At 32.7% G+C, this 208,073-nt stretch overlaps 14 protein-coding genes across 24 annotated transcripts; 7 read left to right on the forward strand and 7 right to left on the reverse strand.

The window, feature by feature from the left end:
• Window positions 1-1,839: 1,839 nt before the first annotated feature.
• On the reverse strand, window positions 1,840-7,153 carry LOC106715424. The gene is made up of 2 exons (XM_014508711.2): window positions 6,995-7,153; window positions 1,840-2,424 (listed from the first exon to the last, which is right to left on the reverse strand). Exons 1-2 carry the CDS (start codon window positions 7,026-7,028, stop codon window positions 2,066-2,068), a joined length of 393 nt encoding a protein of 130 aa, XP_014364197.1. The 5' UTR covers window positions 7,029-7,153; the 3' UTR covers window positions 1,840-2,065.
• A 22,105-nt stretch (window positions 7,154-29,258) lies between these two features.
• On the forward strand, window positions 29,259-57,387 carry LOC106709795 (facilitated trehalose transporter Tret1). 4 transcript variants are annotated; one of them, XM_045682066.1, is made up of 8 exons: window positions 29,259-29,433; window positions 46,963-47,203; window positions 48,059-48,194; window positions 53,681-53,909; window positions 55,242-55,398; window positions 55,623-56,015; window positions 56,392-56,678; window positions 56,956-57,387. In XM_045682066.1, the coding sequence occupies exons 2-8, from the start codon at window positions 47,141-47,143 to the stop codon at window positions 57,266-57,268; spliced, it is 1,578 nt and encodes a 525-aa protein (XP_045538022.1). In that variant the 5' UTR covers window positions 29,259-29,433; window positions 46,963-47,140; the 3' UTR covers window positions 57,269-57,387. The 4 variants fall into 4 exon arrangements, with proteins under 4 accessions (XP_045538022.1, XP_045538023.1, XP_045538024.1 ...); XM_045682067.1 differs by having other exon boundaries at window positions 47,076-47,203; XM_045682068.1 differs by having other exon boundaries at window positions 47,088-47,203.
• A 7,029-nt stretch (window positions 57,388-64,416) lies between these two features.
• On the forward strand, window positions 64,417-72,596 carry LOC106709769 (facilitated trehalose transporter Tret1). Its single transcript, XM_014501642.2, has 8 exons — window positions 64,417-64,529; window positions 68,305-68,440; window positions 69,131-69,359; window positions 69,718-69,874; window positions 70,718-70,938; window positions 71,215-71,386; window positions 71,698-71,984; window positions 72,301-72,596. The coding sequence occupies exons 1-8, from the start codon at window positions 64,461-64,463 to the stop codon at window positions 72,593-72,595; spliced, it is 1,566 nt and encodes a 521-aa protein (XP_014357128.2). The 5' UTR covers window positions 64,417-64,460; the 3' UTR covers window position 72,596.
• Window positions 72,597-72,947: 351 nt separating this feature from the next.
• LOC106709770 (facilitated trehalose transporter Tret1) lies at window positions 72,948-81,139 on the forward strand. Its single transcript, XM_045682070.1, has 8 exons — window positions 72,948-73,125; window positions 76,399-76,534; window positions 77,714-77,942; window positions 78,831-78,987; window positions 79,296-79,513; window positions 79,847-80,018; window positions 80,249-80,535; window positions 80,783-81,139. The coding sequence occupies exons 2-8, from the start codon at window positions 76,411-76,413 to the stop codon at window positions 81,075-81,077; spliced, it is 1,482 nt and encodes a 493-aa protein (XP_045538026.1). The 5' UTR covers window positions 72,948-73,125; window positions 76,399-76,410; the 3' UTR covers window positions 81,078-81,139.
• A 515-nt stretch (window positions 81,140-81,654) lies between these two features.
• LOC106709780 (leukocyte elastase inhibitor-like) lies at window positions 81,655-86,345 on the reverse strand. The gene is made up of 7 exons (XM_014501657.2): window positions 86,186-86,345; window positions 85,143-86,089; window positions 84,473-84,643; window positions 83,486-83,699; window positions 82,526-82,740; window positions 82,147-82,329; window positions 81,655-81,987 (listed from the first exon to the last, which is right to left on the reverse strand). Exons 1-7 carry the CDS (start codon window positions 86,196-86,198, stop codon window positions 81,706-81,708), a joined length of 2,025 nt encoding a protein of 674 aa, XP_014357143.2. The 5' UTR covers window positions 86,199-86,345; the 3' UTR covers window positions 81,655-81,705.
• Window positions 86,346-87,436: 1,091 nt separating this feature from the next.
• Window positions 87,437-91,333, reverse strand: LOC106709762. Its single transcript, XM_014501636.2, has 5 exons — window positions 90,744-91,333; window positions 90,277-90,406; window positions 89,202-89,435; window positions 88,763-89,001; window positions 87,437-87,711 (listed from the first exon to the last, which is right to left on the reverse strand). Exons 1-5 carry the CDS (start codon window positions 91,331-91,333, stop codon window positions 87,519-87,521), a joined length of 1,386 nt encoding a protein of 461 aa, XP_014357122.2. The 3' UTR covers window positions 87,437-87,518.
• A 1,025-nt stretch (window positions 91,334-92,358) lies between these two features.
• Window positions 92,359-101,988, reverse strand: LOC106709781 (antichymotrypsin-2). The gene is made up of 8 exons (XM_045682077.1): window positions 101,874-101,988; window positions 100,043-100,091; window positions 95,629-95,750; window positions 94,548-95,241; window positions 94,267-94,472; window positions 93,875-94,060; window positions 92,952-93,090; window positions 92,359-92,543 (listed from the first exon to the last, which is right to left on the reverse strand). Exons 2-8 carry the CDS (start codon window positions 100,059-100,061, stop codon window positions 92,368-92,370), a joined length of 1,542 nt encoding a protein of 513 aa, XP_045538033.1. The 5' UTR covers window positions 100,062-100,091; window positions 101,874-101,988; the 3' UTR covers window positions 92,359-92,367.
• Window positions 101,989-106,865: 4,877 nt separating this feature from the next.
• Window positions 106,866-126,130, reverse strand: LOC106709782. Its single transcript, XM_014501660.2, has 15 exons — window positions 125,880-126,130; window positions 120,322-120,542; window positions 119,816-119,998; window positions 116,113-116,326; window positions 115,637-115,848; window positions 115,282-115,461; window positions 114,859-115,003; window positions 114,542-114,694; window positions 113,743-113,817; window positions 111,932-112,209; window positions 111,398-111,611; window positions 110,991-111,202; window positions 108,269-108,454; window positions 107,300-107,624; window positions 106,866-106,963 (listed from the first exon to the last, which is right to left on the reverse strand). Exons 1-15 carry the CDS (start codon window positions 125,911-125,913, stop codon window positions 106,905-106,907), a joined length of 2,691 nt encoding a protein of 896 aa, XP_014357146.2. The 5' UTR covers window positions 125,914-126,130; the 3' UTR covers window positions 106,866-106,904.
• A 2,772-nt stretch (window positions 126,131-128,902) lies between these two features.
• Window positions 128,903-133,699, reverse strand: LOC106709763 (golgin subfamily A member 5). Of its 2 annotated transcripts, none has more exons than XM_014501637.2 (10): window positions 133,596-133,699; window positions 133,080-133,499; window positions 132,724-132,879; window positions 132,268-132,478; window positions 131,844-132,119; window positions 131,503-131,695; window positions 130,948-131,106; window positions 130,553-130,672; window positions 129,870-130,040; window positions 128,903-129,156 (listed from the first exon to the last, which is right to left on the reverse strand). In XM_014501637.2, exons 2-10 carry the CDS (start codon window positions 133,477-133,479, stop codon window positions 129,079-129,081), a joined length of 1,764 nt encoding a protein of 587 aa, XP_014357123.2. In that variant the 5' UTR covers window positions 133,480-133,499; window positions 133,596-133,699; the 3' UTR covers window positions 128,903-129,078. The 2 variants fall into 2 exon arrangements, with proteins under 2 accessions (XP_014357123.2, XP_045538140.1); XM_045682184.1 differs by having other exon boundaries at window positions 133,587-133,699.
• A 327-nt stretch (window positions 133,700-134,026) lies between these two features.
• LOC106709793 (ralA-binding protein 1) lies at window positions 134,027-144,398 on the forward strand. 2 transcript variants are annotated; one of them, XM_014501671.2, is made up of 10 exons: window positions 134,027-134,257; window positions 134,408-134,546; window positions 135,089-135,308; window positions 137,147-137,363; window positions 140,080-140,189; window positions 140,807-140,958; window positions 141,731-141,911; window positions 142,707-142,831; window positions 143,075-143,258; window positions 143,715-144,398. In XM_014501671.2, the coding sequence occupies exons 1-10, from the start codon at window positions 134,173-134,175 to the stop codon at window positions 144,375-144,377; spliced, it is 2,076 nt and encodes a 691-aa protein (XP_014357157.2). In that variant the 5' UTR covers window positions 134,027-134,172; the 3' UTR covers window positions 144,378-144,398. The 2 variants fall into 2 exon arrangements, with proteins under 2 accessions (XP_014357157.2, XP_014357156.2); XM_014501670.2 differs by lacking the exons at window positions 134,027-134,257; window positions 134,408-134,546; window positions 135,089-135,308 and adding an exon at window positions 136,802-136,940 and having other exon boundaries at window positions 143,715-144,396.
• Window positions 144,399-144,961: 563 nt separating this feature from the next.
• Window positions 144,962-157,293, forward strand: LOC106709764 (probable DNA mismatch repair protein Msh6). Its single transcript, XM_045682148.1, has 19 exons — window positions 144,962-145,170; window positions 145,250-145,399; window positions 145,764-145,881; window positions 146,009-146,204; window positions 146,959-147,093; window positions 147,571-147,706; window positions 148,244-148,383; window positions 148,835-148,969; window positions 149,515-149,704; window positions 150,261-150,567; window positions 150,870-151,025; window positions 151,278-151,524; window positions 152,150-152,305; window positions 152,745-152,879; window positions 153,658-153,879; window positions 154,697-154,873; window positions 155,396-155,573; window positions 156,177-156,328; window positions 157,021-157,293. Exons 1-19 carry the CDS (start codon window positions 145,023-145,025, stop codon window positions 157,291-157,293), a joined length of 3,351 nt encoding a protein of 1,116 aa, XP_045538104.1. The 5' UTR covers window positions 144,962-145,022.
• Window positions 157,294-161,528: 4,235 nt separating this feature from the next.
• On the reverse strand, window positions 161,529-175,880 carry LOC106709796 (palmitoyltransferase ZDHHC15B). Of its 4 annotated transcripts, XM_014501677.2 has the most exons (9): window positions 175,670-175,880; window positions 175,468-175,589; window positions 174,454-174,560; window positions 173,806-174,043; window positions 169,502-169,640; window positions 168,772-168,849; window positions 168,328-168,454; window positions 165,005-165,109; window positions 163,086-163,233 (listed from the first exon to the last, which is right to left on the reverse strand). In XM_014501677.2, exons 1-9 carry the CDS (start codon window positions 175,833-175,835, stop codon window positions 163,158-163,160), a joined length of 1,158 nt encoding a protein of 385 aa, XP_014357163.2. In that variant the 5' UTR covers window positions 175,836-175,880; the 3' UTR covers window positions 163,086-163,157. The 4 variants fall into 4 exon arrangements, with proteins under 4 accessions (XP_014357164.2, XP_014357166.1, XP_014357163.2 ...); XM_014501678.2 differs by lacking the exons at window positions 163,086-163,233; window positions 165,005-165,109 and adding an exon at window positions 161,529-162,144; XM_014501679.2 differs by lacking the exon at window positions 168,772-168,849 and having other exon boundaries at window positions 163,090-163,233.
• A 263-nt stretch (window positions 175,881-176,143) lies between these two features.
• Window positions 176,144-177,409, forward strand: LOC106709777 (dynein light chain Tctex-type). The gene is made up of 3 exons (XM_014501654.2): window positions 176,144-176,287; window positions 176,365-176,530; window positions 177,150-177,409. The coding sequence occupies exons 1-3, from the start codon at window positions 176,252-176,254 to the stop codon at window positions 177,296-177,298; spliced, it is 351 nt and encodes a 116-aa protein (XP_014357140.1). The 5' UTR covers window positions 176,144-176,251; the 3' UTR covers window positions 177,299-177,409.
• Window positions 177,410-178,869: 1,460 nt separating this feature from the next.
• Window positions 178,870-206,007, forward strand: LOC106721122 (putative transcription factor capicua). 3 transcript variants are annotated; one of them, XM_045682101.1, is made up of 30 exons: window positions 178,870-179,566; window positions 190,281-190,446; window positions 190,643-191,305; window positions 191,375-191,530; window positions 191,720-191,894; window positions 191,999-192,098; window positions 192,436-192,663; window positions 193,269-193,408; window positions 193,679-193,829; window positions 194,014-194,110; window positions 194,193-194,840; window positions 195,448-195,510; window positions 195,747-195,837; window positions 196,930-197,142; window positions 197,414-197,559; window positions 197,765-197,944; window positions 198,430-198,531; window positions 199,416-199,538; window positions 199,830-199,984; window positions 200,311-200,429; window positions 201,119-201,469; window positions 202,071-202,160; window positions 202,229-202,322; window positions 202,709-202,806; window positions 202,953-203,124; window positions 203,384-203,514; window positions 203,759-203,917; window positions 204,315-204,511; window positions 205,217-205,337; window positions 205,913-206,007. In XM_045682101.1, the coding sequence occupies exons 2-30, from the start codon at window positions 190,321-190,323 to the stop codon at window positions 205,966-205,968; spliced, it is 5,145 nt and encodes a 1,714-aa protein (XP_045538057.1). In that variant the 5' UTR covers window positions 178,870-179,566; window positions 190,281-190,320; the 3' UTR covers window positions 205,969-206,007. The 3 variants fall into 3 exon arrangements, with proteins under 3 accessions (XP_045538057.1, XP_045538058.1, XP_045538059.1); XM_045682102.1 differs by having other exon boundaries at window positions 200,320-200,429; XM_045682103.1 differs by having other exon boundaries at window positions 178,871-179,566; window positions 195,457-195,510.
• The last annotated feature ends 2,066 nt before the right edge of the window (window positions 206,008-208,073 follow it).

The raw sequence follows: 208,073 nt of genomic DNA on the forward strand, positions 1-208,073 counted from the left end.
CATGTACTGTTTCGCTGTTTCGGTAGCCTATCAGATTACAGATTGGGAAAGCGTGAAGCCAAAATAAAATTATAAGATATCATCATCAGCTCACTATACATCCCCACTGAGGGATTCGAAGCCTTCCCTAAGTTAGGGGTGACTAGGCCATAGTCAACCACGCTAGGCCAGTGCGGGTTGGTTGACTTCACACATATCACTGAATTTCTTCTTAGATATTGTGCAGATTGCATCACGATGTTTTCCTTCACCGTAAGAACCTCGGATAAATGTACATATGTAAATCGTAAATCGAAAAACACATTGGTACATGGCGGGATTCGAACCCAGGACCTGCAGATTGCAAGTCAAGTGCTTAATCCCTGAGCCACCGAAGCTCTTGTAAGATATACCATGATTGTATTATATCATTTATAGGAATTTGGAATAAAATTAGTTTGTATTTTTGAAGGACTAGTATATTTTAATAGTATTTATAACAACAATCATAAACCACATAGATAAACAGAGGTCTTTTAAGCGTAACATATACATAGAATTTAAAACACGGGGAGACTTGTGCCATTACAATAATAATACTTTGATTTTTAATATTAACACTCATAACAATTTAGTGCTCCCAACTCATGTTGCATTTTAGACATGATTATTTTACGTTGCGCAAACAGACACACTATTAGGACTTTGAAACTTGTTTTGTTCATACAAATAAAACGGTATTAACAAATACTGGAATCTGTGTAATTACACTTGAAACTTGTACAACCATTTCATGAAAATTAGACATAGCTACACACTACACACTTAGTAATTAAATCGTGTAACTAAATAAAAAAATGTATAATCTAGGTAAATTAAAATGAACACAGTGTTTGGTAGATCTGTGCATCTTGGGGTTATCTACGTTCTATTAAATGCAATCTAGACCAACAGAGTGACGAAAAAATATAACCTTAAAATATTAAAAGTTATCTATAAGTTTTTTCTTATAAGTTAAAGGATGCATTTATTAAAGTTAAGCAAAAAAAAATATACTGTGGCTTAGACTTAAAACTAGGAGTATTTTTTAACCAATTCAAGCCTTCTTCGTACCATAAATAATATTTTTTAATTCAAAAGGCAAAGTTTGCATTAGAACTATTGGCCCAAGGCGTTCTAATGACGTAACAATAGAAAAAAATTGTTGAATTGTCATTGAACGCACAATAGTTAATATGTCATAGCCATTCGTGCATGTAGAAGTTTTTAACCAAACTATTGGCCATTTAAGATTTTTTCATTAAAAAACTATAAAATATTTTATATCAGTCTGAAAGTAGCAACATTTTTAACACCTCAGTCGCTAAATTCATTTTAAATTTTTTTATAACTACATATTTCAGAAATATGTATAATATAGTTAAATAATAATTTAATACGAGAAAATATAACAAGATATACTAAAATGGTACGAAGATATTTTACAAAAGTATACATATTAACCAGCCTCTTAGATACAACCTCAGTTTTTTATTAACAACAAGAATAACTATATTTAACCACAACGTTTTAGTAAGACACTGCAGTTAATTATTATTGCTGGAAGCCGTGATTTAAATAAATCAAAAAGCTTTTATTTCTTAATAAGTACATCGACTTGGATATAACTAAGGCTGTCAAATATATCGCAATACAAAAAGGATCAGGATAAAGTATTCTAGGGATGATCGATAGTGCAGTTCATTAGATATTTTATAGTCCAGGAGCTAAAGTATCGATATAAAAAATAAATATTTTTCAACAAATTTTAATCAATTATAAGCTTATTTTTAATTAAATATAATTTTGCATTTTTAAATATGCACCAAGTATTGATGAAATACATCGGATAAGGGTTTTTTGCGCTTTTATAATCGATTGTTTTACAATATCGATCATCCCTAGTGAGATAGATTCAAGTAACACTAATAGTCTTATTATTATAAATATATGTTATATAAGATCAAAGCGCGAATATAATTCGCCAATCACAATCAGGTTACACCCTTCATTCACTCTTTAGGTTCCATTCATTCACTGCTGTCATTTACTCATCTGGCTCTATTTTTATGGGCCGAATAGCATCGATGTTTTGACGCTGAGCATCTATAAGGCATATCTGTTCCATATAACGTCGTCTATTTTCAGGGTTGTTCATCATAGCGGCGACGTATTCTGACGTTTCCTTCTGAAGAGCTATGATTTTTTGTTGAATCAGTCTGTTTTTGTGCATTAGTGCGACCGTTTTCCACGCTAGTTCGAGTATAACGCGGTTTTGTGCGGTCTTTCGTGCCTCCATAGCGGGGCATGGTATCGGATTAGGGTTGTTACTTCTTGCGGTGTTCGCAGCGAGAAAGTTGAGCCGCTGCGTGCGTCTGGCCTCGCGAACGCGGGCTAATTGTGATCCTGTAACAAGAAGAAATTGGTTAGTTAGTAAAGACAACATAAATGACCCTAAATTAATACGTGTGAGACTTATTTTATTATATTTTCAATTGTTTATCTCACCGAGAAGAGTACGATATTTTTAAAGCAATATAGGACACTTGACATCCTTGTAACTTTGTTGTGGATAAAAGTAGCATTTTTAATATTGTACATACGAATTTAATGGTATATAATAGTAAACTGTAATTTAAAGAAAATAATTTTTACTATTCGACCTCATTGCATCTATTGAATTTATTTCCATTGTGTAAAAAATCGGAAAACTATCTGTACAACCAAAAGCCTGACACATATCGCAAATATCATCGGTAAATCCGTGTTAACCACCGTACAATGACACGAGCGTTGAACTGTTGATTTCACATGTCGTAGTCACGTGGTCCCTTACGCCATTACTCGTTATTAAACACCGCTCTCTGCTGCAACGTGATGCAACTATCTAGCTACATGTCCCTGTACTATCTATAAACCTGCATTTAGTTAATACTAAGCATGCGGTTTCGTCCATGATACGAACTAAAAGACAAATGTTTTTACGTTTTATGACGTAAATAATTTTTTTAACATTTATAGTAAAAAATCGAGCAATATACATTTTATGGGTTTAAATTACACTCTATAAAACTATTATCATATGTCAAATTAAAACAATGAAGTAATCATTTGGGCAGGGTGAAGACTCGACGCTATATTTTTTGTCATTTTCATTACTTATAATTAGCTGCATATTAGTTTCAAGAGCAGGTCATTAACCCGTGAACAACGGTAAGAAAATAAAAGCTCAAAAGTACCTATTCTATACTAGTATACTTTTAATTTTTTTTTTCATCTAAATCTTATCAGATTTTTGTTAAATTATTAATAGTTCTTGTAGCATTTCAACTAATAACTAAATTAATGTGTCAACTAGGCTTGTGCTGTGATATGGTTTACGATAATAGTTGTATGGCGGAATTTGAACCTTTGCAACTTGATCGGAAATGCGTACCTTTAACCATTAGTCTACTGGCGCATCAAAATTACCATTACATCAAGAACATGAAAAATGAAATATAATCATTATTAGTTAAATGGAAAAAATATTTATCATTAATAGATTAATTTCTCAATATTTATTTAATGGTAAACTTACTAAAGTAATCGAGGTTTAGGTATACTTTAAAAAAACATGTAAAGCTATTGACAATGTAATTTTGATGAGTAATTTTTTTGACTGATTTATTTCGTAATGTTTATTAAGTTAGACGTAATAACAGGCCTTTTTCTTCAGTTAAATAACTTTTTGTACTACAAAAAACAATATCCGACAAACTGTACTACGTCACGAATCGAACGACGTCTCGCTCATCAAATTCGGTTTAGTCCTTTTAGCTCAAGGTGGACACTATGAAACTTAATTACAGTCAAAACCGTTTATGGCGACATCGTTTAGAACAACATACCGGTTAAATTGACCAAAATCAAAGGTCCTGGCTGAATGTTATATACATATCTTTCCTATTAATACCTGTCACCGGTTGTTACAACTATCGGTTTTTACGACTCAATATGAGTAGTCCCTTCGATGTCGTTATAACAGATTTTGACTGTACATGCAAACCCACATACTTTATATAAACAAAGTATATAAACATAGAGTCACGTTAATGTTTCGTATGCATTCAAAAACTGGCCATCAACAAAAAAAGCGCGCACGTTGCCACGTGACTGTTACGTTGGGAAATTTGTGCAAGGATGAATGCGTTCAGTAATTGCTGTTACATAAAACACGTTTTTGTTTATGCAACATTTTATTTATAGCTTTTTTTTTATTTCCTAAACATTAGTTACTTCTACACAGGTTTCTATTCAATATTTTTTGTCTACGTGATCTCATAACAATATGAATATGAGACAGTAGTTAGAAACTGATTAAGACGATAGATAATTAACTTACAACGGTTAATTTACTTTGGTTTAAAACATACACGTATCTTTCTGAATATTTTATATTATTCATTTACTCCTTAAATAAATTCCAGTTATATCGAGGGAGAGAAATTACAATAAATAAATGAATGCATTGAATTCTAAGCAGAGATAACTAGATTTACATTCTGCATGATCTTGGTAAACTTACGTTACTTCTTGTAGGTCAAGTGCACTGATAAACTTTCTGGGTCATTGCAGCGCTTAAATTTACTCTGTGTCGACTCTACCGTGCAAAGGTACATTTTGTATCTAAGCTTAAATGTTAGGATTTTAAATAATGTTTTTGTTGTTAACCCCGTACATATTTAAAATAAATTGAATCTTTTACACCTTAAAAATGTCCGTACATAAGCTAGTGGAAGAGATAACCGAAGAAGGCTTATAAAATTCGAGCATACATTACAATTTTAATGATAGTGAGTGTACCCAAAACGTGTCTTATCTTTAAAACACGTGCGGGATAGCTACGTAACATTTATTTTTGTAGTCACTATATCTGTATATGATAAAACATTTTAGTAAATGCCTACGTTTCCTGGTCTTCCGTGTTCATGATAAAACAATAAAATTAACTTTTAGTGATTGATGATCGAAGAATTAGAAAAAAGAAAAAAAAATGTTTTTATTAATAATTTAAAGATTACTGAATAAAACGCAAATAAAATTGCACTTATTCGTTGTTGTATACTTTTTAACAAAAGATGCTATTCAATGGCATAGTTAATAGATGAGAATTATATTAACATATATGTATATGGTAAAATGTTATATATTCAAATAAGCATTGTTTATGTAGTCATACTAATTTATCTAATTGTAAACAACTTGCTTTAAAATAACCTTCGGTTATTGATAGAGTAACACTATTCTGATAAGTTTGATTTTCTTAAAAATTTTGAAATTTCTTCTTTACTATAAAATTTGTAATAAATTAACTACTTTTCTAGGCCTAGTTAACTTTTATTTTAATTAGATTTTTTTCCTAAAACTGTAAGGCGGTTGCAAGTACATAAGGCGTATTTATATATCCATTTGAAAAATATATTTTCAGAGTATTTGCGATCTTTACCGGAAGTGCACATCATATTAATCGGAAGCATGCAATTCTACTCGTTAACGATAGAGAGTTCCGTTCTTCATTTGTATTATTACAATTAGACACATTTATGATGCAACAACTGTCGTTATTATTGTTGATAAAATAAAAATCAAGGCGTATCTGTGATCAAGACGTTGAAGTTTAGTTTAATTCGTTCTTTCACAGCTTTTTGTGCATGACTTATTCACATTCAACATTTACAAGTGGACAAGGATGATTTGCCGGTACTTACCTATAAAACAAACATGAACAGGATCTTAAAATCAGACGAAGTATGAGTATTTTATTATACTAGACTTTACCATATACATAATATTTTTTTATACAAAACAAATTATCGGTAACCGTATTGATCTTAACGTGGGTGAGTGTGGTGGCGAGCGGTGCGGGGGCGGAGGTCAATTAAGTACAACCACTCCAGATATAATGATCACAGATAATATATACATGACAATATTTTTTGTTTATACTTCTCTCTTGGGGCTTACAAGTCATGTGACTTTCACTTGAAAGTAAACATTAATATGATTTTAAAAGGACTTAGTAGTGTGGATGATTCTTAAAAGCTCACAATTTAACGACTTAGTAACCTTAATCAGATTATATATTGTCTATGTTTGCTATCTGAAAGTAAAGTATTACTTAAGAGACTAGATTTAAAAATCAAAATAGTTTTCTTTACGGTTTCCTATTCTTACAAAAGTGTTACAAATAGTTTACATTGTAAATGTAAAAGTCTCATTCTCACACTGTAAAATGTAAACTGTGTTACGTCGCATAGTTGAGTATATAAACAAAAAGTATTTTGCGTAAACTATCATATTCATCATCATAAGCTCACTTTACGTCCCCACCGAAGGGCTCGGAGCCTACCATAAGTTAGGGGTGACTAGGCTATAGTCAACTACGCTGACCCAGTGCGGGTTGACCTCACACATATCATTGAATTTCTTCTCAGATACGTGCAGGTTGCATCACGATGTTTTCCTTCACCGTAAGAATATATAATAATTATAATATTAATTGTTGAATATTAACCATATAGACTATAAAATTTAAGCATATTTTACTTAGTGTCTCCCGAATTCGACAGGATCATAACCGTAGCAATACGTAGGCACTGTAGCTATACGTATACACAATTATAAAAACATCATTTAAATTCGTCTATATTTCTTTTTGAATTAACGTCCGGAAGTTAAATATTTAACAGAGCCTCCATAAATAATAAATAAATTTTCTTTACTTGTTCTTATTTTTTTTATTTAAAAGAATTTAAAAAAGATGTATATTTTCCTTCCCTTATTATATTTGTTATTCACACTATCCTGAATGATTTCACTCAGCACGACATTGTTTGTGGTAGGTCAGTGCATAGGCGTTGGAAAAGTTGAATCGCGGTTCAGAAAATAAATTGTCCCTAATACTAATAAGTTATTCGTTTAAAAATGCTCATACCTTTTTTAATTTTTCTCGTCCTCTTTTCACACATTTTCTTTGAATAACACAGCTTGCTGTTTTCACAAAACACTGAACAGAGAAAAGTCAGGTAATCTGTTGCTTCTGTTGCACGAAACGTCCGTGTTGCTCGAATGCTGAGCGGAGAATTGACTACGAATCGCGACTTTGGAAATCGATGGCGCGCCGGCAAGCGGTCGGGCCACGCTTCATAAAGAGCGAGATAGAAAGTGGTGTTGTTGTACAATAATTCATATTTCCCTATAAATAGATTTGATTTTTTTTTAATAATAATATAAATTTAAAATATGTATTTTTAATTCGATTCTTGTTCGTAAAACATCTGTTGATATATCTTTTCATCATTAACATTTTTTATAGTAATGATAAATGATTTCGACAAGAGCAAAGTACACTGTGAATCACAATACTTTTAACTCATTTTATACAATATTCACAATGTAAGAGAAAATCAGTCAAAACAAAACTAAGTCAGTAAATGTTAGTCAAACAGCTATAATTTTTACTTACATTAAATGTTCTTTGTGTTGGAATTGTGTTCAAAAATTGTTCGTATCTTAAATAGTTCTTCTTAAACAGTCTTTGATTGAACCGAAATCTATTCTAGTAGTTTTTGTATAATAACATTTTAGATTCTAACATTGAAAAAAATTAAAGCATGTTGTATTATCGTATGTGAATATTTAAGTGATACGTTTTGAAATTATAAAAAAATTTGGAAAGAAAAATTTCCCCATTTTTATGGAATTTATTCTAACATTTATCTGGTAACCCATTTTCCCCCGATAATTGTGGTCGGATGGTTTTTACCACGCATGGAGTTACACGTGCTGGTGTTAACTATAATTTAATTCAAACGTCTGTGACGATTAACGAATTGTGATTTTTATGATCATGCCTCTAAAGGCAGTTCATAAAATGAACTTATTAAATCGACATGCAATCAAAAATAATGACTGCAGATATTATCTAAACTTTACATACATTAATTTTAACTACAAAATAATTCATTGTACTTTAAAATGAAAATTTCCGTATTTATCATTAAAGCAACCTAAAGAATTACACTTAGGAATTAATTAATATTACTAATGTTTTTTTATTAGACCATATTATAATGACTAAGACAGATGACCGCAAGTACAGATGAACAACAATAATAACAACAACAACACCAATACCTATATTAATACAAGAGCTCCTGAGGTATTACAAGATCTTGTTATTTTTATGTTGTTTAGGCGGACACTGCGTTTTGTAGCCCTAAACATGATGACATACATGGCACAGGTATAAGTCAGTCACATAGATGCGATGGAAGACGTATCACGTTGATTATGACGTATAGCTGTCGTCGTATAACGCCACATATGATTCATCGCCAACGCCACACGTATGAGAACGCAATAGCATAAAGGTCAGCACAGACATACCAAGATTCATATTATATAAGATAGAAGTGTGTATAATTTGGATGGATAGTATTTACGGATCTTGATGAAATTTTGCACAGATGTAGAAAACATAGTCTGGAAGAAGCTGCTAAGTTTTTTTTTTTATTCTACGCGGACGGTGTCTCGGGCAACTGCTAGTATACAGTAAACGTATTCATTTAGTATTCAGTGTAACATGACAACTGGTCGACTTTAGAAAAACCGAAAAACTCTACTACAAGTAGAGTTTCGATTATCTTCACACTTGTGATATAATAGTGGTACCGACGACAATGTACGATTATGCTTAAAATATTTAAAGGAAAATGTCCATAATGTCCACTCTATAACTAGTATTTGAATCTCTTTGGTGTGAAGCTTAGGTGTTGTAAGTCAAGGTATGTGTGAGGCACGCGGCTGGGGCCGGGTGCGGCGCACGTTGGTGCTCGCGCCACGAGACACGTTCAGTCACATGTGTGTCACATTACACATTCTATATTTTTGCTAGATACTTCTACACCGTATTTTGTACATTTCCTGCCGCACTTGTCTCCTTAATGTTTAGCTTCCTTAGTGTAGATTTAAAATCATTTGACACTGGCCTAATATACAAATAGAGTAGCATAAAAAATAAATTGAATTTATGTTATGAAAACTAAGGAACTCACTTAGCGACTTTCTAACAACACGAAGCACGGCAATAAGGAACCATTTTCATCCTTTACGATGTATAATTTTTGATAAAGTGCAACGAAATTACTGCAAGTCATGTTAAATTAATAAAAAAGACACCTTTTATTGCATAAAATATTGTTATGTGAAAAGTCAACTGTTGTTTAAGATTCTGGTTTTGTAAAGAAAAGAAAGATTTTGTCATATTAATCAGTGTCAGATACCAATAAGAGAGAGAACAATAAGGTTTTTTAACAGTAAATATGGGTTAACAGATTGTATTTAAAATAATAAGATCACGTTTGCGACCATGTTCAGTGCACAACGTGCGCAAGTTCCCGCGTAATGTGAGCAGAAGTGGCGCGAAACGTACGTGAGCACAGATAAAACAACTGTTTCGTTCGGATATATATGTTACTGATAAAAAATGTGTAAAACCTAACTAACCTAACCTAACCTAACTTAAATGATTTAATTAAATTATGTAGAAAAATTCTAGTAAAATAGGTGTCGCCCGCAAATCCGTCCACGCGCAGTTAAAAAAAACTTAATAGTGGTATGAAAAATAGATAGTAGCCGATTCTCAAACCTACTGAATATGAATATAAAATTTCATAACAAATGTAGATGGCAACAGAGGTAGAGGAAGACCAAAAAAATATGGATGGATTGTGTGAAAGAGGATATGCGTAAGAAGGGGGTAAATTCAGATATGACGGCTGATAGTAATGTATGTGGAGTAGTACATACTGTGCCGACCCTCCATAGAGAAAAGGGAAGATTGATGATGTAAATAATATTATCATCTTTCATGATGTAGCAAAAATAATTACCAAAGAATATTGAGTATTGGACTCATTTAATTCGGCCAACATATTAATTTTTTTACCGAATGTTTAATGTCCTTCCTCATGAATTTACCCCTGAAAATATCATCACGTTCATCTTATAGGATGCGAAGATACGTAAACATTACGGATGATAAAGTTCTATTAATAATTTATGTGATGTCAAATGTTGTTGTCGTTTGGTCGCACGTTGCAAACTTTACAGTAAATAATCCAAGCACGTTTTCTTGTTGTACGTCGTAAGATATAATTATGCGTACACAAGTCGTAATAATTTGTTTATTTTTAGTTATCTTTTGCTTTACGAGAACTAGATTCTGAAGAGACTTCTTACCGTTGGTTTCTGAAATTAAAATCTTTGACACAACTTTGAATTTGGTCTCAGAAACCCACGGTTAGTGTAGCAAGCTATAAAGAAGAAATTTTAATTAGTGAATTTGAAAAGAATGGGTTGAATGGAATTCTAGAATAGCTTATAATTTAGGCATATTGTTAGAAGGTTTAGTAACATACGACTTTGTTTATACTTTAGAATCTCCATTAGTTGTGTCTTGATATTTTACTAAGAAACATGTGACTGTTACTCTGAATTAGACTGCAGTGACATTTGTATTGATATAGTCGTATTGTTATCTATTTTATTTCAAATAGAATAAGAGGGAAAACTTTTTTATTTAGGAACTTCAACAGAAAATAAAAATATTTTTGTACTCAAATTTATCTCTAGCTGGCTATAAAGTTCAGTGACTGATAATGCACCGAGGTTGGGTATTTTATATTTCTATCCGTAGAAGTGGCGTGGCATGTTTCCATTGCACGTTGCAGGGCGACGTGCCGCGCGGACTGTCGCCGCTGACAATGTGCCCCCACAACGTGCACGTTACACACGATTCTTTTATCACTTAGAGCATCACGTTGCGATGCTAATATGCCTAATTAAGTCTACATTTAGATGCTATGACTACTTTAGTATATCTATAGTAAGTTTCATGCCATTCTATGGCAATTGGTAACTAGCCTTTAGATGTTTAGTATCAATTAGCATTAAAATTAGCTGTTAGTTGCCCTAAAACTAATAAGACAAAAATAGATTCAAATTTTTATTTAATTTTTTAATATGATTATAGATAGAATGACTAGAAGTTACGAACATTTTTCTTCATTTTGATGTGAAACATCTATAGGATCATTTGTAAACCGAATTGTTGGCGTGGCGACGCTTGCCGTGGCGACGGGTCGCCAAGCTATACTAAGGTATACATATACATATTTTATGTGTTTAGTTTAATAATATTTAATATTATTTATTATTATTATCATTATGATTTATTTAATTATAATATTTAATATTTTATGCATATTACGTGTACACACACGATGTTTCACATCTGCCAGGCGTCCCATGACGGCTCACAAGTTTTTTTTTAGTATCAATTTTATCTATATACGTATTAATAAAAATGGTATGACCGCATTTGTGTTGCTGATAACGAAAAATCATTTTTTCGTCTGTCTATCGACAAGGTCGCATTTGTTACGGGTTTCATCGATTTTAATGGGACTTTAACTGAAAGGTAGTTGATGTACATATACGAGCATAAGCTAATGCGGTATCAGCTAAGTCATGAGCGACCGCGTCATTAAACACGGACAATTATTTTTTTTACTGGTTTTATTACTTATTAAAAGTTAGCTACTTATAGCTAATTATAACAGATAATTAAGCATTTTTCAAGTAATTTATGTTAATTTCAGAGACTGACGCTTTTAAATAAAATATTGATCATGCCAGTAAAGATGTCTCTGGAAGTAACTTAATTAAGTACTTAAATTTAAATATTTAGCCAAGTTTCCCGCTTATGACGAGTTATAACTGATGATTTTTGTCATGTCTCCTTACAAAATATGACGTGCTGGTTCCAATCTTTATTCTGTTATTATTCTTAGCACAAGGCGGCCAACGTGATAGAATTATTCCTGTATAAACACGCTCTTCATAAAAAAAATCAGGTTGACTACTGCGTGCTAAATTTTATCCATCATATTTGCCTTGTAATCCTTTTCTATAGATGTTAATATTAAGTGATTTTGATACTTCTATTCCGTGTCATCGACATTCATAAAAATATTAACTAACAAAACCATATAAAATAAGGAAATCCAAAATAAGAATATCCGCTGGCAGTTATTGATATGTATCAAAAATAACTTAAGGGCAAAGTTAAGATACGTATGATATTCTAAGTATAAAGTTCGTCCGTAACAGCTGCGCCAACTTTGCGTGACTTCGATAACTTATTAAGTAATGTTTTCAAGAAACGACCTAACTTATACAGAATGCATGCATAGAAAAGTTAACTTTTTAAATATCAATGAAAGTTTTTATAAAAGTTTACTAAATGTAAAATTTAAAGTATGTAGAGTTCGATAATTAAGTAGAATGTATGTATGATGTTAGAATTTATCTATTAAATGGTTTTTTTTATTAAGGATTTATAGTAAATAAATTGTAACTAAATTGAGTGGTAGTACAATGAGATGTGGCAAAAAAAAACATGGGCAAAAGATCCATGCTACTATGATTTTTAGTAGGAATATGAACTAGCCAGTTTGCCATGAACGTGTTAATATCGTTTGTAGTTCGAAAAATGAAAAATAGAAGCATAATAATACAAATCATTTCACGCACGTTAAATAAGTAAAAACAGCTAGGTAGCTGCTTACTACAAAAAAAATCTTAAAAAAACTGTTAACACTGATAAAATATCTGATAAAACAATAGGAAGTGTGCAAAATAGTTAAACAACGTGTTGTGATAAATCTAAGACGTCGTTTAGCTTTTGGGCACGTTTTACACGTGGCTTGTAATCAGACGCTACACTAAACACGTGGAGAGTTGATAAGATTGATTTACGCTTGTATTTTATTATTTAGACACCGATAGTGACTACAGTATCTTCAATGAAATATTTATATTCGACAAAGAATTTGATTTAACTAGTGACCGCCGATTTGTAACAATTTGACCATAATTCATAATTTCACACGCACTTCTCCATTTTAACAGTGTCAAATTCATGTTCAAATGTTCGGACATTTTTTTTATATAATTCATATTAGCTGTCGTCCGCGACTTCGCAAAAAATTGAACTGAGCTAATAGACTATACGTATTAACAGACTGTTCGAATAATACGTATCTACCGCTGTCTCGTGTCATCTAGATTCGTACATCCGTTATGCCAAACATCCATACATCCATTCAAACTATCGCTCTTAGTTAGGTAAGAACACTTACTACAAGGATTTTTTTGATAAATCACGCTTTAAAATCACACCAACCGATCACAATTGATGGGGCACATTACTTCCCTATAAAAATACAAAACATTTCAAGTAAAAAAGAAATGGGATTTTTCCACATGTGAAATGGGTCAGGGCACACGTGCTGCTAGCAACGTCACACGTGAAAAGCATACTTAGATCCAGATAGAAGCATCTTAAATTATTTATTAATTCAAATCCAATCCGTTCGATGAATAGGTACGAATTAAAATACGTTTAAATCTTTCTGAACGGTTTGATTTCAAATAACGTTTCTTGTTAATTTTATTTTTTAGATTTTGTATCAAGGCAATTTCAATTTTTATATATAGATTATAAAAAACCTTACCTCTATTATTCAGTAATTTTTTTCTCTATTTTGCATTATAAATATAATATACTTCGCAAAATCTAAAAACCGTGTCATTTACTGACAATATCTAAGAATTACTGACAAAGCATTAATTACATCTAGGCTGCTTACTCCAAAACTATATGTGTGTCATAGAGTTAAAATATATGCTATTCACGTGTCGGCACTCGACACGTGTTTGCGAGATTTCTTTTATGTACAACCCTGACATACATACATTGCGCGTGATCATTAGAGACCTCTACACGCTTGCGTTGCATAAGTAATGTTTCGGCGTACATCGATATTGCCTATTTTTTAATCTCGCTAATATTATAAATGCGAAAGTTTCGATGGTTGTATGTTTGCTTGTGAGTAGTAATCTTCAGAATGGCTACATGGATCTCGCTGTAATTTGGCATAGGCGTAGAACATAGTCTGGAAGAACACATAGGCAACTAATTTCGTACGGACGAAGTCGCAGACGACAGCTCGTTTAATATAAAAACGGGTCAATACATGATCAGAATTCTATACACTAGCCGGCTGCATACCTACAATGTCGAAGAAGTCAGAAGGTGTTTAGCTTGCTTTAGAAAGCTAAGGACCAACGATTCGTGTGTTATATACTTTATACAGATCGCGAACTATGGATGAATTTGTTTCTTTTTTAAGAAGGTGTATTATAATCGACAAATACCTAATTTGAAACTACTAATTCCAATTTTAAAAATTTTGCAATATTTAATTCTTATTACAATGTTATTATTAAATATCTGTTTATTAAGGCTTTTATAGAAAATATAAAAAGCGTAAATAAGTACGTTAGACTGTTAACAGTAAACGAACATTATCGTAGTAAAAGGCACGGTGCAGTAAGATGCATATTGGTGTCAGGGACTAGGCACACGTGTTACTGCCACGTGCTGCCTGACCTACTAACGCCAGCTCGATCGCTTGCCACCAAAATGTCTCATCACTAGTTGTTACTCACGGCTTCGTACATATTTTTTCATTAAAAAGTTTTTGATGCTCTTCATACAACGTGAGGCTTCTTATCTCACTAAATAAAACTTAACTTTCGATATAATAAAAAACTTGCCTTTGTTTGGTTAATATGTTTTTGTCTAAGCAAAGCTTGTCCGGATTCCATGACGATGGTTTTCAACAGTGATGACAATTGCGATTTCTCTGGTATTGCAGATGTCCATGGGCGTCGATGAACACCTTGGTGTTCCCGCTGCTCGTTTGCCCCCTTCTCTTAAAAAAAAAAATTATAAGGGAAATCGTAGTATTAAGATTGGATTCTTCCTACTATTACCAATTATGAGGCTGAATATTTCTGGTATTGAATTTCTATTAAAAATTAAACGCTGTCTCAATTTATACATACATTTATACATGCACGTGAGAGACAAAAATGATAAATTATTATAGAATTTATAGTATTTTTTTTAACTAAAATGTTTGTTAATCTATTTTGTCGTAGTTTCAGATAAAGAAATGTTGCCATGGCACATACATTTCTACTGAAATTTATTAAAAATATTGTGAAATTCAACAGCTTTCGTTGACAACGACGAAAAGATTTCATGAATATATTTTGACCCGAATTAGTTATACCTACTTAGAAAGAGTTTGATAAATCAGTTTATATATTTTTAGTTTTGGAAGTTTTGTTTTCAAGCAATGGGTCTTTTTAATAGTTCTCCTTGTTTTACGACATTGCTAGATCAAATCTAAGCAATATCTGTTTAGTTCTGGTCATAATTTTACACGTATTAACAAAATACCAATTTAGACAATCAAATACTAACCCTATGACATTTCGGGGAAGATAAGGAAAATTAAGAGTAACTTTGCAAACTTGCCTTCTTTGTATAACAAACTTAATTTTGAGCTAAATAAGGTTTTAAAGACCCTGACATATTAAAACATATAAAGTCGCAAAAAGCGTTATCTTTCAGTGAGGTAACGTGTTATGGAAATAAATCTATACTGTTTTAATTCCCTTACGCTTAATTTCACATTTAATAAGGGATCTGTTTGCATTCAATATTACCCCATTAATTTTCCAGTCACTGATGAATTTTGTTTTTACAAACAACAAAGTTAAATACATTGGTTATGAAAATTAATATATTGTACATATAAATACATGTTTTGAATTTCAGTCGCAAAAATATATATGAATACTGTCCGATTCGCCTTCAGGCGCCACGTTGTCATGAATAATTCAGACACAAGCACCTCATGTTAGTACCTATAAATATTTAGTAATTTGTTGCAAGCTATACTTGTTTTATATATTTAAGGACAGTGTCATTATTAATCCATACATTGAATGCAATATTGATGTATTTTCCAGTTCAAGCGAATCTGATGCAAGTATTGATGTAAGAACAACTCTACTTAGTTAATATTCATCAGATGAAATAGTTAAATCCAAATTAAATTAAACCGTAGCGACCTAGAGCGTCGGTGGCTCAGGGGTTAAGCACTTGACTTGCAATCTGCAGGTCCAGGGTTCGAATCCCGCCATGTACCAATGTGTTTTTCGATTTTCGATCTACATATGTACATATATCCGACGTTCTTACGGTGAAGGAAAACATCGTGATGCAACCTGCACATATCTGAGAAGAAATTCAATGATATGTGTGAAGTCAACCAACCCGCACTTGGCCAGCGTGGTTGACTATGGCCTAGTCACCCCTAACTTGGGGTAGGCTCCGAGCCCCTCGGTGGGGACGTATAGTGAGCTGATGATGATGATGATGATGATGGTGACCTAGACGACTGACTTTCCGTTGTTTTCTCTGACGAATAGCAGATGCCCTTGACTGATTTGAAAAAAATCTAAAAAGTTGGTCTAAAGTGTGTTGAGATATAAAAAATAGTTCCGAAAGATTGTTGAGTGGATTATTGACATACAATTGTAGAATAGAAGATGATTTTTTGTATCGATAATGTTTAAAACTTACAATATAAATTAATATGTTTAGTTTGTTAAAACGAAATCAAATTAATTTATCAAATTTACTTTTAAAGAATCGTTAAACAAAACAAAAACAAAGCTCCTTTTTAAAAGGTGATCAGTAAAATATACATGTTGAATCTCTTTAAATAAATTCACTCAATATATAAACTTATTTACAAAAATAATTTCCTAACTGTGGATGTAAAGGTGAAACGGTCCACATTTCGTATCGGCCACGTGTTGATCAATATGAAACGATGTGACCGGTCTATTCAATAATGTATTGATTCCCGCACTTCCCTTTATTGTCAATAATGTTTACATTATTCGTAAGTGTGATATATTTGAACTGTCAGTTTCAACGTGAAACGTGCTCAGCCATGTGCGTTACCGAAACGCGCCAGAATAAACGTGATTCAAAACTGTCGCTGTTTTTTATGAGCAAATGCGGAACGATGGAAAATTTATCACGGTCTTACCCGTGTTGCACCTCGTGTTGTATTTGAATTGTATAGAGCTTTGATTTTTTTGTGCCAATGTTTTTCGTTACTTTATGTTTGATAATTTAGCTTCCGTGTTTATTGAGCTTCAAAAGTTTAGTTATTAAAAGGTACAAATTATATCTAATAGTGGTAGACGCCAGTAACAACATTTGTTGCAGAATGGACCGGCCCAACTAGTGCAATACCACGACCCTACAGAAGACAGATGTGAAGTGGAAGCGATTTCTAGATGTTATTGGAGTTAACCAAGGTGTGAAGATATATTAAAGATTAAATGTGTTTCTCTTATTATTTTTTAAAAATATTCTAGCATCGAGAGGCAAAAAAAAGTAATTCGTAGCACAATGTAACAGAGAAGAAAGTAGACAAGACAGCGACAGCGGTGGTCGTAGAGCTACGTAGACGGTCGTAGCAGATAGAAATAGTTCGTAGCTCAACGTAGCAGAGCGGAGTAGACGAAAATAGTTCGTAGCAGAACGTGGCAGAGAAAAGAAGACGCGTTAGTTCGTATTGCAACGTAGCAGTTACATAAAGCGAATTGTAGCACGGCTTAGCAAACTTGTTCCTACTTAGTGCATTAAAATGCCTAATAATGAATATACAGTCTTACTTTTAGTTTTACTTAATATTCATTTAGTTTATCATGGAAGACGTTAGTATTATTTGAGATACGCCAAATGTAGATAATTACAAAGCTCTATAATGAAATTTAGTAACGCGACGTAAAAGTCACGTGTACCAAGCATATTTATGTTACGCTATTGATTACACACTTTGTATTATGATAAGCGGGCGATAGCATTGCTTCGACAACCTCGCACAACTATGGACGCATGTAGTAGAATTAGGTACACCAGGCGAAGCAAGTTGACACTTTATACTTCAAAAACGTTGTAACAATTTTAGTAATAAAAATTTAACACGCTTTAAAGCAATGTCACAGATGTAAAACTTTATTGAAATGTTTATATTGATCATGACGTATGTATATAAAATACATCAGACAATGGAAAGATTATTCGATCGCAAAGAATGTTTTTTTTCTTTTGATTACATATAACATTCTTTAGCTATTACGTAATCTAGTCATCCTTTCAAAGATCTAAACAATTTTCTAGTTTATACATTTCAAGTCGATATATCGTGAACTTGACTACTTATGTGTGTGTTTTGAAACGATATTCCAAAACATTTATTTTTATTCATTTAAAAACACGTTTTGGCTCAACATTACTATGGGTTCAATAGTCCTTATATTGACATATTTTGTTATCCCACTTATATTTGAAAAAACAGACACTCCTATATAAAAATTACCCGCGAATTGCCCTCGCGGAATAAAAAATTTAGAAAAAAATATAGTTTACATTTAGAGATAAGTGTACCTTCCCAATAGTGAAACAATTTTTCAAATCTGTTCAGTATTTTCTGAGCCTATTCAATGCAAACAAACAAAAAGAAAACAATTCAATATTCCCTCTTTATAATATTAGTATAGATATAAAAGAGGAATATCTTAGCATAAAATTATTAGTGTTTCAAATAATAATTGATTTGCCAGCGCTAAGTGTGATCGCGGCCAACGTGTTATCTAATAAACACGTGACAAGATGGCGCACGTGTTCAACTGACAGCTGATGATAATAAATTAATTCCACACGCCTGCCCTATTTCATTCGCAGTCAATAGTTCAACTTAATTTGCATCATTTGTTTAAGAAATTTACGAGATTTATTTGGAATAACAACAAAATCATGTAATAATAACGTAATTAATGGAGTATTGTTTTAAGAAACTATTTTTATTTAACCTGTAGGCACGATAGTGCAATTGCTGGAGTTAGCGCAATCAATTCATTCTTTTATCGTAGTCTCAGGGCACTTTTAATTTACTAAAATATTTATTTATTTTAAAAATATATTTATTTTAAAAAAATTAAAAAAATTGTTTGATTTTATTCATTAACAAAACAATAATAATTATACATCGCGTTAAAACACGTGCGTCACGCTTGTTGCAATGTGAACGTACTTTAAACGCTCTTTATTGCAACATGACGTAAATAACAATGGTAAAGTATTCAACGTAAACCACATTGTCGCGCTGCGTGTGGAGAGTCGGCATGTTGGCGAAGCGCGGCGTGTTGTCAACGCATGACTACGTGTTGTACAGACATATCGCGTCACTAACTGACCTTAGATCGTTACCACTTTATCTTCCGCAGTGTACCATCAATGACACATAACCTCACGTGTTAGACCACAATGCGATTAATTCCCATTTAATTTATTAGCTGCATCTTCTCATAATGTTATGACAATGCATAATGAAAGAAATACAATTTGATCACATTATATTTATTCGTTTTTATTTGATTCGTGTGTACCATATTTTATAATGTCAATTGAATGTAATTTCTAAAGGTACGTCTTTAGAGTAACAAATTCCTTCTGTCTATACATTAATCGTCACTTTTTCGCAAATATATAAATACAAGCAAAGTGTTAAATAATAATTTTTCCTTAGCAATAGGGACGCTGTGTCCGGATAATTTGATATTCCATCCCTTGTGTGGCGAGCAGCGATAGAATTTCCTCTTTGTTCTGAAATTTCCCCTGGAAACACTTGCCAGCAGTTAATTATATCTAAATCTATATCTATACTAGCTGACGCCCGCGACTCCGTCCGCGCGCAGTTAAAAAAAAAATGAAAAATAGATGTTGGCCGATTCTCAGACCTACTGAATATGCTCACAAAATTTCATGAGAATCGGTCAAGCCGTTTCGGAGGAGTACGGTGACGACAACTGTGACACGAGAATTTTATATATTAGATATAGTATATAATTGCATTTGTTTTTTATACTGGCAGCGGCCTACATGTGGCCATAAAAATAAACTTAAATTTCAAAATATAAATTATGCTTCTGGGTTTGAGGTTTTTGACCTTCGTAAGAAAAATGCGGCAAGCGTAATTATTCATGAATAAACTATCTGCATAAAAACAATGATAAGGAAATTATTAAAACGTACAAGAGAATTTATTTGCTCTGTTAAAAGCAGTCGTTTGCAATAAACATTTATCAAATGCAATTTTAAAGTAATGGCGTCATCACAGCCACGTGACATTTTATCAATTTAACTGTGGTTTTCGACTGCAGTGACACTTTTTTCGACAATTATTGTTGTCTTTGTTTTTTTTCAAAAAGAATGTGAGGGAAGGCAATATGCGTTAATACAAGTTTTCATAAATATGTACAACTACAAGTATAACTAAGATAGAAAGATACTTTTTTATTTATTATGCTTTGTAATTAAAACCCACGTGACTGTTAAACATATTGTTGTAGTTAATTACAAGATAACAAGCTAGGTAATTAAGTACTGTCAGAACTGTTAGGAATCATTTTGTGTAGTAAATACTCTGTCACGATGTTGTTATATTTAACTCGAATTTCACGTGAAAATATAGCTAAATACACATTATATAAAATGCACATTACATTGACACGAAGATCAATTTAATATTACGTATTAATAGCACGTGTAGGTCAAATAAAACAAACGATCGCATTCATAAAATGCCAACGTATTTTGATAACTTTAACGTGAGTTTCGACTGTCACGACAGTTTTTTTAATAGTCATAACTCACATTCTTTTTGAAAAAAAACAGACAACAATAAAACACTAGTGTCACGGCAGGTGTCATTGAGACATATTTCCAATGAAACTTTTCATGTTATGATATTCGATGCTTATTACGAATGCAATGTTATTTCAATCTGCAGTATTGATTGTAAGAAATACATTAAGAGAATATTTTTGTTTCCAGCCGGAGAAAGCATAGAGAATCTTAAGGAATGAATATATTTTAACGTCCGTTTACACTGCCTAAAAACTTGTTCAAAAACATATTGTTATCACGTTTAATAAACTGGTAAATGCTAAACAAAATTATGCAAACACTAGCTTGTTAAATGAATACAATACTTGTCTAATACACAATTGCAGTTAAAAACCTTTGAAAATGTCACGACCTTTGGTTGCCGTCAGATTCTACACGTGATACATGAAGTAACAAATAAGGTTTGGTGACGGTGATGCGTGTAAACAGCATGTGACCACAGACTAGGAAAATAACTTATCACGTGGTAAGTTATCGTATAGTAAGTTTTTTTGAACTTGGCTGTTGTGACACTTGTATTAACACATTGTCATCCCTTACAACCTCTTTGTGTAAACAGAGACAGCAATATCTATATATATAAAAGAAAGTCGTGTTACTTACACTATTTATAACTCAAGATCGGTCGAACTGATTTAGCTGAAAATTGATGGGGAGGTAGCTTAGGACTAGGACTTAGGAACTTTTTTATCTTGTGTGCATTTTTTTTATTCCGCGCGGACGGAGTCGCGGGTAAAAGCTAGTGTTTAATAAAAGTAAGACGGGTAAATACGATAAATAAGAACAGCTCTAGAATAAGAAGTAAGCAATACAAAATCCACAACAATTAAATGAATAATAACCATTTATAAAACAGTTTAATTTGATTTTAATAGGTAAATATGAATACATATTCAAATTTTGAAACCGATACCTTAGGTAATAAGGTGGAAAGCGGAAAGCATTTGTCCAAAGGTTAACATAAAATATGTCGTTGGCTTACTTTTTTTCAAACAAAGGACATGATAACAATATAGTAAAATATAAATATTTCTGCTGTCTTCTTCTTGATGTGCATATCCTACTAGCGGATAATATTTGACTCTATCTCTTGCATAGCAAAACGGCAATCGGAAAATATATTATGTATCTTTATTACTTTTATTAAATTGACTTAATATGATGTTGAAGGTTATATCTATAAATATGGTTTTATATACAAAGTACCAACTGCGGATGCAATCAATCTAGCGAATGGACCACGTGACCGGTCACGTGGCTGCCAAATTCAATTTTGGCTTTCAATTGAAAGATAACATCAGATTACAACGAGCAAAATCAAGCGACCCATCTATAGTCAAACAGGCATATCTGGCCTATGAGAGGCGCTTCTATCGTGGTTAGTGCTGTCAGAAGTATGTAAACTCTATATGCATTGAAAATAGCATAAAAGCAAAAACATAAAGTCACGAAACGGACCTTGTGATGCTTTTTTGACATTAACAGGAGGGTGTTAGTGAACTATCATAATTTAATTTTACTTATGCCCCTCGGGTCAGATAGGCTTGACCATCTATAACTGGGGTCGACTACAGTAACGTTGTCATATTGGTGTATCTGTTTTTGCAAATAGAATGTTATTCCTCTCTGTTAAGTCATAAGAGTAAAAATCAATATAGTGTAGGTAGATCAAGTAAAGAGCTTTTTATACTTTAAAAGCCACCGTTGTGTTGAACTCTAATAATCTAAAGTTATCTTATAAGTTTAACAAAAAAATTGATTACCTGAACCTTTTTTTGTGACATAATTATTACCTTATTTACGTTATGTACATTACCAAATCAAAGTAAACCTTTTTTTATTAAATCAATAATAGTTGTGCGAGTAAATATTTTAGAAAAATACTATACAAAACTTAAAATTACAATTTAGACATGCCATACACGAACTTTCGCAGTGGATTGCTTTAATTCCCGGCCGGCGGTAGCATTTCGGTGTCACGTGCGCGGCCCACGTGATGCGCAGACGCACATGGCCGCCGGGGGAACGACCTTGCCGCGCCACAGACTATACATACAGACTACTTACACGCACAGGCTACAACATACACATTTTGCACACACTTAAACCAAAGCCTGTACACATCCCACATCCCTTCACTTCACGAATGCATAAACAATGAGTACTATTGTTAGTCTGCTTTGTATATTATATTCCACAAACGAAACATAATATGTAGAACAATTGTTTTGTTATATAAAAAGATCTTTGATAGCAATGTTTGATTTATAGGTAACTAGCTATTACCCGCGACTCCGTCCGCGCGGAATAAAAAATAGAAAACGGGGTAAAAATTATCCTATATCCGTTTCCTGGTTCTAACCTGCCCACCAATTTTCAGTCAAATCGATTCAGCCGTTCTTGAGTTATAAATAGTGTAACTAACACGACTTTCTTTTATATATATAGATAAGTACTTAGTGCTTGAATGATCAATAACGAGGACTTATATAATGATATGGTATGAGAATACACTAAGGAACTACGTACTCGTAAGTGAACATTAACAACTCTAAGTTTGAAACTAGGTATCAATACTGTACAAAGCTCTACTGTAAAAAGCTTAACAAGTAACTTTAAAAACGTAACGTAACGTTAAATACATGTAGTCACAAACTTCATATTCCACTTTTTCAAATAAAAGTGAATAGAAAATTTATAAATAAAACAAATCTATGGTCAATCAGATTTCTATCGAAACATACAGTTATTATCTCGATAAATTATTATTTACTCACATAGTTTATTTAGCTTTCGTTAAATAGCACTTAAGGTTCATCAACATATTATATTTGACATGTTCATCAACTTAAGTTCATTAAAAGGATTTTGGAAAGCAAACTCTATTTACCGGTAAGTGTACTGGATCAGTATCTGTTATGCCTGGTTTAATCAATTTAAAGTTTTATCTGGTATTAAGCCAGTACAGTGGGACAGTAGTATTGGTCTATCACGGACTGTTGGCTCACTACAGTTAGTGTTTACATTATGTTCAACTCCGGCTTCACGGAATTAATTTTTTTTTATTAGTAGCCTATGTATTATTTCAGATTATGTTTTACATCTGTGAGAAATTTCAATAAGACACGTTGAGCCGTTCCGAAGATACATTGTTTCAAATATCCATTCTTCCATACATACATCTAAACTTTCGCATTTATAATATAAACAGAAACAAGCATAAAAGATATACATACAATATAGGTAACTTCCGGACGACGCAACAAGGGTACCTACATTTTCTGCCTATTAATGGGCAAAGGGACAATCTTTACAGTGTTTGGGGAATATCTAAATAGATGAAATACGTTTCTAACTCTACCACTATGTACCCAATGTACCCAAGTCTGGATAACGGATGTTCTTTTATCATTGAAATGCCAGTAATAAATGTGTTATGTGCAGCATTGTTGATGACATCATTGTGTATTTTGGTGCTGCACGTGGCTACAAAACGTGATGCGCGCACGCCTATACCAGAGCACATACGACTGTCATAATGTCGCTCTTCACTTTTTTTTGTCCGACTGACATGAGGTGATGGTTTCTGTAGGTATGTGTATTCATTCGATTATGGTATCCTCAATGTGGAGATCTTTTTTTACAACATTACAAGGTGGCAAATGAGCAAGCGGCTACCAGAATTCGCAGAAATAACGAAGCGATCGCTGCCCATAGACATCCGCAATTGCAGTTGTTGTTGCTGGCATCTACCACTGTATAGTTGCTATAGAAAGACTGAGTTGTTTTTTTATTATTGTGAATGTAAATGTAAATAACATACAGTAATTATATATATCAAATAGGTCTCAGCACAGCAATAATTCTCGTATATGTGACAAAAATATAATCGCAGGCAATTCCCGAGACGCAGATGTATTTGTTATTTAATACACCTGTTTCAAAATTTTCGTGATACATATGTTTGATTATTATGAATTAAAAAAATAATAATAATGCAGATAACTTTTCTTATAAGGTGAGGAAAGGAGAAATTGTTGCTTTAATGCTGTGTAAGTTTGTTTCTACTCTGCGGTCACTTAATATATAATAAGAGACCAACTGCAAGTTTGCCCTTTTATACAATTTTAGAACTTAAAAAATTACAGCCAAAAAATTTAGGGCGACATCTGTTGACGATACTTTACAACCAGGTAACATTTTGAGCAACTGCAGCCGTTTTTGATGCCATCTAGATTTAAAAGAGGACAATGTTAACAACCGTGCTTGTTAGATCAAACCTAGGCTTGTTGATAGATGGCGCTAAAGGTTCTAGGATAGAAAAGAATCACAAAATTGAATAAGTTGAAAGTAATTAAGAAATTGGTTGAGAGATATCTTAATTTGTTAACTTAAATATACTCAGGGATATATGATTATATAGAATGTTATATGCAATAATGAAAACAAGACCATCGATAAATCGTAAACGTACATGTATTATAAATTATACATGTACTTTAATATACAATCTAATAATACATGTACTTTTACGTATTTTAATGCTTTTGTTTAATTTCATAACACTATTTGACAACACAGGGAGCTTATTACAATTTTGGAAAATGCTCTGTAAAGTAGTGAGATGGAACCAGCGAAAAAGTTCACAACGTCTGGTCTTTATATTTTTAAATGTCACTGGTAATAAGCCTAATTTTGTATCAGTTTCTCAAACTGACATCAGGTCATTTTGGTTACGGTGGTTTTGTAATGTTCGACTAAAATAATTTTTTTTAATTCGTTTCAAACTCGTATTCTGAATATTGCAAATGCTAAAAATTTATATTTCATTCTTATTATTTTTCGGTTAAAATATGTGCATTTGTTTACTATCTTGCATTTTGCTTTTAAGTGCTTGTTCGCGTCGGGTCGCGGGCGTGGGCACGAAATATCAAACATATTGTGATGTAATAAAAAGTGTTCACATAGGAATCCTACGTGCACACAAACGTTCGGAAACAACGGACCTGTAAGACGCCGAAACTAACTTGATGCGTGCAAGCGATGATTCTGACCTTAAATATAACCGTATTTTAAATCCTATATTCAAAAAATACATAAATCTTACATAATTGACGTGTTGGTCGGTTTTTAATAGTTGGTTACAAATGTACGATAAACAAACAAGATAAGGATCTAATATTGCGTGTTATAATTATCAAGTAATAATATTGATACCAAAATTAAAAAAACAGTTCAATTACTAAAAATAAACAATAAATTTAGAATATTTTTTGTAACTAAGTGTAACTTAGGCAAACAATAACTAATCGTTATTGTTTGCCTTGAAGAGGCATTTACAGCTTCACCTGGCTTGAGGTGGCCGGGTGCAGAAGGCGCTTAGCATAAACCTCGTTTAAGAATAACTAGGCTCGTGTAATCTGTCTGTAATGTTTTACTTAAGCCTGATCGATAGTGATTGCATCGTTTTGAAAGTCAAGAACGTATCTAGGTCTTAAGCCTACCTACCGAGCGCGATTGGCTTGTAAGTGGCGGCACCTACAACACATTTTCTACACATGAAAACCGTTAAAGTAAATGAGATCACCAGCAACATCTAGGGGTTCTTGGCAGTTGGTGCGGTTCGGTGACCGTCTAGAGCGCGCGCCACAGGTCTACGAATTACACAGTCTCACGTAACTCTATTAACTCCTTCCCCCCAAAAGAGGTGGATAAAGGGGGCGCCCTAGAAATCTACAAGTAGCGCTAATATCGACACTGGTTGTTGGGATTCGATGAGTTGGGTTAAAGTGAGACCATGTCTTCTCCACACGCAAAATACGCATTAGTTTTGGAGTTCTGGAAAATCAAGCCCCTATAACTATGTTTTTGTGTGTTTAGCTCACTGTAAAGAATTACATATTAAGCCTTAAGCTGTCAATATTTTTTGCACGAATATTGACGGTTTATTTTTAGACTATCTTATAACCTGTAATTGGATAAGGCGGAAGTTGTGTCGAAATTATAATGCAAAGTAACTTAATTATAATTTACATAACCTTCGAAGCTTTAAGCAATACTGTCACGATATCGTATGAGTATAGTAAATAGGTTTATTTTTTGCTTCGGAACTTTCTCAATGGATATAACAACCTTAAAACTTGTTTGAAATAATATTTAATTAATCAAAATGACAGTTGAATACATTATCGCAAATATATTTAAGAACCAAAATCATAGAGAAAAAAGAATCGAATCTAAACTCGAAAAACAGTAATCAGGTATGATTTTTTCTAAGGAGCAGGAGCTCCACCTACACCCCTTTGCGGCACTCATAGTATCTGGAATATAAAGATAATATTACGAAACAAGTAACTTAAATTTAAAATTTTCCATACCATCTATCCTATCTACTTTTACTATCCCTCTAGCCCCCGATAAAAAATCTGACATATTTATAGAGAGTTGTAGAGTTGTAGAATTGTAGAAACTAAACTAAGTGAAGTACGTAGTGTAAGTAAGTGAAAACGGTCATAGGAACAAAGGTTATCAAAATATCTTGTTAGACAAAAGATCATTATATGTATAACGTAGAGAAACATATCTAAATGGATCGCATATTTAACTCAGCCGAAACATACATAGAAGATAACTGTTAACCGATTGTCAATGAGCATTTAAACATGAACAATGCTATAATTGTTATTAAAATAAACAAGCTTTTGCTTGCGACTTTGTCCGCACGGAATTAAAAAAGAGGTTGAAATATGTATGTAGGGTATATTTTATGTTTTTTATTTTTCTTTATTTGTTGTTGGACGTTATATTAAAACTAGTGACAATAAATACTGTGACGGAGGATGAGAGGGTGGAAAGACGATCGACGATAAAATGTTGTAGGAAATAAATTAAAAATAATGAAAATTAACGACGATAAAACGAAGTTTTTAATACGAGCCACACCCTACATGTATGTGTTATTCGAGTCCATGTTCTATATCTGTGCGGAATTTCAAAAACTTATGGTGAACCGTTGCGGTATTATCGAGTTCATATTATGTAAAAACTACACAAACTTATGCCACGGGAGCCGTGAAATTTCAGGAACACTAAAAGTTAAATAAATGGAAGAACACATGTGTTCTTTCAGTGCTGTCATGTCGACTACTGCGAAATTTCACATATTAAGTTATTTTGCGATGATTATATCATAAAATGAAGTGATATTAAATAAGGGTAGCTAATGTTACACATATATCGTTATGATAAAGCAATTGTGCAGGAATACTTCAGAATTTTCGAGTTTAAGCGTAAAATGTGCAATCTGTATATGATGAATATTCCCTCAAATGGATTTGAACGCACTATATCAGAATCTTTATAATAATTCTTTACATCTTCAGTAACTTCTGTCATGACTGTCGCGTCATGGCAGACGTTACATGGCACTCATACAGAAAGTTGTTCTACAATTAAAGTGGATACAACTATACGATCCTGTTTAATCTGGTTCCAAATGACATTTTAAATTCGGTCCTCCAAACCTATTAAATAAATATTGCTATTTCCGTAAATACGAACTGTATAAGTCATGTTTTGCATTAAAATATAAATTCAAATTAAAAAAAATACAAACGATATAAACAACACACCTACTTTGATCTTTTACTCGGGGATTGGTTTCAGTGCTAAAACCTACGTTAAATGAATTGACATCTACGTATTAACATTGTTTAAACTGTGATAATATTAGATTATGTATACCTATCCTCGAACATAATATATGTTTGAATGGCAGATTAACCACTTGGTGGAATGTTGTCTGAAATGTAAACGTGAAATTAAATATGATGAAATTAACTTAAAAACTAGTTTAATTTTAAAAGTAAAGACAGCCTTCAAAATGCTATATCGCTGAATCATGCTGTAATTACGTACAGGCATTATATTTCACGACTAAGCAGATATGTAAAATATAAGTCACCGTCAGATTGTAAACATCGTTAATTTCTAATATCACTATTTATACTATAAAGTTACAAAATGTTGTGATTGAAAACATTCTGGTTGAGCATTTCATTTCAATCCTAACCTATATTTTAATGTAATGCACGAAAAAAAATATAACTTGATTAATTACTTTTATTTGAATGTTAACAATCAACTGAGAAATGACATGTCAAGGTTTTATGTCAAAGTGTAATTAATTCTTTTATTTAATTTACAATTTGATTAAATCTTATAGTATACATAGCTAAGAATAGATCTAGTTAGTGATGAATGGATTAGGTAACATGCCATGAATACGGACAACTGAAATTATTGTAATCAATTTAAAGGACAATTTGACAGGAAGTTTAAGTTATTCCTAGTGATTTTACAAAATAACAAAAATCAGAGTGTGACGGTAACATAAAATAAAACAGCCTATTTTGTACCTTAGCGGTTCAAAGTTTTGCGTCAAGTGCATAACCGCGTGGTAGTGGCCGGGTATCAGTCTCATCGGATGTGTGCTGTCAGCCGTCCGCGCGTTTAACTCAGTGGTTCTAATTGGTACTGGATTATTGTTTTCATTTTAAAAACGAATGGAACATTTTCGAGTGGAACATTTAAATTTCTAGTGCAACAATTGGTGAATATTTGTAAGTCGTATCTGTAAAAAACTGTTTAATTGATAAGTAATAAAAATTATTTCATAATGTAAGGATATAAAATAATTTAACTTTGTCTATTTGTATCTGAAATATTTTACAAAGTGGTCCTTACTTTATAATCAAGTTGTTCGAAAAAATGATAAACTCGTGTGAAAGCTTTGGATTTCTGTGTCTAAAAGCTCACTTATTTGAAATGTTAAATTGAAAAATGGTTAATTTTATATAAAACGATTACTCCAAAGTAAGAAAACTTTACTATCAATTTTTTTAGATAAATCATAATTCGTTGTTAATTTAACGTTAGGTATTTTGCAATACAAATTTGTTCAATGTTATATTCTCTTTTCTTTATTGTTTTTTCGAAAAATTACTACCTATATATAAATGAAAACATTAAAGTGTTTAAAAACATTAAAATATAAAAAAAAACATAAATAGTGTAATTATATAATTTATTTTGATAGATCTGAATGCATGTATTTACCAAATATAAAAATCGCTAGTTGAGATTATTATTCTTTAACAACCGAAACACCTTGTAAAGATTTTAAGAGCTTTTAATGGTATAAATGAATTTTAAATACACATATACTTGATAGAGATCAGGTTCAGGTGGCATTAAAATAAGTTATAATATTAAAACAGACTTTTTAAATCGATGAACAAAACATCCTTTTATAAACGGCATTCTGATTTCGGCTTGATACTCTGGCCTTGCGGAGGGACGTCAGTTCCCTCAGCATTTTTTATCGTTTATACCACGGGGAGTGTTCCGAAGAACTGTTTGGAACGATTCCTGCCGCCGAGTTTCGTCATCGGACGACCCGACAGACCGCCAGGTACCATCCATACCATCTGGATGGCTGGCATTCCACAACAGTGCGGTTCTCGCGAAATTTCTTGCCGCGCACGGCCGCGTTGTGGAATAGTCTGTCCTCGGTGGTATTTCCAAACCACTACGACTTAGGGTCCTTCAAGAAGCGAGCATATCTCTTTCTTAAAGGCCGGCAACGCATCTGCAATTCTCGTAGTGTTGCGGATGTCCATGGGCGTCGATGATCACTTCGGTGTTCGCGCCGCTCGTTTGCCCCCTTCTCTTATAATAAAAATAATAAATATTAATTTTTCCAACGATCTTGAAAAAAAAATCATATACCTTATAAAAAAGCAATGTTGCATTAATGCAGTAGTTAGTTCGTTGTATTTGACTTACACATATTTAATTTACTACTTCAAGTCAAGGGTATATCAAAACTGGTTACGACCATTGATTTCCAAAAAGACGCCAGAGAAGGTTTAAGTATACCCTAAAAAAAGTTAAAAAGAAAAGAAAATAAAAGTCCATATCAGGTTTGGTGAAACTTTTTTATTATTTATAATTTTGATTTTGGCATTGCATCGCATTTTAGGATTGGCTAATTCTATTCTATATTAACATTATTGCTACCTTTGTTTTTTAGAACAGAACGAAAGGGATGGGAATATTTTAATACAGTTGTACGACCGTGGATATCTACCATAACATAAACACGTTGTTATTTTGTAGTTTCCTCATCGTGACTTGAATCTCTATAATCCTTGCATATGTAATAAAAATAATTATTAATTTTTAATAAAAAATAAAATATATAGACATTCTTTTGATCACATTGTTGTGCATAAAATTAAATTTGATATTTTAAAGATCATTTTTTGGAAACTACGATTATACCAACCTAAATAATCGTATGTATCAACACAAAAACACGTTTGAAAACACAAAATTAAAAACACAAAACACGAAATTGAAACGTGGTTACTATTATTTACTCCGTATGCAAATATAATAGACAACCGACATCTGGAATTATGTTTACTTAGTTTTTAATTGTACTTTTCAATTGATGCTGATTCAGATTTCAGCAGATGCCGACTGCGGGATCTACCACTATTAATAGTTACGTATTTTGAAAAGGAAACACTGTATTAAGAGCATAATTGTGAGTTATGATTATTTACATAGGAGTCAGTCGATTTATGGGAAAGTAGTTCAAAATTAAGATATTTTCCTTAACTTAGTATCGTGTGATCTTGATTTAATGTTAATCAGTAATAGTTTTTATCTATAATTTCAATGACAAATTTTTTACTGTGAGTTGAAAACAATGCGATTGATTTTTTTTTAAATTGTAAATAACTAAAGGAAAACAAATGCTTTTGTCATAAAATCAAGTGTACATCAATCCAATAAAAAAAAATGTACTTTATAAACAATTTTACGTATCTCTTTTTGTGCTAATTTGTGTAAAATAATGCTTCAATTTTAATAAACATAAATCATTTTAATCCAAAACGAAAAGTTTATAAACAAATATCTTATCTTTTGCGGTTATCTTTACAAATTGGTTATTTATTAAGTAATAAATATAAATTGAATTAACATTGTCATATTTGTATAATTCTAATAATGATTTATTGTTTTGAATTTCTATAGTCTATATAGTAATTATATTCGTAACATTGTACGGTTTCCGATCCACTTAGGAATCCGTAGAGCGACCCGACCGTGTGCGAATCTTTATCCCCAACATCGATAATTCAGTAATTTACATTACATTAGCAACTTAGTTAATGTTAAACTTGTAACAAGCTATAATCTCTATAACTCTTTTAGTATTTTCTAATTTCATTTATTAAAGGTACAGAGTAAAAAAGATAACTTAGAGATTTATTATCAATTTTAAGAATCATTTCCGACATGTTTTTAGCCAGATTTAAATTTAATTTTTATTTAATTTATACATAAAATATAACACTGTAACAACCACTTAGTGCTATTTTAATTGTTAATAAGTCAGTTAGTTTATATTAAAACTACATTTAGTATGAGAAACCTACACTAAGCGAGTGCTTAAATAACTGATAAATGATTATGTGTGTAGCAATGAAAATGTTAAATCTTTTACATAAAACGGGTTAACTCGAGTATATTTCTGTGTAGACATCGACTAGTTTCGAACCCATCGAATTCACCCTCGCCTCGATATACTCGTAAAAACGCTCCGACGGGTTCGGAACTAGTCGGTGACTACAGGTTTAGGATAAACGGGAATTCTTTTTTTAAACCTCACTGCACTAGAACTGAGACCAGTTTTCCAGTTTTTTTTCCTCTAACTACTAACTTTTATATCCAAAACATTAATGATTTTAATGCGGCCCCTTCAAAAAGAGTGAGTTCTTTTTGTTATGCCATATAAAGTGGTCGTTTTTAGTAGCACAGTATGACGTCGTTTTGTCTTATACTTTGAAGTCAAATATTTAAATAACCACACTCCAAACTTCCATTCCGTGACATTGAAAATTATGTATCAATCAACTCAACGATTGATTCATTCAATTCAAATATTTTACAAGCCTATTAAGGTCAACTTTATGGTATAACCAATTAAATATACGAAGGCGATATTATTTGTTACAAAGATATTTAAAACTATAAACGTATCAAAACAAGTTTTTTAAAGAATACCACTAAAACGCTTCTCTTTATTATACCTTAGAATGTAATCAAAAGATCTCTGTTTACCTGAAATAAATTTTAGATTGATAATTCAATTATTACATACTTTTTTAAAGTAGTCGGGTTACCATTTTATTTTTATTTTATATCAAACTAAGTTTATCATTGTGAAACAAAAGATGTTATAGATTCGCAAGTGTCGTTTGTAGGAGTACATGATCAATAAATTTTGAAAGGTTAGTAACAACCCATCACATTTTCCAAAACTATTTGTATACCAGCTGAATTTAAAAACAAATAAAACACCTTGACCGGCACTGTACCTCTGACTATTCTAGATTTTCAAATAAGATATTGTTACAACGTTTTTTGCTTTAGTGACATTAACACTCACAAAACGTTCCAATGATTATTGCTTTAATGAACAGAATACCGACAACAAATTCCACTGTAAACCGAATATTCAAATTAAATTGATTTCGTATTTATTTTATCGTTCGAGATATCTTTATCTTGTTGCAGTTATTAAATAAACTTTTATTTATTTGGACTCGACTGCAGTTGTCTTTTTATAAGTGTCAGAAATTTTACCTGAATGGATGTCATAATAAATTCGCTAAAATATTGAAGTGACCGTTGCCTTTAGACAACCGTTTTTGCAGATGTTTTTGCAGACCTACCTTGTTGCGGGAACACACAAAAAAAATGATATTTCTATTTCCTATGCGTCCTCTCCTTTGCCAAATCCACTTTCCCTTACCTTCGTTTCAGATAAAAGGAGAGTTGACATATTATAAATTCAATATACTTTTAATTAAAGGTATATTATACCTTCTTTATAAAATATACATCTAATAAATTGACTTCTTGTCGTAATTTATCATTTTCATTATGAAGTTTTGTTACTGCAATACACGAGACTCCACTTATATTGTTATCCGAATGTGTAAAATAATTCCATTCAAAATATATTTAAAACTTCTTTGACGATTAATCAAGAATTTTAATACGATTTTAGATATATAAATAAAAGAATCTAAAGTATACTTGACATCCGGGTTCGATTCTAGTTTTATTTCGATAGCCGCTCCTTTCCAGCTCGACTAGAAACAAAATAAAATAGCCTAATATTACTATTAGGTTATAAAAAGTTTCTTGTTATTAAAAAAAACTTTTAAATTACCTTCAGTTGTATTTAAGATTAACTGAGGTTACTAAAGTCAATTAACTTTCAACTTCAACTTTCGACGATAGTTAATGCAAAAATAACTGCATTACATGTTAGTGTGTTCATGTTAATATTAATTGATTGGTTAACTCGATAACAGTTGACTAGAAGTTAGTGGTATTAAGAGCAACAAATTGTACTATAATTATTTATACCGCATTAGCATATATAAAGCTATTAATAATGTAGTATTGGCTGCCAGAAAAAGTGGGCGTTTAAATAAATATTGATATGATATAAACACTAATTTATATATCATTATATCATGAATATTAATAAAGATATTACAATTTCCTTTTTACGTTGTAGCTGAGCTTTTTGTCGCGCTAAGAGTAATGAGCAAGAAGTCTATTGATATTAAATGCATACCAACATGTCTTGTAATATCCACAGAGGGTTTCCAGAAAAGATGTTTTACTATATATACATAATAAATGGAGAAAATCACCGAATAGAGATATTATAATATCCCTTATAAGTAATCCCGAAGTCAAGCTGTAAAAAATTAAGAAACGTTTATCGAGGGGCTAATTGTAATTCAATTGAATCTTTATAAATACTAAGTCTCTTCTTCATTTACAAAGATTCTTCAAAAAGTAAAGCTTATCTTAAGCGTGTTTCTAATGAAGATAGCTTTCTTTAAAGTTTTAATTTATTTTAAATAAGATATTTCAGTGCCTAATTTAAAATCCGTTTCGACTTAGTTATAGTCTCCACGTGTGTGTGTGTGTGTGTGTGTGTGTGTGTGGGTAACGAATAGTTTGTGTAATAATATTGCGCAACATTATAGTAAATTATTATTACTCGATCCTTAACTAGTCGCTTATTATACTCCTAGTGTAATATTCCTAATGTTAGGGTTCATGACCGATCGAGACTAGATTGACTAGCTTGAGATTGCAAAGAGTTAGTGTGACAACAAGCACGATAATTATGTCGACTCTCAATTTGCATAATTTAATAAAATGCGTTACATTTATCAGAGTTAGTTAGTTAAGTAGTACAGGCAGAAGCGTGTTGAAGTATTTTAAAGCAACGTCTACGAAAATATTTAAAATCCAGGGCTCATAATAGTAAAATATAAATAAAAAAATGAAAATCACTGATCAAGTATTACTCAAGTAAATAGTATATAGCAGAATTAAACCATTGACAAACCATTGGCGTACATTTTATCATCGTTTAATTGAATAGAAATCGAGGATTGGAATGTTCCTAAGGCACAATATGTGTTTCAATATATAATTATCTCCCTGGCCTTTTCCCACTTACGTAGGGTCGGCACACAAGGTTTTACAAACCTTAAATTTTTGGCGTTTGACTTTACGGCCGGTCACCTGCCTGTCGCCAACCCTACTCGGTTATTTAGTATAGGAGGCCTAATTTTAGTCCTCTTTCCCACTCCCCCTTCCCATCCTTTCCTAATAAGAAAAGGGTGGGAAGGGGAAGTGGATTTGGCGGAAGGAAGGAGAAATATCCGCTTTCTGTGCGTCCCCTTCGTTCTCCGTTGTTTAGAGGTAGACAACGCATCTGCATTTGCGGGTGTCTATGGGCAATGGTCGCCTCGCTATTGCGGCGAATCCAGGTGGCCGTTTGCTCGTTTGCCACCTTATGATATAAAAAAAAATATGTTTATATTCATTCAAAATAATCTTCAATTCGGATCAAAATGGTTACTAGCAAACGAAAGATATATAGGTAATGCAAAGAATTAACAAGAAGAGGTCGACTTTAATCAGTACTGAACTAAAATGCTGATAACCCTAAGAGTGAAGACAAAAAAGGACGAATCACATGAGATGAAACAACAAAACTAGTTTCTCTCACATTATCTCTTAGTTTTTTGACCGTCCTGTCCGTTTTTTATTGTTTTATAAGTCCATTCTATCGTACGTGTTTTACTTTTTGTTTTAGCGGCACAAACAAAAATTTACTAACGATGACGTGTTTAGAACTGGAATGTCTTCCTTTTTTAAATATTTTTAATAAAAATACCATAATCATATATAAACTCGATGATATTATTATAACTATTAATGTATCCTTTTCTTATCTTTATTGAATAACAATATTCCAATCATTACAAAACTTAACAAAATTTTTATAAAAATGTACTTTTTATGTAAAAAATATACATAGTAATCAGTAGGAATCAAACATTTTAATTTAAAATTATACAATGAAATTGTCTTTCGAAGTAAATTTATTTGAATATTATTCATTGTAACGTACAACCGGAATTATCTTTAGGAGTCAGGTAGACACAAAAACCATAAGCGAGAAGGATTCGTGATAACATCGCAAGCTGAATGCACTGTGGATGGTCTCAAACTTACTAATGCTCGACCTTCAATGCAGTATACGAGTTATGTTTGATTTATTTAAACACTAGCTATCGCCCGTGACTCCGTCCGCGCGGTATTAAAAAAGTACTAGTAGTACCTTATGTGTTCTTCTAGAGTTCTAGACTGCGCTCTACATCTGTGCCAAATATCATCCAAATCCGTTGAGCCGTTTTAGAGGCACTTTCAAACTAACACCCATCCATCTAAACATTCGCATTATAATATTAGATTTGTAATGTAACATTTATTTTAATAATAAACTAAAGTATGCTTACTATTAGATGGCGTATTTATAGTAACTTTAAACAAATTTATGTAATTGGACCAAATTTAGAACCCTTTGGCATTACCTGTTGGAACTGGTTAGCTTTCTCTTTGATATGCATACATACGATAAAAACTTAAGTTATCTTTTGTATAATTGAATATATATATTATTATAATAATTGAATATGAACTAATAAACTGTCACATTCCTTCAAAAAGTTATGTTGTCGTGGTCAAGAATGTCGAAGGCCTCACTAAAATCGATTGAATTTTGAATCTTTAATTTTATTTGCTACTTAAAGTTAATGTTCGTTATTTATTAATGTATTCGCAGCCGTTTGGTATAGGATTTTATTGACACCCATCATTCGCTGTTCAAAGTAAACCCCAAAAACTTTATAAACAAAACAAAAGAGGCTTAGTATTGAAGACAATGACTGTCTGTCAATCGGAAATGCTCCTATATAATTTTTTTACAAGTTGTGAGATAAAATTGTATTATATTAGTAAAAGATAATTTAAAAGGATTAATTATGTGGTATTTAACCTTTTTAAATATAAGTTTAAAAAGGTTTTTTCAGTTTTGTCGTTTACGTGCGGGTGCATAACTCTCATGTTTCATTATAACAGCGGAATGTATGATATAATTAATTGCAATTTAATTATGAAGAAAGAATATAAAAGTTGTGAACACACTTGCATGTCTGACACGTATTTAGAAGCCTTATAAAGGCTGTCAGTTGTCATGAAGCACACGGGTTAATACAAAGAGTATTAAGATCGAGAACAAAACTTACAGTTTTGCCCTACTCTGCTATTTGAAATGGCCTTGAATAATATCTGTTTTATAAATGCATCCATCTGATTATGAATTTCCTAAGGTTTTGTAATTAATCAAGTTATCTCATTACGAGTAGGTACTAACAGCAAATTGTCAACTGAAAATACATTGAACTATTAGTTATTTCCTAAGTTTTTGCATTGAAATTAACTGTTTTCCTTTTTATATAAATACTTAATTATATTTATCTGGCCATAAATTAATTTCGAGTTATTTGTTCTGTGATAGTGTCATAAGCAATTGCGTGCGTGAATAATAACAATTGAAAGTTATTACTGAGTCTTCAGACAAACTGATATCATTGCAAACAAGAAACATAAACTATATACTGTTGACATTGTCGATAACAAGCTTACAATAGTGAGTTTAATTCAATTATTAAATAAACAATCAATAAATAAATAGAAACGCACTTTGGAAATTACGAAATTATGTAACCGTATGTAACTATGATTTATCTTTATTATCATAGTAGTAGTTGTTTATGTGGTACTTAAGCTTACATTCAATATACTTTATACCTTCGTACGCAGTATATAATCATAACTAACTTATTTGAATCATTAGATAAAAAATACACTGAGATGTTACCAAGATATAAGAATAAAGATTACATCAATTTAATCAAACTTTCGTGAGACATTATGATTAACTAAAATAGGAAACGGATAACGGAAAACTCATCGCTCACGCACACACAGTGAGCGATAGATTGCGTCCGCGAAATAATACCAGTCCCACACACCCTGATGTAGAGCCCTCGCCGGGCTCGAAACTTGTCACACCGACACCGGAAAAATGTAAGTGAGTGTTTTAGCCGTTTCCTATATTAGTTAAAGATTTACCGTCTTCTGTGCTATCGATTAATTAATCCATTAGCCTGGTTCTATGACCTTATAATATGAGCAAATAGTTTTATATGTGACAACTGTAACAAGATAAATATAAATTGACTCTTACAACAATGTAACCGGTCTTTCAACTTGCGATCGTCATTTTATCATCTCTGTGGACTAAGCTTGTATCTGTCCGATGATAGAGTAAAAACTATTCTCAAGATCTCCATTTAAATTGGATCCACCGCTTTCAATACTAACATCGGAAATAATTACAAAACTAAAATCAAACATGTTATTTTTTTTAAATTAGGATAATTATCAGTCTGTGCAATCGATTGTTTCAACCTTATGGTATTTTTATAATTATTTGCATTTCATAATATTATTTTATATTGTGTAATATTATGGTGTATTGCGTAATAGTGCTTCTTGATGTTTCATGTTTTTAAATTATTATTCAAAAATATTTATAAACAGATGAAGATAAAATGATTCTTAAATGTTGGTTTCCGTTGTGGATAAATCTGTATAGAAATTGTTTTCATTCCTCTCGTTTTCTTAGAATAAACAAAGATAAAAATGTGTCTTTGTACAAGAGTTTCGTCTGTGGAAATCCACACTAAGTTTATGCCACCTACGCAATTAGATAACAACTGTTATTAATCAATCTCAGTTTATGGTTTACTAACAAAAAACAGAAGTATTTGGGTCTCTACCTACCTGTTATTTCAAATTCATTAAAAATATATATGACTACTAGCTGTCGCCCGCGACTCCGTCCGCGCGCAGTTAAAAAAAACTTAATTGGGGTATGAAAAATAGATAAAAATAAATGTAGCTTATATGACACGTTCGTAGATTTACCATAGCAGCGCCATCTATTGATTACTTACTCAACCCAGTCGAAAGGTATCGACATCTGTTAGAATCATTTGGAGTTAACAGATAATTGTGACTGTCAAATAATAGCAGACAAATAATTAGCAATAAATTACAATTGCGACTATAATTTGAGATTTAAACTATCCTATCTCTCAAGTTGGATCGAACTGCACATGGTGTGCGAATTTTATTATATTCGGTTAAGTGGTTTAGGAGTCCATTGAGGACAAACATTGTGACACGAGATTTATATATATTAAGATAAGGGACGTTACGAACAGAACCGTTTGCTCAAAACGATAAACCTCTGGCATCTCAGCCTCAGTTGTCACGTATGATATGCCGAGACGTGTCGCTATTAGTATTTTCAATTCGCCAAAATTGTAACTCTTTAAAGGAGAGTGCTCGTTATGTAATATCCATTAATGGGTTTAAGCTTTCCTTTACTGAAGATGTCCCAAACTGAATATAAAAATCTAAAAGAGCCAACTGAGAGAGTTCTTAATGACCTATGAGTACGGCAGGTTGTACTTATTTTGAACTTTTTACGCAAATAAGTATGTATTTTATTCTAAAGATCAATATTTAGCATCGAAATAACTTAATTACTACAATGTTGTGCCTCTTCTTATCTTTGGAAAAAAAAACAGAGGTAGTAATAGTGGTCCTAAACATTTTAAATATTATACTTTGGGGAAACTTTAATGGCATTCAAGGTTTGATTCGTTTAATTAGTCACTTCATTTTTTCATCTAAAGCAATAATATTCACTACTAGCTTTTACCCGCGACTCCGTCCGCGCGGAATAAAAAAAATGCACACAAGATAAAAAAAGTTTTTATGTCCGTCTCCTAAACTACCTCCCCATCAATTTTCAGCTAAATTAGTTTGACCGATCTTGAGTTATAAATAGTGTAACTAACACGACTTTCTTTTATATATATAGATTAGTTCAAAATTAAGCTAATTAAAATTTTACTTATTTTTTAATTCGTCGATATTTATTTATTATTTGATTTAAAGTATTATTAATATACACAAAGCTATATTTTTCACGATATAACAAGCATTATTTAATTAATTCATTTCGTAAATAAAAACGAGTTAGATAATATCGGAGACCATTTATATCAAATTTGACACTGTATTAAAAATTTAATCTCATTCACTTACCAAACGATTAAAACTTTTTAATAATGATCCAGTATATCATTAATGAAAAGTAACAACATATCAAAATATTTAGTGACATAAATATAATCTTGGTATAATTAAAAATAATTCAAGACCTGAACTTTTTTTCATTGCATATTTCAATAACATCAAAATTAAATACCTCAATAAATTTCCAACGTTTAGATACAGGATGTTCTTGTGAGTTTTATACATTACATTTGTATTGACTCGTATTTTTCTTTCCGTTTTTAAATGAAAGACAATGTAAGGTATAACAATATTTACAGTTATTAAGAATTCATAAATTGCAGTTACTGGAAAGGTATATCAAAGAAAGAAAAGTACTTTTTTATTCTTATTAAATATCAATAACATACAAATCATTAAACGAGTTAAACAGTTCAAGGAACTGCCTTTTCAATACACGTTCTTTTGCTTTTTAACTGCGTATTTCGCCTGCAGTAACATTTGTTTTGATGTATTTGCTGTCTCTATCTTTTTTAAAGATAATTTGAGGGATAACGTGTATGACTGCAGTCGAAACCGACAGAATTCCAACTTCCCGTATTGCCAATTTTATTTATTTTTTGTTTTTCGACGCAAATATATGTAAGTTACAATGAACTTTATCAGATATTAAAAATTATGACCGTTGTTTTGTTAAATCAAAAGGTGTATGATATGTTTTGCCCATGTTCTTACTAATATTATTTTTATAAATCTTTTTTACTAATATTATAAATGCGAATGTTTAGATGGATGGATGGATGTTTATTTGAAGGTATCTTTTGACGCTTTAAATTAACTTGTAAGTTGCTTAAACTTCTAAGCTTGGATACTTCGAATACCGCATCCATTAATGTACATATTAAAATATATCAACAATAATTTTTTATGTATTAGATTGAAATGACTAATAATTATCACAAATAAACCATTATCACAAGGACCTATGTTAAATATAAAAAGCGACATCTGCGAAATACCATGTTCTAACCATCTACGATTTTAAATAAACAAATGTGTAAATTAAAACATGATAATATAAATATAGTTCAGTACAGAAGCTTTATATACTCTGTCTCAAATATTTTGACTGCTCGGTACAACGTTCTAGTCGCTGGGCAGAGCACAATTTCAAATGTAATGTAGTAAGGTAAATGTGGTATTTGAAAGACGTATGCCAAATTTACTTCAAATCCTTTTGCATACAAACAGTCAATCAAATCTTTCCTCTTTATAATGAAAGTGTAGACATACTCACGACTCATAATCTACGACGGTTTTTAATTCTCACGATAATCGCTTGATATTTTTAATACAAACACGTTTAATAAAAATAAAAACTATAAATAATGAATGCAAATCTGATTGATTAATTATTTTTTTAGCAAAATGGTCCATAATTTTACACGTGTTTTAAAACTTTATATTTAAATTTATTTTTTAATGCACTTGTTTTACTTCTTCTATAATCTAGAAATCTGAATATGATCAAAAAGTCAATGAATTGAATATTACCACCTCTAGGCGTCACAAGATTATTGATTCATCAGCTTACTATACGTCCCCACTGAGGGGCTCGGAACCTACCCTAAGTCAGGGGTGACTATTAATTAGGTTGTGATAAAACTTGAGAAGATTATGGCTCATGCGCGTCGCCAGCTGATGATCTAGGCTAGATTATAGGGTGGAGCTATCATTCAGGTCTTATTGGAAGTAGTTTTTATACACCTCCCCTCGGCGGCTCTCATGATATGGCTGCTGGAGATAAAATTAAAAATCTCGCTTAAGATTAAGAATAAATTAAAATTTAAAATTAAACTTAAGCGAGTTTTCTTAGTAATCGCACGTTCCGATACCGCGTCGAGGGAGTGTACTCTCAATTGCCTCCGTTCGAGCCGGGGTACCCCAAGGTTCGGTTTTAGGGTTCTTTATGCCCTCTACACTGATATATGAGAAACAACTAACTTAAACTTGGACTTGCCCACTATTGCCTGAAGTTGGCGTCGCGTCGCCTTTTTGACTTTGCCGTCGGTCATTTTACTCCGGTAGTTGTAGGTGCCGCCACTTACAATCCGAACGCGCTTGGATTATCGGGATTATCGTAGACCTAGGCGTGTTCTTGACTTTCTGATGTTTACATGATGTGATCACTATCGCTCCGGCTAAGGTCATCAACATCACAGATCACACGCCGCAGTCGCTATCGTTTCCGGCAATCATTTTCGCGATTCGGCCTCAGAGCAGGCAGGTATTCTCCTAATAATAATAGAAGCGTTGTTGAAGTTACTATCGTCATTTTTCCTCCCAGCGCTAACTCTTTCCGAAGTGGTAGTAATGTTGTATGTATTAATAATTGCAATTAGATAATAGCAACCGATCAAGCTGAGGTTCGGCCCTCCCGGGCACCCTTGATTTGGAATGAGAAACGCGTAATGAGTGACGGCCCAAGCTGTGGTCCCCTCCTGGGTTCCCTTAAACCCAGTCACTCCATGGAGCGTCCACCGAAGCGATCTAAGAGCTTGGTGGCCTCGCAATCCGGTAATAGAAACGAAGTAACAGACCGAGCCGAGGCTCCTGAGGGAGGCATAGAACCTAGTTACTCTTAAACGAGCTAAGCGTCATCTACGTCCGACCACCTTAAGCCCGGTGAAATTGTAAATGTCTCCTCAAGGCTAACAGTGACTACTCAGACACAAAAAAAACCTTAAGCGGTATTGCTACTAATCCCTACTGGTGACTTCAAAACAATTTCTTGATCTACACTATACTAGATACTAAATTTGTGGTTTAATAAGCTAGGAAACCAAAACTTCATAATTATATTAATAAACCATAATATACAAATAATTAAATCGAGGTATCACAATTGTTAATTAACAATTCTAGTCATAGACAATAAAAATGCTTGATTTATCATTTCTAGTCTGGTGAAACCAGTACACATTCACGCCTGTGATGTTCTTCAAAAGCTATTTATTACGTCAACAGTGGCCTTTTAAATCTGACGGTGAAAATGCCCGCTTAATACGAGATTATCTGGTCTTGGAACAGAGAATTCATTAACGTTCGTAAATCTTGAAATGCAAATATTATCAATCGATACGACCAATTTAAAAGTTGTCAGAAATTTGTTGTTTGTTGTTTTAAATAGTGTTACTTTTCGAAAGATCTAAATAACGGCTCTACAATAATGTACGTGACAAACTTAAAATAAAGCTATTATTTAATTATAGGTACATTACGATCTTTCTCAATTGGTCGATAAGCACACCGAATAATCGGTGCAGTGGGATTTTTTACATTAGGCCACTTGATTTTTGATCGGCCCAAGAGGAAACAACCAAATTATTCAGTTAATCTATCTACATATATTCCTGATTTGTAATATAAATATAACTAGCGAGCGCCCCCAATTATGACAACAAAGAATTAAAGAAAAAATTTGCCTAAAATAGGCCCATGTTGCCCGCTATTCTATTAAAGTCCCGTCAAAATCAGTCCAGCCGTTCCGGAGATTACAAAGGAACAAACCTTGCGGACAGAAAAACAAAATTTTTAATAATTGTTTTTTCGTTATCAGAAACGCGAAATGTATTTTTTTCTCACTATAATATACAGACACTGCAATTTTATTTGTATGTTTAGAAAAAAATCACTGCATATTTCTCCCCTTTTCTTTCCTAAGCAACTGGGCAAATTTTATTAAAGTTTAGGTAGGATAGGTTATGCTAGAAAAGGATCGTACTTAACTTTTTTTCAAAGGACGTAATTGTGGTGATGAAAACTAGCAAAACGTAGTAAACAGCTATCTTGATTTACCAAGTAAACGGCTTTAAATGTTTTAAAAGTAAGTAACTTTCTAACTTTTTCTACAACTATTTGGTTAATCTTAAGTGCTACGAGTTTGTCGAGTAGTTTTACAGCAACAATTCTATCTTTATGAAATATCAATTATAAAAACATCAAAGCAAAAATGCCACTTCTAGTCTAATATCTATAATTTTTTTGACCGCAAGTGGAATAATTAATTACTGGCCACATTAAAAAGTGATTTTAATTCCGTTCATTTTAAACTGTAGTAATATTAACAATCCGGTTTTTAATTTCGTAACTATGAAACGTTGCAATGTGTTTAATAAATAACTTTGTCAACACATCATTTTATTGCCGACGACAAAACTTTGTATGCTCGATATGGTCAGCGGTTTTAAACAATTGTAATAATAGCATAAATTTATATTTAAACAGAAATATAAATGAGCACGAATTTTTAATACGTACTAATGCATATTAGTTTTTTTAATGCGAAAGTAAAATTGATTTTTCATCAGCAGCTCACTATACGTCCCCACCGAGGGGTTAGGAGCGTACCCTAAGTTAGGGGTGACTAGGCCATAGGCAACCACGCTGGCCCAATGTAGGTTGGTTGACTTCACACACGACTGATGTCTATGTGGCGGGATTCGAACCCAGGCCATGCAGATTGCAAGTCAAGTGATTAACCCCTGAGCCACCGAGAATTTGATTTGAACTTATTTTTAATGCCGTCACGATTCAGCAGTAGACCATTTGAATTTTACATGACCTTAATAAAATCGAACGTCTTCAGATTTTGTACGATAAGGAATTGTCAATAAAAATCAACATCAATTAAGGATAGATTAGGAATTTATTAGTTTAATTTATTGAATTGCAAGAAAATGAAATGTACATTTTTTCAATGTTAATTTCCTGAATCCTCAATGAGAAATATATTGTAGTTAAACAAAGATCAAAATGATTAAAAGACACTAATTATCGATTAAAAATTATGCTTATTTAGGAACGAACTGCTTATAATTAAGGCATGTGAAATTTTACATACAAACAACCGATTTTATATACGAGAGATAATCTTTTTAGATTATTTATTTGCTTTTAAAATTTGAACGCATTTAAATTTGATCATTAAATCTCAGATTTAAATAATATATTGGTACTAAAACAAATACTATTTTATTCTTTTATTCCTTTTATTGTAAATAAAAATGTAGTGTCTGTATTTAACATCAAAGTAAATATTAGAATATTACATGCGCATGATATATTTAGGAAAACCATGGTCAAAATTTAAAATGAACTTAGGCTTCTTATGCAAATTAAAGCACTGTCGGAAGATTACCACGCAGGCTCGCCGCTAGTTCTTTGCCTGCGTGTAATACCTACAATGCCGCCCTAAAGTCGAAAGAAAAAAAATGCTTTTTTACCCCGTCATCAGGTCGGTTTTTTATATTCATAACTTTCGATTTGCCGCCTGTGCCGGCTGTGACGTCCGCGTGCAATGCACGCTTGCACGCCCGGGTACACCAGCCCTGTTACCACGACTTCAGCACTCTGGCCTTAGTAATGTAATCCAGATTTGACAAAATATTGACGCGATACAACGAAAGCTAGCTCGCGAAGATTAGACCGGTAGTGCACCGCGGCATCGGTCACTATTGTAAATAGTTTTGTTTCGACATACGTTTATTTTATGTATTCTGCGAACTGAAGAAACATTTTAGTATTTAATAACACACGAATGAAGTCGCGGGCAACATCTAGTTAGTTATATTATTAAAACTTTGTTTTGTTTAACATTATTGCATTCTATTTCATAAAGTGACAATTTATATTAGTTACCGTAGAGTTCGACTGCCGTAAACTAATGTTAATAAATATTGTTTTCTCTGTTTTGTCAAAAAGAATGAAGGTGATGGCAATAAGTATCAAAAAATGTGTGCTGGCAAAGTTCCACGTTTAGATATTAATGTTTGAATTAATATTTATCATCGTATTAAATTAATCTTAGTGCTTAAACGTGTTTTACAAATATGAAACGACTGTCACAAATCAGAACTTAATTAGCATAGATAAAGTTCGTTAATTTTGTATAGAAGTTTTTTATAAAAATTTCGTTAAAAATCCTGTAAAAGCGATTTCTGGTAAAAGCAAAATATTGCAAGTTTATGATGAAAAATACATTTTTTTTAAATGTATACAGATTTAATAAAATAGTACTCAAGAGTTTTTAAGTCCATCGGATTTTTATAATAATAATATTGACTAGTATTTACAAATTAAATCTCGTTTTAAATTCCGTTATATTTCTTGGAAGAATTGTAATACATGCATACAAATCTATGTAAATTTTTATAAGACATTATGTTCCATTAATAGGAAACTTAATGGTCTTCGTTAAATGTTAATAATTAAGTAATGTTTATTAATTTTATTATTAAACTGAAGTATTGTGGTTTTCATTTAAAACATTTTTGCCAACGGGGATAGTACAATACATCCTATTCCATAAAATAATATGTAATAAGAAAATATATAAATTTTTCGTAACACAAAATATAAACCAATTGAGAATGTTTAGTTTAGTATCTAAATTGTTATTTTGTGTGTAATGATAGTGATATGTTTAATAAATAACAATTAATGTAGATAATAAAAGTGACAAATAAGGAGTTCCATTTCATAACAAGATTATAAATGTGCTACAACTGATATATTCTATTTGTGCAAGTTGCAACGATAGTGTTACAGGCTGTTTGGAACAGAGAAGAAACAATAGAAAGAATCGAAAGTAAGATGACTATACAAATTAATGATGAAGCAAAGAAAATCAGTCGATGGAGAGTTGTATCATCTCAGGTAGGCATATCAGATTTTATACGGTATTATTTGACTTACCCCTTTTTTAATAGTTTTTTTTTTGTCAAATGTAGCAATTGGTAATTGCTAAATCGAGCCGAAAATTTTCATGACCCATGCTTTTAATAAAAAAAAAGGAATTTATTTTTAACTTTTTATAAAATAGGTATTTCAAATTAATTATTTCAACATTTATTGATTTGTGTTCTAATGAATATAATTATATTAAATTAATTGATAGCTCCTTCATAATTGGTTATTAATTTTTTTTTGTTCATTTTTTTAATTCATTATTCATTAACTATAAATTCTTGGACACTTGATAATTAAAATTAATATTACTCAATGAAACATTAAGCAAAACAAAACATTAAGTAACGTCTTTGATTTACGAGTATTAATTTAAACTTTGTTTGATTTTTGTCATTGAACAATATGTGCCTTTTCATGGTTATCACCGAAAATGTGATTTCAACTAACATCTGTGTAAAAAAGAAGGAGTGTTAAAACATTTAGAACTGGAAAAATCGGATAGTGTAATGTGAAGTATGTAAGATAAATCTTTTTCTTTTTTTCCTAGCACATCACCTAATTAAAATAACATTCTATATGATATACTTTTGTGTTAACCTTATATAGTGCTGGTGATTCCCGCGTCGAATCCCAACATCCCGTAAAACGTGGACTTCACGCGTATTCTCTATCTGCGATATTCTTAACCTTATGCCGCGATAAAAAGTGGAGTTTGAAAAAACAAGGAATTATCAGACTATAATATTATGCTACTAATAATTTATTCTTATTTAAAAACGTATGCCTTTGTGTATTTTGACCTTATAATTTGGGTTTTTCCAGGTGTTAGCATGTTTGTCGCTAGATTTTCTACTTGTGGGGCTGGGAATGTCGATGAGCTTCGTCACCATGGTTTTGCCTGAAGTACTGGATGCAAAGGAAGGTCTCTCTATCAACAAGAAGCAGGCCTCTTGGTTTGGTAAGGAAACTCATTTTTTTTTCACTATACTCGTCCACACTATAGAATTTAATAATTTTCAAAGCTTGAAACAAGAACTTTCAATAACAACTTACGTAATTTATTTTTAAACGATACAGATAGCATAACGGACGGTTCACTCTAACTTCTTATAGGAGTCGGCAATCTTTTCACATTTATTTGCTTTATATCTGTTTTTGTTGTAAAGCGACAACTTTATATCTTTTTGTAAATTTTTCGAATGGATGAATGTGAAATTAAAATATATATATATATGCTTTTTGATTGAGAATTATGTCCGACTTTTGACCTAAGAGCGACCGCTAATGTTATAAAAATGTATGTGCATATTTTCTTATTATACATAAGTATGTTGAAATATTTTTAGTTAAAATAATATGATGTTGTTTATTTTAACTCTATACTATTGAATTATTTCTATGGATTCTCAACATCATATCTAGGGTTATAGATATATTTAGTTGCAGCGAGCCGAAATTCACAGAGGCTGCCTATAGATGTGTGGAAGACGTTTGAATATTAAATTTATTGATTATTGATTAATAATATTGATGTGTAGTTACGCGTTGATATATTCTTGCACTGTTTATCTATGTATTTTTTATTATTTGCCATTGTTATGTGTTTTTACTGTTATTATAAATGTTATCGTGTAAACTAGTATATATAGTGTCAAATTGGTTGCGTACTGTAAGGATGCTATGCGGTTGTTTTTAAATAAATAAAAAAAAAAAAATTTAAGAAAGATAAATTTTTACAATTGTATAGGGCCACAGGTTGTGGCCACCTGGTTTAGGAGCTCAGGCTTGTTATCGTCAATCTATTCCGAGAACTGACCAGCGTCGCAATTTAAGCTTTAGTAACTGGCTATATTCTATATAATTTTGTACGTATTATTTTACTGAATTGCCTACTTAATAACGTAATTTTAAAACATGTTTATGCCAAACAAAATATAGTGAATTGCTTATTCGTGGCAACTCGGTTTAAAAAATTAAAAAATAAAAGAGTCGGGGCAACTTTTCACTCCAAAGGAGTATTGTCAATATTCACGTTAATTGTATAAATAAAACACGAATGAAAAATGTATCATTAAAGAATATTATTTCTATTAGCAGTTTCCTTTAAACATTAATTTGCATACGAAATGCGCGTTATATTTTTATTACAAAAACATGTTTTGCTACAACAAAAGTAACAAATGTTTCATTTATGCTAAGAACAGAATGTAATGAGATTGGACGGATGGCTACAAAGTTAGAGGAAGACCGAATAAAGTATGGATGCATTGTGTGAAAGAGAATATGCGTTCGAAGGGAATTCATCAGAGCTGGGCATTAACTCGTTAATCCGTTAATCGTTAGTTAACGAAGTTAACATTTTGCTTAACGGATTAACTTTTAAGTTAACTTCAAAAAGTGTTAACGCTTTTGTTAACTTCCGTTAAACTCAACTTCCGTTAATAAAAGTCCGTTAATCGTTAAATTAAAAACTTGGAGACGTGCTGTCATTTTCGCTGTCGCTCGTAAGTTCAACTATGTTACTTATGTACTACTAAAAAAATAAAATAAATACATAAATAAATGTTGGGAGAATGTCGGCGACTCGAATGGTGAACGAACGAGTTGATAATTGATATATGTGAAGTTCGCGTGCAAGTGTCATGCATCAGAGCGTTCGGGAAAGACGTGACCAACAGGACAAAATGAAAAGAAGGTTCGAAATAGTATATTTCATTACGAGTATATAAAAGCAAGAGTATGTAATAGCCCACATTCCAAACGCTCTTAGTCCCTGCAATACGCCACTTTTTCAGCAACTGTATTAAAACACTTTTTACTCGTGCTTTTTCTTTAGCTTTTCCAAACTCGTGCCTTCTCTTTCCCAACTGTCAAAATAACGTCTATTATAAAGAAAAAACCAATCACGAAGTTTTTACACAAAAAAAAATCATTGAAGTTTTTATGTTTCATGCAACAAACTGTCATATAATGTTACGACGAGAATTTAATGGCTTATATTTACTGTGCCCACTTTGTTGTATTTTTTTTATTCATATCAACAATTGCAAATTCTTTTAACGTTGAACGTGTTTAGTAATGGAGAAGATTTTTTGGTAAAAAGGGCAGAATTTTTTTTTCATGACTGTTGAAATATCTATACAAAAATATATTGTTTTCTCTGTTCTTTTGTAAGAGAATGGGATGAATGTCGATATGTAATTTCGACAGGTCTTTTGCCAGTAAACACTTGTTGAAAAATTGGTACGTGAGAAGGTCCATAGAATTCCACAAGGCTGCAATATATTCAGTTAGATTACGATAACGATATGTTAATTTTAGTATATTGTTAAATCATGTTCTATGAAACGACATTTGCATTAGTTTGTTTTATACATATTAAAACCGAATTGATATGAAGATAAGAAGTATATTCACGGTTATCCGATCCAAATTATAATAAAAACGTAATATATTTATGTAGATTTCTATTACCTTTATCTTAAATTTATTCCTTATATGTGGGCGAGATACAGATTCGTATTAAAACCTTCCATATCAAACTAGTTAAGATAATGATTAAACATTCCACGTGTTATTGCAGTAACAGTCATACCATCCTTTTTTTCTCCATGAAAAAGCTGAGATAGTTATATGTTTTTGTTCGAGTCTGTGAGTGGAAACGTAACGGTTACAGAAACTCGTGTTATTTTTTTTCACAACTTGTCACTGGCAACTTCGGAGAAACATTAATTAACGTAATAAGTAGTTAAATTGTAAGAGATAAAGTTTTATATAAATCGGAGATATTTATTTTTGTTTAGGCGTGTGAACTGAAATTAATTATGTATCTTTTTTATAAGTATGTTTGTGAAAAATGTGAATGAAAATCTTCACCAGCAAACAGCTTAATAATTCAGATAACAAAGTAAGCAAATGTGGAAAACTAGTCGATCGCCTATTATTACGAAATTGCATCATAACTCATAAAACAAACATTATTTTAATAAAATAGCATTTCTCCACATTAATTTAAGGGGAAAATTTTTTTCGCTTAACGTATTAATCAAATGATTTAAGTATTTTTAAGTAATCATTGGTGGTTTTTATCACATAAGTTTTGTGTAAAATTAAATTTAATGTTAGAAGTAAATTTATTGGATTTTCCTTACTTGATTTACATTTAATTAAGTTTTTTTAAGAATTTTCCTTCTCTGTATACATAACTAGCATTTATAATAGTAGTTTTATAGTAAGATTATCTATGGATATGAGATGTTGGCATAATATTTTGATATACTCTCGTTTATGTAATACTAGCTTTTAACCGCGACTCCGTCCGCGCGGAATAAAAAAAAATAGAAAACGGGGTAAAAATTATCCTATGTCCGTTTCCTGGTTCTAAGCTACCTGCCCACCAATTTTCAGTCAAATCGATTCAGCCGTTCTTGAGTTATAAATGGTGTAACTAACACAACTTTCTTATATATATATAGATTATAAATGCGAATGTTTAGATGAATGGATGTTTGTTTGAAGGTATCTCCGAAACGGCTAAACGGATCTTGATAAAATTTAGCATAGATGTAGAACATAGTCTGGGAGAACACATAAGCTGTATTATTTTTAATTCCTCGCGGACGGAGTCGCGGGCGACAGCTAGACGGGTATATTTATGTTTGTTTAACATTTTAATTACCCCATAGTTTCTTACGCAATCCGTACCTTGAACTAAGGTACCTAACTAAGGCCACAGATATTCAAGACGAATTACCATATAAGCATTTTATAACGTAATTAAATATTATTTTTTGTATCAGTTAGTTATTAATAAAAATGAGGTCATAAATAATTATATGTTTAGTTTCTGAATTAAATCTTAGTGAAGGTGAAATACAACTCAAACATATATTAAATGTATGTAAATTGTCAACGGTTACGAATTCAGCGACACTTGCATTACGGGTTGTATTTTTCCAGTTAGAATATCCGGGTTGGTAATATGTCTCAACACAAGGCTCACTGCAATCGAAACCCACAATTAAAACACTAGTAGGAAAACATAACCATCTCATTTTCTTTGAATAAACAGAGATAAGATGAAAATATTAATATTCAACATCGTCATCATTAGCCTTTATCAAAGGCATAGTAGGCCTTTCTCAATGCCTTCCATGGTACGCGGTTCTCCGCCTAAAAATAAAATTCACTACCCACATATATTCTTAGTCGACTTTCGTAGAGTAAACTGTCTCTATAATTGAGTATGTTAATATGACTTTTCGACTTAATTGATTTGTTTGTTTATTTTACCGATATGTGTAGGTAATAAAAATTCTCTACTCTACATACATATTATTACGAACACTGTTATAATCTTGATTTCCGTAGTGTTATCTGGTCGATACAACTTTCTATTCCTATATTAAGCTCTTAGTGGTGAATAGATATTATTTAAATAAGTTTTCACTAGTGTAAGTGACCGATGGACTGCCAAGATACCAAGGACACTAGATTGCCCAATTCTAAATACGAGATATTGCCATACTTAATTTTAGGAAATTATGGTAAACGATCAAGTGGCCAATAGTTATTCGCTATTGCAAATTCAATGCCTACCTACAAAATCGAAGATGGAGGGGACGGACAGAAAGGGAATATTTACCCTTCCAGTCCTTTTCTTATAAGATAAGGGTGGAAAGGAATAAGACTAAAATTAGACCTATGACACGCACACTCATCATAATGAACGCGGAATTGCTTTCACTTCACGACTGTCTTCTGTGTGGTCGTAGTATTGTAGCAGTTGAGCTGATCCATTTGTTCAACATATGTTGTTGCTGGCATCTCCCAATGTCATATCTACAAGTTAAATTTTCATATTTTTCCTATATCAATATAATTAATTCTTCAGAAATAAGAGTAACCTTCATAATATTTTTAAGTTTAAGGTCTTTAATTAAGTTACATATTACATGACTGGAGTTGCTAATTCGGCATGTTACTTCCAATTTAATTATCCTTAATTGCCGATAAAGTATATGGACGTTATAATTAATAAAAACAAGTATACGTCGAGTTGCTATATTTCCGTTATAAGACTCCCTGTACCATGACAACCTGATATTATAACGGTATTAAAAAGTCCCCTTTAATTCACGCTAATTGTAAAGGCTATATATCTGGTTTTTTAAATTGTTATCGAGAAAAATCAAAAGCTGAGCAGAAAAAGACTATATGCAAAAACATAAAAAACTTAAACAAAAATAATTTAATAATATAAATTGACAGCTACATTTTTGGTCAAAAAGCTATAAAATATAAAGTTATCTATTTTCGGTTTCGTAAGACTGGTTTAAATGGTCACTTTAATATGTAAATTTATTACGAAAAGATACACATACGAACAAAAATGTAAATCGTCTAATGCATCCGAATCGTAAAGATAAACATTTTTAATTGCAGGAAGTATGGCGTTTTTATGTCAACCTTTGGGCAGTATATTTTCGGGACCTCTTTTGGACTACTTCGGGCGAAAAAAGGCTTTATTCCTAGTAAATATACCGCATTTAATAGCTTGGCTGCTGATGTACTACGCATGGAATGTACCTTCCTTGTTTGTTGGTAACGCGCTCTTGGGTATCGGCATAGGAATCATGGAAGCGCCATCTGTCACCTATGTTGGTGAAGTAACGTAAGTATTTAAGCAATTATGTTCAATAAGTTTGATGGTAACTAGTAATAGTTTAATATTCTGACGTTTTATATTCACCATACTAGACTATAGTTTATAATAATTACTTAATATCTGCAAAAGATGTATTGTCACGATATTTGTCAAGACGCTAAGTGTGTCACTTCCTTGGTATATATGTATAAATAGAATAAGTGTACCGTATCCAAATATTATTCTGCAATGCCCAAGTATTTCGGGTAAACTGGAAATGAGGGTGACAGCATAAATGCCTCATTTTTTTCATAAATAAAATAGGTGGAAAGGCGAATGCGAACGTTGCTGATAGCACAAATGCATGCATCGCCTTCACTTTTAAGGTAACTACTCTCGTAGTCTTAGTAAAGGGGAAGATTAAAGTATAGTGCCTTCGGGCGCATCAGTCCTTGTGCTAGGAAAAAGTCTTTTTCCTGATATGTCCAAGCAAATGCATTTGAATTGTGCTTGGCTTTTATTTTTGACCATTAGTATTGATAAAGAACTCTCAAATAATTAATTGCGTCAACTTGGTTTCACAGACTTGTTTTTTTTTAATACTATTAATAGGTAACAAATTTATTTTTAGATATACGTATTAATATGCAAATAAGATTACAAACTAAAATTCAAAAACAAAATTAGCATTAAAAATCTATTAAGTATACAAAAATATTTTGGAAATTAGAACAAAATTTTATGTTATTTGCAAAAAAGAAAACAATTCTTGACACAATTTAAAATAAATAAAATAGTTTTATTTGAATTTCAATAATGTGTTAACTTATCTATTACCCTGGATCTAGGAGTTAAAGATGTCCAATTTTACCCCTATGAAAAATTTAACATTCTGTATAAAGTCAATTTATTGTCACCAGTATTTATCATAAATTACCTTGATAGAATCTGCTTTATTCTATAAAAATATCTATTATAAATAAAAAAAAACCTTACACACGACAAAGATGATAATTTAAGATCAGATTGCACTTAAATGCCTATATTTTAGCTCGCTTTAGCAACCTGAGTTTTTTTAGACTGACATTTAACATTTGTCACTTAATATTCAAGACTGATAGTAATCTATGGTTACTAATTTAGACCAAAGAGTTTTTTTGTTGTAATTCTATTACCTGTAAATTAAAATCTCAATATTTAATGCAGTGTATTTTAATCGTAAGTTTAATTCAGATCCCATCAAGGATTTAAAGTAATAATTATTCTTGAGTTATTCTCTACAAGAGATTGTTGTAAGTTTTGTATGTTCGTATATTGAAAAGGAAAATGTTAAAGTCATATTTATATATTTAATTTCAGTGATCCATCAATCCGAGGATTTCTTACAACACTGACAAATGGTTTCACATCAGCGGGAATGTTCGTTGCGTACTTACTGGGCACTGTGTTACCATGGAGACAGGCAGCACTTGTGTCGCTGTCTGTACCGTTAGCAACGATGGCTCTTGTATTATTGGTAAATATAAAATTTTTAAAGAATACACTGTACACACATACTAAAACGCCGCCATCAAATAAACTATTACTACACTGTACTTTTATAAATTGTATATCCGTTCTATCGTGACTTCCGGTTTCCTAAACGGTTAAGCGACATTGAAGTGAGAAGTGTCTTTTTTATTTTATATTTTTAACCTTTAATTTTTTTTTTTCGTAAAATAACCTTATTTGAAATTTCAGGTACCTGAAACACCAATTTGGCTGTTATCAAAAGGTCGGCAAAAAGACGCGTTGAATTCGCTATGTCGTCTGAGAGGTTGGGTGAAGCCGGAAGATGTTAAAGAAGAGTTTGAAGAACTTCTCAGATATAATGATCTCAATAAACAATGCGTAGTTTGCGTTAGAGATGGAGAAAGTGAGACTGGCTCTTGTGAGCATATGAACTGCGGCATTGTGGAGAGAATAATACTAAAGTTCAAACATGTTTTCTTAGTTAAAGAGACCATGAGACCATTCACTTTAGTGATGGCGTATTTTCTATTTCATACTTTGAGCGGCCTCATACCGGTTCGTCCTAATCTGGTCAACTTTTGTAAGGCTCTCGGCATGAAATACGACGCTAAAACCTTCGTGGTAAGTAATACTAATAATTATAGTATTCTGTACTAAGCTGGCGACTAATAATTGCCGTTTAAGCGATAAAATGAACTTAAGCACTAAAGAAATAGCGAACTTTCACGATTTTTTTATTTTTAATTCTTTGTAAAACCCAGTTTATCCAGTCAGTGATAATAAATATGTTCTATTTTGCTATTTGAATCTTGATTTAGTAAGATTTTACGCAAGCAACATTCCTAATAAAATAAAAAAATGTGCAAGAGAATTTAATAACCCATTTAAATAAAATTACATTAACACGTCGTGATATATTAAACTACGTCCATCCATTATAAAAAAATGACTATCATCAGTAGCGATTGGAAATAATTAATGTTTTTTTTTCTTTCAGGTCATAGTAGGAGCCGTGCTTGTTTTAATGAATATTTTATCTGCGATAATAGTTAAGACGATAGGGAAGAGAAAATTAGTAGTCGGATCACTCCTAGCCACAGCACTTTGCAGTTTGAGTATCAGTGTATACGCAAGTATCAAGACTCCTATATCCGTGTTCTCTTATGAAACAAGTACGTTCCCGGAGGCGAAAGAGATGATGCCAGTTGTATTACTAATGGCGCTAGTGTGCGTTACGACCTTAGGCATTCCGTGGATTTTGTTGTCTGAAGTGTTTCCATTCAGGTAAGCCGATATATTGTTTTCTTAAATGATGTAATATAAGTTAAAGGTAGTAAGTAAAGTTAAATATAAGGTAATTGAAATTGTGTTCATCAAACTTAATCTTCAAAGATGAATCGTTAAGACTAACCTTTTCAAGTTTTAACCCTTTAATGCACAGTGTTTCAAAAACTGATAAGCTTTCTTTTACTCTTAAATTTTGCTAGTCGAAATAAATGTAAAAAAAATATTATCCAGTTTTGGTATGACTACTAATACAAAATTACAATTAACTTTACAGAAGTCGAGGTATGGCGACTGGAATGGCAGCTGCATGCAACTACGTCATAGTGTTTCTTGCGACAAAAACCAATTATAATCTAGAAGCTAGTTTCCATATCAGTGGTACATTCGCTATCTACGCCATCCTTGCATTTATAGGAACTATGTATTTATATTTATACTTACCGGAAACGGAAAACAAATCATTAGCGGAAATAGAAGCGTATTATAAAGGAAATCAAAAAATATTCGCAAACGACTGTCTCATTAATGCATTTAGAAAGAAGAATCATACTAATACCGATGTGGTCAAACCTATGCTAGTCAATTAAATTTAACATAATAAGTAAATAAGTATTTGTTAATTTAACATAATCACTAAGGAAAAGTTTACTCATTACGAGACAAAAATGCTCAAATTGTTACTGCCTTAATTAGTTGTATGATATAGTGAGTTAATATCATTATTGTTATTTTTTCTAAGACAATGTTTGACATTATATAAAATTCAATGTACTTATAAAGATTTAGTATATGTAATAAATAAGAATAAAAAGAAATGTTGTCGTTAAGTACTGTTTTCATTTCATGACGTAGTTGTATTATTATGAGCCAAAATAGTTTATTTTAAAAAATGACAGGGAATATATTATTATAAGTAGGTAGTTAATGCAAGCAATAGAATTCAGGAAAAGAGGACAACATAGTTGAGAACAAAATAAATAAGAAATATTAATTATACCCAGATACTCCACAAAATATTAATAAATACTTTTACAAGCAAGCGGTCATCTGAATTCACCGAAAAGCGAACCGGCAGCTGCTCATAGACAACTGAAGATGTGCCTTTAATCGACGGAGGAGTGGATGCATCAGAAGATACAATTTCCACTTCATACGCGGAATTTCTTTCACTTTATGACTATCTTCTATGTGGTCGTGGTATTTCACTGGTCGAGCGGGCCCATTTGTGTAACAGATGTTGTTGGTGGCGATTTTCACTGTTGAAACTGCTTCGTCATAACAATTCAATTGTAGTTAATTGTTCATATAAATCAAACACGTTTATTCGTCTCTTCACTGGCTTGCAAAACTCTAAAGAAATCTCTAGTTTCACCTTTTACAGTTGTTGCCCACGATCGTGGTCTTTTACAATTAGTTTTACAAGTACTTTCTTGTAATTCAACAGAAGTAAATTCTTTTAATATTTCTACATTAGAAGGTGCTTCAGATGTTACATTCAAATCTTCGTTGTCGAAGAATGAATCTTTAACTTTATAAACAGAATAAAAGTAATCTTTCATCGCAATTGTATGTAGCTTCGAAGCTTCTGGAGTACACAATCCCACGTTCTCCGAATTGTTGGGAATTTCACATTCAACCATTTCATAATCTGGAAAAATTATTTCAATCTTAACAATAAGATGAATATAGTATTATAGTACCTTATAATTATAGTTTTTCAGTCTCCAATCAGGTTTGTTCACTTAGTTTGCCTTTCAGCCAACTATGATCAATTTATCTTTGAATTTCAATCTTTTGGCTTCTTCTTTATCTTTTCAAATATAATATTTGATAATTTAATATACCAAGGATAAATCTCAATATATCGGTAGGTAATATGTAATAAACGAACTTGTAGTAGATTTATGGATGATGAATAAAGGAAAGGTGTAACTATTAACAATACAATCTTTATAGCTTTTTCTGATTTAACTTAATCCAGTATATCATCCCACTCGCGTGGGGTCATGGAACAGGTTTTTTATTATGTTTTGGTTAAATTTTTACTACCGGCCTCTAGCCAACGATACTTGAGAGGAATAAATTAAAGTAGTTAATTAAATAGGTTTAAATATTAGTATTGAACGACTTAAGTATTACTTCCGCAAACTACTTTAATACTTAAGTTTTAAAAATCCTAATTATAATATTGTGCTTTAGGAAGAAATTGAAAGTTCACGAATTAATTCTAGTTTATTTATTTTTAGATAAATTTATTGGTTTTTAACAAGCAAAATCAACCATACTATGTGGACATTGGGTCGTGACTGCGGTAGTAAAGTCTGAAAAATAATTTGTTATTGATACGTTAATCTTAAAGTTTATTCTCCATCTATAACTTTATACCTCGATGTTATTCCAAATTTGCCTGATGTCAGTGTAGTAAAAAATAATATAAGGAATTGATAATAATATTTTTACATAAATGTTCTCTTTAGATAACTTTAATGATATTCATAAGTAATATCACAACAACAACACATGAAATATTATCTTAAATAAATATAATCTACCTACTTAAAATACTTGACTAAAAAATAACGCCTGATAGAATGTATTAGCAAAATAAAGTAAGTGTGCCTTGTATGAAAATTTAGGAGTTATTAAAATCCAACTAAATCAAAAAATTTTAAAGAAGTAAATATTCCTGCATTGTTTAAGTAGGATATAAAAAGATTTTAACCATAAAAAGACCTTTACATACAGCCTTGTCAATTGAAAGATTTTTAAAATAAAGTGCCTCTACAAATAAAACCGCTAACTGGATATATTTAACTTGGTACATACGTGCGTTATAATCACAATTATATTCGAACATGTCGCACTGATCGAGGAACTTGCGGCGACTGCAGCCATCGGGCGATGTTGCGCAGACAGACCGAGAGTCGTGCACGCAAGCCATTGACAGGCTGCAGTAGTTAATCGGCTAAGACAAACATAATTATGGAGCCAAACAAATAAGGAAAAATAGTACATGTGGTGAGTATGGTTTATGTAGTCGAAATCGTGGTGTATATTATTGTGTATTATTACTTATGGTAAATCTACATTATTGCTCATATTACAGGAAAAGGGGAGGAAAGAAGAAGGAATAAGTATTAGAAACGTGATAGGTGACCCTATTTTTTTTATATCAAAAGGTGGTAAAAGAGCAAACAGCCACCTTAATTCGTCGAAATAGCGAGGCGACCGTTGTCCATAGACATCCGCAAATACGTTGCCTACCTTTAAACAACGGAGAAGGGGACGCACAGAAAAAGCACATTTTCCCTCTCTATGCGTCCCCTCTTCCACCAAATTCACTTCTCCTTCCAATCCTGTTCTAATAAGAAATCGGTGGGAAGGGAAAACGGAATAAAATTAGGTCTTCGGCACCACAGTCATGTCATGTCGTGGTCGTGGTATTTCACTGGTCGATCCGGCCCATTCGTGCACCTAACAAATATTGTTATTGCGGAATCTACCTCTGTTATTTTACCCTAGTTTTACTTTGTTAATTTAGTTGGTATAAATTTAACTATCTTTTAGCTGGCTTTGTAACTAAATTATAATATAATTATGAAGTGAAGCGGCAACAAATAGCATTGAAAATTGTAATCGTCAAAAGTGAAAATTACCGAATATGGATAAAAAAATCCTGGTGCCATTGTTGCTCGCATATAATTTTCGAAATAGTAAGTTTTATACTTCATAATGGTATCACGCTGTAAAAAATACATCTATTCTAATTATCTGTACTTCTTGTTAAAAATGTTCTAAATGTTAAATTTATAACACATTTCTATGTGAGATGTAAATTTTAACACTACGTGTACATTAAGATCTTTTAGGATAAAAACCGATCCGACCTTCGAATCTCGTAATGCCAGCTAATTTTTAACTATCATTAATATCCCGCAAAAAATGACAATGGCTCAAGTTGTAGTATCTGTATTCATAAACAAGTGAATGATTTATTATCTGTGCATTTTTATGTTTATTCAGAGGGTACATTAAAATATTAGTCTTGCTCAACATGGAGTTTTATTACCTACGCCTACCTAGTATGCTTTCCTACAGAAGAGAAAAAGGGAAAGTGAAAATATGAGAAAAAAGAGACTGCAAGTAATTGGAGTAGATGTTATTCAAAGTAATTACTAATGCAATAATAATATTAAAGAAAATACTTACAAACGCCAAATGTTGTTCCGACCAAGAAACAAAAGCAATCACTGAAAATAAAGAAATTAAGTTTTTCAAATTTATTCTCCTTTTTATATAACACTAAATTCAAAAAAATATGCTTACTAAAAAAGAAAACTAAAAACATTGTTATTAGATTATTTCTAGTACATTTTATATGTATTTCACACGATCTGTGAAACAGTCGTAACGGAAATACCTTATCAATGGACCATAATACATAAAAACATTGATTTATTTAAATGTAACGAAGTTCATAAATGGTGAATTGAAATATGCAGTAATATTTTCAACAGTTTTTCTACAATCCAATTCATAATTGTTTGGAGGAATGATTGATTTCATTTCAGCTACTGAGATAACAACAAATGGGTAACTTAAATAAGAGCCCTACAACCGTAGATATATCAAAAAATTAGTATAGACATATATAAAGTAAATTTAATAATGCTTCTTGTAACAACAATTAATTCACAATCGCAGCCATGACAAAGATTTTGTAATAAATGTTTTTAACCCTTTCCATGCCAATAAGAATTTCTGGTATGAAAGTAAACTCGCCAGGCGAGTCGAACTGAAAGTATTTAAAGAAATGGGAATTAAAATATTATATTTTTAAAAATGAACACCTAAAATTTCAAGCCCCAAAATCACACCAGACCATTCGAAAAATAGTTTTTCCTGCTACTGACTATCATTGTTGAAAATCATTTTAAAATACAATGTTACTTATCCTTGTTTTCTGAATAGATGTATTATTTAATGTAAGGTAAACGACCAAGTTTTGGTATGGAAAGAAAACATAAACAGTTCGCTACAGTCTTTGTTGTATTTCACCGTACACTACAAGAGTATGAACTTACGCAACATTCATGACAGCCGTTAAAAGGTTTTCTTTTAAAAATTTAAAAGATAATTCTTGAATAACCGTGAAATTCAACTATCGTTAGAACATGATGTTTACTTTGTTTTATTCAAAATTAATGATAGGTTTGACAATATGCTTTATACAAGTTATTCGACAATGCAAATCCACAGTAACAATCTGTCATATGTTGTATATTGAAACAAATTAAAATTTTAACAGTGGTAGTGTTTAGTCATAATTGATAGAAATAATCACTTTAATGAAGGTCAACTTAATATAAGACCATAAATATTAGAGTATCATACCTGTGAAGCATCTTTTCTTATTTTTAAGTAAATTTTTTATTGGTAATCACCAACGCTACTCGATGTCAAAAGAAATCGATAGACATACTCTGGAAGTATATAGGGTAGAAGAGAAGAAGGAAGTATTAACAGCGGTATTTCGTAGCAGCTTTAGCAGCTGCACGAATGAGCCCCTCGCCCGTTGCAATATCACGACCACTAAAGACAGTCTGGTATGCAAGAAATTTTATCCCTTTCCCTCCATTTTGAAATTCGAAAAGGGTGTTAAGGGGAGGTTTATTTGTAAGAGGATGTACAAGAAAGAGATATTTTTGTGTACATCCTCTCCTTTGTATTTTAACATATATTTATACAATAATTGTTTGCCACAGGTTTAAAAATAGCACATATCAGAGTTGAAATAGAAAGTCCTTCTCATCCTAAGCTATCATTTCGTTATCACGTGCGGTTCTACATTGTAAACGTGATTTTTGTTAAGTGTCTGTCACGTATTCAATAACTGTTAAGTTAAAATTAAAACTAGATTCGCGGGAAAGATCTAGTTCTAACTGGTATAAAACTTAAAATTATTAAATTACATTTAAATCTCATAGTTTGTTGCTATGCGTTGGGAACTTAATTATATTTCATTTTTGTTTTTGCTGGCAGTGTTGAATTATTTTTTTACTTGAAATTGTTAAAAATCTTCAAGGAGTATTGATTCAAACCAAGATTTGAACGTTTATATCTATATATTATTTTTATTTTTGACAACTGTTTTTGTAATAAATAAATATACTCGGCACAAGGTCGATTCAAGTGTTTCATTTTTTTTCGAACCTTGCAGAGAAATAAAAAATCATATTTCAAAGCGCACTCGTTAAACAAAAACATTTATTATAAATTACATTTAAGTATAATGATTTCGCTTTTGAAGCCAAGTGATAATTATCTTGACACCTAGCTTAGCACAAAAATTTGCGAGCCAGTATTCATGGCGTCATCGACAAAAATTGTATTAGATTTGTACAGTTTCCCTATCGGACGTAAGTACAACGAAAACAATGCCCATATGTGCCCCAGAAATGCCCAGATAAAGTATATTACAAGATTGCTCTAATAAATGTTGTTAATTTTAAATCATATAAAGCAATAGATAAAAAAATAAGACGTTTTTGTTGACATTACATTACGTATCATCGTTTCAATCATTAATTAATGCTTTATATTACGGTCTGGAATCACATCCTTTGGCCCATATAAAACTCACATGATTGATATTTGTCATAAAATTGAGTACTAAATAATCAAGTAATAATATACTGCTTTACAACAAGACCAAAATAAATACGATTTTATATAAATTCCATATTAGTATTTACTCGAGTACTTAAAGCTTTATATCTAACCAAATTGTTTTCACATACATATTGACACTATACAATGGAGACAGACTAGATAATTCCAAATCAAATAACTGACTATCTGATAATACAGATAAATATAAAAGATACAGATAAATATAAAAGAACACCGATCTAGCTTAGCTTATGTGATGATCATGAAGTTCCTAGTGAAAAACTAATAGCAATGTTGTGTCTGTAACCGATAAAATGTATAAAAACCAGTAGGAAGTTATCATGTATGTCCAATATCTTTTGAACCGGTGTTTTATATGACACTTAATCTAGATATCATATAAATACTGTTAAGAAGTTATCATATGATATAGAGCTGCAATTTGGGCATTGCATGGCATTGCTGACTTTCAGCTCCATACTAATATGGACATTTTGTTGACGATGTTACGAGAACACTAAATATGCGTGATACACCCTTAGATATACTTTTCAAAGGTACGTAATTAGTTGTTGGTATTGGAAATCATCTTGATAACTATGCGAATTTGAATTGAAGATGACTTTGAAAGATGGGGAAAATTAAAGTTAAACTTTAATTTATCTTACGACAAACATGTTAGGATTTCTTTCAAATACCTTTACAATATAAACTATAAAGATAAATCTTTTCAAGAACAATTTGCTTAACATAGATATCTTTGTAACTCTACTCTTTTATATAATCCAAGGTCATGTATGCGAACGAACATATACTGTATTTTTAGATATACTTTTACACCTCATAATATGTTTAAGAGCATTCGTAATATTTCAAAATACAAAGGACGCTGTATGTCGTCGTCTTTTCAGAGACATTCATTAGACTTCGTCTGACCAACGCAGGCGTATGTCCTATTAAATATTTTTTTAATGTTTTAAATTTAAAAGTATATTGTGATTCTTCCAATTAATTTAACATTAAATTTTTTTTTTATTTGAGACATTTATTGATTTCAAAAAAGGAAGTTTCATGAGTTAAATAATTATTTAAAATAAATTAATCAAAATGGTGTTAAAAGTGCAAATGGAACAAATGAGTCCTGCTGTAAGCAGATTCAGGAGTATTGCTTCACAGGTGACCTTTTTACAATAATCATTAACATTATTTTTTTTAATTCTAGGATAACAATGGCTAAGGCGATTTTAATTGATTTCATTTAAGAATGGTTGAAGCAATAACATAATATTTTTTCAAGTCCTAGTTTTGTTCGTGGTAAGAACATACGCGGACTGCTTGAATACCGACAGCTATCAGAATTTAGCGGGTACTGCTAAGTGCCTTTAGTGTATCACGAACATCAACTGTTTAAAGATCTCGCATTGCATTCCGTGTATGTCAGTCCAAGCCGAGGTCCCCTCTCAGGGCCCTTGAGCCGAGCCGAGAGTCATAGAGCGTCCACCGAAGCCATCTAAGAGCTCGGTGACCTCCCAATCCGGTAATAATAATGAAATAACAGCCCGAGCCGAGGCTCCTGAGGGAGCCCTCGAGACTAGTTACTCTTAAAACGAGGTTTAGGCTAAGCGCCATCTGCGCTCGGCCACCTCAAGCCCGGTGAAACTGTAAATGCCTCCTCAAGGCAAACAGTGACTACTCAGTCACAAAAAAAAATCCGTATATGTCAGCTTTAAGAGGAACCAAAAGGCACCATGTATTAAAATATTTATGTGACTAATGCTATGCTTTAGAATTACCTTAAGCATGTAAAATTCCGTCAAAGGTACAGAGTGCAAACAAACGTAAAGTTAGTCATTATGGGAAAAAAGATGTTTTACTTTTGTTCATTTCCAGCCTCAAGACAATTAGAGTTTACTATTTGAATACGATCTTAAACAATTTTAGTGTTATTATAAATTTAACAAAGGGTTACAACAAAAGATGAGGAATTACTACAAAACAGTATTTAAGAGGAGCGTATCAAGCTCATATACGTCAATAAACAAATAACTACATTCATCCTTCTAGAACTTTTTTGTTATGATAATTAAACACTACTTGCAATAAAATATAGACATGATTTATATAAAATTAAATTATCAGAAATTAAATTAAGCTTACACACGTTGCAATGCATAGTCTTAAGCTCATATAGTCCCAACAGAAGGGCTCGGTTTCTAACCTACGTAAGACATGACTAGGCTTTAATCAACCATGCTAACCCAACGCAAATTGATTGATTGAAACATCTTTGAACTTCTTCTCAGATATGTGCAGTTTGCATCACGATGTTTTCCTTCGCTGTAAGAATTACAATAAGTACATGAATGATAGAAAAGATAAATGTTGATATAAGCAATATCACACGACACTAATTTACTACACTCATCATAAGTTTCCACCGAGAAAACATCTTTTCGAAAACATATTGCTATTGCTGCTTTTTCTTAGAGAATGAGAGGCTATATTTTAATCTAGAAGTGTTTAAGCAGCGGAACCCGGTGGTAATTTTTTGACATCAGTTAAACCTGACAGACTTAACCTTCCCTTGGCATGAATTATAAAAACACTGGATAAAAGACAAGGACGCTGTAAAGAAACAATTCGAAGACGATAACAAAATTTATGTAGATTTTCGTGTTTCAATGCTGTACGAACGGACCATTATTTTAAAATGCCTTTTTTTCCTCCTTATCTTGTTAAGTACTGTATAATAAAGCAAATGGTATATCTCTGGACCGGTTGCACTGATTTGGGACACGGACGAACGTAGCTGATGCACGCAGATATACCTGCTGCATTTTTTTAATTTGCGCTGGTAAAGTCGCAACGGTAAGTTTATCAAAAATCAACAACTAACTAGCAGATGCATTGCCTTCCTTAACCATAAAAGTCCAATTGAGTACTTCACTGGCCGCCCTGACGCCAAAAAATAAGATGCTAAATAAAAAAACATTAAAGTATTTTATGCATTTTAATATGCTAATAATAGATTCGCATAAAACTTGCTAAATTTCCTTTGTGAAAACGTAGCTAGATTACGTCCTTTTAAAGCTTGTTTTTAAAAAACACGTTAGGCTAATTTAAAAGTTTCTAAACATATACATATAAATTAATTCACTTTTAAGCGAAAACTTCAACCGTATTTTAAATAAAATTAATTAAACATGTCAACTAAATTGAAAAAAATGTAAAACTTACGTCTATATCATTTTCTATCAGCTAGATCCATTATTCTCATTGAGGATAAAAGGTAAAAAACTGGTTAAGCATTTTCTTTAACAAACAAAAAATGTATAAAAAAGGTTAAGGTCCGACATGCACGGACTACTTTAAGTAGTCATCGTAAAGCCGGCAATGTTTTTAGAGATGTCTGCAAAATAAGATCCGTGTAAGGCGAACGACAACTACTGATGGCTCGCTTTAAGCCATCGACCCTTACCTCACCGGGTAATATAGAAATCTAGGATGAATATGTAAATGTTAAACGTTGACTAAAACACGTGATTTAGTCACGTGCCTTGGACAAAAACCTGAAATCGCAAACCGCTTAGACAACTCCGAAACGTGACGAAATAAATGAATAATTTATAAACGTAACGAATGTAAGAATTATTTTTTACATTTAATGTAAAAACACATTTTATATGTTAATTAATTGTCGCGTATATGTAAATATTATTTAAAACATTTTTAAGGATTTTTTTTTCTGAAAGTACTTGCATGAGATTACAATCAATACCTTTTTAGATTAAAAAATCTTTTTCTCCTGATTAAAACAAAAGACAATTTAGTCAGGAGGAAGACGGAGAGTATTTAATAATTACACAAATAGATTAAAATGAACATTAACTTAAACTGTTTTCAAGGTAAACGGTGCGGTGAGTCTACACTACAGTGATACTTGTATTAATACATATTAATATCATTTTCATTGTCTTTGGCAAAACAGAGACCACAATATGTATTAAAACAAGTTTACAACAGACAAATTCTATACGATTACACCACGTGAATCCATTGAAGGTTTTATTTGTCAGATTAATTTAAACTTCTTCGAAAATAAGCCGTTTAAAGACTAATCTATTCTTATTGAATTTAATGCAATGTCACACGAATTTTGTGACTGAATTCTAGGTCATCTATGTCAAATAATGTCATGGTTATGTCGTGATCTTCCTTATGATATAACCGTGCGTTTCCACTACCGAAACGTCTTATCCCTCTCAGTCTTTTAAAATTGTTATGACAAACATTCCGCGCGGACGAAGTCGCGGGCAACTGTTAGTATAAAATATGAACAATTCTTTATATAAATTTCCATTTCGCCAACAAATTAAATTATATAAAAATTCATAATAACTGTGACAAACTTTGTACGTTTGCCTCCAAGGTCTTAAAGCTGAATAAGTATTAAAATCAAGAAAGACAATTAACGGAAATAACGTGTGAATGTTCAGTATTTTAAAATATGGCGTAAGTTTGAAAAAAAGACAATTTTCATCTTGGCGACTTTATGTTCTTCAGCAATTACTACGAAAGAAATATTTACACAATGGAGAAATTCATCATCATCAGCTCACGTACGTCCCCACCGAGGGGCTCGGAGCCTACCCCAAGTTAGGGGTGACTAGGCCATAGTCAACCACGCTGACCAAGTGCGGGTTGGTTGACTTCACACATATCATTGAATTTCTTCTCAGATATGTGCAGGTTGCATCACGATGTTTTCCTTCACCGTAAGAACGTCGGATAAATGTACATATGTAAATCGAAAATCGAAAAACACATTGGTACATGGCGGGATTCGAACCCAGGACCTGCAGATTGCAAGTCAAGTGCTTAACCCCTGACCCACCGACGCTCTTAGCCACCGGATAATGGAGAAATTAATTAGTCATATTTTCTTTTATAGATAATATCATCCTTGTCTCCAAATTTTCTTCTCCTGGATCTTGGAATGGCGATAAGTTTTCCAACGATAGCATTGCCAGTTCTACTTAACGCCCGGGAAGGCTTGTCCGTAAATGACGTGCAAGCATCTTGGTTTGGTGAGTATCTTAGAGTTACGTTACATTGAAGAAGTATGCTCATTAAGTAAAGAAACGTACTTAAATCTTGGGTATTCGTAACTTAACCTAACTTCGTATTGTAAATTGCTATATTTATGTGTTTCGATCTACGAGTATATAAAAATCTTACCACGAATGCTAGCACTTTGCTAATAAGTTCCAGTCTGCCAAAGAAGTCTATTATATTCACTTCGCGACACTGAAATCTGGATTAAAACTAAATTAAACTCATCACTTATTTTCACCACACAAACGTAATTTTTTTAAACCACGTGAAAATTCATACACGTCCCGAAAGTATGCAACATTATTATTAAGTATTTCCTATTTATTCCAAGAACATTACCTTTACAATACGTGAAACGATATAGTTTCTACCCGAATTTTTTAATATTGTTAAAATTGACGTTTACATATCGTTGAGAATCAATACTCATGATAACTAACTAACTTTGATAGTCACAACTAATATCCCAGTCCCATCCCATTTGCAGTCTTATAATTATTTTCCAAAATTATTATGGGTAATAAAATAAATAATTGACACAGCTATAATAAAAAATAAGGTAATTTTAGTCAGGTTATTTTTTAAAGATTACATTATACGATTTGGTCTGCTTTCTCTGATAACAATCCCATAGTGTATTTATTTTTTCATTATTATTTCAGGCAGTTTATCATCGCTTACTCAACCATTCGGCGCATTCCTTTCTGGGCCCATTGTGGATTTCCTAGGAAGAAGAAGGGCTAATTTCGTAGTAAATCTGCCTCACATAATAGCCTGGATTTTAATGTATTTTTCATGGGATTTACCTTCTCTCTTTATGGCCAATGCTTTGCTGGGATTAGGAACTGGTATTATGGAAGCTCCGATTAACGCATATGTTGGTGAAATCAGGTATTTACTTTAGATATTAATTTTTAATTCAAATTGCTTTCCTTATTATTCGGACATCGTCAATTGTATATATTCTTAGGAAAGGACTGAGGATGTGACTGCACCGCGCGTTTATCGTAATGGTGAGTTTTCGGTTATCGGTGATGTTTATTGTAGGAATTTAAGTGATATTTCTTTACTCATAAGTACACTATCTGTCACCCGCGATTCTGTCCGTTAGGAATTTAAAAAAATTGTAGTGTATACGTTCTTACTGACTACGTTTTACATCTAAGCTAAATTTCAGTGAGAGTTCTGATATCCATCCATCCATGCAAAAATTTGCATTTATAATATTAAGTAAGATATCTATTTCCAGTGAGCCGTCAATTCGTGGATCACTATCAACATTTACTCAGCTGTTCCTGTCACTGGGCACATTTGCGATGTATTTCCTCGGAGCAGTGGTGGACTGGCGGAGTGCCGCTCTAATTAGTCTGGCTATACCTATCAGTTCTATGGCTCTTGTGCTTTTGGTCAGTATTCAAATATTATACTTCCACGACACACATGAGTCGCAAAGCGAAGTAACGCAATCTCTGTTTCATAGTATTGCGTCTTGTCTTGTTTTTACTAACCACAAAGTTTTATGTTAGTAAGTTTGCTATTTTATTTTATAATTTGAACGTTAACGTAAGTGTGTTTTCTTTCATTTATAACGTACGCGAAAAAAAGAGTTAGAATATTTAAAAAAAAAACTACAAAAATGGGCTATGTGAAGTTATAAGATGCGTGGCTAATATATTCTCCAATTAATTATCTCTAAAACATTCGCAAAAACGCGATCAAAAACGTAACAATATCGAAGTTCTCAGATAACTGTAAACACACAATTAACTGCACAATTTAAATTTAAATTAGGTCTGTAAGATGCGTAAAAGTGTGATTTAATTACGAACCTCACTTAATAAGAACAATTTACATCGCTGCAGATACAAAGGGAATGCGGAGATAAATATTTTTTGTCGTAACTGTTAACGAAACAAGATTTCTGGGCTTCGCCGACAAAAGTATGATTTTTGTCAAGGAACTTGCTTCGTGTTTTTTATCAAAATCTACGAATAGTATTATTTATACTTACAGTTGCTTAAAATAAATATTATAGAAAATTTCTAGATTATAGAATTTTTCTATCTTGCTGTTGTGTGTAAAAACTTATTGTAACTAGAGCTCGTAGTTGCTAAAAGGGATTGCTCTTTTAACTTCATATATCTAAGAAATATAAATACGTATATCTAGTGTAGTATGTACCTAATTTTTTTTTTATTTCAGCCCTTATTATTCATATACCTAATAATATTGATTAAACATGGTTTCAGGTACCAGAGACTCCAGTTTGGCTGCTTTCACGCGGTAGGGAGAAGGATGCTTTAAATTCTCTATGCAAGCTGCGAGGTTGGACGACGCCGGAGCACGTTAGAGAGGAGTTTGATCAATTGGTGGAGTACAGTAAAAAACTACAGAACTGTGTCATTTGCTACAAATTATACAACAGAGACACACAAACATGTGAACATGTTACAATGAACCCTATTAGGAGGTAAATAATTACGAAGCAAAATAACCTAATTAACAAAATTACCAGTTTTAAATATACACATTGTTAGTTGTGGCCGCCCTTGAGAAGAAGTTTGAAGAGACTAAATTGGTCAGTTGAAATAGAAACAAAGCTTAACAAATAAGTATAAATGCCAAAAATTCAAATTTTATAAGAGCAAGCGAGAAAGGCAGAAACACTTATTTAATTGATTTAAGTTATTCAATCCTAAAATATGTTATATTATAAAATATTCATCTTACTTTTTTGCATTTCTAGATCATTGTACAAGTTTAGATACGTGATGCTTGCGAAAGAGACACTAAGACCTTTGATTTTTGTGATGGTCTACTTTATGTTTTACGTTATGAGCGGCCTCACTCCCATCAAGCCCAATATGGTTAACATCTGTGGCGCGTTCGGTATGGCTCAAGAGGGAAAAGATATTGTTGTAAGTATTAGATATTGGTTGCAAGGATTTTTGATGTTATCTAATATATAAAATTCTCGTGTCACAGTTTTCGTCACCGTACTCCTCCGAAACGGCTTGACCGATTCTCATGAAATTTTGTGAGCATATTCAGTAGGTCTGAGAATCGGCCAACATCTATTTTTCATTTTTTTTTTAACTGCGCGGAGTCGCGGGCGACAGCTAGTCTTTAATATAAAAAGTGTGAATATAAATAGTCAATGATCATCGTCAATGTTTTAAATAAATGAACTTTACCTTTTAACAGATTTTTATACAGTATTTTTTTGCAGCTGAATGTCGGCATCATAACTATTTGCTGCAGCATCCTCGTCATAGCGTCCATCAGATACGTTGGCAAACGCAAGATGGCCATCACCTCTTTGCTCGGCACCGCTATATCCTGCGCCGCATTGAGTATCTACGCTAAATACAATCTGGATGATTCCGTATTCTCCTACGACACCAATACGTTTCCTAAGGAAACGAGCTATGTGCCTTTAATACTCTTTTACATTATGGCATTCTTTACCGGATTCAATTTACCATGGGTTCTTGTTGGAGAAGTTTTCCCATTCAGGTAAGACTACAGAGATTTTTTATTCGTTTTATAATAAAACTTAAAAGCAAGCGATTTATAAACCAAAGTTACTAAAGAATCGTTTATGCTGCAAAAACCAAGTCACGCACCTAAAATGCTTCGGCTTCAAAGGGTAAAATGGGAATGGAAATTAATGTAGAATAAGATGATAAACTCTATTATAATACAGTCATAAATAAACAGCTACCTCAAAAAGGCTAGTATATGCGATTCCAAGGATTACCACGTTATCAGAACCACTGCGTGTTTGCTCTATAAACAACATGATTTTAACAGTTTTTTTTTTCAATAACAGAAGTCGAGCTTCAGCCCAAGGTATCGCAGCAGCAAGTAATTACGTTTTCACATTTCTCGGAGCCAAGTCACTCATAGATCTGGAGGTTTACGGACAGTTGTGGGGTACATTTGCGGTGTACGCGGCTTTTGGATTCGTCGGCACGATATACCTGTACTTCTTCCTGCCAGAAACGGAAGGCATGAGTCTAGAAGATATTGAAGTTTTCTTCAACGGCGATAAAATACAAATGTTTGCGAACGATCCTGTCATAAACACATTAAAAAGGTTAAAAAAAAGAAATGTTAACCAATAAATATAAGACTCATTCTATATAATTATTTAACTTAATATAATTACAAAAATATAATTATTTTAATAAATAATGTGATAATATACCTAAGTATACATTGGCTTTTATTTAATCCGACGATATAATAAAATTACAAAACATATTTAATGTTACAAAATGCAAGAAGATAATCAAAACATGAACGCTATCAGAAAGCCTAAAACTACTCAGTTTCGAAACAACGAATAAACCGGTTTACGAAATTAAAACTTTACGGTTGCTCTTGGTTAACTGCGAACCCATGTTTGTACAGCTGGGCCAACTGTTGGTGAATAAATGACGCCTCGCCCCTGCATCCTTTTACGTTCCGACGATACCTCGTGAGGCACGTCTCGTGCAAAATTACGAGCGAACATTGAGTTTGGATAGCACTATACTGGGTACATACAGCGTACAAGTGCGTGTAGTAGCAGTGAGTTAAAGATCACACTATGTGACAGCCGCGACGTAAGAAAATATATTTGTACCGTCATTTTCTTATTCAGGTTATCGAAGTGAGAAATGTTTATCCCGCAAATATAATTATTTAATAAGCTACATAATTTAAGTGTTATAATTAAGAATTACTTAATTAATAAATAATAAAAAATGGTACATAAAATACAAGATCAAATTACGAGTACGATCCCTGTTAGTCGAATACGATGTGTTGCTTCTCAGGTTAGTGAAATTAATTATATATAGTACTTAAATACTTTCATATGTTTTTTTATAATGAATATTATTCTACACAGATCGAGAATTAACGGATGGGTATAGAAAGTTTATTACCTACGATTTTTAACACTTCCTTAATGTTATAAAAAATAATTAAGAAGTGTTTTTTATAGTGAATCTTCTTTCATTAAATTAATTACAGTTGGTTAGCAAAAGTTAGTAATATATTATAAACTTAATTTCGTATATCAATGTGATTTCTGTGTAATACCAAGTTTGTATATTTAGAATGATTTGGTCTTACTATGTATGGTTGAATTCTATGAAAATGGGAAATTATATTTACACATGTTGCTGGCTAACAATGTCATGTATTGTCTAATATATATTTTATATTATTTTGGAATTTGAGAGTGTTTAAGTTGATGATACTAATCTGTTTTTAAAAATCTATGATAAAAATCTTAAGAAAAACTATTGTACTAATTACAAAAAAATAACGAATGTTTTTTTTTGTTTTTTTGTTATCGGTACTATAAAAATAATTGAGATTCTAAAAGAGGGATAGCAAAAAATGTGCAAGTTTTTCTGTGTAAATCTTTAGATGCCATTCCATGATAGTATATTGATATGATTGATAACATGTTTATTGATACTAATATCGAGATTGTACAAACTAACAACAGTTAACGTCATAAAATTAAACAAATAAAATAAGAAAATTTATTTTATTGTTATGCTAATTATTTACGAAAGTGGCTCAAAAAAAATATTTTCATGATTATATAAAATTAAAGTCAATTAATTGCGTTTTTGACAAAAAATATAACTGCAATTATTAATTTTTATTAATTATGAATTTATATTTTCGTAACCATCGTCAATTCGTCTTATATTTTAGTTTTTATGCATTATATTTAAAATAAATCCATGTTTATTTCTTATAATTATGTTAATTCTCTGATTAAAGTAACTATAATTATTTGTTATATTCGTCTTCGTAACCACCAATCGAGTATGTGGTATACTCATATACATCGAATGTGTATATGAACAGGATCTCATTAAATTTTGACATAAAAAAGTTAACAATCCTTATCGGCAGCGACGGTTGAAATACTGGCCATCTCGTCTCGTCTTTCACCGTCCTTATTTTCTCCTTATTCGTGATGTAACTGATGTGCAAATAAAAAACAGCTTCACACGAGGTCATCGCATTACAATGTATAACTAAGTTTTACTTTAATTTGAAACTGAAAGTCTGTATGTCTTATTTATGTTTGTTTAACATGAATTCGTTAAGATGGGCTTCGACTGCGTTGACACTTGTCTTGGCACAATGTTGTCTCTGTCATTACAAGAAGTATGAAAAGAATGACTATATATGTGTATACAAGTGTCATTACAATTAAAACCCACAGTTACATAAACTATAAATAAACACATATAATAAAATTGGAGTGTTTGTATGTAATATCGAAAAAAAAGAATCATATTTCGTACTCATAGTGTATTTGCATTGCTGATAACGACGAAATTTTTGACTATCTGATTGTTTGTCTGTTTGTCTGTCTGTTCCCAAGCCGTATTTGTTCTGGGTTATCTCCCGACTTTCACTGGAAGAGAGCTGACGTGTGTGGCATATTAAATTATACTTTTTTTTATTATTCGCTGACGAGGTCGCGGGCGATCGCTAGTTTGTCAATATAATAAAACACAATGTTAATACATGATATTCTACATTGTACATACAAAGAAATAATCTTAATAACTTTCTTGATAACATACATATAAAGAATTTACATAAGTAAAGAATATATCGTCTTAAAACATTGTTAACCTGTAATATGGTAATAAAATGTCTATATACTATGTTTGCGTTGACGTTTTCACTTATTTCACGGTAGAAAGAGAACATTTTTAATATACAAGTTCAATGTCGCGTAAAATTCATCCACACATCGAACCATTGAAAATTAAGCAACTTTTGATATTAAAATAACCCTTATTTGGCTCTTATTTTGTGGCTCATTTTTTCAAGTATTATATCTAGAAATTAGGATAGCCATTCTATTTACTCTATGTCATATTCATTTACTTATATCTTGTTAAAATGTAATTTCCATTTTTATATATATAACTTCAAACTTTTGTGGTTTTTACTTTTATACTTTTCGTAAGAAACGGAATTCTTACCACGATTAAGCTGTTTTAGCTCCCAATATTTCAGCACAGTTAATAAGTTGATGTAACAAGTCAATAGCACAGTTAATATCGGGAGCTCAGACAGCTTAATCGTTGTAAGAATCCCGTTTTTTACGAACAGTTTTCCAGTTTTATATGTTTCGGCTTTCACATTTTAACGATCTTATCTATATCTGCTGTTTAAATTGCAAAGCTATAAAGTTCATTTACTAGTCACAAAGTTATTGAATTTGATATCTTTCCGTAATTGCACTTATGTCTATGCCTTAAACTGATATTGAATTATTTTATTTACTGATGTGTGCGTTTATTCATGCTTGTTTTTATCTTAAAAGAACAGTAGTTTACCTTGGCTTTAACATCTCGACATTATTCGGTATTGTAGCAATGTAGTCTTCCTTACACGCATCAAATGAACAAATTTCGTGTTTGTAACAAAATAATTATCTATGATGTCAGCTGGCACGAATTAAGGAGTATATGTGAGAGACTTGTGCGATTTTTTTACTCAAAAAGATTTACCTAAATCTATGCTAATATTTGAAAAGAATCGCTTGATTGAAATCACATTTTTTATTTTTGTCAGTTCTACTGTGGGTTGATAGTAAGTTATAAATTAAAGCAACATATTTCAATACATCACATAATTCCTGATTTACATTATCCCAGTACAGTACGATAGTAGTGCTCAAAATTAGCGCTGGCATGCAACTGGCACAATGTTAACTCGCCCCATTCCATGCCAGATCAGGGCTTCTGTCCTACTATACTGGCATAATAAGAATAACCTTTTAATTATAATATATCAATAAAGCCATTTGATTACTTAACACTTTTAGCAGTTTAACGTGAAGCGTTAAAGATGACTGCAAATCACTTCTTTAGTTTGATTAATTGTATTCCAGGTGATAGCATGTATGCCGCCAAACTTTCTTCTACTGGACCTCGGTATGGCGATTAGTTTCGCCACAATTGCAGTACCAAGTCTACTTAACGCTAAAGAAGGATTATCCTTGGATGAAACACAAGCATCTTGGTTTGGTAAGATAATATTCATCTATCTATATATATAAAAGAAAGTCGTGTTAGTTACACTATTTATAACTAAAGAACGGCTGAATCGATTTGACTGAAAATTGGTGGGCAGGTAGCTTAGAACCAGGAAACGGACATAGGATAATTTTTACCCCGTTTTCTATTTTTTATTCCGCGCGGACGGAGTCGCGAGTAAAAGCTAGTAATAATTAAAGACTACTTAATTAACTGTCATATTCATAACCACTTAATATTCACTAAATAATATGACCAATAGACTATTAATTATACTCCGAGGATACTCCGGAGAAGAATATAAATTGAATAATAACTCACAGTTCGAAATTACTCAAGCTGTTTAGGCTATGGACGGACAAAGGAGCAAATTTGATATAAACGCAGACATCCTCCGGGGTCAGTCAGACTTGTTCCAATTTCTTATATATAGACTACAACGTATTAGTGTAACTAGACTTCAAAAAACATACTTTGATAAAATCGCCCTAAAATAATTTAACGTTTTTATAATTTAACTTGATATGCAATTGTAATGGATTGTAATTATGTTATTTTGGCCTTGAATTTATTTTACCTGTTCTTTTGTTTTTTTTACTGACTGAAGATAACTAGTTAAATTTCTGTAGTAGTGCTGTAGACAGCAATAACATGGATAGGAAGTTAAAATTATGGTAAATGATGTAATGATACCAATGCGGTTCAAATATGTATGTATGTTCTACGCAATGCATGAAACTGCGACATATTGAGACGTCAATGTTCTCAAATTTAAGATCTTAAAAAGGGTCTGTAAACAGATATATCTTTAAAATAATATTGTTTAATAAATATATTTTTTGTTATTAACTATACGTACTTCTTAGTATACAGTATTTTTCACATACTGAGGGCATTGACGCATAGTCTTATCTGAATTAAACACGGTGAACAATGCAGTCATTTGAATTATATGTATTCAAATATTAATTATGCATCATACAAGCTTAATTACTCACTATATTTTCAACTCAAGATAATGTTATTTTACATTAAATTATGCATACACAGACTGCTTAAAACTGTCCGTGCATGACGATCATTGATGTAACTGTAGTATAATTATATCTGTAAGTACTTGAAGTTAAAACTTCTCTTGTCAGTAGGGTAAAAAAAATTGTTTCTTTTCAGGTAGTCTTTCTTATTTAACCCAGCCAGTCGGTGCGTTACTGTCAGGTCCAATAGTAGACTTTTGCGGTCGTAAAAGGGCTAACTTCTTGGTCAACATCCCGCATCTTGTAGCTTGGATACTCCTGTATTTCTCATGGGATCTACCTTCTCTATTCATCGCTAATGGACTCCTGGGATTAGGAACTGGTATCATGGAAGCACCGATCAACTCTTATGTGGGAGAGATCAGGTAATATCTCTCAATTTGTATACCTTGCTGTGGACTTCCACTGCGGAAACATTTCTAAAAAATATATTTTTATAGTAGAAAGTGACAAACAGACAAGACATGATGAATAAATGTTCAAAGACAAGTTAAAAGTAGCTTGGTCCACTTTACCTTAATGTTTTGTCAGGTATATCACCTATTTCGTAATTTCGAGGTTGATAAGCTAATGTTTATAGTAATTCGATTCCAATGGCATCGTCAATTTCGAAAGACAAAGATATTACTTTTAGGTCAATGGCTGCAATCTTATCTTTACGATTTGATCAAAAAAATACGAAGATGTATCAACTTGATATAAATATATTACAATTTAATTTGAACTACAACAAATAATTTTCAAGATTTTTATTAACAAAATAATTTTATCCTGAAAGAAGACGAGATGTTAAAATGTATTCGACGATGTCGATGATGCTATGTATCTATTGAAGAATCAAAATTTGAAATGATTGAAGTTTTCAATCATACAAATAGAGTAGTATTGGCACATCTCACGTCCGGCTCTTTATTATCTACTTGTGGTCGCTGACCCGAATTCCAGAGCGAATTAAACATCAAGGTTATTGATGTTAGAAATTTTTTTTGATCTTGGAACATAAGTAAAAATCCTTCTCATATCATCAAACTCTAACAAACACCCTTTTCATTACAATTATAACTATTTTGTCAAATTTGTAAGTAAAATAACAAATATGAGTAAGAGCTTAATGATCTAAGAGCTGGAAAAACTTAACTGTTAATGTATTAATCATTGGCTTTTAAGATCACAGCAGAAATTATAACTTAAAATTAAAGTACTCTTTACTTTTTATTATTTAATCATTGAGTCTATTAAATTCCTTTTTTCAGTGAGCCATCAGTGCGCGGTGCTCTTTGTACTTTGACACAACTATTTACATCAATCGGTATATTCGTCATGTACTTTTTGGGCACTGTAGTCGACTGGCGAACAGCGGCTCTAATTAGTCTCGTCGTACCTGTCAGCTCTATGGCTTTCGTATTCTTGGTAAGTGAACTTTGTTCTTGCGCAATGATTATCCTTGGCAGATATTTTGTAATTATTTTATAACGACAATCTTTCCTAAATGTAATATCTACATTGTTCAATTTTGACCGTCTTAAGCCTTGATCATAAAAATAACATATCGAATTTATTTCGTTTTGCAGGTCAGGTAGCATTACTACGATTATTTTTGTCTAATATACTTTACTGAATTGGCATTGAAATAAAGCACTAAAATAACTCCAAAAACTTCGTCGCCGAAATATATGCGTTCGTATATAGTTAAAACATGTTTGTAATCGTTCTTACAGGTCCCAGAAACGCCAGTTTGGTTACTTTCTAGAGGAAGAGAAAAGGAAGCGTTAAAGTCGCTGTGTTATTTGAGAGGCTGGACTAAACCAGAAGACGTTAAAGAGGAATTCGATGAGCTAGTTGAGTATAGCAAGAAACTCCAGAAGTGTGTCATTTGTGACAAGATTGATGATGTAACGAAGAGTTGTGAACACTATAAGATGAATACATTTAAGAGGTATGTAACAAAGTACTTACAGAGATATCTATTTTTATCAATTTGTTGTAGCGTTTCCGGACCTTGTTAGTATTAGTAGCTACAAAAAAAATGAAGAAGTCTATAAAAATTCAAAAGCTTTAGTTATTTATACTGAATACATAAACTCTCTAGTTTACCTTCCAGAAAAATACACCTTCACCTTCTCAAAGGTCGGCAACGCATCTGCGATTCCTCTGGTATTGCAGATGTCCATGGGCTTCGATGAACACCTTGGTGTTCCCGCTGCTCGTTTGCCCCCTTCTCTTATAAAAAAAAGAAAAAAACACCAATGTTCTTTACATTTTATTACAGATCGATGTACAAATTCAGATACGTGATGTTGTGTAAAGAGACGATGAGACCATTAGTGCTGGTGATGATGTACTTCCTATTCTTCGTGATGAGCGGCCTCGCACCCATACGGCCCAACATGGTGAACATCTGCGGCGCACTCGGCATGGCGCAAGACGGGAAAGTTGTTGTTGTAAGAAACTTTATACATCTTCAAACATTACACGAAATCTGGTGTCCAAGATTGTTATAGTTTTGGAACCTATCATCGTTTCAATTAAGGTTAGGCAACGCATCTGCAACTTTAAATTTGGTTCAGATGTCTATAAGGAGCAGCGGTCACTTCGAGTGGTGGTTTGCTCGTTTGCCACCTTATACTATCTATAAAGAGTGTAATTCTGATAAAATCATTTTCTTTTTTAGCTTATGGTTGGCATCATAACCTTCTTAACTGCCCTTGTAGTGGTGATGTTAATAAAAGTGGTTGGTAAGCGGAAGCTAGCGATATCAGCGATGCTCGGTACTGCCATCTTCTGCGCCGCTCTCAGCGCCTACGCTAGAAAGAATCTCGCAGAATCCGTTTATTCCTATGACACTAGTACTTTCCCAACGGAAAAAAGCTACTTACCTTTGGTGTTGTTCTATATGGTGGCTACGTTCACCGGACTCGCCGTGCCTTGGGTATTGCTAGGAGAAGTGTTTCCTTTTAGGTGAGATATGTTTACGTTTAATGCCCGCTAATTAACTATTTTTGGACCAATGTAAAAACTTAATAGTACGCTTAATTTTGTCGAGAATATTGTCAGACTAAAAATGGGTTTAAACAACTGACAAAAATGGGCAGCAACTCTCTTTTTAACCAGTGGCTATTGCATTTAGTCCCATTATAAGTTTAAAAGAATAACTAATCAGGTTCTTCACATTACACTATAAATAAGCTAATATTTTATTTTTTAGGAGTCGTGCCTCAGCTCAAGGTATCGCAGCGGCTAGCAATTACATATTTAGTTTTCTCGGCGCGAAAACATTTATAGACTTAGAGGTCAATTTAAAGTTATGGGGCACGTTTGCAACTTATTCAGGGTTCGGTTTCCTCGGCACTATATATTTGTACTTCTATTTGCCCGAAACTGAAGGTAAAACGCTACAAGAAATAGAAGACTTCTACAATGAAGATAAATCAAGAACATTCGCCGATGATCCGTTTATAAATTTCTTTAAGAGATTCAAAAGAAAAAAGTATTCGATGTAATTAATATTTGTTAATTATTATTTAAGTTTGTTTAATAAAAGACCAAAATAAAATTCCGAAACTTTCTAAGCTACTGTTGTTTTTTTGTAATAATAAGCAGTTTCTAGGCTAGAACCCCATTAGTGGCTATCACACAGATATCGTCCTCTCATTACTTGTACAACTGTTGACTGACTGTTACAAAAAAAAATTAACAAATTATCTATGAAGCCTAAGGAAACAACATTTTTCTTTAATTTATATTTAGATTCATTTAGTTGCGTTATATTTACAATGTTTTATTACTAATTTTTATTTTTGGTGTATTTTTAAAAGTAATTTCGAATTATTTAGTTTATATTATATTTAATTTTAAGAAATTCCTCCCAAGTAGGGTTGGCGACAGGCAGGCGGCCGACCGTAAAAACTGAAGCCAAAACTTTAAGGTTCATAAAACCTTCGGCCCCACGTGAGTGGAAAAAGGCCAGGGAGACGATGAATAAGCTTACTCTTCTAGATTCGTGATGAATACTTTATACATATATACCAGGCACACACAGTACATACAGTAATAAAAACGGGAGTGAATGTAAGTTTTTAATTACCTCACTTCAAAATTCTTACACTAAAATATAAAAATGACTAATAATTATGATTCCGGATCTTCTACTTTGGCCATAAAGAGGGGTGTGGTAAGTTTATTATCCCAGAGTATTGCGAGGAAGGGTCGGTCGGCGGTAAAAGATGTTGAAGGATCGTCGTAGGAAAGAGCAACTACAGATAGAGAAGTGGCAGCGGTAGCAGAACCTCCGTTCTCGTCAATAGATAGAAGCGCGCTGTGTACACCAGTTGAGATACGCGGTGATATTCCATTCTTTTGACCAATCCCACTCAGTTCTGCTTCATTACTAAACATTGTCCAAAGACCAAGCTGTAAAAGATAAAAAATATGTCATATATATTATGCTCCAATAATTTTTCTCATAGCAGAATATGTCTAAATTCACTCCCTAAATTTTACTTCCATGTTAGAGTTCTGTATAGATAAATGGTATTTTTTTATATTATATGTATGAATTTATTAACTCACCGCACTTAAAACCGTTTGTACGTCACTGTCTTGTTTGACACTAAACTTGGGGATTTTAATTTTAACTTCCTTAGGTCCAAGGTTCTGGTATGAGTAGAGTTGTGGCTCCGTCAATGATAGAAGTACGTTATTGACATCGTTTCCCTTCAGTGGAAGTATAAACATCATGGAGTATTCACTGCCCTGGAATTTTAAACAGAAACAATATGTATATATATTTCTTTACCAAGTACGAGGAGTACTCAATAAATTAATGAAATCTAGCCATCGTTCGCATTTTTATATCCTATGTTTTATTTTGCATACATTTTAAAGAACATCCCTATGTGAAAGAATGTGGAATGGTAATTTTAGGATTTTAATTTCATTAATAACTTACCTCGAATGGAAGTATCAATATTTGTGACTTTAGTACAGGATCGACGTCTGTTCTGACCATTCTTGTCGCGTGCATAAATTTCGCTAACTTCTGAGATCCATCTCTTAGGGTGAAGATACTGTCCTGTGTCATCTCTGGTCTGAACTTTATATCCCAACTGCCTTTGAAGTATACAGCATTCACCAGTACCATTAAACTCTCCGGCGTAATCGACTCTGAAATTAGAAAATAGTCCTTTTTAAAGTGACTAATTTCCCGACAAGAAAGTAATGTTTTATGTATGTGAGTTTGTACGTATGGATGTAAATTTAATTGTGACGACCTAAAGTCTAAAGAATGACCGATGACGAATGAGGTTTCATTCGATTCACCTTTTTCCCTGGAGTGTAGGTAATATGCACTTGTCTATATACCTAGGTTATGTATGTTTTATGTAATAACATTGACACATAAGACATGCATTGGACGAAAGAAATACAATTTTAAATTAGAGATAAATGAATTTGAATGTCATTCACCATAAAAATACATACGTTTTTACATTGCCAAATCATTTTTTCAATGTATTTGACTATAACCGATGTATACGAGATCGATTTTATAATTTTTACTTATATGACCAGTAATTTATGAATAACGAATAAAATTGTATTGTATTGTATATTAATTCCGTTCAATTAAAAATTACAATATTATAAAGTCTTTTTTAGTATGTGTTTTAATGCAAATAGATGACGCTACTTCATCTATTATAGCCACAATCAGTCGGATTTTGGTTTTTAATATTAACTTATTACTTATTTAAATTTTAAAAATAGAAGCAGCGGTTATAATTGGCGTAGCAGCATTTATTCTTGTTATATTAATAATAATTATTAATCATAAAAAAGGTAACATAGAAGTTATGAAACATGTAAGAAAATGATATTTGCTAGACGATGAAGACTCAAAAGACGTTACCTGGTGTCAAGAGATTTGTAATCTTGTGACTCGTTTTTTCAGACACCCAATTGTTTATCCTTGCCGAGGTTCCGTAAGGATCGTTGAAGTTCGCACTGGTGACGTCACTGCCGAAAGCATTGATAGCATTTGATTTGAACTTCTTATCAAGTATAAAGCCATTTGCTACATAAATGTTGCTTGCAATCTTCAGAATGTTGCGAGACCCACGTTTCTGTTGAAGGTACAAAAATAAATAAAGTTGCAGCAAGCTTTAGCAAAGAACGAACCAGTGCGAATAAAAAGACTACTTCCTAATAAAGAACAATAATAAAGAAGTACTTATTTCTATACTGCATTATTAACAACGATGATAGAACGGTGATCACATAACATTGACTTCGCCGTTCATTCGTTTGGCGCCTTTTTCTTACTATAAATGGATTTAAAAAAGCGGAGGAATTCTTAAAAGTCGTGCATTATTGTCACACAATCTAAAAGTAAGCATTTCAGATTTAATCACATTAAATCCTAAAATCTAATCTTAATTACTTAACTTACTATGAGTGTTTGTTCAAATATAAATGTATTAAATATACAATACCTATACTTACCAAAGCCACCAAATATTGTCTAAATTAACTTATACATAACACAAAATACACAATTTATTCTATTTTGACTTTCAATTAAAATCGACTTTCAATGTTTCTTTCAATCAATTTGTTTGCTTTATTACTTTACCTTTTAACTCTGTAACAAGGTAAGTAAAAAATCTTATTCAAAATTTGAAGTCGAAATTCAAAAATTTCTTAGAAATATGTTTTTATAAAAGTTCCATAACAAAAGAAACCTGTGGTAAAGTTAGCGATACATCTGCCACTTATCTAATTGTTAGAGATAAAGTGACAACTTTCAAAGTCATCTTCAAACTGGTAGACCAAATACTTAACATCAGCTGATTGCTTGTTTGTTTGCAACTTTAAAAAAAAATAATAATCATCATACCTTCATAAAAGCTGTAAGTCCTTTAAACAATGTTTGTGATGCATCTGGAGTCAATTGTAGAGCCGTGGTGATTTCTTGTTGCGTGTACCCTGACGAACCTTGTTGTACAAGTGCTAAAAGTAATGCGACTGAATACGGTGATATCACACTATTTCCCTGGCTAATTACGGCCTGAAAGTCGTATAAAATTGATTATTTTATCATTTTCATCTAGAATTTATGTAATAAACATAAAATAAAGTATTTTAATGGGAAAACCACATTATTTACATATTGCAAATCATTTACCTTGTTTTTCAATAATGTGCATATTTTTCATTTGAGTATGCAATTAAGGAACTTACGACATTAATTTAATTGAATACTAGCTTTTACCCGCGACTCCGTCCGCGCGGAATAAAAAATAGAAAACGGGGTAAAAATTATCCTATGTCCGTTTCCCGGTTCTAAGCTACCTGCCCACCAATTTTCAGTCACATCGATTCAGCCGTTCTTGAGTTATAAATGGTGTAACTAACACGACTTTCTTTTATATATATAGGTTTACTAGTGATGGTAGTTACTTTTTGTATCATTTAAACAAAAAATAAAATCACATAAAAAAATCTTGAGTTGTTAAAGATGAGGGCATATTTTCAAAGTGTCCATGATATATGTAAAAAAAACTCACCTTAAACAATTTCAGACCAAATTTAGTTATAGCCAGGGTTTCGTTGTTGTAATTTGCATTTTGGCTTGTTTTTCCGGTATTGTCATTGCCAAATTTCGATGTTAGATCGGTGTTTATTGATTGCGTATTCGTTTGTCCCGAATAATAATTTTGATTATTTGATCCGTAAACTTGAGATTGTAGAACTTGAGGCAGCTGTTGTTGGGTTTGCTGATTTTGGGGATAAATTTGTTGTTGGTTTTGGGGATAAATCTGTTGTTGGTTTTGGGGATAAATCTGTTGTTGGTTTTGGGGATAAATCTGTTGTTGGTTTTGGGGATAAATCTGTTGTTGGTTTTGGGGATAAATCTGTTGTTTGTTTTGTGGATAAACCTGTTGTTGGTTTTGCTGATTTTGGAGATAATTCTGTTGCTGTGGCTTTAAATTCTGTTGGTACTGTGGTTGTACATTTTGTTGGAAATTTTTATGCTGTTGTTGCTGGTTTTGTTGGTAATAATTTGACTGTTGCTGTAGGTTTGATTGTTGTTGCACGGCTTGTTGGTCTATTTCCAGTTGTGTTTGTGTGTTCTGTTGTTGCAGTTGTAATTGTAAATTTTGTGGTTGTTGCAATTGTAACGGGATGGCTACAATTTTTTTGTTAGATTGAATTTGTGTTTGCTTTTGTTGTTGAACACTAGGTTGAAAAACGGTCTGTTGTGATTGCAATTTATTTTTCTGAATTGGTGGTTGAGTCCGTGCGTTGGATTGGTAATCTGATAATCTTTCTCCCAGTCCATTATTTAAATATGATTGATCCGTATTCTGAGAAAAGCGTGGCGAATATGAGCTACCGCCATACGGACCTATGTTAAATTGCGGAATATTTGATAGAATAAATCGTTCAAAGCCATTATTTGATTGATATTTCTGGGAACCTGCTTTCCATATTAATATAGAAGCTATTATTACTGTAAGTAAAAATTATTTTGTTAGTTGACTGAAGTAATAGGCATAATGCAAAATTTCACCACAGAATTACGACAGTAAAAAAATATTTTACTTACGTTTTAAAATCATTATAACCTTAAATTATGCACTGACATGAAACAAGAAACAACAATTTATTTACGAGAATTAACAAGATATTAACAACATTAATGTGAGATATTTAATCTGCACAACAACATACACGTTTGCTCGCCACAACTAAAGTCCGATGTAATCTGAATGGTCACAAACAACAGAATTGTCCGATCCTTCATTACAAATCCTTGGTCAATCAAATTAGAACTATATCTCATAAGACATAAAGTTGTATTTAATTAGTGTATGACCTTCACTTGATACGAGTCGTCTAAACAACTTAGTAGACATTTCGAGTCTTGGTTTTTCCACGGCAGTTGGTTTTTTTTTGTTTTGCTGTCGCTTCAAGATGAGATGTATTTAAAAATATCGGATCGGGGATTTATAAAATTATTCTTTTATACCAATAATTATTATGTTAGCATTATATGACCTTTAGTTAATAAAAAACTATATTTCATGCTAAATATTTATTATTACATATCTATTTACAAAATATTTTTCAACGTGATTACAATATTTTAATATTTTCTTTTGTCTATTCTTTGGTCGTTAGAGTCAATCGATTCGAGTCTTTTTAATTAGTCTTTTTTCTTGTCTATTAATGAGTCCTTAAATTGTATACCTTTTAAAAATCATAAATGTCACGCTCATGAAAACTTAAGCTATTTTAACTATTCTATATTATTTTACTATTATAAAAATAATAAATTAAATTGTGTTTTTCAATATACACATTTGAAATCAGGATAACTCTTTTTAATTATAAAATGCTTGCTTTCGCTTTATTTTTAACGTAAACAGAATTAAGAGGAACCATAAGTTAAAGGAAGAATAAAATAATAGAAAAAAGTCTGAACTTAAGTTAAAGGCAACTTAAGTTTCAACATAAAACACATAAAATTAATAAGAAGTGACTAGTGATTTTTATTAATTTTTATCTAACATTTTCTGGCCACCAATACTACTACTACTTTATCAAGGATTGGACTTGCCATTTCTAAGAGTATCATAAATACTAAATAAAATTTTGAAACTATTAATTTATAATTATCTTAATTTAATTTGCTCAAAAATCAATTAAATTATGTAGCATATATTTAACTTATGATAACATGTAATATTAAAGCTTTTTATAGATTGAGCATTAATAAAACTCGAGTATAAAATATAATGAAAATTCATAAATATAATATAGTACAGTCGGTCAGTCGAGTCATTCCGCAATCTTGTTTTTTATTCGTAAAGTTAACCAACCAGTCTTCAGATCACGTCATTGTACCATTATGTTGTGAACATTTTCCTCAAAAATGTCTATGTACAGTTGACGGCGACTGTATCTTTTACAAATTTAATCACCTTTTGCGCTATGTAATGTGGACCAGCACCGAACAGCTCGATTGGCGCTTTGTATTCGAAATTGTTTTCTGCAACAACACCGACAGCTCGACGCAACCGCGAACATATTGCACACACGTTCTCCGTTTTATTCTGTATTTCTTGAAATCTAAAGGAAAAGTAAAAACGTTTATAGCAAACTCTCTAATCCTTGGTAGAAGTATTAATGTAGACAATCTGTATAAATGGAAATTACAAATCGCATGTCTGGTTTGTCCGTCATTTAATCCTGTTCCAGTTTAAAAGATAATAAAGACAGATCTATACTAGATTTCTTTAGGTTTTAAAGCACTATCTGAACAGAGTCTAAAAATGTGTGCTAAAAGGTTATAATCACCCGATAGTACGCCTGATAGCGCCAATCGTTTTATGGTTGTGGTCGAGGGTTCGAATCCCTCAATTCGATTACTGTTGTAAAGCAAATCACAGCACACGCTTAGATCTTAGTTGAAATGGTACAAGAAATATTAGTAAATTAAATCAAGTGTGCCAATATTTTCAGTAAAAAAGTACTTCACGACTAATACTTAAATAAATAATTGTTCCAGTGACCTTGAAAATAAAGAAATATTTTGTGATATAATATGTTTAGAATCATTAATTATGTGTATTAAAATACCAACTAAAAAACCTTGCTTTTAAAAGACGCATCCATTTCATAATTATGTTCGTGATCTTTAGCGCTTGACATGTGTTTGTAACACACGGAGTAACAGAATAACAGGATAATGTACTATGATGTATGCTAAATCCGTGAACGTAACATTCCTAAGTTAAATATCAAATGTTATTTCTTTTTATATTTAATTTAATACGGAATCCCGTTATGAAGTATTTTTATTAAAGTGCTAGGATCCAATTTTATTAATCGATAACTCATAATACAGCATGCGGAGAGTCCCCCGCATAAGAAATAACGAAGCGAGCGTCGTGCGGGGACTCAGTTGACGAGTATAATGCGCAGTAAGGCAAATTAAGTACTATCTCACTGCGCATGTGCGTCCTAACGACTAATGGAATGGTTCTCACATAAGAGCGCTATCGTAAGTGCAAGACTAAGTTTCGTACCCAAGGTGTAATTTTCAAAATTCTAAGATGTTTTTAAAATAGTCTTGACCTAAGCCCCCATCGACATAATTAAAATAAAATTAATTACTTACATTGGACAACTATGAAGACGCTGAATAGAGTCTCGGTCTCCCAGCGCTATGAGAGCATTTCGTACACATGCTCCTGCGATGACTGATGGCAATTCAGTGCTGAAGGACTTATCAATCATCAGAGCAGACATGCACAGAAAGGTTGCAGCTATTTCAATTTCCCCGAAGCAAGATTTGTTTGAAACCCATGATAAGTACGTGATGAAATCTTGAGGCACTATCGGTTGTTTGGGGAATTTCTGTAATAAATAGTTAATTAAGTGACAAGAATACAAAAATATCCATCTAAATAAATTTTCAGTAAGTAAATGGGTTAATTCTACTTGATCCGCCTCTAACTTCTTTCATTCCTTACTTGTTTTAAGAATAACTATGTACCAGCCAATGTCATCAAAGCCGAGGTTGTATATATTTCCAGGCATGTCAAAGGTGTTCTTACCAGCCTATTTAAGATTCCCATTTCAGTCTTCCTGAGTTGGTTGCAGCTGAAGGCTCTATTAGAGTACTTGACGAGTTTGGAGGCCAACGCAATGGGGCCGTGAATCTTTTGCGCTATCCAGAAGCATGCCGCGGCTACCAACTGCAACTGGTCTACTTGGACCACACGACCGCAGAGTACGGAGTCCAAATACCAACATGCGGTCTGGACTACCGCCGGATTTCCTCGAGGACCCTTTAAAAATACCAATAGTCTCATAATTCAAGGTAAAAACAATAACATAATCGTGGGTTCGAATTCCGCATCTCTGTCGAGATTTAAAAAAAAACTGGTTCAGAATTATGATAATTAACTAGATACGCTGCTTGACTTTTTAGGTAGCATGCATTTATCATTAATATATTTTCATTGTTATGGTATAGTCAATATCTAATCGATTATTTTTAGTATTCAAATTTGTAGTGGGAATTATGTGAGAACTTGTTGAGTGGGAAACGTCATTGGTTTTTACTTAACAAAACCCAATTCCGAATGACCGGTTCAGGCGCGCAATATTATACAGGTTTATGAATTCTATAGACACGATTTTGATAGGGATGATCGATTTAATACAGTCTCTTAGGAGGTATTTCTCATACTATATCAACACTAAGCGACCTCAATTGATTGAAGAATACACGCAATTTGTATGTATTTAATAGTAAACAAAATAATTACAGTTTTTACAAACGGCCAGTTATATTTCTTTTTTTTATGTATGCAAATTCATAAAACTGGTTGTAGAATATTTCTAAAATATCATGCTATAACACGATAAACATCTTTGGGAGACGAGGATGATTTGACGATTTAGCCATGAAATAGCATTCTTAATTCTAATAAATATTTAGTTTAATAACAATACCTTACAGTAGTTAGTTAAATTCCATCTATCTTTCACCTACATTAAAAGGAGAGAAATGTCAAAAATCGTCAGCTTAAACACGTTGAGCTCGAACCTAACCGAAATGTTAGGGTGACAAGACCTTAGTCGACCTCGTCAAAAGTTACTAAATAGTGGGTTAGAATTCCTTACATTAACTTTCATGAGCCAATTGAGAACGCAAGCGCGACTGATAGTTGGCAGGATGGAGACTTGGCCTGGTGTCTCAACACTCAGCAAGTATTCAAACATATCATTCGCGTAGTCGCTATGCAAACACTTCCTACACAACTCCTCACCTGTAAATCAACACATCTTGTTTAAGTTTTATAAACCCTGAAGCGCCGACCCAACGTAATACGTGAGATAAAGCCAGGAAGATGATGAGATAATAGTGTGTTGTAAGCACCTTGCAAAAAAATAAATTACACAGTATCTCATTCAAGTATACTTTCTCCTAGTGATTTGAGATAGTCAAAGTCCTGAGACAAGAGTAATAATTTGAAGATTTACAAAGGTCAAATGTTAAGGAAATTCGAGAAAATGTATTTTAACGTTGTACATACATAATTAATGAATCCTAATACAGTTATTTGTGAATGAATTCAAACATGCGTAACATTCGAATTGACTTACTATATTCTGGGGGTTGCAGATGGCGAAAATTCTCATCGAATTTCAAACGTCGCTTATGTTTCTCGTCCCCTTTCTTTCCTGTCGGTCCCAATGGTGAAAGTCCTTGCAGCTCCCGACTATGTGGTCGTTTTAAACTTCTTTTTATATTTTTAAATTTATTCGGTTCTAATATCGGCGATTTGTAAGGTGTGTTATTCCTTTTCGCTTCAACGTTACCTAAATTTTCTTTTTCACTAAAACTGTCATCACTAACTGATATTATACTATCTTCTTTGTCTTTATTCTTGTCATTTATAAGTTTAAGGTCCCAATCGAGGTCATCATTCTTTTGTCTTAAAGTTACAAACTTATCGCCTCCTGTGTTTTGTTTTTGAACATTTTGTTTGTAAGGTACGAATTTTCCATACGACCGACTCGATCCGGCTACAAGATCGACGCTATTGAGATTTCTTAACGGAACTCTTTTCTGATCACTTTTTAATAGATGCTTCGGTAAAGCCGGTAACGGTTGTACTGGTAAAGGGATCCTTGTTTTATCGATCCATTTATTCAAATTCTCTTTATCGGACTCCATTTCGTTTTAAACTGCATAAAGTCTAATATTTACTATTATTCTTAGCACATTTATCGCGACCAGCGCAACATTTATTGCAAATAACACACATTCATTTTAGGTTTAAGTAACTACCCACCTTTTTAAAATATAATTGTATAGATTATACAAATATCGACCCCACGACCGATATTTTAGTACAGATTATAATTGAAATATATTTGTAATTAAATGCTATTGAATTAATAGTTTTCATCGCTTATATTGTAATAAAATAAACGCCTGTTAACATTTTAAAGCAAAAAATTACTTTTACAGCTAACTTTAAAAGAATATGTCAATTGCGAAAATATTTTTTTTACTTATCATTTGTGTTATGTTTAGGTTACCACTTAAATAAAATATAGAAAAATTACAATAACTCATGCTTTTGTATACTACAAATGTGTATTTTGCTCTAAGAAACCTCGGATATTTGACTTTAATTTTGTCCAATTAAAGTAATTATAGTTTTATCTGTTTTCGTTGTTGTTTGAATTTATAATATAAAACACTGCCCTATCAATCATAACGATATATTATATTTTTATAACTTTCAATTCGCTTATTTCCTTAGCATCGCATCAACCATTTCCGTATCTGTTAGACCTTGCAGGGTATGAGGTATAAATAAATGTTAATATTGTTTGAAAATAAATAGTTTACTCTATAACATATCACAAATCACAACATTCACAAAAATTACAATAAATTAAAATATAAAAACTTATTCTAACTAAACTACGCTGTGTACTTTTTCGTTATCAAATGCCTCTGGTTTACATTTAGATTTGAATTAATAAAACATTGTTGAAATTCATAAATTCACAGCAAGTATGGATGCATCAATTAAAACTTTTATAGACATGGGAACTAGCTATAAAATTAAAAAGACAAAATAACAGGGTGGGTTTGACTGTGACATAGAATTCATTAAAGATAAGCCAACATCCATATACAAGTCTATAAGTACAAGAACATACATTGAATTAAATAAAAAAAATATCTTATATCATTCAAACTTCGAATGTGGTTGGCTGTTGTGGATCAGTCACCTTGCCAGCGACCACTACGAGGTTGTCGAGACGGTCCATGATGTAGAAAATGAAAGGATGTTCGACACAGAAGCGACGAGGTGACCTCTCTTCATAGAAGGGAGCATTCTTTAATGATTCTATTCCTGGATTGGCAGCTGAAACAAATATTATTTAATAATACAAATTGGAGATAGAAATGAGAAATGTGCGGCATATTTCTGTACTCTTTCTTACGTGAAAATTTTATCAGACCTAAGTAATATAAGTGTGCAAAATTTTTGACTTTATCTTCTATAGCAGTGAACAAACTAAAATCAAGACATCAAGTCCTTTCGAGCTTCTTAAATATTGCAGATCTCGCATATATTAACCAGATACAGTAAGAATAACAACGATTATAAAAACTCAATGCAATGTAGTACCTCATATACAAATTAACCAAAAAAAATTGCAACAAAGTTAAATTGCTTGCCGTTCTCTTAGATTTCGTTAAGACCGTTGTCTTAAAATAATTTTATCTAACAGGAAAGCAACCGTAGCTGAATTGTCGTTTATATCCTTACCAGAAAGTTCATTGGCAGCAGAATTTGCGTTATCCACGCGGACGGCGACATGCTGTACCAACTCTTGCACGAAAAGACCCTCGTCCTCCGACACACCTGACAGCTCGGCCTCGCGACTGAAGATGTTGCTCACACCAAACTGGAAGGTAGAAAATTTGTTTGAGAATTTATTACGTTTCGATGTAATATCTTAAGTACGCAATTTCATTATTATTAGTTATTTATCAGATAACTCGGATGTTACACACGGCCGCGTACGGGCTAAAGACCAATGAAAACGGTCGCTCCATGTCTTTACATCCTTTCCTTTGAAACGATTCTTACAAGCGAACCACAATGCACCATGCATGCAGTATAACACCCGAGTTATCGAGTAACGAAACGGTTAGTTATAGGTTATTGACAATATACAAAATATTTTTTATTGCTTTGACTTACTTTTCTTTTAAACAATTCAAATAAAATTATGTTTTATGTGAAAATAAGCGGAGCAAATCAAACTCAATTTATCAATGTTTTTTTTAGTTTTCAAAAACATTAAAGTTTTAGTTAAGCTATGTTTGATTCGCTTCACTACAGCTTTTGATAAAATATTATGATACGTAATCAAAACAATGAATATGTTTTTAAATTAAATTAACACAACCATCACAACACTATTCTGTCAACTATCGTAATTCTATTGTCTTTCAAGAACCTTTACGTGTTTCATACACGTAAGAAACTTTGATAAGTTTTCACGAGTTCTAAATTCTGAAATATTGATTACTAAACGAATTCTATTTATTGTTAAGCTAGGATCCGAAAAATCTCAATAACCAATTACTGCTATTGTATATATAACTAATAAAATGAATATTTTAATATTCTGTCAGCATATCTGAAACTTTACCTATTATTTTACCATCTAAAGTATAACTAACCTTAGCAAGAGCAGCGACTGGTTTTGTAGTTGTTTCCACGTAGAATGAAGGCAACGAAACTTGTAATTCTTCATCGATCATCGTCTCTTGAATATCAGCAATGGGTACAGAAGGTAAATCAGCGATAAGACGTGTAAGACCATCCCGTGAGCGAGGCACAACAACCAGCAGAGCATATCGACCTCCCTGAAATGTAGCATTTTTTATTACAACTTTATGACTTAATAATAGGAAACATTTGTTTCATAACATAACATTAAAGCTCGTAAACCAAAGAGACAGACAGAGTCAACTCTCGATTTCCGTTTTATTATTGCGTAAATCGAGTCTCAATACATGATTAGATACATAACTTAAACCAGTCTTTGACGATAACGATTTTATTTACTTACGTCATAAGGTAACATAAGTGCTTCACTGTCCAAATCAGGCAAAGAGCTAGTCTTAAATGTCCCTGTCGTCTTCATCATTGGAACTTGCTTCTTCACTGTATTAGATTTGTAAAAAACGCCAGGCTCGACAACCTCGAATGGCTGTTTCCATGAACCTCGGAAGTACATGCCATTGAAGATTATCATAAGCGAGTTTGATTTTGATGCTGGAAGCAAAAAAATGATTTATAGAAGTCTTGATTTTTTATTCTCGCGATATTAATTTTTATTATAAAACTTACGTTTGCCGGATTTTTTGCCAACGCTATTCACAGAAACTATTGAGGAGATGTCATTTTTATCATGCAGGATTTTTAAACTTCTAGCACTATTTCTAGCTTCCACTGCAACCATAGTCTCTTCTTCGTCTTCGGACTCTTCTTTTTCTTTTTTGGAGTATGCTTTAACAAGCTTAATCTTCTCTTTGATATTCTTTGCTGGTTTGTATCCTACATGTGAAATATCAACTTTTTCTGGCTTATCTTCCATTGCAAACGTGATATACTTCTCTTCTGGATCTTTAAGGGCTAGAGGTTCTGAAATTTCGTCCTTTGTTTCATTGTCTTCTTTTGTCTCGGATACTTCACTATCGTCGTCAGATTTGTTCAATTCAGAGTGATATCTTTCAACAGATCGTACCTCAGTTAAATAGTAATCTTCTAAGATTTTCTTGTAGTCCTCATTGATAGTATAATTTTTGTAAATGTAAAAGAAATTCTTCAATTCAGGTTGATTATACTTGTATTCATTTGTATTTTTTAGCCTTTCCATTATATAACGGAATGTAGTTCTTGTTAAATTTGGATTTTCGGGCAAATGCAACGCTGAAACCAATTGGTTTTTCGTCTCGCCTTTAGCACCTTCTGCTAGGATTGCGAGAATAGCAGCATATCCAAGTGGTGAGAAAGCAAGGTTGTTACTATCGTCGATGTAACCCTATAAGGAAAGAAAAAATCAAATTTGGTGTAATAAAACTATGAAACTTCTTAATAAAGTTCCTAATATTGAGAACTTTTAATTTAAATAGCAAAATGTTTTTGGCACAAAGTTGAAGACTGAACCTTCCAGTGTTAATGCCCCTAAGTTTAAGCTCGTTTATAACTTAAGTGATTAACTAAAACACGTATATCATACCTTATTTATTGATTCAAAATCTTCAAGTCTACTGATTACATGATGCATTTGCTGTTCAGCAAGTGACATGGATTAACTAATCTACTAACATTGTGACCTCAATATCAAGTTAATTTACTTCCTGTTATTTACAGCCCAGTACTGTCACGTAATCTATAGCAAAGAATATTAACTTTCTACCATAATTACCTGGAAAATAGTTGTAGAAAGTTCGTTTGTCGCCTCCCCGATGAATCTGGTGTCTTTGGGCTGATCGGACCGGCCTTGTCTCAACCATAATGCATTACTAAGACCCACGGCCAAGCATAAAACTGGAATAAAAGAAAAAATGTAGTGAAACGTCTTTTTACAATAATGTAGGAGAATCATATTTTAAAGGTTTCTAGGTTTCTATCATAATAAATTGCTGAGATGTTTTATTTTTATACACATTTTTTTTTTATATTTAATAAACAACCTAACGGGTTTTCTCGAAATAAAGCAATTACGACTTATTGTACCACATTTTTATTAATATCAATGAAACATAAAGTTGCAAAATTGTTAAAAATTTACATCGCTTCCTAGGTGAATGTATACTTTCTCTCAAAGCATATTCTATATAATCGAAGATGCATTAAAATAACAAGATAAGATCCTTGCTAATGGATAAGATGTGCATCTTGAAAAACCGTTGATCAAAACCGGTTCTATAGGCATCTAGAATAAAGCCGGGGAAAATGTAGGTCGCATTAGAGTAGCGGTACTGCATTCTAGCGACTGACAACATAGAATGCATTTTCTCTATGTATGTAAAGAAAAATAACTACTTTATAAAATTACCAGCAAACTTTTATCACAATTCTTTAACAGGATTCCATAAATAACCAATTATCAGATGTCATCTGCTGATGATTTATATTTAAATTAACTTAAATTTCTGTGAGTAATTTTTTAATAAAAGGGAAGAATTTCATGAGACAAGTTTATCAGTATATTTAGTCAATGAAAAACATAAGCTTGTAATGGTTTTCGAACCTCCGACGTTTCTTTGCATTAAACAATAAGAATTGACTAGAATCTATGAATACAGTTGTGAACCTCCCACTCAGATCATATCTTAATAATAAAATTTATTGATTGCTTGAGCACAGAATGATAAGACAATAAACAACAGAGATAGCGTGCAGCGTTCACGGTCGAATAAAACATGCACATCCGTGGTTCTTAGAAGTGGGGTTACCACACGTCAGATATTTAACTTACAATCCTATTGCAATCACTGGGACTTAACAGGCAGCTAGTCCAATGATTACATAGAAATCACGACTAGATAAAATAAATTAGTTAAAAAACATATATCCCAAAATGAAATCGCCATACGTACGGAACTGCGAAAAACACTAATTCTATCGTTAATAGAAGAAATAGATAAAGGAGATATTTTACGACATAAAACGTGTGTTTAGTACTATTATTTTTGGCTAATCAACGTAATCTTGACTGTGTTGTGTATATTTTAGTGCGATATATTTTATCCCACAATATTCATAGTCACCTTATGGACGAGTGCAACGGTACCGTGGTCTACGCCGGTGTGCTATGCACCCAAGATCGGAATGGAGATAGTTATAATATGGATATACCTTTCCCGATAATCAAATATCCACAACACATGTTTTAAAAATCCTATTTTGATTCTGTTTAAATGAAATCAATGATAAAACTTTCAATGCTGATTTTACAACCTACCAAAATACTTTAATATTAAAATTACAAAATAAAAATACATATTTAATACGATTAAATTTTATTTGTTTGGATGTGCTTGTCTCAAGATCGGTACTGAACGGAATCGATTTTTTATTTTTTATTTTAACATACTAAAGTCACTTGAAAGAAATGTTCACTTTAATAATATGTCGAGCGTATCTCATATTATATCAACGATTTGTTGCGCGAGTCAGTAAAGCACTGGAGAGCGGTGAACGCACCGCACTGACCTACGGCTATTGTGCTCGCGCAAGCGCAGCGACAGGAAGATAGACAAACCGCTATAAATAAAGCACGCTAAGTAAATTCATAATAAACCTTTTAAAACTTTATTGCTGATAAGAAATATAATCTAAAAAAAGAAGTTTACTTTCATTAAGTTTCATATATATCACATAATATGTAGTTATCTCAAAGCACCTTACAAGGAAAAGTGCGTAACTTTTATCGTCTGTACACTCTCAACAATCTGTCCGAGAAAGCGGTTCCCATTCGCATCGCAGTACTGAGCACGCGACTGGCATCTAAATGATCTTTGTAACTTTTTAATCATAACCATCGTGACATATCTCCGTGCACAAGAACACAGCGAAAGAAAATAAATTCAATTCTTCATTGTTAAATTAAAGTATTTACATTTATAAAAATATTACAGTGTAGAAAACAGAGTTTTTCATAACATCATAGATGTATCTTCTCGAAACAAAGTAATTAATGTTGTAAATAAAATTATTTGCCGATAAAAACTTCTTATATTCTTCAATATTTATTTCAATTAAACAAATTGATGGATTTAATTCCCATTTAGTTCTTTATATTAACCTATATTCACCAACATAAAAATCTTTACAACGACTTATGCATTTTATCCCATTCATAAGAAAGTTCTTCCAACATTGTTTAGATATAATTACTCGTAAATGCAAATTTCACTTCATTAGCAAGTCATGTACGATTTCAATGGACAAAGGCACGAACACGGTCGCCGTGTCTTACATAAATATTAAAATTTATGTCTCAAAATTAACAAAGAATACGTATTTTCTTCCAATACGTAACTTGTGTGCTAATATTGCCTTTTACTTAACTTAATATAAGTCAGACTAAGAAATTTGCAATAAGCTTTGTACTAATCGAATACACGTGTATATGAATTGCTCCTTATTGTGACGGCTTAGTTCTCAAATTAAAATAGGTAAGACATTACTAATATTTATAACAAGCAATTTTTTTTTTAAATCTGTACTTTTTCAGCGATTTTAACCGATCGAGATAACAGAAGCGTACGTTCTTATTTTAATCGTACTACCTGGATAAGCAAGAGTCTAAGGGACTACGATATTTTTCTCGCTCATAGAGGTTTCTCTCCAACTCGAGTTTCTCGCTTATGGAGGTCTCAGGACCGGACAATGACTCTTGCTTATAGAAGTTTGTCACTTATCCAGTTCTCCCTTTGTTCAGTTGAACTGGATGCTGGACGCGACGAGCTGAAAGCCCGACTACCTGCGGCTATCAGCTATAATAACGTGAACGGTGTGCTCTCATGTCCGCAATGTGCGAGGATTTTTAGAAACAAAATTGGCTACATAAGCCACATGCGAGCACATCAACGGCAAAACCGGAGTTGAAGACAGTCGCCGTGGCCGATATCGGCCGGGATTACATCATCATCATCATCATCATCATCATCATCCAAGTTCTACTGTATATATTTTACTCGGATTTACTGAAAGTATAAAAGTAGTACTACTTATATAGACAATTTTCAAAAAAACAAATATTATGTTATCTTCGACTACTATCAACTTTGGTGCATTGTCAAAGGCAAATTTCCTGTCGAATTGTAAATGTATCGAGTGAATGTTTACCTTCCTACTCGTAGCATAGTTAGAGGTTAATTTTTAAACATATTTTTAGTAAAACCATGTGTTTCCATTGCTCAAAAACTCATAACAAAACATATAGTCATCACTCTCTTTCTCTTAAAAAAAGCAGCGACAATATATGTTTATACTATAGTTTCGACAGCAGAAAATATACGGTTGTAACACGTACAGTTCTTGTGATGCAATGAACGATGTTAGAATGAAACAACAATAACTTCCTTCCATTCATACATTCAATTCGTTCAATTTATTTTTCTCACGTACATAAGTTGTGGCATTATTGTTGTTAAAAGGATGTTGACGAATTTATTTTAATAACATTGTGCAAAAAGGTACTTAAAAATTTACTGATTAATTAATTTGGAATATCCTAAACGGTTTTGGTTAGGAGAAGTATTGAAAAAAATGAAGTTAAAATAAGCTCTGATGTATCGATAATACCCAATATTTGTGTAATAAAATTACTATGGATTAAAAAAACAACGATTGTGTCGTTACATGTTATGTACAGATGAGATAAAATACGTCATCTTTATAAACGGCACAAATACAAAGTCAATGTCGCATATTAATGTGACATTAACTTAGGTATTTATTTTCTGTACGTCTTTGTGTCAAGCAATGATATGAGATTACATTTCAACTTGATTACAATTTATTTTCATCTTGAATATTACTACATAGTATATTACATAATTTTAATGTTGTTAAGTTATTATAATGATCCGTTCACACAAACTGGAAGAAGAGCAAAACAGCTTTTTTATCTTGAGCTTTATAAGATTGAAACTAGGTTTAAATTAACTTTGCACATCTTTTCTTATCAAGAACAGGTGTAAGAAAGACGTGAAAAGTAAATTTATACCTTGCTACAATCTTATATAGCTCACTTTTATTTGAGATAAAAATCTGCTCTGCTCTCCACCCTCGTCTATGTGAATAAAGAAGGGTTAAAAACAACTTACCTAATAGTAACTGTCGCATCTTTCTATCCACCGGTATCTGAACGATTATCTAAAACAAATGATATTTATTAATATACTACTCTGTGTAAAAAGTATCGGGAATATGTCAATAAAAAGACCCGCGTAAAAGAGGTCGTTCTAATTTTTTTACTGCATGTTGGTAGCACTGTACTGATTTAGCGCGCAAAGTTTGAGCGGGATCTGTCATTTAATTTGTTTTAAACTACACTTTTTGTTGGTCATAGCTTTGAGTTCTCGGCGATTTTTGTTCAAAGAGCGCAGCGAAAGCATGTCGCTGAAGACATGGTTCCCCGAGCTTCTACGGATTCGACCTTTATGAAACGTATAATAACTGGCGACGAGACATGGGTTTATGAGTACGACATGCAAACAAGCCAACAGTCTTCAGAATGGCGTCTCGAAAACGAGCCGAAACCTAAAAAACCGCGGCAAAGTCGCTCCAAAATCAAGGTGATGCTGACAGTTTTTTTTGACTACCGTGTGTGGTTCACTCCGAATTCCTTCCAAAGGGAGAAACAGTGAATAAAGAATATTATTTAGGCGTCATGAAGCGTTTGCGTGATAGTATCCGCCGAAAACGTCCAGATTTGTGGCAACACAACTCATGGATGCTGCACCATGATAATGCACCATCACACACAGCCATTATAGTGAAAGAGTTTTTAGCGAAAAATACAACAAAAGTTCTCGACCAAGCACCGTATTCACCTGATATGGCTCAGTCTGACTTTTTTTATTTCCCAAGTTAAAATTACCACTTCGAGGAAAACGTTTTGAGCCGATAGAAGCCATAAAAAAAAAATTCGCCGAATGAGCTAAAGGCCATACCGCAAATAGCCTATGAAAAATGTATGGAAGACTGGGTGAAGCGTTGGAGATGTTATATTGCAAGCGATGGAGTCTACTTTGAAGGCGATAAAATAAATTTAGATGAATAATTTGTATTTTTTGTTTTATTGACAAATTCCCGATATTTAGTACACAGAATGTATTATAATATACATTGTAATAATATTAATAAAAAAATGAAATACAAGATAAATACGAAAATCTCAATGTTTTTATTAAATAAATGATTTTTTTTTTCGATTGTAAAGAAGGAACTTATTAAGATACTAGCCGTCACCTGCGACTGCGTCGGGGGATTAAATAATACTTAACTAGTAGCCTATGTGTTCTTCCAGACTACGTTTTACATCTATGCCTGCAGCAAGATCCGTTGAGTAGTTCTAGAGATACCATCATCAAACATCCATCCAAACATCCAAACTTCCGTATTTAAAATATTAGTAAGAATTAAGATTTGTTGTTTGCATATTTTCTAGATAGTTAGCAAAGATTTCTAAACAATTTGCTATATTAATTTCAACTTTACAATTTTAGTGGGAAACCGTTTAATTCGAAATATACATAGATACTACTTCATCATTTACCGTGTTTATTCTCTGACACATTTTGAATTTATGACATCACGGTTAAAGTTGTCAAGAACAAACACACAGACGTAAGGCAGCATATACCTAAAATCCGATATTGTTTACCTTTGAAACCGGCTTTGGGATAACAAATATTGTAAATAAGTAGCCACAAATAATCTTTAAAACATGTAAAGATTTCAACATGTAATTGTATAAAAATATTATAGATTTTAATCACAATAAAAAATATCTTATTAGATTGAGAAAGAAAAATTGATAAAACGTTACTTTCTAAGTTAAAAAAAAACTTAAAAAATCGGTAAATAGACCACATTAAACCGCTTCAATGCGCCCTACATACCATAATGTCAATGACCGACATAAATACTTACGTGCAACTGGCAGCTAGCAAAACAAACACCGAATTAAAAAGTTACACTATGTTTTTTTTTTTAAAAAAAAGACGGCAGAGTTGGTAAGCGTGCAGCCTGCGCTACGCCGTGCTCGATCGAGAGTGACGTGCGCGGAAGCCGAGATGGCGCGTTTTATATCTAGATATTTAACAGTTAAGTTTGAATGGACTATGGTGGGTATAGAGGGAACACCACGTTTATCTAATATTTATTTTTAAAATTTGCTTATTACAAAATTTAATAATATTGAATAACTGAAGATGCGCATGTATAAAATAATAAATACATAGATAATTTTGTAAAAAAAATTTTTTAGACGACAATTACCGCAAACGAAGCAAATAGTAGATTTTAATAATTTTATGGTAAAGAATGTAACAAGTATTGTATATTTATTGTTACATCAATCAGCTATTTAATTAACACAATGTTTTCTTTATTTTCACTAATATTTCAGGAATCAAAAAAATGTTCTTGTCTATACATTCTTAATACTACTTTATCTATCGATATTAAGCGAAAAATATTATAAAATGAGAAAATCGAAGATTATAGAAAGGCCGTTCTGAAAACATACTGCTATAGAAATTCTCGTTCCTTATCAAAACACGCTTTAAAAGTATAATAAATTATTTGAAAATAAATCTGTATAAAAAATCAAAGAAACTTATTGGATATTGATTAATATCTAATTTAATTGATCTATGCTATCATCGGCATCAGATATGTGCCCAGTACAGGATAGCATATATCAAAAAGTATCTCGATCAAAGACCTACTTAAAATATAGATTCTTTGTAGGATCAGAAACATTTTGAACTATACTTTGGAACTTTCTGTTTGTTTATAATATTGTTGTATCTATTTTGTCAAAAATAATAAAAGGGATGGCAAAATGTATTAACAGAAGAGTCAGTGGCAGTTGTTGGGTTAGGTTATAGTCTCAAATTCTTTTCTTTTTGTCTTCTTTGGTTAAATTAGAAAGATATTGATAGCGTATAAGAAGGAAAATAAATAAACTACGTAGCAGCTGTCACATTTAATTAATTTAAAACATGAATATTCATTAACTATTCATAAGTAATTATTCAAATCAGTAATAAATACTGTTCTTATTGATCCTTTGTTTAATAATCATAAATACCATATTAACTGAATTACTGTTTGTAATTAATTCTTTAAATTAACTTGATCTGATATCTTGTACTGGTTCCTTATTTAATAGAGTTACAAAAGAGTAAAGAAACCGTAAAATTAATATAATTTCAAAACACCAATATCTATTGGTTTATCTAAACCAGCCAGGATCTCAACATAGAACTCTAATCCAATTTCCCATCATCGATCCTTTCAATTACGATCCACTTTTGCGCTGCGGGCAAATAAGTCAAGACGTGTTCAAGCTTGTCAGGTAGCCCGACAAGTAACCCTGCCCGAACCTTAAATAGGTCCAATCGGCCCATCCGTCTCGTTCCAGACCACTATTTATGTATGGTCCAAACAAAACGAAAGACAATATAAAAGATAACAATTCGTCTACAAAATTAAACGTGAGATAATGCTATACGCAAAAGTTATTTTACAGCTTAAGTTATTCAATTTGGTGTAACTTGATATCTAGTAAACTCTGCACATGTCAGGTATAAGCTAATGAGTTGCGATTGAAGGTCTTAAATAATCCTCTTAACTTTTCGTACTTTCCTAATTAGAAAATTGTTGGCTTAAAGATTTCTAGGCTCTCGGATTTGGTACGAGAAATATGCGAGGATAACAATAGAAATAACGAAGCAAAAAATGGCTGGTGGAAAGTATACATACATAGTTTATAGTAGCATCTTAGTATTCTATCAATTTGTTTTGTTTAATATACGCTCTTTTTTTTCTTTTAAATAATAATGGCTATGTTTATATGCGGTAACGATAATAAGTATGTTGGTAATTCGTTTGCTGTTCGTAGTTCCCACAGAAAATAAATGTTTTGTATTAGGAAAAGTTTATTATATTGACCTATTGTAGGTAATAGTAAAACTACACAAGTTATTATTTACTTTTATAAGATTTTTATTCTATTTATTTTATCATTTAGAACTGTACACATGCACTAGTACCTATATATCGTGATATTTAGAAGTCAAAGTTTCCTAAAATATATTCCCAGAATATTTATTTATATTTCAATATCATATAATGCGTTACAATTTTGCTTCTTCTCCATTTTACATTTAATTTCGTGACCGAATTTAAAAATAATTGTTTTTTTCAAAACAACTCTCTTGTTCTATTTCTAAACTTATATTCGGAATGAATTCGTTGATAATCTTCTCAAATTATACAAATTGATACAAAGATAAATAGACCAAGAAGAGAAGATTCTGTGCTTGTTTTACCTACTTATTTAGACCAGCGATCGCCCGCAACTTCGTCAGCACAGAATTTAAAAACTAGCCTGTAAAGTTCCCGAGTGCATCGGCTACCTTCCAGTCAAAATCAGTCCAGCCGTTCCGGAGATAACCCGGACCAAACGCGGTCTTGAGACGGACAAAATGAATCATTTTTTTTCGATATTACATACAGTCGGTTTCGGTATTACATAGAGCGACGGTGGCTCAGGGGTTAAGCACTTGACTTGCAATCTGCAGGTCTTGGGTTCGAATCCCGCCATGTACCAATGTGTTTTTCGAATTTCGATTTACATATGTACATTTATCCGACGTTCTTACGGTGAAGGAAAACATCGTGATGCAACCTGCACATATCTGAGAACAAATTCAATGATATGTGTGAAGTCAACCGCACTTGGCCAGCGTGGTTGACTATGGCCTAGTCACCCCTAAATTGGGGTAGGCTCCGAGCACCTCGGTGGGGACGTATAGTGAGCTGATGATGATACAGTCACTCCAATTTTATTAATATGCTTAGATGTATAGATTTTGCCTGCAAAAACAATTATTATCATCCTTTACATTCTGTTTAAAAAAAAAAACAGAGACAACAAAATATGTCAATAGTAGTGTCACAGTGGTCGGACCCGGAGTTATAAATATCGGTACTGGTACTAAAATCGAGACCCCAATAAAAGCGTTAACACACTTAAGCCTGTTCCGCTGGACAACAATATTAATTTATTTCTTAAAGAAAGTAAAATGTCCTGTTTATCTTTGTTCGCAACTTGTTTATTGGTCGAAACGTTTCCATAACAATAACATTGAATATCGGACAAGATCGTAAAGTAGGGTGACTATGATTTCTATATTACCCTAAAATACTCACTGCATTTTACTTATTTTAATGTCATTATCCATACAGTAAAAGTCAATTTTATATTAAAACCTTGCGTAAAATATTTATAATATATATAACAGTGCCACGGTTAAAAACAATCTTTCTATCTATTGTCATCATTGTTGTGCAGTTATAATGTACGGTGAAGTGTAGTACCTTTATTAATAAATATTGTAAAAGGCCTTAACCTTTTAATTCTTTAGCATCGTCCTAGGTTTAACTACTTTATTTCAAACAATATATCGATAAAGACGCGTTTATATAATAATCTTTTTTCCTCTTTAAATTAAGAATTTATGGAATACATAAATAGGGGTATATCAAATTAATTACAAACTCTGTATTTATGAAATATGCAAGTTCTACTTTCAAATATAATCGCTCTTATACAAAACAATGTTAATAAATTAATTAGGAACGGCTTAACTAACATATGATCGTCCAATGACGCCATCGATTTGTTTCGGACCCGTTGCGAGTCTCTTTTGATTTACAATGTCTCTTTTTATTTTCTTTCCTTTTTCAGCCTAATGACGCCCACTGCTGGACATATGCTTCCCCCAAGATCGCCACGTTATACTTATGGCCATCATATTAGCCATCAAAATAAAAAAAACATTGGACGAAAGTTTAAACAGTTTAAAAACAATGTTAAACAAATTATCTTGAAATTCGTACAATGTCCATTACGACTGGTCACCCTATTTGGAATGGCGCCGTCTCAAACTGGCTTTCAGTCGCATCTTTCTGATTTCACCGGCTGATAGCCTACTTATAGAGTTCTGGTTTATTCTCGTCCTCGAAACTCAATAATATTAATATAAAACTACTATCTGCTTCTCACTAGCTGTCGCCTTCGACTTTGTTGCGTGAAATTAAAATAACGTCATTATCAAAATACAAAATTTCGATGACTATTAGGACCTGTGGGCCTAGCACGTATATTTGCGATAAGCGCCTTTGTATCCTCATCGTCATTTCTGTCAAAATTAGTATGAGATTTTTTGTGTACTTTACGCCCGACAGGATGCTGCACAAATTTTATCGATAACGATGTTATGGCGATTGTCACAAACATGTTTTTTTGCTTAACAAATATAGTTTCCGAATCGCGCATATTTCCATAATACACTACTGATTGAAAATTATATTAATTAATTTTTACAGCTAAGTAAAGAGGTTGGACTAACTTAAATGTTTTAATTTAAATTTATACACAAAAATCCTGAGAGGTGTCAAGGGACACCCGGATGGAACGAAGTTCCTTTCGATTAATTAGTGAAGGAACCAATGTTTATTCTATGAATAAAAAACTTAAGTCTTCACAAGAAGTACATTTTATTTCTATGGATTTTCGTTATATATTGTCACGTCGTTGCCATGGTGAAGTAGCGCTCATTCGTCGTTAACATACTTACTATAGCAAAAAGTGTCGTGACAACTTTTCGTAGGAATTTTTTCCGTCTAGCCCCCTTTCACAACGCGCGATAAGGAACTTCGTTCCAAAAGTACATTACGACCTAAAGTACTCTTTGGGTCATTTATTGAAAAGCTTTTGAAGAAGGTACTATTTAAAAATAGATAGAATAGCTCAATTTAAAGAAGATTATAACGACTATTTAATCATCAATAAATACAAAAATAAAAACACATATTACAGCGATTTATTTATTAATATTAATTATAATAACTACAGCTGAGTATTATTGTAGTACAAAGTACTTCGAATCAACCAAACAGTCGTCTTATGAAGTTTTTCGGCATATATTTTCTTTCTGAAGGTGACACTGAAAGAAAAGAAATTAATATTTATCTTCTGAATTGCTATTAATTTTCCACACATAGTCAATTTAAGGTATTTTGCCATATTTAACAGTGCCACACACTTTTTCAACATATTTTTCTTTACTTCTTAGTCTCCGTTTAAAATTTCCAAATATTCGAACCTCAAAGGTTACACACTAGAATGGCAATATTACGGTGTATTTTTTTGTGATTGAGTAGTCACTGTTTGCCTTGAAGAAGCATTTACAGCTTACGGTGAGTCTGCGATGTCGTGTTTATAAATAATATCGCATTCCTCTCATTCCCTTATAAAGAACAGAGATACCAAAACTACATACCTTTTTCAGGAACAATATAAGTGTCAGTTACATTCGGTGTTACAGGTTTCGGTTCCACATAAGGAGTCGGTTCCTCGACTTTTCCTTCGAACAGCACCAAGCCTAATTTATTATCCCTTATAAAGAAGAGGAATGGGCGGTCCACACGGATTTGGACACCGTTCTCTATGAGCGGTATCACCATAGCGGAGGAAGCTGCAGCCGCAACCGTACCAGTTTCGTCAACAGCTATGTGCACTTTGTGGAATATGTTGTTAACTAGGGACGAACTGTTGAACATGGCCGAGAGATCCGCTTTATTGGTGAACAGTAATTTGATCTTCATCTGAAATAGGTATTATAAAGTGATCGTTAAAAGAACTTTTAATGACTTCGGTTGTTTTACATAGTTATTGTGGGTTTCTGAGACCAAAATCACGTTTTAAGAGAATATCGTTATCTCTGTTTTGTCGACAGGGATGTCGATATGTTTTATACAGAGCTTTTGGTCTCGGAAACGAATGATTAATTATGCAAAAAATGTAACATCTATGATATTTTTAATTTTCAATTTGTTATTATTCACTAAGACAATAAGGATGTACGTAATGACGTTTGCAAACTCTGTAACAATTGAATTAAAAAAAACGTAATAAGTATGCTATGTGTTCTTCCACACGATGTTCTAAATCTGTGCCAAATTTCATCAAGATCCGTTGTGCTGTTCCGGAGATACCTTCAAACAAACTTCCATCCATCCATCCATATAAACATTCGCGTTTATAACATTAGTAAGAAGTAAGATATAAGTATCACAAAAACTAGCTAGGTGCATTTGTCATGAAATTAATTTTAATCTGTTTTATTAAATAATAAATGTGCGTTATATATTTCTCAATAAGATAGGGATTCTATTGCAGGGAGATTTATTAATATCGATTTAGCTAACACCCTTTACAAGAACCCCCAAAACAATATAAGATTACTAACCGCTCTCAAAGCTCCAGCCATATCATTGCTGTAGTTAATGGTGAACTTGGGCATTTGCAATCGGACGTCCGTCTCCTCCATAAGGCTGGCAATCTGTGGCAGACTGAAATATGGCAGATCTCTAAGCAGCTGGGTCACGCCGTCTTGTTCATATGGTACCAGCAGGAACATTGAATAACGACCATTCTGGAATTTAATCACGCAATGGATTTAAACTACATATTATTATGACGATATCCTTCTTAGTGTAAGTTTCTGCAGATACACCTGTAAAAATACACATAGCTATCTCAGTTATTTTCGCTAAATATGAGAGGGATGACAATATGGATTTGTACAAATGTTTGACAGTGGAAACTGTCCGTGCATTATATGTCTGTTTAGTGAATGGTGCGCCCGTATCATTGTGGCCAATAGTTATAATAAAAATATTGGTTTAATATCAGCTAATATAAGATATACAGTTCTAAAAAATAAATTTCTTAGGTAGAGCTTTAGTTGTATATAGTAATCAGTGACATTTTGACTATCGCAGATCCATCCCGATAAATCAACTGCAACAGTTTCACCTTGGATTTCGTGCAAGGATTTTTTTTCGCAATATGGGGCAAAAACTGCCCACAAGCCTTTAATACCCATTTCTTTATTTTTACGATACCATATTAACCAAATCGCATAACAAATCTTTTTTAATTTGAATTGAATTTAAATTAAAAGGTTTTCTAACTGTTGACAGTTAACAAAGCGCAAGTATATAATAAAGCGCCATCTGCGCCCGGCCACCTCAAGCCCGGTGAAACTGTAAATGCCTCTTCAAGGCAAACAGTGACTAATCACAGTGACAGTCACAAAAAAAAAATTAAATAAATGTAAGGTGTCATTCTACTAGTATTTTTCCCCTGAGTCGGGTCTTCGATTTATGTAATTAGTTACGAGTGTTCCATCATACTATGATAACAGAAAGGTTGTATACTATGGTAATACAAAGAACCAGTACCTTCAAAGAAACAACAAAAAGTTATTTCAAAAGCAGTTCTAATAAAATTAACGTAAAGTAGAATTATGTTGTTCTTTGAAATTGAACCCGAACACATAAAAAAAAACATTCTTATCAATTCAATGCAGCCACAACTTCTAATTATAAATAATAATATACGTAAAACAGGAAAACCTTGAAGGAAACCGAGATGAAACTTGTTTAGAAACTAACCATTGGTAGTTCTTATTTCATTGTGCTTGTATATTCGGCGTAGCCTACATTAAACACGTAAGCCTCAATATTATGTCGGAAAGTAGAAAAAAATAGTGCTGTCTTTTATTGGAAGTTATAGGACCCTACATGACTCCTACAAAGATCTGCTATAAATAGAATCAGAAAAACCTGACAATGTAATAACAATATTGCTGATGTCAGGGTGTGTTAAGAATTTTGTTATCATTCTATTTATTCTTCTAATGTACAACATTTTTGATTAAGTGGGAGATAGTGGTCTATGCTATATCAATAGATTTAAACACGTTTTGTCATTTTATAACTGGTTCCATAAGAAAAATTTATTATTAAGATATCATTTGACTACAAAACCGGTCTTAGCAAAAAGTTTACCGAAATCAATCTCAACGATTAATTTCTGTATTATTATAATATTTTTATTATATATATACATTTTAGTTTGTATATAAGTAGGTATAGGCAGGCAGGCGGTTATAATTTACCATTGGGTACGGATCATGCACATCTCACTTCTAAGCATGTATCCTTATAGCTAGACTGGCCGCTACTTGGAAAATGGCACTAACGAGTTTACCTATTATAAAAATCTAACCGATTAAACAGAACTTTTATCCATAAATAATATCAAGTTATAAAATGATAATTACATAATCGTAACAGAAATAATTACAAGTTTTTATATACATCTTTTTTAGATCTCAGTACTGTTTATTCACATCACAGTTTCTACAATATTGTAAAAAAGTCGACGTGCAGAAGGACGTCAAGTCAACGCAACGGTCTCATATTTATAAATGTTCCTTTTTAAAGGTGACAATGAAATGGACGTGAATTTATATACGTTACTATACCATACGTTGTATGACGTATAATGACGTGACAATGACACCGAACCACAAGGTGACCAAGCAACGATGAACGAGACAAAGTAAAACGAGTGGGTGTTGACATTACAAACCACACATAACTCATGTTATTGTGGACTCATTGTAAATTTAGTTTTTACCGTACTAAATGTTCTAAAAGACGTCATTACAGTCAATTGTCTCAACTAAAACAACGACAACAATATTTAACTCTTGATATCGTCACGATATATCGTATATAAATCCAAATCCGCAAAATATGCGTCATGCAAATTTACAGGTTTTATTGTGTATCCGAAAAAAACCCTGCATTGAAAGTTTCTACGGGACATAACCTGTTCCGTATTTATTTTCCTCTTAAAGCTATTGTTGATTTTCTCAACAATTCTTTAATCAAAACTACTACTGATGTAATTTAGCATTTTAAGTTGTATTAAAAAAAATAGTAGGAATACAAAATTATCCATATCCTTTCTTTAAAACCATTATTTCAATCAACTTAAGTTTAGATCCAACCGCCTCTCCCAATGCGTTTTTTGACGAGTATACTTCATTCAGAAGTACACTGCTAAAAAATATCCCAAGTAACCAGTAAAATAACTCCACTTATAGAAATACGTACCTCATAAGGCAATTCGAGGGCATGCGTTCTCAAATCATCCACATACGCGTAGTTGAGCCCAGCCTGGAGCTCCATCATAGCGACTGTTTGACAGTTGCCACGGCTTCGGAAGCAAGCGCCCCGTGTCAGCTGAGGATTGAACGAGTGCTGCCAATTGCTCTTGAAATACAACGAATTGGCTAACAGCAACTCTGACATGGGATCGATGTGCTCTGTAAAGTACAAGACTATCTTTTAAATTATGAACACGATTAAACCTTTGATTCTACTACGATTCCTTAATATTATTAGCCTTCCTAATTTTATATCTGTGTATAGATTAAATTATATTAATTCGACAGGCTAAAAATACAGAAGAAAACACCTTCTTTCTTATTATATAATAACGATTAAATAATCAATCTTACCAGGCTCCAATAAATTATTGATATGTCCTTTAGTGTTATTACGGATCCAGGTATTTATCAAATCTGCAGTAGGCACCGGCTCACGGAAATTAACAACACGAACTTCAGTCAAATATACATTATACAGCATTATTATGAATTCCTTTCTTACGCTTACTTTAGGTGCTACAAATATAGCATTCGAGTTCAGTAGAGTTACATCAGAATCATTTACCTACAAAGTCAAAGTCATTTATTAATGATATTCATTTCGTTCGCTTTTTTGCGTACTTTCCCATAAACTGTAGCTTAAAAAAGCTAGCCTTGGGATTTTCAAGTCCACAAATTGAGTTAGAAATCTAGTATTAAAGTTTTACTGATAAAACTATGAAAACTTTACCTATATGTTAAGATTACGATTATGTCTGTTAACATTCTTAAAAATGCGGAAGTATTTTTGGTAATTAATCTTGATGAATTCAACTTTCAACAACCCAAAAATTAAAAACTAACTACTTAAGAACGAAGAAATATTTAAATTTAAAAACGTCTTACCTTAAGTACTGAAAGATAAGCATTCAACTGTTCCCTAAATTCATCTTTATCAGGAGACAACCTTAAAGCATTTCTTATTTCAATTGCTGTATCACCTGCCGCTCCTTCTAATAGCATTGCCAAAATGGATTTAATACTTGCAGGTGACACCACCACATTGCCTTTTTTATCTTCAGCTTCGTATTGAAGAAGATCAGTGTCAAAGAAATTGAAGCGAGATATTTGCGGTTTCCCGCCAGTAAGACATTCTAGATGTTGAAAGCAAATCAGCGATAAAACTGAAATAAAAATATGATTTCTATTTTTAGAACCAAACCTAGCATTATTTGCATGTAATATATAGAAAGTATACTATATGTATGTTTTACATTCACTCGACAGATGAGACAGTTGCACTCTCTTCTGTCGAGTTCATACGAAAAAATCGTAATGGCACGGAACGTGAATAAGTAACTTAAGTACTCTGAAGATGCCTTTAATCACAAAGAAGTATACACCATCAGTCTTCTAGAACCTTGTAATCAAACCTAAAGACAATTAATAGATTCTATTTTTATCACATTTTAGTTTTTAGACCTGGAAAATGAAAACTGCGTTATCGATTGAAAACTGCACACATTTGTTTCGAAAGCGATCTCGGATTGAAAATAAGATTTTTTTTGTGAATATTGTGAACATAAATTGCTGTGAAATGTCTTAAGTTTTAGTTGCTTAAATCATTAGTAATGAGTAGCATAAACATCTAAGTTATCTTTAAGTTAAATCACCTGGTGAATTTTATTATAAAGTAACATTTTTAGTAGCGTTTTGTAATAAAATATGAATTCTAAGTTCTTTGTGGTTTTGTTGTCTTAAACAAGAAACCAATGAAACCGGTTCAATGAAAAAAGTTTAGTTATTCATTTCTTGCGAATATTATTACAACTCTAGTTATAAGTAATTTGTCTAATTAAAAAAATGCTTTTCAACTAACCAATAAAATATTTGAGGCATTGTTTCTTCAAAAAATATAAAATACACAAACATAAAATATAAAAAACAACAAAGTTAAAAAGGAAGCTATAAAGTGCAATAATTTTGCTTTAATTACAAAATATATAATTTCAAAGGCAACGCACAAGAACAAAGGTCATAATAACAGCTCAAGGTTAAATATTTCGTACTCACCAACAAAAGAAATGAAAATCATTTTGACTAGATTGAGGCAGATTGAATTACGTGTATTTTAAAGTTGATGTATAAATGGATTAATTTAAATAATATCACAATAACACAGGTGTGTTCCACGACAACTTGCTGACGAATGAAATTACGTTTACGGATATTTTACTTAATAGCTGTTTGTAGCAGCCGTTGACGTTTTTTTTCATCTTTTAAAAAACCTCAAGTGTAAAAACCAAACTAAAAATTATTGAGTGTATATCATATAGGTTATATGAAAACTGGAGGTTATTTATAGACGAACATTTTGTTCCGAGTTCATTTTTGCAGATACCCTAGATAGGTACAATTGTATTTCTAAATCTTAAATATAAAAAAAATACTTCATAATTAGGGTTACTCATAATACATTAAAATTAAATCATACTTATATTGTAAATTCAAATGTTTAGATGGATGGATGGATGGGTGTTTGTTACAAGATATCTCCAGAACGGCTGCATGGATCTCATTGAAATTTGTTGTATATATAGAACATAGTCTGGAAGAACACATAGGCTACTTATTAAGTTGAAGGCTACAGCTAGTAATATCTTAATTTAAAAGTGACGCCACACGCAATAAAAACATTGTTGATCTTTTTTCCCGACTGACAGGATGGTATGACCCTGCCATTACGGCCTTCTGTAGTTCGTGTCCGTGTCCGAGAGTGTCCGAACCAAGTCCTGATTATTATCATGTTTCATTATACTTACGTACACTAAAGGATTGAAACAAAGGCTGACATCAGCATTTCTATCTTATTACTGTGGACACATTTATGCATAATGTAAACGTGGTTTAACCCGTTAAGGAAAAACTTAGACTAAGACTCCCGAAGTCGAGTTCGAAGTCTTGGCTATGAATTCGCTATTCGAAGTACAGTTGTTAATCGTGTCCCTTTTCACAAGCTTCTAACTTAGTAGGATTACTAAATCAAAATCATCAGAAATAATTTTACCCTGATTTCATTTTAAGTCGGCACAATATGTCTACTTCTAGAGCCTTCTAGCGCATTAGGGTAGGGCGTGATTGGGCTATGCCCAGGGCGTTGTTTAGCAAGGGGCGCCACAGGTCTGCGAATAACACAGTCTCACGTAACCTTGTTAACTGTTATCCAGCGCTAATCGATCTAAAACCATTTCTGTCTACTTTTATGCTTTTTGTCAGCCGTAATCACAGTAGCTGCTTTCTTACACCAAAGCATGTGTACTCTATGTCCACTCAATACATCCATCCATCTTTTCTTTACCCATGTAAATTAAATACGGTTTTTAAATATCAGTTTATTGTTGGTAAACAAAATAACAATCTGTTCAAACGTAAGAAATACATTACTTATTTAGTTATGTGAAAAAGTCTATTTCAATGCTTAAACTATTCATTACTATGGAAATTATTTTTAAAATTTTAAGGCGCTGTCGGCGTTGCTTGGGTCAGAGACTCTTCCTGTGAACAACAATTGCCTGGTCTCTTCGTCTTGTATGAAGAACATGAACGGTCTGTTCGCAACCAATTCGTAGAAGGATTCCTCTTCGCCGAATTTATTTTCGAGTGTGATTTCTATAAAATAAAAATAGTTAGGTTAGAAAGATAGTATTTTTTAGATGCCGTTATATAAAAATAGGTGGTAAACGAGGTATCACCAAGATTTAAAGTAACCGCTACCAATAGACATTTGGCACAAGTCAATATAGAATAATCGGTAGTAATTGTTATAAAAATACCAGTAGCGGAGTAAGCCGTGCTGCCCAGTTCGTTGACCTCTATTCCGGAGCACTGCAACACCTTGGAAACCTTGATCCGCTCCAGCTGGCCGTGCGCAATGCCGGGGAATGACGCGGTGTCTTCGAATGCTTGACGAATACCCAACTGTCAGGAGAAAAGTGTTAAATCTTTACGTGTATGTATAAATGTAAGTTAGTATACTTGTGAGCCCTTGTAAGCTTAAAATTTTAATCAAAATTAGCTCTTGAGTATCATAACACAGAATTAATTTTCGTTTGTTAATTGCATCGTAACAGAATCTTACTTAAGTAGTTTGTAACAAGTTAATATTTTAGAACAATAGTGAGAAACGGTATATCTAGATTGATGATGTAAAAGAGCGTTACCTTTGTATCTATTTATATTATGGTGTAATAAAATACCTCTTTAAGAATGCCGTCTAAGATGGAAGTGTAATCAAACTTGAACTTCGGCAGGGAGACGTCGACGAGATGTCGCTGCAGGCGGTACATTTCAACGCGCAGTTCACTTAGGCTGTTATAGACTCGCGGCAAACCGGTTAACGTATTAGGTACCACGATGTACATTGCGAATTTTTTACCCTAAAACAAATGAAGGATACAATTGTATGTTTTCAAAGGTCATATCCAAGCTCGGCCTCTTAATTGATAGCTGTTCTGGCAAATAAATGCTGAGGAGTTATCGAATTTACTACTTTAAGTCATTTAGACCGAGAAATATTATTTATTGTACGTATACTAATAACACATTATTTACCAAGTACGGCATTCTGAGAATCTTAGCGTCAAATTTTGCCGATTCCGTAAAATAGAACTTGTTCCTGACGTTCATGAACTCAAGCGGTTTAGTGTCTTTCGCCGTGACGTAGAAGTTTTGAGCTGTGGTCTCGTTAGGAGTGAACTGATGGACCCATGTGCCCTTGAAGTACAGCGTGGTAAGTACCAACAAAGCAATGTTTGCTACATCATCTGTGAACAATCGCAAATGTTTACTGACATTCTCTTAAACGTAGACAATTAAATTAACAACCATTTACTAATACCTATACTTCAACACTGAAATTCGACTCACAAAAGTAGGATCTAAACTCAATGTTTTCAACAAAGCCACTAAGCATATGTGCAATATTTCATACAGTGTGTGTATGAAATATTATATAGTTGCTGCTTTTCTGTTCTAAACCCTAGTTATATTTAGGTATTACAAATTATGCGTATTAAATTCATACAGACCTGAATTCACTAGGTTTGGTAGTCGTCCTTGTGTGGTATTAGCGACCCAGGAGTTGATAGAACTGGCCGCCACAATTGGTTTGCTGAAGTCAATCTTGACCAGCTCAGTCTTGTAGTAGTTCTCTGCGATAGCAGCGAATCTCTGACGCGGTTCACCATTTTCACCGATGTATATTCTGCTTCCCATGTTAAGTATATATTTAGAGGATTTCGTCTGTGGAAGAACAATTTTTTGTAGTATAAGGTGGAAAACAAGAAAGCGAAATTTTAGACATATCTGTCTGTGCCATTATTTTTTTCAATTTGGAAAGTTCATTAATAATAACTTTAGTTTGTTCAAATTACATAGAATTTTGTTTCTCGCTTTAAAAATATTTAACGCATTTATACACAAAGACCATAGGTGGGCACAGTTAATCAAAAAGTTAACTTCGTTAATCGTTAATTCGTTAAATAAAAATTTAACTTCGTTAATCGTTAAAGCGTTTAATTTACAAAAATTTAACGCAAGTTAAAGTTAACAGTTAAAGTTAATTTTTGGAACGAAGTTCCTTATCGCGCGTTGTGAAAGGGGGCTAGACGGAAAAAATTCTTACGAAAAGTTGTCACGACACTTTTTGCTATAGACGAATGAGCGCTACTTCACCATGGCAACGACGTGACAATATATAACGAAAATTCATAGGAAAAAAATGTACTTCTTGTGAAGACTTAAGTTTTTTATTCATAGAATAAACATTGGTTCCTTCACTAATTAATTGAAAGGAACTTCGTTCCATCCGGATGTCCCTTGACACCTCTCAAGTTTTTTTGTTTATTTTACGAGTATAAGGCGCAAGCGGGAAACGGCCATACGAATAATCTCCGAATCGTATGGACCGATTTTGTCGAGACTTTCAATAGAACTTAGGCTATTTTTTTTACTGCGCTTACGAAATCTCGGGCTATCGCTAATTCTATCTATAACTTATATAGAAACGGCTAAAACACTCACGTATATATATCCGGTGTCGTCACCGACTAGTTTCGAGCCCTTCGGGGGCCCTTCATCAGGGTGAGTGGGACTGGTATTATTTCGCGGACACGGCCCGTCGCTCACTGACGAAATGAAAAAAAAATGAAACTAGTCGGTGACGACACCGGATATATAGACGTGAGTGTTTTAGCCGTTTCTATATAAGTTAGTGATAATGTCTCACGAAAGTTTGAATAATTTAAATTCTATCTATAGTTTAGTTATATAATATACTAAAATAAAATTTAGACAATAGGAGCGATGTACTAATGCCTGTACCATAATAATGACATAGCATGCACTAGTTACACATACTTAAATACTACACTGACAATGATGGACAATTGACTTTTTCAGTCAATTTTTTTATCGACAATCCGACGTCACGGAATTAGAGAGCTAACTAAATTTAGACAACACAAATTTTCTATTAAACATTATTGTGATAATATTCAAAAGAAAACAATCAAAACTTTTGTGAAGTATTTACATTTATCTGTTACTATTTGCACCAGGATATTCATTTGCTCATACTCCAACAACTGAACATTTAATTTTATGTATAATTTGGTAATAATTTTAGCTAAGGACCCACGAACAGACTTATCATTTTTTACTTACTTATTATTTATTAATATAGATTTATTAATAAAACTTCTAACATCAGAGGAAACTTATTATAACATTGATAAATAAACTATATAACCAATCCAGTGATACATCTCAACGCATCAAACTATACAACTGAGATGCCTTCGATAACTTCTATCATCTAATGATCTATCGTCCGATCTATTGTTATATGTTAAATCAAGTTAAATTACTCTCAGTGTATTGAGCATACGTTACACGACATAACGAAAACAACCGATCGCGGGTGATGTCTTCTCTTTTTCTTATCGCCTATAAAATCGTTATAGTCAATTAGTAAGAATATGTTTTGAATTATTTTCAATGACATTCGATTAATTTTAAAATAAACTTTCGATATACGTAAAAAAATCGATGTCTTTTGTAAAGGTCACTTGTGGCGACATTTCACATATTAATTTTAGTATAACACACAATTTGACATTATTTCACTAACATAATTATTTTATCTTTTTCCTCATTCTTTCTCGTTTTGTCGTATACTTTTTTTTTGTAAACAAACAAATTATCTTCGCTATTGTCTTTGCGCAGCGCACGTGCATCCCCAACATTTAGAAGGGTTGGGGCCATAAATCCATCGAGTTCGTTATCGCATTCTCTGTGCGGTTGTCCATTTGATCCTTTGTTCATATTTTTGTTGTTGTTAAAATTATTTTTCGTTGACTATGAAGAAGCCCCAAAAAAACAAACGACGGTAATAAACACCTAAATCCCTTTTGTTTTTGAGGAACGTTTATTGCGTGCACATTTCGTCTTTCGAATTTTTAAATTTATTTTTCATTGTTTGTTTCTTATCTACGTAATGACAAAAAAATCCTATTTGTACGCTTTTTCAAATGAACCATAAACTATATTTTTTTTATATTTTTTGTTGTCTTTAAACTCCAACCAAAATAAACATTTTTGTCTGCAACAAAGTTTAGTTGTATTTTAGGTACGACGTTGAAGAGTAATGCACACTCGATTATTTTGATTGCAATTCAACGCAGAGTTTATCTTTTTTAATAGATTTTGCGTCTCACGTATAACAATTATTGTATTAAGAGTAAAGTGTTTTCGAACCTTATGTTGATTTTATAACAAAGTCTTGTTCTAAAAAAAGTGATGTTAAATAAATGAAAACCAGTTTTAATGTGAATAAAATGTAATAAAGACTTTTCGAGATATTTGTGTGATAAATGGGAAATAATTAATAAACTTTGAAGGTGTCTAGCGCCTAAACTTGGCAATATTTGATAGAGGTAAGTTTGTTTAAATCGTCATTATTTTCGAACAAGGATTCTGTGGTACTCTTTTGATCACGTCTATCCCGGCCGCTCGGTGTATTGTATAACATGCATCACACTCGCTCGTTCTCGTTCTCTCTCGTTCTCGGTCACCATTCGACTCGCCGACGGTCGCCGAACATAGCCGAACTTACGAATGTAGCCTGGTGCATAATTTAAATAAATTGACAACACGTCAATAAGTGTCTATTATAACAATTAACGGACTAAATTAACGGAAGTTGAATTTAACGGAAGTTAACAAGAGCGTTAACACTTTTTGAATTTAACTTAAAAGTTAATCCGTTAAGGAAAATGTTAACTTCGTTAATTAACGATTAACGGATTAACGAGTTAATGCCCACCTTTGACAAAGACAAAGATTTATCTAATGGCCTTTTACATAGTTATTAGTAGTAGTAGTGATAATTGATGAGAAAAACCACTTCGTCTGAATAGATCGCATAGTAATGGAAAGACGTCAATTTTGTTTTATTAACGTTATTACCTTTAACAATACAAATTTAACATTAACAACCACGCACTCAGTTAAAGAGACTTTATAATCTCTTCACTGTCTATCTAATATTAAACCTATTTTACTAACGTTATTTTATTCGTAGCTTACTGAAGTTGTTCTGAACACAGGTTGTAGAATGTCAAATTCTTTAACACCAAACAACACAAAAAAGGACTTAAACCTTCCAGAAAACAGATTACTACGAAGGGTTACAGACAGACAATGCCCAGAGAGAGGGAGGGAAATATTTACCTGCAGGGAATCCAATATACTAGCGAATTTCTTCCTTACTAGAGCCTTGTCGAGATCAAAGCCTAGCACAGATGCCAGTTCCGCTTGCGTCGCGCCAGTAGCCGCCTCAGTCAGAATGGCCAACGCTAGCTTCAAGCCCAGAGGTGATAGAAGGAAGTTATTATCTGCAGATGCGGCAACACGCTGGAAATATTAAAGGAATAAATATATTTTAGCGTGTAAAACGCAAGGACAAGTAGTTGAAGGTTTTAAAATTAAAGATAAATTCTTAGCGCCGCTCAACTCGTATCGAAGAACCTCGAGTGAGGAGTTCTTTAAAAGATGTATTTGTGATGTGGGTTACATTAGAAAATGAAAGTTACGTTTCAGTTTTAATTGGAACAACAAATAATTGAGCATCGCAACATAATTTCGTCTAACCTTAATTGAATACCTCGTTTAGTTTTCGGACACTTATTCTACACTGGACGTGCAGTAATTAATGACATGATGTAAATAATCATTACCTTTGTAAGAGTCCAATCGAATCTGTCAAAATCAGCCGGTGCGGGATTATAGTTGTCGGTGGTATCAGAATAGTCGGTGTCTTGTAGAGTGTTGTTGTACGGTGATAACGCCGGAACTTGTCCTTCCTGGGTTGACGGTGTATGTGTTCCATCGCCGAAGATCTCTTGTATAATATCGGAAGTCAAATATGTCTGGCATATTGTATGCTGTGTGCATATCGCTGGAAAGAAAATGTATATTCTTTTAACATTTTCAAATAATAAAAAAGTACATACACTGACCTGATATACGTAGACAAGCTATAATAATGATATTCATTTTTATTATATATTTCGGTCGCCTCCGTATAAATATTCTACAAGTACAAATATTGTACCAAATTATCATAGATGTAATAAGAATCTTATTTTTTGACTATTTATTTACATTACACGTTGATACCTCCTATTTAAAAAATTGTATTTTATTCACGACATCATAAAATTATTTACAATAATAATGATACAGAGCTGTTATAACAACGAAGTGGTTTTTATTAAGTAGAATTTACACTGACGTTATACGATCTGGTTTTCCTTAACATGGAAATTGCCTAAATGTAAATTCTTGTTTAGTCATAGTGATAATAAGGGGGCAATACTGACGTGCTGTATTAGTAATTAAATATTTTAAAAAAATGTTCGAAAAAGGTTAGCAGGTCAACTCCATAATAGCAATACAGATGTGGATGAAAGGCACAGAGATTTAGATGGCAGTTACTGACTGGAATAGCGTAGAAGCTACTAAGTTCTTTTTTTCTTTGCGGACAAAATCACAGACAAAAGCTAGTAATAAGTCACAGTTATTTACATGATACAATTCTTATCGTTTTGCTTATAATACGGGTTTTCCCGAGGGCATAGGCCAAGAGATTATTGTTTTCATTTATAATTAAACATATGAATGAACTTTTTATATACTTCTCATTTAAATAATCGATAAATTTTTAGTCTGGATTCGAAGTAAGTAAATGAAATAAATACGAATTCTGATGAGGTCTAATGAGATAAATTAACTTTATAAACTTTTTAATAATACTGTAACAATCAAATGACAGTGTCTTACTTGTACAGTACCCAAAAAAGTTCACATAGCAATATGTATTAATACTATGTCTAGCAACAAGTAGTTTTGTTGCAAAAATAATTGAATGCGGGAATTTGAGTGGTTAAAAGATGCGTCACATCACAAGCAAGAGTCTGTTATTGATTACACGTAGTACGAATAGTATATTTGCGATTAGATGACGTAAGCGATGTACGCCCTCTTAAGGGTAATGTACGATCAGTCATACAATGTCACAATATCACATTACTTCACATGATAATGCAAGAATAATTAAACAGTATAAAGTTTTATCCTGTGACGTCATGAAATAAATAATTGTATTAAACGATGTATTTACGTACTAGCTGTCGCCCGTCCGCGCGGAATTAAAGAAAATCTAATAAGTAGCCTATGCCTTCCAGACTATGTTCTACATTTTTGCCAAATTTCATCAAGATCCGTTGAGCCGTTCTGCAGATACTTTCTAACAAACATTCATCCGACTATCTAAACTTTCGCATTTATAATATGAGTAAGATATACTTAATAAAAAAAAGCACACAATGAATACTACTGGATCGATTGTCTTAGTTATTATCTTATTATCTGTCTACAGGAAATGTACAAGACACGCCTTGCCAAAGCCATGCCATAGACGAATACGTGCAAACAAATTTTTGAAAGCAGTACAACATACTTATTCAGCTGGTACTATAGAAAAAATAAGACATAGTATATACTGTGTTAGGTCTGTAGTAAATTGTATTTTACAATAATACTTCAAAATGGTCCAATAAGTTTTTAGTTCCGGGTAGCATCGTTACACTGAGTATGTACTCGTCAACAAAACAACAAAAAGCAGTGATAATTAAATATTATTTGACATTTAACTTAGTGTGATTTATTTGCTATTGCTAAATATCATTTAAAGAAAAGAAAATACCCCGGGGTTTCCCCGATAGTAATAATACAGCTGATTTCAAACAGAATTTTTTATAACTTTTCCAGGACAAAAACTTTTTTCATACCAAAAATACGTTAATTACATGAAATAAAAAATGTTTATCACATTTACTTACACACAATATTTTATAAACAAAATTATTATAGCTTGGAAATTCTTAAACGTATTTATAGAAACACTAGCTTTTGCCAGGGACTTCGTCCGCGCAGAATTTAATAAAGAGTATCTCATGTGTTACTCTATGTTCTATATCTGTGCCAAATTTCAAAAAGATGTGTTGATCCGTTGCGGAGTTATCGAATAAATATGTAAATCCAACGAATCCCACGAGAACCGTACACATTTCCTGGATCATAGGTAGCCTATGTGTTTTTTCAGACTCTGTCTTACATCTATATCAAACATCCAGATTCATGCAGCCGTTCTGTAAATCCATCCAAAATAAACATCCACCCTAAATCTAAACATTCGCATGTATAGTCTTTGCAAGATTGATAGTTATACACTGTTATGTTTATTTTTAATTTCTTTTTATGAAGCTTAGTTTTTAGTTTATTAGCATTCGAAGAATAGACTAAATTTGAGCAACGGGTTTTTCGATGGCATTTTCTGCTTATTTAAATTTCATTAAAGTTAAACTAAGTATTAGAGAAAAATATATGTTTTCCTTGCCATTTACTATAAATTTTTCCACCTCATGTCAATTGCCCTTTACAATTCTACTTCAATTAGAAGTAATCACTTAGAGCAAGGATTGAAACCACTATTGACGTGGGTTTTCGCAGCCTTGGATTATGACGTGACGTGGGTAAATGAAGATGGAAGCTTTAAATAAAATTAATATTTTGAATTGGGCCAAATAAAATAAAATTGACCTAATTTTTTTTGTATATATTTTATGAAATCACACAACTATACAGTTTACAGTGTAAATTGATTTCAGGCTCTATTTAATATCATAGCCAATTGCAAACATAAGATTTCTTCTCATTTTATTATACTTACATTAAATACAGGGAATGTCCTATTATCTATACATATAAAAAAAGTCGTGTAAGTTACACTATTTATAACTCAAGATCGGTCGAACTGATTTGGCTGAAAATTGATGGGGAGGTAGCTTAGAACTAGGAGACGGACATAGGAACTTTTTTATTTTGTGTGCATTTTTTTTATTCCGCGGGGACGAAGTCGCGAGTAAAAGCTAGTTTTTTATAGTTACACACATCATACAATAAAAAAGTCCAATTTAATTATATTTCAAGTACTTTATAGCTAATGAAAGAAACAAACAATGATGCCTTAATATCTTATTCTATTTTCGATAAATTTCCTCTACGTAGTATCGGTCTCAGCAACCTTTAATTGACCTCACGATAGTTGATATATTAATGTATATTTTATTAAGAATTCACAGAAGATAACACGAAGTAGCCTAACTGAATTTCTGATTATAATTTAATGATTAAAACAATAAAAATTTGATTATTGAATGAGAACATATTTATTATATTCTTTCATTTTCAAGCCTGTTTATGTTTTTCTTTCATATAGTCCTAATCCCATCTCAAGTATTCTAAAACTATATTATCTCTGAGTAAGTAGTCGATATTTTAATATTGTAATTAGTAAATGTTCTCCAACTTTTAAAAATATTTAATTTTAAATACTAACATAGATAAACGAAATGTTACTAACTAGATGTAACTAATGGACGTAAACCTGAAATAAAGGTTCACCGTCTTCTTCTTAGATTCACCGTCTCTTAATAATCTAAATACGAAGATGGATAACAGACGCTTTGACATCTTTTTTTCGGTGATGTAACTCCTTATTTTCAATTGCTCGTTGTCTTTTACTGTGAATTTCCACCGACACAATCTACTATCTACTATCTACTAGTCTACTAGTCTTCTAGTTATTTAAAAAAAAACAATAAAATGGGACCCATCTGCAAGTACGTCCTTTCGATTTAAACATTTTTTATCAAAATCGGACCACCAGGGGCGGAGATTCGCAGTAACATACATAAAAATAAAATTACAGTCGAATTGATAACCTCCTTCTTTTTGAAGTCGGCTAAAAATGAGGATTCTTAAATACCATTTCGGATTCTGTGCACAAAAAACTGTTTAAAGAAGTTCATGAGATTTAAAACAAGATTCCAACAGCGAATCGAATATGGTACTATGACATCTAATAGAATACTGGCAGGATACAGAGCTGCTGTTTATCTTTCATCTATATTTACGATTTACAATCTGTGATAGGTTAACCTAGAATACAAGGTCATTAGATTTCCAATCTACAATACAACAATTTTTATTGTTATCCAGTTTCTTTCCATGTGAAATATTACTCTTTAGTGATTGTCATCACTTACAATATTTAGGTATCAACCGCACTAATATTTCTCGTGTGATTTGATGCTTTATGTTTTAAGCCAGTCAAACTAGTCCGTCACTTCATTCTTCGTAGCTTTATAAGATAAAACTGGTATACCTAGTATTGTATTTATTATCTGTGATAATAAATTATGTATGCTTTCGTGTGAATCAATCTATTTCTATACTTCCATAGTAAGTAATTTAAATAGTCTTCGCAGCCTAATTCTAGGGCCTTAAAAAATCTAACCTATAAGTTAAGGCGAGAGCCCTAAATTATAGGTTAGATTTTTTTAGGCGGATAGACGGAACCCTTTTGTGAATAGAGGGATTGAAGAGATTCAATCCCTCTATTCACAAAAGGGTTTTCTGTTACCATTTAGAACTCCTGTTCTAGATGATAACAGAAAAGTACTATTTTTAATAAAAGTCATTTCATAAAGCAGGATATATTTGACGACGTCCTCTTCTTGGTTACACTATCTACAGCTTTAACTTATAATAAAACCAAAAAGTTTTTTAACCTTCCAAACCTTCTTGTTCATATTTTAATAATCGTGTTATTAATAACACAAGTCTCTTTCGAAAGACACCTAAGCTATAAGATGTTAATAAGCAAAAAAGTAGTAAAACAGGTTACTCTTAAAATATCCTGTTTTTATATATTATAAAAAGATACAACGTCCTAAAATTGACTGATATTACAATTGGTTTTCGTGATGTCACTTATTTGTTTATCTTCTTAAAAACAACATAATTTTAATTATGATTTATGTAATAATACTTCGCATAGAGTGGGAGAAATATATAGGTATTTTGCGCCTAGAAGCAATTCATGTGAATAAAAAGCAATGAGAAAAGACAGACAACAATAATAAATAATAATTATGATAATTCCCACACAACATAAGATTTGTTAAACTTAATATATATATGTACTATAAAAACAATGATAGATAAAATTTCTGAAGTATACAAAATTAAAATAGCGATTGGTCGTAAAATATAGATACAAACAAAATTGCTCCTTAAATTAGAAATATAATTGAAAGAAATAATTATCTTTCTCTTACGTGATTAATCTAATAGCTTATAAAAAATAAAGTTTTAAAATAAAACTCACCTAAAAAAAGCACGAAACAAAAAGTCAAACTCATCTTGCAAACACAAAACGAGGAAAAACCTACGATTAAAAAAAACCCGCTCTCAAGGTGCCACAAACCGAAGAATTGTTTTATTTAAACGATACAATCAATATACATAAAGAATGTTTATTATTTTAATCACTAACGTCTATTTATACAATGTTTTACACTTTTTTTATTCTATCCGCATTTTTTTAAATAAAAACGACTGCACCTCTCAAAGACCTGGACTGTACTGATGTGCTTACTTAAATTACTCTTGAACAGTGACGTGTCGTCATAACTTATTAATAATACGTATGTTGACGTTATAAAACATAAAAATAATATTAATTCCTCCATATTAAAAGTTAATATCCAGGCATAGGAAGCCTAAAACTTACGCTAGGAATAAATTATGCTGTTTAAAAATTAAAATTAAATTTCCCGGTAAAATTCCATTTCTGATTCGCTATTTTGTGAATCGACGGCAATATTTACTTTATCAATTTCTTAATGCTAAGCAGATAGGCCAGGCACAAAACATTAAGTCAGTTATAGTAATTTTCGCACATTGAACGACGTTCTTTTAGTACTTAGGTCTAAATTAATTGAAAGTATCCACAATAATCGTATCAGGGCCGCGCTAAATGGAAATCCATGGTCTCTGTCTTGGTTACGGGCATGAGCTATGTTGTTGTTTATATATATATACCTTTTTCGTTTCAAGGCGTTCAAAGTAATATCGATTTAGAGGTGGAATACCGCCAGCAAACTTGACTGTACTATTTAAGGAGATATCGACACATCATATAGAATTGGAACTGAGACAGTGTCATAAGTCCTCCAGTCACCGCGACATTGCGCGGTTTTCCCATACAATATAAATATACCAACAAGTATATAAGAGTAGTAAGTACATATATTTCAACTTAACGAAACCCGTTTTAAGTTTACGTTTATGTGACAGTGCCAATGTGTGCATAACTCAGTCACTGAACACTATAGCAATATTAAAAAATAGTATAAACTAGCTTAAACCCGCGACTCCGCCCGCGCGGAATAAAAAATAGAAAACGGGGTAAAAATTATCCTATGTCCTTTTCCTGGTTCTAAGCTACCTGCCCACCAATTTTTAGTCAAATCGATTCAGCCGATCTTGAGTTATAAATAGTGTAACTAACACGACTTTCTTTTATATATATAGATAGGTAGATATAAAGTAAAAGATTTCGAAGCAAGAAATTTATAACAATACAATAATTATTTAAGGTCTATCGTACACAAGGTAACATAAATGGTTGAAACTATTGTAATATTATATGGTTGCGTCGCGTACACAGAGTTGTATCGTCGACGAGAGTCGTCTACTCGGAGAACAATCTATTCTACACAAAGGTCAGCGACACGCGCTGTGTACTTTTGAAGATTTACGTTACTTTATGTACGAAGGGCCTTAGGTTCTGCTAACTTGTCAGTGGCTTTAAGATGACTGAAGAAATACGCCATAAAAATTATTGTGTTCGGGCACATTTGGATATCCATCTAAAGCTAATTTTGATGTTATCATATTTGCTAAAATTGGATAAAAAATTATAAAAAAAATACGACGATACAAATAAATAAGTCCTTTATTTATGTCGAAAATTCTTGGAGAAATTATTAGTACATATTTTACAATTTTTAACTCAAAAAATAAATTTTTAAACATTTCTACAAACACTTTACATAATATAATACATAAAAAAAAACAATAACATTTGTAAATTTTAACATTTTTTTTCTAAACCATATACAATTTACTATTTTTTGCTGTAACATATGCAATTTTCATATCACTTAGAAAAAAAACAGATGTCAAATGTCACACATATGAAACTGGTAATGTATATAATGTCTTACTTTAAAAAAAATCCAATAAATTTATAACTGCACATAGGAAAACAAGTTTTTTTTAAATTCAATGTTAATAATGTTGTAAATGTAGTCTTTCAAAAAATTCTTATCACTGATAACCTGGAATGTGAACAAGAATAATTAAGTGGGTACTTCATTTTTTTTTTCAGGAATCGTAAATTTACATAAATTTATTTCAAATATATTTTGATAAAATAACAAAAATATGTCTTTTCCTTTTTTTACAAACAACATATTTCAATTTAAATGTTTACATAGATGTGGAACATAATTAGTAACATTAGTAATAATGTTATAAATAAAATAATTTGGTATTTTAACACCAGAGTTTACCTTAAATTACACACCAAATGTTTTGAAGCAATTTGTGATAAATAGTAACTCTTAATACATTATAACCTAACATTTGAATCCCATCTTTGACTTGATTAGAATTCTATAAGCATTTTAATGCATAATAATTTGAATATTGCAAACTTTAAAAACATTATCATATTAAAAATATATATTCATTTTACGCGCAGAAAATCGATAAATATGTATATAACTTTTTTATATTTTTAGTAACAATGTGGGAATAAACATGCTGGTTTCTCCCCTTGTGGTAATACCCTAGTGTTACCCGCTTTTATTTTACCCTAAAATAACCCAATCATATCAGTAAGCAATTGCGCTATAGGTAATAAAACTTATTATAGTTAGCTCATGACAAATCGGCGCGTGAATTTCACGCGCCAAATTACTTTGAACTATGTATACCAAAGTTTAAACATGGAGACGATATTTTTTTTATCTTATCTCTTAAAAATAAAAATAAATGTAATTTGTGACATAGACTATCCAATAAGAATTGATAAATTATTGCACAGTTTATAACAGTCGGTGATTATTTCATGGCGAAAGATTGTATTGAATTATTCGGAAGCCATTGCGGAGATGACTTGATAATAAATTTTACATAAACAAATACAATGTATAAAAAAAAATACAGTCGAATTGATAACCTCCTTCTTTTTGAAGTCGGCTAAAAATGGATCAAATGCTATGAAAAATATAAAAATTGAGAAAATATCAAAACACTATATACTCTTGTTTTAAGGTGGCAAATAAACTATACAAATAAAGAAGATTTTTACGTGAGTTAAACTTAATTGTAAAAAATATTACCAGAAATTATAATGTTATTGAATCCTAGATATAGAAAGTATCCATTAATGGATAATTGCTATGGATTCCTAACAATTCAATAGTTTAGCATTATTAGTACACAAACGCCAATTGTTACGTTTTGCTTGGTCTTGTAAAGGTTTCGGGAGTGCTTGTAAATAGGACAGTAAATACCCATAGATGTAGGCCAATCTGTAAATACACAAATATACTCAAAACTTCATAACAAATTAAAAATATAAATAATAACATGATGTTAAAGGGAAGGGGGCAATTAAGGGTATAGGATTAACTACATCCTCCCCATTTTTGTTATAAATGTATCCAGTATATACAACAAATATGTATAAAACAATACAATACAAAAATTATTAAAGAGTACTAGAGGCTTATTAAAGAGAGAGAGTTTCGTATATTTAATACTAGCTTTTACCCGCGACTCCGTCCGCGCGGAATAAAAAATAGAAAACGGGGTAAAAAAATATCCTATGTCCGTCTCCTAGTTCTAAACTACCTACCCATCAATTTTCAGCTAAATCAGTTCGACCGATCTTGTTATAAATAGTGTAACTAACACAACTTTCTTTTATATACCTACTAGCTTTTTTACTCGCGACTCCGTCCGCGCGGTAAAAAAACATAAAAAATAGAAAACGGGGTAAAAATTATCCTATGTCCTATTCCTGGTTCTAAGCTACCTGCCCACCAATTTTCAGTCAAATCGATTCAGCCGTTCTTGAGTTATAAATGGTGTAACTAACACAACTTTCTTTTATATATATAGATAGATGATAAATTTTTAGAAAAAAAAAGATTCTTAAGAATGCCAAGAACTGAAAATCAAATCTACTAACTAAATCAAATTATTCTTACTTCTGTCCCTACATAAGTTAATTAATACTCACCATATAAAATATAATAAAAACCCTAAGTATAGGATATCGTCTGCTCATGAGTCCGATACGAAGAGACATCTTGGCGAGCGTGTCTGCGGGAGAGTAGCGCGCCCGAGACTCTTGTACTACAACACTGTGCAGCTGCGCCCGCGCACCTGACACTTCTGTTCTATACTTCGTCTGCAATATGACACCTCATATCATATCATAGATACCGATATTCTGACTAATTCAAATATATATAAACATCGAAAGTTTTCTTCTTCAACTATATAAATTCGCCGAAATAACGAAGCGATCCCTGCCCATCGACATGACGATGTTGAAATCGACGGAGGAAGCACACAAATATTTCCCCTTCCTATGTGTTCCTTACGTAAAATCTACATCTCCTTCCCATCCCTTTTGTTATATAAAAAGGTTAGGAAAGAAAAAAGAAATGATTCATTAGGACCACGAGAGATCCAACGATGTACGATGCAGGGAAATAACAAGTCGAACAAGAAATGTAGTAATGAACCCACAGTTCACCAAATCTAGTTAAATTTTGATAGGCATTTGCGAGAAAAAAATATGGGATTCTCAGTTACAAAGGACTTTACACATTCAAAGACTAAATCCAAAGAAGAGCAATTGAGAAAACAAGAATTTTATCACTAACTCTCTAAAATACATGGATATTATTGGTTCACCTGTAATTTATCCAACTGTATCCGGAGAGTATTATTATCCGCCAGTAGCGCTTCCACTTTTCCTTGCTTTTGCACCAACAACTGTGATAAATGTTGTACCCTTTCGCTATCCATTGCCGCCTGGACATATTAATACAATTACAATAAAACCAATATTTTCAGTACAAAATTCTATTTCAAATAGTGAAATATAAAAAAAAAGTTACCAGCTCATTGAATTAAATAAAAAAAAATATATGTTTTTCCTCTGGTGATACTCTTGCCATACGCTACTAGTTTCTATTCTATGCTTAATTGAAAAAGCGACCGAGCCAAAGTCGCGCTAGTGGAAATATGGTCTAAAACTGATCGGACAGGGCATAAAAAACAAGTTATATTATAATTGTATCGAATACCTGTGCTACATCATAGTCAGCTACGTTCAGCGAGCTGACGTCAGATGTTGGTGCACTCTGACTCTCCCTGATCTTATTCAGTTCTGATTCCTTGGCTTGTAATGACGCTCGTAGCTTGGCGATAGTCTGACCCATTTCTACGTGCATCGCCTTCAATTCCTACAAACATTAATATTATAATTATAATTAACTTATAATATTCATTATAATATACATTATATATTATATTATAATTTGACAGAAATAAGATCCATGCTGAGGTATAGACTGACGAGGACATCTGAACCGGTGGGCATAAGTGAATTACTTTCATTACATTACATTATGACAGCTCACTAGCGCCCCCCTGTCAGTCACGAGATTCCTTTTGTACTGTAATAGTCATGTCATTTTCTACTTTTATGTCATTGTCTATGTCTACGTAGGTTTTATATATTCTGACAGATCCAACAGCGATAGTAGCGCCTCTAACACCGGTTCAGATATCCTTTTTTGACTATAAAGCATCTCTTCAGAATCGGTCAAGTGGTTTAGTCTAGACCACTATTAACACACCTTCTCTAAGCTAACATATTCCATTTCAGCTCGCGTTCTCGCTGACCGTTCTTCCTTCAATGCATCTCGTAACGCAATAACAATCCTCTCAACCGCGGCATTCCGCGATACCATATCACCCATTGATGTTTTTATCCTTTCACTTTCTTCCTTCACTTTGGATATCTGTTCCGAGAAATCATCCCGCTCTTCTCTATAATACAAGAAATATACCCATTACTAAACATATACTAAAATCTCTCTTTTGTATATAAAACTATAAAAATATTTTAACTATCTGAAAGTGAAATAAACTTTTTAATATCACAAAATTTTTATTCATCAATAACTTAAATACTTACTTCAAAACTTTCATCTGTTCAATCAATTGTTTTGTATCTTCAGCCAGATTGGAACCTTCTCTTAATTTTTTAATTTCTTCATCTTTAGAGAAAAGCATACTCTTCACTCTCAATTTATAACTTTCCCAGTCTTTCTCTAATCTATGACACTCCGATGTTGATTTCTCTAGACTACTCTGTTGCTCACTAATTACACCTTGTGCATGTCTCAATTCGTTTTCCACCTTAGATATAGCTAATTCCTTTTTATTTAGTTCTTCATTTAGTATTTTATATCTGAAACATGAAATAAAAAAAATATACAGTCCAACCTGGATAAGCAAAAGATCAAGGGACCACAATATTTTTCATGTATAATAGAGGTTTCATGCTTATCCATGTTTAATTAGACATATACTGAAACAGATTAAAGTATAATACTTACTTCTCTTCCAACTGTCTATTTGCACTTCTGAGCTCAATCGCTTCTGCCTCTAATTCATGGTTATGCTCTTTATTCTTAACATCGGAGGTACTAAGATCTACAACCTTTTGTTTCAGTTGTTCTAGCTGTGATCTTAACATTTCATTATCTACCTTCAAATTACGAGCATCCAAACCTTCATTTGTTGGTGAACTTTTATAATGATTTAGGTCTGGAAAGTACAACGAAATTATGTAGCAAGCAATGTTTATTTTAAAAAACATAAACTCCAGATAATAAAGTACAGGAAGAAATAATAGAATGACTCTTTGGAAGGATATGTATATAAAATAATATTATGGTTGTATTTTAGTCCATTCATAAAATGTATAGCTCCAACCCATCTTTTGGCCAAAAGTAAATCCTACAAGAGTGTGGTTTACAAACTGCACCTTCTATTTTAGTGATAATACTAACCATCTTCAGTTTTCCGTAACCTATCCATCAGGTCTGAAAGTTCTCTGTTCATAACATTTATTTCGTTTTTCAACATTGCATTTTCCACCTCAAGATTTTCCAGTTTATATACATTATCCATGTGCAATGAACTTACATCACCCGAAAATGTATTCCCTTAAAAAAAATAATTTATTATGTGTCTAAAATGAAAAAAATGTTATTTTTACAACATTTTAAAAAAATCATTTAGCAAATTGTCAATTGTGAAGCAATAACAATTCTAAATATACTTTGAATTTTCTTACAAAGAATCATTTTAAGTTTAAAAATTTTATTTGTCATCATAAAATAAAATAATTAGTAAAAATTCCTACTTCTTCTTCGTACTCCATATTGATCCATACCCCAATCAGTAGGTTTGTTTTCAATTCCACAAAATATAGGAGAAATAGGCGATGAATTCACCAAATTTGGTGTTCTTACAGGAGATTTCATTTTCACCCGTTCTTGTGTTTTGTTGTCACCTATATATGCATTAGGTATAACTTTTCTTTTTTTTATAGGGGATGGAGAACGATCTTTTTCGAAATGTATCTTTTTAGGCGCCCAAAGTGGTGGACGTTTATTCTGAGTCCTTGAGTTATCTGTATGAGAGACATTGTCATATTTTTTAGTTTTTATTGCATTATGACTTCGTAATGCCGCACCAGTCTGTTCATCGATATTGTTGAGGAGAGTTTCTGCCTTGCCGGCAAGTTCCGTGAACCATGACATCGATAATGTTTATTTTGATCCTACAGTCAGTAAAGTTATATTATAAACATATTAAAATATATTTTTATAGATTGTAACTAATATGAGAGATATGTTCCCTTCCTGACTGTGCAAACCTTATTAAACGTGATATGAGATTTATTGAAACTTTCTTGCATAATTTAGGAAAATACTGAAATCATCACTCCAAAAAATTTGTATTCCGTCTTGGTTATTTGACATTGACAAATTCATAGAAAATGACACTGACACGTAAACGTAAACAGACTTATTTACAAAAAAAAACAAAGTTACATGTCGAAGGTTTTGGCATCAAAACATTCTGCAACGTTTCCAAGATTAATAGCTTCATGTATTTGGCGGCCTTAATTACAACTTATAGCATTATTTAACTAGGTTTAATTTAATGACCTAAAGAAATTTGAACTGTCTCCGTTCTTAACATTTTGAAACATAACTATTTCTTGAGTATAATCTACACCGATCGTTTTGATAAATTGACAACTATCTTGACACTAAAATTGATAATTGTCTTCAAATGTCAAAATATAGTGTTATTTTCTGTTTCTTTAGATATAACTGATAAGCGCATAAATAAGACATAATAATTGCTTAATTGTATTATGTAGTTTTGATATCAATGTAATTCTTGATTATAATCATTATTAAATAAGAAAGGAAAATAAATTCAAGATGGACTTCGAAAGCCCTGATGTGGAAAAAGACTTTCCTGGATTGTACGCATCTGAAACTGGGCGGAAAAGTAACGAAAGTGACTGTATGTAAAAATTAATCATTTGGTTCATGTATAGTTCCATTATTATCTTAAAAATAACATAATACTAATAAGACCTAAGTTCTGTCATTGTGCACTGCGGAATAAAATAACATTCTGTTTATGTTAAATGTGATAATTATATATTTTTAGTTAGTGACGGAGCTGACCATGAAAAGCCAAGTAAAAAAGATTTACTAGGGAGACGTAAAGATAAAAAGGAATCTAAGAAAGATAGGGGATATGCTGCCTTGGAAGGTGAAAGTTCCCCGGAAGAAGACACTGATACTAAGTGAGTATGTTTGTGTAGTGATGTTTTAATAAATTATACTACGTTTATAACTGTCTTATCATTACAATTATGGCATAGGAGCAATTAAATTCTCTTGCAAAAAGCAAACAGCATTGTTATTAAAAAGAAATATAGTTATAAAATTGGTAAACTCCACCAACATCTGTTGCATGAATTGATCTGCTCGCCCGGTGAAATACCACAACCACATAGAAGACAGGCTAATTTTAGTCCCCTTAGGAAGTATATTTGCCATAGGTAATGTATAGGGGATATATCCTTTTTCTGTGCATCCTTTCCTCTGTCAATTAAAAGTAGGCAACACATTTTCAATTGCAGATATCTATGGACTCAAGTCGGTATTCAGGTTGCCGCTTGCTTTCCACTTTATGATATAAAAAAATAAAATTGTAAATATTCTAGATACCCTTTTGGATAAAAGAAAACCGTGCGTTTGAACGTCCGTAAAACTTCTTACGTCCACTTAGTTGTATCTAATTTGGTAATATGTCAAAATATTTAAATCACTAAATTGCTTTTAGAAGTCCGTCGAAATCGAAAAAAACGAAATCATTCAAGTTTCCTTCTAAAAATAAAGAGAAGCGCGAAAAATCACGCGATAAAGAAAAGACTGTAGAAGAGACCATCAAACATAAAGATTACAACGAAAAAGAAAAGAAAAAGGAGAAAGAAAGAGAAAAGGAGCGCGAAAAGGAGAAAAAAGAAAAAGAAAAACGTGAAAAGTTGAAGGAAAAAGATAAAGTTTGTATATCTGCTGCTTTTTCTAATTTATTTCGTTTTACTATTACTAAATCCATAAACACTCTAACTACCCTGATTTTAAGTGATTTTACATTCAAAGTTAATGAAGTCACAATACCCACCAACATTGCTTATTGGATTAAATTAAAGTTAGAATACAATAAGAATAATAAATAGGATTATCGCCTTAAATGAACTCTGCGAGTCAGACACTTTTTCTTTGTATTTCAGACAATTGATTACCATAAATTCATAACTTTTATTACTATAAAAAATATTTATCATGTTAAAAGTAATTTTTTCGTAGCAATGAATTGTTGTATTTTGTACAGGTTCGTTAGTTTGTTTTGGTTTGTTTAGTTATTAATATTGTTGAATACATAATTATTCACTCTTAAATCACCTGTCATAGCATTATCAACACAAAGTATGAGGATCTCTTTGAACTTAACATGCTCAAATGATACGTATTTTTTTAAAATTAGCTGTCGCCCGCGACTCCGTCCGCGCGGAATAAAAAAAAATGCACACAAGATAAAAAAGTTCCTATGTCCGTCTCCTAGTTCTAAGCTACCTCCCCATCAATTTTTAGCTAAATCAGTTTGACCGATCTTGAGTTATAAATAGTGTAACTAACACGACTTTCTTTTATATATATAGACTAGCTGTCGCCCGCGACTCCGTCCGCACAAAATTAAAGAAAAAAATGAGTAGCCTAGTGAGTAGCGTGTTCTTCCAGACTATGTTCTACGTCTGTGCCAAATTTCAACAAGATCTGTTCAGCCGTTCCTGAAATACCTTCAAACAAAATTCCGTCCATCCATCTAAACATTCGCATTTATAATATTAGTAAGATGTTACTAGTATTTTATACATGTGACATTTTGTATATTTATGTATGTACCTAGTATTTACACATAATATAGAAATTTGTTTTATAAATCACGAACACGTAATCACCATGTTATTATTTAAATATTTATGTAAGCCATTGTCTGTAACTGAATTACTAATTCACTGATTCAATTAGTGTGACTTTAAATTGTTATATTTTGTAGGCAATTGTTTTCACTGGCTTGGAAAATTAGATGCAACAAAACTGCATCAAATATAATTACAAAAATACTGTGTTGAATGACGTCACTAAAGGTCACAATCGTCTGCTTGTTGGCTACTTAAATAAAAAAAATTATTAATAATATAATAGCTTATCACCAATCGTCATATAGCATAATACTTGTTTGAGTTAGTGTTGCTTATTTCTAACAGAATATAATTATAATTTATTTTTTTTTCATCGAACTTATAATGTCGGATATACCAAGGTGATAAAGAACATTCGCGAATTTTGCTATATCAAACATTTTTGCTACTAAATTCCAGATAAATACTACGACTATGTCACATATTAGAGATCATTAACATAATTGTATGTCATGTTTAAATATTTCATATTTAAGCGTATATAAAAAAAATCACGGTTCAAAGAGTTTCTCATGTCTTATGCATAAATTCGCTAAGTTGTTAGCCAGTAACAACCGCGACCTTGGTGTCTAACACTACACAAAGAGCGCTCATTCAGTTGCCTTTTGAAACTGCGACATGCATCACCTACGCAACGTTTTTACGAAGGTGCTATTTTATATTATCACGTGAACGCTATCAATTTCAATAATAATTATTTTTATAATCCTGTCACATACATTTCTTATCTATACTATATTTTTTTATCAGAAGTTTACGGCCAGTATCATTAATCGATAATTTTTTTAGTGCCATAAGGAAAACAAAACAATATTTTTGTTGACAAATCTATTTATCGATACAATGTTCAACAGGAAAAAGAAGAAAAAGCGAAGTTTAAATTAGAATCGAAAGAGAAACTCAAAGATGATAAGAAAGATAAAGTGAAAGATAAAGAAAAGGAAAAGGTGAAAGAAAAGGAAAAGGAGAAAGTGAAGGAAAAAGATAAAGACAAGAAGGATAAAAAGTTAACTAAAGTGCCCTCGACTGTGACTTCAGGAGTGCCATTCGAAGAGATTTTTACTTTAGGGGGTAAGTTAATTTAAAACTTCAATTACTATATGCCATCAACGTATTATCAGCCGTTTATAGGTATAAATTATTATGTATATTTTATAACACCCACCTTAGTTATTGTTAAACATAATTATATGTTTTTTTTTCAAAAATCTTCACTGTCGAGTTAAATCTGTTTAGTAATGGCACCAACAGATTTCCTGCCAACGAATCTTCGAATTTCATTTTACGTTGAAGCTAAAATGGCCATACAACCAACTTGAAATTAAATCGCTCGCCGATATTTAGTGTGCTTAAGCCCTTATAGTTTTTCGGGTCAGGGATCATCAATTATCAACTGATTTCTCGCTCTAATAAACTGAATTTGTTTTGTTATCATTTACGCCACCTATCGATTGTAATTTTAAATTGTTTAGATATAAATTTCAGGAGAAGGCCAGATGTTGTGAAATATTAAACTTTGTAGTCTGTTTTGCTTGTGTTACATTAAACGGCGTATCGGATTTGCTTGTTTCAAACTATGAGCATGGGACCACTTTACTCCTCATCATTGGAGGACAATTGTTCTGAGTTGTGTTTATAACTCAGTTTAAAACAAACTAGCTGTCGCACGCGAATCCCAATCGGAGTTCAAAAAAACTTAATAAGAAGCCTATGTGTCCTTCCAGACTATATTCTACATTTGTGACAAATTTCGTCTAGATCCGTTGAGCCGTTTTGGCCATACCTTCTAACAAACATCTGTACATCTAAACTTTCATATTTTAGTATTAGTAAGATTTCGCCAGTGAAACAAATATTCATATCTATTAAAAAATTTATATAACAATACGGAGATGTTCAAACGTGTAAATGCAATTCAAATGTGGCAGAACCTTGTTAATTGAAAGTCGGCGAAATTAAATACAAATTAATGATCTTTTGTATTACTTTAAAAAGGCCCAGAGAATATACAGAAGGTATTATTTAATAGCGCTTAATTTGCGTCATTTTATGAGATTAAAATGTTCAAAAAGGATAACCAAGTGGATATAATAAGTTTGAAGATTACTTTGTTGTTACTTACGTGTGAGAGCCTTCGTAACGTAACGCTCTTTTGAAAGCATATCGTCATCCTTCTCATTTTGTCTCTCTAAATGTTTTATTCAAGTGTTAGGCAGCGGAATTTAATGGTAAGATGACATATGCAATGAATTTGTGCAATCAAGTAGGCACTACAGTAAATGAGGCCATTGTCATGTATCTTTAACCATGTAATGCTTTCCACAAATGGTAATGCGTGGGGTGCCAGGATATTACAAAACGAAAAATCACTTATTTTTGTCCACCATTCAAGGTACATAAGAGTCGAACAAAATATTAGTTTACTCTCAATAATCTTTGCACATTGCTTCTTTTTTTTATTTATTTTTTTGAATAAAGGTCATGATACAACTGCCTTAAATTTTATATTTCTTATTAAAATCTTAGGGTACTTCCCCTGCTATACACCTTTCTGTCTTACACACATAAGTGTTTCTTAATATATTGTAGCTGGCAATTTCTACCAAGACACAATCTTTGTGACAATTAAAAAACAAGTATTTTATCTATATGTCCACAAAATAAAGCATCACCAGTTCAAGGCGATACAGACAGATAACACTATGGTTTCGTAACGTAACGCTGCATATCACTGCGCTCTCTATATTAAAAAGTGAACATGAATCCTTTTATAAATGGCTTTCATATTGATGGTAAGTTTAAGTAAGAGGTTAATTTTTTTTTTATTCAAAAGTACAACTTACAATAGAATTTTTATTCCAAATTCGTACAAGTCTGTGTTTAAAAGCGAAAGTAAACAATAATCTCGAATATTCTTGCAACTTTCTCGAATTTATAAGTTTTAAATTATGCTAATAAACTTGTGAAAGTAAGGATTACACCTCAGTTTAGAAGGTTTTACAGATAAATTTTGTGCCAATCGACAAAACACAAACAACAACGACAAAACACAAAACAATTATTACAAAAAATAATATAATAATAATTACAAAAATTTTATAAAAATAACGCCGAAATGTGACTTTAAAAAGATATTTTAATATTAAATACAAAAATCTATTAACAAACGTTTAAACAAATACATAAAGCATACATAATAATTATATTTGTCCTGTGAATAACAATATAATATTATCCAAAAATTAGGTTTGCGATATCTTACTTGTTTTGCTCGTCATTATGACGTAATTCGGATTAAAACCTGAGCATTACAAATCTTCAAAAAAACCGTTTAATGCATGTAACACACAGACGCGAAAGGTACCCCGAACTCAAAGGAAGCTTAAATCACAGTAAAGCGAAAATAAAACGCAGAGTTTGGCCCATAACAAACTTTGTAATAATGATTTGATTTCTATTCGATTTTTTTTCTGTTATGATAAGTTTACACTGCCGAAATACAGGGAGAACATATTGTTATACCGCTCATTTTTGGACTCCCGGTTACATACACAAATATACATATTACATACTTATAATTATTTAATTTTTGTTTACACACATCAAACATAATTTTTTTTACGAAGCGTCGATTATTAAGGTCCAAATGAATATTTCAAAAATAGTTTATCGATCGTCTACCAGTACTTAAAATATTTTAGAGCTAATGTTATCAACAGACGACCAATTCAAGGTCACACAGCCAATTATTTTTTAATACTAATTAGTTATTTATTTACTTTTTTAGTTGCGCTGCCTATATTCGGAGTGCCACTTCAGCAGTCTGTGGAACGTTCCAGATGTCACGACGATACACTGCTGCCCTTAGTAGTTCGAGATAGCATTGACTTTCTACAGGTAAAGTATGGTTATATTCGGTTGGATTTAACTCATTTTTAACCGGCTTCCAAAATAGTATGACGTCGTCTGTATGTTTTTGCTCGCAAAGCATTGAGTTTAATTTCAACTCTATAATAAACATGTAAATGATTTAATTTGTAATAAAATCTAAATTCGTCTGGTTTTTTGTAGAATCTGTTTATTCTGTCATAAAATTAAATGTAAACAAGTCGTAAACTGAAACATTTATTCGTATTTATAGTTTGATAAATTCTATCCATTTTATAACTTTTAATATTTCACACAATCACACGGGACACACAGTGGAAAAGGGTTCTTACAATCACAGTCAAGTGTCGTTTGCTTACTTTGCATAGATTTTTCATATTACAAACACAAAAACACTTCTTTAGTTATTATTTCACGACTTACCGTTGGTTTCTGAGACTAAAATATCCGTATAAAACATTCGTGATCCCCTATCATTATCTTTTAAACGGAGATTTTGGTCTCGGAAACTAGCGTCGTCAAAGAGAATGAAAGGGATAATGATATTTATAACTAAAAGTCGCGGCAGTGGAGTTCTTTGGTAATACAGGTGTGACAGCAAATAAATTTCGACCTTACGTATACAGGCGCATGGTCTGAAATCGAATCAGATCTACCGCGCTGATCCGGACAAGATCAAGCTGCAGCAGCTGCGCCGGCTGTTCACAGACCGCGGCCCAACATTCCCCTACCACTGGGATGTGCCTGTCGCCTGCGCTATGCTTAAAACTTTCATCAGGTAATACTACATCAGACTAACAGAGAGTGCACGTTGAAGAAATTTACAAAAACATGTCGTCCTCTCTATCATTTACTTTGAAAATTTAGAGATAACAATATGTTTTGTACAAGTGTTTCGACATTTGAAACTTCAAAAATGTTGTACTAATACATTCTTGTAAAACATTTTATACTAGTTGTCGCCCGTGACTCCGTGCGCACGGAATTTAAAAAACGTACTAAGTAACATGTGTGTTCTTACTGTTCTTCCATACTATGTTCTACATCTGTGCCAAATTTCATCAAGATCTGTTGAACCGTTTCAGAGATACCTTCAAACTAACATCCATCCATCCATTTAAACATTCGCATCTATAATTTTAGTAAGATTTTGTACGAAACAAATTAACTGCGGGATAAAAAAATAAATAAAGTGAAGTATTTTGTGTCAGATTATACACTTAATAGTTAATGCATAAATATACTAAACAAGTTTTATTACGTCTTAATAAAGTTAAATGTGGGCGTTTGTGTAGGAATGACAAAGCTGATCTATTATGTATACAAATACCAATTGCATAAGCATATAGTAATTTATGTTTAAAATTATAAATACAAACACAAGTTAGTACAAAATGCATCTTTTTATTTTTAACTAGCCGTTGTCCACAACTTCGTCCGCGCGGAATACACAGGGATAGTGTAACTTCGCAATAGTGAAAGATTTCAAATCCTGGCTTCTCGCCTATCTATCGTTATCTAGGTTCGATTGTATAACTTGCTTGTTCCAGCGAGCTTCCAGATTCGATACTCACACAAGAGCTTCACGGCCAGTTCGAGCAAGCGACGGCGATAGCGGAGCCGCAGCGCGAGGCCAGCATGGTCGCCCTGGTCGCCAAGCTGCCCGCCTGCAACCACAACCTGCTGGCCTGGCTCATGCGACACTTCGCTACTGTTGTCGCTAATGAACAGGTATTGTATTTTTAAAACATCTTGATGACTCGGAACATCGCACGAGTCGCTGCAGAACACAATTCTAGGTATAGCACTATGCGGGGAGAGAGCACTGCGCACCTCAAGGTCAGCCAACAACAAAACGGTAAGTCTGTTATAAAAAATACTCTGTTACAAATAAATGATTGAACATTGTAAAAAACATGATCTATACATATTAATAAAATTGGATTGTCTGTTACATACAGAAAAAAAAACATATTTCCAAACTAGTACGACTTGGCCGTGCATAAAATAACGTAGATTTCACGGCCCGGTCAGGCGAAGAACACCGCGGGATTTAGTGGGTAGTCCGGCCTAAACTACTACTACTACGGCTTAAACTACTACTACTGAGACGGCCTAAACTACTACTTTTACTACGGCCTAAACTACTACTACTTAAGGTCCTCCAAGAAGTGAGCATATATCTTTCTCAAAGGCCGGCAACGCATCTGCAGTTCCTCTAGTGTTATGGATGTCCATGGACGTCGATGATCACCTCGGTGTTTCTGCCGCTCGTTTGCCACCTTCTCTTATAAAAAAAATCATACAAGTACTTGCGTTGTTGATGACGAAAAAACATTTTTTTTAATTCTTGTCTGTCTGTACGCAAAGCTGCGTTTGTTCCGAGTAATCTCTGGAACGGCTGGACTGATTTTGACGGGAAGGTAGCTGATGCACTCGGGTATATTATAGGTTATTTTTTTTTATTCTGCACCGACGAAGTCTAGGGCAACCGCTAGTAATAACAAAATAACGTTTTGTTTGCAGGTGAATCAAACGAACATTCAAACGATCACAAATTTCATGGGCCCAGCGCTCAACATGTCTCAAAACTTGCTCACATACCTCGTTGCTAAAGCGGACAAACTCTTCCCTGATGTCCGCCTGGAAAAGTAAGCCATTAATATAAAGACTTCGATTATTCCTATTAAAGCACAATTCTATTTTTTGCACAATATATAGAATTTTTTTTTATTTAATTGATGTAAAATTTCATCTTGATATAATGACTTAGTGAAATATTAAATGACTTGACTTGACTTTGCAGTGTTGAGTTATTCTTCCCCGAATTTATTGCATAATTACAGTTATATTTGTCAGTCTTTCTTTGTCTGTAGGTAACTATTTGTTTCTAGATATGTACCTCCGTTGTTATCAATGCCGGCGGATTTCCCGGAGTGCGGCGAGGTGATGAGATGTGAGCTGCGCAAACAGGAGTCGCTGCTGAGTCAGATACATGCGGAGATGCACGCCGGCTTCATCACACCAGCGCGCGACCAGCGGCTCTGGGAGGCGCAGAGGATCGTTACACAGCTCAAGGTCACACTTGTTATATCATTCATTAATACGTACTCAGTACGCATACTATACGCACTTAGTATAGTTTCTTCCAATATAGATTTACTAGCTAGAAAATAAAATAAAAACTTAATTAGTAACCTATGTGTTCTTCCAAACTATGTTCTACATCTATGCCAAATTTCGTCGAGATCGTCGAGAGCGGCCGTTTTGGAGATTCCTTCAAACAAACATCCATACATTCATCTAAACATTCGCATTTATAATATTAGTAAGATAGCACCCGAGGATAGTAGAACTTCTCAACAGTAAAATAATTTTTCAAATTGATGCAGTTGTTTCGGAGCCTATGCAATGCTAACAAATAAAAAAAAACTATCCTTAGAATATTAATATAGATAGATACTACGTTTATTTTTTTATTTATTACATGAAGGTTTTTCAAATAATTAATTTGCCATATATTTTTAATTACAGAGGAAACTTCGATCAGTTCAGAAATCGGTGGAACCGAACGCGTTACCGCAACAACCTTCAATTGAGGACAAACCGCCTGAAGAAGAGCCCATCAAAGAAACACAGACGAACGAAACAGTCACGCAAGCAGACGTAGAAACGATCAAAACACCTTCCACTGACACTTTTCAAGACATAAAAGAATCTCCAAACGTACCTGATCCTACATTCCCAGTTGAATTCGAAGATAATTTCAATTTCCAAACTACTGAAATCAAAGAAACACCAGAAGAAGAACCACAACCACCAGCGGAACCTGTTAAAGAGAAACCAAAACTAACAGAAAAAGAATTAAAAGTGTTAAGATTAGAGTTAGAGAATGCTGAGTATCTACAATTGAAATCACTTTTACAGGCGAAGATTAATTCAGAACAATTCGAAATAGTGAAACTAAGAAGTCACGTGGCGATAAAGAACAAACAAGAAGGTAACGTGCAGACGAATAAAGAACCTAAAGAGAGTTACACAGCAGATGAACAAGAGTTAAGACAGAAGCTAATAAAAGAGAACGCGATGTTAGAACAGAAGAGACTGAGTTTGGTGAACCAAATATTCCAAGAGAGGGTCGCTTGCGTACAACTCAAGATTGAATTGGCGATGAACGAGATCCTCTCTAAATCGTAGTTATAATAAGATGTACAATTTTTATTTATTTACATAATTAATAAGTTATATTTATAATTTAATCAGTGCATTTTAGATTTAAATATATATTTTTTCGTTATCTTTGTTTCCTTTTATTTGATCTCATTAGTTTCTTCTTTTTTTTCTTGTTACATTAATAAAAACTATATTAACGCTGTATGTTATCAATATAATATGATAAAGCCAGCAGGATTTTTATTTGAATCTTGCCTTAATATCTTCATTGCTATTTCAAAGCTATCTTCCACATACGGTCTTTAGTAACACAACGGCAGCACTTACCTCTATTAAATACAGATCAGTAAACGGTTACTTTACTATGGAACAAGGACATTGTGGAAACGTTCCTATTATCAAAAATCGGGAGAAACAGAAAACTACCAAGGAAAAAAACAATAAAACGTAAGCAAAAATAAAAACAAAAAAATATTATAAAAGACAAAACAATGTTAATATACATCAGGTGCATACCAAATTCTCAGGGCAAATGACATGTTTTGACAAGTTTAAAATTTGACATGTGTTAACGTCAACTTCAAAATTAAATTATTTGCGCCAAAACGCATTTTCGGCATCGGTTGGCGGCTTTGTTTTTATTGTTGCTTTCAAGCAATATTTTCGAACATGTCTAAGCGTAATAGTGTAGGAAATACTTTGTTTAATTATTTTACTAGAACACCTCCTAGCACCAAGAAGTTGAAACCAAATAATGAATCCAATACCGATTCTTCCATTACAAACTTAGACAGTCCAAAATCGTCAAAAGTTGAAAGTATGTAAAGTTACTTCACGTAAAATGCATTTGATTAAACATTGATGATCATAGCTATATTATAATTGTTTGTGTAAAGGTAATAAACGTGAAAGACAACCGACACCTTCCCCTGATGTTAACAACACTTTGGACGACAGCGACGAAGACATTCCAGTTTCCTCTAAAAAAAGAAAAAGGATACGCCTCAATCCGGTCGATTCAGATGATTCTGATGCAGAGAACAAAGGTAATGGTCGCATGTACAACTAAGTCTATGGATATCCATCCTAGTTAAATTATTTATCTTATACTTATAAAAGGCAAGCTAACAGTTTAATATATTGGTAAACTCACAAACAAGATTATTGTTAAGCATTTTAACATAGTTGAATGGCCTCCATTTTCTGCAACTCTATGGCTGGTTTAACATTTACATTGGTATAGAGGTTGTCATATATCTTAGGGGGTCGGAACATTGATTGTGTCGCTGTGGAGACCACAATTTAAGTTGTAAAGGATTGTGGGAGTGGGCACTGCGTAGCACACAAATGATCTTGAGCAGCCAAGGTATTTAAAACCATGTATACCATTCAAAGTGTGATTTATTTCAGAGGTTAAAACACCATCTAAATCAAAAGATACATTGCATAAAAGACTGCAAGACAGTTTTAAATATGATCCAAATGAATCACCCAAAAGTAGCAAAGATAAAAAGGCTTCTGTTAATGGGTAAGAGTGCATTTGTATATTGTAGTGCAATAATATTAATTTAAGTTTTCCCGCATAAAAACAGTTATTAAATAAATTGAAATGTAGTAGAATTTATTAATAATCAGTAATAATGTCTTGTCATCAGCAAATCAAAGATTCAAGCAAAACCAATTGAACAGGAAACACCAGCAGCAACAGAAGATGGGGACTGGGTTCACTGTAAGATAGATTGGCTCAAACCTGAGAAGATTAGAGACGCTAATAAGAGGAGACCAGATCATCCAGATTATGATCCCACAACATTATATGTGCCGCCTGATTTTTATAATACTCAAACTCCAGTAAGTAAAATATATATTTAAACAAAGTTTATAAATTCCGTTAAATTAAAAATATAAAAATTGAGAATATCCCAAGTGATTTAATTATTGATGTAAATTATTCCAAATGAATAATGCCTTTTGTTGATTTTTTATAATTTTTTTTTCATCACCATCATTAGCTCACTATACGTCCCCATTGAGGGTCTCGGAGCCTTCCCTAAGTTAGGGGTGACTTGGTCATAGTCAACCACACTGTCCAAGTGCGAGTTGGTTGACTTCACACATATCATTAACTTACTTTTCAAATATGTGCAGCATCACAAAGTTTTCCTTCACCATAAGAACGTCGGATAAATGTACATATGTCAATCGAAATTCAAAAAACACATTGGCACATGGCGGGATCCATACCCAGGACTTGCAGATTTCAAGTCAGTGCTTAACTCCTGAGCCACTGACGCTTTGTTTTCATGATTTATTTTAATATAAATGACATATCAAATATGGACATTTATATCACAAAAATCTAATATATAAAATTCTCGTGTCACAGTTTTCGTCACCGTACTTCTCCGAAACGGCTTGACTGATTCTCATGAAATTTTGTGAGCATATTCAGTAGGTCTGAGAATCGCCCAACATCTATTTTTCATTTTTTTTTTAACTGCGCGCGGACGGAGTCGCGGGCGACAGCTAGTAAAATATATTAATACTTTAGTTTTTAAAATCTTAATGTGATATAAATCATTTTACATTGAAAAGTATGTTTCAGGGCCATAAACAATGGTGGGACATGAAGTCGGCTCACTATGACTGTGTGTTATTCTTCAAAGTGGGCAAATTCTATGAACTTTATCATATGGATGCAGCAGTTGGGGTCAATGAACTTGGCTTCTCATACATGAAGGTATGAATACATACATACATTTTGTTTTATATTACCATTGATTACTACTTCGGAAAGACCTCATACCCCTCATTCCCATAGCAAATAGTAGTAGATGGCTATAGTTTCTGCAAAAACAGAGACAACAATATGTTTTAATACAAGTATTTTTGTAATTGAAATCTATTTAAAAACATTAGTGTTGTAAAGTTTTAGAAAATATATAATCCATATCTTTTACTTAAAAAAAAATTTTAGACATGATAATTTTACTCATCACATACTTGTTAAGGTTCTATGTATGGATCGATGGATGTTTATTACATATGTATATAATAGCGAAACAAATCTCGATGAAATTCGACAAAGATGCAGAACATAATCTGAAAGAAAATGCGGGCTAATTAAGTTTCTTTTTTAATACCGCGAGGATTAAATCGCGGGAAAAAGATAGTATTAATATTAAATATAATAATAAAATCATCATTTACCTTTTAGGGTCAATTTGCTCATTCTGGTTTCCCTGAAAGTGCGTATGGTCGTATGGCATCTACATTAGTATCGAAAGGATACAAAGTGGCGAGAGTCGAGCAAACAGAGACACCAGAGATGATGCAAGAGAGGTGCAAAAAGCGTAAGTAACATTGAGTTAGACAAAAAAGTAATTCACCTCATCTCAGAAGTTCTGTTTTGTTTAAGGAATTAATTTTAATATATGTGAGAATTTTAGTCATATTTTATTAAATCTATTTACTACTATTTATAAAATATATAAATCAAAATTATAATTATATTAATGTATTCAACTTTAAATGTTGAAATTAAAATAATTGTGCCTAAATTTTCAGTGATAATATTTTGACAATGTTGTAATTTTTCATATTTTTTTGAAATGTTTTTTTAGAACTTTCGTGAGACATAATAATTAATTAATTAAGAACGGCTTAACTCACGTGTGATCGTCCGGTGATGGCATCGACTAGTTACGGACCCTTCGGGGGTCCATCTTCAAAGTAAACACTCGCCCTGAAGATGGGACCCCCAATGGGTCAGAAACTAGTCAGTGCCGTCACCGGACGGTCACACTTGAGTTAAGCCATTCCTAATTAATTACTTGTAGAACAATGTTTTGAGTAACAATAAAATAAATATTGACAAATTAAATTTACAGTTGGTCAAACGAGTAAAAACGATAAGGTTGTTAGGCGTGAGATCTGCCAGGTGTCTGTGCGAGGCGCTCAGGTGTGCGGCTTGCAGGACCCCGGCCCTGCAGACGCCACCGCCGTCTACCTGCTGGCTATCGCTGAAGAGGTATTTATTAGAATTACATTGAAAAAAAAAATTCAGCAATTTTTTTCAATTTTGATCCTTCCAAAGCCGGATACAATAAACTACTACAACTTTTAACATATAATTCGTTATAATTACTCCATATTGTGTTATTCTATGTATTTATGATTATTTTCTTGGTTAATACAGTCGAACCTGGATAAGCGATAGTCCAAAGAACCTTGATATTAGGTTTCTGGTTGACTCGAGTTTCTCGCTAACGGTGGTATTCCGTCCGGATCGAACAATGACACACTCATTGGAGTGTCTCGTATATCTAAGTTCAACTGTAAAACCTAAAAGCTTCTTTAAACTACGTCCAAAACAATAAGCTTGTTCAAGTATTATTAGAACTGATGTAAATTAGTGAAATATATATTTTTACCTTTAATTAATGAAAAAAAAAAGTAATTTTTTTTATTGTAACATCTAGGAGTGCAACAGTTGCAGTACATACGGCGTGTGTTTCGTGGATACGTCAATAGGGCAATTCCACCTCGGCCAGTTTCAGGATGATAAGCACAGCTCCAGACTTCTCACCACACTCGCTCACTTTCCACCGGCACTGGTATTATATATAATTAAGCTAAAAATCTGTTTGTATGCAACAATCTCTAAAACATAATCATACTGTAAAAAATACAGTTAGACGTTTTTTTAGTTAAATACGTGTTTTAACCCTTTGACAACTGCTGATTTATATCAGGGAGGTGAACGTGGTTTTATGTTTTACCCTTAAATATGTATCACCAAAACTAGTACTTTCTATTTTTTTTGGGGTCTCATTTCGGAACCAATCATGATTTCTGGTAATGTCTAATATCAGCATTAAAAGGGTTGACATATGATTTAGGTAAAATGTAAATAGAAATACTATATCTATGCTTTTTGTGATAGGTCAAATATATTTTGTCTCGATTTTTATAACTCTACCGACAATCATTTGTGACTTTATTTTGTATAGTTTTCACCGATACATAATGTCTTAGTTCGAGTATGTTTAAATAAATAACAAATTTTAAAAAAATAACACTTTGTGTAGTCTTGAAAAAGTTATTTTCGTTTTGAACTAATCTTTCATAATTTTAGTCATAGTTTAATTTTTTTTTACAGTTAGTATACGACCGGAAACACACGTCAGGTCGTACTGTCAAGTTACTAACAACACATTGTCATAGTGCACGTCGCGAGCCATTGACCATGTGGTCACCTGACAAAACTCTCAAAACTCTCTCGGAGAAGTACTACAGAACTAATGCAGATGGAACCTGGCCAGATGGACTGAAAAGATTCTTACATGAAGGTCAGTAATTATATTTAAAAACCAATGGTCGCCCGTGATTTTGTCAACGCAGAATTAAAAATAAAGTGGCTGATAATATTCCCGCATATATCAACTACCTTCCTGTTAAAATCGACATACAAATACGGCATGTTCTAGAAATATGATTTTTTGCAACAATACTTACAGACATTCCAATTTTAATAATTTTATAGATATAGGTAGATAAACTATGCACAAAACTTCATTCAAATGTAGTAATCTTCAAAAATCAAACTAGGAAAAGGTTAAAGGTAACCGTTAAGTACATTTAGTATGTCTTCATTTTCTTTATATTTTGTCTTTATTTTCTCCTTTTTTTTCTCATTGTAAGCGAAACATTGTGATTTTATGCGAAATAAAGATCTTTAAACCTATTTAGATCTAGATATATACAGTAAGGAACGGCATGCCAGACTAAATAATTACAGCCAAATGAAGTAATCCTAAGAAAACTATAATTTCATCAAAATCTAAGAAAGCAAAGGGTACAAACATTTTTTTTATAATACAAAATAGATATAAAAATTCCTTACAGGTGATGCATTAGGTCTAACTCCAGCTACCGAATGTTATTTAGCCATAAAAGCTCTAGGCGGTTGTGTTTCATATCTAAGTCAATGCTTACTCGACATACAAATACTAGACATGGGTCAGTTCACTGAATACTGCCCACCGGATGTTGTAAATATGACCTTAACACCTGAGGATAAGGCTCAAAATCAATGGCGCGGTGGTAATACTATGGTATTAGACGCTATAACATTAAGGAATCTAAGAATTGTTAATGATGAAGGATGTTTGTATGATAAATTGAATTTCTGCTCCACTGCTATGGGTAAAAGGTGTGTATGTTTTTTTTTTATGTTAAATAGCATTGTTGGTTTTTATTATCTGTTATGTTTGTTATTTGACACCTTATACAAGTCTCCTTTATTTTTTTTTAATTTCACGTTTTAAACATTAAAACATCCTGTATTTTATGGATTAATACACTTAAATCTTAACGGTTTTCCATTTCCACACTCAATTTAGTGTGGATAGTTGATATTAGTTCAATCATTTTTTTTTAAATAATTTTTTTTATTATTTTTCTTTTTAAATTCATGTATAATTTTCCATGATATTATTAAAATTATAATTTCAGATTGCTATACCAATGGGTGTGCTCGCCCAGCTGTAGTCTGGAGGTGATCAAACAACGACAACAAGCTGTCAAGACATTGCTCGACAACCAAGAACTATGTCAAGATGCTAAGAATATCCTCACCACATTACCTGATTTAGAAAGACTTCTGGCAAAGTAAGTAAAAAATATAACAAAGTATCAATTTTAGAGTTCTCACCGCCGTAAAAAGTGTACAGAAATATCTTATCATTTCTCTGTCTACTTCAAAGAGAATGAAAGGGAAGGTAATATGGAAATATAATTGTAGAGCAGATTTGCTGTCAGTCTTTCAAGTATAAAGTGATATTTGCAATATATTTTATACATGTACTTTAGCAGTGGGAATCTACTTTAATATGTCTATCTTATTATTAAATCACTTTACAGAGTACATGCCTTAGGCAACTTAAAACGGTCACAAAATCATCCAGATGCTCGTGCTATCTTCTACGAGGAGAGAACTTACTCGAAGCGTAAAGTTCTAGATTTTATTTCAGTATTACAAGGATTTACTGCCGGTTTAAAACTGAACGAATTATTTTCCGACACTGAATCGGAGCTATTGAAGAAATTAACACAATTCGCACCAAACGGAAAGTTCCCTGACTATAGAGATACGTTGAAATTTTTCAAGGTAGGTTAGAAATCTTACTAATATTATCAACGCGAATGCTTAGATGGATGGATGTTTGTTTGAAGGTATCTCCAAAACGGCTCAACGGATCTTGATGAAATTTGGCACGGTTGTAGAACATAGTCTGGAAGAATACATAGGCTATTTATAAAGTTTTTTTTTTAATGTCGCGCGGACAGAGTCGCGGGCGACAGCTAGTTATTTATATTGAAAAATTCGAAGCTTCTGGCGCCATCTATGATAAATTAAAAGATAACTGTGTTGTTTATTATAAGATATGTTTTTTAAAAACTTAGATGTCTATAATACAAGTATATTTTTTTAGAAGGGAAATAAACTTAGTTTATATATTTATTGAAGTTAGATATTTATTGTTTGCTATCTGAATGGATTAAATGAGTTTATTATTATTATTAACTAGCTTTTACCCGCGACTCCGTCCGCGCGGAATAAAAAAATGCACACAAGATAAAAAAGTTCCTATGTCCGGCTCCTAGTTCTAAGCTACCTCCCCATCAATTTTCAGCTAAATCAGTTCTACCGATCTTGAGTTATAAATAGTGTAACTAACACGACTTTCTTTTATATACATATATAGATTGAATTTAGTGGTTTTAATTTTTAGGAAGCATTTAACCAACAAGAAGCGGAGAAGGAAGGACGTATTTTACCAGGTCGCGGTGTCGATCAGGAATACGACGCCGCACTGGCTGAGATACAGCAAATACAAGATCAACTTAAACAATATCTTGTTGAACAAGAGAAGTACTTTAAGTGTCGAGTTAGTATTGAATTTGCTACATTTGAACTTTGTTGATTTAATGTAAATGTTTGTATTTAAAAAAAAAATAGACCGTTTATTTCAAGATAAATCCTCCAGTCCTACAGGAAAATTGACTTAATGTTAACAAAATAATAAACATCTGTTTTATATAAGCTAATATTTTGTATTTTAAGATCTATCTGCAATTTTTAAATCTGTTAAAATTTTAAATAAATATATTACAGTCAAAATCTGTTATAACGACATCGAAGGGACTACTCATATTGAGTCGTAAAAACCGATAGTTGTAACAACCGGTGACAGGTATTAATAGGAAAGATATGTATATAACATTCAGCCAGGACCTTTGATTTTGGTCAATTTAACCGGTATGTTGTTCTAAACGATGTCGCCATAAACGGTTTTGACTGTATTTACGAAATATTGTTTATTCCAGTTGAGTTACGTGGGCACGGACAAGAAACGTTACCAGTTGGAAGTGCCACAGAACAGCGCGGCCAAGGCAGGCTCTGAATATCATCTAGAGGGTGCTAGAAAAGGATTCAAGAGGTTTTCCACAGCTGAGACCAAGGTTATTGTCTAACTCTGGATATGTAATATTTTTGACAGAAAATATTGTATCAAATTTCGTTATAATTGTAAAATTGTAATTTTTTGTTAAAATAATTAGTAGTTCAAAAAAATTTATAGCGCCATCTAGCGGTACTAATCATTGATACGTAGGCCTAATAGATGGCGCTATAGAAACTATACATACTCACCGAGGGGCTCGGAGCCTACCCCAAGTTAGGGGTGACTAGGTCTTTTTTTTTTTTTTTTTTTTTTTATAGTCAGGAAATGCGTTTACGCACGCCTACGCCGGGCTGTGCAATGGCGTAGGGAGTGTGGGACTCGCCGGCCACAGAAGGTGACCGGAATACCCACTTAAACCTGACTGCCCTCTAACGCATTATGGCGGGCGCCACGGGAACGCTTTAGCTTTCTTCCGTGGCCCAGGGGTGACTAGGTCTTAGTCAACCACAGTCAAGTGCAGGTTGACTTCACACATATCATTGAATTTCTTCTCAGATATGTGCAGCATCACGATGTTTTCCTTCATCTTAAGAGCGTCGGATAAATGTACATATGTAAATCGAAAATCGACAAACACATTGGTACATGGCAGGATTCGAACCCAGAACCTGCAGATTGCAAGTCAAGTGCTTAACCCCTGAGCCACCGACGCCCCCGTAGTAATTTTTTTTTTTTTTTTTTTTTTACTTTGAGAAATATACCTACTTAAAAATAGCTTTTGTTTGAGTTTTTTTCATTAATTTAACTAAACTGTAAATCATTCACGTATTTTCCAGAACTTCCTCGCCCGTATGATAGCTGCTGAGGATCATAAGTCGAGTATACTCCGGGACTTAAGCCGGAGGATATTGGAGAAGTTCTCATCTCACTACACGCAGTGGGAGGCTGCTGTCAACTGCCTTGCGACCCTCGACGTACTAATGTCACTCGCTGAGTTTGCACGACAGCAGACGGGCAATATATGCCTTCCTGATGTCACATACGACAGTAATACTACGGTAAGACATAGTCTGACAAAGTTATGTGACCCGGTGGGTATAGTTAACTATTAGGTTACTAAATAATAGACCGAAAAGTACAATATCTAATACTATACCATCTACCTAATTAAATAACTTACAGCTATGTTTATATAAAGCGAGTAATCTACAGTCAAATTGTTAGCAGTTTTTCGGGTCATATGGTTTAAATGAAAATGTAACTTTTTATAAATAAATATATTACATACATACATACATCTCACCACTGGGTCATAAGTCAAATTAAGTTATGACAGCTCACTAGCGCCCTCTGTCAAAATCTTTTTTTTGTAATGTAACTGTTTATGTTATTTTTCGCGCCTCACTGGCTAACTGTATATAGTCATACAAGTACCACACTTGTATGACTATATACATGGCCAGTGGTCAATGTCAAAAAAGTGTCATGGCTTCCTTGTATTGTACTCGTCTTGTAATGTTTTGTCATTTTTTATGTGTATGTAGGATTTACTTATTTTCTAATAGAAATTATCCAGCAGCGATCCATCCGAAATTATCCATTGAACGTGGTAGGAACTGATTTAAATATTTTCGAACTGATATATTTTATACAATGAATTTAATATAAAAAAACAAGATAAAAATCCGAATATGATGTAAAAATGTATAAGATATAAAACAAAACGTCAAAAAAAATATATTTTATAAAAATGTCCAAAATGGCTGAATCAAAAAGGCCGCAACACGTCTCTCAGATGATCATGTTTGACTAATCTGAGCAATTTAAGTGAACTTTGATAGTCAAGGAAATAAGATTTTTTTTTTCATTTTTCAGCCATACATAAAGATAGTGGAAGGTCGTCATCCATGCATACCTATAGTGAATGAGTTCATCCCTAACGACACATCGCTAGGGGATGGGGGTAGCCTGTTGTTACTGACGGGGCCCAACATGGGCGGCAAGTCCACACTCATGCGACAAGTTGGATTGTTGACTGTGCTGGCACATCTCGTGAGTTTAGTGACATCTTTTAATAAGGTTTATAATTTACTAGCTGTCGCCCGCAACTTCGTCTGTGCAGAATTAAAAAAACCCAATAAATAGCCTATGTGTTCTTCCAGACTTTTTTCTATATCTATGATAAATTCCATCAAGATACGTTCAGCTGTTCCAGAGATACCTTCAAACATACATCCATCCATCCGTCCATCCATCTAAACATTCGCATTTATAATATTAGTATGATATGTGCCGCTAACCGCAAAACTATATTTGTCTAACTTTTATGTCTGACATTTCCCATTTAGGTAAAAACTGAAAATTATTAGATAAAAATCATATCCAGTTGTGGATTTAGTTGTTTTACAGAAAAGTAATTTAGCTCAGATTGATGACAGATTTTTGGGTCTGTCTACATTTATTAGCTCTAATTATAACCTCAAAGTATTCATTAGACCTATACCCGAGAGTAATGAACAATATATTTTTTTATTTGACATTATAAATCCATGTTAATTAACATTTGGTATCCAGGGTAGCTATGTACTAGCTGAGGAGTGCAGCCTCAGTATAGTGGACCGGATCTTCACACGACTGGGTGCTGCAGATGACATTCTGTCCGGACAGTCCACCTTCCTGCTGGAGATGAACGAGACAGCGGCTATTGTGAAACATGCTACTCATCACTCGCTAGTATTGCTCGATGAGTTGGGTAAGAGAGACAGAAAAAAATTATGTCCTTAGAGTAAATTTAGTATGAGAAATCTTTTTTTTAGACCATAGACATCGGCAGTAATAGATGTATTGCCTACTTTAAATTGACAAGAGGTGACACTGCCTTCCCCTTATCATTTCTTTTCCTTATAAGAAAAGGGTGTGAAAGGAAATAGGACTAAATTTGGATCTCCAGAACGCAGTCAGACCTATCCTGACCTGTCTTCTGTATGCTCGTTGTATTGCACCAGTCGTGCAACAGATGTTGATGCGTCTACCACTGTTACCACTGTTAAATTTACACTAAGGCTTTTACTTAGCGCTTAATTAACCCTTACAGGACCATAAAATTTCCAAGACTAAATATGTCAATACAACACAATATTTTAGCTAAAATAGCTTAACACAGTTTTTATTTTATTCATTCAGAAACACATTTGCTGCTTTGGACATACGTTTTATTTTGACATTCAGTAAAAAAAATCGATTAAATAGTAATTCAATAATCGATAAAGTTTTTTGTAGAAGGGAAATATATTTCTTTTGAGCGTGAAAGTGTTAACAACTGAATATGTCAGTGATTTTCCTGTTTGTTGTAAAGGTCGTGGTACATCAACGTATGACGGTACAGCTATAGCGTGTGCTGTGTGCGCTGCGTTAGCGGAGCGCGGCTGTCGCTGCGTTTTTAGTACGCATTATCACGCCCTCGTGCGTTATGTCGCCGCACTGCCCGGACTTACACTAGGACATATGGTAAATTAATATTCCCCACTATTAATCGTCACTCGAGGGTTAATTGACTTGCAATCTGCAGGTCCTGGGTTCGAATCCCGTCATATAACAGTGATTTTTGATTTACATATGTACATTTATCTGACGCTCTTAAGATGAAGGAAAACATCGTGATGCTGCACATATCTAAGAAGAAATTCAATGATATGTGTGAAGTCAACCCGCACTTGGCCAGTATTGACTATGACCTAGTCACCACTAACTAGGGGTAGGCTCCGAGACCCTCAGTGGGGATAATGAGCTGATGATAGTGATGATGATGAATTTTAAAAAAAGTAACACAATATTCCTGCACATATCAGCTTCCAGTGAAAATCATAGTCCAGTCGTTTGGAATATTACTCGGAACAAATGCAATTTGCGGTCAGAAAGTCAACAGTCATCATTCACTTCACTTTTTACAAAAAAAGAAAACGGGGTAAAAATGATCCTATGTCCGTTTCCTGGTTCTAAGCTACCTGCCCACCAATTTTCAGTCAAATCGATTCAGCCTTTCTTGAGTTATAAATAGTGTAACTAACACGACTTTCTTTTATATATATAGATTTGGCATAAATTACCCGTATTTTCAATCACGTTTCACTATTTTTTCAATTCACTTTAAATCAAAATCCGTTCTATTATAAAAGCAACTATTACCTATTTCTTTCAAGGCCTGTATGGTAGAGACAGAAGAAACAGACACAGATGATATACCAGAAGAAACTATAACATTCCTGTACAAGTTGACTCCGGGCTCTTGTCCCAAGTCCTACGGTTTCAATGCAGCCAGACTAGCCGGGATACCTAAAGACATCACTCAGAGAGCTCAGCGTATATCCAGGAACTTGGAGAAGGAGGCGACATGTGCAAGAGCATTTAGAGATATATTTAAGAATACAGATGCTAGCAGTTTGAGAGAACTGTTATCCTCTTTGACTATATAAACAGGTATGTTTTGATTTTTAATTTTGTTTTCTGAACTAAATGGTCATTATCATAGGCCTTTTGTTGTGATATTTTTTTTTTAATATTTTCTGGCCTAGATACTAGTCCTTTTAGCCGTGTTTTGATAAATTCCCTATGTGTTGTCATTTACAATCAAAATGTTATTTAGAAAATAGACTTTCGATTAGATATCAAAGTTATCTGACCAAGACATAAGTCAAACTAAACTATGATAGCTCACTAGCGCCCTCCTGTCAATATTAAAAAGTGTTACAAACTCCTTTTCGTATTAGCTGTCATGTTTTTTTTCTTTTATGTTATTTTCTATGCCCATGTAGGTTTTATATATTTCTGTTAGAATGAACTAAGAAACCAGTGCATCTCATTAGGACAGGTTTTTGACTATGGCTGTCATGTCACTTCTTATGACTATTTAGGTGTCATATATTCTGGCAGGACTAACCGCGATAGTAGCGCCTTTCTCAAAGACCCAGATGAACTTGTTGCGCTATATTTATGCTGTGTATAGTTAAAATTACATGGTTTATTAATGTCTAAAACATATTTTAAAAAACATTTTCTATTCGTTTACTTTTGATAATATGTGATTATCGTTTTTTAGAAATTACTTTCTTTTTTAGAATATAAGTTTTTATGTCATTGCCTAATTCTTAAATATGATTATTGTTGATTTCTTAATACTAACGTTACAACAGAAATTCCATTACCTTAGGTTTCAACTGTCGAAGGTCTTGTACAAAACATTGTTTTCTTTTTTTTAATAGAACAAAAGGGAGGATAATATTAGGTCCTTACATATGAAATTGGCGTTTTTCGTACGGGCCACTTTAACCACGAATTTCTCCTCTTTGGTAAGGAATTCCAAATTCAAATTTGTACAGCTATAGGCTCATGTATTTGTGGTTCGATGACCGTCATTCATTTGTTTTTTTTCTTCTGTTTTTTTCTGTTTGCGTCACTCATTTTACAAAATGGAAAACTTAAAATATCGCATTATTTACGAGTACGAGTTCCGCCGTGGCACTAGTGCTGCGGAAACGACTCGAAGGGTGAATAATGTGTATGGCGGTCGTGTTGCATAAGAAAACACAGTTCGTTTTTGGTTCCAACGTTTTCGTTCTGGAAATTTCGATCTGCAGAACAAGCCCCGTGGACGGCCTGAGACTCAAGTTGATAATGAAGAGTTGAAGGCTATTGTGGAAGCGGATCCATCGCAAACCACGTCCGAGTTAGCTGCAGGCTGCGATGTTAGTGATAAAACTGTTTTAATTCACTTGAAGCAAATTGGGAAGATTAAAAAGCTTGAAAGGTGGGTACCTCACGAATTGACTGAAGCAAACCGGCAAACGCGCGTCGACTGTTGCGTTACATTACTAAACCGGCACAATAATGAAGGTATTTTAAACCGAATCATTACCTGTGATGAAAAATGGGTTCTTTACGATAATCGGAAGCGCTCAACGCAATGGTTGGATCCTGGCCAGCCAGCCAAATCCTGCCCCGAGCGAAAATTAACCCCAAAAAAGTTACTTGTAAGCGTTTGGTGGACTAGTGCCGGTATTGTTCATTACAGTTTTCTCAAATCTGGCCAGACTATTACGACGGATGTCTATTGTCAGCAATTGCAAACCATGATGGAAAAGCTAGCGGCTAAACAACCTAGGCTGGTCAATCGCTCCACGCCACTGCTGCTTCACGACAACGCTAGACCACACACTGCGCAACAGACGGCTACTAAATTAGAAGAGCTTCAATTGGAAAGTCTAAGACATCCTCCGTACTCCCCGGACCTTGCTGCAACAGATTACCATTTTTTTCGAAATTTGGATAACTTCTTGCAAGGGAAAAAATTCAACTCCGATGGGGCAGTCCAAATCGCCTTCAAAGATTTTATTGATTCCCGTCCGACTGGTTTTTTTAGTAAAGGGATCAATGAACTACCTATGAGATGGCAAAAGTGCATAGAAAATAATGGTTCATACTTTGATTAATTAAATATATTATATTAAAAAATATTCGACTTTTTGTTCCTCCCATACAAAACGCCAATTTCATATGTAAGGACCTAATATACAGCTGTTGCCTCACAAATATTAAATATATATATTTAAATATTTATATAATTAAATATTTCATTTCCAAGTTAGTACAACACTTTGAAACGATTTGTGATTATTATTAGAAAAATAAGTTTGTTAGAAATATTATGATCGCTTTGATTTTTTTTTTATCGATTTATAAGTGTTTGATTTACCAATAATGTTTAGCTTGTTTCTTAATTGTTCCTAGGTTAAAATATTTTAATGTCACGATATAATTAGTTTTTACTTACTACTAGATGAGATTACAACAGCTAAGGTATAATTTTAGTGTTTAAATAACAACATAAAGGTTAAAAATCTCTAATTAAAACAATAATTAAAAAAAAAACAGGATTCAGTAAATTTAATGTTTAAAATATTAGCTCTCTTATGAGTATTATAATTTTATAAAAAGTCGTAAAGATTTTTATAGGTTTTTCTGTGATTGTTATCAATGTGATTCGCCATTTTTCCCCACCAATTTTAAATAAATATTAATAAACATTTAATTGTAAAAGAGTTACTTTATTTCACTAATTCAAACAACATTTATCAAATTCCATTAAATTTGCGTTTGATCGCGTACCTAAATTACAAAATATTAACACATAGTCGCTACTAAGAAATCTGCACACCTGAAAAAAAAACTTACAAGCACACATCAAATAATCATATAAAAATACAAAATAAGTCAACATTAGGAATATCACACATTGCAAATACAGAGGTTTTTTTAAAAAAATAAAATTAAACGTCTTACAAAAAATAAGGGAAAAAATATCTTTACGCTTGTTTACGTAAAACTAATAAATGCTTTATATGGAATTATTAACTAAAATTTTTATAAAATTTTGATAAAGCAGCGAACAAGAACTACAAATATTTTATGAAAATATAAAAAAAAAAATTTACACATTTAAATACAAGCTGTGTAAATCATATCAAATCTCATTTTTTATGTTACGTCAAAATATCGTAGACTATAAAGTAGCTAATCAAAATTCGTAGTTAAAGCAAGTAATGTCAAAAAAATATAATTCTTGAGATGTCGAGCCCACTTTTTGTTCATAGATCTCGTTCGCATAAAAATAGAGTATGTAACACTATTGACTAGGTTCATGTGTTTAAAATATTATTAGAAAAAAAAAATCACCCACGTTTATTTTTTTAAACCTATTTGTTCAGATAAATATTTAAATTATCTTTATATATTTATAGTTAAAAAGAACGAAAATATTTATAAAACTACATATTCTACTATTCATAAAAAGATTAGTAGATTAATAAATGAATATAGTAATTTGGAATTTAGTGTTCATAGGCCCTTCGTACACAAAGTAACGTAAATCTCCGAAATTAATATTTTAAACTTGCGTCACGAGTATCGAAGTAGCGGACGCTCTGTACATACAAAGATGACACAAGATGAATCTTCGATATTTGACGATAACAAGAACCTTGTATATTTGCTCCGCCATCTTGAAAATCAGAGCGACTATTCTCTCGACGAGATTGATAAACAGGTAGTGAGAGACTAGTTTTGAGAGAAAAGAAAAAAAAAACAAAATGTAGGTGAGACTGGCCTGTGTAAGAACATCTATTCCATTATATTGTATAAGACGATTAACAACTAAAATCGCCGGCTTGTGAAGATTTACGTAGCCTTGTGTACGAAGTGAACAAGTAAAATTTCATTGTAGTAACACTTGTTATACATATTGCTGTCTCTGGTTTTTCAAAGAGAAAGTGTGGGATGACAATATATGTTAATGCAAGTGTCACTGCAGTTGACATACAATTATACATATAAAATAAACTTACATATATCTTATATGTTTTAACATACATAATGATATTATCAATATATTTTAATAGCATACCTAAATGCTGTTACACTAATTTATGTTTCATAAATTTAAGTATCGAAAAATTCATCAGCAAACGCAGTACCTACCTTTATATGTATTTTCACATTTACCTTATAATTTATATAAAAAACGAAAGTAATAAAATATTAGAAATAATAGAAGCAATAAGATTTTGCTTTCTTCTTAACACGTAATTGGAAAATTTTCTGATATTTATGGAGCAAATCTTATAAATATAATTTTGTATATTTTGAATAAGTCTCGCTTCATCGAAAATTTAAGTAAATATTTTTTTGTACGGCGTTTGCCATGAAAAGAATACATATGTGAAGTCTTTAATTTACTACCCATCTCATTATCTTGTACTTTAGATTAATTAAGTATATTTTAACAGACGCTATTATATCTGAGAGAAACGAATCTTTAATGTCACGTTGCATTTCTGCAATAACGCGAATTTAAGGATACGAAAGATAAAGTCATGGTAATTCCTCAAAAGTAGAGATAAGCAGAGCTAGAGCTTTTAGTCTCTTAAAACTAAATTACATCAGCATCAATGGCTGTTCTAGAACATTCTAAAAGTAGATGAAATATGTACACCGACAATCGAATTCAAAACGCGTCCTATATAAATCGCCAATCATGACGAAAAAGGTATAAGCATATAAAAAGCTACAAAGACATGATCTTAGTGTTACCCGTCTTAATTCGTGATCTTTGCGTCGATGATGGCAGCACTCACAGTTCGTCGTAGGATGAACTTTCGCGTTCATCGAAGGGCCGAGCGCGCTCTCCCCAGCGGTCCCATCTCTCTGAGCTCAGGAGGGATTCCGTGTCTTCATCCGGTTGAGGCAGGGGATATACGATCCCGTCTCCATAGCTACACGGATACCATCAAAGTACAGTCGACTTACAAAGTCTGTGATTCGTTTCTGATGCTTAAGTATAAAATTGTCTGCGGTTAAATCTATTAGTGCGTGTTTGATGCTCTAACAAAAAAATTGTCAGTGGTTGTGTTGCTATACTAAGTGATTTTTTCATATGGTAACACTAGTGAATGTTGCATGTGCTTTTAATAAAATATATTAAAAAGCAAAAGTGTAAACCTAATGTTTATTTTAAAAATATTGTATGGGTATTTGATTTTTAAACAACTTGATGTGAAATATAATGGCGTTAGTCTTTGGCTTTAAAGATTAACATAGAGAGAGTTTGTTGGACTAAACATCTGAGAATTTCTATTGCAACTTTAGTCAACTAACTCGTCGATCAATTCAATGTGTCTCGAGAATTCCTTTTCTCTGTTATTTAGTTGGTATGACATTTAAGGTTGGTACAAATACAAATGCACGACAAAATTGGTAAAGATAGATGAATGCGTATCTTAATACAAAAAATATCAATTTATGTACGATATTTTTTTTATGAATACAATTTAAAAATATAAATAGAAAAAAAATTTTTTTTTTGTTTAATCAATAAATTAAAAAATATTTGTAGGCTATAATTTCTACGTTCTACTGCCTAGTACATTTTCTAAAATTATTCTTAGTAAATATTTTTAAAATAAGGATTACAAAATGGAGAACAGTGACGTCAGGTTGAATATGACATGACAGCACTTCTATACATACCAGACTACTACGTAACTATACGCGAATAGGCTAAACATAAATTAACATGCATAAGGACACTAGAAATGTCTCAAAATCCGAATAAACCAGACTTAAAAAGAAGTGAATGACTTAAAATTTTGAAATCGAAACTCCAGACGCGTGATTTTGGTGCCAATGAATGAAAAGCATTATTTTAGGTTAGAATTTTTTTATTTAATGTAAATTTGAATAATTAAAAGTATTGTAATTAAAAAAATTGGTCAATGTGTTTACACCCTTATACAATTTGCGGGGCGGTGCGTGCCCTTCGGGGGCAAAGTCTCCACCGCTCAGTCTCGTGGTCGCCCTCCACGCTAAAATGTTAACAAAACTTCTCAATACACCCCAACTTTTTTTAGAGGAAATTTTGAATAATGTAATATGTCGCCGTTACCATAAAGCGTCGTAATACAAAATGACTATTCATATAAAAGTTGCTGTACAAACTGGTCAACGAATAATTGCGATTAGAAGGTCGTTTTGATTAATTTATTATTTCCTTCCGCGTTTCTAACTAATATTTTTAATAATGTTCTTTTCCATTACGACGATTTTAATCAACTGCGACGAATAAATAACAAGCTAATTAGATAAGCTGTTATGAAGATCGCTTATGTCGACTATTTTAATTTCAATTATAAACTTAATCAAAAAAAAAAAACAACCAAAAAACTGGAAAAATATATTTAACAAAATATAATAAATTATATAATTATATAACAAAAGCGTCTTCATAAAAATTTATATTTACAAATAATGTAGAGAAAGCCGAAAAGTGCATGAAAGGCGGAAATGTAAAAAAAATGTATTTAATATTAAATTAAAAAGTAAAAGTACCCTCAGCTGGTAGATATCTTAAAAAATAAATATTTAAAGAAAAATATAGTTTGAAAAGTGTAAAGTATTCAGATAAGAATAAATGTTTTCATTTAAAGATATTATAGTTGTAATGAACAATACTTTGGTATTTTCTATAGCCCTATTAAAAAGGTACGGGCCTTAGTAAAAATTGATAATTACATACCAACTGAGAGCGAAAATTAAAGTAATTGCGAGTCTTATAAATGCACAATTTATATATCACACAACCTCTCATAATAAAATATATTTAAAAAACTGTATGCCATTTGCCTGCCATTGCATAGCAAATCAATATAAAAATCTAGTGTAAAGGCTAAGCGTATTCGTTGCGCTTCTGACATTAATGCGCAGTGTTGCCAGGGTGAACAAAGCGTTTGTTGCCATTGTTAAAAAAATAAATAAAAGAAACGAAACAATTCAACAAAAAGTTTATTTCGCACAAAATCATACTTACAAATTATGAACAAAGAATTGTCTAGCTTCAGTCTTGTGTGTTGTATATAGCTCGTAAATAAATAAATGCGTACAAAAGCGAACCTCATAATATAATTAAATTCATTATTTAAAAAAATATGTTCATATTAAATTTTATTACTATAAATATGCGTCTGACTCTCACATATCTTGAGGATTTAGCCATGAACTTAAAAACAAAAATTATTAAAAAAATAATAATTTCGAATAATGTTAATAGTTTGTCACAAGGACTTGTATACAATAGAAATATCGTATGTCCAATATTTTGAAATAATCCATACATCGAAGCTGTCATTCAAAGACATATTATGCGATAAATTTTCTTAGACAACAACATACTTTAAAGCATTTATTCAATTTCAAATTTTACTCTCACATGAATGATGAGTTATGTTACCATAAATTCGAGTAACTTGAACGTTACCATATAAAAAATAATTTCTTTTTTAATTTATATTTCTACTTTATTGGTAACTGAGTGGATAGTTATGAAGAATTTAAAAATAATGACATGCATTCATAAAAAGGAATGTTTCAATCATACCTGAAATACAACAATAGTTTGGCACTATTATAATTTAATTATTACAAACTACCAAAACTTAAATTTAAAAAAAATTGAGGGTAATTTCAAGACCTACACGACTCTAAAATTTGACCTAGAGGGTGTATATATGTGTAATAAAGGGGCGGGGTCCTCAAGGTATGTGGGCGTCGATCGTGTGCGGGCAATGACTGAGTTCTGACCTGGAGCGAGTGGTGCCCATGGACTCGTAGCCATGGGCGTCTTGCGGCGCGAACGTCTGCAGCTGGTGCTCGCGGCGCACGGGGAATTCGCACCCGTCGCCGTTGCTGACAAAACCATCACCGAATGCTCTTAACACGTTCATTGCCAATTATATGACCGATACGTGTCACCGCGAGGTTTCATTGAATAAATTAACAGACTACCTATGGTTAAACAGCTATTTACTTATATGTAAGCGAGCATTGTATTAACAGTATTGTGACGAATGAAGTTTAACCCTCCTTGACCTCAGTCTTTTGATGGTAACCTCAATATCCACCGCTTTTGAAACGAAAATATAACGTCGTTTAAGTCCAGACTATTTTACCGAGGTGTACCTTACATAAAGCGAGTAAAATTCGTAAAAAAAAGATAAAATAGTGACTTGGCAATGAACGTGTTAACCGCCTATGCGAAATGGCGGCGAACGCGAGTATTACTACGCCATAATTTCGTTAAAGAAAATCAATAGCTACGTAAGTGTTCATTTCTGTGGGATTCAAAACCACTATCGTTAAATAATTGACACTAGTTATATCGGTGGCTAAAGATTAGTTTAATTTTATTCTATCGTTTAGGAAAATTTAATCTTTTTAGTAATTAATCGAATTGCATTTATTGATACAGGTTACATGTTTGGTTTAGTGTTAGTTGTTAGTTTAATGGGAGAAAAAAAAACAAATGCTTCATCACCAAAAAAGCATTGATGCGGTACGGTAACTGGGTTGTTCAATTTACTTGCGTATGTACAAAGCGTGCACAAACACATGAGACTCGCGGGAAATGCGATCAATTCATGACGACGCATCCTACCTCATCGACTTTAACCGAGGGACGAAGTTTTCTACGTACGTTAGTCTATTTAGAATTATTCATGACAAAGTTATTTCAACACTACATTCCACTATGATGTTATCATATCTGTTGTCGTGTTATCGTGCACGATTAGTATCCAATAAAGTCTTTGTAGGCGCTATTTTTTTATAATTAATAGATGAAAATGTCTGAAATAATATAAACTTATAATTTTTTTAGTGCAGAGTACCATTGATCGAGTGCCAAGCAAAATACACCTTTTCATAATGTTAAAACATCCATACATAAAAACAATATATATAAACCATAAATATATATATGCAAATGATTGGTAGAAAATTGTGATTTTTAAAATCTAGAGTTTCTAAAAATAATCATAATTAACTCTGTTAATTTGAATGTAGATCAATTTGAAATTCCGAGAGTATTGTTAAGATCACTCATTAAGGTGTCATGTTAGAAGAATGTCATTCACTTCTTTTTCGCGACGTTAGTTGACATGCGTCAGGTAAACTTTCATTGTATCAAAACTAGCTAAAAAAAACGGGTACACACATTTATCCAAACATGTAACGCATGCAACCGCATGCGTTACATGTTTGGTTTGGATGTGTAACCACACAGGGTGAACAAATTTATACGTTCGATTAATCAATTACGAAGCCAATTGTGGTGAAAAATTGATATTTTATTCAAAAAGTACAATGTAGGTAGTTTTAAACTGTATGAAAACGTATTCATTTGAAGAGATTTGACTTCGCTTTTGACGTATCGATTGCTACACGAAGTAAAATTGAAACTTACACACATGAAAAATATACACCCCATAACGTGTAATACATGCTCATAAAACTTTATACTTTTTATATGAGTTTTGTATGTGGGTAGTATTACAATGGGTGAGGAAACTGTAGGATAAAGAATTCCTGAACTCTAACTAAATCAGAAAGGAGAAGTTGAAATAACTTTTATTGTGGGTATTTTTGGTTTTTTATGTACGAGGGGAGGTCCAAAAGTTCGCGGAATGGAGGGGATGGAGTGGGGATAGGGTAGCTCGCTTAGTGTCATACTAATTGGGCACTCATAATTAGTATATATATAACATTTCAACCCTATAGTGCCATTCGTTTACGAGTACTCGCCTGCTGAACAAGTCAATCCGGAAGCAAACTGCAACTATGGAGAAAATTGAACATCGCGCTGTGATAAAATTCCTTACCAAGCAAGGAAAAAACGTTCAAACCATTTTAAATGAAATGGAAGCCGTTTATGGAGATCAGTGCCCTGGTAAAACAATGGTTTATAAGTGGCATGGTCTTTTTAAACATGGTCGAGATTCAATTGAAGACGACTCTCGCTCTGGGCGGCCAGCTGACGCCACCACATCAGACATCGTCGAAAAAGTCGAAAAACTTGTACTCGAAGACACACGTTTGAAGAAGAAACAATTATCTGCATTTGTTGGAGTATCAGATACAACTATTTTGCGTATCCTGCACGACCACCTGGGCATGACAAAAGTCAGTGCAAGATGGGTGCCGAGAATGCTCACGCCGCTTCAAAAACAGCAGCGCTTCGACGCGTCTAAGCACTTTTTGGAGTTGTGTGGAGACGAGCCCGTGCAGATTTTGGAGCGGATTGTTACTGGAGATGAAACATGGGTTCATCACTTTGAACCTGATTCCAAACAGGAGTCCATGCAATGGCACAAAAAGGGTACACCACCTCCCAAAAAATTCAAGGTGTCAGAATCGGCGGGAAAGTTGATGGCCACTGTTTTTTGGGATTGTAAGGGAATATTACTCATTGATTATAAAGAAAAAGGTACCACTATAACCGGAGAATACTACGCACTCATATTAGAAAAGTTAAAGGAGTCAATTAAAGAAAAACGTCGAGGAAAATTGGCCAAGGGTGTGTTGCTTTTGCAAGACAACGCGCCGGTTCACAAGAGCCGAGTTGCCATGGCTGCTCTGCACACACATGGGTTCGAACCACTTGTTCACCCACCCTACAGTCCAGACCTGGCTCCTAGCGATTTTTATTTATTTCCAAATTTAAAAAAAGAGCTAAGGGGAAGGAAATTTTCCGACGATAATGAAGTGAAGGAGGCAATTTCGGCCCATTTTGAGGCCAAAGACAAAAAATATTTTTTCGATGGTTTAGAAAAATTAATTCATAGATCGAATAAATGTATTAGACTTAAGGGTGATTATATTGAAAAGGAAAAATAAATTTATTGTTATATTTCATTGACAACCCTTTCATTCCGCGAACTTTTGGACCTCCCCTCGTATGTACTATGCATGCATCAACAACGGAGAATTACAATTTTGGTTTTTGTCTGCAAATTTCATCTAGAGTTGCTTCAAAATTAATACGACAATCATTGGAGTTAATAAGACAAGGGTGTATTAATCGAAGAGATGAAATAAAAGTAACAAATAATTAAAAAAGTTCTCTTTACCTCGTGAAGACGGGCAACATCCAGAGATTCGGGCTATTCCCGAATACCTCTTTGAAATTGTTGAAAGCACCAATGGAGAAACCATTCTTGTCAGCGCCACCTCTGAACATTGGAGCTCGGAACGCTTCTGTAAGGTTTAAAACAACATACGTAAAACATATTTTTTGAAGTTCTTTGATCGCTTTATACTCGGGAACGGGACAAAATAAACATTAAAATGAATTTTAATTCCTACGAAAATACTGAAATTATATTGATAACAGACATGGACCCATTATGGAAATATTAGTGAAGATGATCTATCAATTAAAACGTTAAATGATTTCTAACAAGTATGAAAATCTAATAAGTCTTTATATTACGTAATTTTAAGTTTCATCAATAACAAGTCCAGAACCAAACTAATATTATTTTCTCAATATTTCAATATGTGACCACATTTACCATCAATCATTGCGGTAATAATATTGCTTATGATCTTTCTAGATGGACGATCTCGTCCAAGCCGAGCTAATAGCACATCTGAAATTAAAATCGCAATTTCGATTATCAATATTTTTTAATCAAATTGCAGTAAATACGGTCACATCACTAAACGCTAAATAATAAAAAAACTAAATACATACTGATTTAAAATATTTACGACTTTATTATTAAAACCTCATTTTACTTTTGCGACAGAAACAAACGAAAACATTGCGCTTTAAAGTGGTTTGCAACGGCCACTATACAGATTGCCCTTGATGAACGTTCTTACATTTGCTTCAATAACCATATTTTCTATACATTTAAAACTGTACGTATTTAACTACGCACTAAAATTGTGAATTGCTTCAATTCCATATTAGGAACTGTATAAAAACATATTTCTCTAAAAAACTATCTTATTATACAAGTCAAGGTCACCGCTGAAGCGAATATGAACAAGTGGCTATTGAGCAAGAATTACTTCATTACTTAGATCTAAATGTCTGGTTACATCAACAAGCAGATTATAAACCTAATTACATTGAGAAATAAGGCAAGTACAAGAATGTAACAATTAAGCAAAGAATATCAGCAAAGAAATATCGAACACCTGTAAAATGGAAAAAACTAAACGTGGATCCACTTTGAAAGAATGGAGATGTCAATAATATACTAGTTGTAAAACATAGTAAGAAGGCAAACTTACCTAACGTGGTCCTATTATGTGCTACTAAATAGCAGTGGTATCCGAAGAGCGATCCGAGCGTGGTCGCGAACATGAGAGCCACGAAGAACGCGAACACCACGTGGTATCGACCAGAGCTAGCCGATGTACCGAAGTCGCCCTAAACAAAGTTAACATAAATTTATAATGACAAACCAATAATTTCGACCGACTGTACCCCTGTAGCGCTGGATAGGAAAATAAGAATCGAAAATGATCTGATCGAATGAGAGTGAATGATATACTAAAAACATTTCATTATTAGCTCTACCATTATCATTAATTAGAAAGAAATATAACTCTTTAAAAGTAATAAAGCCATTTAGGTTTTTGTCAAAAATGTAGCAAGCATCGTTTGTAAGTTTGAAATAGACCAATGGAGTACCTTGCCTGCATCCCTATAGTATAAGTACTTTTTCAAACAAAATATTTATTCAACTTTTTTTTCTAACAGTTGATTCAACTAATAAATCTAGAATTATCTTCGGCGTTGCAAATGGTTAAGCAATGATTGTTTAACATGAGGTGACCCATTTGACCGTTTGTCCTCATAAGAAAACATAATTCAAATTTGCTTGACGCAATGTCTGAGGGAGTGAAAGACGCATGCAAAGTAAACATGCTAATATCGTTCGATATTGCATGAAATATGAATTACAAATTAGAGGCAGGTAGGGAGCAGACGCGTGAGCTGTTATTCTTCAGTATTCAATCAACAACATCCGTTCTAGATAACTAAACTTGAGATGAGATTCTTGAGGAAAAAGATTGTCCATATATTGACATGCAAACTTAATGACGGATCGTATCGCAAAAGACGCTGCGCAAAACAAAATTTTAGGAATCGGTGAAATGTAAAGGAACGGAGGGGCGGGGCTCAAGATTTTTTTTCTTAAAGATTATAGAAGATAATGATTACAGAAGAGATGAATTGGAATAAGCTGTCATACATAATCGAATATGTAGCCAACTAAAATATTCAAGAACGTGGGGCTAAATATCACTGATTTTTATAAATTTTGAATGGATTAACTAAAGGTACTTTTGATAAATTCTTATCTATGCATACATCACACATAACTTACTATCTACTACGTTTATCTAATCTCTTTTATTACTACTTTTTTCGTAAGATATAGGAAAATTCAAACTGAGGCTCGATGTTCGCAGTTAAAACTAATCTAATATGTAAAGTCAAATAATGCGATGTGAAAAAAACATTAATAGATTTATTCGAATCTTCTAAAAGGAATAAAATGTATCTATTGAAATACTGATTTAATCAATTTATTTTGTACAACCAAATTAATTAACTACATGAAAATTTTCTAAAGTTGTACACAATGTTGCTAGTAATAAATAATGCATGACGGAAATAAATATCATATGCAAAGATTATGAAGACCAAAGATCAATAAATATAGCATTGTTATCAGTGCTCGATAAAGAACCGCTATAAAGTAACAAGAAAGTTACAATAGACCTAATCAATAAACTTATACTAATATAAATCAGGAATAATTTGAACATGCTAATCTCAGAAACTAATAATCCCATCGGAAGTTGTTTTGCATTTGGTAGGTCAATTAAAATTAACAAATTTTAAATTAAAGTACAGATTTACGGTAATTATTACAAAATCTTCAGTTCAAAGAAATTAAACCACATATATTAGAAATAAATTTCATCCATAACTAAAATTTAAATAATGATTAACATGGAATAGAACATAATCGATAATAGATACAAATCTATGTAAGTAATTTTAAGACTTCAACATAAGCTTATACCATACATTAAATACGCGATAAATCTTGCTAATATTATAAACTAGCTTTTACCCGCGACTTCGTCCGCGTGGAATGAAAAATAGAAAACGGGGTAAAAACTATCCTATGTCCGTTTCCTGGTTCTAAGCCCAATTTTCCCACCAATTTTCAGTCAAATCGATTCAGCCGATCTTGAGTTATAAATAGTGTAACTAACACGACTTTCTTTTACATATATAGATGCGAATGTTTAGATGAATGGATGGATGTTTGTTTGAAGGTATCTCCAGTGCGGCTCAACAGATCCTGATGAAATTTACCACGGTTGTAGAACATAGTCTGGAATAACACAGGCTACTTATAAAGTTTTTTAAAATACCGCGCGGACAGAGTCGCAGGCGACAGCTAGTATTATACTAAAAGCATAAACGTTTTAAAAAAAAGTTTTTGTGCAAATATTTATACAATACGTTATCTACTATGACTAATTAATTAATGATAAAATATGACCCGATACTAATTGTATACAACTAAATTATCGCTAGAGCAAGCTGTAAAAGTATATACAAAGTGTAAGAAAAAAAAAGATTGTTTACGGTTATCATGTCCATGCAAGGTTTAGTATATGTGCCATTCTCAATCAAACGATCGCAGTGAGCGTGCTTGTATTTCTGATACATCTGTGGACAGTTGCGACATATCATTTTAACATAGAGGATGCACGAGAGAGCGGACGCGGGCGGTGTAGCGGAAATGTAAAAAAACGTTATATTTTTCAACCCGAATGATGAACTAATAAGTGTGTTGAGAATAGTTGTCGCTAAACGTATATAGTTAAAATGTAGGACACGATATTTTCGTCTATGGCGCTACAATTTCCTGCACTTTCACCCACGTACGCAATTTCTCTGATAACATACATAGATAAATAATCTGAGAGCTTCGATTTGTTGGCGTTAGTAATTTGATGTTGTTTTTCCTATATACTACGTAATATTCTAAAACTGGCAGTGAAATTAAATCTATAAGAATGTAGGAAAATTTATCAAAATATCTGTCAACTAAGAATTAAATTCCTACATGTCTAAAAAAAATCTAATATAGAACAATATTCAAGGTACAATATCACGCATCAAGTTTTCTCATAGCCCGGCTTCAAGTGTCGACCGAATGCATATAAAACAGCACTTAAATTGCAAATAATTTTGTATGCGACTTCGGGTGGAGGTTCTTAGTCAATTTACACAATTTTTACTTTTAACCGCTGTATTCCTTTGCAAGGGTTTAGTAGCTATCTCATAAGCTAGGTTTAAGACTTGCGCATCAGAATCGGTCCAAATAATTTACTTTAATTTTTAGGTATAATTTATCATCATTTAGGTCTATTCTAGATTGTCGTTTTATGATAACTTGTGATACTAAATAGTGTTAACTTTATGAGATATTTAAATGTTCAGATATCAATAGTAAGGAAATATTGTTCATTTTGGTACTACGATTTATGGAGCATTTTATGTTTCGCAACATTGAAGTTATAAATCTATGTAAGGTATAAATATATTTTTACATAACGCAAGCTTGTATATGCGAAACGTTAAAACCATAAATATAACACATTATAATGCTTCATTGAACAAGAATTTAACGCGTTTCATACAAATTCCAATCACCAATATACAAGTACAAGGGATTTCGTATTTTATTGGATAAACTTGGCTTCTAAATACAGTACTTCATCTTATTTTCAGGCCCGTCAAATATTTTCATACGCGGCTATTTAAAACAAAATCCTTATATACCTATAACCACAAATTTTTACAAGAACAATAGAATCTTTCATTCATAAAATTACTATACTATCAAAATATTCTTCAGTCTTATACGGTTTCATCTTTTGTATCTAACTGGACTAAAAATAATCTAAAAAAATTAATGAACATTGAATTAATTGAACATGAAATCTATTGCCGGCTGCACAGAACTGCAAATACATTATTAGACAGTAGAAAATTCAATGATTCATGTTGAATGAAAATTAGTATTCAAGCAACGTTTGACATAATCCATTCAGCATAAAAATTGAATTTTATATAGAATTATATTTATGTAAAATTATGATTAATAGTGATTGGTTAAAACAATGATATCATTAGAGTGAATGTTATCAGAACCTTGTCACAGTTTGCCTTAAATATGACGTCACGCATTTGCAGTAGTAGTCTGTAGTTTGGTTAAATTCAATCTATTTTAAAAACTTCACAATATAAATTACCCTAACGTTTTATATTATGTTGAAAAATGTTCAAGGAAAAAGAAGATATTTACCGTTAGCCAAGCTTAATTATTTTCGTGTAAAAATTTTAAAATTTTTTCTTTTATTTTGATGAGGCAATTGCAGCTTATCTACTGTTTAAAAGACAAATAAATCCATTCACAATTCTAGATATTCTTGCATGCAATTAAACACTACAAGTTATAAAAAAAAAGTTTAAAGATAGTAAGATTCAAGTGGTCTACCTTCCAGAACTTAATGAAGTAAGGCAGGCACGTTGACATGATGAATAGACAGTAGATGAGAGCATAACCGAGGAAGAGCATGAAGAACTTGTAATTGTGGAAGCAGACACAGTTGTTGACCCACGGGCAGTGGTGGTCCATCTTGAGGACGCAGCGAGAGCAGATGCTGCAGTGGTGCGCGCGGTCCGGCTTCACCAGCACGCAACGGTTGCAATAACGTACCGAGCCTGACATTGTTCTGCAATAACACCATTATGCTCAATAAGCTGTCACTACGATCAACATACATTATGACTTCAATTCAAGTTGGCCAACTTAAATGATCATGAACACATTTACACTTGAAAATTATAGTGGCACTAACTGTCGCCCGCAACTACTTAAAAAAAGTTTTTTTTTGTTTGATGTGTTATTTTGTCTATATGTTCTACATCTACGCTAAATTTTAGCAATATCGGTTTTGCAGTTCTAAAGCTTTCTAACAAACATTCATCCATCTAAACAAATAAAAAAATAAAAAAAAACATTGGTAAGATTGAACATGTTTACTCGAAAAGCCATAAAAACTATTCAAAAATCTCTACTATCCATTTTTTTTATTGCTTTTTTATCCTTATAAAAAATATGAAGGAAAACAATGTTTATTACCTTGTAACTACAGGTAGATCTTTGGCAAAATTATCCAAGATTGTCCTTTGAGCATCTTCTGATTCAGCACTAAGCAATTTGTCCAATTCTTCACCAGGTAGTTTGTACTGAAAATTTTATATAACATCAATTGATAGTCAAAAAAGCATATATTTGGCAAGTATTTGATACTAGCTAAAACTTTATACATCTATACTAAGTTTCAGCAAGTACTTATGGTAGTTAGTTAGTTAGTAGTAGGGGCTCAGTTCTCCGCAACTGCACGACAAGCGCGTATTTTGTGTGAAGGCAGGCTGTAGGTTACTCCAGCCAGCCCAGCTCGCCAAAGAACCCCAGCTTTACTTATGGTTATAAACATCCATTCATCCATCCATATATACTTTTGCATTTATTCTATTAGTAAGATAAGTACCAACTCCACTATAATCAGTACAAAATAATAAAATAGGCAGGAAGAAATTAAAAAATAATTTAAAGTTGATATAAAACACAATGTGCAAATATGTACAAATTAACAATTTAAAAAATTTCAATTGTATATTGTTAATTGTTGTACTGTTATGACAATAAATAACTATGTCATAATGCCTTTTGATGTAATAATAAAGTATGTAAATGACCACAAATGAGGTAATGTAATCAATTAATGTAAAAATCTTGGTATTTATGATAAAATTAAATTAATTCATAAAGTAGAAGATTGGATATTTTTAAACTGATAATGAGATCAGAGAGGAAAAACACTTTCTATCAAAAACTTCACCATCTAAACAAAGCAGGGTAAATCTTTAACAATGTAAAAGGATATTAATTACAATTAGAAATTAAATAGCACTTAGTAAAGGTATAAAAATAAAATGTAAATATGACAATATAAATTAACAAGCAATTATTCAGGTCATGGATACACATTGTTAGTATTTGTTCACTGAGGATGATTTACTGACAAAGGACAATTTAACTTTATTGCAAAAAAATATGAAAAGATAATTTTTGGGTTAAAATTATACTCACTTTTTCGGGAATCTGCTTTATATCCGCAAAAATCGTCCGCCAATACGACCAGCAAAACATTATCAGAAGAATGTGATAAACTAGGAGATATATAGTTTTTTGGACAGTACTTTCAATTGTAACTGAAAAATAAAATAATATTGAAGCTGAAGAAAATAATTTAAAGTTTTCTTTAATTATTATTAGTGGATAAATTACTTACAAATGCACAATTGGATAACGTAGGCATAGTAAGACCAAGTTATGATCGACACAACCAAAATTACAGGGAGCCACTTAAAAGCTCTCCAACACCACATGTTGCAAGTCCTGCAACATCCAAAAGATCTTGGGGATGACAACCTGTTATTATGAACGGATGAAGCCATTAATGCCAATTTATTATGAAAATATCCATTATTCAACTCGTACGAAAATGACAGCCTCAAAATGAAAGTTACCAATTGTGTTACAAGCTGGAAAAATTTAATTGGGAAAATCAATTTATCAAAAAATGTTTTATTTTAAAATGAGGTAATTTAACTACTTAAAAAATTAAAAAAATATCCCAATAAGACGAAGAAAAGTAAATTACAAATGGTTTCCAAAAGAACTATTTTAAAGTGTCGAGAAAAGACGAATAGTCTTGTCACCATAGACACTTTTACATAATCTGTCATTGCCAAACAAAACCAAATGTCAAGCAAAAACTATTTAGAAGTTTGATTTCTTCCTGTGGCGTGAAATTTTGTTGTTTTTATAGTTTCAAAATATTTTATTACTCACAACAACTTATTATTAAATCATGGAAGTTAAAGAATGTAGCGATTTGACAGAAGAGGTGAGTTAAAATAAATTTAGTTTGTAGCTAGAGAAAGTTAGTATTGATTGTTATTCGGGTGACATGACGTGTTTCAGAATCAATTCATCGTTGACGATGTGAGTAAAATTATAAAAGAAGCCATCGAAAATTCCATCGGAGGCACAGCGTATCAACATAATAAAGTTAACCAGTGGACATCGGCAGTGGTGGAGTCTTGCTTGAGCCAGCTAACAAAGTTACAAAAACCTTATAAATATATAGGTAAGTTCCGTTCCTTTTGGACAATTTTGCGAACACCGGTTATAAAAGAAAAGTGTCGTTTCTAATATATTGTTTTCAGGTACTTGTTTTTTTTTATTATAGTTGGCTTTTGTCTTCAATAAAGCAAATGCAATTCTTCTTATAATTTGTGATATTCTGTTATAATAAAGGAAATTTTGCCACATTAAACTTAAGTGGGGATAAACTCATTGAGACTACAATTTTAATATATAATATAAATCTTGAAATTATGTTACATAACATCTTTAAAACTAATTTTGTTAAATTTTTCCCATTATGTAGTCCTTAGTTTTAAAACAAGTAAAAGGTTAATACAATAAAATCCTTTGTAATGCAACACTTCTATGAATCACTTTGAATGACACCTCTTCAAAATTTGTCAAGGCTTGTATGTTTAGGCCCAATTAAAAAAAAATTAAGTAAGACATTGGCACCACAATCATAAAATAAAACATAGAAAACTTCAACTAGTGTGTAGTTGAAGTTTGTTTTCTGATCAAGCCAGCCTATTTGGTAACAGATCTTGTTGCTGGGTGTACCACAGTTAATTATAAATTTACATAAGTCATAGATTTATTTCAACTTTTTTCTATTCCAGTCACCTGTACAATTATGCAGAAGAATGGTGCTGGACTTCACACAGCCTCTTCATGCTTTTGGGACAACAATACTGATGGATCTTGCACTGTGCGTTGGGAAAACAAGACTATGTACTGCATTGTCTCTGTCTTTGGTCTCGGCATATAACATATTGCACACTTATATATCAATCACAAACGTTCAAAAACATAGATTTTGAGTAAAAGCATGTTGTACATAAATTGCTGCTTATCACTACAGCTCAATTAAAAAAAAAGTAATAAGTATGTTACATCATATGTATTGTTTAAATTATTAATTATTAATAGATGTAATTAAAACCCAGTATAGTATATAATGGGAATTAGATATAAAAATTATGTTTGTTTAAATATTCCACTCATTTTGATCTTAAATTGTAACAATAATTTTTCACTTTGTACTAAATTTTCTTTTCCTCAATTGAAAGTTAAGTTTAAAAGTCATTACATAATTTTAAGTAAGTAGGATATATTTTCTTACACAATAAATATATTCAAAGCCAAAATTATTTTATTTTAATTTTTTACAACATTGGTCTCTCTTTGCATAACGTCATCACTTTAGACAATCATTTTAGTTATATGTTTGAGAAAAAATAATATTTTTTTTAAACTGATTGCAAATTAACACGAAAATAATTGTAAAAGCTTATACTGAACTACAATTTTTTTTTATAAATTGTAGGCGGATATTAAATCTTGTTAGGTATATTAGAGATAGCATATAATATGCAACAATTTAAATGCATAGTAACATTAAAAAAAACTGTAGTGTACTGCATTTGTAGATTCAAAGTTCTATGACAATTTACATAAGATTTGACATTCTATAAAAAATGTTGCCATTATTAGTGTAACAAAGCTTTGAATCTTAACTCTTTCAAATAATTTTACTTGCTTAACCTCACACATGTTAGCGAAAGGTTATCACTAAAGAAAAAAGAGCCGTACAGTATTCAAAACATCAAAAATTTAAAATAAATGCAAAACAAATCCGTTTGAAATGCATTACTTTTATCTTGATGTGAACCTGCACTTAATTCCGATTCTCTGTAACCACATTCATTTGTGATAAGTAAATAAAATATTTTACTAATGCATTACATCTTTTACTGCTGCTGAAGACGGTACACTGCCAACCCTACTAGATTGGTACAAGGAAAGAGACATGTTGGTAGCAATTGCTTATATTTTATACAATACAATTACAATTATTATTGTAAAATAACAGTAAATAGTACCAAGTCACGTCAGCTACATAGATTTTATGCGATGTTTATGAACATGTGAACCCATAGCTGTATGTATCAGTATTGGCAGTAAGGTTCTTTTATAAGGATAAATCAAATAAAAAAAATTATATACCCCGAACAAGTGCTGTCCTCGAAGTGGACAAAGCAATCTAAGCACAGGATGGTAAGTCAGAGTAAATGTTTGTTGGCCTCTGGTCAACGTAATAAAAGATGACAGTATTTATCATTTTAATTCCTGTTTAAAATTAATAAAAAAAGATATTTAAATCGATCATTTCACTGGAATAATGCGATATCTGAAATAGTACTTTCGCGTTTTGCTAATTCTGCGAGGTCCAGTTGGGACTTATCAAGTATAGGACCGTTTGTTAGAGGTTCTTTAAATATTTGTACATAAATAATAAAATCAAATATATTCGTGTAATATTGTGATGTATTAAGGTAACAAAATAGCGATATTAATATAATGTAACACAAAGAATGGTGTTAACTTTAAATATTCGCGGTTAACATTTTGAAGCTAGCCATATTTGTGTCACGTGACTGTCATCGATCCAATGGTCGAGCGCGTCTCGGGTCCATTCAACTCAGTTTCGTGCAGCGCCGGGGAGGGACACTTCACAACACCGATTCTATTCATACATAGGAAATATTTATATATTTCTATCTCGTTTACTCGTATTGAGAAATGATCAAATGAATGGTGAACAAGCGAAATGGGAATACGTTTGAGTGGAAATTATTATGAGCCAGGCCAGGCCAGTCGCCATGTAGGATTTTTGATGTGGGTGTTGTGTCTCGGGATGTCAAACGTTTTAGTGATTATTATTCTCAAGTGAATGTTAAATTTGATGCAACTTATCATCGGAATAATCTAGTTGTGAATAATATCGATGTTAAGTGGACATATTGCTTTGTGATCGTGAACAATTTGAGTGTGGTCAAGGCAGATAATGGACTGGTGGGGGGCTGCTAAAATACTACGATAGGATAGTAACAACGTTTTACTACTCGAGAGGTGTTCGTGGTGCTAATAAAATTTCTCATCTCGCGGCGGGCGAGTCGGACTTCCATTTTGTTTTATTATGTGGTTTGATCGTTGTTTATACTGTGCATCGTGCCTAAGACAATGGAAAGTGACGGTGAGTACTGAGTAGTTAGTGTGCAGTGGTGTCGGAGCGCTATGTCTGCGCATGTAGGCCGACCACGACGGTAATCTTGCATGAGTTAATAAATAATGGTATTCGATTTTGTGCATCGTTATGTGGCGCAGCCGTCGCAGCGGCACGATGACTTCATTAGTCACAGTCGGTCCGCGCGTTACCGCCGCGCTTGCCACAGCGACGTGGATCTGCGCGTAAAACGAGTGTAAACTGATTGATTTGAGTTGCAGTAAAGCATGCACATGCTGTGCCTAGCCTAATGAACGCCCCTGCCATCAGTGTAGCCCTTATCAGCTGATTCTAGTTCGAGAACTAAAACAGCAACTGCTTGTCAAATGTTTATAAATAATCCAACATCCAATGTAGGTTGTTTTTGATTTTTTATGCTGCAGGTTTTTAACCTCACTATTTAGTTTTACATCAATGTTGTAATACTAGTTATGTACAAAGCCTATACAGATTTTTTAACATACTTAAATTCAAATATACATTTTCAATAAATAATTGCTAAAATAAATAACTCTACTGCATTTACTTATTGTATAGGTTAGGTTGTAACAATGTAATAGCAACCGCTTGATATTGATGGCATTCTCCGGGAGCAATCATGACAATCCAATATACAATTAGACTGATTTTAAAAACTGAAACTGAAAAATACTTTCTCCCTTACCACTTGTTTTCTGGTCTATTTTGTACCATAATAGCTAGAGAACTATATAAGTTTAAAATATCTCAACCTATATCGCTGAACAGTAATGAAAATGTGAATAAAATTCATTATGTTTGTTTATGTTATATGATAAGATAATGTAGTAATTATACAAATTTCTTCATTATCCGTGAAAAAATAAATATGTTTATTATATTAACTTACATTACAAAAGAATAACAAATTTTTATAAATAATTTCTATCTAAATTAATAACACTGACTATAAAAAAAATTATGGAATTCATACAAGAAAACTCATGGATCGATTGATTTTTCAATATCCTTGAAGTGAAAAATAACACCAAATATACTAGTGATGTAATTATTTTCCATCACCTTGAAAAATTCTGGTTGCACTGATGCACTTTTACAAATGACAATATGTTTTTGGCAGTGCAAATCCATTGCTAGTGCAGAATACAAGAGCTTAATTTTATTTTGGCTTGTGTGGTGTACTAATTATTTTTATAATTATCCATTCATTCATTCATTTATTATCTAAAAAAATAAACAATTTTATATTATAAATAGTATACAATGAGACTGCGGAATCACACGACTCAAGCAAATAGTGTTGAGGGCTGCGTGGACAGGAACGGGAAAATTAATAATTACTTTAATTTAATTATTTATATTTTAAATATGTTCTATCATATTTTATTATATCTATTTTGTTTTTTGTTTTATGATGCACATACCTTATTACCAACTTTTTACCCATGTAATGGAAAAGACTGGGTAGAATGTCCATAACACTAACAAGGTGTTTACGGATAACAATTATAGCATTAACCCGTAAATGCCCATGAAACAGCCAATTATATATTTGATTTCTGCTACATTTTACTTTATTGATAGTTTAGCATCACATTGCTTCGTATTGTATAACTATTTATTATCACATTAAATGTCACTATGAACTACGTAAAAAAAACTAGCTTTAGCTTAACTAGCTAGAGAGTTGATGGTACATACAGTGTTAACTAATATTCCTGCTTTGAAAGATTCTAGAAAAACAATAAAACCTATCAACATAGTTATTGTTATTTTTTTTTAAATACACAGAGGTTATCCAAACTCACATTCCTAGTGGTGACTCAGCCTAACTAAATGACAAAACAATCTAGTTTTATTATGCAATACAATTTTTTATGATGGTGTGAAATACTGTCATTTTTATAGCCTTGACATTGGATTTGTTTTGTTATGCGTACTATATGATAAATGTATACGCATTTCCATTTACAAAGCCTTTGTATGAATAGGTCTACGTTTTACTTTTCAAGATAACCAAGCCTTAATTAAAAAAAAAAAACAAACTGACAGGCACTAATGGATGAAATGGCGACATCTATTGGATATATTTTGAAACATTTTTTTACATTTAAACTAAATAAACTGCAATGTTATATATAACACTGTCTCATTTTAAAACGTACTCGAATACATCGAAAAAAATTATATAGCAATGTAAAAAAAAAGGTATGGCGAATGAGATTTGAACTCGTTTTTCACTAAATTAATTTTTTATTTCTTAAGTCCACACTTAGTGTCACATTTTAATATCGATGTAAAAACCCTTTGACACTTCAAGGAAGAAGATTCCGCCAAATTCTTTTTGAGTAGTTTAGTATATGACCAAAATACAAACCCACATACATACAAACATACGGGCGTAAAACAGTCGTTTTATAAATGTGAATGTTCACGAGATAAGCTATCGAGATTTATACCCAGGTTTTTATGACCACTTAGCTAAGTTTCCCTGTTTTACTTAGAACTCGAAGTAATGATTAACTTAGTATCTATTAATAGTATATAATTGTATGTTAGTCATATTCACTGGTGTACAATTAAGCGTGTGAATAAACTGACATTAGAACAGATGGTTTTATGGAAACTATTGGAGTCTTACAGCTTAGAATATCCCCACGCGAAATACTTCTTCTTTATAATTATACTGTAAAGTGTTAATTTATGTCGAAATGGAACCATGGGTTATTAATAACACAGACGTAACTGTTAAAGTTGTTACTGTACAAATCTAATAATCTTACTAATAGTATAAATGCGAATGTTTAGATGGATGGATGTTTGTTAGAAGGTACCTCTAAAACGGCTCAACGGATCTCGATGAAATTTGGCATAGATGTAGACCATAGTTTGGAAGAACACATAGGCTACTAAGTTTTTTTCTAATACCGCGAAGACAGAGTCGCGGTCAACTGCTAGTGTTAAATAATTCTTAAAATTCAGTTGCATTTGCAGTAAATAGTTCTTTTCGTCCTTTTTGTTACAGCTATGTTTTGATGTTTGTTTATATTTTTTTGTATATGTAATATATGGTTCATACATATAATTATGAGTTATGACGTAACTTGCGTCGTAGAAATATGCGACAGTGAAAATGTATTGAAAGCACGATAAGTAGGTGACCCTGCCGCACCTCAGTGAAAAGCCTGAAATAGGTTATGTCTCATGCGTCTTGTGTGGGGATGGAAACAGGATTTAATTTATTCCACCATGGAGGTTATAATTTACAACAGATTTTTAATGTTCATTAAAAAAACAGTAAACTATAGTTTTTACTCAAATTTATATTTGTTGACCCGATAATTATTAAGTTGTGAGACTCAGTTTTATGAATCCGGCCGTAAATCTACAACTAACACGTATTTTGCTTGGAATTCAATTTTTTAAATTTCAAGATTTTCCCCCCACAAAAAATATCTATCTATAAAGGTTTGAATCTTGCCAGTGTTTCTTCTGTAAATTGTGATGTAAAAATATCAATGGTTTGGCGGCGAAAGAACATTCTTAGTATTATTAAAATGGGTATTTAGTTCCGTAATCGACTTGTACGTCTAATGTGTTATTTTAAAATGTTTGTGATGGTCGCGTTACACACTGTAGAACAATAAAGTTAAGCCGCATCGTTGAGCCACAGATCATCGGTGTGTCAATGTTTGCCGGATGTTGCGTCACGCCCGTGAGCCCGCAAAAACGTACCGCTAGCAACCTACCTTTGTCATATATAAAAATGTAATTAAAGTACATTGTTTTATTCCCGTAAACGTCAAAGAGTTTCTACAACTAGTGATTTTTAGTCTACCAATAAAAGTTAAATCATACTATAATAGCATTGTTTTTTTTAACATGTACAAAGTTCGACTAGTGTGTTTATTTCAACGTGATCGTGAGTTATAACTGCTCAAACACTCATGCAAAAACATATTCTCATCCCTTTAAATCTCCTTGAAAAAGAGTAAGACGACAATGTTTTAATATATAGGTGTTTCGGTAGTGGCAACTCACAGTAAAAAACCCAAACAATACTAAGCAGATAATAGACATAATAGCATTCCGAGAAGAGATGTTTATAAGGAAAATGTTATTCGTATAGTTCTTATTTTATCAATTACACTTAGGTTATCCAATGGCTTTATTATTTGAAAGGTAATTCGTAAACGAAGTTGACATTATAAATATAGTCATCGTATTGTATTGGTAGCGTTACATAGAAAAATTCATGACGGTATGTAATTAATATTTTCATAGACACAACATCGGTATGAAAAATGAACAATCGTATTTGTTAATAATCTTCTTATTTTCGGTTGGAATTCTAGGTTAGTACAGTTTTGTAAATAACCATGTATTTGTGTTTTACAAATATACAGGAATATATCTGAAAATGCTGAAACTAAAGTATCATTTATGTAATTAAATACTTTCATACAATCATCCATACATTTATCTATCTAAAATTTCACACTTATAATATTTAGTAAGATAAAATATAAACCATATGAACGCAGCAAACACAATTACTCCTGTATTTATCATCGTTATCACAGACGTCCTACGTGCATACTATTAAGTTTATATCACTAGCGTAGAATGTACGCTAAGTGCACCACACTTGTGCACAATTTTTAGGATATTCTTTATGTTTCAATAGCCATTTCCTTTTTTGTGTTCTACAAAAGTTGAACCTGAGTTGAAATCCATTTACAAGGGTTTCGGTCGTGGAAACCCATCCCTACCAGACTCTTTGGAAAAACAAAAACAACAGTTTTTTATTATTTTTTTACCTTATCATCTAATAAGGAAGCATTTTAAATCTTTTATCCAACTAGTCCTTTAACCAGAATACTTTACCTGTGCCACAAGTGAGTTTTGAATTTAGAAAGGATCAATGTTCATAAAGGACTTTATTAATCTCGAACTACATATCTATTTAAAAAAATGTGAGCTGTCATGGGACGCCTGGCAGATGTGAAACATCGTGTGTGTACAAGTAATATGCATAAAAGATAATATTATTAAAATAAAATATATATGTATACCTCAGTATAGTGTGGCGACCCGTCGCCACACCGTACACTCTACTACACATAAAATATATATATGTATACCTTAGTATAGCGTGGCGACCCGTCGCCACGGCAAGCGTCGCCACGCCAACAATTCGGTTTACAAGTGAGCCTATAGATGTTTCACATCAAAAATCATTATTGGTCTGTCTAGTTTAAGTTTTTAATGTATTTACCTGTATTTAGTTATGAATGGTGACCCTACTAGTACATCGATCCTGGCCACACCAAGGCCGACCGGGACTTTAGATCGGACATGTCTGAACACGCTTTTGTTTTTAATATTTAACATAAGCTTAGGGTCCAATGCCAGCTAACTATATCTCTGATTAATTCAACGTCCTCTGCATGAAGGAACACGTTTGTGAATCATAACTAAATGTTACTGTTTATTTAGCATATTTCATTCAATTTGATCTTTGTAAGTGTTACGAAATAATTCATCGTGTGTATTGTTCCAAGTGTCAGTCAGTGTATTTAATCTATAGATTATTTAAAGGGTGATAGTTATTAACTCATATTTGGAATGAAGACATGAATCTTGGAAGGAACTAAACATAATTTATAGAAGATTCTGACCGGCCATTATACTATTTAATATTTTTATGATAAAAGTTTTAATTTTGTGTAATGTAAGTTTATAAATTGAAAACTGTATAATATGGTCTGCTAAGGTAACGAATTTTCTCTTAGAAGTTGAGGTTTTTACTTACTTTATATGTACGTACTTATCTATTGGTAATAGCAAAAACACGCAAATACCTTTAAAGATAACATAGTGTAACCTTTCACCTGTCTTTCGTACTCGGTCGTTATCTAGTCTGTGACATATTGTTTGTACAATTGTCCTGTGTCAATATTATCCTATACTATTTATAAACTGTTTACAAAGAGAGCGATAATATTTATTGTATTAGACTCGTCTAGATGTGTAATTTTAGGCATACAGATGTCTTATTGCTCTAATAAACTTAGTAGTAATTATGAAATAAGCAAAATTAGTTAAAAAATAAAATGATAACATAAATTTTTCTTGATTGCAATGAGATAAAAGAATGCAAAAAAATTTCAAATCTGTTGTCCGTTCAAGTCTCAGATCACATTACGACGAACATATATAAACGGATTTATATAGACATATTCGCGACAGGCATTACACTTAAAAAAATGGAGTTTTTTTTTAGGATCGCCGGCTAGTAACAGAAATAACCAATTCGATTATTCCTGCTTGTACAATTATTATGCCAATTTCATCCCATAACTTTTGTTTTCGATATGTAAAAAGGAAATGGTTTGTGAAAATGTAGATGGAAAATTTTCAGGGCAATATTTAATGAAAGTGCAGTTCCTTTCTGCCCTTTTCCTTTCGAATGGTTTTACTTGTATTTATATTCCTCCATTATGTCTCTCCAAAAGTTATTTTTTGCCTATTTGAAACCACATCCTTCTTACACACAATTCACTTTCTTTCTCTTACTTTCTTCTACTTTTATTCTACTAGTCTTTCTTCTTGTATTGTATAAATGTGAATTATTCATATTATGTATTAATTTACGATTCATTGTTATTTATTGCCTATTGCTTTTAAATACCAAGAAATGATAAACTTAATGTTGTCTTATCAGACATGATTTCGAAGAATACATTACTTGGTTTCCGAGATTTAATCTGGAATCATCTGCGAACACCATCTGAGATCACTTTTTATAATTGACCCATCTGAAAAGAGTCACATCTTTTATGAGAAACCGTAGGAGATGTAACTCTTTTCCTTGGACATGAATTTATCATTGTTGGAGTGAAGAATGAAGTGTTCATTTGCCTCTTAATTTGCTTTTTTTCAGAGACGAGATAATATAATTAGCTTATGACTTAGGTATCGTTTTATTATTTATATTGTTATGTGTCTGAACATGTTTTATATATCGTAAATTAACTATATGTAAAATTCACTAACATTGCGATTATGTTCTTATGTTATTAATTTATAATCCATGTCAATGAAGTCGGTACTCAACGGACTTGTATGACGACCTGTCTCTTCCTTTGAGTTAAAGCCTCGAATGTTAGTAAATATTTTCAACGGACATGACAAAAATAGTTATATTTCTTATGAGATGTAACTTTCCACACGAAGACAAAAGAAAATGAGTTATTTATCTTAAGAGATGTAACTCTTTTCATTGGATGAATCGATTTACCTACGTATCTTATTTATACGCTCGGTAAACAACATCAAATATTATCTTTTTTTATTTTATATGTCTATAAAGAGGTAATATTTGATTATTTGTTTGCATTGATTAAACTCCGAAGCTAAGTAATTTGAAATTTTCTTTACTGTTGGGAGGCTACACTTTCTCTACGTGACATGTGCTATATTTATTAATAGATCTTAAATTTCGCGCGGACGAAGCCGCGGGCATCTGCTAGTATTGGATAAAACATTACTCTCGCTAACTATATGACACAAACTCGTAGATAGATAATGCATTGTGTTGAAACAGCTTTAGGTCTTTATTACTCACCGACCGTTTTCCTCTACTTTTTATTATATCTCAGTTCGTTCGAAGCGGAACGGGTTTTGACTTACGTAGGCATTAAGAGGAAAGATATTACGCAATGGATAATAATAACGTAAATTGGACATGTGTATCTATGTATTTCAAATGAACAATGCCAGGATGTTGGTGCCTTTTACTTCAATTAGTTTAAAGGGATTATTTCTTTAGTTCAATTAGATTCCGTAGACCACTTTCGACTTGTCTGCTTTGTTGAAATAAGTCTGAAAAATAAGCCATATTACTTTATATCTGCAGAGAGTAACCCGTACGCTTGCTTCATTCATTTACTAGTTGTCGCCTGCGAAGTAAAAAGAAAAAACTTAATTAGTACCTTATATGGTTGTTCCAGATTATGTTTTACTAGATGTACGAAATTTCATCGAGATACATTGAGCTGTTCTGCAGATACCTTGTAAAAAACATCCATATAATACTAGTAAGATAAATTTCTACTCCTTTATCACTAAGAACTTTCATATTTTTCAACGCAATACAATACAAAAAAAGTATTTTATTGCACATTGATTCCATTATCTACGGATCAAAAAGAAAGTATAATCTGATAACATATCGCCAATTATCTCGCAGCTCTGTATAGTCAGGTTCGAACACGAACGCTTGAGTACACTCCACGGCCTGTCGTGTCGTATACACGGAATGTACTTGTACCCCTACTACTACGGCTGTGAATGTATGAATTGAAAATCCCAACGCAACTGCCTATCCAATTATAAAAAACTTCCAACCATTACGAAGTACTTCCGCGAGGCGCGCCTTGTGTTTTGTTCGCGTACTTTTTTATATTCGAACGAGCAATTTATAAGCCTTTTCAGAATCGTACATTGATTTTATGCTCGCAAAAAGTAATTGTATTTAATAGGTTTGGAGTTTTAGTAAAATAATTGATTGAATAATTTCTTCAGCACTTTATCGGATATAATATAGGGTTGTGAGTCATTATATAAATACGTGAAGCGAAAACTTTGTACCCCTTTTAGAAATTGCGCGAACGTGAAATTTGACACAGTTACAGTTAATATGGAGAAGTGCATAAAATTGTTTTTATCAAAAAAAAAAAAACTTTTTATGGTTTTATTTTGATCAGTGTCCGATCACTAGTTTAGGCAAAATGTTAGTATGTTTAGTTTGATTTATGAAACACAAGTATATTAGTACAGGATATGAGGAAAAATTTATACGTTCCAAAATTAATTCTATCCTTAAATCATTATATGTTGTATTTTTTATCAGAAAACCTTTAGAGGTTTCAAACTGAGCTGAACTGATTAAATCTCGGCCGCCAGACGTCAGGTGGCGCGGCAGGTTGACTTCCCGCCACAAATATTTCGTTTCATCCTGTAATCAGAGATTGTCAACCTTTTCTAAAAATCGATCTTGTTTTGGACGATTTATTAATGTGGTTCATCGATATTCGATATCGAAGCAGTTTTATATAATCACATTGTCGTCCCTTTCATTCTGTTTAAAAAAAAAAAACAAAGACAACGATATGTGTCAGTACAAGTTTCTTTGCAGAATTTTACGGTTAGTGTATTCCTATTATGATATTATAAGGGAATAAATTCATACTGCACTAAAGCAAGAGTTGGATGGTGTTTTGTTTTGTGAATAAAAGATAAATTAACTAAACAAATTTCATTTAGTTTCGTTTTTTAATTATATCTCTTGTCTTTATTAAAAGAATTAAGTAAGTTCATTGAAGTCGCAGGTTTACGTTCCCTGACTTATACTTTGAGTTTATCGCATGAGTTGGTTATTGCCATGGCTTCTGTGCATTCTTGTTTCCGCTCGCTACTTTTTTATTTTATTTTAATAATTATGGAGTATTTCACTTTTTTACGATAATTAAACCAGCACTTGACCACTATCCCACAATATGTTTTACAAATTTTTTTTATCAGTGGAAACAAACATTTAGGACGACAAATTTAAACTACGTTTCTATTAGGTTTTATCTAAGTCCAAACTTTTGAACGTTTACTATATTTTTTTGGGGTAAACTAGTCTACTAAGTCTTTTTGTTGGTTTTGTACACAGTGAAATGTATGTGTGTGTGTCTATGTGTGGTATATCAGAAGAATTAATTACACATGCTTGCAATACATATTTTGTCTATATCAATAGGCATTTATCGATTAACGTCATTATAATGTTTATTGTCGAGATAACGGACGTTTTATTAGTTGATTTCTCGTAACATACGGATCGACTGGTGTAAAATTGCTTTCAGTATGTCTAGTTATGTAAAACTAGAATCTGTCTCTAATATAGATCTGTCGCTAAATAAAAATTACTTAGTCATTTATCTGTGGTAAATGAGGTAAATATTGATTTTTTTTTACTTTTTACGTTACATAAGCTTTGAATCTAATTTAGTGATCGGTATCACTGTTTTTATTTCAACCAGTTTGCTTTAAATGTCACAAAAGATGACCTTGAAAATCCAAAATTAAATTGTAATAAGTCAAAAATACTCACAATGTTTTATTTTCTAGAACTGTTGTATAAAATATTAGTTGTTTTATGGCAAACGATGCTATTTATTATATACTATTTATTGTAATTGTTTTAAATGAGCGACTGTATGAGGAAAAATATTTATTTTAATTATTAAACTAAATATAGAAGAATATAGAAAGACCGCAAACTATATTTAGCAAATGTGTAGAAGATTCACTTTGTATAGTCACTGTCATTACACTACCATGGTTATTGTAATACTGTATTTTACTACATAGAGTATAATTCCAGAGGAGAGTAGGAGAGGAAAGATTCTTTGTAGAGGTTACAAACACGACCTAGTTACCTAAAGTTAAGTAATTCGACACCACTAGAGGATTTGCAGTCACGTTGGTCTGTAAATTATTTTCTCCTGTTGAAGGAATCTAATTCGTATTATTTAGATAGATAAATTTGCAAGTAAGAGCAGTTATCATCCATTTAGCTCGGCTGAAAGTTATGCTAAATATAATGTGTGTATGTAGCTATGAAATTTAATTATTCTTTGGTTTATTTCAGGTGATGGACAATGAGTGATGCGCGGTAGCGGCTGGCGGTGATGCAGCGCACGCACGCGGGCGGCGCCCCCCCGCCGCATTCACACGCCCCGCCCCACACACACGCACTCCCCCACTACCGTGCGCACGCGCAACCGCACCCTCTTTATGCGGACATCGATGATCAGGTGATGATGTCTTTACAAGTTATATAATCTTATAAACTTTGTGCGTTTACCTTGAACCATATGAAATTTATGATTTTTAGGGTCTAAGGAACTAATATTCAGTATATAATGTCAATAATTTTAAATACTAAGTAGAAAATTAATGTACACACGAGACAGCAACAAATATTTTAACACAATTTATTCTTTATTTCAGATTCCGGCTTCGGTGATCAGTAGTGTGGGAACGGTCAGTTTGTCTCAATCTACAACAAACCCAACCCCAAACATCACTATGGCCAACCCGACTAACCCTGGCACTGCTAGTAGCACTAGTAATGGCCAAGCTTCGGGGCAACAAACTACAACAGCGCCAGTGCCGAGGAATCTGCCAAAAAAGCGCAAATTTGACCCATCAGAGTTCGAGGAAATTGATCGGAATTGCGTATCCAATATCGTGTCTGCTCCCAGTTACACCACGCCGGTGCTGCCCTCTCCGATCGTGAAACAATCACCACCGCCGTCCGAAATGAAGTCCTACACAATGTACCCAAATATAGATTTATCAGAGTGGCGCGATCACAGGGTGTTAGCGAAGCAGCGCGGTCTCTACGTCCCGGGTGTTATCCGGCAGGCGGAAGGTTGTAAAGTGATAGTAGAACTGGACGGGCAAGAGAACGAACCAGTCGAGTATAGTGATGTTTTCGGTGCGAACAAGTACGATGTGATAAGTGATGCCAGTCCGCAGCTCAGCCACTTGCAGATCGGGTCTGCGTGCGTGGTCCGGACCGTGGACCAAAGTAGGGAGAGTGTTCAGAACATATTTATAGAAGGTTTCGTGTTTGAGGTGCACAATTCGCCTATTAGGATTCGTGTCAGGGTGAGTGTTACATACAATTTTGATTTTAATTAGGCGAGTTAAATGTTATTATAATTATTTCCTTTCTAGGTATCTGATGGCGAGGAATGCAAAGACACGGTAGAGGTGAAGCGCGCAGACATCCGGCTGCTGCAGCCGCCGTGGGCCGACGAGCTGGAGGACGCCGACTGTAACGCCGCTGCCATTTACCCGCAGATGATGCGAGCTCATCATCCTCCATCACAGGTAACGACATAGTAAAGTGTTATATTCCCCCTCCCTCTTGTTTTTTTTTTCTTTTGAGGCAGTGCAAGTCATTTCTGTGACTAGGTTGGGTAATGGAGTGGTTTGAAAAAAACAACCAGAATGTAATACTCTTTTAATGGCCACCACAATTACTGCGTTAAATTGTTGAGCAAATGCCTTCTCATACAGATGTGCGGCAACCACTTTTACACATCGTCTCCGATGGCGGGCGTGGTGGCAGGCGGAGGGTTAGCCAACGGCACCATGGACGAGCTGCGCAAGCGCGCCTTCGACGACTACGGCGAGAGTGATGACGATCTCAGGAAAGAAGATATTATGTTTCCCACTGACGCTTCACATATGGGTATGTTTATTCCTTTTATACGTAAAATACTAGTGTGTTTTAAGATTTTATCGAAAGTAGCAAGAAGAATTGGCCGTTAGTTGACATGTCTTTTTATATTGCAGAGTGTAACAACAGCAAGCGCAGCAGTCTGCAGAGCCGCGGCAGCACCTCCAGTCTGCTCGAGCGCAGTCTCACGCCACGATCTCAACCACCCACTCCTAGGTCAGTAAATACACTCTGCATGTGTAAGCAATTAGCTTAAAGATCTATCTTGTAGCCTAACTTATTACTAATGATGGTAGTCAAAGGCGTGTTTGACTGTCGCGACTCCATTTATAACTTACTAGCTGTCGCCCTCGACACCGTCCACGTGGAATTAAAAAACATAACTTTATTAGTAGTCTATGTGTTCTTCTTCAAACTATGTTCTCCATCTATGCCAAATTTGAACAATTCCGTTGAGCCGTTTCGGAGATACCCTCAAACAAACATCCATTAATCCATCCATCCATCCATCCATCTAAACATTCGCATTTATAATATTATTATGATATGTCAGATCTCAGGCGGCAACCCCGCACAAGTACAAGAAGGGAGACGTGGTGTCGACACCGACCGGCATACGTAAGAAGTTCAACGGCAAGCAGTGGCGGAGGCTGTGCTCCAAGGACGGCTGCACCAAGGAGAGTCAGCGGCGCGGCTTCTGCTCACGACATCTCTCACTGCGCGGCGTCGCACGCTCCTCCAACACACCGCTCGCGCACTCCTCGCACACGCCGCACCAGAGGTATCTACACAGAATCATTAAATATTGTTGTCTTTCTCTAGTTACGTGATACATACATCCATCCATACAAACATTTTCATATAAAATATTAGTGTGGTCATCACATTTGATACTTCATGGAAATCCAACAACCTAACTAACCTTGTGACGGCGGGTATAAAATTATATATATTTTTTTAATTTAGAACTACACAATTGTTTAACTTTTTTCAAATTTCGGTTACATATTTATTGTATTGTAATCATGTGAATTGAACGTCGTTACAATGTTGAGTCAGTGAACTCTTTTTCTTTTTTAATGTTAAAGAAGGCACAACAAATCGAACGAAAAACATGGATGTTTCAACTGAATTCGATTCAAAAATGTTTAAGTCTGAATCGATTCAATCACTTTAATCAATATTTTTAAGCAGCTCACTTCATAGCTAAAATTTCTAGATGTAAAATGTGGACTAATAAATTGACCAATCAATAGTAGATTTTCACAGGCTCAAGAGCTATCACAAAAAAAAAATTAACACATTCAATGTCAACGACTCGCGTTACCACTTTAATGTAAACATGGTAATGGCATTTAATGTGTTAACGTACTGTTATCATTCCAGGAGTAGCAGTAAATCTCTGTCATCGAGTGGCACATGTGTGGAAGGGGACGAGACGTCGCGCGAGTCTGACACCACGCCGCCGCACTACCGCGTCGCAGGACGATTCGACCCCGACGAGACGGAGGCCGCCAACATGCTCGGTAATACCTTCCACAACTTCTTTTTTTTTTTAAATATAAATATGATCAAACTAATAGTACCTTTATGTAATTCAGAGGAAAACTACGAATTGAATGACACCATACTCGTCCAAATCCATACACAAAAAACATACATACGTAATTTTTTATCTTCGTGGTCAATCGGGTAAAAATCTTAACCTTAACTTTGGAAAACATTTTTGTTTGTTTGTACTTCTCTAGTGATTTTTAACAAATGTACGTATTGAAATACATTTGATTGTGTGTCAGTGTCGCTGGGGAGTTCGAGGTCGGGTAGTCCTGGTGCGTCGCCAGTAGGTGGTGTGTCATCACCGGCGCTACGCAGTAATGTGTTTGTGCCCATCTCCTCGCCGCAGCCTCCGCATGCACCTGCACCCGTCTCCTATCACAGCCTCATCAGGTACCAACTGAGAGCTAACATCTCAACCAACATCTACAAACAAGCTCGGTGTAAAAACTTTTTAAATTGTGGGCAATTTAAACATAAGATTTATCTTTGACTACTGATTTAAGTGAATGTAGTCGGTGGGGGTTTTATAAATTTTTATATAGACAGTAGTTAAAAATGTGTTATTTATATCCAGGCCAGAGCTAGTCCGGCCGGGTAGAGTGAGTTCTCCTGTGAGCAGCGTAGCCACAAGTGTGATCAGGGTATCTCCAGCACCTACCTACCACTATCAGGTAAAAAAACATGTTAAAAATAATCTGTTAAATTCTTATTGATCTTCCTCAAACAGTCCGAATAATTGTTTTTTTTTTCTAGGTGGAAAACCGCAACGGTCCTTCTACCATTCAATCGAACAATCTGATCCAGTCCAGTGTAATAGGAATTCAAACAGGACTCAATATACAAAGCGTTCAAACAAATTTAAACGCACCTGCCACATTACAGTCCAGTCTTAATCTACAACCGAATATGTCTCTCAGTTTGAACCCGAATTCTATACGAAATACAAAGATGGACGACGTACCGCACAATCTTGTCGTACATAGAAACATACCGATATCTAACGGCATCGAGTTAGAGCACAATTTGTATCGTGCCCAGCCATTACATATACGAAATGGATTATATGAAGCGTACAGAAGAGACGATGATCCATCTCCATTGAATAATCATGAAAATTTTGTGAATAAACGAGTCTCGGAATACGAGGAGGAAGATCATTCCGTCCCTCAGACTGAATGTAAGATAAACCGAGGTATTTGTGAACCTCGCCCTTTAGAACTGTCCGAGGCTCGAGTGTTTGAAGACAAACGTATAGTGAAACCAGCTCCCCTACAGGCTCGCCCTCTCTCTATGATTGATGCTGAATCCAAAGATGCGATAAAACGACTTTACGTAATTCCACCTAATTCACTGGAAAAGAAACTCGTTTTGATCAAAAAGGAACCCCCGGAGACAATTAAAGTGAGTCATAATGTATTTTTTTGTACTAATATTATATATAGAAAATACTTGTTTGTTTACATTGAATAAGCTCAGAAACTTTCCTAACCCTTAGTGCAGTGATTCTCAACCTTTTTTTTGTTGCGGCACATATTTAACGACTTAAAAATTTATAGTTTATCAACTGTATAAAATTAATTGTATCTATATGACATTTCTAGACGCTAATTTTTTTTTCAACTATTTTTCTGTCATTGTTCTTTTATGCGAAGAAATACAGACAGAGAAATACAGTGTGCGTGTGCAGCAAGTCAGTGAAAGTCAAAATTTGGCGGCACACAAAAGTGCCACGGCACAGTGGTTGAGAATCACTGCCTTAGTAATATATTCTATATTAATTCCTAGTTTTTTTTTTTGATTCCGCACGAACGAAGACGCGGGCTACTCCTAATTTAATAAAGAATATGTTTACTTATTAGAATAATAATATTAAATTTAGAAAAACTTTAAAATAATGTCATTATTGCTTACTAATTGTCTTTGAAAAGTGATAACTTATTAAATATATAACAAAATTGCTTTTAAAAATAGTAACATTAATTTTAAGTTGAAACCAAAAACTAATCAGCTGTTGCAGATGAGCAACAATGAACCAGAGACAGAACCAAGAGTTATCGACAATGGAGATCATGTGAGTACGAAATGCACTAGTTATGTACCCCGGTTTTATTTGCCACACCCTTTGTTAACTATCTATTGTAAAAAGATTTATAAAAGCAGTTGGGAACAGTTAACAAATTAGTATATTTAAAATCACTTCATTTTAATTTTAATTTGCTTGTTTGGTTGATAAATATGTTTTTTTTTTTATCTAACATAGTGTTAAAGTGAAGTTTAAATATAAATATGTCTGATTACTATTTTCAGATGAACAATGTAGGCAACAGTGCGGTGATAGTACATCCCAGTCAGCTGTTGCCAGTACTGCCGCCACCCACCTCACACACCGCCATTATTGGTACGTTATTACTATTATTGCAAATGCAGACTCACTAGTGGAAATTATACATACTCAGTAACGTTAGTGAAAAAGGGGCTTTATTACTACACGTAGTACACTTAGTTTAAATGTCATGACAGTCGAAACACTGTTTAATATTAATTTCTAAACAATGTTACTATAAGGGTGTAATCACAGACTTGTTTTATCATCAATATAAACACTAAAATGTTACAAAATAAATCTATAGTAAAGGCCATTGTTAGCCAGTGAAATATGTAAATAATCCTACTATAGTCCGGTCGCGGAGCAGGAAGAATTTCGTACATTGAACTCGCATTACCTGTCTCTGTCGCTCCCGCGTAAATACAATGAGTCTCGCTCGCACAGAAACAAAGGCCGCCGTCCTCAGGGATTCTAAACCTTTAGTTTGTTTGTTTGCATAATAAAAATTTTATGGGCTCCGTTAGAAGGATTACCGAAAAGGTTAATTATTGGTTAGTTCGAAATGAACAATCGAAACGAATATTTGAAAGACGGAAGTGCAGGCATTCATCTATTTTATTGCCGGCTTTCCGATAATTAATTTTTGGTTTTAAAATATTATGCAAATGAATTCTTCACTTCTCGAAATTGAACAATAGAGCAAAGTAACAGTTACTCCGAAACAGAGGAATCAGATTCTGTTTTTTGATTTTTTATTATTAGATACTTGTCTAGATTTTTATTTTTACTTGTATTATTAAATCTAAATAAATGATTTATATAGTAATAACTATATTTTATAAGTTGGTAAATTTTCTTTCACTTTCAAATAATTCATGTAAACCGCACTTAATACAAAAACGTTTGGAACCTCTGTCAGTAGATAAAGAGGTCATTGTACGAAATTCTTCCTGCTCCGCGACCGGACTATAATCTTACTAATGTTATAAATGCGAATGTGTGGATGGATGGATGTTAGTTTGAAGGTGTCTCCGGAACAGCTAAATGGATAGAACATCGAGATAGAACATAGTCTGGAAGAACACATAGGCTATTTTTTTAATTCAGCGCGGACGGAGTCGCAGGTGATAGCTAGTAATTTATAAGTATAATTTATTATTTCAGTGTCAACAAGCGGTGTGTCAGGCGGCGTGTTCCCCTGGCAGTCGCTGGTGCCGCTGCTGAAGGCGGCGTCACCCCCGCCAGCCCCCGCACCCGCCTCCCCGCGCACGCCCCGCACCCCGCACACCCCGCACACGCCCCACACCCCGCGCACACCCCACACCCCGCACACCCCGCACGTCAAGTCCGAGGAGCAGGTCAAGGCGGAGAGTAATGGTATGATTACATTAAATTAATTGTATTAAAGTCACTATGCAGAGGTAATTTATTGTTGGTTTCTGAGACCAAAATCCTTGTCATAAACATATCGTCACTCATTATCTTCAATAAGATATAGATAACAATATTGTTTTATACAGGGATTTATGTCTCAGAAACCAATGATTAGTGTAAGAAATTTAATCTAAATAAGTATCTTCCTTAGTAACTATAATCTCTGAGTGCGACTTTAGTATATTGAATTTTTATTCATAACAATTTATTACAGAAACCGTGACTTCAATGTGTGCGGACGAAGACGACGAGGTTTTCGAATGTGAAGACTCCGGGTCTGCCGCCGGCGGCGAGGATGCTTCCAAAAGACGCACTCAGAGTCTCTCCTCACTTAACCAGAACTCCTCGGGCCCTGAAAAGGTAAAAATAATTCCTAACAAAAGTAATATTTTGAATTTGGTCCTTCGAGCCGGATTAGAATTTTGAAAAAAAAAAGTTTTTTTTAATATTTTTTTTTCATTTTCGCTATAAAAGCTAAAAAATGTAAAAATATTTTCTTCAATTACTTAATTTTGGACTAATTACTTCTAGGTTAGATTTTATTTAAATTGAACATTAATTACAGAAAGAGCGTCGTATCCGCCGTCCAATGAACGCGTTCATGATATTCTCAAAGCGTCATAGACAAATGGTGCACCAGAGACATCCCAACCAGGACAACCGCACTGTCAGCAAGATCCTCGGCGAGTGGTGGTACTCTCTCAAACCTGAGGAGAAACAGAAATATAATGAACTTGCTAGTGAGGTAAGATAATTAAAAACAAAATTTGGTCAGTAATTTTAGTAATAATTGATGGAATTATTGGAAAAATAAAATATAATACAACCTTTTTTGTCATCATCATAATCAACCTGCCCTTATCCCTTTGGAGGGTCGGCACAGTATGTACTACTCCTCCATACATCTCTATCAGCCGTCATATCTGAATTTACCCCCTTCTTCTTTCACACAATCCATCCATACTTTCTTTAAATACAGTACAATCTTTTTGTAATAGTTCAAATTAAAGGCCATGAAAATAAAATTTATACATTCTATCTTATGAAAGCAAAAATGTCTAATACAACGAAAATAATTGACTCTAAAAAAAGAGTACACAAATTGTTTAAATCAAGAATATGTTTATTGTATCCACGGGAAGTTTACTATATTCTTGTTTTATTTATAGAGCAACGTTATTAATATTTTTTTTAAAGTATAATTACTAAAATTCTGAAATGATATTTTAGGTGAAAGAGGCACATTTCAAAGCACACCCGGAATGGAAGTGGTGTAACAAGGATCGACGGAAGTCGTCCAGTAGCAGAGATCCTACGGGTTCTATGCCACAAGTGAGTTATATTTTATACATTGATAGGGATTTTTATATAATAAATTAGCTTTTACCCGCGACTCCGTCCGCGCGGAATAAAAAATAGATAACGGGGTAAAAATTATCCTATGTCCGTTTCCTGGTTCTAAGCTACCTGCCCACCAATTTTCAGTCAAATCGATTCAGCCGTTCTTGAGTTATAAAAAGTGTAACTAACACGACTTTCTTTTATATATGTAGATAGATATCAATATATAATCAAATAAGGATATCTTGTTCTGTGTGAGAGTCGCTTCTATCGCGGTTGGTTCTGTCAGAATAATTCAATTCAATGTCTTGGGTTAATGGCGTTTCCTAATAAATTTCGACAATGTCAAATGTATTTAATAATCTGCTTTATAAAACGGGCTTCGTGAACGAACAAAGTAACATTGTAAATAAGAATTAAGTTAGTAGCTAAGAATGTTTAATGACAGGATCCCTGTTGATGTACCTAAGACAAATAAAACGCACACAATATATATACTGGGGGTTAATTTGTTATAAGACAGATAAACTACGGTTTAATATTATGGTTAATGAATGAACTAAGAATAAAAACGAAAGTGGACTTGACAAGGAAAAGAAGAGTTTTGAGATAGAGCGAGGAATATCAGGAAGGAGATCATAGAGGGCTTCTTCCCTCTATATAGAAATATAAAACCTAGACAGAAAATGACTTAAAATAAAAAATTACATGATAGCTACAGTACAAAGAGAATCTTGTCACATTATGACGTTGAAAGGGGGGCGCTAGTGCTGTCATAAATTAGTTTGACTTATACCCATCAGTTTAGATAACCTTGTCGGTCGGTACATAATTATTCAACAAAAAAAACTTTTTTTTTTATCTTATATTTCCAGAGTCCTCGAACACCATCGGATGCAGCAAACAGCGGTGTGACCACAAGTGTGGCAGATGTATCTCACAATGTCACCGTTTACAACCACGTCTGCTCGCCGCAGCTCAGTGACGACGATCAGATGGTAAGAATCTAAAAGCATAGTGCATATTGCATCAGCTTATACCTCTAAATGTAGCCCAGAATTCGGAGCACAAAAGTGAGGCGAGTTGGCCTTTTCTTTTAAAAGAAGTCTAGAACCTCTTTTGTAATTTTTTAAATTTTAAGTAAAGTTAAAAAATAGTTATATTAAAAAGCTAAATGGTAAAAAGCTAATTAATAATTTAAAAACAACAATACAACACTATATTATATTTGAACAATAGATGAGTTCAATGTAGTAATATATTAAAATTTTATTTGAATGTTTCGTCAGATGGGTCAAACGATGTCAGAAGAGATACCAGCTCAGCATGAGATCGAGTTGAAATGCGGTGAGAAGGTGACAGATTCTGACTCAGAGGGTGTTGACACGCGAGACTTTGTGCCACAAATGGACCACACGCGGCGACCTAAGCCTATTAAAGCCAGGTAATAAGTATAACATGTTATTTATTTTATTTTTTATTTAGTATAGTATTAGCCATACATTAATGTATAAATTGATAACTGTCTAAACTGAAAAATATATATAATTGTATGGAAATTTCCTGATATTCTTTTCAAAAAAAAAAAAAAAAAACGAACTTCTTGTACGCGAATATCACTAATTTTAACTAACTTTAATATTATCATTTTTTTTCTTTATTATAAAAATTCGATCAAATTTTTCATTTTTATTAAGAAAAATTTAAATTAATTTTTGCTTTTTAGATAATAAATAATATATTGCTTAAACTGTAACTAATATAAAACAGTATCCTCAGGGCGGGCTCCTCAGATAACCTGTTGGGTGGGATAACTGCCTCCAGTCCGGGCGGGTCTAAGGTCTTCCAGCCCACCGGTGGGGCTTTCAAGTCCACGCACGTCGATACAGGTTAGTTTACGTAATTTGATGATCAAAATTAGAAGTATTACAAACTTCCGTCAAATTTACGTAAAAAATCAAAATAAGTAAGAAGAAAGTTAATAATTTATAACAAAAAATGAAGGAGACACAATTATAAAATCGCTAAAATTATGTATTAAAAATTGACAGATGTCATCCCACTCTATGCTAGCGCCACTTAGTTATAGCTTTCATTTTTTTTAGCCGATTTGCGGCTATTTTAATCTTGTGTTAAATTTGAAAGGTTAAATGACGTAATTACTTGTTTCTTGGAATACGTCATGGAACATAAAGCCAAAGTTTTGTTTTAGTATTTCGTTATGTATTGTAATTTTTATTCCATACAATAAAAAAAACTTGATAGGTGTCAAGGGACACCCGGATGGAACGAAGTTCCTTTCAATTAATTAGTGAAGGAACCAATGTTTATTCTATGAATAAAAAACTCAAGTCTTCACAAGAAGTACATTTTATTTCTATGAATTTTCGTTATATATTGTCACGTCGTTGCCATGGTGAAGTAGCGCTCATTCGTCGTTAACATACTTACTATAGCAAAAAGTGTCGTGACAACTTTTCGTAAGATTTTGTTCCGTATAGCCCTCTTTCACAACGCGCGATAAGGAACTTCGTTCCAAAATTTCAATTGTAATCCATAAATATTTCATCATTCACAGGCGATAACCATAGACAATGGACGGCGTTCACAACCATAAACAAAACGAGTATGGCGAACCAAGTGCCAAGTTCACCGCAAGTGCAAACTATGACCAGTACACAGAATTTGACCAATAGCGTGCAAGGCATTTCTCTCAACACGCCGAATTTATCCACACAAGTGGCACTTGATAATGCCATAGCTTCAATAATGAACTCACCTACTTCAACTAGTGGTGTACAAGTGATATCGAGTGGGATATCGATACCGAGTCAATCGATAAGTCAAACTCCAACATCGACAGCACTAAGCAACGCGCTGCTAAAAAGTGTTACTCTTGTGAAGAGGAATATAGGTGATACTGCAACTGGTTAGTTATATTGTAACATCTTAATTAATTTTATCAATTTAACTTTTTAAGTTACTACGGTGTCACGACCGCACAGAAGACAAGCGTTAAATGAAAGCAATTCCACATCTGATGTAATGATCATGATCTAATGAGTGTGCTCACCGGAGGTTTAATTTTGGTCTTCTTCTCCTACCCTTTTTTGTAAGGTAGGGATGGGAAGGGGAAGTGGATTTGGCATTTGACAAATAAAAAAAAATCTTTATTTAACTAAAACCATTTTCCACAAAATTGGTGGGTCTCCTGAACTAGTTAAAACTGTGTTTCGGGTGTAATAGAATATCCTCTTTTAGTGCGTCCACTCTGTTTATTAAAGTCAGACAATGCATCTGCAAATGTGGATGTCTATCGACAACTTTCACTTCCCTATTTTGGTGAATTTAAGTGATCGCCTTTTAATACTAAAAAAAAAGTGCCAAGATAGTGAGAGTTTTGTGGTAATTTCTCGTTTACTTAGCAAAAGACATGCATGTTTAGATCACAGACTAAATTATCTCCTTTCTTATTTTCATCTGGTGCATATAAGAATGTTATTGTTTAAAATAAAAAGTGTTGTATACAGCTGGACCTATAACACTGTCTGTGGACGCATCCGGCAATCTCTTCACATACGTGCAGTTGCAGAGGTTGTATGTGCCGTCATTTGAACCCGGTCAGTACATAGCAAGACACATTTTATATACATTAATAAATATATACTTATATAATATTATTTTACAGAAGTCGATCCTAACAAGAATCAACACCAGAACGTACAAAGTGGTGGACAATCTGTTATTGTGTCGCAAAGTAACCACACAGCGCCGAAAACTACGTGAGTATTCATTTTATATGATTTTATAATCTAATATGGAAGTAAATGTAAGTTATATTCCTATTTAACTAGTATATTAATTATAAATACTTCTTACTCTTATTTATTTATTTTTGACATTTCTTGATATTTATGATACATCCCGCTATTCATGTTAGTCTCTCCTGTTCCACTGGGTTGCCTGGAAAAGATCGCTTATAGCAATTAAGCCGCCCTTGCCAGAAAAATGACTAAAAACTAATTTTATGTAAATTAGTTTTTAATAATTTTTCTTTATAATTTATAATAGCAATAAGAGTTAATAAATAAATAAAATAAACAAGTAAATATTATTTTTTATTTTTTTATACATATATGAGGTAAAATGCACTTGTTCTTTTTCTTAGTCAATGGGAGAACCCCGTGGAAGAGGCGCGTCCCTTCCCCTTAGCGCCGACACCCGCGCAGCTCGGCAGAGCGCCGCTACAGAAGAGACTCAGTCGAGGTAATTATATGTTTATTAATTAAAAAAAAAAAAAGTCTTCATCTAAATATAAATCGGTTAAAATACCATATAGGTTATGGCGTAGCAGTTTATAGTCGGTTATTTCAATGTTTTATTGCATATAATTTAGAAGTACCCTCTTGTAGGAACATCAACGAGTTCGACAGGTAACGAGACGCCGTGTCGTAACGAGATACAAACTACACACGAGAGTGCGGAATCAGAGCCGCTGCAGTCACCCAAGATGGCTGAAAACCTGCCGAGTCCTTCGCTCAAGAAGAGTCTGTTTAAAAAGGGCAATGAAGATGGAAGGGACAAGTAAGTAATATTACTATTATAAAATTAATAATAAGTACTCTATTAAATATGTTTCATGGAATAAAAAAATAAAATTTCCGCTTCAGTAAAAGTTAATATAATCTTGTTATTTTGTAATTTGCCCCCTTTATATGTGAAAACTAAGTCCTGTTTTCAATGCTAATAAGAAAGACAATACAAAGTTTTATACAAATCTTACAACAGTGAAAACTCAGTTACAAATTGGAGTGAAGTTTGCTACAAGTAATGTATGTATCAGGGTGCTGGAGACAGTGAACTTCGAGCAGAAGTTCAGTACGCTGCCGCAGTTCAAGCCGGAGGCGTGCAGCCCCGGCGCCATGGTCGTTCCTCGCAGTCCGCACTTCTTGCGGAAAAAACATAACAAACTAGGTATGTTTACTATTTCATATTCTATGGAAAGACAGAACTTATAATCAATCCTCTAAGTTTAAGCAGATAATTGTTTTAACTGATTTTTATAAGAGGGTACAAAAAATAATGCAACTTTGTATGTAATCCCTGACTACCTCACTAACTTTTTAACTATAATTTTTTTTTATTTCTTTCGTTTACATGTCTTTGATATTCAAATAATAACTTATTAAATTAATTTATTGTGTTGTTTAACTTTCAGAGGAGGATAGCGGAGGAGTGACTCCGGCACACCTGGAGGCGGAGGTGTTGAGCGGCGGCGGCATGCCCACACCACACTCCTTCGGCACCCCGCACACCACCACCAAGCTCGTCGGCAACACATTCTTCGGACCTGACTTTAATCTAGACAATTTTAGAGGTTAGAAAGTCTATACTCTTTGAAATATGTAGTTATATGTTTGTAGAGTCATTCTGAAAGCAGGAAGGATATAGGACACAATTCTTTTTATGTTACGTAATACTGAAAAATGCTTCTAAACTGTTTGCGAATTTGGGTTCGTCATTGTGACGCACTAGCTGTCTGAATTTAAAAAAAACGTAAAAAGTAGCCTATGTATTCTTCCAGACTATTTGCTACATCTGTGCCAAATTTCATCTAGATCCGTTGAGCCGATCCGGAGATACCTTCAAGCAAGCATACATCCATCCATCCATCAACAAAAAATATATAACAGAAACTTTTTAATTAGTAATCTACGTGGATAGTTCAGTTTGTGCGGATATTTAAGTATTAAGGATGTACATTGTTCTTGTAGCGACAACGGAGCATGGGAGCGAGGAGATGTCACCGCACACACCTTGCAGCGCAAGTGGCGGAGGTACTGGAGGCGGGGCTGGAGCCCGAGCTGAGGCAGGACACCGTCGTGTGCTGGAGCAGCGCAGACATCTCGTGCTCAAGCTGTTCCAGGAGCATGGCATGTTCCCCACCACTCAGGCCACCTCCAACTTCCAGGTACACCACAACATTCTTAACAAGTGCAGCTAATAAAATTCTAACCACCCCACTAAGACTTGTTTACTAAATTTTGACTTTGTACGGTGCGGTAATAGTTTGATTATTGTAGATTTATTAAATTAAAGGTCTGGAATACATGGTTTTTGTCATTGATTGACCGGCACTGTGCTTTAAAATAATCTTAAGCCATCTTCAGGGCGAGTGTTTAATCCGAAGACTTCGCGGTCGCGTCGCGTCTCGCGTCTCAGTGCGAGACGCGACGCGACCGCGAAGTCTTCGGATTAAACACTCGCCCTGAAGATGGACCCCCGATGGGTTCGAAACTAGTCGGTGCCGTCACCGGACGATCAAACGTGAGTTAAGCCGTTTCTTAATTAATTAATTATGATGTCTCACGAAAGTTTAAACAATTTAATCTTAAGCCATTTGTGTTACGGCCTCGGCCATACAGTATTTTTGGACGTTTTTATAAAATATTTTTCTTTTTTGACGTTGTTATTCGCATTTTTAAGTTGTGCCTTTTTATATTAAATTTAGACCAAAATTCATTATGTATATTTATTTAGTTCCGGCAACATCCAATTTGTTTAAAATTATCTGACAAACTACATATTTTAATATAATTAATTAAATCTATTATGCAGTATTTTTCATTGTATTTTATATATAAATCATATAATTTATATTTGTTTATGTTTTCAGACAACGCACATGGACATATTCCCTACGAAGATGTCGCTGCAGCTGAAGATCCGCGAAGTGCGACAGAAGTTGATGGCGCAGTCCAACCTCACACCACATTCAGAACTCAACACGCCAACTAGTCAGTCAATATTATATTATTTTACTTTAATATAAATGCGAATGTTTAGATGTATGGATGGATGTTAGATAATCCAGACGGCTTATCAGATCTTAATGACATTTTGCATAGATGTAGAACATAGTCTGAAAGAACACATAGACTATTATTTTTTTTTTTCACATGGAAGGATTTTAACTAGAGCCAGTTCAGTATTGCTATTATTTAAATCAGGGATTCCCAAACTATTTTGGACAAGTGACCCCCTTTTCCAAAATGAACTATTACATCAGACCCCCCATGGTCAAATTACCTACTTTTAAGATCAATTATTATTATTAATTCTGACTTAAGTCAATAGAAGAAGACAGAGTGAGAATTAGCAATGCTTTAAGTTCGATAACGACCCCTTGGGGGTCCCTGATTTAAATGAATCGAGTCAGTAGTACTTTCAAACAATAGCAATAAAAAAACAAACAAATTTTACATCTAATACTACTACAAAAAATATATATTTTCATAGGGAATGTTTTAATTTTGATTCAAATGAAAGTGTGAAAACAGGTTAGATATAATAAACTCTTTATGTATTTCAGATGTGAATTCTCCGATAGTATCCGCAGCGCTGCAACCCACGTCAACTGCTAGTTAGCGATGCGGTCACCCATACATTATTGTTTACCAATGACAACACTCCGATTGAATTCTAATACGTAGTTAAACTAGATTTTTTTGTCAAACATTTCTAACAACTTATTTGATAAGCAATCGCTATAAGTAATAAAAAAAATGTACTTCAAAATTGTATTTGAAGTTGAATTTCAATGATTCAGGTAATTGAAAATGGTATAAAGAAAAATATATTAAATCTTTTCATCAAGTTTAAGTGGAAATTCTTTATGTTGGTAAATTAGATAAAAGATAGATAATTTTGTTTGTTATATGCCAAGTTAAATTCTGTATAAAGTATGAAATTATGTCAAATTATAACATAATACATGTAAAGATATAATACTGTTTTATATTACTTATAGCGATTTTTGTGAATAATTCGTTAATTTATTACTGTTTTTTTCCATCTACAAAAATCAATAATGAAAAAAATTAAGTTCAGATTTGTTCGGAGTATTTTGTTTAGAAATACAGTCAAAATCTGTTATAACGACATCGAAGGGACTACTCATATTGAGTCGTAAAAACCGATAGTTGTAACAACCGGTGACAGGTATTAATAGGAAAGATATGTAATAACATTCAGCCAGGACCTTTGATTTTGGTCAATTTAACCGGTATGTTGTTCTAAACAATGTCGCCATAAACGGTTTTGATTGTATGTATACTATGCATATAAAATTACGTTGAAAGTTAAGTTAAAAAAAAGTATTGGTTTACTGTCTATTATCTATACTAGTTACAGTTCTCGATGTTTCTAAAGCATTGTACATTTGTACAGTTGAGCTTAAATATTAGAAAAATCAATTGTACATAAAGATGGATATTTGTTGTGTAACATTTTAGAAAATGTTTGAAGTAAACAGCAATATTTGTAATAAAACACTAATTTCTTATGTAATCGTATTTGCACAGAATTTATTATAACTCTTTAATAGATCATTATAAAAATTATGTACTTTATATAACATCATTATTATAAAAGTATGTGATGATTATTTGACAGTTCTGAAATTTTCCACATTTCTCACATTTTTTTTAATGTAATTAAAGTAAAATCTGCTTTAACAGTCTTTATACAGACCTCAAATCATAATAATATAAATGCAAAAGTTTGGATGGATGGATTATTACATTTCTCCAAAAAAGGCTTACCGGATTTCGTTGAAATTTGGCACAGATGATAAATCTTTTTTTTTTACTCTTTGTGAACGAAAACAGAACTGTCAAATAACGTTTAAAAAAATGCAAAATTGTTGCGTGTGTGAATTGCATTTAAATGAATACGGTTTAATGTCGCCATTAAACATTATTATAAGATAAAAAAAAAACGACAAAAATGAAATAAAAAATTGTACAATTTAAGTCGAATGAACGATTTGTAATTGTGGTTTATTAAAACATTTGTTTAATGTTTAAGAAATAGCTCACATTATTAATGGCAATTATTTTTATTTTGATAGATTAGTTGAATTCAATATAGATACAGTGCCGTATAAATATTTTTTTCATAAACAAGACAATGTTATCCAGAATATTCCTGAAATATTTTGAACAAATAATTGTTTTCAGTGAAAATGTCTTACTTTATACCCTTCAGGTGAATAATTGACTTTATAATTTTCACAGTTAAAATTTTCTATTTATTCAAAATTACTTAAACAAAAACTATTATTTCTCAATATGTCCTTTCAAACGTTTAGTGCGTTTCGAATATTTTGTCAAAAACTGCTAGAAAAAATATAGAATTTTATAAAAAAAAGTCTAAATCTATGACGTCATCATATGGCGGGTTCAAGCACATTCTTATCTGAAATGTATTGTATTTATATTTATCCATACAAACGAAAATTCATACATTAAAAATTGTTTTGACATTTGTAAGTCGCGGACAATTTAGAATCTTTATTAGAGCAACAAGTTAACTCATTATGGGCAAGATCTCATTTATTTGTAAGTGTAATTGTTGGTCGTTAGATATAAAACGCGATAGTTATTTGTCCGATAGTAAATATATAAGATCCGTGCAGCGAAAAAGGTCACATGTCTTAGATGTAACTCTTTTCATTGAATGGATTGTATACA

This window comes from Papilio machaon, chromosome 18, assembly GCF_912999745.1.
Source record: "Papilio machaon chromosome 18, ilPapMach1.1, whole genome shotgun sequence".
Lineage (NCBI taxonomy): Eukaryota > Metazoa > Arthropoda > Insecta > Lepidoptera > Papilionidae > Papilio > Papilio machaon.

Excerpts from the sequence above, each read along its gene's own strand:
- LOC106721122 (XM_045682101.1), top strand. The coding sequence starts at position 190,321 with ATGCAGCGCACGCACGCGGGCGGCGCCCCCCCGCCGCATTCACACGCC. Across the intron at positions 193,409-193,678 it reads GGAGGCCGCCAACATGCTCG|TGTCGCTGGGGAGTTCGAGG; the intron begins GTAATACCTTCC and ends ATTGTGTGTCAG. Across the intron at positions 195,511-195,746 it reads TTATCGACAATGGAGATCAT|ATGAACAATGTAGGCAACAG; the intron begins GTGAGTACGAAA and ends TACTATTTTCAG.
- LOC106709769 (XM_014501642.2), top strand. The coding sequence starts at position 64,461 with ATGGTGTTAAAAGTGCAAATGGAACAAATGAGTCCTGCTGTAAGCAGA. Across the intron at positions 64,530-68,304 it reads TCAGGAGTATTGCTTCACAG|ATAATATCATCCTTGTCTCC; the intron begins GTGACCTTTTTA and ends TTTCTTTTATAG. Across the intron at positions 69,360-69,717 it reads GCATATGTTGGTGAAATCAG|TGAGCCGTCAATTCGTGGAT; the intron begins GTATTTACTTTA and ends ATCTATTTCCAG.
- LOC106709770 (XM_045682070.1), top strand. The coding sequence starts at position 76,411 with ATGCCGCCAAACTTTCTTCTACTGGACCTCGGTATGGCGATTAGTTTC. Across the intron at positions 76,535-77,713 it reads AACACAAGCATCTTGGTTTG|GTAGTCTTTCTTATTTAACC; the intron begins GTAAGATAATAT and ends GTTTCTTTTCAG. Across the intron at positions 80,019-80,248 it reads AAGACGGGAAAGTTGTTGTT|CTTATGGTTGGCATCATAAC; the intron begins GTAAGAAACTTT and ends TTTCTTTTTTAG.
- LOC106709795 (XM_045682066.1), top strand. The coding sequence starts at position 47,141 with ATGACTATACAAATTAATGATGAAGCAAAGAAAATCAGTCGATGGAGA. Across the intron at positions 48,195-53,680 it reads GAAGCAGGCCTCTTGGTTTG|GAAGTATGGCGTTTTTATGT; the intron begins GTAAGGAAACTC and ends TTTTAATTGCAG. Across the intron at positions 56,016-56,391 it reads ACGACGCTAAAACCTTCGTG|GTCATAGTAGGAGCCGTGCT; the intron begins GTAAGTAATACT and ends TTTTTCTTTCAG.
- LOC106709763 (XM_014501637.2), bottom strand. The coding sequence starts at position 133,479 with ATGTCATGGTTCACGGAACTTGCCGGCAAGGCAGAAACTCTCCTCAAC. Across the intron at positions 132,880-133,079 it reads ATATGGAGTACGAAGAAGAA|GGAATACATTTTCGGGTGAT; the intron begins GTAGGAATTTTT and ends ATTTTTTTTAAG. Across the intron at positions 131,107-131,502 it reads AATATGTTAGCTTAGAGAAG|GAATTGAAGGCGATGCACGT; the intron begins GTGTGTTAATAG and ends TAATGTTTGTAG.
- LOC106709764 (XM_045682148.1), top strand. The coding sequence starts at position 145,023 with ATGTCTAAGCGTAATAGTGTAGGAAATACTTTGTTTAATTATTTTACT. Across the intron at positions 147,707-148,243 it reads GCAAGAGAGGTGCAAAAAGC|TTGGTCAAACGAGTAAAAAC; the intron begins GTAAGTAACATT and ends TTAAATTTACAG. Across the intron at positions 151,525-152,149 it reads ATACGTTGAAATTTTTCAAG|GAAGCATTTAACCAACAAGA; the intron begins GTAGGTTAGAAA and ends TTTAATTTTTAG.
- LOC106709782 (XM_014501660.2), bottom strand. The coding sequence starts at position 125,913 with ATGAGTTTGACTTTTTGTTTCGTGCTTTTTTTAG. Across the intron at positions 114,695-114,858 it reads CACGGCTTACTCCGCTACTG|AAATCACACTCGAAAATAAA; the intron begins GTATTTTTATAA and ends TTTATTTTATAG. Across the intron at positions 107,625-108,268 it reads TGGCTGGAGCTTTGAGAGCG|ATGAAGATCAAATTACTGTT; the intron begins GTTAGTAATCTT and ends TACCTATTTCAG.
- LOC106709796 (XM_014501677.2), bottom strand. The coding sequence starts at position 175,835 with ATGGCTTCATCCGTTCATAATAACAGGTTGTCATCCCCAAGATCTTTT. Across the intron at positions 174,044-174,453 it reads GATCTACCTGTAGTTACAAG|AACAATGTCAGGCTCGGTAC; the intron begins GTAATAAACATT and ends GTGTTATTGCAG. Across the intron at positions 168,850-169,501 it reads ACATAATAGGACCACGTTAG|ATGTGCTATTAGCTCGGCTT; the intron begins GTAAGTTTGCCT and ends TTTTAATTTCAG.
- LOC106709762 (XM_014501636.2), bottom strand. The coding sequence starts at position 91,333 with ATGGAGTCCGATAAAGAGAATTTGAATAAATGGATCGATAAAACAAGG. Across the intron at positions 90,407-90,743 it reads TATAGTAAGTCAATTCGAAT|GAAGTGTTTGCATAGCGACT; the intron begins GTTACGCATGTT and ends GGAGTTGTGTAG. Across the intron at positions 89,002-89,201 it reads TGGGAATCTTAAATAGGCTG|AAATTCCCCAAACAACCGAT; the intron begins GTAAGAACACCT and ends TATTTATTACAG.
- LOC106709780 (XM_014501657.2), bottom strand. Across the intron at positions 84,644-85,142 it reads TTGGTCTGAAATTGTTTAAG|GCCGTAATTAGCCAGGGAAA; the intron begins GTGAGTTTTTTT and ends TACGACTTTCAG. Across the intron at positions 82,330-82,525 it reads TATTGATACTTCCATTCGAG|GGCAGTGAATACTCCATGAT; the intron begins GTAAGTTATTAA and ends TTAAAATTCCAG.
- LOC106709781 (XM_045682077.1), bottom strand. Across the intron at positions 94,061-94,266 it reads CACTTATGTTACCTTATGAC|GGAGGTCGATATGCTCTGCT; the intron begins GTAAGTAAATAA and ends GCTACATTTCAG. Across the intron at positions 92,544-92,951 it reads TGCTGCCAATGAACTTTCTG|CTGCCAATCCAGGAATAGAA; the intron begins GTAAGGATATAA and ends TATTTGTTTCAG.
- LOC106715424 (XM_014508711.2), bottom strand. The coding sequence starts at position 7,028 with ATGTGTGAAAAGAGGACGAGAAAAATTAAAAAAG. Across the intron at positions 2,425-6,994 it reads GACGAGAAAAATTAAAAAAG|GATCACAATTAGCCCGCGTT; the intron begins GTATGAGCATTT and ends TTCTTGTTACAG.
- LOC106709777 (XM_014501654.2), top strand. The coding sequence starts at position 176,252 with ATGGAAGTTAAAGAATGTAGCGATTTGACAGAAGAG. Across the intron at positions 176,288-176,364 it reads GTAGCGATTTGACAGAAGAG|AATCAATTCATCGTTGACGA; the intron begins GTGAGTTAAAAT and ends GACGTGTTTCAG. Across the intron at positions 176,531-177,149 it reads AAAACCTTATAAATATATAG|TCACCTGTACAATTATGCAG; the intron begins GTAAGTTCCGTT and ends TTTCTATTCCAG.
- LOC106709793 (XM_014501671.2), top strand. The coding sequence starts at position 134,173 with ATGGACTTCGAAAGCCCTGATGTGGAAAAAGACTTTCCTGGATTGTAC. Across the intron at positions 140,959-141,730 it reads ATGCTTAAAACTTTCATCAG|CGAGCTTCCAGATTCGATAC; the intron begins GTAATACTACAT and ends TGCTTGTTCCAG. Across the intron at positions 143,259-143,714 it reads GGATCGTTACACAGCTCAAG|AGGAAACTTCGATCAGTTCA; the intron begins GTCACACTTGTT and ends TTTTAATTACAG.